Here is a 277811-nt window from a genome sequence, read left to right as displayed (position 1 = left end):
TGGAAATAAGAGAGCCTGCCTCAGAGGGCTGGTGTGAGAACTATTAATAGTATAATTCTGATTATGATCATTATGATTTGGAATCCTGCTTGACACAGAGTAAATACTCAGCAAATTTAATTATTACTATTTTTGTGTTTTGGCTCCTCTTCCTGGAGGCCCATTTCTGCATCTGGCTGGTTCCCTCATTTCTCAGGAGGTGCTTTTCTTTGCTCCTGTCCCACCTCAATTCTGAGAGCTAAAAATGGCACTTCTCCACACCAACATTTGGCTTGTGCTTTGTCCACTAGGATTCAAATCCAAACACCTTCAAGAAGTTAAGCGATTATGCATCTATCTTTTCAGAACCAAAGTGAATCATTACACAAGCATTTTTCTAAGAAGCTGAGGAAACTCTTGGTCAACACAAAGGAAGGACCAGACTTGAAAGGAGTCACCTTGAGCCAGAAGCTTGAGTTCCTGAGCACACCTTGTACTCATGTATTTCCAGTTCTTTCAGGGACAAAGGTGGGAGTTTCCATACACCTCTCAGAAATTCTGACACCAGTGAATCATGACCAAAAAGAATATTCCCAGGATTTTAAAAAATCATAATGTTATTTTTTTCTTTATCACCCTAAGTTTTCTGCCAAGTACTAGAGCTAATCTACTAGAAACAGTTGGTTATGAGTATTTATTCAATTAAGCACATATATATTTTTTTCTTTATGCTTCCCAAGGAGTCTTTAATACAATTATCAAAGCCACTACCACCCATTTAAGAATTCAGAATAAACTGGATTTTTTTACTTGGCTAAAGCAAATCTGAATTTCTATGACTTGATGGTTCATAGCTTCAAAAAATCTCAATTCACCCACTTAACAGTTCTGTTCAAAAACACTGCACTGCTGTCATGCCTGCCTCAGCTAAGTTCCAGGTGGTACTCTTTGAATCATTTCCAACACTTAAATTTTGGATAATTTCAATGCAAAGAAAATGATCAAAATTATTGGTCAATAAACATAAAAACTTTCCCCAAATGTGGTAATTTTACTGTTAAGTGAAAATTAACCCTTCTCTGCTGCCCACCTACCCCCACTCCTATCCTTGGAAACGCTTCCTTCTGACAGACCTGACTTAGAGCCTTAAGACACAATGGTGAGCTATTGTGCCCCAGAGGTCTCTACTTCCAGGGTGACTTAAAGCAAATCTCTGTCCTAGCTTGGCTCCCTTTTGCTGAAGACTGCTGAAGGCCTGGAACCGATGGGTCAGTTGCCACATGCTCCTAATACACACTTACCTGCTTCCTTCCACTGATGTCTGCAGTCTTCACACTGATCACAGAATCCCAGAGCATCAATCCTGGAAGGGATTTTGGAGCCCAGCCAATCCAAGCCCTCATTTACAAATATGGACACTGGAGCCAAAAAGAGGAAGACACTTGTTCAAGGTCACACAGCTCATTAATGAAAGAGCTGGGACTAGAATTGCTGAATGGGAGATTCATCTCCCTGTGGTGTCATTCTTCTTCCAACCGGTTCCCATGCTCTCTGCCCTAGTTGGCTTTCGTGCACTTGACACACAGTCCACAGTCTCCTGAGGTGTGCCAGCAGCCTGTAAGGCTCACCCAGAGTGAACTAACCTAGCTCAGCTGGCCCAGGGCTCTTTACCTGCAGAGGAATGAGTGTCATGTGACTCTCTTGGAAACACACACTGCGTTCGGACGCATGCGATGTTCATGTGTATCCATCATTGTATGTCTGCCAAGTCCATCAGGTTGAGAAGCAAGCAGAGCCTACGAGTCATTTATAATGTCTGAGACTTTTAAGTTCCTTTTCCAAGCCTATAATTTCAGGTTACCCTACAACAAAAGCTTTGGTACTGTTCCCCAAAATCAACTTATTTAACAATAAACATAACTTAGGAGATACTTACTGAACAGTTCCCATTTGCTAGGCACTATGCTAGCATCAGAGATTTAAAAATGAACAAGACATGACTGTTATCCTTTTTAAGTGGCAGAGAAGTACACAATGGCAAGATATTGTGCTAAGTTCTTTGACACCTTGACGGGAGTAGGAACAGGTCATGCAGACACACAGAAGCAGCAGCTAAGCCAGCACAGGAGAGTTAGTGGAGGCTTTTTTTAATTTTTAATTTTATTTATTTTTAATTTATTTCTTCCAATTTTACTAAGATATAATTGACATACAGCAGTGTATACGTTTAAGGTGAACAGCGTAATGATTTGACTTAATACATCATGAAATGATGACCACAATAAGTTTAGTGAACATCCATCATCTCATGTAGACACAAAATTAAAGAAATAGAAAAAATATTTTTTCATTGTGATGAGAACTCTTAGTATTTACTCTCTTCACAACTTTCATATATAACGTACAGCAGTGTTAATTATATTTGCCATGTTGTACATTACATCCCTAGTACTTATTTATCTTATAACTGGAAGTTTGTACCTTTTGACTGCCTTCATCCAATTACCCGGCCTCCACACTCCACCTCTGGTAACCACAAATCTGATCTTCTTTTCTATGAGTTTTTTTGTTTGTTTTTGAAGTATAATTGACCTGTAAGACTACATTAGTTCCTGTTACACAACATAGTGATTCAATATTTCAAAATGATCACCACAATAATTGATCTGTTCACATACAAAGACATTACATAATTATTGACTATATTCCCCACTTTGTACATTTTATACCTGTGACACATTTATTTTACAAAGGAATTTTGTACCTCTTAATATCCCTCACCTATTTCTTTCCTCTCCCAAACCCCCTCCTCTCTGGCAGCCACCAATTTGTTCTCAGTGTCTGTTTTGTTCTGTTTGTTTGTTTTGTTTTTTGGATTCCACATATAAATGAAATCATATGGTATTTGTCTTTTTCTTTCTGACTTATTTCACTTTGCTTAATACCCTCTAGGTCCATTCACATTGTCAGAAATGGTAAGATTTCATTCTTTTTATGGCTGAGTAATATTTCATTGTGTATATATACTATTTCTTCTTTATCCATTCATCTATCAATGGGCACTTAGGTTGCTTCCATATCTTGGCTATCGTAAATAATGCTGCAATGAACATAGGAGTGTATATATATCTTTTCTAGTGTTTTCATTTTCTTCAGATAAATGCCCAGAAGTGGAATTGCTGGGCTGTATGGTAGTTCCATGTTTAATTTTCTGAGGAATCTCCATACTATTTTCCATAGTGGCTGCACCAATTTATATCCCCACCAACAGTGCACAAGGGTTTCCTTTTCTCCATATCCTCACCAACACTTGTTATTTGTTGTCTTTTTGATAATAGCCATTCTTATAGGTGTGAGGTGATATCTCATTGTAGTCTTGATTTGCATTTTGCTGATGATTAGTGATGTTGAGCATCTTTTCATATGCCTGTTGGTCATCTGTATGTCTTCTTTGGAAAAATGTCTATTCAGATCCTCTGCCCATTTTTTAATTGGGTTGGTTTTGTGGGGGTGGGAGGGATGTTGAATTGTATGAGTTCTTTATATATTTTGTATATTAACCCCTTATCAGCTATATCATTTGCAAATATCTTCTCCCATTCAGTAGATGGCGTTTTCATTTTGTTGATAATTTCCTTCACTGTGCAAAAGCTTTTTAGTTTGATGTAGTTCCCTTTTTTTTTTTCCTTTTGTTTCCCTTGGCTGAGAAGACATATCCAAAAAAATATTACCAAGACCAATGTCAAAGAGTATACCACCTGTGTTTTCTTCTAGAAGTTTTATGGTTTCAGGTCTTATATTTAAGTCTTTAATCCATTTTGAATTTATTTTTGTGCATTGTATAAGAAAGTAATCCAGTTTTATTCTTTTGCATGTAGCTGTCCAGTTTTCCCAACACCATTTATTGAAGATATAGTTGATTTCTAGTCTCATACTGTTGTGGTCGGAAAAGATACTTGATATGATTTCAATCTTCTTAAATTTATTGAGACATGTTTTGTGGCCTAGCATGTGATCTATCCTGCAGAATGTTCCATGTGCACCTAAAAAGAATGTGTATTCTGCTGCTTTTGTATGGAATGTTTTATATATATATCTATTGTCTATTTGGTCTAATGTGTTGTTTAAGGCCAGTGTTTCCTTACTGATTTTCTGTCTGGATGATCTGTCCATTGATATAAGTGGGGTGTTAAAGTCCCCTACTATTGTTGTGTCACTATTAACTTCTGCCTTTATGTCTGTTAATATTTGCTTTATGTATTTAGGTGGTCCTATGTTGGGTACATATATATTTACAATTGTATACCTTCTTCTTGGATTGATCCCTTAATCATAATGTAATGTCCTTCTTTGTCTCTATAACAGTCTTTGTTTTAAATTGTATTTTGTCTGATATAAATATTGCTATCCTGGCTTTCTTTTCACTTCCACTTGCAGTGAATAGCATTTTCCATCCTCTCACTTTTAGTCTGTGTGTGTCTTTAGATCTAAAATGAGTCTCTTGCAGGCAGCAGTAGCATACTCCCCAGAACTCTATGCTCCAGGGGTGCTCCCTCTGTGGGCTGCATGGGCCCTTCTGTTGTGACAGGCTGACTGCTGTTGTGGGGGGCGTCTGTTAGGCATGGCTGGCCCCCAGTCCAGTTTGTTGCCATGCCCTGCCTGTGCAGAGTCTTCCAGCTACTGGTGGGTGGGGCCCAGTCATGAGGTGGCTGACTACAGAGCCCCAGGGGGTCCCAGGGCTAGTGCTGGCCCAATGGTGGGTGGGTCCCATGGGTGGGTAGTTGTAAGGTTGGGGGGCTCCAGATCTAGTGTTAGCCTGCTGGTGGGCAGGGCCAGTTCCTGACACGGCTTGTTGTGAGGTCTGGGGTGTCCCAAAGCTGGTGTTGGCTCATTGGTAAGTGGGCCTGATTCCCAGCGTGGCTGGCTGAAGAGCCCAAGGTGTCTTAGAGCTGGTGTAAGCCTGCTGGTGGGTAGAACCAGGTCCTGGGGTCTCTGGTTGCATGGCCCTGGGGGTCCCAGAGTTGGGGTCAGCCTGCTGGTGGGCAGGGCCAGGGCCCTGGGGGTCCTGGGGCTGGTGCTGGCCTGCTGGTGGGTAGGCTGGGTCCTGACATGGCAGGCTATCAGGCTGCAGGACTGCAGTGTTCCTGGGGCTGGTGTCCACCCACTGTTGGGTACAGCCAGGTCCTAGGGTCTTTGGCTTCAGGGCCCTGGGGGTCCTGGAGTTGATGTTGGCCGGCTGATGGGCAGGGCTGGGTCCCAATGGCTGAGTGTGTGGCCCTGGAAGTCCTGGGGCTAGTGCTGGTGTACTGGTGAGTGGGGCCAGGTCCTGGGCATTGTGGTGTACAGATCTTGGTCCTGAGGCAACTCAGGGCTAAGGGAGTCCTAAGGCAGTGGACCTGCTGATGGGTGGGGCTTTATCCCCTCCCTGCTAGCTGCCTGGCCCGAGGTGTCCCAGTACTTGTTCCTATAGGCTGAAGGGCAGGTCTTGGTCCCATGCTAATAAGCTAGAGGGAGGATTCCAAAATGGCACTTGCCAGCACCAGTGTCCTTGTGATAGAAAGAGGAAGGGAAAAGAATTTTAATCAGAAAGAAAAGCATGTGCAAAAGACCCAGAACTAAGAGTTTGGTGAGTTCAGGTAACAGCCAGTAGCAGTACGTGGGGATGGAGGTGGGAGATTTGGAGGGAAAAGAGAAGGATAGGGAAAGAGAAAAGAGACACCAGGTGGGGGAAGAAGAAGGGAAAGAGATGAGGTTAGTGAGGAAAATGGGACAAGATCAAGAAAAGGACTTCTAAACAGGGCCAAAAGCATTTGTACTTTTTTCCGAGGGCAACAAAAAATAAAGTATTTTATACAGGAGACTGACATCATAAACATATTTGGAAAGATCACACAGACTGTAGGGTGGCAAATGTGCTATCAGGGATAAGACAGAAGAAAGAAGACCAGCTGCTGGATGGCCTGAGAAAAAGCAGTGGTGGAAGGTGTAGAAAGAATATAATGAATTTCAGATATATTAAGGAGATAGAATTGATAGAACTTGGTCGTTAACTAGATATAGAGCCTAAGGGAGAGGGAAGAATCAAGGTTGACTCCCAGATTTTTGGCTTTGGCAACTGGAGGGACTGTATGGTGGTGTCAATCATTAAGCAACAGAGCATATGAGTTAAGCTTGATTAGAGGGGAAGATAATTGGTTCCACTTTCAACAGTAGAGTGTGAAGTACCCATGGGACAACCAAGGAGACAGTGAAGTCAAGAGGTTGGTTGGATATACAGGTCTTTGTTTCTAGAGAGAAGTATTCACCACACATATGTGGTGAATTATTAGCTTAAGGATGGCAATTGAAGCCAGATTAAATTGCCCATGAGCGTAGAAGAGAAGAGGGTGCAGGAAAAAACTTTAGATTATGCTACCATTGAGAAGATGACCCTAGCAAGGTGTGGAAGGAGGATGTGGAGCATCCAGAGAGGAAAACCAGAAGAATGTGAAATCTCTTAGAAGGGGAGAGCTTTCCTGAAAGGGTTGTGTGACCAATAGTGTCAAGTGCTGCAGAGTGATAGAGGCCTATTTGGGTCCCTTGGATTTGGCAATAGGGACTTCCCTTAAAGGAGGCAGTTTCAGATAACAGGTGGGGCCAGAAGGCTGATCTGTCCTTGGGCTGAAGAATGAATAGGAGGTGACAGAGTACTGTGGGTATAGGCCATTCGATAAAAAAATTTACCATGAATCACAGGCCAGAGATAACACAAATGGGACAGACAACTGATAATAGATACTGTTGTAGTAAAAAATTACTTGTTCCACTTAGAGTGTGACTAAGCCATAATTTTCCTAGTGAAAAATTATTTCTTATTATTAGTAGCAGCTATCATTTATAAAATGCCCACCATAAGCCAGGCACTTGAAGTACATTATTTTATTTAGCCCTTAAAATGACACTCTGCAGTAGATATTAGATGCCTCTGTTACAGATGAAGAAACAAAAGCCCATAAAAGTTAAATATCTGGCACAAGGTCTCAAAACAGCTTCATAGAGGAGCTGGAATTTAAATGTAACCTTCACTCCAAAGCCTATGCTTTTTCTACTGCAGCCACACTGCCTCTCCTAAATACTTCCTACAGCTGCCCTTCACTTCATAGAGCAAAAGCCAGGAAATAAAATGGATGGTCAGGGAATTCCATCCACCACTGAGAGAGACCTGAGGGAACAGACAGATTACCCAGGCACACACTTCTTGTTCTCTGACAATCTCTGAGTAAGGAGTAGAGAGTCTCTGGCTTTGAATCCTATAGGTCCTTGCCAGGGACCCAATATGTTCCCTTTGGTTGTGGGGAGGGGGAAGTGGGGGGTGGGGGAGGGGTGGGGATGTAGGGCCAGAGAGCTCAGAGTAAATCAGTCCATCATTGCTAACTAGAAAATTGAAGGCTGTGGGTAAGGGAAAACTGCAAAGTTTTAAGAGAATTTTCAAAAATTATTTTTATCCTGGAGAAAACAAGTATCAAAGAAGACCCAAGCTGCTTTTACATATTCATGAGGAAGAATGATCAGATCTGCTTTTGACACTTGGAGGACATTACTGGGACCAGTGAGAATATGGTATGGAGAGGCAGATTTTGGCTCTAACAAGAAGAGCTGCCTATCCAAAGACGAATGGAACTGCCCATTAAAGTAGTGAGCTCTTCATCACTAGAGATGCTCAAGCAGAAGCAGGATGTTGGAGGTGGGGGCCCAGCATCAGAGAAGGCATGGATGGCCTTTCAGGCCATTCCAGACCTGAGATTTTGAGACCCTCTGGAGAAAATGGTTAGGATAAGTTTTCACAGATTAAGGCCTGGCCTTTATTCTCCCCAAATAAATTCTAAATATTACACAATGGGTAGGTTGGCATGTCCCTTCACTCACAATTTGTACAAACAACGTATAGCAATTCAACTTTGATATGCAAGAACAAAATGTATTCCTACCTTCAGGAAGCTCTGTGTTTTCTAAGATGAGAAAATATGCTTGTAGGTATCTACTTGTTGGCTTTGATCAGTCAGGTGTGTCATCTTGAAAATGCCGGGGGCAGGGTGTGGAGAATGGATATTGGTAGCCTCATCTTTCTTTCCTGCAGGGGTTAAAAATAAGGAGCTCATTTCCAGCTTTTGCAAAGGTCTTCTGACATGGGAAGAGGGCAAGTCTAACAAAGGTTGATCTGTGATCACTGAATCAATAAAAGATTCTTTCTTCCCTTCTACCTCTTTCTTTCACTTGATAAATATTAATTGAGCACCTATTACACAACAGGCACTGCATTTTTATTGATAGGCGAGAAACTATATCCAGCTGTGTATAAGCACATTTCTACGACATACTACGTGTGTTTTTGTGTAATGGGGATGAGGTGGGAGGGGTGGCAAAATCAACCCTCCAACCTCTGCAAGGAGATGGCTGGTAATTATTATGTGCTCTAAATACTGTCAATGCAAACTAAACCCTGGAATACATTTTACTTTTCCTGCTGCAAAATAATAAGAACTTACAGCACAAGGAAGAAAACTTCTTCTGAAGACAAACAAAATTTCCCATCCCATGTTTGTAGTTCCCAGAGGTCTAGAGATCTGACACATACATTCTTGGCCAGAGAGTGCTTTTTTCCTTAGGAAAAAAAAAAGGGTCACTGGGAAAAATTGAGAACTCTGAATTTAAGGTAATAATTATAATGATCAAAAAAAATTTTAAGGGTGCACAAAGATTGTGTTACAAGGATGTTCCTCGGAGTATTATTTATAGGGAAAATATGGACACAATCTAAATGCTCAAAGGTAGAGGTTAATTAAATAAATTATGGTACTTCCATATAAAGAATACCATAGAGCCATCATTAATGATGTTTAGAAGAATATATAAAGATGCAGAAAGATAGTCAATACAGCTTAAATAGAAAATGTAAGTTAAAATAGTATGTATCCTCCTCCTTCATCTTTGGGATGTGCATTTTGCCCAGTTTCCACAGTGGGAGCTACTTCAAGGAGGCAGCCTTGAGAGAGCACTGTGGTGTTGAGACCATCTGGACACAGTACACGTGACTCAAGGCAGCCGTGTGGCTGACAGGGTCTTGGTGCTCTGGCCTGGTGTCAGGCCTGAGCCTCTGAGGTGGGAGAGCCGAGTTCAGGACATTGGACCACCAGAGACCTCCTGGCCCCATGTAATATCAATTGGTGAGAGCTCTCCTAGAGCTCTCCATCTCAACGCCAAGACCCAGCTCTACCCAACAGCCAGCAAGCTCCAGTGCTGGACACCCCATGCCAAACAACTAGCAAGACAGGAACACAACCCCACCCATTAGCAGAGAGGCTGCCTAAAATCAGAATAAGGTCACAGACACCCCAAAACACACCACCGGATGCAGCCCTGCCCACCAGAAAGACAAGATCCAGCCCCACCCACCAGAACACAGGCATCAGTCCCCTCCACCAGGAAGCCTACACAAGCCACTGAACCAACATTACCCACTGGGGGCAGACACCAAAAACAACGGGAACTATGAACCTGCAGCCTGTGAAAAGGAGACCCTCAAACGCAGTAAGTTAAGCAAAATGGAAAGACAGAGAAATATGCAGCAGATGAAGGAGCAAGGTAAAAACCCACCAGACCAAACAAAAGAAGAGGAAATAGGCAGTCTATCTGAAAAAGAATTCAGAGTAATGATAGTAAAGATGATCCAAAATCTTGGAAATAGAATGGAGAAAATAGAAGAAACGTTTAACAAGGACCTAGAAGAACTAAACAGCAAACAAACAATGATGAACAACACAATAAATGAAATTAAAAATTCTCTAGAAGGAATCAACAGCAGAATAATGGATGCAAAAGAACGGATAAGTGACCTGGAAGATAAAATAGTGGAAATAACTACCACAGAGCAGAATAAAGAGAAAAGAATGAAAAGAATTGAGGACAGTCTCAGAGACCTCTGGGACCACATTAAATGCACCAACATTCGAATTATAGGGGTCCCAGAAGAAGAAGAGAAAACGAAAGAGTCTGAGAAAATATTTGAAGAGATTATAGCTGAAAACTTACCTAACATGGGAAAGGAAATAGTCAACCAAGTCCAGGAAGCGCAGACAGTCCCATACAGGAAAAATCCAAGGAGAAACACACAAAGACACATATTAATCAAACTATCAAAAATCAAATACAAAGAAAAAATATTAAAAGCAGCGAGGGAAAAGCAACAAATAACATACAAGGGAATCCCCATAAGGTTAACAGCTGATCTTTCAGCAGAAAGTCTGCAAGACAGAAGGGAGTGGCAGGACATATTTAAAGTAATGAAAGGGAAAAACCTACAACCAAGATTACTCTACCCAGCAAAGATCCCATTCAGATTCGACAGAAGAATTAAAACCTTTACAGACAAGCAAAAGTTAAGAGAATTCAGCACCACCAAACCAGCTTTAAAACAAATGCTAAAGGAACTTCTCTAGGCAGGAAACACAAGAGAAGGAAAAGACCTACAAAAACAAACCCAAAACAATTAAGAAAATGGTAATAGGAACATACATATCGATAATTACCTTAAATGTAAATGGATTAATGCTCCAACCAAAAGACATAGACTGGCTAAATGGATACAAAAACAAGACCCATATATATGCTGTCTACAAGAGACCCACTTCAGACCTAGGGACACATACAGACTGAAAATGAGGGGATGGAAAAAGATATTCCATGCAAATGGAAATCAAAACAATGCTGGAGTAGCAATTCTCATATCAGACAAAATAGACTTTAAAATAAAGACTATTACAAGAGACAAAGAAGGACACTACATAATGATCAAGGGATCAATCCAAGGAGAAGATATAACAATTGTAAATATTTATGCACCCAACATAGGAGCACCTCAATACATAAGGCAAATTCTAACAGCCATAAAAGGTGAAATTGACAGTAACACAATAATAGTAGGGGACTTTAACACCCCACTTTCACCAATGGACAGATCATCCAAAATGAAAATAAATAAGTAAACACAAGCTTTAATTGACACATTAAACCAGATGGACTTAATTGATATTTATAGGACATTCCATCCAAAACAACATAATTTCTTCTCAAGTGCTAATGAAACTTTCTTCTCAAGTGCTAATGGAACATTTTCCAGGATAGATCATATCTTGGGTCACAAATCAAGCCTTGGTAAATTTAAGAAAATTGAAATCATATCAAGTATCTTTTTTGACCACAACGCTATGAGACTAGATATCAATTACAGGAAAAAAAAACTGTAAAAAATACAAACACATGGAGGCTAAACAATACACTACTTAATAACCAAGAGATCACTGAAGAAATCAAAGAGGAAATCAAAAAATACCTAGAAACAAATGACAATGAAAACACGAACATCCAAAACCTATGGGATGCAGCAAAAGCAGTTCTAAGAGGGAAGTTTATAGCAATACAATCCTACCTCAAGAAACAAGAAAAATCTCAAGTAAACAACCTAACCTTACACCTAAAGCAGTTAGAGAAAGAACAGAAAACCCCCAAAGTTAGCAGAAGGCAAGAAATCATAAAGATCAGATCAAAAATAAATGAAAAAGAAATGAAGGAAACAATAGCAAAGATCAATAAAACTAAAAGCTGGCTCTTTGAGAAGATAAACAAAATTGATAAACCAGCCAGACTCAGCAAGAAAAAAAGGGAGAAGACTCAAATCAACAGAATTAGAAAAGAAAAAGGAGAAATAACAACTGACACTGCAGAAATACAAAGAATCATGAGGGATTACTACAAGCAACTATATGCCAATAAAATGGACAACCTGGAAGAAATGGACAAATTCTTAGAAAAGCACAACCTCCCGAGACTGAACCAGGAAGAAAAAGAAAATATAAACAGACCAATCACAAGCACTGAAATTGAAACTGTGATTAAAAATCTTCCAACAAACAAAAGCCCAGGACCAGATGGCTTCACAGGTGAATTCTATCAAACATTTAGAGAAGAGCTAACACCTATCCTTCACAAACTCTTCCAAAATATAGCAGAGGGAGGAACACTCCCAAGCTCATTCTACGAGGCCACCATCACCCTGATACCAAAACCAAAGATGTCACAAAAAAAGAAAACTACAGACCAAAATCACTGATGAACATAGATGCAAAAATCCTCTACAAAATACTAGCAAACAGAATCCAAGAGCACATTAAAAGGATCATACACCATAATCAAGTGGAGTTTATCCAAGGAATGCAAGGATTCTTCAATATACGCAAATCAATCAATGTGATACACCGTATTAACAAACTGAAGGATAAAAACCATATGACAATCTCAATCGATGCAGAAAAAGCTTTCAACAAAATTTAATACCAATTTATGATAAAAACTCTCCAGAAAGTAGGCATAGAGGGAATTTACCTCAACATAATAAAGGGCATATATGACAAACCCACAGCCAACATCATTCTCAATGGTGAAAAACTGAAACCATTTCCTCTAAAATCAGGAACAAGACAAGGGTGCCCACTCTCACCACTATTATTCAACATAGTTTTGGAAGTTTTAGTCACAGCAATCAGAGAAAAAAAAGAAATAAAAGGAATCCAAATCAGAAAAGTAGTAAAGCTGTCACTGTTTGCAGATGACATGATACTAAACATAGAGAATCCTAAAGATGCTACCAGAAAACTACTAGAGCTAATCAATGAATTTGGTAAAGTAGCAGGATACAAAATTAATGCACAGAAATCTCTTGCATTTCTATACACTAATGATGAAAAATCTGAAAGAGAAATTAAGGAAATACTCCTATTTACCATTGCAACAAAAAGAATAAAATACCTAGGAATAAACCTACCTAGGGAGACAAAAGACCTGTTTGCAGAAAACTATAAGACACTGATGAAAGAAATTAAAGATGATACCAACAGATGGAGAGATATACCATGTTCTTGGATTGGAAGAATCAACATTGTGAAAATGACTATACTACCCAAAGCAATCTACAGATTCAGTGTAATCCCTATCAAACTAACCAATGGCATTTTCCACAGAACTAGAACAAAACATTGCACAATTTGTATGGAAGTACAAAAGGCCCCGAATAGCCAAAGCAATCCTGAGAAAGAAAAACGGAGCTGGACGAATCAGGCTCCCTGACTTCAGACTATACTACAAAGCTACAGTCATCAAGACAGTATGGTACTGGCACATAAACAGAAATATAGATCAATGGAACAGGATAGAAAGCCCAGAGATAAACCCACGCACATATGGTCACCTTATCTTTGATAAAGGAGGCAAGAATATACAATGGAGAAAAGACAGCCTCTTCAATAAGTGGTGCTGGGAAAACTGGACAGCTACATGTAAAAGAATGAATTTAGAACACTTCCTAACACCATACAAAAAATAAACTCAAAATGGATTAAAGACCTAAATGTAAGGCCAGACACTATAAAACTTCTGGAGGAAAACATAGGCAGAACACTCTATGACATAAATCACAGCAAGATCCTTTTTGACCCACCTCCTAGAGAAATGGAAATAAAAACAAAAATAAACAAATGGGACCTAATGAATCTTAAAAGCTTTTGCACAGCAAAGGAAACCATAAACAAGACAAAAAGACAACCCTCAGAATGGGAGAAAATATTTGCAAACAAAGCAACTGACAAAGGATTAATCTCCAAAATATACAAGCAACTTATGCAGCTCAATATCAAAAAATCAAACAACCCAATCCAAAAATGGGCAGAAAACCTGAATAGACATTTCTCCAAAGAAGATATACAGATTGCCAACAAACACATGAAAGGATGCTCAACATCACTAATCATTAGAGAAATGAAAATCAAAACTACAATGAGGTATCACCTCACACGGGTGAGAATGGCCATCATCAAAAAATCTACAAACAATAAATGCTGGAGAGGGTGTGGAGAAAAGGGAACCCTCTTGCACTGCTGGTGGGAATGTAAATTGATACAGCCACTATGGAGAACAGTATGGAGGTTCCTTAAAAAACTAAAAATAGAACTACCATATGACCCAGCAATCCCACTACTGGGCATATACCCTGAGAAAACCATAATTCAAAAAGAGTCATGTACCACAATGTTTATTGCAGCTCTATTTACAATAGCCAGGACATGGAAGCAACCTAAATGTCCATTGACAGATGAATGGATAAAGAAGATGTGGCACATATATCAATGGAATATTACTCAGCCATAAAAAGCAACAAAATTGAGTTATTTGTAGTCAGGTGGATGGACCTAGAGACTGTCATTCAGAGTGAAGTAAGTCAGAAAGAGAAAAACAAATACCATATGCTAACACATATATATGGAATCTAAAAAAAGAAAAAATGGTTCTGAAGAACCTAGCGGCAGGACAGGAATAAAGACACAGACGTAGAGAATGGACTTGAGGACACGGGGAGGGGGAAGGGTAAGCTGGGACGAAGTGAGAGAGTGGCATGGACATATATACACTACCAAATGTAAAACAGATAGCTAGTGGGAAGCAGCTGCATTGCATGGGGAGATCAGCTCGGTGCTTTTTGACCACCTAGAGGGGTGGGATAAGGAGGGTGGGAGGGAGACGCAAGAGGGAGGGGATATAGGGATATATGTATACATATAGCTGATTCACTTTGTTATACAGCAGAAACTAACACAACATTGTAAAGCAATTATACTCCAATAAAGATGTTAACAAATAATAAAATAAAATAGTATGTACCATATGATCTATCTTGGTAAAAAATAGATATGTAAATAAGTATATATACACACACATACACACATATGTATAAAGAGAGACAGAGAGATAGCTATATATGTATATGATAGAAGAAGAAAGGCTGAAAGGATTATTACCAATGTCAAAGGTGGTTGTGGGATCATGGGGTTTATTACTTTCTTTTTTTCTCTAATTCTGTATTTTCTAAATTTTATGATAATAAACATGTACTTTTGTGTGAAAAGTTATTAAACATATAACATGGGTGTAATATAATTCTATTGCTAAAAGTAAATTAAAGCAGGTAAATCTTAAAGTTCATTCTTCAACTTTGCCTATGATATGTTAAAATTATTTAAATGATTTTTATGTAGCCAAACAAAAGCAAGTTGTACTGACATAATGAGAAATAAGTAACACTATAAAAATATGTAGAATTTTGGGTAAATTTCTTTCGCAGACAGTATCCTTTCAATCTAATATACAAAGCTACCAATTTTTTAATTCTAAAGGTTAGCATATGAAATTTATTCATTCTTTCATTCACTCAGGGGGTACTTGCTGAGTTTTCACCATGTATAAATACCTGTCCTGAATTATTTGGAGGCTTAAAGTGCATGTTGCTTGTACTTGAGGTGCTTACAGTCTACTGGCAAAGAGATCAACAAAGTCCAGACAACAAAATCATAACAATCAGACAGAGAACAGGGTATGATAGAAAACAAATACCAGTGAGGTGAAGGCTATCAAAATTCTACTCACTTATGAGGCTCAAAAGGCCTCTCTTCCGGAAGATACCTCTTGCTGGGCAGTAATTCCTAGAAGTGTTATCTCATCTGATGGGTGAGGACTCTGGTTAGCATCTGTCACAGAGCAGAGGGCCCAAGTGTCCTTTCCTTGTCCTGACCTTTGTTTCATTCATTGTGGGTCCTGAGTGGACTTCAAAGTCAAGTTTATTTTGGGAACACCAGACCACGTTCATCTCCTGAAGGAATGAGGAAGGTGAGGTGTGGAGCTAGATAATAACACAGCCCAGATTAATTACTGGTGATGGGTGTGGAAACATGGAAAGAAGGGCTCCCTTCAGCCTGTTGATGAATAACAGCCACCCCTTATCCTGTCCCTTCCAAACTGGTGTTCAACAACATCCCATTCTTCCAATCCTTACTCCTGAGGGGAGGATTATCAGTGAGAATATCCTCAAAGTATCGAAAGCTGCAAGGCATGATAGGGAGAAGTGCTGAACTGGGAGCCCAGACTCCTACCCTAGCTCCAGCTGGCTCTGCCTCTAACCAGCTTCCATCACCTCAGTTTTCTCATCTGAAGGGGTTGAACTGTTCAATATGTGAAACCTAAACATTCCCTATAAATTAGAAACCACAAGGTTCCTGGGATTATATGTTGGAATTATTCCCCAACCATGAGTCATCTGTCAATCTCTGACCTTGCAAATATAAATTCATCTCCAGTGATAGAAATTAAAACACTTAATTCTCTTATAGGTAGGTTGTACACACTGAACGCTTGTGTGTAGTACTGCCTGGGAAGTCGAGGCAAAGGAAATGGCTCCTAAATTCCTCCTGGGATTGAAATGGAAAATAAGACAGGCTATGACATCAGCTACCATTTCCTCTGTGATCAGACTAAATAATACAAATATCAATATTAAATTATGCATGCATACTTTTTATTTTTGCCTTTCACGGCAAATCACAAGGCATCCTTTGCTTTTAGCCTTTAGTGCAAGGTTATGAAGGAAGAACAGGAAAGAATCTCAGCATTTTAGAGCTGCAAGTGATTTTAAAGATTAGACCCAAGTCCCTCATCATTCCAACAAGGAACAAAATGAGGGGTCCAAGACGTGAAACAGCTCACTCCAGTGTTAACCTCCTGAAGTATGTTCTCTCAGTTTTCTTCACCTAAGCCAACCATAACTGGACAATACCACCACCTACATGCTAAACAAACAAACAAACAGAAACCACTAAAAGAAAAGACAAAGAAAGTAGTCAAACCTCTTATAAAGTTTCCTCCATTACAACTAGAGGAACCATGCAAGGGGAAGAGAGCTCATCAGGATGAACATTTCTGAGACAGGAACAGTTCACCTCCTAGACTGCATCCAGAATCAATTCCTCACCCCAAGACACAGCTGCACCATATTCCCACCCACTACTTTCCTGTCTCTCTATAGGGAGGCAAGCACCAGACCTTTTGAAGAGAATTGTTACAAGAATCATGTTGCCTTTAACAAATCAGCCATTTACAACCATATCATCAAGTAAACATTGGATGAATAAAATTCAAATGCTAAAAATCTGTCCTATTTCACCAAGAAACATGATTTTCTATTAATTTCTCCCCTCTTAGGTTCCCTGTGAATCCAGGGAAGTTACTTAAGAGCATCTTAGTAGAGAAAAAAAAAATTGGTAGTTCCATATGAGAACTGTTTACCTAAACTCGGTCAGCATTGGGGATCTAAGTTACTGGAATCACGTAAGAACTCATTCCTTCCCAGTCCGTTTTGCCTCACTATTCAGATGGATGCAATACGTTACATCCTTCCTACCATGGAAAACACACACACTGGCCTTTTGATGTTTCACCACATTTGATAATATTTTGACATCCATACACTCCAGACCAGAACATCCTAGATGACACAATTAGAATTCAAATGCATAGACCATTAGAACTGAAAGGGTCTCGCAAGAGAACTGAATCATATCTCCTCCCTTTACAACTAAAGAAACATAGTTGCAGCGAAACAGAGACTTGGGCCTCATCACATGGCTAGATAATGGCAGGGCTAGATAATGGCAGGGCCAGATCTGAAGGCTACGTCTCCAGTCTTCTTGTTCAAGTTCTTTCCACAGCCTCCACTGCTTTCCAGCATCAGTGCAGGCTTTCTAAACACTCTTGAAGGGTTAGATGGAGCTATTCCTTGGGAGTCAGCCCCTCCCATTCCAGAGCCGCCTCTGCTATTCCACTGGATGAATTATAGATGCAAGAGGTTACTAAAGCCTGAATAGGCAGACGAGCTCCCTTTCTTGACCTAATGTGTTACATTCTGTCAGTCAGGAAGGTGGGCAGCAATACTTAGAGTTATCAGTTGCTCCCATAGTAAATTACTGTTCTAATTTATCTAAAATCCATTGTTGCTATGCAATGCAGGAGCATTCTGGTTTTGAATTATGTGAGCAATTCAGTCATCTGGTTCATGTCTAAGAATTATACATGGCTAGTTGGCATGCATAATTTGGGGCAGCAGCCTTCTAACAACTGTTTTGATGACTCTGTGACAGGAAATCTGGTTGCATTAAATTCCTACCTTCTGGCTCCAGGGATGCCCATCCAAGCAGGCACTAACGGCTAATAAAGACTAACAGGTGAACAACAGGGTTCAGGGGAAAGAGAATTCAACTTGACATTATAATTATTTGCATTAGAACCCTACCTCTGCCCATCACTAGCAGAAGGACTTTAAGCATTACACTGGGTTTCTAAGCCTCTCAGTCCTTATCTGTAAAATTTGAACAGAGCTAAATTTCATTTACATATACTGTATTACTGGGCCAATACTATAATTTGTGATGATCAGTTAACCCCAGAAATGAGAAGACAACAATAATACAGAAAATGTTAAAAATTCTGTGTCTGTGATGCTACCGGTCTAACTAGGTATAAAACCCTGCTCAGCCACTTACTAGTTGTGTAATCTTGAGCAAATTTCATCATCTTCGTCCTTCTGTTTTCGTTTATCATTCATTAAAAAGTTCAAAAATACTGAAAATAGAAGACTAGAATTAACTAAAATGATACACTAATCACCAGCTTAAGCAATTTTCAATATTTTGCTAATATCCTTTCGTCTCTCTTTCCCAACACTTTTTTTTTCCTCGAGGTATTTTAAAGCACATTTGGGCAAGTTGTTGTTTTAAAGATCTCTGTGCTTCAATTTTCTCATCTAGGAAATGAAGATTATAATATCGAATTCATGGGGTAGAACTGTACTTCGTATTCAATAAATGTTAACTATTATTATTTATGTAGATACCTATGTGCACCGCCCCCTCTGAGGCGTAAAAGCACTTTGCAGCTCCGCGCGCGCCTCTCAGGACAGAGGTTGTTAAATAAACAGCCTGGAAGAACCCGAGTCCTGCGTGGCTAATATTACGTGCACCCCCTTCAGGCCGCTCTCGTTCAGAACAGCTCAGTTTAAGGATGAAGTTTGTCCTTCGCAGGCTCCCGTCGCCACTCGTGAAAATGAGGGGCGGGAACAGGAAATGGGGTTAGGGCGAGTGCCGGCGCTGGGAGGCAGCTGAGAAGAGCAGAGGGCCGCCGCTGGAAAACGTGAGGAAGAGCCACGATGTTCCGGATCGAGGGCCTTGCGCCGAAGCTGGACCCGGAGGAGATGAAACGGAAGATGCGCGAGGATGTGCTCTCCTCCATACGGAACTTCCTCATCTATGTGGCCCTGCTCCGAGTCAGTGAGTGTCCTTCCAGGCTGTGGCCATGAGACTAGCAGGGAGCTCGCCGACACTGCCCGCCCAACTCTGGTCTCACCGGCCTTTTGGGGTCCCTGGAGCGGAGCTAAGCGGTCGCGGGGTGCAAGGGACGTGCACGTCGAGGGCAGCGGGCGCATGCGCGCGTTGCTTAGGCTCTGCGGGCCTGGGTGGGGGTACCGGAGTGCAAGCGGCGGCGGGAACCGCGAGGTTAATCACCCAGCCTCGCCCTGTCGTAAGAGCGTTTGAATTGAAAGAGCCTGTAAGGTCATCCCCCAGAGCAAGTCCCTCGTTTTGCAGACAGAAAAACTGGTATCTAGAGTGGAGAAATGGCTGGCTCAAGGTCACTCATCGATTCGGTGAATGATCTTGACCTAGAATCCAGAGTTCTTAACTGACTGCCAAGTTTCCATGCTTACATCACTGCTTACCTCTGAAATCCAAAAGCTTTTGTTCTTTTTAGTTGTAGAGGGTGAAGTGGATAATTACCTTTTTTTTCTTTCTTTTTTTCTTTTTTAAGAAGGAGAAGAAAGGATATGAGTCTATAGGATTAATGATAATACCTGATGATTTAGTTGACTTTTACGTTTGGTAGAAACTTTGCATTGCCTGATCTTGACAATAGCCCTTTGAGAGAGGCAGGGCCTAAGTCTGTATACCTCCTTTGCAAATGTGAACTCGACTTTCAGAGGGGACTTATGCAAAGTATTAGAATTGCAGGCACACAATATTAGAGCTGGATGCAGTTTTATAGATTAGTTCTCTAGTTTTACTGATAGGAATCTCAGAAGTGAATTGCCCCTTCATGTGCCACTTCATTTTCAGTTCAGCATTCTTTTCATTGTTCCTTGCTGTACATTGTTGACAGGTCTGGATGGAGAGGCAGAGATGATTCAGATAGATGAAGACCATACCAAGTCTTCATGAGCCTCGTGGAAGACTCATGTTGGGCCTAAGGCTAGAGCTCTTGAGGTCTAGTCTCCCTTATTCTGCCCCTTTCACTGCCTGTGGTGTTAACTCTGGTTCCCCAGAGGAGGGAGCCCTGGTGAACGGAAACTCCCAAATCATCTTGCTCCTTCAACAGCTTTTTACAACTCCCAACTTTACTTATTTCCTCCTCTTACCTTTTTTTGGTTGACTTAGCTACCAGTAAAATATTTGCTTCTTCTCAATGACCTTTGTATTTGAGATGAATCAAAAAAATTTTTTTAAACAGAATACTGTTCCTTATCCCTTTTTAAATTGAGATATAATTTGCATGTTATTCAATTCACCCATTTAAAGTGTACAATTCATTGATTCTTAGTATAGTCAGAGTTGTGCAGCCATCACCACAATCTGTTGTAGAATATTTTCTTCCCCTCTGAAAGAAACATCATTAGCTGTCCATTAGCTGTCATTCCCCCATTTTCCACCATCCCCAGCCCCTGGCAACCACTAATTGACTTTTTGTCTTTATAGATATCCCTATTCTGGACATTTTATATAAATCGAATTGTACAATATGTGACCGTTTGTGTTTAGGATAATTTTTCAAGGTTTGTCCATACTGTAGCATGTATCGGTATTTCCTTCCTTTTTACTGCTGAATAATATTCCATTGTATGGATATCCTACACTTTGTTTATCCATTGTTTTGATGACTGTTACTTTTTTTTCTGATAAGACTTAGTTTTAAAAAAAAAAGGTCTGGGCATACTGCTGACTTGGTCAGCTTCTGACATATTTAAATATCTTCAGTTTAATATTAACAAAATGTCTTATTAATTTAGTATGGGTATTGAGAAATAATCTGGCAGCTTTCTTGGTCACAACCTTTTTTTTTAATAGTAATCTTTTATTTATTTATTTATTTTTATATTTATTTTTGGCTGTGTTGGGTCTTCGTTTCTGTGCAAGGGCTTTCTCTAGTTGTGGCAAGCGGGGGCCACTCTTCATCGCGGTGCGCGGGTCTCTTCACTATCGCGGCCTCTCTTGTTGCGGAGCACAGGCTCCAGACGCGCAGGCTCAGTAGTTGTGGCTCACGGGCCTAGTTGCTCCGCAGCATGTGGGATCTTCCTAGACCAGGGCTCGAACCCGTGTCCCCTGCATTAGCAGGCAGATTCTCAACCACTGCTCCACCAGGGAAGCCCCTGGTCACAACCTTTTTTTTTCCAATATTTTTTAATTTGATAAAATACATATAAAATTTACCATCTTAACTATTTTTAAGTGTTTGGGTTAGTGGTATTAAATTCATAATATTGTATAATCATCACCACCATCTCCAGAACTCTTTTCATCTTGTAAAACTGAAACTCTGTAGCTATTAAACAGTAATTCCCCATTCCCCGCTCTTCCCAGCTGCTGGCAGCCACCATTTTTTTTTTTTTTTTGAGGAACCACTATACTGTGCTCCATAGCAGCTATACTGTTTTACACATCCTTGCCAACAGTTTTTTTGTTAGTAGCCATCCTAGTGGGTGTGAAGTGGTATCTTGCTGTAGTTTTATTTTGCATTTCCCTAACGATTAATGATGCTGAGCATCTTTTCATGTGCTTATTTTGGCCATGGCACTGTTACACAGGGCAGTAATATCACTTCTTTTGATCCCTGTGACAACACTTCTTTGTTTTCTAGACATTTATATCTGTACTCACTACTGTACTCATAATAACTGACGTAGGACTGTATCACATGTGAACAGGAGCATGTAAATGTCGTATAACTGATCAGTGGGGAACGAAAATATGTGTCCAGCTCTTCTGGATCCCTACTTCAATGTTTTCCCCCACTCTCTGTCTTTCAAATGTGTTTTTAAAAGTGATTTTGGGGCTTCCCTGGTGGCGCAGTGGTTGAGAATCCGCCTGCCAATGCAGGGGACACGGGTTCGAGCCCTGGTCTGGGAAGATCCCACATGCCGCGGGGCAACTAAGCCCGTGAGCCACAACTACTGAGCCTGCGCGTCTGGAGCCTGTGCTCCACAACAGGAGGGGCCGCGATAGTGAGAGGCCCGCGCACCGCGATGAAGAGTGGCCCCCGCTCGCCACAACTACAGAAAGCCCTCGCACAGAAACGAAGACCCAACACAGCCAAAATAAATAAATAAATAAATAGAGCAAAAAAAAAAAAAAAAAAAGTGATTTTGTTTCTTCTAGAGTTTTGTTCCTTTGACGGTTAAATCACAAAGTAAAGGCTTGTCATTTGAAGGAGGATTGGATTTCCTCTTTATCGTCCTAAAAGCAAGAACTACCTGGAGAAAAGATTTTATAGAATGAAAAATGAACTTTGTAATAATTCCAGCTGCATGACAATGGGATGGGCTACCTTGAAAGACAGTGATTCCCTTTGGCTGGGTGTGCAGGCAGAGGCTTGGCCACATTTGGAGTTTTGAAAAAATATGTTGAACTATAAGGTTTATCTCCCAATCTTGTAATTCCATATGTAACTTGTGATTATCTGGATCTAAAAGCAAATTCTGGTTTTATTTTTCTTTCAGCTCCTTTTATCTTAAAGAAATTGGACAGCATATGAAGAGTGGGCTTCACGTGTGAATGCATGATATGAAGAACCTGGTTACAGCTTCTACTGCTATCTGCAGATGAATAGACCCAGAAAGATGTAAGAGACTCTTTGATTAAATGGACGTAAAAATTCTACTTGTTAAGAACAAGTTTGGCTCTGGTAACTGACCTTTATAGCTAAAAGATAAAACTATTTGGGAAGTATGAAGAGACGTACCTGTGATATTCAGCCTCGGTGAATGTTGGTGTTATTGTACATGATGTCAAACTCAGATTTCTAGCAAGTATTAATTATAAGGGAATTATGTCTGCAATGGCACTGTCGTGTGAGTCATTTCTGTGTACTTTTTTTACTTCTGCCTGGAGTATATTTGTTGAAGCGTTCCTTTCCATTACTTATGTTTTAGTGAAGCCAGTGCACAACCATGTCATTTAAGCACGGGACCGTTAGTCTATATTTTTAATAAATGTACCAACTAAGAAAAATAGGGCTTTTATTTTTCTTAACCCACTTTTTGCTGCAAACCAACAGTCACTGGTGAGACTACTATAATGTTGTGACTATTACAAACTGCATTAAATTGAGTTCCTCTTGTTTTGGACTGGAGAATGTGCTAATCCTGATAAAACAACATGGTTTTATTCTTAAGCAATCTTTATGAAAGGCAACATTACTGCTTGATGCTGAGAATATATAATACCACCAAAGGGGGAAAACGCTATATTTTTAAGTCAGGTAGTTCTCCAAGTTTGTTGGGAGAGGGGGAAAGTCCTTAACCTTCTTCCCAGGTACAACTACATTCACTTCTTTTTAGCTAATTATATATATATATTTTTAAAAATTAATTAATTAATTAATTTATCTTTGGCTGCGTTGGGTCTTCATTGCTGCACGTGGGCTTTCTTTTCAGTTGCAATGAGCGGGGGCTACTCTTCATTGCCATGCGCGGGCCTCTCATTGCGGTGGCCTCTCTCGTCTTGGAGCACCGGCTCTAGACACGCGGGCTCTAGAGCGCAGGCTCAGTAGTTGTGGCGCACGGGCCTAGCTGCTCTGCAGCATGTGGGATCTTCCTGAACCAGGGCTCGAACCCGTGTGCCCTGCATTGGCAGGCGGATTCCTAACCACTGCACCACCAGGGAAGCCCTTTAGCTAATAATAATTGAGTTTACCTTCTTGTCCCTAAATAACATGATTGTTACTTTATGATTTTTCTGTTTTAGACATTGCCTACTGACTTCTCCATGCATGTTAAGGATTTGTGTCTCTTCCCTCTCCTTACCTCCATCTCTCATGCATCTCATTTCTACTTCCTTCCCGTGTACTTATGTGTTGATTTTGATTAGATTGATTTCATTAGGACTCCAAATGCTGTTTGTTGTTTTCTTTTACTGTACATCTTTTTAATTTTCCTAGGCTTAGTTTTCTGTGAACTTATCACACTAAATCAGCTAAACTTTTTGCCATTTATCTAAATCGCTGATAGTCTTCTATGCCTGATGCGTGGCTGTATTCTCGGCTCTTCCTTCAGCATCATCCTGGGAATTCCTTTTCCCTCTTCTCCCGTGTTGGGTCTCTTGTTTTCCGTATCTCGTGTCCAGTATGTGTCTGTTCACTGAGTCTCTATATTGAGTACAGTACCCGTACCCATAACTGCCTGGTATCTCAGAATCCAGAGAACTCTCTATTTTACCCTTTTCAGAAAATAAAATTCTAATTTGGGGAGGGAGTTGGGGAAGAGAGGCTACTTAACTGTAGAGTTGCAGAGAGCATCCAACTACCTTCAACCAATTTTTTTTTTTTTAGTGTGTACACCTTCGTGCCCTACTTCCAAAGGTACATGAAACCACCAGTTCCTGAACCTTTTAGGGATTCTATGGTGTAAATTGGGTGTTGTTTGTTTTGCTTTTCCTATTGCTGACTCAGAATTCGGTTTTCTACCAGGTTATTTACTACTTGTCCACCTGCTTTCCAGCTTCTTACTTTGTTGCTATTGTCTCCTCTCCTCCTTTTCCATCCTTTCAGGTTTATACCTAAACAGTCTTTAAACAAACATCTTAAAAATCTTTGATGTTGTTTAATGGAATTTCTGGAGGGAGTGGAAGTAGTAGCTGGTGCTCAATCCACCATCTTTGCCCAGACAGCATGTATTTTAACCCTGTGATGCTGTGTTTCATGTTGGTAATTTATATCCATCCCTGACTTAAAGGGGTGCAGTATATAGTACTGTGATCATAAACACCTTATTTTGAGTCCTGGCTGCAACGCTTATGAGATGGATGACTTGTAGCAACTGAATGTCTGTATCTCATTTTCTTCATCTGTAAAATTAGCATAATAGAAACATCTGTCTACTTCAGTGTGTTGTAAGGATGAAATGAGAAAATGCAAGTAGAGCACAGTGCTGACGTTTTGTAAACACTGGTTGTTATTAATGGTTCGTCTTTGGTATAAGGTGTTTATAAGTGATTTGTGCTGGCATTCACTCCACTAATAGATTTCATTCATATTTCCAGATGCTATGAGATAGCATGCTTATCCTCTAATTATATACAAACTTCAAAATTACTGAACACTTAAAATTCATTACCTAAAAACAGCCTTAATCCATCAGTGTTAATGCCATTTTACAGATGGGGAGTTTGAGACTGGAAGTTTCAGTGGCTAATAAATAGCAGCTGGCCAAGGTTTAGGGCCTTTTAATGTTTATTTATTGTACCCTGTCCTTTAGTGCTTTTCTTTGTGGGGGGTGGTGATTGTTACTCTGGTTCCAGCACATGTTCAAGTTACAATAAGAGAAAATGTGATGGTGCAGTTTTTTACAGCTGACTTTTAAAAATTCAGGCCATAAACTCCACCGGGGGTGTCTAATACTTGTAATTAACAGTTCTGAAATAGTAATTAGAAAACAGAAGTAGGAATTTTACTCCTAAATTAGGCTAGTGTTCTTCTGCTACCAGTGCATTTCATTTTCAAACTGCTTTATCATTGCTCTTTGTAGTTCTTCTGTGAAGTGAGTTAGCGTTTCGATTACAGTGTGTTCCATAGTTTGTAGGTGGGTAAACTTGGGCCTAGAGTTGGAATGAAGAACAAGTGAGGAATCAACTTTTTCTCTTCCCCCTCCTTTGCTTGAGCTGAGTGTCTCTCTTTACCTATAAGATCCAAGCACCAGAGAGTGCTGTAGATAGTATCAAAAGGAAATCGGCCAGACATTTTACTCTGTTTTGCTATGACTTGATCACTGGATAAATTCTGCTTGTAGCTTAGGTCATCAAAGAAGCCACTAAAGCAGGAATTGGAGAGCTTTCTGTTCACAGTCAGATGGTAAATACTTTAGGCTTTGTGGGCTCTGTGGTCCCTGTCAGCTCTTCAGTTGCAGTGTGAAAACAGCCTTAGACAATATGTAAGCCGATGAGCATGGCTGTGTTCAAATAAAACTATGCAGAATTGTGGCAGGCTGGATTTGGCTTATAGGACACCTGCTCTGAAGTGAAGGGCAGAATTTGGCCAAGTGTGAAATGGCCTCCAACATTACAGAACTGTTTTATTATTTTAAAGGTGAGACGTTTGTTCTGTTGCAAATTATATAGGGAAAATGATGTCACATAGGGTCTGGCTTTTTAAAGTCCCAGAGATTAATAATTCATTGATCGGTTACTGAGTTTCTATTATATGCCATGCTTTTGTGCCAGAAGCTGGGAATGGACAGTCATGGGACTGCCGTTTTGGTCTATAAATCATCGTAGGATTCCATACAAGTGGACGTCTGGAGGACCTCACCTTGCTGGAGGTTTAGACTTGAAGGATTAATGGTGGTTGTCTATGGGGAAAGGTTACAGAAGGGAGGGCCAGGCAGGAATCATATTGATTAAGGTGTTCAAACCATATTGATCAAGGGGAGTTCAAAATTGCTTACTTAAACCTAGATGCAATGTAGAGACTAGGTTTGAAGGGGAGATCAAGGAGGATGAATGAGCAGACCAGTATTGATTCGGATAAATGTAGTGTAGGGGAAAGAAGGAATTCAGGGAAGGCTCTGGAGGTGTAGAGATTATTTCTGGATGGACCCAGTGTAATCACAAGGGTCTTATAAGAGGGAGAAAGAAGGTGCAGAGTCAGAGAAGGTATTACAACAGAAGCAGAGGTGGGAATGATGTGGCCACAAGCCAAGGAATGTGGGCAGCCTCTGTGTTCCAGAAGCTGGGAAGGGTGAGGCACAGATTCTCCCCTAGAGCCTCCGGAAGGACCACAGGTCTGCTGACACCTTAACTTTAACCCCTTAAGACCTGTTTCAAACTTCTGACCTCCACAACTGTAAGATAATTTGTGTTGTTTTAAGCCACTAAGTTTGAATAACTAGAGCAGCAATAGCAAACTAGTACATTTATAGCACTCCTTCCTCCATCTCCTGTTATCATGGCCTCATCCTCTTCATATCTAGGGTAAATCCCTTACCTGTTCTACCATCTTTTGCAAACTTTATTATTCACTGACTGTGTGATCATTCTTGAAATACTTTCTGGTCCTGGATTATCTTCTCTTTATAAACTTCCAGCCCATTAAAGATCATGGCTTTAATTACCATCTATTTAGAAGAAACTCCCAATGTTTATTTCCAGTTGAAATGTTGGCCATGTTTGGATACCATATGCTCACTCAGCATCTCCATCTCACCAATATTTTCAGCTTAGCAGGTCCAAAACTGAACCCATTATTTTTCACTTGAAACTTGTTGCCTAATTCAGTAAATGGTACCATCAACACAGCTGCTTAAACCAGAAATCAGGGAGTCTTCCTTGAATCCTTAATTACATCTCCGAAGTCCCTCTTGCCATCTAAGGTACGTATTAAGAGGTTTGGAGATTAGGACATAGACATTTTGGGTGGGGGCATTCTGCCTACCATGTGTAATAAAGGTTTAGATGTGGTGGGGAAAAGTTGAGAGTTTCCTTCTGCCCAGATCTGCTTTCTCTGGAAAGACATTTGCTGACTTCAGTCCTCCTTAGTCTTAGTCACTCAATCCCACAGCCATAGCCTAGATTTAATTTCCTTCCTCCAAAACAAATAACTTAGCCCCACCAGACTCTATCATGGATCTATTCACCCTACCACCTAGTTTCTGTGCTTCACTGCCCTCATGCCTCAACTTACACTCCATTAGCCATCATTGTAATCATTCTTGCATACGCCTTCAACTCTCTTCCCTCCCTCTAGCTTCATTGTACTTCTCTAGCAAAACCCCACCTTGGTTAAATCCAGCTCTTTGCCTACTCTGTGCAGTGGAAAGTGTCTGGAAAGAAACATCCTGAAAGGTTCTACCTGGAAAATAATGACTGCTGAACCTCAGTTGGGTCCTGCAGGACCACTGTGTTTCCTTAGTTCATTCTTCTCCACGAGATAAACATTTCATACCTTCTCAAACCTCCAGGATCTCCCCTCATCTTCAAGCTCAGCTGATGATGCTGCTTCTTCTTTCCCTGAGAAAATAGAGGCATCCAGAGGAAAGCTTCCATAACCTTACCCCTTGATAACCCACCCACCAGCATTTGTACCCTCCCTCCTGTTAGGAAAGTCCGCTCCTATTTAAGGCCAGACCCATCCCACATGCACGCAATCAGTCCCACCCGCATCAACTACCCAAGGATCATGATCCAGCCGTTCTCCCTCACTTTTCTTTCTTTATTGGATCATTCCCAATAGTATTCAAAAGGGCTGTGATTTATTCTATTTTAAAAAGAATTTTTTTTAAAAGCCCTGTTGCCAGTCTGTTCCCTGGAGCAGATGCTGAGATTCTGTGCAGGAGGTTTTGGGGGGAATATTTTTGGGAAAAACACTTTCGAGTGCAAGTGAAACAAGTTTGGGCAGGAGAAGTTGAACTGTGGTGCAGCTGCAAATATGGACATCTAGGACTGTCCCAGTTTTAGCACTGAAACCTCTCAGTCCTGGGCAAGCCAGAATGTTTGGTCGCCCTAGTTGCAAAAGCAGCTTTAGTCAGTCCCACAGGTAACTGATGCTGGGATGGCCCTTCAGAGAAGTCCTGAACAAGGCAAGAGGGCAGGGCCTTTGGACCCTTGCATCAACTAGCCGTTGCATGGGGACTGGTGGGCGGGTGTATTTCAGTGGAGGCAGCTTCCTTCAGCTGACCTGAGGGGGATGCAGCTGTGAGGTGTCAGCAGCTAACACTCCTAGCCGCTGGGGGAATGAGTTCCTTCGTCCCAAAGTTGAGATCTGGGTGGTTCAGCACAGCATCTACCGTAGTCCTCTTGAATCCTCAGCCGTCTCCATCTACCATCCCATTTTTCTGCTCTCAGTTAAATGCCTCAATAAGGTGGTTTTTATTTTCATTCCTTCCTCTCATTGTCTCCTGAAACTACTCCAGTTAGGTTTGCATCCCCACGAATCTTGTGAAACTGCTCTTGTTAAGGTTAACACTGACCTGTCTCACCCTGTCAGCAGCATTTAACACACTACCTCTTACTATTTTAACCACCTTGTGGGCCTTCTTAATTTTCCTCTTATTCACCCTTTCTATTCCACTTATCCACCCTTCCTCAGATTCTTCTGCTGGTTCTTCATCTCTAACCTCTGAAACTTGCAGTGCCCCAGGCTTTACTCTTCAGACCTCTTTATTTACAGTATAGATTCTGCACTGACTCTTGGTGATCTCACCTGATCTCTTGGCTTTAAATGCCATTTATGGGCTGAGAGCTCTCAAATTTATATCTCCAGCCTACACCTCTCCCCTTAATTCCAAACTTGTCCAATAACAAACTCCCAGTCTTCCCCTTTCATGAAACCTACTCTCTCAGTCACAGGAGATGATAATTCCGTCTTCCAGTTGCTTAAACTAAAACCCCGAGTGTCATCCTTAACTCCTCTCTTTCACGTTCCACACCAATCCTTCAGAAAACCCTGCTGGCCCTTGAGTTAGAATCAGAATCTGACCTCTTCTCACCAACTTCATTGGCACCACCCTGGTCCAATCCACCATCATCACTTTTCTGAATTATTGCAACAGCCTCCTAACTAGACTCCCTGCTTCCACCCTTGCCCCTCTGCAGTCTGTCCTCAACACAGCAATCAATGGTTCTCTGAAAATTTAAGCCAGAAAATGTCACTACAGCTGAAAAACCTTCAGTGGCTTCCTGTCTTATTCAGAGTAAAAGCCAAAGCACTTCTGGTTGCCCACAAAGTTCTGTACAGTCTGGGCCTCATTACTTCTCTGATCTTATCTTTTATGATTCTCCTCTCCCTCACTGCACTCTGGCCATACTGGCCTCCTTGCTTCCTCAAACAAACGAGACATGCTACTGCCTCAGGGTCTTTGCACTGGCTGTTTCCTTTGCCTAGGACGCTCTGTTCCTTTAGATTTCCAAGTGCCTCACTCCCTCTCCTTGGGTCTCCACTTAAATGGCATTTTTCCATTGAGGCCTTTACCAACTCCTTTAAAGGTTATGTTTCAATTTGTGAAAACCCAGCAAGTTGTAGACTTAGGATATTTGCATTTTTCTATAGTTACATTATATTTCAACATTTTTTTTTTTATTACAAGCTCTTCGGCACTCTATACCCCCCTTCTTTATTTTTCTTCCTGGCACTTATTTAATATATTTTTTCCTTATTTATTTTGTTAATTGTCTCCTTTCGCTAAATATATGCTTGATGAGGGCAGGGGTTTTGTCTTACTATGTTCACTGTAGTATCCCAGTACCTAGAAGAGTACCTGGCACCTACTAGGTACTCAGTATTCATTGAATAATAGAATGGAAGTAGAGTGGAGAAGTTTTTTTAACTAGTTGTGGGAAGTGTGAGAGTGAGCTGACTAGAAAAAGGTCAGATGGTATTAGAACCCCAGTTAAGATAGGTGATCATGAATTTGCAGTGCTTGGATGTGGGCTTTTTCTCTAGCACTGCTCTGCTGCCTAAGCTCAGAGAAGGTGGAGGGTTGGATTCTTCCGGGGGTGGGGCTTGCCACGTGGATAAGGTGATCTGACAGGGTCAGGGAGTGACTGAAATAATGCACAAGGCATCTAAGCTTGGATAAGGAGGAAAAAGCAGGAGGGAGCTGATGGCCAGGAAGAAAACAGAAGGGTCAGTCCTGCTGAGGGCAGCTGTAGGAGTGGGAAGTAGCCCTGAAGACCTGTTATGCCCAAAATACCTTTCCTTCACTTTCATTGGAGAGAAAAGTTCCTATCCTGAAAAACAGAATCCATTCATTCTGTTTTCTGAAGAGAGACGTAAACTCCAACTTGTGGCCCTTCAGGCTGTTAGCACAAGATCAAAGTTTATTGGTTTCACAGCTAAGCATATATGGAGTAATCTGACAAGGACCACATCTAACCTACTACCACAATTTACCCTCCCCCAAGTTATATGTTTATTTAGGAGGAAAGAAAGTAGCTAAGTGCAGATATGTTCATGATACCAAGAGACTGAAGACTAATTTTTATGGGACAATGCGAAACATAATGAAGACCACTGCTGGGTGTGATACGTACGGCAATGGGAGGTTGTATGATGCTTTTCTTCCCCAAATTCAAATTGCATTGTCTCTGATTATTTGAGCTGATAGAAGGGAAGCAATATAGAGATTACTTAAAATAATAAAGATATTGCAAAAAAAGTTTTTAGAAATGTGGTAGATAAGAATTAAAGCCAGGAGATGATCAAATAAATTGCTCATCTTAACATCATTAGTAAAGTTCAGCATTTATATGTTTTCAGTGTACTTTTGAGTAAAATTTAATAAGCTTACTATTGAATCTTTACATCAATTATAGAATTTCATACTCAATTTTTGTAATATCCATTGTTTTCACTGGTCACAAGCATATGAAACGACAAGGATTCTTTACTGAACATAAAAGTAAAAGTGTAAGTAAAATCTCAAACCTATTAAATCAAAAAAAAATCATTCTTAGTAAAATACTGTTGTTAGCTTACTGAAACAATGATGCTGTTAAAGAAGTTGAAGAGAAAGGCATTTAGTTTAACATCTACTTTTCCCTCTTTAACCTAACCCTCCCTGTTAGCAAGCTTTCTACTACTGTTTAGAAATTCATCACCATAGGGCTTCCCTGGTGGCACAGTGGTTAAGAATCCGCCTGCCAATGCAGGGATCACAGGTTCGAGCCCTGGTCTGGGAAGACCCCACATGCCATGGAGCAACTAAGCCCGTGCGCCACAACTACTGAGCCTGTGCTCTAGAGCCCACGAGCCACAACTACTGAGCCCGTGAGCCACAATTACTGAAGCCCGCGCGCCTAGAGCCCATGCTCCCAACAAGAGAAGCCACTGCAATGAGAAGCCTGTGCACAGCGATGAAGAGCAGCCCCCGCTCACTGCAACTAGAGAAAAGCCTGCCTGCAGCAACAAAGACCCAACGCAGCCAAAAATAAAATAAATAAAATAAAATAAATTATTAAAAATAAAGAAGTTCATCACCATAAAAAGAATTTGTATTTTTTACATTGTTGTTCCCTAAGTTGCAAGGTGCTTATTTATTCCTGATCTGACAGAAAGCACTTAATTTTTTTCAGCCTGTTTTCTTAAGTGTATTGAACTTAGATCACTCTTAATTATCTCACCTTCCTTGAGTTTACACAGAGTAGCAGAGGAAGAACTGGGGGGAGCCTAGAAACTGCTAGATACTATAGACTCAGACTATCACTTATTTCCTTCTTCCCAATTCCATGTGTAAATAAAATGGTAAAATAGCATATTTTTAATACTTGTTTCTTGGTAGGAAAAGGACTTAAGGTAAATATGTTTATGGGTAACTGATGTTCTTTTCACACAAAATTTTAAGAGTAAATGGGTGCTAGGTGTCATGTACTTGGGAATTAAAGAATGCATACTAGGGACAGTTGGGAGCATTTTCATACACAGATACCTGCCAAAGGAGAAGTTCAAGTATAATAGGGAAAAGAACACTGGCAGTGTCAGGCTGCATGTGCAGAGGGCTTTTCCAAAACGAGCTGCAAACCACACAAGAAGCTTTGTTACAAAGACCTACTGAATCAGAATTGCTATGGATGGAGCACAGAACTCTTATTTTGTAAAGCATCCAGGTGACTTAATTGGCCCAGGATCTGCTTTGGGTAACCAGACCTTAAATTAAGGTCTTTTCAAATTCTGAAATTCTGGACTGGTTTAGGAATAAGATCAAGCAAAATTAAAGATGAAAGCAATTTTTTAGGTTGCATCAGTAAAATTACAACACTAAGGTCTCCAGGTCTGACAGATGCCTCAGGAGTAGCCCCCTTGGCAGAGTAGAGTTTGGCAGAGTACTGAAGGTGTCTGGAAACCATGCTGCTAGAGAGATGATTGAAAGAATTAGAGGTGGTTAGCCTTGAAAAGACCTATAGTAGGAGTTTGAGAACTGTTTTTTTAAAAACTAAAAAGGTTGTTATGTCAAAGAAAGTTATGGTCCTAGAAGGCACAATAGGATAAAGGTTTGGAAGCCGAGAGGGAAGATTCCTTCTTGAACTCACTAACAACTGCTGTGACCAAGATGGGCAAGGTCACAGAAGGGGCACTTCTTCACTGGAAATGTGTAAGAAGCTGAACATGGATACCCTACAGCAGGAAAGGGATTGCCACTGTGAGGGAAAAGTTTTTGTCACTGTCTTTTCCTCTTGAATACAAGTATTATCCCACATTTTTCTGCCCCACATAATATCTTTACAAAGAAGGGGCTGAATTGAAGGCAGAAAGATTGGCTTTCGGACACTACCCATTGTCCAGGCCTCTGAAAAAATATTCCCAATCTACCTGGTGGAGGTGTGCACAGTCACAGATATTTATTTATTTAGTGACTACAGAGGACCAGGCACTGTGGTAGGTGAGGGATACAGAAGAGAAGAATGCGGTCATTGTACCAATCCTTAAGAGGCTTACAGAATAGCAGGGGAGTCGCACATTACCTAAGTTCATCAATAATTATGTCATTATATTATATAAACTGCTAGGAGAGTGAAGTAAAGGTAGCTGTGAGAACATGGAATAAAGGAGCCTGGCCTGTTGGGTTGGGGAAGAAGCAGGGAGGGCTCCCTGAGGAAGTGACGAAGTAAGATTTGGATGAATAGGAACTGTCCACATGAAAGGCGGGGGGGTAGTGGGCTTTGAAAAAGTGTTAAAGCATATATGTTTAAGGAAGAAGGAGGCAAGTGTGACTTAAGTGTGTTGTGCACAGAAGAACAAGAAGACCTTCAGTTCTTTCAGGAACTCCTGTTATTTATTGTGTTTTCATACTTCAGTCTTAAGAAAGCGATCCCATCCTGACATCTGCTGGCTAGTATATATACTACAACTCCAAAATATACTACACAACAAAGCCTTAGTAACCTTATTTTTTAAAGGCTACAATAATAAATTAGAAATAAAGCACCAGGTCTCTTCCCTACTCTATTATAGATGTCACCCAGGAGACCATGAACAGTTGCTACTTCTGTGCACTCAGTTTTACAGCTATGCTTATGTGGTGTCATTTGCCTGCTTTTGTGCAAGTTCACGAAAACATAGAAATCACATGTATAAAAGTTGAACAGACTTGTTACTGAGAGGTAAAAACATTACACAATCACTTATACACTTTGTCTTTTAAACACGGTATCTTATGAAATATTTTCAGAGTTATAAATGGTTCTTAAATTGTTTTCTTCAGAAACACAGCTGGCTTTAGTCCAATAAGCATTCTGCTAAGGCTAAAGATCTGCTTTAAGCATGTCTGATTATTTTCAGCTTTTTCTCAGTCACATTAGTAGTAGTATTTTCATTTTCCATTTTCTGCCTATAATGGACAAAAATACAAAAAAATTAAATATTACATAAACAACTGTACATTGATAATGCTACATCTGAAATTGAATGTTCCACTGGCAGCTGCCTCACCATACAATTGCTTGAAATATTCATTAATCAGCTGACACTAAAAGATAAATTTGGTGAACAAAGGGTGATTTAGAGACATTGATATATAATGTAGAAAATGTGGGTTGTTGGAAAATACAGATTTATGTTAGGAAGGAACACTAGAATTAGTTCAAAGTCCTCAGCTCTGCTATTAGTTATGTGACTATATGAGTCAGATTTTTAACTTGTAAACACCAAAATCCAGTTTTAGTAGATTTAAGGAGAAAAGTAATTCATTAAAAGGATTATAGGTAGTTTAGCGTCACTAGGAGGCCTGGAGACTAGGCAACTGGAATATCACCCTTTGTCACCTGGTCACTCCATACAACTGGCGCAGTGAGGACACCATCTCTGCTGAAGATTAGATGCCACTACTTATTACCAAGGCCACAGTTCCCTGGACGATGACAGCAGCCAGTATTGCTCAAAGAACTTCATCTTGCTGCATTTGCCATGGTCACCAAAGAGAATTACTCCAAGATACAACTTTGCTGTATCTCTGGCTCCCAATTCAAAGTCCGAGGAATATTTAATTTGTAGTGTCAGGGTCATGTGGAGAAGTAGAGAAAAAAAAATCTGAATTTCAGCTTCTGTAGTGAAAGGCATGCTCTGATTCCCAACAAACTCTCATAAGATGGGGAATTCTCAAATGTGGGAAGGGAGTTCAGGTACTGGGCAGCCAAAAAGGAATGACACATGTCTATTATGTTGACCCTGGGCAAATCACTCTGAGCCTCCCTTTTCCATAAAACAAGGTAAGTAAAGTTCACATAGCTGAGGAGATGCTGTATGTGTACTTACTCATTTTATAATAAATACCAACTATGTATCAGAATGCAAAGATGAACAGGTCCTCTCCAGGTGAGATGAGGGCAGAAAGAAGAGGGGACTCAACTGTGGTTTACAAATGACGTTCTTATAGTTAAGTACTTACATTTAAAAACAAATTTTCTATGTGACAAGTGATGTTTGCACCACTAATGAGAAAGACAGACAGCATGCTCTTATAGAAAGCGGCTGTTGTACTCCCTTGAAAGGCTTAGCTGTTTTATAGAAATGCCAAAACAATAATGTTGGCTGACACAAATCCGGAAACTCGGGCTTTTGATTGCTTTTTGAGACATCTGGACTACCAGTTTCATACAATGGGACACTCTTCAAAGGATTAAACATGTTATAGCTTTGCCAGTCATACAAAATGAGATAAATCATCATGCTCATTGTAGCGTGAACCTGCCCTGTTCTGATCTGATCTGACCTAAGTCAGAGTGGTCTACTATTTGTATCTAGCTACTGTGTGTACAGCTTTGTCTTTGCTTAAAATAAACTGTTGGCCTTAGGGTGTGTGTTTCTTTGTGTTTTTTTCCATTTATAAAAGAGAAGCTGCATAGTAACTTGGGCCTCACCTGAGTTTAGTACTAATACTAAATTCATCATATGGTAATAATAGATGTAATATATTTTTATAGAATACATTCTGCAGAACTAAGGACTGAGATCGGTCAATGGGATCACAGAGATCAGCTATTACAAACCTCAATCTGGTGCAATGATTTCTTTTTCACAGCAGTCTTAAGTTAGATTTCTGAGGCTTACATTCTCTTCTAAAATCCAGAGGTCTGTATCCAAATGCATTTTGATCTCTTCATTTGGATGGCACACAGGCATTTAAAATTTAACAAGTCAAACATTGAGTTCTTGATCTTCCACCCTCCTCCCCAATATGTTCCCCTTACAAAAGTTCACTAAATAGCACTTTCATGGGCCCAGTCAGGTTAAGCTAGAACACTGGGGAATCCCCCTAATTTCCCACATCAAGCCAGGTTGACTACCTCAAAAAAAAAATCTCAAATCTATTTCTCTCTATCTTCACTACCATCACTACCATTACTCCAGTCCAAGTCTTAACCAATCTACTTGCTTCCACTCTTTCTTCTGTCTATTCTCCACATAGTAGCTGGCATACTTTTTTTTCCAATTTTTTTTTCGAAATATCATACTTTAAAAAGAAAAAAAAAGGTGTCAAATCACTTACACCCTCCACCCTTTCAATGGCTTCCTTTTATATAAAATTTAAAAATCCTTATTGTGACCTAAATGTTGCATGATCTGGTCCCTACCTGCCTTTAATTTCACTTACACTGTTTTCTGTCAACACAATACGCTTCAGACAAACTGGACATCTTCCATTTACCCAAAGAGCAATCTACTCTCCTCTGCCCCACCCCACCCAAGAGCTTTCACACAGGCTTTCCCTGCCTCTCTTCCAGCTGGCTAACTCCTTTCTCTGAAAGGTCTTCCCTGACCACCCTCCCTTGCCCCCTAGTTTTAAATCTGGGTTCCTTCAATGCACTTACCACAAATTAAAATACATATTTATTTAAGTGCTATCTGATTAATGTCTACCTTCAATCAAAAATTGAGGACAGAAACCATATCAGCTTCGTTCACCTCTGTGCCCATAATAATAACAGCAGCAACAACAACACTTAGATAACATTTACTATGTGGCAGGTATTGTGCTATACATAAAATTATTTCATATATACTCCCAGCATATTGTTTGGACCATAGCCAGCGGTCAGTTTGTTGAATGCATGAACCCAGTCCCCATCTGCACACCTACAAAGCTGCTCACTACCTCCTGGAACATCCCATTACACTGATAGATAACCGGTGATTGGAAGAATCTTTATATCGACCCCAGCTGCCTCCCTGCAATTTCCACCCAGTGATTCCCCCTGTGGGGCCACGCAGTACAAGCCTTAATTGTCCTTCCGCAAACTCGACTTCGCAGCATCTGAAGACTCATCCGCATCCGCCCCTCCTAGCGTCTCCCTTCCCGACCCTCCCGGCGCAGACTCCGCAGGGATCCTTTCCGCGGCGGTGGTCCGGAAGCCCAGCCCTGCCGCGCGACCGCCGCTCCCGGCATCCCCCGCCCTGCGCGTCACATGACAGCGCCGCCCCGCAACGGCCCAGCAAATACCGCCCCCAGGCGGGGCTCAAGGCGTGACCGGCAGCCCGTGGCCGCGCGCCGCCGTCTTTGCTGCGGCCCCGACGCCCGCGGTCGGCACTTCTGTGGGCGAGTGTCCCGGACAGCTCCCGGCGAGGTAAGGGGGGACAGCCCGCGGAGGCAGCGGGCAAAGTGGCTCTGCCCGCGTTCCCGGGATGCCCAGGCCCCGGAGCGGGGAGCGGCCCGGGGCTGCCTCCCGGGGACCTGGGGCGCTTTGCGAGGCGCGCGGCCGAGGAGGCCCGGCTTGGTCCTGCCGGAGGCTGAGCACCTGGCCCCGGCGGGACCGGGAAGGGTGCCCTCAGGCCGCCCTGGGCCCCGCGCTCCCGCACTCTGCTGGCACCTGGAGGCTCAGCTGCGCCGGAGAACAGCTGTGCCTTGGTTTCCCCTCCTGTGAAACGATCGGGCCGGGAAGGTGGATTCTGCGGTTGCCTTCAGCCTTGAGGTTTCGCGAGTGTGTTAGCGAAGTGGAAGAGGAAGAAGCAGACTCGAGATGGGAAGAACCCTCACCTAGGAACGCAGGAGCGAGTGTCTGAGGCCGGGCACCTTTTAAGTGTCTTCTGTATTTTGTGCAAATCGCAATCCTCTCCCGAGACTCGGTTTCTCCATTTTTAAAGTAAAGGTGATAACCCCTGACCTCCCTTGCTCACAGGACTACAGTGAAGAACAGATGGAAAAGCCATTTGAAGAGCCAGAACTCAGGAGTCAGTTACACCTGGGTTCAGATCCTAGTTTTGCCACTTACTGTGAGTTCTCGAGCCAGATAGAACCCTCATCTGTTAAAAGAAGATAATAACCTTAACAGCTCATGAGATTGTTGTGAGAATTGAGTGTAATAGGACTTAGCACAGTGTCCGGCAGAGAAATGCTCAGTAATTAGTGCTATTAGTACAAGTATTAAATTAATAAGCTAGAGAGACATTCACGTGAGGGATGTTTAGAATAATCACACATCCGTTTCTGTATATTTAGTCCTAAAAAGAGTGCTGTTTTGATTTCCTAAGAAAGGGGCCAAGTGGAACCCTTTCCCCTTTTTTCTGTCTGGGCCTCCTTTGCCTTCTCATTTACAACTGGCCTGTGAACCCGTTGTTTCTACCAAATGAGTCAGGCAGGATGGGAACATTACTGGAGCAGACGGGTATCAGATTCCCTCTGAGGGGAAAGAAAAGTGCCAGGCATGTGCTGCCACCAAAAAAAGCACAATACAGTGATTGACTGTCAGAGCTGGAAGATGCCTGAGAAACCATCTAATCCAGCTGTCTCCTTAGGCAAATGGAGAAACTGGACCCAGAATTGAGGATAGGACTTTGATTTTCTCAGGACCCAACAGAATGTTGGCACTGGGTGGTGGAAAGAACACACGCTGTTTACCAGACGCTGTGCTTTCCGTGAGTTCTAGCCTGATTCTTCATTTATTCAACAGGTATTTATGGAGCACTTTGTGCTTGTATACCTGCTAGGAGCTGGAGAGGAAATACACACACACACATTCCTCTGCTGGTTTTTGGTACAATTTAAAATAATAAGTTCCAGCTCCCAGTGAGCCTTCTTCATAGCAGCTGGCCCCAAGGGACAGAGAAGCACACAGAGAGGCCTGAATTGTTTCATGATCAGTCACAGCAGTCCCAGAGCCCTTGTTGAAGCCTGGTGAGATTTTAGAGACTGGAGAAAATGCTGCTTTGTCAGGGCTTTTAGTAAAGGATTTCCTCTGGCCTGCAGCGCTTGGATTTCTTTTTCTGATTTCAGGCCTCTTACTGTTTTTAGATTTCTGAAAAGATCCACCCTCACCACAGTGCCTTCATTTTGGTTTCCATGGTTATCAGATGAATTGTATTTTTATGATAGCACAAGTAGCTGTTAAGTAATACATGGTCAAGAAGTCCGCAGTTCCCTATGGGTTTGTTTTCTGGTGGTGGGTCTCTTGTTTTTTTTTTCAGTTACAGTGCAGTCATACTATTCTTTCCTCCCTCCCTGCCTGTTTCCTTTAACAATCGTGCATCAGTGGCAGGGCCAAGAGGAGTGGGAATAAGTAGAAACAGAGATAAAAACACGTATAGACCCTGGTTTAGGTATCTCAGAACCTTTGGAGGGATAATCCAAAGGCATTACCACATGCAAGGGGCAAATCAGTGGGGCTCTGATAAAGATGTAGATTGCAAGCCAGCAAGAGCTTTCAGAGGTGGGAAGGATCCTGTCCTGGGCAACCGAGAAGACATCACATACTGAGAAGCTTTTCAGGGAAGATGTAAAAGAAACAAATTCCTTTTACGTGTGTCAGTCACATAGTGATAATAGACAGTACAAGAAGCATTTTGTTCTTTCAGTTTGCCTTAATGAATGAACCCTCTCTTAAGTCACCTATCATGGGCTTTGTCTGAGATGTTTCCTTATTTCTCTCTTTACTCTTTCTGTTAGCTTAGTGATGTATTAGTTTCCTACTCATACACATGATATTGTGTACATGAAGGTAGATAAGCAGAGACATTTGGTTAAGATTTTGTCTGTTTCATTTTGGATGTTTAACCTGTGTGTCTCATTTCGCCAGTTGGGATCTAAGCAGTCACATATTTCTTTATTTTTCCAAATAACCTCCCAAGTCCCTTAATGCTCTTTTTAGTGAGAATTCCGATGTCTCCCACTTCCAAGCCCCACGGGGGCTCAAACACTCCAAAGAAGTCAGTCTTACTTCCACTCTCCAGAGGGGAGAGAAATGCAGAGTCTGAGCCGTCCACCCACATTGTTATTTCTGACATAGCTGTATCATATCACAGTTGAAGAGCTGCCCTGCACGGTCTAAGGATGTGTGGTCACTGCTGCTCAGTGCCTTTATTGGACCACGTTCCTGCCAGCTTGATCCCATGCTTGGCTTCCAAGTTTAGAGCTTTTTCAGGTTATGCTGATGTGATTAGCCATTCTCCCAAAGCACCGCACTCTGGGCCACGTGTGGAGCTTGTCACCAGGCTGAGTTCCTCCAGTCTCCCCTGTCTGGGCAGCACATAGGGCCCTTTCTTACTAGCAGCCTTGGTCAGGGTCACCCCAGATCACCCAATAGATTTCCCTATATTCAAACCTTTTATCAGGGTTTGGAGGCTGAATCCCTTCTCTGCCTAACCCTAACCCAAGGCTTTTTGGCACATTGCTTCTACTTCTCTCCAGGATTCTGCCTACTGAGGATACTCAGGAATGCTAACCTTTAACCAAGATATCTACTCCAGGACTTTGGGTGCCTACTCACCTCACTTTTCGTAGGTAAGAGGAATCCTCTGGTGACTCTTGGGAAAGCATATATCTGTTCCCGAGAGACTCTGTCCACCTATAGTCCTAAGAGAAGTAGGCATTATTGAAAATTTACTTGACATATATCCTGTTAGGGATTTGGGGGTGCAAGTTTTTAATTTAAAAATGAAGGATTTTCAGTTCCCTCAACTTGCCTAAGAACCAAAAAATAATCAGTATGTTTATTTCGTTGTCTTTGTTTTAAACTTTTAAAAATATGAGATACAACAAGAATGCAAGTGAGTAAAGCCCATAAATGTATAGTTTAACAATTCTAAGGAAAATACATATGTAACTACCGCCTATGTCAAGAAATAGAACATTGCCGGTACTCAGTACCCTTTCCAAATCATAAGCGCCTCCCCAGAAGAAACCACTATTTTGACTTTTGTGATAGTCATTTCTTTGCTTTTCTTTGTAGTTTTGTCACCTATGTTTGCATTCCCAAACAATACAGTTCATTTTTACTAGTTTTTTAACTTTATACGTGTAGAATCATATTGTGTGCGTTTTGTGTTTGCTTCTTTTGCTCAACTTGTTTGTGAGCTGAATCCATGTGTTGACCGCACTTATTTTTATCGCTAACAGTGTTTTATGTTATGAATGTCACAATGTAGTTATTCATCCTATAGGTGACAGATACTTGGTATTACGAAACTATAAGCAACACAAGAACAGTGCAGCCAAGAACATCCTTAGACATTTTCTGTTGTGTACGTGAACAAGTTTATATATGTTGAAGTGGAATTGCTTTGCTAGATAATGCCAGACAGTTTTCTAAGTGATTTTACCAATTTACTTTCCTACCAGCAATATATGAGAGTTCTAGTTGTTTCTTATCCTTGCAAATGACTCAGTATTGTTGGTTTAAATTTTTTAAACCATTCTCATGGGTGTATAATGATATCTCTGTGGTTTTAATTTTCTTTCCTTGGTTACTACTGATGAGCACTTTTTTGTTGGTTAATCAGATGGCCTGTTTTGTAAACTGCCTATTAAGTCTTTTCCCTGTTTTTCAGTTTTCTTATTGATTTATCGGAGTTCTTTATAAATTTTGGTTAGTGGTTCCTTATCAGTTATATGTTTTAAAAGTACCTGTTACTCCGTGACTCTCTTTTCATCCTCTTAAATGTTGTTATCTTAGACCCTATTCTGTGGAAGCAGGACCTGAAGTGGGGACTCATGCTCAAATGGTATACTGAGAGAAGTGCTCAGGAAGAGAATGAGGGAAGCAGGATGGGAAGAGGAGAGGAAGAGAACTAGGTGAGGTGGCAGTTTTCTGGAGAAGGGACCTCTGTGTGTTGTTATCAGCTGACACTTCTATCTGGGGAATGGATGTGCTAGCCAGTAAAGAGGATCTGGGTGGGACACCAATGGTTTTCTCTATAATCCATCTGATACATTCCCTTCTATGTTAAATTCACTCCATCCAGATACAACTTCTCCAGGATTCTGGTTGGTCACAATTTCTGGGGAAACTTACAAGAGGAAGGTTAGTGGGACAAACTACAATCCCTGCTGCTGCGGTTAGTCCAGAGATCAAACTAATGCCCATCTTCTTCCACCTCCGCCATCCATATTAGTTTCCCCTCCTTTGTCCCTTGAATGTTGGAGAGAACTCAGTGATGAAGCCACCTGGGTCTGGAAGTTTATTTTCTTATGTTATTTTTAACCATAGACTCAACCTTTTTAATGGTTCTAGGACAATTTTTTCAATTTCTTCTTAAGTTAGTTTAGTAAGTAATATTTTTCTAGGAATTTGTCTCTTTTAAGGTTTAAAATTTATATAAAGTTGTTTATAATATTTCCTTATTATTCTTTTAATGTCTGCAACATCTGTAGCAATATCCCCTTTTCATTCTGACTTCATTTTTATGCTTTCTTTCTTTTTTTTCTTCTTGAGCTTCAGTAGAGGTTCCTTTCAAAGAACCAACTTTTGTCTTCATAGGTTTTTTTCCGTAGTAAGTTTGTTTTCTATTTCTTTAAGTTCTGCTCTTTAAAAAAAAAAAATTTACTTTCCTTGTATATATTTTGGTTTTTCTTCTAACTTTTGAAATGGATGCTTAGTTCATTAATTTTTATACTTTTTATTTTTATCCTTTCCATTTAAGGTTAAACATTTTTCTCCAAATACCGTTTAGCAAGAGCTCACGAGTTTTGATATGTAGTGTTTTAAGCATTTATTTCTAAATATTTTCTAGTTCCCATTGTGATTTCCCCTTTGACTCATAGGTATCTTAGAAATGTGTTTCTTAATTTCCAAACATATGAGTATTTTCTAGTTATCTTTTATTAATTGATTGTAGTCAGTGAGCTTGTTCTGTATAATCTTAATCTTTTAAATTTGTTGATATTTCTGTTAGGGTTCTGTTTATGGTGAGTTTTTGTAAGTGTTACATGTGTGCTTGAAAATAATATGAATTCTAAAATTATTGGATTTTATGTAATGGTTCTATGTAATGCCAGTAGATCAGGTTTATTAATTATATTCAAATCTTCATCCTTACTGATTTTTTGCCTATTCTAGCTATTATAGAGAGAAATGTGTTAAAATACACAACTGTGATTATGAATTTGTCTATTTCCCCTTTTTAATTTTTTGCTTTATATCTTTGAGCCCAATTATCAAGTGCATACAAATACAAAGTTGTTATACTTCCTAGTGTGCTAACCTTTTATCATTATGAAGTTGCCCTTTTTATTTCTAGTAAAAGAATTTTTTTAGCCTTAAACTCTATTTTATCTGATATTGGTATAGCTACACCATCTTTTTTGGTTAATCTATGCAGGGTATATCTTTTTCCATCCTTTTAGTTTCATCCTTTATATATGTGTTTTGGATATGTCTCTTATAAATAACATATAATTGGGTTTTGGTTTTTTATAGCCTTTGTCTCTTAACTGGAATATTTAGCTCATATTCATTTAATATAACCACAGATGTATTTAGGTTTAAGTTTGTGTTCATATTTTATGCTTTCAGTGTGTTTTGCTAGAACTCCATTTCATTTTAGCTCTTTTTTCCCTTTTTTTTGCGGTGGGGGGGGCACTATTTTTAATCATTTGCTTTTTTTCCTTCTAGTTTGGACATTATGCACTAGCTCTTCTTTAATGGTTACCATTGAAATTTTAACTTAACGAAAGTTGATAAATTATGGAAGTCATAAATAGCCCTACTCTTCTTTTGGATAGTTCCGGGACGTTAGACCACCTGAACTGTATTTTCCCCTTGATGCTTAGTGGTAGACTTGTAATACAATGTGTCAGCTTTGATTAGAGTCATTTAAGCACCCACAAATGGAACAAATGAGATGAGGGAGGAAAAAAGTGAGAGAGCAAAGAATTTCCTTGAGAAAACTTTGTGTATATTTGTCAGGACTCTTGGTTGCAAGTGACCAGCTTAGGCACTCTTAACTTTAAAAAGAAAATCTATTGGCTTATAAAACTGCATAGCTGGATCCAGGGGCTCAAAAAATATTTTTAAGGTTCTCTCTCTGTCTCTCTCAATCACTCAACCTTGCTTGTCTTAATTTGGCTTCATTCCTCAGATAGACTCTTCTGAGTTGTCCCCATCTCTGGCAAGGGGGAGGGGATATTCTGATCACCTACTTTGGGTCAAGTATCCATCCTTGGTGGATGGAGGACTGAGGCACTCTGAATGACAGCCCCACCAGGACTAAATGAAGTGGGAGTGGGGTTCTTCTAAGAAACCAAAAGAGGGAAGGTGTGCCAGGCAGACAAAAGTTACAGCTACCAACCATCCCTACACTGAGTAATGGCTGAAGGAGAGATACAAAGAAAGAAGAGGGTTAGAGAGGTTGCAGTTGGAATTAACTCAGTTAATCTGTACAAGAAAAAAAAGGGGAGGACATTACCTGTTCATGAGCCCACTGACAGGGAAGGAGGAAGCCGGTCAAACAACCACCTCCTTCACCCACCAACCACTTGGCACTTCAGCATTGTTGGCTGAGGACATCTTGGTGGTCCACAGCAGCAGAGGTGTGGGGCTTTCTAGTATGTGGAGATGTTTTCAACATGTCAGCCGTGGTGCTTGCTATTCCCCCAGCCTTTTCTAAGAGAAATTTCTACATCCACAACTCCTGTTCATGCAGGGGCAGCCCCAGACATCCATGTTTCTACCATAAAATCTTGCTCTATCCCTGCCCCCTGGTCAGAACTTACTGAACCAGAGATGGACATCAGACCCAAGAACAGCCAATTCATAGTCTCACCAGGGACGTCTGATGTGACCTAGTGGAAAGAAAGATGCATGTTCTCTTAGAAATTTGAACTGGGGACTACAGTTGGACACTTAGCTATAGAAATCGAAGCTGAAATGGTATTTAGAAAGAAACCATGAGGTAGAGTCAAGCCTTTGAGGAGTCCTGGCTAGCTGATCTTAGGAGGAAGCAGAAGCAGTGAGGTAGAGAAAATTTTGTGTAGCCTCCAGGCAAAAAGAGAATGGGGCAGACCCTTGGAGAGTGACAGAATCATGCGATGAGTGAAGACCCAGACTCCGGCTGCTGAGGGCCTTGGGGCTGCCATTGATCCAGACCTTTCTAGACTCTGGGAAGCCCAGACCTACTATGGTTCTATTATTGTATTTCCATAAAATCCTATACCCTTAATACCACATATACTCTTATGATAAGCTCTCCCTTATTTGCACTTGCAGTCAGAAGACTCACTAGAGCAGACATTCAGAACTTGGGGGCAGTGCCCACATGGGTGGATTTCTGTTGCTGCCAGTGCCCTTCCAGTGCTACAGTTCTGAAAAGAAAACTCACGCTCTTTGCCATCAGGTGGTCGGCAGCTACAAACGTTGTTAGCTCAGTTACAATAAAGAATCCTGTACACCCAGCGAGCGCTTGGCCTGGTAGGACTATCTGGGGTAGTTGATTCGGGTTGGTTGGGGCCGGCTTAAGGTCTGTATTCATTCCTCATTGCTGCTGCACAGCTCGCTGCTGGCCACAGGTCTGCTGCTGGGCACAGGTGCCTTGATTTTCCCAAAATCTGGCTTGAGGTCCTAAATCTTTGGGCCAGGCTTCCTAACAGAGTACTGCTGTGTCACATCCAACTCAGACACTGTGTGATACTCTACTGCGTAACAATTGCAGGAGTAAATTCATTCTTATTTAATGATCCGTGAGTTTATGTGTAATGGTGAGGATAGAAGGTCCTTGACTATCATGTCACAAGTTAGGAACCCCAGAACCTCAGAAAGGAAACTAGGAAGCAGGAAACTAGGAGGCAGGCTGTTGTAGTGGAAAGAGCAGGGGCTTTGGACTCAGTCCAGGCTAGGAACAGCAACTGTGCTGCTTACTAACTAAATAAAAAACGGGTTAACCATGTATTCCTGGAATTGGGCATAAGAAGACTACCACCTCTCTGGTTGTTAGAAGTGCTTATTGAGATGACATACAAAAAACACCTGGTATTTAATAAGCCCTCAACACACCTTTCCTTGCCCCCTCAAGGTCACGAAGTGAATTAGAATCAGGACTAAAACCCAGGTTTTGGGTTTCCTGACCCAGGGCACTCTCCTAGGTGAGAATGAATGGTCAGTGCATTGAAGGAGGGAGAAAGGGTCCTTACAGCTCCCAGCCACAATCAGAAAGCACTATACGTGCATCAGAACACAGCATTCTGGTCTGTGTCATCAAATTTCAGAGCTGAAAATAAGAAACAGTGTTTATTTCTCAGGCTGAAGAGAACTGAGATTTGAAGAAATGATAAAAAGCGCAGATGAGATTTTTGTCGTCTTCAAAGCTTTAAGTTTTGTTTCATTTTCCAATAGTGTGTGTAGGTGTAGGTATGTGTATGGGGCTTTTTCATGGTTCACCGTATTTTTAATCTCTGTGTACTTTCCAACTAAAATCCACAAAACGTTAGGAAATGTACTTTGATTTGAAGAAAAATCTAAAATCATTAACCCATTACAGTTCCTCCACGAATGCAGTTTGTATAATAGTTATTTGCACTGATGTTTAGTATGTCTCATAATGTGGGAGGAAAATATCTTTTTTTTCCCTTGAAAATATTAAATAGAGTTCTGAACTGTCCTGGCTTTTCCCCCCGCCCCTTTTTTATTAAAAGCAAAGTTCCCACCACTTTGATACTGATGTGGCCTCCCCTAGGTAGGAAGTAAGTGCATTCTTTTTTATTATACAAAGGTGGGATATGAACGCAGAGTTGTTAAGTCCCTGCCTTCAAGATTACCCAGTGAGAGAGGCAGAGCCCCAACTAGAAGCAGTTTGTGTCCCTTTTGTCTGACTCATGTCAGTATGGGGTAGGCCCATCTGTGCTGGGTCTCAAGGCAGCTTCTCACTGCCCCCCAAGTTAACAAAAACTGCGTGAACTGATCCAGCTGATCTTTCTCCCTGACCCCTTCAGGCTCTCAGAGCTTCGGCCAGACGGAGCTTCTTACTGTGTCCTCAGCCCAGCTGGAAGTTTCCTGCCTGGAGGCTTGGCTGACACTGTTTCCTCTGCCCACAGTCCCCCTTCATGCATTCTCTGGATGCCCCAATTTTACCCATATCTCAGAGTCCAGCTCAGATGCCAGCTCTTCCGTGAAGCTTGGCTTAATGGTTAAAAACCCAGACTTTGGGGTCAGGTCTGGCTTCAAAAGGGGGCTCTGCTGCAGTCTAGCAGAGTGATTTGGGGTAAGCCGTTTGTCACCTAAGTTCTCTCACTTAGTTTTTTTATCTGTAAAATGAAAACACATACTTTAAATCAGTGCTTCTTAAACATACGATACATATGGATTCTCTGGTGAAATTGTTAAAGTGCCAATTCTGATCCAGTAGGTATGGAATGATGCCCAGGAGTTGGCGTTTCTAACCAGTTCTTAGGTCCTGGAAACAACATTCTGAGTTGTAAGGCTTTGAAGAGATGTTGAGAGAATAAAAGGAAATAACGCATGAAAAGTGCTTAATGCTGTTCCCTTCAGACAGTCGTGCTAAGTAAACAGTAGCTCCTGATGTTTTTGTTGCCTTCTGTTATAACTGGCTGATTCCACTAGCTAAGGGTCACATTTTTATTCACACACATTTTTATGTACACACGGGCTTTCCCTCTTTTATGGCATTGAGCACTTTTTCCCTGTATTGGGGGGTTTTCTGCGGGGGTGGGGGTGGTGCATTGGGAGTGATATCTTTGTCTCCTACCAGACTTGAGGGTGGGGTCTTTATCTGATTCCTGACTCCTCGCAGTGCCTACCACGCAGTCCTATACATAGCAAGTGTTGACTACATACTTGGGTTTTATTTACTTTTTTTTTTTTATTCCACAAGGATCTATCTCGCAGTATGGATTCTATAGCTGAGACTATTCAGTAGTCTCAGCTGTTCTAATATACCAGATAATGATGATGGTGATCATTCATTCATTAAGTGTTTATTTGAGCACCTACTGTGGGTCAGGCATAGTTCTAGGCATAATACAAAGCAGTGATACAGAGTTTCTGCCCTCAAGGAGCTTACATTTTACTCAGGGGAGACAGACAGTAAATAAAAGTATTATATAACATGTAAGCTCCTTGAGGGCAGAGAATGTCTAGTTTGTCACAGTGAATTTCTTCACAGCAGGTGTTCAGGCCATGTGTCACCTGGCCGCCCTACGTCTGCATGTGCTGTCTCACTTCTCACAGGGGTAGTCCCTGTGCTGTAACTCGGTACTTCCTCACGTCCCCTTCACCCACCCCACACGTCCACTCACACAAAAGCGTTAGTGAGCTGCAGAGATGTCACTAGAGGTTTTATTCCTGACCCTAACTTACCGACCCATCATAATGCTCAGTGACCTAAATGGGCACAGCAGCCACGCTCTCAGAAGCAGTGGCAGCCTAGACAGCAGAACAAAGCACAGCAATGCTTTGGTTCCGGTGCCTCATGTTGACCAGAGTTCTGTACAGTTTTCTCAGGGTGTTCAATCCCAATCTCTCCTTTATCAAGTCCTTTTCTATTTCATGCCCTTTAGATGTTAGGCCTGCAAGACCTTGGTCATCTTCACTCTCTCTAGTGATCTTACCCCATGGCTTTAAATGTCATTCAGGTCTCTGTTCAAATGTCACTTCCTCAAAGACCTTCCTTGACAACCCTATCTAAAATAGCACATGTGGGGGGCTTCCTTGGTGGTCCAGTGGCTAAGACTCCGTGCTCCCAATGCAGGGGGCCTGGGTTCCATCCCTGGTTGGGTTGCTAGATCCCACATGCATGCCGCAACTAAGAAGTCTGCATGCTGCAACTAAGAGTCCAGATGCCACAAGGAAGATCCTATGTGCTGCAACTAAGACCCAGTGCAGCCAAAATAAATAAATAAAATAAATATTAAAAAAATAAAATAGCACATGTGTGCATGGACACATACACGCCTTAGCCTGCTTTATTTCTCTTCTTAGCATTTATGTTGTTATTTTTTAAATGTATTGCCTGTCCCTGAGGGTCTTGTCTTATTTACTGCTTGTCAGTACTTGGAACAGTGCCTAGCATAGTAGTAAACAATTGACGAATATTTGTTGAATAAATGATTTTTTTCCTTTGGAAATTCTCAAAATTCTCATGAGGGGTAGTGAGATAGCCATCATTAGCCTCTTTACAGATGAGGAAATAGGCTCACTTTAACCTCACTTAAGGTTAAAGGATTTGCCTCAAGTCACGGGGCTGGGAAGCAGTAGAGTCTGCTTGTCGAGAGCCAAGTTTCATGGGACTCACCTCCCAAGAGGGTGGCCTCTGCCCTCCCCACTGAGGCTGGGGACACCAGGTGGCCCAGAGGCATGTGGATCCCTCCACTGTGCGGTTAGGTAGAGGCCACACAGAAACCCTGAGTTCTCATACTCTTGGGAACACATTAAAAAAGGAGCAGCTTGAGGTCTACCTCAGGACCTGCTCCCTCCCATCCAAACAAGTTCCCACTGTTGTTTCTTTACAGGCACAGGCCTTGGGGGATATTTGTTACTTCTAATTCCATAGCTCAGAGGCCCCAGTGGCAAAAAGAAGGGCAAAACTTGAATACATTTTTTTAAATTGAAGTATAGTTGATTTACAATATTGTGTTAGTTTCAGGTATACAGAGTGATTTAGTTATATATATTTATTTTTTAGATTTTCCATTATGTTATTGCAAGATACTGAATATAGTTCTCTGTGTTATACAGTAAATTCCTGTTGCTTATCTACTTTATGTATAGTATAATAGTTTTTGTCTGTTAACCCCATACGCCTAATTTACTCCCCCCTGCCCTTTGTTGACCATGAATTTGTTTTCTGTGTGAGTCTATTTCTATTTTGTGTATAGATTCATTTGTATTATTTTTTTAGATTCCACATATAAGTGGTATCATATATTTGTCTTTGTCTGACTTACTTCACTAAGTATTGTATAATATTCTCTAGGTCCATCCGTGTTGCTGCAAATGGCTGAGTAATATTCCATTGTGTATATATACCACATCTTCTTAAACCATTCGTCTGTTGACGGGCACTTGGGTAGCTTCCTTATCTTGGCAATTGTAAATAGTGCTGCTGTGAACATTGGGGTGCATGTATCTTTTCGAATTAGAGTTTTCTCTGGATATATACCAAGGAGTGGGATTGCTGGATCATATGGTAGCTCTATTTTTAGTTTTTTAAGGAACCTCCATACTGTTCTCCATAGTGATTGTACCAATTTATATTCCCACCAACAGTGTAGGAGGGTTCCCTTTTCTCCACACCCTCTCCAGCATTTTTTATTTGTAGACTTTTTGATGATAGCCATTCTGACTGTGTGAGGTGATACATCCTTGTGGTTTTGATTGCATTTCTCTAATAATTAACGATGTGTGGCATCTTTTCATGTGCCTGTTGGCACATGTCTTCTTTGGAGAAATGTCTGTTTAGGTCTTTTGCCCATTTTTTGATTGGGTTATTTTTTTGATATTTAGTTGTATGAGCTGTTTATGTATTTTGGATATTAACCCCTTGTTGGTCGCATTGTTTGCAAATATTTTCTCCCATTCTGTAGATTGTTGTTTCATTTAGTTGATGGGTTTTTTTTGCTGTGCAAAAGCTAAATTTTGCTTTTATTTCTTTTGCCTTGTGAGACCTAAGAAAACATTGCTATGATTTATGTCAGACAATGTTTTGCCTATGTTCTCTTCTGGGAGTTTTGTGGTGTCATGTCTTACCTATAGGCCTTTAAACCATTTTGAGTTTATTTTTTGAGTATATGGTGTGAGAGAGCATTCTAATTTCATTGAGTTTACATATAGCTATCCAGCTTTCCCAACACCACTTGTTGAAGAGACTGTCTTTTCTCCACTGTATATTCTTGCCTTCTTTGTTGTAAATTAATTGACTATAGGTGTGTGGGTTTATTTCTGGGTGCTCTAATTTCTGGGCTCTCTAGTCTGTTCCATTGGTCTATATGTCTGTTTTTGTGCCAGTACCACACTGTTTTGACTACTGTAGCTTTGTAGTATAGTCTGAAGTCTGGAAGGGTTATACTTTCAGCTTTGTTCTTTTTTCTCAGGATTGCTTTGACAATTCTGGGTCTTTTGTGGTTCCATATAAATTTTAGGATTATTTGTTCTAGTTCTGTGAAAAATGTCATAGGTATTTTGATAGGGATTGCATTAAATCTGTAGATTGCTTTGGGTAGTATGGCCATTTTAACAATATTCATTCTTTCAATCCAAGAGCATTGGATATCTTTCCATTTCTTTGAATCATCTTCAGTTTCCTTTATCAGTGTTTTATAGGTTTCAGCATATAGATCTTTCACCTCCTTGGTTAAATTTATTCCTAAGTTTTGTTTCTGGTTTTTTGATTTTGTTTGTTTGTTTGTTTTTTTGACATGATTTTAGACGGGGTCGCTTTTTTACTTTCTCGTTCTGATATTTCATTGTTAGTGTAAAGAAATACAGCAGATTTCTGTATATTAATCTTATATCCTGCTACCTTGCTGAATTCATTTATTCTAATAGTTTTTGTGTGGAGACTTTGTGTAGAGAGAGTATCATGTCATCTGCAAATAGTGACAGTTTCACTTCTTCTTTTCTAATTTGGGTACCTTTTATTTCTTTTTCTTGTCTGATTTCTGTGGCTAGGACTTCCAGTACTATGTTGAATAGAAGTGGTGAGAGTGGGTATTCTTGTCTTGTTCCTGAATTTAGCAGGAAGGCTTTCAGCTTTTCACTGTTGAGTATTATGTTGTCTGTGGGTTTATCATAAATAGCTTTTATTATGTTGAGATATATTCCCTCTATACTCACTTTGGTGAGAGTTTTTATCATGAATGGATGTTGAATTTTGTCCGATGCTTTTTCTGTGTCTATTGAGATGATCATGTGGGAATACATTTTTTTAAAGTGTTACCTGGTTATGGAAATCCCTGTTGCTCTGTGGATCCCCATGGATTAGTGTTGTAAAGATATAGTAAATAATGCCAAATGGAACAACAGAGAACAGGGCGTTTTCATGAAGGGAAATCCTCTCTAAGTTCAGAGGGCTCTTGAGGGGAGAACTGTCAGCCTCAGTCTCGATTTAGCCTTGGGGTGTTGCCTAGTGTTGGGGACATGGGAAATTTTGGAGGAAGACAACTGCTGAAGGATGGAAAAATCCCCTGCTGGGAAATCCTCCTTCCCGCAAGAGGCCAGATCCAACACCCTTTGCTTCCCACTGTGGGGTGAGCTTCTTGGAATCCCAAGAAAACTGAAGCCCTAGTAGTTTCTGTGTCAGGCACATTTGCCCCAAATCCTCCAGAGACCCTCACATCATCCTGAGGGAAAGAAACTGTCATTTAATATTTGCAAAGTTGTGAGTTTCTTCCCTCAGTGTTCCACCCAACATTACTCTCCTGGATGGATCTCGTTAAAATGCAGCTCTAATCAGGCCACTCCCTCCTGAGGAACCTGCAGTAGAGTACAAGCTTCTGAGTTTGTCATCTAATGCTTATACCAAATATGCAGCATATATAAGAGAGCAGAACTCCAGTGACCCCAGGGGGATAGAACAGAGACCAACTGAGGAAGTAACTAGGATCTAGATTTCAGCTCAGTATTGGGAAATATGATATTGAATCACTGCAGACAAGCCATGGAATGGGTGGTCTCCAGGAGCTTCATAATAGCACTCTTGAGAGTTTCACATGCTCTTATCAGTCAGGAAGGGCTAGGTTATGCTGTAGTAATAAACAGTCCCCAAATTCTCAGTTCCTTAACCCACCACACAGGATTACGTTTCATGCATGGTATCCATTTTGGGTTGGCAGGGAGACTCTGCTTTTCCTAATCACTCAAAGAGCCAGGCTACCAGAGTAGCCATCATCTCAAATGTTGCCAGTTGCTGTGCTGGAAAGAAGAGAGCTCTGGATGATCTTGCACAGGCAGTGAAGTGCTCCAGTTAAGAAGTGACACACATCCCTTCTCAAAACTCATTGATTAGTACTGGTCATGTGACCCTACCCAACCAACCACAGGAGGGACCGAGAGTGCAATCCTGTCATGTGCCAAAAGGAGGGGAAACTGGAAATAGTTGGTAAAGAGAACTAATTATCAACACAGTATGCATTAGATCTTTTAATCCACACAGCAATCCTTTGGGGTGGTATCAAGCTCCCCAATTTACATATGAGGAAACCAGGCCCAGGGAGGTTAAGTGACTTGCTCAGGCTTGCATACCACTTAATCCTAGGTCTTCTGACTTCGCAGGATACTGGGAGAGCCACTCACCGAAAGGTTTGAAGCTGAGGAGAGCGCTTTATTGGGAGTGCTGCATCAAAGTGTGGAAAGGGGGCCCTTTTCATTACAGTCACCAGGGATCTTGGAAAAGTTGCAGGTAATTGGTTCCATTCCAGAGATTCTTTTTTTTTCTTATATTTTATTTAATTTTTTTTTTTATTGAAGTATAGTTAAGTTACAATGTTGTATTATTATTATTAGTTTTGGGTGTACAGCAAAGTGATTCAGGTATATATATATATATATATATATATATATACATACATACACATACATACATACATACATACATACCTACACACTTCTTCAGATATATGTACTTCTTCAGATTCTTTTCCATTATAGGTTATTACAAGATATTGAGGATAGTTCCCAGTGCTATACAGTATGTCCTTGTTGTTTACCTCTTTTATATATAGTAATGTGTATATGTTAATCCCAAACTCCTAATTTATCTCCACATCCCCCCACTGTCCCCTTTGGTAACCAAAAGTTTGTTTTCTTTGAGTCTGTTTCTGTTTTGTAACTAAGTTCATTTGTATCATTTTTTTAGATTCCACATATAAGTGATATCATATGATATTTGTCTTTCTCTGTCTGACTTCACTTAATATGATAATCTCTAGGTCCATCCATGATGCTGCAAATGGCATTATTTCATTCTTTTTATGGCTGAGTAATATTCCATTGTATATATATATATACCACATCTTCTTTATCCGTTTATCTGTCAATGGACATTTAGGTTACTTCCATGTCTTGGCTGTTGTAAATAGTGCTGCTATCAACATAGGGGTGCATGTATCTTTTCACGTTAGGGTTTTCTCCAGATATATGCCCAGGAATGGGATTGCAGGATCATATGGTGGTACTGTTTTTAGTTTTTGAAGGAACCCCCATGCTCTTCTCCATAGTGGCTGCACCAATTTACATTCCCACCCCAGAGATTCTGATTCTGGAGATCTGAAGTGGAGCTAGGAACAGGCTCTGGGTGATTCTGAGGGGGAATGGTCAAGAGCCATGTTTTAAGAACCTCTGGGAAGTCCCACCAAGCCTGGTTTAAAGATTTTCTTTCCTCTTGAGCTCTGTAAGCTGCAATTATGCTTAATACTTTCTCTCTCGGGTTGTTATTAGCTGTGTCCATTTCCTGTCGCTTCTTTCTCATCCTAGAATCCCTCACACTCTGTAAGGGCTATGTTTGCAAGACAAAGGAACAAGAAATAAAAGGGATTTTTAATTCTCTATTTTTTTTAATTCACAATGAAACTTTAAGAATTTCTATGTATGAATTTCTGTGTAGATGCAGGAATTTTGTGGGGGGGAGGGAGGGCCCTTGAAGCTGTGTTTATATAGTAAATTTATATAAGTTTGCAAGAACTAATTATTCACCAAAAAATTGGGGTAGAGGCATGATGGCAATTCACTTCTGTTTATTCATTTACTTAAAGTCATGCTTTGTGCTAGGTATTAGATTGTGTGTTTGGTTCTTGCTGTATTCTCTATAGCTCAATATTGGTGGCCCAGTGTATTCCTTATTGATGGGCTGCTGTGGCAACTCATCTGGGACAGGAGTTGGCAGTGCTGGGTACTGTGGGATGTCACATGGAGCATTCAGCGGGTTGACTGGGTTGAACGCTAATAGATAGTGAAATAGGTTCAAGTCAGCAGTGGGGTTGGATGCAGTAATCGGGCTTGGTGGTCGTAGTTTGAGTAACTGTGATTTGGGTCTCTACATCCTCCTGAGAATTGGAGTAGTGACCGTTAGCATTGGGTCCCAGAGAGGGCCCTCCTGGGCAGACTTGCATGACGCCATAGGGAAGCCTGTCACCTGGAAGGCTGTCGAGATTGGGTTTCTTTAGGATTCTCTGATTCACTCTTGAACACCTGTCAGAGTTGTCCCTTCTAGAAGGAAAGAACATTGTGGATAAGGCACGTTGGAAAGTACACATTAGATGGTGCCCCTGGAAGAACAGCATACAGTTATAATCAAAGATGCTAATAAATTGGAAAGTGAGAGGTGGGGATGAGGAGAGCAAGGAGTCTAAGAAGTAGGTCAGAGTTCTTAATAATGACTGAAAGACACTCCTTCCACATGCAGCAAGTGGTCCTTCCTGGGATGGGATCACCCTCTGGGAAGAAATATTTGGGTGATTGACAGTTTGTATTCTTTTATATAGGAACTTGTTAAAATGGTGATAAAAGTGTTCTTCTGGTGGTTTTGAATTGAAGTAGCAATATAATATGGAAAAAAGAAGTGAAGCAAGGACAGAGAAAAATATTGTAAATGAACTCCTCTTAATAGGGAGATAAAAAATTTACAAAGATAAATGTGAACTGTGTGGGACACAGGGTAATCAGGAGGCATCTGTTATGTGGAAGAAGGAGGCTAAATCTGAGGTTTCAGGAAGGGACTGTGTGAAGGGTCAGGGTTAGAAGAAATGTGACGTATGAAGTCACTGAACTCAGAGAATCATGTACAGGTCACCAAGACCTGATGGACAGGCAAAATAACATTTTAAATTAAATTACCTCATAAGTGAGCCAAGAACCTAGTTGGAGGAGAGGCCCACCTGAAACTGAACTGCATTCAACCCACTCAGAGTCCTGGCATCAGAGCTCCTCCCTCCTGCAAATGACACTGTAATGAGAAGAGCAGCAGTCAGATTAGGAAAGGGGCAATTAGAGGCAGAGCTGCGGAAGGTCTGGAAGATGTTTGGGAGGAATGTGGAGTGCAAAGATAAGAAGTTGTGAGGGAAAGAATGAGTTATGTGAGAGTTGAATATGAAAGGGTTAACTTAATCTTACCAGAGGTACTGCTGACCTGTTTTTTCTCCCAGTGACTCTAGTCAAGTCACCTGTAGGTAATAATAAATCATGTACTTGTCTCCTTTGGTTTACTTATTGGCAGCATTTCCTGAAAGAACTTAGAGCCTCAGAAAAGGCAGAATCCCACTCTCATAGTACCTGAGACATGTGGACCCGGTGTTGGAGTAATCTAGGCACTCTGTTGCTTAGAGTGATTTTCTTTTCTGTTGCTCTGAATAATTGGAGTAGAGAAGGGGGTCAACACCAGGTATTGGGTCTTCAGAGAGCAAGGTATCCAGTCCTTGCCAAAGAAACCCACATTCTGGTGGAGGAGACAGAAGTCTGCTGAAAAGGCTTAGAAACCATGACCAAACCTAGTAGAAATAAGCATCTCTAATACCCAGATTGTGGTCTTGAAATATTGCTTCCACTAAAAGAAACCAGAACAATAAGCTCAACTGATTTTTGACAAAAGTAGAAAAGCAATTCAATGGAGAAAGGATAGCCCTTTCAACAAATGGTGCAGGAACAGTTAGACGACCATAGGTCCAAAAAAAATGAACTTCAAACTAATCTTATACCTAAATCAAAAATTAACTCAAAATGGATCATAGACTTAAACGTGAAGGGTAAAACTATAAAACTTTTAGGAAAAAAAAAAGAAAAACAGGAGAAAATATTTAGGATCTAGAGCTAGGTAAAGAGTTCTTGGACTTGACACTAAAAGCCCAATTTATCAAAGGAAAAGTGTAAAATTGCAGTGTGGTGCTGGCATAAGGATTGACAAATAGTTCAGTGAAACAGAATAAATCACCCAGAAATAGATCCACGCTACTGTCATTTGATTTTTGACAAAGGCACCAAAGCAAGCCAATAGAGAAAGGAGATTCTTTTTAACAAATGGTGCTGGAATAACTGGATATTCACATAAGAAAATTAACTTCAACCTCCACCTCATACCATAACAAAAATTAATTCATGATTGGATCATAGGTCAAAATGCAAAAGTTAAAACCACAAAGCTTTTAGAAGAAAATATAGGAGGATATCTTCATTATGTGGGGATTAACAAAGGCTTCTCAGGTAAAAGAAACCAATAATCATTTAAAAAAAAAAAAAGGTATGTTCAGCTTCATCAAAATTAAAAACTTCTCATCAAAAGATACTATTAAGAAAGTGAAACGACAAGCTACAGAGTAGAAGAAAATATTCACAGAACATTTATCTGGCAAAGGATATATAAAGAAGTCCTATAATTGAATAATAAAAAAGACAACCCCATTTTTTAAAAAATAGACAAAAGATTTGAACACTTCAAAAGAGATATATGAAAGGCCAATAAGCACATGAAAGTGTTCAACATCATTAGTCATGAGGGAAATGCAAATTAAAACCAAAATGAGATACCGATTTCAAAAAAGATACATGCACCCCTATGTTCATAGCAGCATTATTCACAATAGCCAAGACATGGAAGCAACCTAAGTGTCCATCAACAGATGAATGGATAAAGAAGACGTGGTATGTATATACAATGGAATATTTCTCAGCCAGAAAAGGGAATGAAATATTGCCATTTGCAGCAACATGGATGGGCCTAGAGATTATCACACTGAGTGAAATAAGTCAGAGAAAGACAAATATTACATGATATCACTTATATGTGAAATCTAAAAATAATACAAATCAACTTATTTATAAAACAGAATCAGACTCAAAGACCTAGAAAACAAACTTATGCTTACCAAAGGGGAAAGGGGAAGGGGAGGGATAAATTTAGGAGCATGGGATTAACAGATACATGCCATTATATATAATATAGATAAACAACAAGGATCTACTGTATAGCACAGGGAACTATATTCAGTACTGTATCTTGTAATAACCTATAATGGAAAAGAATCTGAATCTGTAACACTATATTGTAAATCAACTATAGTTCAATAAAAAAATTTTATTTAATGAGGTACCATTACATATCCACCAGAATGATACAAGACCGACAACAGTAAATGTTAGTGAAGTTGTGGAGCAATGGTGTTTCTTATACATTCATGGTGAGAGTGTAAAATGTTCTTTGGAAAAAGAACCCAGCAATTTCACTTCTAAGCATTTACTCAAAAAAAATTAAAACATATGTCCACAAAGCACTTGTATAAGAATATTCACAGCAACATTATTCATAATAGCATCAAAATGGAAACAGTTTTGCTTTCTACCAATAGGAGGATCGATTTTTTTAAAAACTGTGATATATTAATATATAATGAACTACTACTCAACAGTAAAAAGGGATGAGCTACTGATACATGCAGCAAAATGGATGAGTCTCCAAAATATTCTTCTGAGTGAAAGAAGCCTTACACAAAAGAATACTTACTGCATGATTCCATTAATATGAAATTCTAGAACAGACAAAACTAATCTGTGGTAGAAAAATCACAACAGTGGTTGCCTCTTGAGATTGGGGTTAGGGATTGACTAAGAAAAGTCATGAGTGAACTTTCTGGGGTGACGGTAATATTCTATATTGGTGGGGTTTGGATTAGATGTGTGAATGCATTTGTCAAAATTCTGCAAATGTACACTGGTGCATCAACACTGTGGAATGCTACTAAGCATTCTAAAGGAACAAACTAGTGATACACAGACTTGAATGCATCTCCAAGGAATAATGCTGAGAGAAAAAAGCCAGTCCCATCCTTACACACTGTAAGATTCCATTTATATGACATTTTTAAGTGACACAATTTTAGAATGGAGGACAGATTAATGGTTGTCAGGGATTAGGGATGGGAAGAGGAGTCAGAAGGGTGGTAGGTGTGATTATAAAAGGGTAGTATGAGGGGTCCTTGTGGTGTTGGAACTGTTAGTGTCTTGACTATGGATAGTGGATACATGAACCTACACAGGTGATAAAAATTGTACAGAATGTAATATAGACACACAAAAACGAGTATAAGTAAAACAGGAAATCTGAATAAGGTGGTGGATTGTATCAATGTCACTATGCTGGTTGTGTTATTATGCTGTAGTTTTGCAAAATGTTACCACTGCGGGTAACTGGGCAAAGCATACAAGAGATCTCTATTATTTCTTACAATTTCATACAGACCTACAATTATCTCAGTAAAAATTTCAATTTAAAATAAACACAAATTCTTTCTTAGAGAATTGTCTGATACCATGTGTAGGCAAGAAATGTAAAAAGTGAGCCAGGAACATCTTAAAGTACCACATAGCAAGGAAACGATCAAAGATTACTGAGGTTGTGCCAGAAGCACTGAGGAACTAAATCGAGGCCAAAGCTGGCTCAATTTGAGCTTCAGAAAGAATAGCAAATTCAAAGACTTGAAAGCCATAAAATATGTTTAAATCCATGTGTTTATAATAATAGTTTAAACACATGCACACACAAACCCAAATTGGTTACCTTCAAAGTGTAACGGGACAAATTCATCATCTTGAAACCTGGGACATGAAAGAGTCAAGCTGGCCTTTCCTAAGTGGACTGTACCTCTGGGTAACCAAATGATGGATGAAGAGAAGACTCTCCTATTTGCTGAAAGTTATTTCAGCAAATAAATCAAAACCAGATGATCCAGTTGGAGTTTCACCATTTTTTTACCTCCAGGGAAATGAATGGGTCTAGGCATTGGGCGTCAGTGGGCACTGACATCAAAAAAGCAACAGCCAGACTTGTGGACATCTCCTGATAAAAAGATACACCACCACTTGTAGACTTGCTAAGGGGATGGAGCCTGAGTCTAGTCTAGCCCCTGATCCAGCTGCCAATACACAGGAAATCAGCTGACGGGGCAACAAAGTGAACTCTCCCATGAGAACATACGCGGTCGGCAAAGTCCAGACTGAGAAACTTCGGTCAAATGGTTCAAGTTCTTCAACAGATAGGTAGTAAAGAAAAGGATGGAAGGGGAACCTGTAGATGGAATGAGAATCAAACACTTATCAAGCTAAAAACCTAAGGACAAAACTAAAACTATACTGTCTAAGGATGCATGCTTAGGTGATAAAACCACAAAGAAACCTAAGGAAGGGATTACTACAGAGTCAGGAGGAAAATGTTTACTCTGGGGGCAGGATTGGGATGGGGCCCATGGAGAGGCTTCTGGAGTGGCTGGCAAAATTGTTTTTTTGACCTAGGAGGTGGTTAACAGGATGTTTGCCTTATAAATCAATTCGCTAACCTACACATTTGCTTTGTGTCCTCTGTCTTGTTTTACATTTTAAATAGGCTGTGATAGAGCTGTTCTCAGGTTGCCATTGGAAGCCAGAGAGGCACTTCATATCTAAGGAGAGAGGATGAGGAAAGGCCCTCTGTAGAGATATTACTGGGAGAGTGAGGGTAGGGTGGGAAGAATGTCAGGGATGAGGCCAGAGAAATAAACAAGCTCATGACCTGTCTTCTGTACTAGACTTTATCCTAGAAGCCATGGGGGGCCACTGAGGAATTTCACACTAAGTGACCAGACCAGATTCATATTTTAGAAAGATTCCTCTGGCAGCTGAATGTCAGATGGATTGGATGGAGGCAGGAGTGGTTCCAGGGAGACCGGTTAAGACTCTACTGTAGTAATCCAGAGTAAAGATGGTGAAGCCAGAAATAACACAGTGACAGAGAGGGTAGAGAGCAAAGACTCATTTGAGAGTACTTAAGGAGGCAGAAACATAGGGCTTGAGAGGCTATCTGGGAGAGAGAGGGAGGGAAGGAGATAGAAGAGAAATTAAGGAGGTTTCCCTAAATTCGAGACAAAGTTTACACACAATAAAATGCACAGAACGGAAGCATACAGTCCAGTGAGGTTTTTCACACGTATGCACCTATATAACTCATATACCAGTGAAGCTATAAAGCTTTTCCTTTACTCCCAAAGTTTCCTCTTGACCCCCGCAAGTCAATCCCTACCCCACTGGCAAGCACTGTTCTGATTTTTATCACCATAGATGATTTTATCTGTTTTTGAACTTCACCTAAATGGAATCATACAATATGTAGTCTTTTGTGACTAATTTCTTTTGCCTAGCACATTCTTTTTGCAATTCATCCATGTTGTGTGTTATCAGCTGTTCATCCCTTTTTATTGCTGAATAGTATTCCATTGTATGAATACACCATTATTTGTTTATCCATTCTTCTGTTGATGGACATTTGGGTTGTTTCTAGTTTTCTGTCTGTTTTACTATTAGGAATAAAGCTGCTGTAAACATTCTTATATCCGTCCTTTCGTAGGTATACATTTTCACTTATCTTGGGTAAATATCTAGGAGTGGAATTTCTAGGTCACAGGATAGGTATGTGGTTTTTTTGGTTTGTTTGGTTTTTTAATATTTATTTATTTTTTGGCTGTGTTGGGTCTTAGTTGCGGCACACAGGATCTTTCGTTGCGGTGTGTGGGCTTCTCTCTAGTTGTGGCTTGCAGGCTCCAGGGCGCATGGGCTCTGTAGTTGTGGTGCGTGGGCTTAGTTGCCCCACGGCATGTGGGATCTTAGTTCCCCGACCAGGGATCGAACCTGTGTCCCCTGCATTGCAAGAAGGATTCTTAACCACTGGACCACCAGGGAAGTCCTGGGATAGGTATATGTTTTAACTGCAGAAGAAATCGCCAGTTTCCTAAAGTGCTTCTAGTATTTAATACTCCTACCAACAATGTATGAGAATTCTGGTTACTTCACATCTTTGATGCTTTCAGTGTTCTTAATTTTAGCCATTTTAGTGTGTGTGAAACACACATTTATCTCTTCATGGTTTTAATACAAATTGAGTAATAATGAATACTAATGATGTTGAGCATCTCTTCATGAGTTTATCGGCTGTTCATTTTTCTTTTTGAAGTTTCTGTTCAAATCTTTGCCTATTTTTTATTGGGTTTTGTTATTACTGAGTTGTAGGATTTCTTAATATATCCTGGATTCAAGCCCTTTGTCCTGTATATGTTGTATTCCAAATATTTTTCCCTGTTCTATCATTCTCTTTTCCTAATGATGTCTTTTGATAAACAGAAAATTTTAATTTTGATAGACCAATTTACTAGGTTTTTTTAAATGATTAATGCCTTTTGTGTTCTCAGAAATCTTTTCCTACCCCAAGGTTGCAAATGTATTTTCCTATATTTTCTTCTAGGAGCATTATAGATTTAGTTTTTATGTGTATGTCTATAATCAATCTTGAGTTACTTTTTCATGTATGGTGTGAGTTATGAGGCAAAAGTTCTTTTTTTTTCCATATGGATATCATTTTTCCAGCACCATTTGATGAAAAGGCTTTTCTCCATCCACTGAATTGCATTGATGTTTTGTCAGAAATCAGTTGACCAGTATACGTACAAATCTATTTCTGGACTCTCTAGTTTTCTTTTTTTCTTTTAGTTTCATTTTTATTTTGTATTGGAGTATAGTTGATTTACAATGTTGTATTAGTTTCAGGTGTACAGCAAAGTGATTCAGTTATACATATGCATATGTCCATTCTTTGTCAGATTCTTTTCCCATATAGGTTATTACACGATATTTTTTTTTTTTTTTTTTTTTTCATGTAATGTCTGAAACATTTATATTAACATATTTCCATACATATTTCCATACAAATACAAATATAAGATTTTTAGAAATTTCATGTAATGTCTGAAACATTTATATTAACATATTTCCATACAAATAACCCAATGAAAGTTTAGTATTAGTTGTTTTGTTTGTTTTTTTATACTGCAGGTTCTTATTAGGCATCAGTTTCATACACATCAGTGTATACATGTCAATCCCAATTGCCCAATCCAACACACCACCATCCCCACCTCACCGCAGTTTTCCCCCCTTGGTGTCCATATGACCATTCTCTACATTTGTGTCTCAACTTCTGCCCTGCAAACTGGCTCATCTGTACCATTTTTCTAGGTTCCGCATACATGCATTAATATACGATATTTGTTTTTCTCTTTCTGACTTACTTCACTCTGTATGACAGTCTCTAGATCCATCCATATCTCAACAAATGACTCAATTTCGTTCCTTTTTATGGCTGAGTAATATTCCATTGTATATATGTACCACAACTTCTTTATCCATTCGTCTGTTGATGGGCATTTAGGTTGCTTCCATGACCTGGCTATTGTAAATAGTGCTGCAATGAACATCTGGGTGCATGTGTCTTTTTGAATTACGGTTTTCTCTAGGTATATGCCCAGGAGTGGGATTGCTGGGTCATATGGTAATTCTATTTTTAGTTTTTTAAGGAACCTCCATACTGCTTCTCCATAGTGGCTGTATCAATTTACATTCCCACCAACAGTGCAAGAGGGTTCGCTTTTCTCCACACCCTCTCCAGCATTTGTTGTTTGTAGATTTTCTGATGATGCCCATTCTAACAGGAGTGAGGTGATACCTCATTGTAGTTTTGATTTGCATTTCTCTAATAATTAGTAATGTTGAGCATCTTTTCATGTGCTTCGTGGCCATCTGTATGTCTCTTTGGAGAAATGTCTATTAGGTCTTCTGCCCATTTTTGGATTTGGGGTGTTTGTTTCTTTGATATTGAGCTGAATGAGCTGTTTATATATTTTGGAGATTAATCCTTGTCCGTTGTATTCATTTGCAAATATTTTCTCCCATTCTGAGGGTTGTCTTTTCGTCTTGTTTATGGTTTCCTTTGCTGTGCAAAAGCTTTGAAGTTTCATTAGGTCCCATTTGTTTATTTTTGTTTTTATTTCCATTACTCTAGGAGGTGGATCAAAAAGATCTTGCTGTGATTTATGTCAAAGAGTGTTCTTCCTATGTTTTCCTCTAAGAGTTTTATAGTGTCCAGTCTTATATTTAGGTCTCTAATCCATTTTGAGTTTATTTTTGTGTATGGTGTTAGGGAGTATTCTAATTTCATTCTTTTACATGTAGCTGTCCAGTTTTCCCAGCACCACTTATTGAAGAGACTGTCTTTTCTCCATTGTATATCTTTGCCTCCTTTGTCATAGATTAGTTGACCATAGGTGCGTGGGTTAATCTCTGGGCTTTCTATCTTGTTCCATTGATCTATGTTTCTGTTTTTGTGCCAGTACCATACTGTCTTGATTACTGTAGCTTTGTAGTATAGTCTGAAGTCAGGGAACCTGATTCCTCCAGCTCCATTTTTCTTTCTTAGGATTGCTTTGGCTATTTGGGGTCTTTTGTGTTTCCATACAAATTAAAAAATTTTTTGTTCTAGTTCTGTGAAAAATGCCATTGGTAATTTGATAGGGATTGCATTGAATCTGTAGATTGCCTTGGGTAGTAGAGTCGTTTTGACAATATTGATTCTTCCAATCCAAGAACATGGTATATCTTTCCATCTGTTTGTGTCATCTTCGAATTCTTTCATCAGCATCTTATATAATTCAGAGTACAGGTCTTTTGCCTCCTTAGGTAGGTTTATTCCTAGGTATTTTATTCTTTTTGATGCAGTGGTAAATAGGATTGTTTCCTTAATTTCTCTTCTCATCTTTTGTTGTCAGTGTATAGAAATGCAAGAGATTTCTGTGCATTAGTTTTGTATCCTGCAACTTTACCGAATTTATTGATCAGCTCTAATAGTTTTCTGGTAACATATTTAGGATTTTCTATGTATAGTATCATGTCGTCTGCAAACAGTGACCGTTTTACTTATTCTTTTCCAATTTGGATTGCTTTTATTTCTTTTTCTTCTCTGATTGCCGTGGCTAGGACTTCCAGAACTATGTTGAATAATAGTGGTGAGAGTGGACATCCTTGTCTCGTTCCTGATCTTAGAGGAAATGCTTTCAGTTTTTCACCATTGAGAATGATGTTTGCTGTGGGTTTGTCATATATGGCCTTTATTATGTTGAGGTAGGTTCCCTCTATGCCCACTTTCTGGAGAGTTTTTATCAGAAATGGGTGTTGAATTTTGTCAAAAGCTTTTTCTGCATCTATTGAGATGATCATATGGTTTTTATTCTTCAATTTGTTAATATGGTGTATCACATTGATTGATTTGCGTATATTGAAGAATCCTTGCATCCCTGGGATAAATCCCACTTGATCGTGGTGTATGATCCTTTTAATGTGTTGCTGGATTCTGTTTGCTAGTATTTTGTTAAAGATTTTTGCATCTGTGTTCATCAGTGATATTGGCCTGTAATTTTCTTTTTTTGTGCTATATTTGTCTGGTTTTGGTATCTGAGTGATGGTGGCCTCATAGAATGAGTTTGGGAGTGTTCCCTCCTCTGCAGCTTTTTGGAATAGTTCCAGAAGGATAGTTGTTAACTCTTCTCTAAATGTTTGATAGACTTCACCTGTGAAACCATCTGGTCCTGGACTTTTGTTTGTTGGAAGTTTTTTAATCACAGTTTCAATATCAGTACTTGTGATTGGTCTGTTCATATTTTCTATTTCTTCCTGGTTCATTCTTGGAAGATTGTACCTTTCTAAGAATTTGTCCATTTCTTCCAGGTTGTCCATTTTATTGGCATATAGTTGCTTGTAGTAGTCTCTTATGATCCTTTGTATTTCTGTGGTGTTGGTTGTAACTTCTCCTTTTTCATTCTAATGTTATTGATTTGAGCTCTCTACCTTTTTTTCTTGATGAGTCTAGCTAAAGGTTTATTAATTTTGCTTATCTTTTCAAAGAACCAGCTTGATCTTTTCTATTGTTTTCTTCACCTCTATTTCATTTATTTCTGCTCTGATCTTTATGGTTTCTTTCCTTCTACTAACTTTGGGTTTTGTTTGTTATTCTTTCTCTAGTTACTTTAGGTGTAAGGTTAGGTTGTTTCTTTGAGATTTTTCTTGTTTCCTGAGGAAGATTGTATTGCTGTAACCTTCCCTATTTGAACTGCTTTTGCTGCGTCCCATAGGTTTTGGATTGTTGTGTTTTCGTTTTCATATGTCTCTAGGTATATTTTATTTCCTCTTTGATTTCTTCAGTGATCCATTGATTGTTTAGTAACATATTGTTTAGCCTCCACGTGTTTGCTTTTTTTACTGTTTTTTTCTTGTAGTTGATTTCTAATCTCATAGCGTTGTGATCGGAAAAGATGTTTGATATGATTTCAATTTTCTTAAATTTACTAAGGCTTGCTTTATGGCCCAGCATGTGCTCTATCCTGGAGAATGTTCTGTGTGCACTTAAGTAGAATGTGTATCCTGCTGCTTTCGGATGGAATGTTCTGTAAATATCAATTAAGTCCATGTGATCTAATGTATCATTTAAGGCCTGTGTTTCCTTATTGATTTTCTTTCTGGATGATCTGTCCATTGATGTAAGTGGGGTGTTAAAGTCCCCTACTATTACTGTGTTACTGTCAATTTTTCCTTTTATGGCTGTTAGCATTTGCCTTATATGTTGAGGTCCCCCTATGTTGGGTGCATATATATTTACAGTTGTTATATCTTCTTGGATTGATCCCTTGATCATTATGTAGCCTCCTTCTTTGTCTGTTGTAACAGCCTTTATTTTAAAGTCTATTTTGTCTGACATGAGTATTGCTAATCCAGCTTTCTTTTGATTTCCATTTGCATGGAATACCATTTTCCATCCCCTCACTTTGTCTGTATGTGTCCCTATATCTGAAGTGGGTCTCTTGTAGACAGCATATATACGGGTCTTGTTTTTGTATCCATTCAGCCAGTCTATGTCTTTTGGTTGGAGCATTTAATCCATTTACATTTAAGGTAGTCATCAATATGTATGTTCTTATTGCCATTTTGATAATTGTTTGGGATTTGTTTTTGTGGTTCTTTTTTCTTCCCTTCTTCTTTTGTTCTCTTGTGATTTGATGACTATCTTTAGTGTTGTGTTTGGATTGCTTTCTTTTGTGTGTGTATCTATTGCAGATTGTTGGTTTGCGGTTACCATGGTTTTGGTATAGCAGTCTATATATATGCATGATTGTTTTAGGTTGCTGATCTCTTAATTTCAAATGTGTTTCAAATATCCTGCATTTGTATTCTCCTCCTCTCACAATTACTGGTTTAAGTATCATATTTGTGTGTGGATGATTACCTACCTTAACTGTATGTTTCCCTTTACTGGTGAGCTTTCCCATTCGTAATTTTCTTGTTTCTAGTTGTGGCCTTTTCTTTTCCATCTAGAGAAGTTCCTTTAGCATTTGTTGTAAAGCTGGTCTGGTGGTGCTGAATTCTCTTAGCTTTTGCTTGTCTGTAAAGTTTTTGATTTCTCCCTAGAATCTGAACGGGAGCCTTGCTGGGTAGAGTATTCTTGGTTGTAGGTTTTCCCCTTTCATCACTTTCAGTATATCGTGCCACTCCTTTCTGGCCTGCAGCATTTCTGCTGAAAAATCAGCTGATAACCTTATGGGGATTCCCTTGTATTTTATTTGTTGCTTTTTCTCTTGTTGCTTTTAATATTTTATCTTTGTTTTTAATTTTTGTCAATTTGAATAGTATGTATCTTGGCATGTTCCTCCTTGGGTTTATCCCCTATGGGATTCTCTGTGCGTCCTGGACTTGAGTGTTTCCTTTCCCATGTTAAGGAAGTTTTCAACTATTATCTTTTCAAATATTTTCTCAGGCCTTTTCTCTCTCTCTTCTCCTTCTGGGATCCCTATAATGTGAATGTTGGTGCATTTAATGTTGTCCCAGAGGTCTCTCAGACTGTCCTCATTTCTTTTCATTCTTTTTTCTTTATTCTGTTCTGCAGCAGTGATTTCCACCAGTCTGTCTTCCAGCTCACTTATTTGTTCTTCTGCCTCATTTATTCTGCTATTGATTCCTTCTACTGTATTTTTCATTTCAGTAATTATATTGTTCATCTCTGTTCTTTAAAACTTCTAACTCTTTGTTAAACATTTCATGTATCTTCTCAATCTGTGCCTCCATTCTTTTTCCGAGATCTTGGATCACCTCTACTGTCATTACTCTGAATTCTTTTTTAGGCAGATTGCCTATCTCCACTTCACTTAGTTGTCCTTCTGGAGTTTTATCTTGTTCCTTCGTCTGGGACATATTCCTCTGCCATCTTGTTTTGTCTAACTTTCTGTGTTTGTGGCCTCCATTCCTCAGGCTGCAGAATTGTAGCTCCTCTTGCTTCTGGTGTCTGCCCCCTGGTTGATGAGGGTCCAAGGGCTTGTGCTGGCTTCCTGGTGGGAGGGACTGGTGCCTGCCCACTGGTGGATGGAACTGGGTCTTAGGACTCTCTAGTTTTCTTATGCCAACATCACAGTATCTTGTAGCTGACATGTTGAGGGAGTCTAGATTATGTTGTCCTTTTTTTTTTTTAGGACTGTTAAATTTCATTCTAGCAGGCATAAGTTACTGGCAGAACCCTTTGATCCTATGAAGCTTGACTTTAGTCTTCCGATTTGAATTTATTCCCATGGCACATCCTTTCTGAGTCTCAATATGAATGCTCCATATTCTGGGTGGAATTCCATGATCTCCCAGCTCTGCCTGATCTCTAGTATCACCACTTACCCCAGAGAAGGCAATTTTCCACTAGGTCTGTGGAAGTCCCACCCTGTGCACGTGTGGTCCAGCTTTCAGCCAAGAAACTGCCCACCAAACCCACCCCCACTCTGTGTCACTCACTCCCTCTGGATACCCTGCCTCGCAGATTTCAGCCACTTCAGCCCATAACTCAAATTTGCCTGCTCAGTAGACTGTCACTCTGCCTGGGCTCCATCTCCCTACCCCACAATGAGAAGGTGCCCCAAGATGACAGCTGGAGCAGTCATGCACTCTCCGCCTGTTTCCTTCCTCTGTAAGATCACAGTCCTGTGTGGCTTGCTACTCAGTGCCTGAGAGCATGTATTCTGTTGCCTCGCTTGTGGCAGGTGGGAGAATCCAGTTCTAGGAATTCTGCCATGGTCTAAATTGGAAGGTGAGGTTCCATTTTGGATACAATGCTGAGTTTTTAGTGTCTGTGGAACATTCAGGTAGAAATGTCTGGCCAGCAATTGGGTGTTCATGTATGGAGCTTGAAAGAGACAGCTAGGGCTGGAAATTCAGATTTTGAGGTTCTGAATTTACACTGGTAGTTGAAATCAAGGGAATGAATGTGATCACTTAGCTAGAGAATGGTTAGAGAAGGGATAGAAGAACATTCTTCTCCTTAAAAGGCTGGGAAGGTGTGGCTAAAGAAGGGATGAGGAACAGGAGACACGGGTGTCACAGAAACCACCATGAGTAAAATTGTGTTCACCTGGGGGAGTTGCAGTATCAGGAGCCCAGCCTTTCTTTCCTCTCTACATCATGCTTACCAGTCCAGAGCCAGCTCTTCTCCAGTGCTGCTGAGAACTTCATAAAGTCTCACTGGGTGATCATGATGGAAGAACCTGCATACCTGGCTCTGATACTAATCCTGTAGAGTTAAAGCCATACCTGTCTGGAGGAGGCTCAGAATTTCTATCAGAGGTAATCACACATCTGTGTTTTTAACCTTCTTGGGAATAATGGCTGACAAGTTTGATCATCATTTTTATAAAATTGAGGGGAAAACTAAGGCCCTGGAGAGGTGGACAACTTGATTATTAAAGTCAGTGATGGAGTTGGCCCTGTTTCTAGTTTTAGTTTCTAGTTGTCTAGAGACCTTACAGGGTTCAGACTTGGAAGTTGCTCTAGGTCATCTAATTCAGCCGCCTTGTTTTTTAGGTGGGGAGACTGACACTGATAAATGAGAGAGCTTAAACTAGGTGTAAACGACAGAAATGCAGTGAAGCCAGCTTAGGCAAAAAGGAGAATTTACTAGAAGAGTACAGAGGTAGCTGAAGGGATTCAAAAGGCAAGGATGGAGCTGAGCTTTGAGAGTAGACTGGAGCTGTGACCTGCAGTGCTGGAGAAACACTGGGATGCCCCTTGTTTCTGCCCTTTTCTCTGCTTTTTTCTGTGTCTCTCATTCATCCTCCTCTCAATGCAGACCAGCTTCTTCTGCTTCCACCCTCCCCTGCCCCCAGAGAAAATGGTCACCAACAACTATTCCTGAGTTTATAGCTTAGGAAACAAGCCATTCATTCCCCTCCATTCAGGAAAGAAGTCAATCTGATTCTAGAATTGCAACTCACATTCCCCTAAAGATCTCAGTGGCCCAGTGGAGCCATCCAGAGTCCAGTCATTTGCAACCAGGGGTCTGGGTAGTGTTATTCCACACACACGGCTGCGGAAAGCCCTACCTCTGTAAGCAAGTGGTGTAAACTGTTGGTGGGGGGACGGATACTTTCCCAAAAAAAATCATGGGAGCAGATGGTTGGACAGCTAGCCCAGTAGATGCTTGAGACACTAGGGTTACATCAGTAACCAGTGGCAGAGCCAGGACCAAAACCTCAGCAGCAGTTTTCCTGAGGTTGCCTCCCATGAGGATTTGATCCGTGATGAGGAGAGACAGCTCTAGGACAGTAACAGCCAAAGGTGGGTTCCCTCTGTATTAGTCCAAACTCTTTTAGCTACAAGTTACAGAAATTGAAATCAAACCAGCTTAAGCAGAAAGAGAATTTATTAGAAGGCCATTGAGTTACCTCACAGACTTGAAGGAAAACTGAAGATTCCAGGGCATCTTCAGGAATCTGGAATCATACCACCAGGACACATACACACATACTCACTATGTTTCTTTCTCTTTTTCAGTTTTCATCTTTCATCTCCTCATTTCTCCTTGGCTTTGGTAACACAAGGTTTTATCCATAAGGTAGGGAACATGGCTGCCAGCAGTTCCAGGGTCATATCCTTATAGTGTCTTTAAGAGAAAAGAAAGTTTTCCTTGCTGATTGCAGGTAGAAAAATCCCAGGGAAGGATTCTGACTCAGTGGGTGGAGTCCTGTGATTGGCTGGGCCTAGGTGCCTGTTCACCCCTGGGGTCAGAAGGCAGGGGATATTTTAAGAAGGGGGACTGTAAGCAGCATAGACAAAAACCTCTTTTGTTCTGTGTCTGTCTCCCAGGTGACCATGGAGGCTGGCATCCTCCCCCTGGAGCTGTGGCGCATGATCTTAGCCTACCTGCCCCTTCCCGACCTGGGCCGTTGCAGCCTAGTGTGCAGGGCCTGGTATGAACTGATCCTCAGTCTTGATAGGACTCGCTGGCGGCAGCTGTATCTGGGCTACACCGAGTGTCGCCACCCCAACTGGCCCAACCAGCCTGATGTGGAACCTGAGTCTTGGAGGGAGGCCTTCAAGCAGCATTACCTCGCCTCCAAGATGTGGACTAAGAATGCCGCGATCTTGGAGACCTCTGTCTGCTTTTCTCTATTTCGCCGGAGGAGGACACGTCGTACCCTGAGTGTCGGGCCAGGCCATGAGTTTCACAGCCTAGGCAGTGCCCTGGCCATGTCCAGCCTATTTGACCGAATCCTGCTGTTCCCAGGTCTGCACGAAGAGCAAGGTGAAATTATCCTGAAGGTGCCCGTGGAGATCGTAGGCCACGGGAAGTTGGGCGAAGTGGCCCTGCTAGCCAGCATTGACCAGCAGTGCTCAACCACACGCCTGTGCAACCTCGTCTTCATGCCAGCCTGGTTCTCACCCTTCATGTTTAAGGTGGGTGTCTACCTCAGATGGATAGCCTCTCCCGGCCTGACCCTGGGCCTTGGCCTCTTTTCAGTGGGTTTGTAACCCTTTTTTTGTTGGAATTAAAAGAGAGAGAGTTAGTTATTAGTCCTATAACACACTCCTCTGAGTTCTGCACCAGTTGAGAAAGAGGCAGAGGGATCAGTAGAGATCAACATTCTGCTTTATTCCTGAAAAAGCTGTACTTAAAAAAATGAGCCTTGCACTGGAGGCCAAAATTGCTTTGTGCTTCTTCCTTTCCAACCTGGACCAACTGGGGCCACAGGTAGAGCAGCCAGGCTCCGGGAGCGTGCCACATGCCACATGCCACATGGTGACAGGAAGCAGAGAACAGGCAGCATTCCCAGAGAGATGGCCAAAGAGGGGGGCTCTGCAGGCCAGTGACCTTCAGCACATTAGCCCCACTCTGCGGAGGGTCAAGGAAGGTCAGGCTTTTGCCAAGGGTGACTGGAGAGAGGATCAGGAAATATCAGTAGAACACATTCCTTCTAGGAACAGAGCAGTTGTTTTCAAAGACAAGCATGTGTTGGGATGTTGGTAGCTTCTGGCAGAGCAGTCTAGAGCTAATAGCTGTAGACTGCCAGGAGCTGCATTGCCTAGAATCTGATTGTGATACATGGATTTTGTACCTAGTCAACAAAAATTATATTGCCACTATTCTACCAATAACAACCAAATTGTCTCTCACATTCATAATGATCATTATGCCACCAATCACTTATGATGCACTTACCGTGTGCCAGCCACGTGCTTTACAGCCATGATTAAGATGGGTAGTGTCAGCTGGCTTTATTGATGAGCAAATGGAGCCTCAACAAGGGTCTCAGACTTTGTAATGGACAGAGGTAGGGTCCAAAGCCTGTAATCATAAGATAGATGACTTTCCATCTGTGGCCTCATTTGATCCCCACAACAAACAGTTGTGGTAGACAGAGTAGGTGTGTCCCCATTTTGCAGATGAGGGACACTGAGGCTCAGAGATGCTGAGTAACTTTCTCAAGTGGATAATTAGTGAGGTTGGAACTCAAATCCAGGCCTTTGAGTCTAACCGCTTTTGAAATTACATTGTTCTGCATTCCCTGGAAGCTTAAAAGGCTGTTTGCTACTTAGAACATTTCAGAAGAACCGATGGGGTCCTTCTGTGCTCATCTGCAGATCTGGAAGAGCGGTTCGTTTCCAGACCTTCCACATTTCATAGTCATTTATTCTTCAGCCTCCACTTCCCCCTCACAAGTGCAGCTGCAGATCCTCAAGGGGTGGGTCCTGGCCGTAGACTTCTTTGTAGCCCAGCCCACCATCTGGCTTAGTGCTTGGCATATATTAGTGCTCAGTCCATGCTTGTCTTTTAACTAAAAGCAGGACAAGGGGCTAGGATGACCTTGCCTGAAAAATGCAAAGGCCAGGGTGACTTCACAGCCGTTTTTTATGACTTCTGAGGAGAACCCTAGCGATGGCTCTGCGTCTCTAGAGAGCCGGGGTTTTTCTTCAGAGAGGACCAAGTAAGAGAAAATAGACTTAAATTTCAGCAAGAAAAAGTTAGGTTAGCCATAGGGAAGAACTAGAGAGGTTAAGGAGAGTTAAGTTCTGGGATAAGCTGTCAAGGGAGGTCACTGCTAGAGAATGTAAAATTGTCCAAGGATTACTAAATGGGATCATGAGACACTACTACCTCATTTTATGGTTCAGGTACATCTCATGGAGCTTGGCGTGGAATCCAGAAGCAGTTCTTCTTCAGGAATGCGGAGTGGCTGGGCTTCTCCGTCAGGCCTGGAGGGCTGAGGGTCTCAGGTGGGCTATTCTGTAGGGCCGAGCAGTACCCCCACCCCAGAGAACTCTCTGCTCTCCACGTCCCTTGACCCCAGATGATAACAGCTGGCTTTCCTCACATGCCAACTTTGTGCCTGGCTCCGTGCCTGGTGCTTTGTTAGTTCGTGAGCCCCGTGTTGCAGACAGAGAAACTGAGGCTTAGAGAAGTGATGTGTTTATCCAAGATAACACACCTGGAAGAGGCAGAGCTGGGAGCTGGGCCCTGCAGCTGGACCCCAGAGCCTGCACTCTTAGCCACTGCTCAGGGCACTCACCTGGTCACGGCAGTACACCTTGTCCCCCTCTTTAGGGACGTGGCCTGCTGTCTCCTGCCGTAGTTCTGCACCAGCACCAGTTCCCACGCAGAATTTCCCAGCACCTGTGTCTGGGCCTCCCACTGCTGGCCCAGCCCCAGCAGAGCTCAGCCCCTCCTGGCCCACCCTGGCCTCTGTCAGCCCTCCAGCTTTGCCCAGCTCTGTCCTGAGTCCACACTCCAGGCTGGCCTATGTGGTGAACCTCAGGGCTGCAGGCTCAGGTGGAGGCAGGCTCGCAGGGCCGAGGGAGGATTCGAATGAAGGGATAGTGCTTTGGAAGGAGAGACCCGGAGGAACACCACCTGGTGGGACACAGTCTCCGTGTAACTGAGACACCACGTGGGACCCTCACCCATCAGAGGGCTTGGTAAAGTTGGGCTCACATCCCAGCCAGTTCCTGTGTTTGTGAGAATCCAAAGCTCTCCTCCATCATTTCTCCCTTGAGTGACGGTCTCCTGGTTCATCTCCAGTATTAACGTGTCGATTCCATTTCACCCAGCATCCCTCTGAGCATTCAGCATCTTCCCCTTCTCCATGTTACCCACCCCCACCCCCAACTCTTTATTCTCACTAAGCGCTTCATGAGCACTGGTGGAATTTACTTGAGATTTGAGGGTTTGGGGAAAGGCCCTGCTCCAGAAAGTGAACTTTTCTGCCGTTATCCGTTTCCACTCTTGTCCCCTGCCCTTTGGGATTGGAAGGAGGGAAGGGCAGGCAGCTCCAAATGATCTTCCTTCTGATGCACAGCAGCTCCTGGTTCCTCCTGGGGCTGGCAAGACCCTTGCCCTGTGGGGAAGGGAACATGACCAGCAGGACAGATGGCCTTTCCAGGTGCCACCCCCTTACAGAACAGTTAGAGCTCTGACTAGCAAAACAGATCTTATCCCTGTTACACCCACTTTCTCTCTTTCGTTCCCCAGACAACTTCAGGTCACGTCCAGTTTGACAACTGCAACTTTGAGAATGGACACATCCAGGTCCATGGCCCGGGCACCTGCCAAGTGAAGTTTTGCACCTTCAAAAACACCCATGTCTTTCTGCACAATGTGCCCCTGTGTGTCCTGGAAAACTGTGAATTCGTGGGCAGTGAAAACAACTCTGTGACTGTTGAGGGCCACCCATCCTCAGAAAACAACTGGGCCTACACGCATCTCTTAGGGCTTATCAGGTCCTCTCCTGGCGTGCTCCCGACAGAGGACTCTGACTCTTTAATGTCCTTGGACCTGGAAAGCAGGGACCAGGCCTGGAGTCCAAGAACCTGTGGCATTGTCATTGAGGGTAGCCAGAGCCCTACCAGCCCAGCAGCTGGCTCCCCCAAGGCTGGCTCACAGGAGGCAGAGGTGGGCAGTGATGGGGAAAGGGTGGCCCGGACCCCAGACAGCAGCGATGGAGGCCTGAGTCCCAGCGGTGAGGATGAGGATGAGGACCAGCTCACGTACAGACTGTCCTACCAAGTGCAGGGCCCGCGGCCGGTCCTGGGGGGCTCCTTTTTGGGCCCACCGCTGCCGGGAGCATCCATCCAGCTGCCCAGCTGCCTGGTGCTGAACTCACTACACCAGGAGCTGCAGAAGGACAGGGAGGCCATGGCGCTGGCCAGCTCTGTGCAGGGCTGCCTCATCCGCAAGTGCCTGTTCCGGGACGGGAAGGGAGGCGTCTTCGTTTGCTCTTATGGCCGAGCCAAGATGGAAGGAAACATCTTCCGGAACCTGACTTACGCGGTGCGATGTATACATAATAGCAAGGTGCGATGTATACATAATAACAAGGTGCTGCCATAAGACTTACTGTACAGACCCATGAGGCCTCGCTGGGCCACAAGGAACATGATTTTTGAGTGGTGAGAGGGCTTCAGTGGCTGTACGCAGGAGGGCTTGGATGGTGCTAGCATGCATTTTTTTAAAAAATCCTCTTTTAAGCTTATAACACACACTTGCCTCATGTCCATCACCTGATTTGGATGAGGCAGAAACTATTCTTCCCATTTTACAGAAGATGAAATAGGCCTAGGGAGGAAGGTGACTCACTCAGGATCACACAGCAGGTTAGAGGCAAAACAGAATGGGGACTAGAACCCAGGTCTTCCACCTCCTTTCACTATGCTGATATGTTATGCTGCTTCTCAAATATGTCACCCAACTCCTAGTAGAAGGAACAAGGGCTCTTTAGCCTGGATGCAAGATAATTTTGGGAGACATGATCGCTGCCTGTGATCCAAACTGTGCGGGTAGTTGAGAAGGCTACCCAGACGAGGAGATGTCGAAGCTGAGTAGGATGAGGAGAAGAGAACCAAGGAAAATGGGCTGCGTGTGGTGAAAAGGAGGTGCACAGTGAGGGTTCGGGCAGCAGACATCCTGTGCTGGGGCCTGGATGTGAGGCCAAGTTCAGCAGTGTGGTGGGGACTGTTGGAAAATGAGCAGGGGAGGTAAGCAGAATCCACCTTGCCCAGGGCCTAGAAAGCCCCGTTGAGATGTATGGACTTCATGCTAAGAATGGGTCATCCTGCTCTGCATGCCGTCAGCGCCTCGTACCTGCAACCCCCTCAGGCACCACAGGACAGTAGCAGCTCAGGATGGGAAAGGCTTCTAAAAGGAAAGACATGGCCTTTTAGAAGGAAGCATGACATAGCTCCTAGGTTTGAGTCTCACCTCTCCTCTAATTCACTGTGAATGTTACCTTCCTCTCGTGTGAAATGGAAATACTGCCCCACCTCTTCGACTGGGGGTTTGTGAGGACCCAGTGCCATAATATTGGCAAAAGCACTTAGAAAACTGAAGGGCATTGTACAGATGTCACATGTGAGTCTTGCAGTTCTTTGAAGGCTTCTAGAATGGTTAATAGCAGTTGCATCTTAATTGTATTTTACCCATTTCCAAAGAGGATTTCAGGTGGTGTTACCCTGAAAACACAATATAAAACTGTGCTATGAACAGAGAATAAAAGGTAAAGGTCAAATAAAAGGGGTGGGTGACAGCTTTGCTCTCAGGGGGACCACGATGAAAGGATCTGGGGTGAGCCCTCAAGGAGGGCTTTCCTCCTTGCATAGTTATTAAGAGTGTGGCTTCTGAGTCAAATTCTGGCTCTGCCCCTTATTAGCTATATGCCCTTTGGACTAATGATACTGCCTGCTCCAAGGTGTGGTGAGGATTGATTGAGGTCATATATATGCATATATATATATAAAGTGCTTAGCAGTGTGTCTCGTGCATAGCAAGTACTCCATAAATGTGTTTGGTGTTTTTTTTTAAGACTTTAAAAAAAAATCTTTCCCAGAGGAATGGCGCCTGGCCAAGCTGTCTAGGAAGACTAGGAGTTGGCAGGGTGAAGCTGTGAGGCAAAGGAGGCATGCGGGAAGGCCCAGACATAGAGAGGACACAGGACACTCAGGGAGTCGCGAGTAACCTCAACAGCCAGAGCGTGAGGTGAGGGCTAGTCAGCAGGAGTCAGTCAGCTCAGGGGCAGGTGTCTTGTCAGAGAGATGGGAGTTGTCTTGAGGGCAGTGGGAACACACTGCAAGATTTTAAGCAGAGAATTGTGGTCAGATCCGCATTTGGAAAGCTCCTAATGTCAGCTTTGTGTGGAGTGGAGTGGAGGGGAACAAGACTGGAGACACAATCAGTGCGGGGCAGTGGATGATTAGGGTCCATACATGGAGAGGAGGAACAGGGCAGTCCGGAGAGGTGGCGAGGAGAACCTCGGGAGGGGAGTGGTCGAGGTTATGCAGCCTAGATTTCTGGTGCGAGCGGCTGAGGCAAAGGCAGGAACTGAGAAGCCGAGAAGGTTAGGATGTGGAGAGAAAGATGCTGAGTGCGGTTCTGGGCACGTCGAGTTTGGAGCATCAGTGACATCAGGCAGAGGTGCCATCTGGTTACGTAGGGCTGGAGCTTTGAAGAGAGATGTGCCCTGACGTGCAGACTTGGGAGCAAGTGGTAATTGGAGTCATGGACAAGGAGAGACAAAAAGTTAAACAGCTTTCGTTGTAGCCCTCTGGAACTGTTGCCCCCAGGGAACTTGTGGCAGGAATTGTGCAGCCAACTACTCCTAGTGAGTCTCCAAAAAGGAACCTGAAAAGCTGATTTTGGCTGGCTTTTGACTAAAACAACCCATGGTGTCTCATGAGTATGCAGCTTCGGGAACACATATATCAAATGGCATTAATACAAGTGGGGAGCTGTGGGCAGGAGTGCCGGCTTACTCAGCTGGTCCCTGTGGCCAGGAGCAAGGCCTTGATCCAGTGGCCAGAGGGCAGCCGCCCTACCTCTGCCTTCCAGAACATTCCCGAGAGGGTAGAGGCTGGCAGAGGGAATGAATAAAAGTATCACTGACCATGATTTTTTTTTCTTGCTTCTTTGGGTATCTGATAATTTTTAGTTGGAAGTGAGGTATCTTGTATAGACGGTGGAGACAGAGGTAAATGGTGTTTATGTGTGGGAATGGGCATGCCTCTTCTGTGACGCTTGGGTTTTGTTTTTACGATTACCTTCAGTGAACCACAGGCTCCCGATTCCTCCTGCATTTCTTTGGCTGGTTTGCCAGTGGGCTTTTCTGTTTTAGGTCTTCCCTTTGCATCTGCTCCTCCGTGCTCTTGCCCCTCCCAGCAGCAGGCCACTGCCATGCCTCTGGCTGGCCAGCCTGGTGGCACAGTGGGTGGTAGGGAGCCTCTCGTGTCGGCATTTATCCTTAGTCTCAGGAAGGTGCTGTGTCGGTGGATTTAGGACCTTGGCACTAGGCCCTTTTCAGTGGTCCTGCCTCACCCCCCAGCACTAGGGGGGCTCTAATGATCGAGGCCCAAGATATTTTCCTCCCACCTCCCTGAGGGGTAAAGGGTTTATTGTTTTTCTGTTCCCTCCCTTCAGAGCCACTGGGTTTGCTGCCCTTCCCCCAGCTGCTTAAGGCTTGTTCGTTGGGACAGTTAGGGGAGAAAAATCCAGGAGGGGCTTAGTGCTTTTCCCACAGTGGCGGTACTTTTCCCACAGTGGCTGTACTTTCCCCCAAGTGCCCACCAGGAGGGAGGCTGTCTCCCGTCTCTCGTCCTGCCCTCAGTCTTTGTCCATGAGCACCTGGCGAGGTCCATGGAGAAGTGAATAGATGCAGCTGCTCCCGGGGCTTCTGTGCTCTCACTAGTTCACAACTGGCCTTTAACAATTCATGGAAACGGTTAGCTGAACTCTTCTTACTGGCCAGTATGGCATCTGTGTCTTTTCAGACAAACAAGTACTCACGTCTCATGTCCTTGAAGGTGCCTGTTTCCCTTAGATTCCAGGCTAGTTGGTTTTCCTGCAACCTCAGCTCGCTGATGGATTCAAGAAAGGTTATGTTTTTGTATCTTCTTGTTGTAAGTGTGGGAGCAATGCTCTTTCCAACTTTCCCCATCCTAAGCAGAAAGCTTCTCCTTGAAATTGTACTTCCATTATACTTTACGCCTCCCAGAGTTTTATCCTAATGTAGTACAGTGTTTATTGTTAGTACACAATTTACCTTAACGTAGTGCATTTCATTGTTAATACATAGTTGTTTAAAACAATATGTATTCTAGATTTTCAGAATTGCTAAAAAGAGAATGTAAGTAGCAGTGCATCCCCATAATAAGCTGTTTACTGAGTTATGGTACCTTGTTTTAAAGAGGCTTCTTTATCTTATACCAACACTTGTAATTGTCTCTTAGCTTGGAGTTCCATTGGTTTTTCCACCCCAGGATAATAATACAGCAAGAGAGATGCAAAGCGGGCAAGAATGGGTATTTGTCTTAAAAGTGGAAAGCAAAAGGGAAGGTGGGAGAGGACAGCCTACGAGGTACTTTACCCTCAGGTGCTTCCTCAGGCAGGTGAAGTTCAGCAAAGGCACATGTGAAAGTGGTGGATCTGGCACTCGATTCCATTCAAAGTAGCTATGCCCTTGGACCCCTGGAAATCTTCATGTAACTGCACTGCATGTAGAGTTTGCAGACCACTAAATCACACCTTCTCTAAGCATCCTTTCCATGCCATCATCCAGTTATTTATCCTGCTCAGAGGCTGTGAATGTGGAGCTCAGGGCCAAGCTTCCATCCAGGTTTTAGTAAAGAACTGGCGTGAGGTTGGTGCAGTGCCTGTAGGGCAAAGCCAGGAAGGACACGGAAATGGCTCAGTCCTCACGAGCACATGGCGGAGAGTGGCTGGTGTGGTATCAGGTAGAACTGCATGGACCAGACGGGAAGGAAGACTCAGGTATTCCCCAAGCAGTTTTTTAAAATACCTTTGTGACAGGAAAATGAATGGCTCTCTCTTCTCTGCCTAGATCATCATGCTCAGGAACCACATTCACCACTGCAGAGCATCAGGCATCTTTCTTCGCTTGGAGGGCGGAGGCCTGATCGCTGGCAACAACATTTACGACAACGCAGAGGCTGGCGTAGACATCCGGAAAAAGTCCAACCCTCTCATTCTGGTACTTCCTCCATCTTCTTGCCCTTTCAGGATGGCTCTTGGTGCTCAGAAACCTTTTCTGAGGATGTTTAAGCAAATGTTGCCATCTTGAATTCCTGTTGCTTCCTGTTTGCAGGTAGTTCCTGCCCTTTTCTCTGTGTGTCCTTGTGACTCTGGGTCTCTTTCTCCATGTATTGAGAGTGACTTTGCATAAGTCACGTACGTCCCTGCAGTCTCCCCAGCAAGGAGGAGGACTGGATAGACAGGGAAATTCACAGGGCCTTCCCTCCCTCAGCCCTGATATGTTCTTGTGGGCTTTGAGTTCGGTAAGAATAAAGATATGTCTGCCATGAAAGACACTTGGATCAAAAATAAAACACCAAATTAGTTCATTCTTTACTATTAAAAGGACACGTAGGATATTTATTCTGAAGATTACTTGTTTCGTGGATATCGTGAGGCCATAGTGAGTTTGATCTTAGCCAGTGTGAAAACCACTTAAAATCCTAGAATATGAGACCAGTGACGTGAAAGACCTGCCCCATAGTTTTGCTCCGGACTTCTCTGAGAGACAGGTTTCCCAGAAATTGAGAAACATAGTGGACTTTTTATGGGCTTGGAAAAATAATATCCATCCTATACATAGTGCTTATTATATGCCAGATACTGTTCTAAGCACTTGGTATATATTTATTTAATCATGGTTTAACTCTTACACAACCCTGTGAGATAGAATTATTATTATTCCCATTTCATAGGTGAAGACACGGAGGCACAAAGACGCTAGGGACCTTGCCCTAAATCACACGTCTAGTGCTAGAGCTGGCGTTTGAATCCAGGCAGTCTGACTCAGGGTGGATGTTCTTAACCCAGTATATCTAGACTGCCCTTGCAAATGCAGAGAAAGGCAAGTTCTTAACTGTATTTCAAGAGACACGCCTGGCCAGTGTCCTCTGCCAGCCCCTTCCTCTCACTCTTTCTGCCATACAACTGATATTTGATGCATGGCCTTGGCTTAGGAAATTATTGCCACTGTTGCCAGAGAGATGAGAGGAGTTCGCCTTCCCAGGGATGGCGGGACAGGACAGTTTAGCAGGTGGAGGGGGAAGGGAGTATTACCTGCCTTTGTGAAACAGTGTAGGATAGAAATACCATTGCTTACACCTCTCTCCTTGTGCTTTTCAACCCTGTGAGGGACTTCTGTAGGCAGCGGTTACCCTGGTGAGTCTGCCAAATCCTTCAGGGGAAAATCTGAAAAGTGAGTAAGAATAGGAGAGCTTGCAGCATGAAACACTTTAAAGCAAACTAGAACTTTGTTTCCGTGAAATCATTTTGGAAGAGAAACAGCTAGCTTTCTGGTTTAAATATAGGATTGTATTTAGGCTGTAAATTAGCAATTAGAGTGAAACAATTTTATTATAATTTATTATAACCTAAAATTTTCATCACTGTCCAAAAGCAACTAACTGACTGAGAAACAGAAAAACTGGGTTTCAGATCCGGCCCTGCCACATACATACTATATGACCCTGGGCCTGTTTCCCTGTTTGCACGGTATGAAAATCTCCAAGGGTCCTTGTAGCTCGTACACCTTCTGGTGACCTCATGCCTCATGGGAACCTAAGCTCCCTGGGGCTGTACCTTCCACAGGTCCCCCCCGAATGAGAAGGGAAGACTAGAAGCCAATGACCCACTCCTTCCCTGGGTGGCCCCTTGGGACTGTGCTTAGAGTTCCCATGTACTGGGGCACTGCCCCCTTCCTGAGAGGTGGGCGCCCTGGGCCCTGGGGTGACATGGCCTAGCCAATGATCGTGTGTTTTGGGGACTCTTTGGAGGCTCAGAAATTTTCAGTAGTGTGCATTGCAGATGAAGGGCAGGAGCCCTCAGCAGTAAGTGCCAGCATAACTACATCCCAAGAGTCTGGGTGGGGAAGACTCCTCTCTTGGGAGTCTCCCTCATAGGTGTCAATGTGTGCACCTGTGCAGAGAGGGCAGGGCCGCGTCCATTCACTTTGTTTTGTTGTTGTTGTTTCTTTTTTTAAAAATTGTATTTATTTGTTTTTATTTTTTTACTTTTTGGCTACATTGGGTCTTTGTTGCTGCGCACGGGCTTTCTCTAGTTGCGACAAGCGGGGGCTACTCTTCATTGCGGTGCGCAGGCTTCTCACTGTGGTGGCCTCTCTTATGGAGCACAGGCTCTAGGTGCACAGGCTTCAGTAGTTGTGGCACACAGGCCAGTAGTTGTGGCTCGCGGGCTCTAGAGCACAGGCTCAGTAGTTGTGGCGCGTGGGCTTAGTTGCTCCGCGGCATGTGGGATCTTCCCTGACCAGGGCTCGAACCCATGTCCCCTGCATTGGCAGGTGGATTCTTAACCACCGCGCCACCAGGGAAGCCCATTCACTTTGTTTTGTGCTAGGGATCTTCCAGCAATGTAGTTTTCTCTGCTGGTTCATCCTGGCCCTGCTGTGGGGCAGCAGTGAGCACTCTGCTTCTCAGTGGCGTGTCTGAGCTGCCTTCTGTGGTGTCTCATGTTCACTTGCAGTGTAACCAGATCCACCACGGCCTTCGCTCTGGCATTGTTGTCCTTGGCAATGGGAAAGGCATCATCCGGAACAATCAAATCTTTTCAAACAAGGAGGCTGGCATTTACATCCTGTACCACGGAAATCCAGTCGTGAGGTATGTGCCACTGTACCCAGACCATCCTGCTCACCCATGGTCCCTCTTTCCTCTCTGATCTCTGTGTTTCCCTACTCTCTGTCTTTGCTTCATTTGAAACCATTTTTGTTTATGAAAACAACTGTACAGATGCAAGCAGGGAAGAGACAAACTTCACCCATAATCCCACCTCAGTCACACAACCTTTTGTGGTATTGCATCTGTGTTCTGTGCTTTTGTGTCTGTGTTTCCTTCCAGTTAACTAGGTGGGGCCATTCTATTCAGCAAACATAACTGAGCACTTCTAATAATGATAACAAAGGTAAACAAGGGCAGACTCCGCTCCCTAGGAGCTTACTTTAGTCTGGAGGACATGTGTGCTCAGAAATAATGCTAAGACAGGAATGGCATAGAGATTTCAACTCACCTGACAACTCTGGTCAGTTGATTGTGGCTACCTGGGATGCTGTATTAAGATCTGGAGGCACATCTGACCTCAGCGTGAAAGCATGCCGTGATCAATCAGTGGTGTAAGCTGTAGGTGGGAGGGGCCATGGATTTGCCTTCCCATCTATCATATGGCGCAGACTGTGTTAAATACTATCAAAGTGGTACCAAGAGAGGGGGAATCATTCTGACTAGGGGGCTGTGGGAGGCCTCATTTGGGAGGCGGCATTGGAGTTAGACTTTGAAATATGGGTAGAGCTTGGACTCTCATGGAGATGGGGAGTGGACATTCCTAGTAAAGGAAGCAGCATGAGTAAAGCAGCAGAGTGCAGCAGATTCAGGGGTAGCACACGGCCCACTGGCGCTTGAGAAAAAGTCTGACACAAGTTGTGACATTAGTATAAAACATCTTAAGTTGGGACTGTCCGTGATAATCTTGGGTCCTTTGGTCACTGCAGCTTGAACGTTAAGGTTTTGAGTAGAAGACCCACATAGTTATGTCTGCAGTTTACAAAAATCACTGGCATTAATGTTTAGCAAATGTATTCTGAGAGTTTTTCCCTGCATTATTCCATGTGTACTTTTCCATGCTGTTGCAGGACCCTTGTATTTATCACTTTGGACAGTTTCAGAACTGTTCCATTGTTTTGATATTCCCTCATTTTTGAACCAGTCCTATTACTGTTCCTCTGGATTTTTTTTTTTTTTTTTTTGGCCACGCTGCATGGCTTGCGGGACCTATTACTGCTAAGCGTCTATTTTTTCACTGTTATAGACAGCTTACTGAAAACAGTTAGTGATCACAGAGCTCTTTTTCCATCTTTTGCATTATTGCCTTAAGATAAGAGTATGGGTTTGCATGTATGCATGTCATTCATTTAACACACATTTGAGGGTTTATTCCATGTAAAGGGACAGCAGTATAAAAAGTGTGTACAAATAGTCTCTGCTCTGTGGAGCATGCAGTCTCATTCTGGAGACAGGAGCCATGAGGGAAGACTCACCAAAGCATATGCTTTATAGGTCTTCATGCAGGTGCAGAAGGAGCCCAGCCACAATTTCAGCTGAGCAAGTCAGGGCAGGGCACGTGGGGCGCTGACATTTGAGTTGTGCTTGAAGGATGAGGTGGATTTTATGGCCATAGAAAAGGCATTCTGGGCCTGGGGCAGTGAAATTTGGGGTATGTCCGGGGGAAATGGTGTAAAAAATATGGTGTTATGTCTGGGCATGTGATGCCCGGGGGGGTTGAGTAGATGATCAGCCTACAAAGTGGGGTTGATGCTGGAGCATGGAGGACCTCGAATACCAAGTGTGGTGGGTAGAATAATGGCCCTCCAGATGTATCCATTTCCTAATGCTTGGAACCTGTGCATATGCTGTCTTACAAGGCAGAAGAGACTTTGCAGATGTGACTAAGTACGTTGAGATGGGGAGAGTATCCTGGGTTATGCAGGTGGGCCCAGTGTCATCACAAGGGTCCTTAGAAGAGGGAAGCAGGAGAGTCAGAGTCAGAGAGAAGGAAATGTATCAACAGAAGCAGAGGTCAGAGTGATGAGGCCACAGGCCAGGAAATATGGGCAGCCTCTAGAAGCTGGAAAAGACAAGAAATAGATTCTTCCCTAGAGCCTCCAGAAGGAATACACGTCTGCTGGCACCTTGATTTAGCCCCATCAGATCCATTTTGGACTTCTGGCCTCCTAAACTGGAAGATAATGAATTTGTGTTGTTCTAAGCCACTAAGTGTGTGGTAATTTGTTACAGCAGCCATACACCCAGAACTTGCGGGTGCTGGTGAACTGTTGAAGGGTTTTGAGCAAGGAATATTACAACCAGATCAGTGTCTTGGGTTTTTAAAACAGTCGCTTTGAGAGAATAGGTTGTGCTTTTTTCCTTTATGTTTCTTTGTGATGGCGGATAGGGATCTGTGGGAGGGTACAGAATGAATTTCGAGATCCCTGAAGTGGCCTAGATAAGGCAAACCACAGCATATTTTTTTGCTGGTGAGTTATATAACCTATGGTGTTTCTCTTTTTTTGCCTTGGCTGCAAGGAAGCACAGGACTCAGACTGGCTCATCTGTCGTTAATATCCCATCCTTGGTTCTTGGAACAATGATCTGTCCCCTTTTCCTACTGTTTTCTGATACCTCTTTTATCTTTGTTCTGCCCACCCTATGTACACACACATACATGTTTCTCCAAGTGGCTATGGATCCTTTCTGAAGGTAAGTGAGATTTGTATTAAAAGTATACCACTCATGCATTTGCTGCTATGGCACAGCTTTCAGAAATATGGATGAGGCGTGCCTTGCCCAGGGACTGCATCTGACCCTGAATTCTAGAAGCCCAGAGTAACCATCAGCTGATTAAATTGTAATCACATCAAAGCAGATACTTCAGATCTGTCTTAATAAAAACATAAGGATGTTTTTAACCTTGTTCTACTCCAAACACATAATGCAGATGCAGTTGGCATTTGACTTCCCCCGAAGGAAGTAAACCATTTGGACCCTGCCCTAGGAGATGGGAAGACTTATCAGCCAACTACTAATCACTGGGGTTCTGTGAGGAGCCAGGCCCTGTGTTAGGCTCTGAAGAGCCAGGTGAATATTTGGATCTAAATCCTTCCACTGCATGCATGGTAGGAAGTAGGAGGGCACCTCCTAAGAGAGGGGGCCGGTGCCCCTCCAGTATGGAAGGAGAACACAGCATTCCTGGTAGTAAAAGTAACAAACAGCAAATCTGTATGCTCCAGGAATAACCCAGTTCTGCTAGGGTCTGGGTGTGACTGGCTCTGTATTTACAGGCAAGAAACCAAGGTAGAGAGACCGGAGAGAAATGCACGTCCTTTAACATGCTCAGGTGTCTGGTTCTAAGGAACTCATTTATGAGGCCTTGCCATGGTAGTAGGGCTGTGTGTAGCCCAGCCCATGGGGTTTCACATATGTGTTGTCTGATGTTCTTAAAACCCGCTTTTTAAAATCTGATTTTCTTCTTATAAGGCATGTCATTTTATGTTTTCATTCAGTGGATAGGCAACTGAGTTAACAGAAAATAAGCTAAAGAGTAGCTGCTGGATACAAACAGAAGACGGTAGGCTTGTTACAGGCAGAATCTGATTCAGGGACATAAATCACTCCCAAACAAGCTTAACACAGCCTCCTAGAAATTCTTGACACTACCAAGACTTTACCTGTGATCGTGCACCATGATGACATTTGTTTAAAATGGCGTTTATACGAATAACAAGTATTGGCAAGAATGTGGAAAAAAGGGAACCCTTGTACACTGTTGGTGGAATGTAAATTGGGGCAGCCACTGTGGAAAACAGTACAGAGGTTTCTCCAAAAACTAAAAATAGAACTACCGTATGACCCAGCAATTCCATTCCTAGGTATATATCCGAAAACAAAAACACTAACTCAAAAAGATACATGCACTCCAGTGTTCATAGTAGCATCATTCACAATAGCCAAGATATGGAAGCAGCCTAAGTGTCCATCAACAGAGGAGTGGATAAAGAAGATGTGGTATATAAACACAATGGAATACTACTCAGCCATAAAAAAGAATGAAATTTTGCATTTGCAGCAACATGGATGGACTTGGAGGGCATTATGCTAAGTGAAATAGAGAAAGACAAATACTGTATGATATCACTTATATGTGGAATCTAAAAAAATGCAACAAACTAGTGAATATAACAAAAAAAGAGGCAGACTCACAGATGTAGAGAACAAGCTAGTGGTTACCAGTGGGGAGGGGGGAGGGGCAATATAGAGGTGGGGGAGTAAGAGGTACAAACTATTAGGTATAAAATAAGCTACAAGGGTATATTGTGTAACACAGGGAATATAGCCAATATTTTATAATATCTATAAATGGAGTATAACCTTTAAAAATCATGAATCACTATATTGTACACCTGCAACTTAGATAATATGGTACAGCAACTGTACGTCAATAAAAAATAAAATAAAATAATAAAATGGTGTTTATATGTGGATAACAGTCCAGAGAGGCTGCAGAGACATGGATATAATGATATGTGCTTCTGTGGCATAGTTGTAGGTTGTCTGGGGTCAGTGGTAACTGAAGATTGCTAACTGCCTGGCTTCTGGGGCTTGAGGAGGTGCTTCATCCCCCTGTGGACCTGAGTCGTCTGGGAAGCCCACAAAAGAAGGCAGGCACCTTGGATGGGCTTTGTCTTTGATACATGACATTGGTCTGGTCTCACCTTTTGTCTTCTCCTTCCATTCTAGCCGGAACCACATTTTCAAGGGCAGTGCAGCCGGCATAGCTGTGAATGAGAATGGCAGAGGCCTCATCACAGGTAGGGGTGGGACTGCCTGGAGCCGCAGCCCCCGGTGACCACAGCCAAGCCAACGTCCCAGGCTTCCCACCCACCCAGTCCTTCACCTCGACAGACTGGCCTCCTTGATAGTGGCTAGCACTTGGGGATGCCGGCTCCACGCACTGGCCATGCTTATCAGGCAGGGAGAGAGGGTCTGCTCTTTGCCAGGCCTGGTGCTTACAGGATCTGAATGGATGGCTGTTTCTGACATAACACTGTCAGAAACATTCATGCCACACAAACTGTCTGAATCCCTCCTCTTGGCTTTTACGGGCTTGTGCCTGCTCTGGCAGTCCATCCCCCTTTCCCCTCTGCCTGGCCAACTCCTGCTCATTCTTTGAGTCTCAGCCTAAGTGTCGCTTCCTGGGGGAAGTCTGCCCTGACCTCCCATTATACATCTACACTCACTCTACCCAGTAGGCCTGCTCTGCAGGACATTTTCCTTAATTTCTTGTGATCTGTTTAATGTCCGTCTCCTTTGCTGTGTCCTAAAAGGCAAGGATCAAGTCTGTCTGGTACGTCAGTGTAGCCTCAGCACAGAGCATAGCCATACCTAGGACATTAAGGAGATTCAGTAAATATTGGGCCAGTGAATCCCTCTGACTGGATCCAGCCTTCCTTCATTTATCGGACGTTTTTTGAGCACACGCTGTATGCAGGAGCTGGGGATACAGCAGTGAACAAAACATGATTTCTGCCGTCAGGAACTGACATTTTAGGAGGGGAAAAAAAACAAAAGCATTTTTTTCCCCAAGGAAAGTCATATCTGAGGGTGATAAGTGCTTTACAGATAATTAAAATAAGGTGATAGAGGAACTGTGTGGGTATTTAGTATTGTATGGTCAGGGCAGGCCTTTCTGAGAAGGTGACATGTAAGCCAGAAGCTGGATGATGGGAAGGAGCCCAGGAAAAGAACGAGGATTCCACACAGGGCTACCTGTGGGAACAGACTTTGCATGCCTGAGGAGCACAGAGGTTGCTCATTTGACTGCAGTGTGGTGAGCAAGGGGCAAGGAGTATGAGATGGGGTCCCAGAGGCAGGCAGGGAGGGGCCAGCCTCACAGGGTCTCATGCGCCATTGCAGTCCTGTCGCAGGAGGCTGAGAGTCTGCCCTGCCACCATGCTGGGGCAGCAGTGCCCCAGGACACCCCTTCTAACTTGTGGCTCTTCAGCCCACTCACTCCCAGAGACATGGTGGAGGGGAGAGGAGAGGAAGGCTGTGGTCAGTCCAGAGCTGAGGCTGAGAAGGACAGGCTAGTGCCTTCCCAGGCGTGTGGGGGAATGGCTGGATTCTGCTTCAGCCCTCCCAAGGACAGCCCCCCAGGACAGACAGTCCTGCCTGGCCTTGGTCCAGGGACTCTAAAGCCAGTCTGTTCTTAGTCATCAATCCTCCAGGCCGCTGGGTACAGTGGATGCTGGGGATATAGGAGACCACAAGACAGACACGAACCTTGCCCTTGAGGAAAGCAGACAGTAGACAAGTCCCTAGAAAGTCAAACACCAGACAAGGTTCGGGGTGCTGACTGCTGACGGGAAGGCCTAGGCGTCCTTGTCCAAACTTGCCTTTCTATCAGCTGTCCAAGTCCTCGTTGCCAGCACTGTAGGTGACTCTTGACCCTCTTTTCTGCCTCTTCCCATAGAAAATGTCATCCGAGAGAATCAGTGGGGAGGTGTGGACATCCGCCGAGGAGGGGTCCCCATCCTCAGGAGCAACCTCATCTGCTTTGGCTATTCCGATGGTGTTGTTGTCGGGGATGAAGGCAAAGGCCTGCTAGAAGGAAACACCATCTACGGTGAGGGCGCATTCCTGGGGAGGGGTTTGGGGCCCAGCCCAGCCTGGAGGCAGGCAGCCCAGGTTCCATCTCCAGCCTGTGGGTCCTGAGAAAGTTGCCGCCTTTCCCTGGGCCTCAGAGACCTCATCTTAAAGAATAGCATCCATCTCGGGTCACAGCCACATAGACCCTCACAGAAGGCACGAGGCTCTCATAAATCACCTTCTAATCCAGATTGACCCCATGGGGTCAGCAAAGCAGAGGGCTTTATCCCCCACTTAAAACAGCAAAAGGCAGGAGTAGATCTTGCATAAGGCCAGGGCCATTTAATTCCTCACACATAGACATCTAACTTCTCTTATCCTTTCTTTTGATCCAGAGAACTAAAAATATAATGGGAGAAATAGGGTAATCGTAGAAGGAAAAGTGTTCTCACTCATTCTGTGACTTTGGGCAAAGCTTCCATCTTTCTGGACTGCACCTCTAATAATAATAATAATAATTATACTAACCTACATTCAGGCGCTGGACTCTTGCTGAGCCCTTTATATGCATTAGCACATTTAATCCTCATGACTACCTTCTGAGGTAGCTACAGTTATTAAACCCATTTTATTTTATTTTATTTTTTAATTAATTTTTTGGCCACACTGCGTGGCTTACAGGATCTTAGTTCCCCAACCAGGGATTGAACCCATGCCCCCCTGCAGTGGAAGCGTGGAGTCCTAACCACTGGACCTCCAGGGAATTCCTGTAACCCCATTTTAAAGGTGAGGAAACTGAGGCACAGAGAGGTTCAATAACCTGCTCAGTGTCACACAGCTAGGAAGTGGTAGGGCTGGAACTCAAACTGAGGCCACCTCCATCTCTGTGCAGGGAGGAGTTGGGCTGGATGAGCTCTGAGGGCCCCTTTGACAGTGTCACCGTGGGCTTGTGTGCTTCTCATCTGGAAGTGGGGCCTTGACAGTTCCCAGAGCACTTTTACACCCCATGGAATGATTGCAGTTGTGAGACTGACCTGTTATTACCCCTCTTGTATGAAGGAGAAGCCTGCAGCCAGGCCCTAAAGTGACTTGTCCGAGGCCATTTGCAAATCAGGGACTCTGTCTCCAGGCCAGCGCCTTTCCTGCTTCCCCTCTCGGGGAGGCACAGGGTGCTGCCTCACCCATCACTCGGCCTCAGTGACCAGCTCCTTTCACTGTCCCAGCTAATAAGGGCTGTGGTGTGTGGATGATGTCATCCAGCCTGCCCCACGTCACCAGCAACCACGTCAGCTACAATGGCCTGTATGGAGTGGCAGTGTTCAGCCAGAAGGATGGCTCCGGGGAGTCCCCTGGAGGCCACGGGGCCCAGGAGAACTTCGGCGAGGACGGGGACGCCACCCTCTGGGAGACGGAGCTGGAGAAGGATGACGACCTGCTGCGCCGGCCCATCACCGCAGCTCTGGTCGAGTCTAACACTGTTAATCACAACGGAGGTGAGTGCCCCTTCCCGCAGCCCCTGCTCCAGGGCCTCCTGTGCTCTGCCTGCCCTAAGGCCCTTCCAGCCTCATCAGCCACTTCCTTCAGTCACTTACCCGGTACCCCAGCGCCCTGGACTTCACGTGCCCCTGACGTGAATCCATTCTTTTCTGTTCCCACCCACCCCACCCTGCCTTTCTCTTGCTGTTTCTCTTGCCTGAAATTCCCTTTCTCCCATCCACACGTCCCAAATAACTCAGACCTCGGAGCCCACTGCAAATTCACCCTCACCCTCTGTCCTTCTCTCCTTTGACCTGTCCTCTCCCCCAGCCCCAGTGGCACTTGTTAGGGGGGCTGGGATTGTATTTGTTTCTGTGGCTGTTTCATCAACTCTGACAGGCTGTGAACTTGAGGCAAGGAACTGAATCCCACTCCTGTTGGTGTCCCCTCCCCTCAGTACCAATCCCACACCTGGCAGACACGTTTCCAATCAATTCTGAGACACATTTTTCACATTTTAACATCTCTGATGAGATGCACCTTAAAGCTGATGGCATATCATGGTTTAATTGGCAGTGGTTTTCTTTCTTAGAGAACACAGAAAATAAGAGTATTTAAAATCCATGTTATCTTAAACTTGATTAAAAAAATGATAGTAGGTGTTTGATGTTTATTGAATTGGAAAAAAAATTATTGTGAAGTTCATCCAACTCCACAGCTCCCCAACCTGGCTGATTATCAGAATTACTCTGGGGGGCTGATGGAGGAAGGCTTGTTAAAAAGAGGTCCCTGGGCCCTAGTAAGCTCATCCCCCTGGGAGTGGCAGAGGCAGGGAGATGGGTAGCCTGTGGCCCCAGCCCACTTATCCGGAAAATGAGTTCTGTCCCCTCCCAGTTCAGGTTTCCTCTACATGGCCATGCTGTCCAGTAGGACAAGCAAAGCCACATAAATTCACAAATACTTGATTTATTTTTGCTGTTCTCAACCAAGCCAGGAGAAGCAACAGGCAGTTGGCACCAAAAGGTTCGGGCTTGCAAGCTCACAGCTCAGACTGCTCCCACGTGACCCCACAGTGGGCATCCTCCCACAGCCTCCTCCCGGTGCTGCCGGTGCCTCTTAGCACTGGGGAGAACGCCTCCTCACCCCGGGTCCACCTGCCATGCTGCCTCTCCCCACGCGGCTCTAAGCCTGCTGGTTTTGTGCTTTTTTTCTACAAACACATAGTGTCGCTAAGAAATTTCTTATTTCTTAAGAAATAAGAAAACTTCCCAGAATAGTAGGGAGGCAGATTTTAGCTCAGAATGGGAAGCAAAACAAACAACAGCTTTCTAGCAGGTGGACCTGTCTGTCTAGAGGTGGATGGGCAGCCTTGAGCAGGTAGTGGCCTCCTGTCACAGGTGGTGCCGATGGCGGTAGGAGGAGGCTGCTGTCGGGGGCCTGCCAGCACAGGACGAGAGCCTGGGCCAGGTGACCAGCTGAGCCTAAGGGATCTCCTCACATCATGTTTCCCTGGCCACTTCAGTGAGGACTTGGTGCAGAAAGAACAGAGTTTCCTTGCTGGTCCTGGGTTTCCTCCTGCTCTGTCATTCAGCTTGGAAGATGCAACCCCTAAGGGCTGGTTCTGCATGTTGATGCCTCTCCTCCCCCTCCCCCTCTCCTGGGTGCACAATTCTGGGAAGGCTTTTCCTAGGGGTATTGTCAGCAGTGACCCTGGGACCACCCTGTGCTTTTCTCTGCTCCCAACCCCTCTACCCACAGCTTCAGGACTCTATGTCCAGAGTAGTGAGGTGCTGCATGTCATCACCAACGTGATCCATGCTAACGGGGACAGAGGCATCACTGTGGCCCAGAGCAGCCAGCTCACCCGTGTGGCCAACAACAGCATCTCCTGCAATCACCAGAGTGGGGTCAAGGTCGAGGCCCAGTGCAAAGTGGAGTTCCGAGGCAATGGTATCTATGACAACAGAGGCCATGGCATCATCACCAAGGGTGACAGCACTGTCATTGAAAACGACATCATTGGCAACCGGGGTAGCGGGCTGCAGCTGCTGCCCACGTCCGACACGAAGGTGTGTATGTGTGTGTGTGTGATGTGTGTGCCTATGCAGGGCATGGCCCTAGGAGAGCCCTTGTGCCCTCTCTGCTGAGAAGCAGAACCTTAAACCCTCAGCACTCTGCAAGGGTGCTGCCAAAACCCAGCCTGGGAGATGCAGGGGAACTTCACGCTGGAGGGGATGCGGGAACTGGGCCCTGAAGGATGAACAGGGGGTACTGGCAGGAAGCTGGGGCGGGGGGTGCCACCCGAGGTATCTTCGTGGTCTTCAGCTCAAGATCTGGGCTAGTTTAGCTCTCTTCTCCTAACAGAATAATCTCGCACAGGACCTGGTATGCAGTAGGTGCTTAATGGAGAGAAGTCTTGCCTCGGGGCCTTGGCACCCACTGTTCCCTGTATACCTGGAGTAGCCTTCTCTCCCCTTTTCCTACCTACCAAGTCCTACAGCTTGGCTCTCCCTTTCTTCTGGAAGCCCTTCCTGACCCCCCAGGCTGTTTGAGGTGCCCTTTTTTTGTACTTCTGAGGTGCTTATGCCCACCCTTCACAGGGCACTTCCCACAGTGCTCTGTGTCTGTTCCTTTGCCGGTTTTTCTTCCCCACAGGACCTTGAGCTCCGAGCTCCGTTTTTATGCAAAGCACTGAGCTGGGTGCTAGGGTTTCAGTGTTGAGCCAGACAAACCCAATCCCTGCCCTTGTGAAGTTACAGTCGCAAAGCCTTTTTTCGGCTTTGTGACTTCATGAATCAGTGACTTCAGCAAGGAGTAAGGAATCCCTTGGCTTTGCATCCGAGCACTGTGGGAGCAGAGGAGGGGAGGAGGGCTCGCTGTTGCCTCAGTTGGGTTGCCAGTGGCTCACACCCCATCTGCTGGGTCTTTGCATATTGTTCCTTCTTCCTGGAACAACTCTCCTCTGCTCTGTACCTGATAAACTCCTACCGCTTACCCATCACCTCCTCCAGAAAGCCTTTCCTGGTTCTCTCTGGGCTGGTCTCGATAGCCTTTCCCTGAGCTCGCATGGCTCAATGTTGACCTACCTAGCATGCTCTTACCCCTCAGTTTTATAACTGGTGATTCACTTACCTGGCTCCCCTACCAGTCTAGGAGTCCCTGAGGTGTGACAAGCTCTGGCTGCCTCTCCCAGGTAATAAAGAACCGGATCCATTCATTCCGGGCCTACGGCATTGCCGTGCAGGGCCGTGCCAAGGCTCTGCTGCAGGAGAACACCGTCTTCCAGGGCAAGACCAACAAGACCATCTTTCAGCAGATCTCAAACAACCAAGAATGCATCATGCAGAACAACAAGTTCTTGGTCTTCAAGAAAAAGTAAGTGCATGGGGTTGCCTAAACCAATCTTCTAGAACCACAATGAGGTCACTGGGGAAGCCAGGCTCAGAGACTGCAGCTGCCCTTGTTCCCTAGTCCTGCTAGCTTTCGGCTCTGGTCAGGTAAAGGCCTGTGGTTGGGTTTTGTGTCAGGCCTGGGCTGAGGACCTGAGCCTGACTCCCTAGGAGGGAATAAGCTTTAAAATAGTCAGGGGTATGTGGTTTCAAATCTCACCTCTGCCAGTTACTGGCTGTGTGACCTTGGGCAAGTTACTCAACATCTCTGAGCCTTAGTAAAATCCAGTTAATAATGTCTGCTTTGTAGCACCAGTTTAAATAAGATCATGTGACCTAGCAGCATATCTGAGGTATCATATAAGTGTTCATTGCTGTGGCCGCTGTTGCCCCTTGTTTCTGGTATTTCTGCCTCAGTGTACAGTTGCTTCACACTCACTTTCCCCAAACCCTTGTCCTTCCCTGTTCCCCATTTTGATGACATCACCATCCATTCTGTTCCAGCAGCAAAACCTCTGCCTCTCCTTCTCCCTGACACTGAAGTTCAGTCAGCTACCAGGTTCTCTTGATTCTGCTTCTAAAGTGTTCTTGTACCTGGCACCTCCTCTTCCCAACTGCTGCCACCCTTGTTTGGGTCAGCACCCCTCACCCTGACCCATGGCTCCTGTTCCCATTACTGCTGTTTCAGTTGTTTATGGATGGACTCCGTTCCGGTTGGTTGATACTTTGCCATACTGGTTGCAAAAATAATAATAATTAGTAATTATTATTGATACCATTGTTGTTGGTATCACTCCTGCACTGTTAATCCTTCTGTCCTGTTGCAGCAGCTTCCTGCCTGGTCCCCCTGCGCTTGGGCTACCCCCGACCTGCAGGCTGTCCTCTGCATCCTGCCAGAGTAACCTTTCTAAATCAGCTCTGGCCACGTCACATGCATGGTCAGAAACCCTGGATGGAGCCTCTTTCGCTATAGTAATGATCTCTACTCTGTTTTTTTATTATACACTTTCTCAGTAACAAATATTTTTTGAGGAAACCCCCTCAGTATGTTTATTTATATAGTCATAACTTATAAAGTATGATATAAGTAGAAATTCTAATATTGTCTTCCCAAATCCCAGCAGATCATATTGTAGACTCCCTGGGGTCCACTTCCTCCTCCGGCTTTGGAGACCCCAGGGTACAGGGTACAGCCCAGACCTGTTGGCCTGGCATTGTCCCCTGTGCACTGTCCGCTCCTAATTTCCTCTCTTTTCATCGCTTCTTCTCAGGAGCTCGCTCTGCTGCCAAACGCAAATGCTTGCAGATCTTTGAACATAGCCCCAGGCTTTTACTCACCTCACAGTAGCCAGCCTCTGACTCTACCCATATCTTTACAGTCCCACTCGTAATATTATTATCATAAAAATATGTAAAAGCCAATGTTGCTGGCTTAAGCAATTTAGGATTTGATGTGTGTAAGAGGCGATCCCTTGTAACTCAGGACAGGTTCCTTGTAACTTAGGACAGAAAGCCCTAATCAAAACATCACTACCATTTGACTTTCCCCAACCCTTCGTAATCTCCACAAGAGCTCGAGGGACTGGAAATCCACCAACTTCTGTCCCATATAGATCTGCACTTTCCAGAATGTCATATAAAAGAAATAACACAGTGTGCAGTCTTTTGAGTCTGGCTTCTTAACACTTAGCCCAGTGTATCCCAGATTGACCTGTGGCATCTGTCATTCATTCTTTTTGTTGCTGAGTGGTGTTCTGTTGTATGGACGTACCACACGGTTTATCTGTTCATCAGCTGAAGCGTATTTAGGTGGTTTCTAATTTTTTGGTGACTATGAATAAAGCTTGCATGACATTTACAGTCATGCAGGTGGGGGAAAAAATGGGGCTGGGGGAATGAAAGAAAAGCAAGCCACTGGTCTTATCTAGATCCTTGTTTAAAGATGGGGAAATAGAGGACAAGAGGGAACCTATCCAAGGTTACGTGTAGATCTGAAGGTAGAGCTAGAACTAGAATTAGTTTTGCACATGTTCCACCTCCTTTTGCTATCACTTAACTAGGGAGATGCAACCTATACCCAGATTTAAACAAAGCCAAAAGTAAGTTTGTGCAGGGCATTCAGCAAATGCTCTAGACTCCCAAAGGGTTCACTCTCATTTTGCACCTCCAGGTCTGATACGTGGCGCCTGGCGAACCCACCAGCACGGCCTCACCTTGAAAACTCTCTCCGAGGCCCCTCTGCTGCCCACAGTGGGCAGAAGGTGACAGCCATGGCAACCAGGATCACAGCCCATGTGGAAGGTGGTTACCACAGCAAACGCAGCATCTTCTGCACCATCCTGTAAGAATGGAGAGCCACGGAGTGGGGCAGCTGGGGGCTGTCCTCAGACTCTGAGAAGGAAGCACATACCCTGCTCTCAGGCTCGGGCCCTGCCCAGCCAAGCTGAGAGGTTGTGGCCTTTGGGATGGAAGAATTAGTGCTTGTGAAGGCTCCTGGTCTCCTTATCACCGCCCTGAAAAACAAGCTCCCAAGTCTTCTGTGGACTAAGAACAAGGTACCTTCAAAACCCTTTGGCTCCACAACCCTCAGCAGGAAAGAAATTGGATTTTTTGTTGGTTGGTGGTTTTTTTTGGCCGCGCCATGTGGCTTATGGGATCTTAGTTCCCCGACCAGGGATTGAACCCAGGCCCTCAGCAGTGAAAGTGCGGTGTCCTAACCACTGGACCACCAGGGAATTCCCTGGAATTATTTTTCGAGGAGAAAAGGGGAACCAAAGTTGGTGGGTTTCTAGTCCCTCGAGCTCTTATAGAGATTATGAAAAGTTGGGGAAATCGATAATGAAAACCTTGGTCAGGGTTTTCTGTTTGAGTTACAGGGAACTGCGTTTTATATACACCAAACCCAGAATCTTCTCAGGGAAGAACAGATTTACTTCTAAGGGAGAGAAGTGATTCTAGTGAGATGGAAAGAGCCCCAGATTTTCCCCTTTCCTAGACCTCACTTTTGACCCTCCGGGGACACTGCCACACCCACCCTGCTGCCTGGGGAGGCTGGAGGAGTTGGGTTTGGTTTCCGTAAGGACACAGTTCTCTTGAACATGGACCTGTGAGGGAGGAAGGGGCTTGGGATAAGGAGCCCCTCTTGAAAGGCTGCCCCAGGGATGACAGGGGCATGCTGAAAACAGGAAGGGGCGTGTGGAGAAGGCTTCCTTCAAGTGGCTTAGGTGTGCAGACGCGTGCTGGGCTGGGTGGTGCAGGGGTGCACCTGACTGCTCTACCTTCAAGTTGCTCCCAGATTCAGGAGGACATTGGCTCAGCGCTTGCTGCACAGGGAGGATTCGAATCCCACAAGCACACCCAAACCAGCCGCCCCTCCTGGGCGCAAGACTGGCGGAGACCGAGGTGCCTAGGGCCCTCGTCTGTGTCCACATTCTCATGGATGACCACCTGCCTTTACTAACCCTACCAAGGTTTCCCACTCTGTGCCTTGGCTCATGCTCTCCCCTCTTCTGGGTGCACCCTCCTCGCCAGCTACACATGCCTAGGTCCCACCCATTCTTCCAGGCTCGACACTGCCACCCGGATGGCAGTGCTCTGCCCTCTCTGAGCCTCCTCTGCCCTTTCTCTGCCCCCACAGGGTATATTCTGCCTTGCTTAGGAGTTACCTGGGCCCATCCCTGTCCCACTGACCTGCCTGTAAGCTAGCTCCATTAGGGTCACCACCTGTGTCCCCAGTCCCCAGCCCAGGGGGTAGGGTTAGCAGCCTGAGTGAGGAGAGGAAGGCTGGCTCCCAAAGGGCTGTGCTGAACCCAACTGTGAATGTGTTAAGGTTCCAGAGCCAGGCAGGCTCAGACCCACTGCTCTAGGAAGGGGGCCCGACGCAGGCCTGGCTCAGCCTGAACAGTCCCCCCCGCCCACCCGGCCCTTCATGTGGGGCCTCACCAGCCTGGTAGCGTCACTGTCGTGCACCTCACAGATGGCTTCCCAGGCTGGTTCTGCCAGGCCCCCGGTGCTGCTCTCCCGGGTGGAGTAGGTTGGGCTAGGGGGAGCCAGGAGCACTGGGTACCCGCTGAGGACTTCGGGCACAAGAGCGTGGGCCCCTCCCATCCCCAGCGCTGTCCTTTGCACTTATCTATGGCCCCAGTGTGAGTCGCTGTACAAATTGCTGCCTTTTATTATTTTGTAACGAATGACTTTTCTGTGAACCAAGTGCTTATGAAAATCTCAGCAACCAAAATAAAGTTCTGTATTTTAAAGGAGGCACTTTTCGGGGTACTTTCCTTGGTCTGGGTATGTGCTAGGGTTCCTGAGCGCTGGATGTAGGCCTCTCACCACTCCACCCCCCCGAGGCACCACTGCTTCCACTGAAGGAGACAGGAGACCAGGGCCATCTTGTCCATCCAGCTTGTTCCCACCTGATTCCAAGTTCCAAGGTCTGTGTCCTCACGTGTCAGTCAGGGACTGTAGTTGCAGTCCTGCCTGCCCCTTGGGCTTTGTGAAGAATAACAGTGAGGTCCCTGGTGTGGATGACCTGAGATCCATGACCACATTTTTCCCAGCTTCAGTCACTTAGCATCTTACAGTGTTTGCCATATCCACATGTCATTTGAGGAGAAAGCTAGTACTTAATATTTTTCTTTAAATCCGCTTTTAATTAAAAAGACTTTATTTTTTAGAATTTTTTCTCTTAAGTCTTTTTATTAACAGGTATAGTTGATGTATAATGTATGTTTTAGGTGTACAACACAGTGATTCACAATTTTTAAAGGTTATACTCCATTTATAAAATATTGGCTATATTCCCTGTGCTGTACAATATATCCTTGTAGCTTATTTATTTTATACATAGTAGTTTATACCTCTTAATCCCCTACCCTAGCCTTGCCCCTCTCCCCTTCCCCCTCCCACTGGTAACCACTAATTTGTTCTCTACATATGAGAGTATGTTGTTCTGTTATATTCACTAGTTTATTTTTTAGATTCCACATGTGATATCATACAGCATTTGCCTTTCTCTGACTTATTTCACTAAGCACAATACCCTCCAAGTGCATCTTTTTTTTTTTAACATCTTTATTGGAGTATAATTGCTTTACAATGGTGTGTTAGTTTCTGCTTTATAACAAAGTGAATCAGCATCCAAGTGCATCCTTGTTGCAAATGGCAAAATTTCATTATCTTTTATGGCTGAGTAGTATTCCATTGTGTATATATATATACCACATCTTCTTTATCCATTCATCTGTTGATGGATACTTAGGTTGTTTCCATATCTTGGCTATTATGAATAATGCTGCTGCGAACATCGGGGTGCATGTATCTTTTCAAATTAGCGTTTTCATTTTCTTCAGATATATACCCAGGAGTAGAATTGCTGGATCATATGGTAGTTCTATTTTTAGTCTTTTGAGTAAACACCATACTGTCTTCCATAGTGGCTGCCCCAGTATACATTCCCACCAACAGTGCACAAAGGTTCCCTTTTCTCCATGTTCTCACCAACATTTGTTATTTGTGGTGATGATAGCCATTCTGACAGGTGTGAGGTGATATTTCATTGTGGTTTTGATTTGCATTTCTCTGATGACTAGCGATGTTGAGCATCTCTTCATGCGCCTGTTAACTATCTGTATCTTCTTTGGAAAAATGTCTGTTTAGGTTTTCTGACCATTTTTTAATCAGGTTGTTTATTTTTTTGATGTTGAGTTGTATGAGCTTTTAATACATTTTGGATATTAACCCTTTATTGGTCATATCACTTGCAAATACTTTCTCCCATTCAGTAGGTTGTCTTTTTGTTTTGTCTATGGTTTCCTTTGCTGTGCAAAAGCTTTTAAGTTTAATTGGGTCCCATTTGTTTATTTTTGCTTTTGTTTCCTTTGCCTTAGGAGACAGCTCCAAAAAATATTGCACGATTTATGTCAAAGTGTGTTCTGCCTGTGTTTTCTTCTAGGAGTTTCATGGTTTCAGGTCTTAACGTTTAGGTCTTTAATCCATTAGAGTTTTTCTAAAACCATACACAGAAGAATGTTCTAATTTCATTCTTTTACATGTAGCTATCCAGTTTTCCCAGCACCCCTTATTGAAGACTGTCTAGAAGTTTTAGATTTACAGAAAAAGTGAGGAGATAGGCGGTAGAGAGTTCCCTTACTACCCTTACTGCCGAGCTTCCCTGTTATTAACACCTTACATTAGTATGGTACATTTGTCAAAATTAATGAGCCAGTAGAAAGTCCACAGTTTATTCATATTTCCTTAGTCATTACCTAGTGTCCTTTTTCCATTCCAGGACCCTATCCAGGAACTTAACTAAAAAGAAATGTTTACATTACTTCACTACTATAAATGAAAAGCTAGTGGTTTTAATACACACTAAAATAAACTGTTAAAATGAAAATATTCACAGTATCACAAGCAACTAAACCTTTGTTGAAACCAAACATTTGGGGGAAATTTGTTACTGCAGTTTAGCCAAGTCAGCATAACCTCATATATCCTGATACACCCCCATGCCACTAAAATTATCTTATATCCCATCAATAGTATATTAAGCACTGACTTGGTAAGGCTATTGCCCCTTTTTTACAGAATGAATTGAGTTCTTTTTTTGTTTTTTTAACTAAAGTATAGTTGATTTACAATGTTGTGTTAATTTCTGCTGTACAGCAGTGATTCAGTTATACATATATACACATTCTTTTTTATATTCTTTTCCATTATGGTTTATCATAGGATACTGCATATAGTTCTCTGTGCTGTACAGTAGGACGTTGTTGTTTATCCATTCCACATATAATAGCTTACACCTGCTAAGCCCAACCTCCCGCTCTGTCCCTCCCCCAACCCCCTCCCCCTTGGCAACCAGAAGTCTGTTCTCTATGTCCGTGAGTCTGTTTCTGTTTTGTAGATAGGTTCATTTTGTCATATTTTAGATTCTACATTATAAGTGATATCATATGGTATTTGTCTTTCTCTGTCTGACTTCACTTAGTATGATAAGCTCTAGGTCCATCCATGTTGCTGCAAATGACCATTATTTCGTTCTCTTTTATGACTGAGTAGTACTCCATTGTATATATGTACTGCATCTTCTTTATCCATTCATCTGTCACTGGACATTTAGATTGTTTCCATATCTTGGCTGTTGTGAATAGTGCTGCTATGAACATAGGGCTGCATGTATCTTTTTGGATTAGAGTTTTGTCTGGATATATGCCCAGGAGTGGGACTGCTGGATCATATGGTAATTCTATTTTTAGTTTTCTGAGGAATGGAATACTGTTTTCCATAGTGGCTGTACCAACTTACATTTCCACCAGTAGTGTAGGAGGGTTCCCTTTTCTCCACATCCTCTCCAGCATTTGTTTCTAGTTTTTAATGATGGCCATTCTGACCAGTGTGAGGTGGTACCTTGTTGCAGTTTTGATTTTCATTTCTCTAGTAATTAGAGATGTTGAGCATCTCTTCACATGCCTATTGGCCATTTGTATTTCTTCTTTGGAGAAATGTCTCTTTAGGTCTTCTGCACATTTTTCGATTGGGTTGTTTTTCTGTTGTTGAGTTGTATGAGCTGTTTGTATTTTGGAAATTAAGCCCTTGCCGGTTGCATCATTTGCAAATATTTTCTCCCATTCTGTAGGTTGTCTTTTCATTTTGTTTATGGCTTCCTGTGCTGTGCAAAAGCCTGTAAGTTTGATTAGGTCCCATTTGTCTATTTTTGTTTTTATTTCTGTTGCCTTGGGAGACTGACCTAAGAAAACATTGGTACGATTTATGTCAGAGAATGTTTTGCCTATGTTCTCTTCTAGGAATTTTATGGTGTCAAGTCTTATGTCTAAGTCTTTAAGCCATTTGGAGTTTATTTTTGTGTATGGTGAGTGTGTTCTAACTTCACTGATTTACATGCGGCTGTCCAACCTTCCCAACACCACTTGCTGAAAAGACTTTTTCCCATTGTATATTCTTTCCTTCTTTATCTAAGATTAATTGACTATAGCGGTGTGAGTTTATCCCTGGGGTCTTTACTCTGTTCCATTGATCCATATGGCTGTTTTTGTGCCAGTACCACGCTGTTTGGATTACTGTAGCTTTGTAGTATTGTCTGAACTCTGGGAGGGTTATGCCTCCTGCTTTGTTCTTTTACATCATCATTGCTTTGGCAATTCTGGGTCTTTTATGATTCCATATAAATTTTAGGATTATTCTAGTTCTGTGGAAAATGTCATGGGTAATTTGATAGGGATCACATTAAATCTGTAGATTGCTTTGGGTAGTATGGCCATTTTAACAATATTCATTCCTCCAAGAGCAATGGATATCTTTCCATTTCTTTGAATCTTCTTCAGTTTACTTAATTAATGTTTTATAGTCCTCAGCATATAAGTCTTTCACCTCCTTAGTCAGGTTTATTCCTAAGTATTTTATTTTGGGGGGTGAGATTTTGAAAGGTATAGTTTTTTTACATTCCCTTTCTGATATTTCATAGTTAGTGTAAAGAAATGCAACCGATTTCTGTATGTTAATCTTGTATCCTGCTACCTTGCTGAATTCATTTATTCTAATAGTTTTTGTGTGGAGACTTTAGGGTTCTTTGTATAGAGAGAGTATCGTGTCATCTGCGAAGAGTGACAGTTTTACCGCTTCTCTTCCAATTTGGATACCTTTTATTTCTTTTTCTTGTCTGATTGCTGTGGCTAGGACTTCCAATACTATGTTGAAGAGAAGTGGTGAGAGTAGGCATCCTTGTTTTGTTCCAGATTTTAGTGGGGAGGCTTTCAGCTTTTCACTGTTGAGTATTATATTGGCTGTGGGTCCGTCATAAATAGGTTTTATTATGCTGAGATATGTTCCCTCTATACCCACTTTGGTGAGAGTTTTTATCATGAATGGATATTGAATTTTGTCAAAAGCTTTTTCTGCATCTTTTGAGATGATTGTGGGTTTTGTCTTTTCTTGTGTTTATGTGGTGTATCACATTGACTGATTTGCATATGTTGAACCATTCTTGTGAACTTGGGATGACTCCCATGTGGTTATGGTGTATGATCTTTTTAATGTGTTGTTGGATTCTGTTAGCTAGTATTTTGTTGAGAATTTTTGCGTCTATATTCATCAAAGATATTGGCCTGTAATTTTCTTTTTTGGTGGTGTCTTTGTCAGGTTTTGGTATCAGGCTGATGGTGGCTTCATAAAATGTCTTCAGGAGTGTTCCTTCCTCTTCAATTTTTTTGGAAGAGTTTGAGAAGGATCAGTATAAGTTCTTCTTTGCATGTTTGGTAGAATTCCCCTGTGAAGCCATCTGGTCCTGGACTTTTGTTTGTAGGGAGTTTTTAAATTACAGATTCTATTTCACCTCTGGTGATCAGTCTGTTCAAATTATCTGTTTCTTCTTGGTTCATTTTTGGTGGGCTGTATGTTTCTAGAAACTTGTCCATTTCTTCTAGGTTGTAGAATTTGTTGGCATATAATTGTTCATAGTATTCCCTTATGGTTTTTTGTATTTCTGCAGTGTTGGTTATTATCTCTCCTTTTTCATTTCTTATTTTTATTTGGGTTCTCTCTCTTTTCTTCTTGATGAACCTGGACAGGAGTTTGTCAATCTTGTTTTACCCTTTCAAAAAACCAACTCCTGGCTTTATTGATATTTTAATATAATTTTTGAGATTCTCTATTTCCTCTCTGATCTTGTTTCCTTCCTTCTGCTGACTTTAGGTTTTGTTTGTTCTTCTTTTTCTAATTTCTTTTTAAGTGGTAGGTTAGGTTGTTTGAGACTTTTCTTGTTTTTTTTTTTTTAGGAAGTCCTGTATCGCTATGAACTTCCCTCTAAGAACTGCTTTTGCTGCATCCCATAGATTTTGTATGGTTGTGTTCTCATTGCCATTTGTCTCAAGTTATTTTTAAATTTCCTCTTTGATTTCATTGTTGACCCATTGTTTTTTTTAGTAGTATGTTGTTTAGTCTCCATGTAATTGTTTCTGATTTCTTTTTCTGTGGTTGATTTCTAGTTTCATGCTCTTATGGTCACAAAGATGCTTGAGATAATTTCTATACTCTTAAATTTGTTGAGGCTAGTTTTGTGCCCTAATATGTGGTCAATCCTAGAGAATGTTCCATGTGCATTTGAAAAGAATGTGTATTTTATTTTTGGGGGGTGTAATGTCCTGAAAATATCAATTAGGTCTAACTGTTCTGTTGTATCATTTAGGATCTCTGTTGCCTTACTGATTTTCTGTCTAGAAAACCTGTCCATTGGTGTGAGTGTGGTGCTAAAGTCTCCTACTATTATTGTATGATTGTCAATTTCTGCCTTTATGTCTTAGTATTTTGGTATTTGGGTGCTTCTATATTAGGTGCATATATGTTGATGACTGTAAAATCCTCTTCTTGTATTGATCCTTTTATCATTATATAGTGTCCTTCTTTATCTTTCTTTACGGCTTCTGTTTTAAAGTATATTTTGTCAGATATGAGTATTGCGACCCCCACTTTCTTTTCATTTCCATTTGCATGAAATATTTTTCCATCTCTTCACTTTCAATCTATGTGTGTCCTTTGCCCTAAAGTGGATCTCCTCTAGGTAGCATATTGTAAGCTCTTGTTTTTTTAATCCAATCTGCCACTCTGTGTCTTCTGATTGGAGTAGTTAGTCCACTAATAAATAATTATTGATAGATATGTATTTATTGCCATTTTAACCTTGGTTTCCTGTTGATTTTATATTTCCTCTTTGTCCCTTTCTGTTTTTCCTTTTGTGGTTTGATGATCTTCTTTTGTATTATACTTATGTTCTCTTCTTTTTGGTTTTTGTGAATCTATCATATGTTTTTGATTTGTGGTTACCCTGTTTTTCAAGTATGTTAACCCCATCTTCTATCTCCTTGCCTTAGACTAGTAGTCATAGAGGCTCAAACACATTCTAGGAAATGGAAAAAAAATCTACATTTCCTGACTCTCCTGCACCACAGTTTATGATTTTGATGTCCTCTTTTACATCTTCATGTTCATCCTTTTGCTGTTCATTGTGGTATCATCACATTCACAGAAATTTTTTGATTTTTTAAAAATCTGTGTACTGACTTATTTATAGGTGATTTGCTCTCCAATTGTGATTTTCTCTTTCCTATACTTGTTTTCTATTTAGAGAAAATTTCAATATTTTCTTTAGGATAGGTTTAGTATTGCTGTATTCTTTTCATTTTTGCTTGTCTCAGAAATTCTTTCTCTCTCCTATTCTAAATGATAATCTTGCTGGGTAAAGTATCCTAGGTTGCAGATTTTTCCCTTTCAGGACTTTGAATATATCTTGCCACTCCCTTCTGGCCTGAAATGTTTCTGTAGAGCAATCAGCTGATAGCCTTATGGGGCTTCCCTTGTAATTAACTCTTTTTCTCCTGCTGCCTTTAGAATCCTCTCTTTAATTTTTGCCGTTTTTATTACAAAATGTCTTGGTGTAGGTCTGTTTGGGTTTACTTTGTTTTGGACCCTCTGTGCTTCCTGTACCTGGATGTGTTTCCTTCTTTAGGTTTAGGAAGTTTTCAGCCATAATTTCTTCAAATACATTTCCAATCCCCTTTACTCTTTCTCTCCCTCCTGGATTCCCTATTATGCCTAGATTGGCATGCTTTGTATTATCCCATAGGTCTCTTATATTGCTTTCATTTCTTATTCATTTGGCTTCCTGTCTGCTGTCCTGATTGGGTGATTTCCATTATTCTGTCTTCCGGGTTACTTGTTCGTTCTGCATTATTTATTCTATTCATTGCCTTTAGTTCAGTTTTTGTCTCAGCAAATGAGTTTTCTAATTTTTCTTGGTTCCTCTGTATAGTTTCCAGTTCCTTTTTACAGTGCTCTTGCATTTTTGTCAATAGCCTTTCTTAATTCCTTCAATATTTTTATTATCTCCTTTTTGAAATCAGTGTGTTTTTGAAATTGGTGTCTGTTAGACTAAAGAGGTCTGTTTCAGTGTTCTTTCAGGGGAATTCTCTTGGTCTTTTAACTGGGAGTGGCTCCTCTGCTTCTTCATTATTTTACTTATATTTCTCATTCTCTGAGTTTAGGAGAAACAATTATCTACTGTGGTCTTAGAAGGCTCTTTATATGTGGGAGCATCCTTGTGTAGCTTGTGTGGGTTTAACATTTTTGGTTCAAGGGCTGTTCTTAGTATGGCTGCCTATCGCCTCTTTCCTCAGCACTTGCTGGCCATTATCCCCTTAATGGGGTGTGCAGATGTGGCAGCTGGTGCCCAGTCGTGGGAATCTCAGTGGCAGTGGCAGCTCATGCATGGCCCTGGAGCACGCCATGGGAGCAGAGGCAGCTCGCAACTCTGCTCCCCGGGAGGGCAGAGTCAGCAGCTCGAGACGGCTCCTGCAGTGAGTGTAGGAAGTGTTCCGCTGCCTGAGAGCTTGCACAGGGCAAAAGGCTGTAATGGCAGGTTCTGCCCCTCCCCTTGCACACTGCCCACACAATGGTGCCTGGCCTCTAAGGCGGCCCAGGCTTCCTCCTCGTACAGCCTCAGGTGTGGTTGCACCAGACTCCAACCCCTTCAGGCTGTTTCCGCACAGCCCACCCCAGTCCTCTCCTCAGGTCTGATCTCCAAAGCCCGAGCTTCTTCATCCAGCCCCTGTCCACACTAGTGGACACACATCTCAGGCTGGAAAGTGCCAAGCAGTGGCACTGACCATCTGTGCAGGTCTGTCTCCATTCTAGCTGCTGCAAACTGGTTGCTGTGCTCTACTCCAAGGCTCTGAAGCTCCCTCTTATAATGGCTGATCTCTCCGCCAGCGAAGGAACTTCCGAGGGTGTGGGAACCTTTCCTCTTTTACAGCTCCCTCCCAGGGGCCCAGGTCCCATCCTGATTCCTTTCTCACTTTTTTCCTTTTTGTCCTACCCACTTACATAGATTTTCTTGGTCTTTCAGAGGTATGAGGTCTTCTGCCAGCATTCAGTGGATATTCTGTGAGAACCTTTCCACATGTAGATGTATTTTTTTTAATTAATGAATTTATTTATTTATGGCTGTGTAGGGTCTTCGTTTCTGTGCGAGGGCTTTCTCTAGTTGCGGCAAGTGGGGGACACTCTTCATCGTGGTGCGCGGGCCTCTCACTATCGTGGCCTCTCTTGTTGCGGAGCACAGGCTCCAGATGCGCAGGTTCAGTAATTGTGGCTCACAGGCCTAGTTGCTCCACTGCATGTGGGATCTTCCCAGACCAGGGCTCGAACCCGTGTCCCCTGCATTGGCAGGCAGATTCTCAACCACTGCGCCACCAGGGAAGCCCTAGATGCATTTTTGATGTATTTGTGAAAGGAGGTGGTGAGCTTCACATCCTACTACTCCGCCATCTCGATTGCTCTCCCCAGAAGGAACTGAGTTCTGAGTGGTGATGCCTGTCAAGGCCAGGAGTTGAACGTTCCCTATCAAATGTTAAGAGGTTGTATACAGAAGACGTATGAGTAAGGCTGTTACCTAGGGCTTCTGTAATAGGAACAGCTGGGACACACACACATACAGTGCCCATCTTCCGCCACGTCATTTGGAGGCAGAAGTGGGAGGAACACGGAACACCTATCCTACCCTAGCTCTTCCATGGTTGGGGAAGCATCTGGAAGGAGACTGCTCTGAGTAGCCTGCATTGGTTGACTGTGCAGGGCTTGCTCTCCCAGAGGCCAGACCCACCCAAGAGAATCTACTCCATCTGATTATTTTTTCCTTAACTGAGCCAAAAATCTGTCTCCCTGGCTAAATCCTACCCATACTTCAGGATCCTACTTCATCATCATTCCATGGAACACTTTCCTTGATCTCTTCAAATCTTAGTTATGTGCCCTTCCTCCATGCTCTCCTACCCACCTACCCACCTATGTTATCCCCATGGTGGCACTGAATCCTCTGCATTGAAAAAGTCTGTTGATCTGTCTTCTTAAAGGAAGGCACTTTAAAAATTTTTACCTAATTAGCATTTCCAGGTTGGGTCCTCTGCAGGTATGTTAAATACACCTTCTTTGACTTCATCACTGTTAAATGTCCAGCAGGTCAGGGCCACAGAAACTTCCCTCCAGGGAACAGACTTCATTCTGTTAACACCCATAAGTTATTCCACAAACTGCAAATCTTATTAAAGGTACAAGCACCTAGCCCACAGTCTCTTTTTCTTCAAAGAGGTCATCAAGCAACATTATGGCAAATAACTTGGTTGGATCAAGGAATCCTCTGTGAATATCAGTAAATAAATGGGGTTTTAGAGCTAGAAAAAACCTAGTATGATCCCATTATTCTACAAATGTTTACTGCCTAATAGCTCTGCCAAGGAAAGAAGGTGCAGCTCACGCACTATGATTCATTCCACAGACACTGGCGCTTATATGCCAGGCACTGTGTTAGGCACCCTCTCACGAGACTTGTTGAAAAGGACCCTCTTTTGAGCCTTCTGACCCCAAACACCTTGATAACAGAAACTTGCGTTTCAGTCAACCTCTGGGACTGCATCACCTACAATTCTGCTGTCACCCGGGACAAGTATACAGCTGACCCCTGAACAATGCAAAGGGTTAGGGGGCACTGACCCTCCATACAGTTGAAAAATCCACATATAATTTATGTCAGCCCTCCATATCCGGTTCCACATCTGTGGGTTCAACTAACCACTTGCATGGTACTCTAGTGTTTACTATTGAAAAAAATCCATGTGTAAGTGGACCCAGGCAGTTCAAATTCATGTTGTTCAAGGATCAATTGTATATTTACCATCCTAGGCTTTTCCCCATCAATATCACTCCTCTTTGTGAGTGACTAAAGAAAGCTGCTTCCCCACTAGGACAGAGGCTCTTCAGAGGCCAGGTCACATGCTGTGATCTAATCACTGCTGGAAATTAAGCCTCAAGGTGTCAAAACCATCAGAATCTAAAAAGTATGCATGAAAACACATTTTAAGCCATAAGCACACTAGGAATTCTTTTCCCAGAGACAGATCAGGATATTATTTTTTTTCTGATGCAGAGTCACATACCTGATTTTCACAACAGCTTAGGTAAAGAAAAACAAGAGGCATTTAGATTTCCTGCTCACATCTCTGCTGGAGGGAGATCAAGTATGCTACAAGTGCCCACTACCCAGGATCAGATACAAATGGGGACAAGCCAGACAAGAGCATGGAAAATGTGCACTTTAAGCCTGGCCTTGCCATAGAAGTGGCTCTGATAACCACATCCCAGTGCTCAAAGAAATATAAGGATCACCTGTCCTGAATGAGTCATCCAAGGCCCATTTTTACCATGTATTCCCTAACGGATGTCCCAGCTGCTGTGTAAACTTCCTCCTTTCTCATTTTCAGAGAGAGCTGGATTCTGTCTTCCTTCCTCCACTGCCCCTGGCCCCCAGCACGAGCACCACACACCTCAGCTGCTCCCACTGCCTCAGAAGAACCTTGAAGAGCTGAGTCTGGGGGACTTCCCTGGTGGCACAGTGGTTAAGAATACACCTGCCAATGCAGGGGACACTGGTTCGATCCCTGGTCTGGGAAGATCCCACATGCCGCGGAGCAACTAAGCCTGTGTGCCACAACTACTGAGCCTGCGCTCTAGAGCCCGCGAGCCACAACTACTGAGCCTGCGTGCTGCAACTACTGAAGCCTGCACACCTAGAGCCTGTGCTCCGCAACAAGAGAAGCCACCGCAATGAGAAGTCCACACACTGCAACGAAGAGTAGGCCCCTCTTGCTGCAACTAGAGAAAGCCCGCACACAGCAACGAAGACCCAACGCAGCCAAAAAATAAATTTAAAAAATAATAATAAATAAAAAACACAGATGTTTAAAAAAATTTTTTTTAAATAGTCACCTTCTCTTTTAAAAAAATAGAGCCGAGTCTGAGCATTAGCCACATACCTAAGTCTCTCCATGTCATAGTCCCGTTCCTCACAGCACCCCTCTGGACACTGACTTCTCCATCTCCCCCTGGCAGATAAGGTTGGTGGCAGCATCCCTTCCCATCGGCTTCTGGTATGGCTTCCTGTAACTAGAGGTTGAAACCTATTTCCAAGACTCCCTTGCTGCTAGGATTCTAGTTGCAAATTAAGTTCCTATATATGTACTCAGAGAAGAAGGAAGCAAGATGGAAGCCAGCCTCTTAATCTTTTGGCTGTTTGTGCTGACAAGCAAGGAGGTACAGCATGGGTACTGATAGCATGGGTGGCTGAACCAGAATTTCAGTGTCAAGTTACCAGCTTCATGAGTTCAAGAAGCAGCTGAATTCAAGTAGCTTCATGAATTCAAGTGGCTGCTTCATGCCTGGCTGGCCACCCCGGCTGTGTTCTTGAACTCAGCAGTTCCAGTAGCAACCTCCTGATTCCCGCTCCTGCAACCCTTTAACAATTTTATAGTACTTTATATCCATGTATTAAACTCCTTTCTCCTTAAGAATATCTAGGACCATTTGTTTTCTGCACTGAACTCTGACTGATTCACTCCCCTCAAAAACGTGGCTTTCAGAGCTGACTCCTGCCCTCTGTGTGGCCTGAGCCAGGCGGAGCAAGTGGGTTAATCATTTCCTCTGATTTGGCTCTGCTCTGTTTCAGCAGTCCGGAACTAAATTAGTCTGTTTTGGCAAGCCCATCACATTGGTGACCTGAAGCCTCCTCTTCCAGCCCTACTGGGCTTTGTCCTCACCACGTACTCCTCCACTGGGCCTTCCACAGCACTTCACATTTCTCTTTATTAACCTTTATCCGTCAGATGTGGTCCAAGGTTCAGCCTGTGAGATCTTTTGCCCCGGCCTACCCCAGGCCCAGCCTCCCACATCCCACACACGAACCATCTGCCATTTACAACCACAGCGACACCAAAGGAGGGAGATGGAGTCCAATAGGGCCAACACTTTATATTTCTGCTTGAGACCAGCACAACTAAGATGCTGGCTTCTGGCTTCATACCCGTGCCAAAGTACGGCTTCTTTATCCCTCTTTCTTTACAAATAAAAAGGCAAATGGATAGAAGGAGTGCCTATGATGTGGCCAAAATGCTCTGTCTGGAAAGCACACCTCTAGGTGATTTTCCTCCGCTTTGACTGACGGTCCAAGGCCTGGGCTGGGGGCAGTGGGATGGACAGGGTGCCCAGTTTGTGATCCTCCTCCCTGCCCACTGCCAGAGAAACCCTTCTTTTAGAGATCTTCAGCCTCATGGCTTTCGCTATCTCCATCATCCTAAGGAACAAACACAAACACATAAAACAAATGGAGAGTCTCCTCAATGTGAACGCTCAGGGAGGCTTGGCAGGAGGGGGCAGCACATTCGTGCTCCAGGCCATGAAGACAGAATTCCCAAGATAGCCACAAGGGGCAAAGCTCCCAGCAGAGAGGCAGACAAGATCCCCCTGAGAGCCATCAGATTCCCATTTTAATGTGTTGCCATCAGAAAATATCTATATAAATGATGGAAAACCAGGTTATCTAGATCCTACTGATAACTGTGTTTACTTCTTGTAGCAAGGATTGAGCACTTGCTAGAATTTTACAGACTTCAGGTATTTGTTTCTCTTGTATGTTCAAACTCACTACTCATGAGAATGCCATCTGTGGAGCCCTCAGAATAATCCCTCTCTGGATTGCTAGAAGAGTCCAGATAAGGGTGTTTTCCTAGGCTCTCCTGAAACACCATCAGGGTCCTTGGAGGTCAGATGCTCCTAAATCACTGACAAAGGCCAATATACCCCACAGTTCAGCATCCTGGGAGGCTCTGCTCCCTACTCAGTCTGAATCCCTTCTAGCAGGGCTAGAAAGGGCCTTAAAGGTTGCCACCTCTGCCAACCCTCCCAGTCAGGTCAGAGAAGCCCAAGTGTGACATCCCTGCCAAACTGCAGCTCTGCCTTGCCTTGGACAACCCCCTGGCAGCTCCTTCCATCTGACTCTGAGAAAAGTGCTTTATGCTAAGCTGAAATTGGGGTTCTCTTATATAACTTCCACCCCTAGGTTACCCCATTGGGACCATACAGAGTCCCTCTTCCCAGAGACAGCAGTTTGGAGACTGGAGATTGCTCAGTTACACAGGGATGGAAGGCTCAGGTTTGAAGCCCAACTATTCCCCTTCTTGGCTGTGTGACCCTGGGAAAGTCACTGACTTCTCTGAACCAAAGATTCTTCCACTGTTTCTTAGCGACATCACTGAGATATTATGACAGATTTGGTACTGTGCCTAGCAAAGCGAAGGCACGTGGTAATGTCTGATTGCCCATCCATTCAATCAATTATTCATTCATCTGAAAACTGTCCCCAGGTCCCTCGACAGTGCCTCATGCTTTCCAGCAGTACCAGAACTACATCAAAGCGCCCTAAGGGAGCTTTTACTTCTTTTGTGCTCACCTTTTCTCACTGAGCTTCAAGTCCCTCTGTAACACTGTCAGGTCAATCTGGAAGCTGTTTATGTGCAAAGCCAGTATGATCACATAGGCGGTGATCTTTGCCTTCATAGAGTCTGAAATTAAGTTCCGCAAACTGCAAATCAGTGGCAATAAAAGAGAGGCAAAATTAAACTCCGAGATGATTTCTCCAAAAGCAAAGGAAAAACATCCAAGCCTGTTCCCTTATGCATTCAAAATGTCTTCTCATCCCGGGGAGAAGAAAAGGAATTAGAGCAACATCCCTTGTCCCGTTGTGGTGCCCAAGCCTTCACGCACAGTGGAGCAGTGAGCCAATGCCAGTGTCCCTCCAAGGGGACAGAGAAGGCCACACCTTCCCCAGGCACAGTCAGAGCCTCACACTGGCGAGGACCCTCCCCATCTTCCCGGCCTGCTCAGCAGGGCTGCTGGGAAAACAGTCATCCCAAACTCAGCTGCCGATGATTCTTCCAAGCACACTCAGAGCAGGACACACACGGCAAGCAAGTGGCAGGAAGGAAGCCCAGGTGTGCTGCTTGGGGTGCTTTCCTCAAAGTCATCCCACTGGCCTGCCCTTTCCTGCAACACTGCCTCTCCATACAACAGTAGTTCCGTGGACATTAGGCAGAGGTCCTTGGAAGAAGAGTGTGACATGAAGTCTTTGTTACAGGACTTCCCAGAGCCTTTAACGTGAGCTTCTCCCAAAGGGATAGAGTCTGTACTACAGTGTTGCCTAAACTCACTTGACCCCAGGAGCCCTCCAAATGGCAGTGCCCTCTTCAGCACAGTGTCTCTGTGGACACAGACTGCAATCCAAGCCCCCTCCCCACTCTCACCACCCTCCCTGTCCTGCTTTCTCCTTTTTCCAGGCAGAAGCCAAGAAATCAAGCCCCCTGACCTGCCATTGTTGTAGATCAAGCAGGTAAACTGCTTCAGCAGTTTGGTGTTAATGATGTGGGGAATTCCAGGTCCCAGGGCACCTACAAGACAAAATAGAGTCTGATCGTTTTCTTTCAAAACTCTCAGGACACACCTCACCTATGAGCTGGGAAAAGAGGACAACAGTTGGGCCACTGGAATAAACAGAGGCATGTGGGAAGAGAAGAAGGGGCTTGTGAAACAGAACAGCCACTTTCAAATGAACATGTGCTCAAGTGTGCTTCAGCCTGCAGACCATACATGCACAAGAGATGTTCATGACAGGGTGGTGACAGGAAAGAAAAGCAGACTCCAATGAGGCCTAAAGATACAGAGTTCAAAAGATGTTAGAAAGCAAAACAGATTGTGGAGAAAGCCCAGGGAGAGGGAAAGAAAGGGAGACTGGAATGTGAAAATAAGAATTAAGCAAATAGTGAAAAACATGAGTACAGGCATAGCTCAGAGACATTGCAGGTTTGGTTCCAGACCACCGCAATAAAGCGAGTCACGTGAACTTTTTGGTTTCCCAGTGCGTATAAGTTATGTTTATAGTATACTGTAGTCTATTAAGTATGCAACAGTATAAGGTCTAAAAAAAAGTGTCCAATAATTAATTAATTAAAAATGAAAATTAAGAAACAATGTCCAGAGGAAACTTGCACAAGCCTCTTAGATAGCCTAATCCACCAGAGGGCAGACAGCAGAACCAAGAAGAACTACAATCCTGCAGCCTGTGGAACAAAAACCACTTTCACATAAAGACAGACAAGATGAAAAGGCAGAGGGCTATGTACCAGATGAAGGAACAAGATAAAACCCCAGAAAAACAACTAAATGAAGTGGAGATAGGCAACCTTCTAGAAAAAGAATTCAGACTAATGATAGTGAAGATGATCCAGGACCTCAGAAAATGAATGGAGGCAAAGATCAAGAAGATACAAGAAATGTTTAACAAAGACCTAGAAGAATTAAAGAACAAACAAACAGATGAACAATACAATAACTGAAATGAAAAATACACTAGAAGGAATCAATAGCAGAATAACTGAGGCAGAAGAACGGATAAGTGACCTGGAAGACAGAATGGTGGAATTCACTGCTGCAGAACAGAATAAAGAAAAAAGAATGAAAAGAAATGAAGAAAGCCGAAGAGAACTCTGGGACAACATTAAACGCAACAACATTTGCATTATAGGGGTCCCAGAAGGAGAAGAGAGAAAGGACCCGAGAAAATATTTGAAGAGATTACAGTCGAAAACTTCCCTAACATGGGAAAGGAAATAGCCACCCAAGTCCAGGAAGCGCAGAGAGTCCCATACAGGATACACCCAAGGAGAAACACACTGAGACACATAGTAATCAAATTGGCAAAAATTAAAGACAAAAATTATTGAAAGCAGCAAGGGAAAAATGACAACATACAAGGGAACTCCTATAAGGTTAAGAGCTGATTTCTCAGCAGAAACTCTACAAGCCAGAAGGGAGTGGCATGACATATTTAAAGTGATGAAAGGGAAGAACCTACAACCAAGATTACTCTACCCAGCAAGGATCTCATTCAGATTCAATGGAGAAATCAAAAGCTTTACAGACAAGCAAAAGCTAAGAGAATTCAGCACCATCAAACCAGCTCTACAACAGCTAAAGGAACTTCTCTAAGTGGGAAACACAAGAGAAGAAAAGGACCTACAAAAACAAACCCAAAACAATTAAGAAAATGTTAATAGGAACAGACATATCGATAATTACCTTAAACGTGAATGGATTAAATGCTCCAACCAAAAGACACAGGCTTGCTGAATGGATACAAAACCAAGATACATATATATGCTGTCTAGAGACCCACTTCAGACCTAGGGACACATACAGACTGAAAGTGAGGGGATGGAAAAAGATATTCTACACAAATGGAAACCAAAAGAAAGCTGGAGTAGCAATACTCATATCAGATAAAATAGACTTTAAAATAAAGAATGTTACAAGAGACAAGGAAGGACACTACATAATGATCAAGGGATCAATCCAAGAAGAAGATATAACAATTATAAATATATAGGCACCCAACATAGGAGCACCTCAATACATAAGGCAACTGCTAACAGCTATAAAAGAGGAAATCGACAGTAACACAATAATAGTGGGGGACTTTAACACCTCACTTACACCAATGGACAGATCATCCAAACAGAAAATTACTAAGGAAACAGAAGCTTTAAATGACACAATAGACCAGACAGATTTAATTGATATTTATAGGACATTCCATCCAAAAACAGCAGATTACACTTTCTTCTCAAGTGCCAACGGAACATTCTTCAGGATAGATCACATCTTGGGTCACAAATCAAGCCTCAGTAAATTTAAGAAAATTGAAATCATATCAAGCATCTTTTCTGACCACGCTATGAGATTAGAAATCAATTACAGGGAAAAAAATGTAAAAAACACAAACACATGGAGGCTAAACAATACGTTACTAAATAACCAAGAGATCATGAAGAAATCAAAGAGGAAATCAAAAAATACCTACAGGGAATTCCCTGGCGGTCCAGTGGTTAGGACTCGGCGCTTTCACTGCCGGGGCCCGGGTTCAATCCCTCATCAGGGAACTAAGATCCCGCAAGCCACACCACGTGGCCAAAAAAAAAAAAAAATACCTACAGACATATGACAATGAAAACACGACGATCCAAAACCTATGGGATGCAGCAAAAGCAGTTCTAAGACGGAAGTTTATAGCAATACAAGCCTACCTCAAGAAACAAGAAAAATCTCAAACAATCTAACCTTACACCTAAAGGAACTAGAGAAAGAAGAACAAACAAAACCCAAAGTTAGCAAAAGGAAAGAAATCATAAAGATCAGAGAAGAAATAAATGAAATAGAAACAAAGAAAACAATAGCAAAGATCAATAAAACTAAAAGCTGGTTCTTTGAGAAGATAAACAAAATTGATAAAACCATTAGCCAAACTCATCAAGAAACAGAGGGAGAGGACTCAAATCAATAAAATTAGAAATGAAAAAGGAGAAGTTACAATAGACACTACAGAAATACAAAAGCATCCTAAGAGACTACTACAAGCAACTCTATGCCAATAAAATGGACAACCTAGAAGAAATGGACAAATTCTTAGAAAAGTATAACGTTCCAAGACTGAACCAGGAAGAAGTAGAAAATATGAACAGACAAATCACAAGTAATGAAATTGAAACTGTGATTAAAAATCTTCCAACAAACAAAAGTCCAGGACCAGATGGCTTCACAGGTGAATTCTATCAAACATTTAGAGAAGAGCTAACACCCATCCTTCTCAAACGCTTCCAAAAAATTGCAGAGGAAGGAACACTCCCAAACTCATTCTATGAGGCCACCATCACCCTGATACCAAAACCAGACAAAGATACTACAAAGAAAGAAAATTACAGACCAATATCACTGATGAATATAGATGCAAAAATCCTCAACAAAATACTAGCAAACAGAATCCAACAACACATTAAAAGGATCATACACCATGATCAAGTGGGATTTATCCCAAGGATGCAAGGATTCTTCAACATACGCAAATCAATCAATGTGATACACCACATTAACAAATTGAAGAATAAAAACCATCTGATAAAAAAAGTCCATATCTTAATTAAAAAATACTTTACTGCTAAAAAATGCTAACCATCATCTGAACCTTCAGCGAGTCATAGTAGTGACATCAAAGATCACTGACCACAGACCATCATAATAAATATAACAATGAAAAAGTTTAAAATATTGTGAGAATTACTGAAACCTGACAGAGAGACACAAAAGTGAACAGATACTCTTGGAAAAACAGCGCCAACAGACTTGCTCAACACAGGGTTGCCACAAACCTTCAATTTGTAAAAAACACAATATCTACGAAGGACGATAAAGTGAAGCACAATAGAACGAGGTGTGTCTGTACAGACCCTTGGGTGCCCAATCACAGGAACACGACTGCAAGCACCTTATGCCTAAAACCACAGGTGTCTCCCTCTGGGTTTCTGACTCTGGGTGGATGTGAGTGTGTGGCAGCCACCCATGCCCTGGCGATCGGTGGCACGGGTTACTAGCAGAAACTGACTTCTCTCCCAGTCAGAAATAGCTGACACAACAACGTGCCACAAGCCTTCACAAGCAAGGCCAATTTTTCTTCCCCCATTTTTGTCTAACTGTCCCTTAAAACGTTCATTTGATTTGACTGGATATTCAACTTTGCCTAACACAGAAGTAGTGAATGTTAGCTCTGAGCAATCGTATAATCCAACCCGACCCTATTTTCCAAGGAAAGGGCTTGGTAAGTTCTCTCAGCATGTCAGCAGTACCAATCGGAATCCCACTGTTACACAGTTATAAATAAAGACATGGAAAGACATGTCCATTTCCCCTCCACTAGAGCTAGTCTAAGAATTATAGACAAATAACAGACTGAAACTAACTAGAATAAAATGTCTATCATGATATGTGCACCCCAAAGTTCATAGCACTATTTACAATAGCCAAGACATGGAAGCAACCTAAGTGTCCATCAACAGATGAATGGATAAAGAAGATGTGGTATACATATATACAATGGAATATTATTCAGCCATAAAATAGAATGAAATAATGCCATTTGTAGCAACATGGATGGACCTAGAGATTCCCATACTAAGTGAAGTCAGACAGAGAAAGACAAATACCATATGATATCACTTATATGTGGAATCTAAAAACATGATACAAATGAACTTATTTACCAAACAGAAATAGACTCACAGACATAGAAAACAAACTTATGGTTACCAAAGGGGAAGGGGGGGAGGGAGGGATAAATTAGGAGTTTGGGACTAACAGATACACACTACTATATATAAAATAAACAACAAGGACCTAGTGTCCTTGTTGTTGTTCCTTGCACAAGGAACTTTATTCAGTATCTTGTAATAACCTATAATGGAACAGAATCTGAAAAAGAACATATATATGTATAAATACATATGTAACTGAATCACTGTGCTGTACACCTGAAACTAACAATATAAATCAACTAAACTTCAATTTAAAAAAAAAATGTCTAGCATGGACTTACTTTTCCGCTTAATCACTTTCTGTGCTCGAAATCTGATGAGAGTGTCCAGAAACCATATGCACCGGGCCTGGCGGTCTCGGCTCTCCTCACTTGATGGCAAAGACTTCAACGCTTCTATGACAAAGGAGCAGTGACTACAACAAGGGAGGGAAAAGGAGGAATGTGTTAAGACCGGCTCTGTCAGGAGCCATTCACTCCTTCACAATGAAAACAGCAGGCACCCTTCACACCTGGTACACAGTCAACAGCTGAGGAAGGGCCATCCAACCAGCTCCTTATAATAGGAGGAGCATGATTTAGTGCAGGGACAGTAAAGGTCTAGATAACAAATATTATACATTTTGTGGGCAACATGGTCACTGCCACTGTAATGCAAAGGCAGCCATCGATAACATATAAATAAATGACTGAAGCTACGTTACAATAAAACTTTATTCACAGGCAGTGGGCCAGACTCAGCACTCGGGCCATAGTGGGCCCAATCCTTATGTGGTGGTCTGGAGCACAGCCTCTCAACTATCTGGGTTTGAATCCCCATTCTGCCATGCAGTGGCTTGGGCAAGCTTCTGAACATCTCTGCCTTGGTTTCTTCACCTGTAAATTAAGGCCAATGATAGTACCCTTGTCCTACGAGTTTTTGTGGATTAAATGAGACAAGGGAAGCAGTGCTTGGCACATGTAGGAGCTCCATCAATGTTGGCTATTATTTTTACATACTGTTGTTCTACCACTATCAGGATCATGAACTCGCAGCGATAAAAGGCTCTTCAAGATCATCTTGTATCGGCCTCATTTTACATATAGGAAAACTGAGGCTCAGACAGGGGAAGATCACACAGTCCATCAGGCAGATGGGGACTCGGTTCTCCAGACTCCCAGCCCAGGACTCATTCCTGCACCTGCCCCTGAGCCACGATCACATCAAGACAATGAAGAACCAGTAAAGACCACTTCTTTGGAGAGAGGGAAAAACATGTATTTTCCAAGACTTTGGATTTCATTGACCAGTAAAATTTCCAAACGAAAATTGGGGGAACCAACATAGGGTTGACAACTTTTTATTTTCTCAAGATAAGATTATTAAAAGAAAAAACTCAAAAGCAAAAAAACCTCATCATCATTAAAAAAAAAAAACTGTTTTAAAAGCCAAAAAGTGGGGGTGGGGGTGGAGGGAGGAGAGGAAATCATCTCTGAATTATTTAAAATATACTATATTTAAAATACATAATTTAACTTTAGAAAAGCTCACTCAGCACATCACCACAGATAAACCATCACTTCAGCTGGCACCTACTCCCAGGCCAGCACTTGGGCCACACCAGTGACAATCGGCAACAGCATAACATTGGCTGGGGGGGTGGGACCGATACAGGTCAGCTCCACTTCCCAGCCCCAGACTACAAGGCCTCACCACCCTCTGCCCAGTCACAGGTTCCATGTACTCACAGGCCAATTCTCTCCCTTGAAAGCCACCCACAGCCTTGGGACAACAGGTCTGGGAGCTCAACCATTTGAGAAAACACTAGCTCGTTCATGTTCAAATGCTGAACAGACGTATATCCTCACTGACTAACACCCAAGGTCTGCTTCATGTCTGACTACTGTTGTATCCCAACATCACTCCCCAGACACTCCATCTGCCCAAGTCGGGTACCTGTTCTCTTCAATCATCTTCAGTATTTCTTCTGAGGTGACATTCCTGAAAGCTTCAGATGGGCTCTGAAGAGCGTCATACTCCGCAGGGGAAAGAACTAGTTATAGGTCAAGAACAACCTGACCAAAATGGAAACATCCAACTAGCTAGATCATCTTATATCGGCCACATTTTACAGATGGGAAAACTTGAGGCTTAGAGAGGGGAAGATCACACAGTATGTCCGGGCAGAGCTTCAGGACTCAGTTCTCCAGACTCCCAGCCCAGAGCTCATTGCCTGCCTGGGCTTTCTGCCTTCTCTTATCACAAAGCCACTGCAGGGACTTTCCATCTGACTAGAACCACAAGTACGGAAACTCTACATTCCGACCCTTCTTTATAAAATCAGTCTGCCCTAGACTTTGGGCACTGGCCAACTTAAAAGTCGTATTTTGACTCTTCACGGAAGGTGACCCCCACAGGGCTGAACCGTGGGCATTCTGCATTTTGCTGAAGGATGGGTTTGAATTCCAAGGCCGGAGAGGCCACTGCTGCAGCAGGTGCCTCAGCTAGTGAGGGAGCCTCGCTGACTTCCCAGCAATAGCGCTGGAGCAACTGCAAGAGTCTGGGGCGAGCTTCTATGAGCATCACAGGACCACTGACACCTTCAATAGAGCCTGGCCATGCCACTCCTGTGAGCATATCCCAACCTGGGAAATGAGGTGGCGTTTCTCCCACAAAAAGGATACGGTCTTCAAATTTATACACGTCTTCAGGCTTGGCTGCATCCGCGTGGCAGGGAGGGAGGTAGAGGGAGTCATCCTGCAAGTCATCGTGGATGGCGTCACTGACCAGGGCTTTTCAACAAAGGAAGAGTCAGTGTCAGTGTCACCCTGCTCGGCTTCAAGTTCCCCCACACTCTGCAACCCATGCACTCAAGATCATCTTCGCCTGGAACCCCCTCATCTGAACTTCACAAATTGTCAGTGAAAAAGAAAAATCAAATTATGAAGCTAACTATCACACAGGAATAACCATGTAAGAATTAAGTATGCACACAGACAAGAACAGAGAAGAAAACAGGAAAATTGTAATAGTTGGTCTTCTAGAATGATGGGAAAATGGGTGAATTATTTTTCTTTTTAAATGTCCTTTAGTAGCTGAGAGTAAACTGAACAAAAAAAATTGAAAAATTTACTTAGACATTAAAGTATATCTTTGACTAAATGGAGACATGTTTCTATGTTCCTGGATGGGAAAACATAATATTATAAAGATGCTGATTCTCCCCATATTAATCCCAATTGGATTTTGAGAGAACTTGACAAAATAATTCTTAAGATCACCTGGAAAAAAAAAGCATGCTACAGGACTTCCCTGGTGGTGCAGTGGTTAAGAATCCACCTGCCAATTCAGGGGACACGGGTTTGAGCCGTGGTCTAGGAAGATCCCACATGCCGTGGAGCAACTAAGCCCGTGCACCACAACTACTGAGCCTGCGCGCCCTAGAGCCTGTGCTCCGCAACAAGAGAAGCCACCGCAATGAGAAGCCCGCTCACCGCAAGGAAGAGTAGCCCCCGCTCACCACAACTAGAGAAAGCCCACGTGAAGCAACAAAGACCCAACACAGCCATAAATAAATAAATAAAAAAGCATGCTACAATAACCAGTACATCTGTGAAAAATAAGGATGGAGGATAAATTTGCCCTATCAGACAACAAACTGGAAGGTGAGGCTACTACAATCAAAAGGACCTGATGCTGCTACAAGAATAGCCAGTCAGAATGATGAGCGAGAACACAATTAAGAATGTGGCAGGGGCTTCCCTGGTGGCGCAGTGGTTGAGAATCTGCCTGCCAATGCAGGGGACACAGGTTCGAGCCCTGGTCTGGGAAGACCCCACATGCCGCGGAGCAACTGGGCCCGTGAGCCACAACTACTGAGCCTGCGCGTCTGGAGCCTGTGCTCCACAACAAGAGAGGCCACGACAGTGAGAGGCCCGCGCACCGCGATGAAGAGTGGCCCCTGCTCGCCGCAACTAGAGAAAGCCCTTGCACAGAAACGAAGACCCAGCACAGCCAAAAAATAAATAAATTAATTAATTAATTAATTAATTTAAAAAAAAGAATGGTAAAATGATACAGATGATTTTTTAAATCATTTTTTACAAAAGGAAAGGATGGAGTTGGGGACAACTGGCTAATCATTTGGAAAATATAAAATTAGGTTTATACCATAGACCAAAAAAAAAAATCATCATTAAATTGTAAATGCAAAAAGTTAAACTGTGAAAGTACTGAAAGACAACATAGGAAAATATATAATCATCGGGTATGGAAAGATTTTCTAAAACTTACTAAAATTCCATTTTAATAGAAAAACTGCTCTCATATATATATAACTTTCTCTTATGTTCTTATAATGCATTTGAACAATAAACACGTTACACATTTTAAATAATACAATTTAATACTCAAGCTGCTGAAGGATTTAGGAAAAGAAAAAGATCCAGTGACCTCAAAGTGTCTCTAGAGGCTAGCTCATCATCATCACATCAGCCTTTTTGACTAAAACCTCCCTGTAACTCACAGAAACTTGAGGCCGTCTCCCTCCTCTGTGCCCTGCAGGCTGTAGCCCTGGCACCAAGGACACAGAGGGCACATAACCGTTCCCATGTCTGTCTCCTCTACTCGACTGTGAGCTCACTGAGAACAGGCCATGTCAGATGTTTCTTATGATTTCCAGTCTGTTCCTAAGAAGGCCCTCAGGGAGAAGCAGGAAGGAATCCAGCCCTAAATCCCATCACTTCCATCTGTGGGGCAGGTGAAAGATCTCAAGAGAAGGGAAAGCTGTTTCTACCAGCAGCCTCTTACCCCAAGTTCCAGCTGCTTACCAGTCACACCCTTTGTATCAATTATACTCTCTGCAGCTTTAGCCACTGCACTATTCAAAGATTCACTGCCAACTTTGTTCATTCTCCTGGAGTTCAGAGCCCGCTTCTGTTTGGTGGTACCAAAGGCTTCAATGCAAGAATCCATCTGTGCAAAAGACAAATTTGGTCACTGGGAACGGGCTGAGCACTGTTACTCCTAGCTGTGTGACTACGGGTAAACAGCCTCTCTGAGCCATTAATACCACTTCTGTAAATTGGGTTGACTCATACCTAACTACCTCATAGGCTTGTTTTAAGAACCAAAAGATATTAAGAGATTTGAAGTACTTGCTTTATAAACTGTAATGAGCTATTTATAAATCAACAGTGTTTTCACCTGTAAAATAAAAAGACTAGACTTAGGGTTGGTAAATCTGGGGCACATGGCTTACCGGTTTTCCAATCCTACACCGAAAACAGACATTACTAATAGATCGCTCACTCTCCCTCTGAGCCTGAAGACAGCTTCACTCCCCTCCAGGCAGCACTGGAGACTCAATCAGTTTGCCATCCTGGGGTGAGATGAGCTTTGTAGGAAGCTTCTACATTGAAAATCCTAAAGTGTACTTTGTCTTGATGTGAAGTTTCCAGGCTTCCAATATTTTCTGAAACTTGGATTAAATCCTGAAAATAAGTGTTATGCTACAGCCCAGAGAACCAGTTCCAGACACTGGCACAGAGTTGTGTATAGCTGCCCCAGAGGGGAGGTCTGCAGTCTGTGAGGCCAAGGAGGCCTCTGCAAGTAGGAACTGTCCAGAGAACCACAGACTGAATGAGCTGGGAGCAGCTAGGGAGACCCCTGTGTTCAACCAGCTCATTTTACTGATGGAGAAACCCAAGGCCTGGAAGGAACTCGCTTTAGGTCTCACATCTTAGTTCTGTCATACTTACCTTTTCTCTAAAAGATTTGGTGTGACTCTCTAGTGTCGATTCACTCTGAACTGATTCATCTACAAAACACAAAACAAAAACAAAGAAAAGAAAGCAAACTGTTACGGCCTACAGACTGTAATAGTGTTTAATATTTGTTTAACAGTTAATCTAAGAAAAACAGATTTCTTTAGTACAGGACTTCCCAGAGCTTAACATGAGTGTATACTGTGAACATTTAGTATGAAGCTTCAGTATACAGTTAGAGGATTTGGAGAATAAATTAGAGTCAAGTGAAGGGGTCATGGATCCAAGCCCTTCATTTCACAAATAAGGAAACATGAGACCTCCAGGTGAAATGACTTGCCCCAGGCAATGCAGAGATGGGATTAGAAACGAAGTCCTCCGCTCTTCCCAGTATATAGTTCTGCCCTCCTTGTAAAAGACCTAAGGAGGAAAGATCAAGAGGGGGACCTGGAGCTCACCTCCCCCAACAAATACATCAAAAATACATCTACATGTGGAACAATTCTCACGGAAAACTAACTAGAAACCGGCAGAAGAATTCCTATACAACCAAAGCATGCTGATGTGTATAAAATGGATGACTAACAAGGACCTGCTGTATAAAAAAATAAATTAAATTAAAAAAAAAAAAAGAGTTCCACTAACCAGGTAGTAGGGTCGGGACCCCCCCCACCCCCCCCCCACCCCCCCCACCCCCCACCCCGCCCTGAGAGGGATCTGAAAGGAAGAGAAGGTCTGCATGGGCTCACTCCACACCACAGCTTGGTACAGGATCTGGGCCAACCAGCCCCTGGAAGAAGACTGGGTCTAGCAGCTGGGGAGCAGCCCCTGCCCCTGACAGGGTGTTGACAGCCATGGAGCAGAAAGGAAGGATCACCTCACACACTCCTTGGGCTTTAGACCCCCAACACCAACCACACCCCATATCAAGGTAATAGCGGCCACCACACCCTGAGGACATTCCATTGTGTATGTATGTAAAATTGTTCATTAATTTCTTAATTAAACACATTTTTGTTTTTATATGTAAAGAAGTTGTAAATATTGGTTTATTCTAGCCATTATACATATATACACAATGGAATACTACCCAGCCATAAAAAAAAGAATGAAATTTTGCCATTTGCAACAAAATGGATGGACCTGGAGGTCACTACGTGTAGTGTAATAAGTCAGACAGAGAAAGACAAATAGTGTATGCTATCATTTATATGTGGAATCTAGAAAATACAACAAACTAGTGAATATAACAAAAAAGAGCAGATTCACAGATAGAAAGAGCAAACTAGTGGTTACCAGTGAGGAGAGAGAGAAAGGAGGAGGGGCAATATAAAGGTAGGAGAGTAAGAGGTACAAATTATTATGGATAAAATAAGCTACAAGGATATACTGTATAACACAGGGAATACAGCCAATATTTCATAATAAATGTAAATGGAAAATAACCTTTATAAACTGTATAAAAATAATTTAATTAAAAAACATTTTTTTAAAAATACCAATGAATGTATATACAAAACAGAAACAGACTCACAGGGCTTCCCTGGTGCCTCAGTGGTTAAGAATCCGCCTGCCAATGCAGGGGACACGGGTTCCAGCCCTGGTCCGGGAAGATCCCACATGCCGTGGAGCAAGTAAGCCCGTGCGCCACAACTACTGAGCCTGCACTCTAGAGCCTGCGAGCCACAACTACTGAGCCCGTGAGCCACAACTACTGAAGCATGCGCGCCTAGAGCCCGTGCTCTGCAACAAGAGAAGCCACCACAATGAGAAGCCCATGCACTGCAACAAGGGTAGCCCCCGCTCGCCACAGCTAGAGAAAGTTCATGTGCAGCAACAAAGAGCCAACACAGCTAAAAATAAATTAAAATAAATTAAAAACAAAAAAACAAAAAGAGACTCACAGACATAGAAAACAAACTTATGGTTACTAAGGGTGTGGGGGAGGTACAAATAAGGAGTATGGAAGTAACAGATACAAACTACTATACATAAAATAGATAAGCAACAAGGATGTACTGTATAGTACAGGGAATTGTACCCAATAGCTTGTAATAAACTAAATGGAATATAATCTGCCAAAAAAAAAAAAAAATATATATATATATATATATATATATATCATATGCCATACACCTGAAACAAAATACTGTAAATCAACTGTACTTCAATTTTTTAAAAAAGTTAAAAAAAAAATTTTTTTAAGACCTAAAAGCAGGCATAAACATGAGGTATGTATTATTTACATGAAGCTCTGTAATCTCCCACAGAGCATTCATGTAAGGGGCAATATAATCTAGTGGACAGAAGCACAAGCTCTGGAGTGACCGTGCCACATTTAAATCCCAGGTCTCTCATATACGCCAGCAGTACGATCCTGCCAAAGTCATTTAGACTCTGGGCGAGGTTCATCATTGATTAAACAAAAGGAATATAATACCTACCCCACAGGATTGTTATGTGAAGTAAATGACGTAGTGCATTGAAAGTACTTAGAACAGTGCCCAGAGCATAGTAAGGACCCAATAAATGTTGTGCGTATTTTGATATATGCTGGTTAGAATTAACCAATATTTACAAATTTTTTACTTGTAAAAACAAAAACGTGTTTAATCAACAAATTAATGAACAATTTTCTTTGCCTCCTCAGAATACAGAAGAGCATTTGGCGGATAACTTATGTGCAGTTATATTTGTTTGCAAAGCAGGGAATTCTTAACCTAGAGACTATGGACCCCTAGGAAATTCACAGCTGGGTTTTGGGATGCAAGATCCCTTTAAAATTATGTGCAAAATCTCACATTTTTTGTAAATTCCGTATGTTTCTAGGAGTTAGGTCCAGGTCCTTATGAGATTCTCAAAAGGGCTGAGACCACTGCTTTGAGAAAATGAAGTTATTAGAACTAATGCCTCTGAAGGTATGAAGCAGATTCACAATGATCCTAATGATCCTTATCTAACTCCCTCCCCTACCATGGTTCTCAGTATTTAAGATTTAGGAACAGGAGCCCCTTGAGTTTGACCCTCTTATCTATCATTTTGGAAGATCCCACTCTAGCCCTGAACATTCTAAAATGCCAAAGTGGAGAAGTATTGTAACTTCTCCCAGTGGATTAGAGAGAAAATGGATCTCTTCCCAAATTAGAAAGTGTAGAGACTTTGCATCGACCTGGAAGTTACTGTCTAACCTGTAAGCAACTTCTATCATCTACCAGAGATTCTAAAACCTCTACTCCAGGGCTTCCCTGGTGGTGCAGTGGTTAAGAATCCACCTGCCAATGCAGGGGACACGGGTTCGAACCCTGGTCCAGGAAGATCCCACATGCTGCTGAGCAACTAAGCCCGTGTGTCACAACTACTGAGCCTGCGCTCTAGAGCCCGTGAGCCACAACTACTGAACCCGCGTGCCACAACTACTGAAGCCCATGCTCCGCAACAAGAGAAGCCACCGCAATGAGAAGCCTGCACACCTCAACAAAGAGTAGCCCCCGCTCGCCGCAACTAGAGAAAGCCTGCGCACAGCAACAAAGACCAAACACAGCCAAAAATAATAAAATAAATAAATTTTTTAAAAAAATTTTAAACCTCTACCCCAACTAGAACAACTAAAAATTAAGAAAGGCCCTCGATGGAAAAGAATATCATATATGCCCTCCAATACTCTGCTCTGATCAGTGCTCAACTTGCTTTAACTAAGATTAGTTTCCTGATCTTAAGTCTGTAAACACTGTAGGGACAGATCTGTGTCTGTTTTGCTATATTCACAGCCCCTAACTTGTGCCTGGAGCATAGTAGGTCATCAATAAATATTTGCTGAGTAAAAGCACTTTTAAAACTTTTTCAAATGGGAAAAAAAGAACCTTTAAAAAATAGCTACAAAATGTATTTTACAAATCAAAAAGTCAAACCGACTCATCCAGCAAACCTAAAATATTCAGCATTTCTTTGAGCCTTCATGACTAGGACCTACCGGAAAACAGCGGCTGCATATTGAACAATTCAGCATCATATACTTCCATTTGGCCAGAGGTCTTGTTCAAAATTCCCACAAAGTGCCTGAATAAAGAAGGAATAATACCAGTGACAATGGATTATTCAAAAGGTATTGTTTATACAACCTCCTTTTTTTCCACTTTAAAGTTCTCAACCGGGCTTCCCTGGTGGCGCAGTGGTTGAGAATCTGCCTGCTAATGCAGGGGACACGGGTTCGAGCCCTGGTCTGGGAAGATCCCACATGCCACGGAGCGGCTGGGCCCGTGAGCCACAACTACTGAGCCTGCGCGTCTGGAGCCTGTGCCCCGCAACGGGAGGGGCCGCGATAGTGAAAGGCCCGCGCACCGCGATGAAGAGCGGTCCCCGCACCGCGATGAAGAGTGGCCCCCACTTGCCTCAACTAGAGAAAGCCCTCGCATGAACCGAAGACCCAACACAGCCAAAAATAAAATAAAATAAATAAATAAAGTAAAGTTCTCAACCTTCTTTCTGCCCCAATACACCTGAGGAAGACATCACTTGCTCATGAGTAACAATAATCCCCTATAGCAGCCAATTCTCTGCATGGGGAGGGAAAGGAGGAAAGGGTTCATGAAGAGGCTCCGGGGGCAGCGGGGGGCGGGGAGCCACCAGGTGATTCTTGTAGCTGATCACATTTGGGCTCACTGCTGTAGTGGGAAACCCTTCTGGAATATACGAATCTGGAATTAAACACTACAATTTACTGCACGTATAAATTCTATGGAGGCAAAGACAAGTAAGACCTCGGTAATTATGAGAAGACCAGTTTAAACTAGAAAATCTTTGTAAAGGGATGATAAAAGTTAAAAGTTTCAAGCATATACACACTAATCTGACTTCTATCAGGGTGGTTCAGGGGGGACCCTGAAAGGGGCTTGTTTGTGATTCACTGATGGCTATCTTCACAAGGACACTGCATTATGCCAACCCCTGACACTTAAGACTGCTCAGGCTGGACAATCTTCACTGTACCAAGGAGTAGACTGGGGGTCAGTAAAGGGCAGAATTGCCCCAAGTCAGTAATCTTTCCAGAGCTAGACAGAAATTCTGGAGCCTTGGACACTACCAAATCCTTTTCTTGTAGTTAGTTCCAAGGCAGATTTCTGGTAAACTCTGGCCTATCGATCACACATTCCAAATTAGTGGAGACAGCTGTCTTTCGGGAACAAGATAGGTATAAGCAAAGAATACTGCGAGTTAATGATGTGGTCAGAAATAACGAAGGTGGTCAAAAGGTACAAACTTCCAGTTATAAAATAAGTAAGTCCTAGAGATGTAATGTACAGCATGGTGACTATAGAAAATAATGCTGTAGCATATATTTGAAAGTTGTTAAGAGAGTAAGTCTTAAAAGTTCTCATCACAAGAAAAAAATTTTGTAACTATGTGTGGATGTTAACTAGACACTGTAGTGGCCATTTGGCAATATATACATACACTGAATCATTATGTTATACCCCTGAAACTAATATAATGTTATATGTCAATTATATCTCAATTAAAAACAATTTTGGGGACTTCCCTGGTGGCACAGTGGTTAAGAACCTGCCTGCCAATGGGGGACACGGGTTCGATCCCTGGTCTGGGAAGATCCCACATGATGCGGAACAACTAAGCCCGTGTGCCACAACTACTGAGCCTGCGCTCTAGAGCCTGTGAGCCACAACTACTGAGCCTGCGTGCCATAACTACTGAAGCCCGTGTGCCTAGAGCCCATGCTCTGCAACGAGAGAAGCCACCGCAATGAGAAGTCCGCACACCACAATGAAAAGTAGTCCCCGCTCACCGCAACTAGAGAAAGCTCATGTGCAGCAACAAAGACCCAATGCAGCCAAAAATAAATTAATTAATTTACAAAAAAAATTTTTTTAAGATTACAAATGAATGAGGTTTTCAGGAAATTAAACAAATGTAAGTCACTTTTCAATTTCAGGAATGTCTACATGCTGGTGTGAGGGCCCCGGGGTCTGGGAACACAGGAATTTGGTAAATCTCTCTAGATTTCCCCCACTGCCCCTAAAATAAAGACAGAGAAGAGCAGTGCCAGTGCCACCACCACCCCCCCCGGCTTCCCACAATCCCTTTCCCCTGTCCCTACCTGCAGAGAGTGTTGCATTTCAGGGCTCCAGTCCCAAAATTGTTTCCCACATAGGAAAGTCTGTCTGTTTCAGCTGCCTAAAATGTAGAGGCGGGGAAAGCTCCATTACAGCCAATGTTGAAAGATAGTAAATATCTTGACTCCCTTTTCCACATTTGCAGAAGCTTTAGAATCCAAACCACAGGTGGATTAGAACGAGAGCCTCTTTGAGATGATCCAGCTCCACTATCTCTAAGTGAATCTGGGGTATCCCTGGGGGAAAGGCAAGAGGACCTTTGAAAAGTCCCAGGTAGTGCTGGCTTCTAGCTGGTCTGAGAAGTACTTGGGGGAGCTGTACCACAGGACTTGGAAGATGGGCCCGGGGCTCTCAGAACTTAGAGGCATGCAACAAAATGATTCTGCAGACAACCCCAAAGTCCAAGCCCTTCTTGAACCTCTTTGCTCTCCTCTATCATGACTGCTCCTTATATGCTCTCAGGACCGTGGAAATGGTTAATTCACTCCTCAATCAGAGCCAAGCTTTCCTGCTTCCCCATGTTTGTCCTGGCTATCCTCTTCACCTGGAGTACTAACTTCAGCTGTTAAACCCTCCTCCATCCTTCAGGGTTCAGCTCCCATGCACCCTCCCCCAGGAAGACATTCTAGCAAGCAGAGACTTCACTGACTGAGCTCACTCCGCCCTGCTCTGTACTCTCTCTCCCAGGGACCCTGAGCTTTATCTATTTCTGTATGAGTGTCCCTCACATCCAGTTCTCACCTCTCTAGAGCAATGCTTCTCAACCCAGGGAATTACCCCTCTGGGGATATCTAGGCATGTCTGACAGTCTGTTTGCCACAACTGGGAGGTGCTCCTGGTAGCTAATGGGTAGAGGCCCGGAAAGCTGCTAAACATCCAGTGCTGCACAGGAGAGCCTCCACATCAAAGAACTATCTGGGTCAAAATGTCAATAGTGCTGAGGCTGAGAAACGCTGCTCTGGAGTACGAGCTCCCTCAGAGTGGTGCCAGCTCTCACTGAGCTCTTTCCCTAGCAGCTTACAGCCCAGGGCCACAGTGGGGCTCAATAAATGCTTGTTGAATGAACAAATGAATAAAAGGCTAGCACTTCACCACAAGTGTGAAACTCAGTGGAACCTGTCCCCATACCCCAGCCTGCTGGGGCTCAAAATTGCTATCCCCCCTTTTCTCCACTCACTCACTCCTACCTCCACCCACACCCAGGAGGCCTCCTGAGGCCTGAAGAGTGGAGACGACGGGCCACGGCAGCACTTACCAGGATCCGCTGACTCCTCTTTCTGGGGTTTGTGGAGTCATTGCTCTTGTACAAGGTAAAGCGCATGTTGCCTGGATTCTGTAGCTTCCCGTTGGAGAACTGGACTGTAAGATTGCAGCCCAAGAATGAGATGAGAGCACAAGAGTATGGTGGGGAGGAAATGGACTGTCAACGGGAGGGAGTGACTGGAGGAATGGGTATGGCAAGGAACCCAGGTCCTGACCCAAAGGGGGACTGAAGGAGGTCCTGGTCCAGGTGGCAAGAGGGGCTGGGGAGGGGCTCTGACAGGAGGGAATAACTAGGGGAATGGGGCTGACTGAGGACACCTCGGCCAAATCTAGAAAGACAGAGGGAATTCCTGGCCAGCAGAGAGAAGGAAATAGAGCAGGTGTGAGACCTGGTGGGTGAGGAGATGACGGGCTCCTGGGTACATACGGCCCTGGAGAGGGGGTAACTGGGATTTCCTCATCCAGGTGGGAGGTGGTACCAGAAAGATGGTGCGATGACAGAGGAGCCCTGGCCGAGCGCCAAGTAGTGGGGGAGACTATAAGGGATCTTGGCCCAGCTGGGAACGGGCACCCGACGGATGTGGGAAGTGGAGCGCTGTAGCAGTACCGAGGCGGAAGGGGAGGAAGTTACGGGGAACTCTGCTCCAGCTTCGCAGTCTTTACCCAGTAGAGCTCTCTGGCTCTCGTCGGGCTCTCCACAGTACAGCCACCTGGCACTCGGCAACACCTCCGCCGCCATCTCGCCTCTCCAGACGCCAAGCCCAGTACCTAAAACAGCCGGGGCCAGTAACGCGTTTAAGCACACGCAAAGGCAACGCTCCGGGCCGGAAGAGGCGTGGCCTCGCCGAGCACCGCCCTGCACGCATAGAGACTCCGCCCCCAGCAGGCACCGCCCCGCTCTTTCCCTGAGCTCGGAGCGCCATCCCCGCCCACTCTTCGCCCCGCCCCTCCGCGCGGAGAGGCGTGGTCTCCATCCTCACCCTGTCCCGCTCCCTCCTCCGCCGGCCTCTCCAAGGCGCAGCACCTGATTGGCCCAGCACTCGGCCTGCGCATTTCAGGCTGGGTACCTCTAGGGTGAGCAGCGCATACAAGTCTTGCCTAAACGTCGTGCGGGGTTTCTTCCTCAGCACTGTCTAGGTAGGGTATGGTCTATCTCAACTACGGTGTAAATATGTCTTACTAAGATCTGAAAGTCCGACTTCAAATTTAGAATTCTCTGATAGGCAATCCTTGAGCTCCAGCTAAATGTGGCGACTTGCGGAGAACAGCAGTTCTCCAGGACCTCATTCCACACACCTGGACATCAGTCCTTAGGCCCCAAAACTTGGTCCACAATCCTGTAAACAGGGCCATGATCAGTTCTCGGGTCTAGACGTGCATACTGTGGCTCAATCAACCCTCCGAGGATGGACCAGCGGGAGAGGCCCAGCAGGCTCAAGGATTCTGGGGTGAACTAGAAGGGAAACCTAATCTGATGGGCATGTCCCTTCATCCCTGTGGATTCAACCCTCCCTCCTACATGGGGAGTTATTAGAACAAAAGGAGGGTCAAAGCAGGGCCTGCAGGGCCTTTGAGCATGGACCCAAGCCAGGGCCCCTTTTGCCCAGTCAAAGGCAAATACTGTTGAAGGGAAAGAACCATGTTGACTAATCTCTGTTCTCCAAATTGCCTTCTTTCGAGACTCATCCTCTCCCCCGACACATACCTCCAACACGATCCGAATAACCTTAACACCTGAGCTCCCCTTTGCCTGAGCACATCACTCTTTTCTAATTACTCAATCTCAAACTTACAAAAACATTGCAAGTACAGTGCAAAGAACTTTTTTTGCCCTGAACTTTTTTGAATGAGTTACCAACCTGATGCCCCATCACCCCTGAAGATCATGTATAGTATTTCCTACAGACAGGAACATCCCTAAATAGCTACAATACAGCCATCAAAATCAGGAAATTAACATTGCTGCATTACTACCATATAATCATCATGCCCCATTTAAGTTCACCGACTGTCCCAGTAATGTTTTTATAGCAAAAGATCTTGTCCAGAATCCCATGTTGCATTTAGCTGTCATAGCTCTGTAGTCTTCTTCAACCCAGAACAGTTCTTCACTGACTTTGAATTTTAAATTTTAAAGTTTATAGGCCAGTTATTTTGTAGAATGTCCCTCAATCTGGGTTTATCTAATGTTTTCAAGTGATTAGTCTCAGTTTATGCATCTTTGGCAGGAATATTACAAATATGACGCTGTTCTCATTGTATCATGTCAGGTGGTAGACAATTTCGATTTGTCCCATTACTGGCTATAGTAACTTTGATCACTTTATTAAAGTGGTATTAACCAGGCTTCTCCACTGTAAAGTTTATTCTTTTCCCTTTGTAATTAATAAGCATTTTGTGGGCAGGTACATATAGACTTAGAAAGTATCCTGTTCATCACGCTTCCTACTTATTTATTTATTTATATCAGTATGGACTTGTGGATTCCTATTTTACTCAATAGAATAGAATCTGCTACTATCATCATTTAGTTTTAAGTTCAAATTTTCCCAGATTGGGCCAGTGGGAACCCCATAAGCTGGTTTCTGTGTTCTTTTAACATTTTCATATCGTTTTTTTGAACATCTTTGCTTTCTGGCACAAGATATTTCAGTTGACCCTGTACTTTCCCTGCCTCAGCCCTGAAATCACCCATTTCTCCAAGTTCTGGTTTCTTTTGGTAGGGAATGGTATTTAGAGACCAAGATCTATGTGTTTAGTATGGTCTGCTTTTGGTATGTCACTCCTCCCAGGCCTGAATTAACCAAATTAGGGAATATATGTAGACACAATTTTACAACTAAAAGTGATTTATTTCTAAATCTATATATATTGGAAACCATAAGTTCAACTCTAATTCCAGTCCATCACCACAAAGTTCATTCTGGTTTTCTTCCCCCCCATATTTATAACTTCTTTCTCTGACAGTGGGAAACCTGGTTCCAATTAGCTTTAATATATTTACTTATTTGATCAGTTCCCCTGTAAGTTACACATCTCCCATCACCATCACCCGACATGAAGGCTCTTCTTATACCATTCAGGCTCCCACCTTGAACCAAGCCCAAGCCCCTACATGGATGCTGTATTAGTTAGGGTTCTCCAGAGAAACAATGAGAGAGAGAGAGAGAGAGATACAGAGAGAGACACACAGAGAGAAACTGATTGATTATTATGAGGAATTGGCTCACAGGATTATGGAGGCCGAAAGTTTCTACAGTCTGCCATCTGTAAACTGGCAGGAAAGCTGGTGGTGTAGTCTGAAGGCCTGAGAACCAGGGATGCTGACAGTGTAACTCCAAGACCTGAGGGCCAGAGAAGATAAGATGAGATGTCCCAGCTCACAGATGAGGAAAGAAAAACATGGGCAAATTCCTTTTCCCTCCACCTTTTGTTCTATTAAGGCCCTCAACAGATTGGATGATGCCCACCCACTTTGGGGAGGACAATCTACTTTACTGAATCCACTGATTAAAATCCTAACCTTAGGGCTTCCCTGGTGGCACAGTGGTTGAGAATCTGCCTGCCAATGCAGGGAACACGGGTTCGAGCCCTGGTCTGGGAAGATCCCACATGCCGCAGAGCAACTGGGCCCGTGAGCCACAACTACTGAGCCTGCGCGTCTGGAGCCTGTGCTCCGCAACAAGAGAGGCCGCGATAGTGAGAGGCCCACGCACCGCGATGAAGAGTGGCCCCCGCTTGCCACAGCTAGAGAAAGCCCTCGCACAGACACGAAGACCCAACACAGCCAAAAATAGATAAATAAATTTATAAAAAAAAAAATCCTAACCTTATCTGGAAACACCCTCACGGACACACCCAGAAATAATATTTAATCTGGGCACCCTGAAGCCCATCAAGTTGACACATAAAATTAACCATCCCAGATGCCCTCCTTAGTCTGATCAGGCTCTGACAACCCTCACAAGGTTGCCCCCTGCCCAGATGCCCGTCTCACCTAGCTTAGGCTCAGACACTGTATCAGGCCACCCTTTCCACATGGATAAACTTCTCATCCTGCTTGGACTCCAGTACTCTTGCTCTAGGCCACTGCAGGCTCCCCTTCCCCTCTGAGTGGAAGACTACCCACCAAATGGCTTTCAGATTGAATTGCTCAGGAAGGGAAAAGGAAGAAGGAAAAAAAAAATCTTAATTGTCTAACTATTTGCCTGTCTCCCCCATTGGAGAGAGACTCATTTGGGGTTAAACAATAAACAGATTTGTTTGTTTTGTTCACTGCCATATCCTCAGCTCCTGGAGCAGTGCCTGGCACATGTAGACCCTCAATAAATGTTGAATGAATGAGTGACAAGGCAAGGAATGAGTCTGAATCATCACAAATCCTAGGAGCCTAGTATAGGGACTGGAGCTCAAAGACACTAAAGTTGCTTAAATTTAACTAGCATTGAGCTTACAAATAGCAGATTCTCTGTAAACGTTGGTTGGTTGAATGAAAACATGAACAGTTAAATCAAAGTTAACGAGTGACAGGGGACTTCCTTGGTGGTCCAGTGGGTAAGACTCTGCACTCTCAGTGCAGGGGGCCCAGGTTCGATCCCTGGTGGCTGAACTAGTCCCGCATGCATGCTGCAACTAAGACCCAGCGCAGCCTAAAAAAATAATTTAAAAAAATATTTTTTAAAAAAGCTAACGAGTGACAAAGAAGACAGAAGTGGATACAAAGAGTCAATTATAGTTCTTGAGAGAAGAGTCCTGGCCCCTCCTGATATAGGGACATATTATATGTCCCTTGCTACTCAAAGTGTATGATCTTTGGGCCAAGAGCATCAACATCACCTGGGAACTCGTTAGCACTGCAGAATCTCCTGCCCTATCAAATCTTCTGAATCAGAATCTGCACTTTAACAAGATCCCTAGATAACTAATGCACCCTTCAAGTTTGTGGAGCACTGTTGTACAAGAACATTTCCCTTTTAAGGCACATCTTTACCAGTCAAAGTCTGTGAAAGCCCTCAGAATTTGCTGCTTTACAGCTGAGTGGAAGAGTGAAGACTATGACACATGGTTTGAGAGCAAAGGCTCCCAGAATTACCACAGGCAAGAACTCAAAGTGACAGACACTCTGTCAGGAGAAGGAAAGTATTAATGGCAAGGTGATTGGGAAGGGGACTGTAGTATACCCCTATATTGTTTAACTACTTAACAATGATTCTAAATACACAGACACCATATACATATACATACATGCATACATAACTGGGATGGGGCAAGATGGAGGGAGCCCTACTCAGGCAGTGACCAAAATGCCAAAAGCTATAGTGACCTCTTCTAAATTAGAGTCAGGGGTAATCACAGGCAGGATTTACCACAAAATGTTTGTTTATAAATTTAGTTTGGAAATTTGGAGACTTCTGGAATTCTCTCTTAGCATTATTTTTCAGAGGAGGAAAATGATTTTTTGAAAGTAAGGAATTGGAGGGTTCAGGTGGGGTCAGGCAGAGTCTGCCTTTCCTGGGGTAATATCTCCATCTGCTGGCGTCTCCGGATATCACTAGCAAAGACATGAAGGCAGGTCAGGTCATTTGCTGTTAATTCACATAGAGCTCTCAAAACTGTATCTTCTGCCTCTCTGCCTCTCTTTTTTATTCCTTTGTCTCTTTTTCTGTGTTTGTCTCCCTCTCCTGTTCTTCCCTCTCTTCCCCTTCCTCTTCCTTTATATTCCTGATGCAGACTCTGCTTGCACACCTATAGACATGGATGACTTATTCCTTATAAAGCAGACTTTTCACCTTGGACAGATTTTTCCTTACACAAAGCTGAATCTGCCTTTTGTAGCTTCCCCTGTAGCTCCAGTTCTGCTCTCTACGACCACACAGAGCATGACCAACTCCTCCACCCTGAATCCTTCAAAAGCCTGAATACTCTGATCACGCTTTCCACTTATCTGCCCCTCTCCTTCTCAGCAACTCCTCCCAGCCCCTTGGCTATTTCCCACACCAAAGTTTCTAGGTCTCTCCTCATCCTGGTTACTACTGCTGGACACATACAATATCTCTGTATCCTTTTCACACTGTGGGAGCCCACACAGATCAATACATTAGCTCTGGACTGGGTAACACAGAACAGAAAGGATCCATCACCTCCCTTGTGCTACTTGCCATGCCTCTCCTGATGAAACCAATAAGTGCTTTTATTCTAAACATCTATACTGTTTGGTTAACTTATTTAGGGTTAACAATAAACAAAAATTCTTGACTTCGCTTCTGCTAAGTCACATCATCCCTGGAATTTTTTAAAAACAAAGATCCAGACCTTAAATGAAGGCCTGTTAAATTTAATTGTGTTAGATTCAGCCTGTTCAGATATTTTAATTTTCCCCAATAACATTTATGAATTTTAAAAAATTATCAAACCAATACATATTTAATGTCCAATATTGAGGAAAACACAGAAAAATAAAAAGAATGCAATTATACTGACCCATGATCCCTTCCCCACCTGAAGGCAAACATTGTTAACATGGTTTTATTATTTTCTACATTTTCTCTGAGCATATGTATATTTATATAACTGGTATAATATTGTATTCAATTTTGTATCCTCCTTTTAGAAATTTAACATTATCTTGTAAGCATTTTCTCAAATCTCACATGATAGTACATTGAATGTTGTCACAGAGTTTATGTATCCAATCCTCTAGTAGAACACTTAAGCTGTTCCCAATTTTTTCACTGTTATGTGGAACATTTCAGTGAATTTTTAAAGTATAAAACTGCTTTTTTGGATGGATTCCTTTGGATAGAGTCCTAAGACTTGCATTAATGAATCAAAGAGCATGAACATTTAAAAAAAGATTCTTAACACACCCTGCCAAATTTTTCTCCAGAATATTTTCAGATCTTTTAAAAATCCTGATTCTAATGCTATCCAAGGCACTTTGGAAGATACAAGAATGAAAATACACTATCCTTGCCCTCAGGAATTAACTTCCTAGGAGGAACACAAAAATGGAAAAAAGCATGCTCGAGGGTAGATACTGTTAAGTCTCTACAACTTCTCTTTTCAGTTCTGTCAGTTTTATTGCCTTTATTTGTTTTGAACCTTTGTCATTAGGATGGTGGTCATTCAGGCTTGCCATCTCTTCTTGATGGATTAACACTTTTATCATTAGAATTCCCCTCTATCTCTTATAAAAGACCTTGTCCTGAAGTCCACTTTAGCTGATATTAGTAATACTTCACTGTATGAATATAACCACATTTTACTTATCCACTCATCCATTGATAGACATGTGGGCCGCTCTCATGTTTTAGATATTATGAACAATGCTGCTATGAACATGGGTGTACAAATATCTCTTTGAGACGCTGCTTTCAAGGATTCTTGGTATATATCCAGATGTGGACTTGCTGGATCATATGGTAATTCCATTTTTAATTTTTTGAGGAACCACCTTACTTTTTTCCATAGCAGCTGTACAATGTTAAATTACTACCAACAGTGCACAAGGATTCCAATTTCTCCACATTCTTGCCAACACTTGTTATTTTTAATTTTTTTGATAGTAGCCATCCTAATGGGTATGAGGTGGTGTTTTGTAGTTTTGATTTGCATTTCCCTAATGATCAGAGATGTTGAGCATCTTTTCATGTGCTTATTGGCCATTTGTATATCTTCTTTGGAGGGATATACATTCAACTCCTTTGCCCATTTTTGAGTTATGTCTTTTGGTTTTTTTGGTTGTTGAGTTTTACTTCTCTATATATTTTGGATATTAATCCTTTATCAGATATATGATTTGCAAATATTTTCTCCCATTCTATGGGCTGCCTTTTTACTCAGTTGATTTTGTCTTTTGATGCACAATATTTTAAAATTTTCATGAAGGTCCAGTTTGACTATTTTTTCTTTTGCTATCTCTGCCTTTGGTGACATAGCCAAGAAATTATTGCCAAATCCAATGTCATGAAGCTTTTATCCTATGTTTTCTTCTAAGAGTTTTATAGTTTTGGGTCTCACATTCAGGTCTTTGATCCATTTTGAGTTAATTTTTGTATGTGGTGTTAAGCAACGGTCCAATTTCATTATTTTACTTGTGGATATTCAGTTTTCCCAGCACCACTTGTTGAATAGACTGAACTTTCCCCATTAAATGGTCTTGGCATCCTTTTCAAAAATCATTTGACCATATGTATATGCAACGGTTTATTTCTGGGCTCCCCGTTTCATTCCATTAGTCTATACATTAGTCTTTATGATAGTACCACAGTTTTGATTACTGTGGCTTTCTAGTAAGTTTTTTTTTTTAATTATTATTTATTTATTGATTGATTTATTTGGCTGTGTTGGGTTTTCGCTTCCGTGCGAGGGCTTCCTCTAGCCGCGGCAAGCGGGGGCCACTCTTCATTGAGGTGCGCGGGCCTCTCACTATCGTGGCCTCTCTTGTGGAGCACAGGCTCCAGATGCGCAGGCTCAGTAGTTGTGGCTCACAGGCACGGGCCCAGTCGCTCCGCGGCATGTGGGATCCTCCCAGACCAGGGCTCGAACCCGTGTCCCCTGCATTAGCAGGCACACTCTCAACCACTGCACCACCAGGGAAGCCCCTCTAGTAAGTTTTGAAATCAGGAAATGTGAGTCCTCCATCTTTGTTCTTCTTTTTCAAGATAGTTTCGTCTATTTGGGATCCCTTGAGACTTCATATAAATTTTAGTACGGGTTTTTCTATTTTGGCAAAACATCATTGAGAGTTTTTATAGAGATTGCATTGAATCTATAGATTGCTTTGGGTAGCATTGACATCCTAATAATATTAAATCTTCCAATCTATGAATATGGAATGTGTTTCCATTAATTCTTCTTTCAGTAACATTTTGTAATTTTCTTTGTACCAGTCTTTTACTTTTGGTTAATTCCTAAGTATTTTATTCTTTTAGATGCTACTGTAAATGTCATTTTCATAATTTCCTTTTGAGATTGTTCATTGTTAGTGTATAGAAATGCAACTAATTTTTGTGTGTTGACTTTATATCTTGGTACTTTGCTGAATTAATTTATTAGCTCTAACAGTTTGTGTGTGTGTGTGTGTGTGTGTGTGTGTGTGTGTGTGTGTGTGTGTGTGTAATCTTTAGGATTCTCTACACATAAGAATATATCATGTGCAGAGATAATATTACCTCTTCCTTTCCAAGTTGGATGCCTTTTGTTTCTTTTTCTGCCTAATTGCTCTATCTAGACATTCTAGCATTATGTTGAATAGAAGTTGTGAAAGTAGGCATCTGTGTCTTGTTCCTGATCTTAGAGGAAAGGTTTCAAGTCTTTCACCAATGTGTATGTTTGCTGTGGGTTATCATATATGGTTTTTATTATGCTGAAGTAGTTTCCTTCTATTCCTAGTTTGTTGAGTGTTTTTAAAAGGGTGTTGAATTCTGTTGAATGCTTTGTGTGCATCATTTGAGATGATCATGTGATGTATTACACTGATCAATTTTCACATATTGAACTATCCTTGCATTCCAGGAGTAAATCCGACTTGGCCATGGTGTATAACCCTTTTGATATGCTGCTAAATTTAGTTTGATAATATTTTATTGTGAATTTTTGCATTAATGTTCGTAAGGGATATGGATCTGTAGTTTTCTTGTAGTGTCATTGTCTGGCTTTCGTATCAGGGTAATACTGGCTTCATAGGATAAGTTAGGAAGTGTTCCCTCCTCTGCAATCTTTTGGAAAAGTTTGAGACGGATTAATATTCATTCTTTAAGTGTTTGGTAGAATTCACCAGTGAAAACATCAGGTCCAGGGCTTTTATCATCAGGAGATTTTTTGATTACAGATTCAATCTAGTTACAACTCTATTTTTTATAACTAGTCAAAGTCAGATTTTCTATTTCTTTGTGATTTGGTCTTGATTGGTTTTGTGTTTCTAGGGATTTGTCCATTTCATCTAGGTTATCCAATTTGTTGACATATAATTGTCCAGAATACTCTCTTATAATTATTTTGATTTCTACAGAATTGGTAATAATATCCTCATTTTCATTTCTGATTTTAATAATTTGCATCTTCTCTCCTTTTTTCTTAGTCCATCTAGCTGATGGTTTGTCAATTTTGTTGATCTTTTCAAAGAACCACTTTTCGGTTTCATTAAGTATCTCTATTGTTTTTCTTTTTAAATTTATTTATTTATTTATTTATTTGTTTTTGGCCTCGTTGGGTCTTTGTTGCTGCACGCAGGCTCTCTCTAGTTGCAGTGAGTGGGGGCTACTCTTCGTTGCAGTGCGCAGGCTTCTCATTGCAGTGGCTTCTCTTGTTGCAGAGCACGGGCTCTAGGGCGCAGGCTTCAGTAGTTGTGGCACACAGGCTCAGTAGTTGTGGCTCGTGGGCTCTAGAGCACAGGCTCAGTAGTTGTGGCACATGGGCTCTGTTGCTCCACGGCATGTGGGATCTTCCCGGACCAGGGCTCGAACCCGTTTCCCCTGCATTGGCAGGCGAATTCTTAACCACTGCGCCACCAGGGAAGCCCTCTATTGTTTTTCTATTCTCTATTTTACTTATATTTGCTCTAACCTTTACTATTTTTTTCCTTCTGCATCTTTGAGTCTAGTTTATTCTTTTTTTTTCCAGTTTTTAAATTGTAAAATTAGTTTGTTGATTTGAGATCTTTCTTGGTTTTTAATGTAAAAATTTATAGCTATAAATTTCACCCTTAGCACTGTTTTGCTGTGTCCCTTAAGTTTTGGTCTGCTGTGTTTTCATTTCCAATAATCTCTAAGTATTTTCTGATTTCCTTTGTAACTTCTAATCTGAGCCATTGGTCATATAAGAGCCTGTTGTTTAATTTCCACAAATTTGTGAATTTTCCAGTTTTACTTCTCTTACTGATTTCTAACTTTGTACGATATCTTTGTAAATCTATTGAGAAAATACTTTGTGTTATATCTTTTAAAATCTGTTGAGATTTAATTTGTGGCCTAACATGTGGTCTATCCTTGAAAATGTCCCAGGTGCACTTAAGAAGAATGTGTACGCTGTTTTTGTTGGGTAGAGTGTTTTGTATACGTCTATTTGCTCTAGTTGGTTAATTGTGTTAAGTCCTCTATTTCCTTACTTAGCTCTGTCTGGTTGTTCTATCCATTATTGAGAATGGGATAATGAAATCTCCAACTATTATTGTAGAACTCTCTATCTCTCTCTTCAATTCCGTTAGTTCTTGCTTCAAAATCCCTGTAAGTCACCTCAGGTGGTGGTGATTGGGGGAGTTTGCAACAATGGTGGGTGAGGTACAATAACAATGGCTGCCTACCTCTTCATCTGCACCTCTATGATCAAAAGCAGCAATCAGCGAGCCCCAATATTTGGAGGATGGGGTCCTTTTTGCCCACCTTGGGTCCCACAAGCTGGTGCAAGGTTCTTCAGGAACCTGTTTACAGCTGCCTGCCACGTGACTGAGAGGTAGGGGATGGGTAGCTCTTACTGAGCTAAGAGCTGACTTGACCCAAATCAACTGCAATTTACCATCCAAGCCTTCCCCTGGAAGTTACAAGCCTTCAGTAGACTCCAGAGTTCTGAAATAGTTACATCAAACAGATTCTGCCAGTGAAATTATTGTCTGGGTGGGAAGACAGACTCTTGGTGCTTCCTACTCTCCCATCTTCCCAAAATTCCTCCCCCACCCCGTCTTTTTTTTTTTTTTTAACATAATAAAACATTATGAAATATATTTGTAATGGTGAGGGCTATGGCTGCCTCGCTAATTTTTCCCAGATTTTTCCTGGCTATTCTTGCAATATTATCCTCTTTTATGAATTTAGAATCAGTGTCTAGTTTCCAAAAGTATCTTTTTTTGTTGTTGTTGTTGCTTTGATTTTGTATTAGCTATAGGGTGATCTTTATTTGTCATTTCCCCTCAAATTAGGGAAAGATTATGCTTAAAAGAAGTGAGATGGTTCTATTCATTCTGGTTTTTGACTACTAGGTTTGTATGTTAGTTTCTATTTTTTTTTTTTACCATCTTTATTGGAGTATAATTGCTTTACAATGGTGTGTTAGTTTCTGCTTTATAACAAAGTGAATCAGCTATACATATACATATATCCCCATATCTCCTCCCTCTTGCGTTTCCCTCCCACCCTCCCTATCCCACCCCTCTAGGTGGTCACAAAGTACTGAGCTGATCTGCCTGTGCTATGCAGCTGCTTCCCATTAGCTATCTATTTTACATTTAGTAGTATATATAAGTCCATGCCACTCTCTCACTTCATCCCAGCTTACCCTTCCCCCTCCCTGTGTCCTCAAGTCCATTCTCTACGTCTGTGTCTTTATTCCTGTCCTGTCCCTAGGCTCTTCAGAACTTTTTTTTTTTTTTTTTAGATTCCATATATATGTGTTAGCATACGGTATTTGTTTTTCTCTTTCTGACTTACTTCACTCTGTATGACAGACTCTAGGTCCATCCACCTCACTACAAATAACTCAATTTCGTTTCTTTTTATGGCTGAGTAATATTCCATTGTATATATGTACCACATCTTCTTTATCCATTCATCTGTCTATGGACACTTAGGTTGCTTCCATGTCCTGGCTATCGTAAACAGAGCTTCAATGCACATTGTGACACATGACTCTTTTTGAATTATGGTTTTCTCAGGGTATAGGCGCAGTAGTGGGATTGCTGGGTCATATGGTTGTTCTATTTTTAGTTTTTTAAGGAACCTCCATACTGTTCTCCATAGTGGCTGTATCAATTTACATTCCCACCAACAGTGCAAGCCAAAAGTACCTTAGTGATACTGTTAATGGGAAATTTATAGCTTAATTTAGGAATAATTTTGTCAATGAGTTGAAAACTCAACCTAAAAATCCTGGTTTTCATATATACTACAAAAATAGTAAAGATCATTATAAAAATTAAATTAATACAGAGTATGTAAAGGCTAAAAATTAAGAAGACCCTCTTAAAATATTTCCTTATCATCACCCCCTCCCAACTTCCCTTCACTGAGGCAATTTTTACAAACAGTTTGATAGTATCCTTTCATACTTAGCCATACATTTACAAGCTTTTATGTGTACATCCACAAGCAGGGTTTTACTGGTTTCGTTTTGAATGTATATGGGATCATTAGTAATAAAGGAGCCATAATACATACACAGTGTATATCAATGTATTGTAATCCTCTATGGATGCACATTCACATTGTTTCTTTTTTTCTTGCACTAATAAAGCTTGATCAAAGTCTCGTGCATACTTTTCCACATTTGTTTAAGTAGAATTTCTAGAAAGGAATTGCCAGCGAGAAGGTAATGAACGCATAATTTAAAAATTTGAAGATACCAAGTTATCTTCAGAGAACAACAGTGATACTCCCAACAACGATATAGGATGGGACTTTTTTCACACACTCTACTAAGTACTGAACGTACAAATCTTTTTAATTTTTGCCACTCTGTATATATGAGATAACATCTAGCTCACAGTATGTCTGTAAGGGTCACATATGTTAAAGGACCTCTCACGTTGCCTGGCTTACTGTCAGCATTCCTTTTTTTTTTTTTAAGCAGCCCAATCTGAGAGTAAAATACGTGCAAGGGCTATAAAATGTCAGGGAATCTTAATGCACACAATTCACCATCAGACTTCGTTGAGACCTTAAAGAAAAAAACCCCAACCCCAATATTGCAAGGACAACACTTCCAACGTGTATGGTCTGAAGGGATGGATAAGCTCTAATGATAACTGGGTGTTGAGCTCTGAAGAAGTGGGGTGTTCCCTTTTAAAAATAGTCTTCCCCCACCCCCAAAAAAAGAACCGAACTGCGTTCCCCTGCCTGCCTTTGTCTCCGGAGCCACGCCGAGCTCCCGACAGCTCCCGCCGCGGAAGGCCCCTTACGGACTTCCTTGTCTCCTCTTCACCTGGGGAAGGAGGGCTTCTTTCTGCCGTCGGAGGTGCAGGGGCCGGTGTACCTCAGGGTTCGGGCTCTCCGTCCGAGCGTGCACCTGGGAGCCCGGGAGCCGCACGGACCTTGCTCTTTTCTGACACTGTCCCACCGAAGTCCGCGACTCTTCCACGTTTCCAATTCTGTTCATTGGAAGACTGGTTCTGGAGACTGCACGCTTATTAGACCTGCGGCACGGAATGCGGAGCAAAGTGCCAGACTTCTCAGGCCCCAGCCCTTGGAGACGCCGCCACCGGGACTGGACGTGGAGCGGTGTCGGACCCAACTGCCGTCAGATGGATGGCATTTTCGGTTCAGCGTCTTTAGCCTGGATTTTGGCTTAATTCAACCTAAACAGCGTCTTGGAATTTTATTTTTTTCCAAAGCCTACGAGGTGGGTACTCAACCTCGGACCCGGCGAGTGTGTGGGTCCCGCGAACGGAATTCGCATTGGAGAAGGAGGCCGGTGTCACCGAAGAGGGAGCCGGGCGCCGTGAGGGTGGGGAAATCCTTCAGGTGCAACCAGCGGTGGGACACACTACCTCGCGGGCTCGCCTCACACCTGGCTCAGACCTCAGGCAGTCGTAGTTCTGACTGGTAGAATGAGGCGGATAACCAGCTGGCCTCCACCACAGCGGGTCTGGATTGGCTTCGACACACAGTCGCTTTTCTGTAGTCCAAACCTAGAGCCGCTTAGTGATAAATCCCGCCTTAAAAGGCGTTTGATAACAGTTTTACGTGTTGTAAGGCATACGGTGATTGGTTGCAGGGCTCACGGATTCGCTCGGTAGTAAACACAGCGAGGCTCCTGGGACCGCGGATTGGTCAGTGTTCCGGGGCCGAGTAAATTCCGCCGGATTCCGCGCGCCGGCTGGCGGCGCATCTACCCTGGCCCCGCCCCCTCCGCTTCTGATTGGCTGTAGCGCGGCCGGAGGGGAGGAGGAAAGGCGTGGAGTAGGTGATCTCGTGTTGCGTCACTTCCGTTTACTGTGGGCAGCTGCCGCGGTATTCTCAGAGTGCGGCGGCGAACGGGGTGAAGCAGCCGGGGGACGAGAGGCGGGGTGGGCGGAAGGGGGAGGAAATCCCATCACTGGGGCGCCAGCCTGGACGTTCCCGCCTCCTCCGACACTGTCGGGTCCGATCGGAGAAGGATCACCGCCTCCTCCAGCGAGAAGGGGGGCGGAGTCCGGCTCAGGTGAGGCAACCCTGTCAGCGCCAGCCGTGGTGGCGCGCGCGGGCGCGCTCACGTGGAGACGGTTGAGCTCTGGGGGAGCTGGGTGGGCGGCGCGAGCAGGGTCTCGTCCAGGCGGCGGGGAGCGCGCAGACGCATACCGGTTCCCCTCCATCCCCCCACCCCCGCCTACCTTGTCAGTCTTTCTGAGGTGGTATTGTTACCCTCGGAACGGAGGGGCCAGGCGGGTGGAAGGCGTGTTCTTCTGCGCAGGCGTCCCCCGTGTCCCGACGCCAGGCTGTCTGTCCGGCCGGTGGGGCTGGGGCTCTTGCCCCCTCGGATCTGCGGGCCGGCGACGTTGGTTACTGGGATCGGGTGGGGAAGGCTTGGGACCAACAGCCTGGCGGGGTGAATAGAGGATCTGCGTGATGGGGTCGGGTGGCTCTCTCGCCCCCATCCTGGGTCTCTTTGAGCGACGAGGTTTCATTTACACCAGAGCAAGGCCGAGGCGGTCTGGAATCGGGAACCGGAGGCTGACCCTTGGAGGGGTGGAGCCAGTGTTTTGGAATGCCCCAACTTATCAGAGCACTACACTGTTTATAGGCTATTATTGAATGGCCTCTGCTTCCAGGTTTCGTGCTAGGAGCTGTGGGGGATGCAGTGGTAAGAACAGCCTTCCGCCCTCCTCCCCTTGTTTGGAGGACATGCAGATTTATACTTAAATACTAACCTTAGGCAGTGAGTTAAGGGGGGTCGAAGGTTAGTTTTTCTTCTCTTCCAGAAAAGGTCGTTTGTTAAGTCAGTGTGCATTCTGGCATCGTGGAGGGTACTGTGGAAGCTAATTTCTGAATAGGACACAAATCCTAAATATTTAGTTTGGAGGAAAAATTTTAGGTAAAGGCGCAGTGAAATCTTGAGTACTAAGTAGTATGGTTGGGTTCTGGTTAATTTTAATGAATGGAAGTAAGAAACCCTTCACCTTCGAGAACTGAAGGAGAAATATTTCCGAAATATGTTCATATACTTTTCAGTTGTAGTAGGTAGAAGATATTACATACATTAGGATCTTTCTTTAGAGGTTGAAGAGAATGCTGTGCCTTAGACATCACTGATGATTTGTTATCCTTGTAGGGGCTGTTGTGCCTTAGATAATTTTAAAAAGGTGGGCTGGGTGCCTCACCGTTTTCTGGAGAAAGTGCATTCAGTGTTGTGATTTTGGTGGTGAGGTTGATAAGCTAAAAGATTAGCGGCAGGGGAAAAAGACCAGATGGGGAGAGGAGAGAGAGAATTTCAGAGAAAAGCCCCTAAACCAAGGGAAAGCCTCCTACTATTACTTTAGTCCCCTCTGGAAATCCCAGGAAACTTGGGAAGACTGGCCTCACCATCACTGTCGGCTTGGTGACCTGCCAGGTAAGACTAACTGGTTGAGGACCTGTTCCGGGCTCTTGCGTTTTGCTAAGTAAATGAACCAGGACTTTTTAAAGAGTCCTGAAGTAAGCATGTTTTCTTGATTTGCTTTTTTTCTCCTAAAAGTTGTGTCAAAACATGGTATAGTTAGCTGGGGATACTGGCAAGCTGTATTCTGCCTATTTGAGGTGTCTAGCAAAATTCTGAAAGAGATAAGATTTGGAAGAAAAGCATCTTAGAGTGGGGTGTTTTCCTAAGCTTAGGGGTCAGTGCTCTCAAAAGAGACTTTGTCGTAAGACTATCACAAGTAGTTGAAGTTATTAAAAAAAAAATCACTTGGATACAAAATGCATGTAAATGTTTAGTATTTAAAGTATTTAGCATGAATTATGTTGAATTGGAGTTCTTTAGCATGGGTAAGACTTAAAAATAGCTTGTGTACAGTGAGAAATGACAAAGTTTGCTGTAGTGCTGACACAGAATCTTGAATCTGCCTCAGTTTCTCCTTGGAAAGGAAAAAGAAAAACCCAAGGTATTGATTCCATGTTAGTCTTCAACTTTTATTTTTTTAATATAAATTTGTTGTAAACAAATACTTTTCCTGTTTGTCAGTTTTAAGCATATGAGTTCTCTTTTACTGTACTTAACATTTCTCAAATATGGATGTTGTCTGGTAGAGCCACATTTTGTTAGTGTAGCAGGTGGGATGGAATGTAACACTACACGGCACCTTTTGTTTAAGTATGAAGTGAACTCATGCTAAAAGACCAGCTGTTTCTGAGTGAACTATTGTTCTTACAGTTGTTTTCATCATTTTCATTACTGAATAGTGGCTTTTAATCTCCAGATTCCAATTTTGGGAGGTGCCTTTCATTTGATTAATTATACATCTATTTACTAAAAGCTTTGATTTATCTTTCTGACAGCTCAGATTAGGAACTGTGTTGGAGTACTGACATTTTATTGTAGTATAGATAGATTACTGTCTTAGTATCTAAGATTATTTTATCTGTAGATAATTTTCCTTGTGATATTCTAACATACTTGAATGATAAGTTTAAGGTTCCAGTATTTCCTTGATTCTAAACCACATTTTGTTCACATTTTAATCTTGAGGACAGGATGCCATAAGTAAGCATTATACCATAGCTTAATTGGCATTGTTTTTCCTCCCCAATGTTACATGAGATAGTATTGCACTTGATAATCACTGGCATCTTAGATTTAATGAAACTTGGTACAATTAAAAGACTTTTGTATCCAACTAATTCGTTGTTAATTGTAAGCAATTAATTTTCCAAATCTGCACTCTGAAGAAAGTTTGCTATTGAAAGGAATCCTATTGGAAGTAATATTTTTTCCTTATCCAGAGGGGAATTAACGAACTGTTTTGTTTCTTTGACAAATTTTAAAGGATGATTGAGTGCTGGGTCTGCTTTTTGGAAACTGTACTTGGTGTTTTGTTACTTTGTATACTTGATAACAGTTTACAAATGCTTTATTTCCAGCTTCTTAAGTTTAAAATGATTAGGGTGAATTGTTCCCCCCTTTCTTCTGTACATGATGTTGTTAACTTGGTGTAATTGATTTTTCAGTACATCTAAATTAGTTATAATTTAAATCTACTCAGCTGCCTTCCTCTAAAAATATAAGACCTTCAATTTTGAAGGTCTTTGAAATACAAGTCCTTCTGTTTTAGTCTACAGAGAGGATATGAGGAAGGAGGACAGGGAGAAGAAAACCCACTGTTTTGGGGTTCAGTTTTGAGAGGAATGTACAGATGGTACAAAAATCTAAACACATGTAGTAACATACACTGTATTTTATTTTGAGTAGAATGTCAAAAGCAGCTCAGCAGGTGAAGTATCAGTCACTTGCTGAACACTATTGATTTGATAAATGATTCAGAAGTGAAGGAATATACTACTTTGAAAGTAAACTAGGTATAAGAAATGAATTAAATCCATTTTTCATCTTCTCTCCTGGAAAGGCACCATTAATAATTGTGTCTCCAATGCTTCAGCATGGCTTTCTTCTTGATAAAAGTTTAGTTTTTTTCCTTAAGAAATATGTATCTTGATCTGTCAGGGGTGCAAGGCAATAAAAGCTATTTTTAAAAATTGCTGAAAAGGTTGTGTGTGGTGGAGGCAACTGGGATGGGTGTCAGGCAACATTTTCTAAATAATAGAGGGAAAATATATTTAGACTTTTAAAACAGATGTTAAATTATAGTCTCAAATATATAAACAGCTAAAAGAAGCCATTGATGGATGGTTTCTATAGATTTTTGGGTACCTTTGTGAAGTTTGTATGCTCTTTAGAGCGTTAAGTGGCTACAGATGTTCTTTTATCTGGACAATCAGCTGGCTGGCTAGTCATTTTAAGTTTTAGGAAAATACCTGAGACAGGGAAATTTCTAGAACAGTTTCAGTGCAAGTGTAAAGTTTTAAATAGGATAAAGCAGTGAAGTTTGTCATAAATTATTTTGAAGTTGAAGTGCAGTGCTGTCAGACTCTCATGTAACTGACTGTCTTGGGCATGCCCACTATCAGCATTCTGCTGGTGGGCCACCACCTTGGCTGACCACCTCCCTGACAGGTTTGGGCAGACCAAGATCTTCCCCTTATTACAGGTGATCCTGCCACCAGGAATGCATTCTGTCACCCAGCCCCTCTTCTCCCCAAGGCTCTGCTCCCTGATTCTTGTTTGGCACCAGCTTCATGGAAGGCAGGGTTGGGAGGAGCCAGTGGTAAGGAGCAGTGGGAGGAGAAGGCAAAGCTTATCTTGCATCTTGCTGACCTTCTAAACTGGGGTGTGTTAGCACTGGTGAAGGCTTGGCAGTGTGGTCTGTGGTGGTGGTGGCGTGTGGCATTGGTAATAAGGGAGGATTTGAGGAAGAAAACAGAAGAAAAGCCCCTCCTGCCAGCTCTTCCAGAATCCTTGCTCTAATTTTCACTCCCTTAGCTGTTATTTTACACACCTGTCTTTTCACTCAGTTCCAATCCTTGACCCTGACCCTGCTTTTCAGCTTCATCCCCTTACTCCCTCCAATTGCCTAATCCTTATTCCTAGCCTTTGCTCACACTAGTAATTGCTTACTGTCTCTCCTCTGAATATCCTGTCATCAGCCACCGGGCCCATGTCTTCCTGGGGGCTACTCCCATTACTGCAAAGTGTTTTGTGGATGGACCTAGGATCATATCTCTTATCCTTCACTTGCTGTACTAGTTGGGTGATGTTGGCCCTAGGCATGGGGAAGACAGTCACGGCTTGATCATCATCCATAAGAGAGAATACATGTAAAATACCTACAGGACCTCGCTCTTAGTAGGCATTCAACCCTTTCATCCAACTAATTGAAGTATAGTGGTAGGTGTGGTGCAGTGTTACTTACACTGCACAGGTGCTTTGACCTGTTTGCTAACATAGTAACAGGTTAAAGGCATATTTTGTGAGTGGTCTTGTAAGGTAATATTGCTGAGAAAATGCTAAGTGATTTATTTTGCAAACTTGAGTAGCACAGTATATGTATAAATCGAAGGCTGCCTTTACGCTAAAGTCCCATTTATCCTATATTTTTAAAGAATGAGATTGCAGGGAATTCCCTGGCGATCCAGTGTTTAGGACGCCGTGCTTTCACTGCCAAGGGCCCAGGTTCAGTCCCTGGTTGGGAAACTAAGATCCTGCAAGCCACGCAGTGCGGCCAAAAACAAACAAAAAACAACAACCCCCCGAAACTGAAACAAAACAAAAAAAGAAAGAGATTCCACATACATGCACTTTCTATATATGTGAAAATTTAGGGCTAATAGCCCCAGTACGTGCTGCTGGGCCCCTTTTCTCCCTTAGTGGGTCAGCTGTCTCTTTTTGCAGCTTAATTAATTAATTAATTAAAAAAATAATTATTAAGAAAAAGACTATGTGAGGGCTTGAGGTACTTTCCTATGAGGAAATCTTTCATACATAGGCTTGGACCTTTATTTTGGATATTCTGAGACTTTTTCTTTCTGGCTTTTGGCTGATTGTAGGGATAGTTGTGACTTTCAGAAAAATGACTGTTGGGTAATATGGTGTTACATTTCAACTAAATACAAAATTCATTCAAGATAATTTACTGAGTTGTATATCAGGCACTTTGGAAGAGAGAGGGAAAACATAGTCCCTGGAGTCAACAGGAAGTTTTAGTAGAAGCATTTTGACTTTGCACTAGAATATAAGTAGGGCACTAATAACTTTTCTTATTCAAACTGAATTACGAAGTTTTAGGTCAGCTAATCCCTAGGAAATTTTTAAAAGAAATTTATGTATTTATTTATTTTGGCTGTGTTGGGTCTTTGTTGCTGTGCACGGGCTTTCTCTAGTTGCGGCGAGCGGGCTTCTCATTGCTGTGGCTTCTCTTGTTGTGGAGCATGGGCTCTAGGCACGCAGGCTTCAGTAGTTGTGTCATGCAGGCTCAGTAGTTGTGGCTCGTGGGCTCTAGAGCACAGGCTCAGTAGCTGTGGCGCACAGGCTTAGTTGCTCCACGGCATATGGGATCTTCCTAGACCAGGGCTTAAACCCGTGTCCCCTGCATTGGCAGGCGGATTCTTAACCACTGCACCACCAGGGAAGTCCAGCCCTAGGAATTTTGAACTGGAAAACAAGCTGGTAAAGTGGGAGAGCTGGAGGGTAGGGTGAGATGGTAAGGACTTCTGGCGTTAGCTTGACATCCCCAGTCATGCTCGCTTTTAGTCATTGATGGATTTCCTTTTTTTTTTTTTTTTTAAGATTTATTATTTATTTATTTTATTTATTTTTGGCTGTGTCGGGTCTTAGTTGCGGCATGCAGGATCTTTCGTTGCAGCACGTGGGCTTCTCTCTAGTTGTGGCGTGCGGGTTTTCTTTCTCTAGTTGTGGCGTGCAGGCTCCAGGGCACCGTGGGCTCTCTAGTTGAGGTGCTCGAGCTCAGTAGTTGTGGCTCGTGGGCTTAGTTGCCCCGCAGCATGTGGAATCTTAGTTCCCTGACCAGGGATCAAACCCACGTCCCCTGCATTGTAAGGCAGATTCTTTACCGCTGGACCACCAGGGAAGTCCTGATTTCCTTTTTAATACACTTAATCTGTCCAATTTCTGAGCTGCCCTGACACAGCAGAACCAGAGAGACTATAAAAATTAGTCATGCTGACAGACGTGGTAGCTGGGGTTAACCTTGGGCGCCTGTGTGCCTACCTAGTCCCACTTAGTTGGTCAGACCAGAATATGGATGAATGTTCTAGGACTCCAGGACTTGGAACCCCATCAAAAATCCTAGCCTGCTTGACTGGGACTTTGCCTAGTTTTGTTCTCTTACATTTATTTTCAGTTACGTCATCTCTACAAGTGGAGGAAAAGTTCTGTTTAGTTATTTTTCTGCTAGGGTTTTATCTAGATTAGGTATATTGAACGTTAAGAGTTCTTAGAACGTTAAGATGCTTCTTGCAGGTGTAGCCTTGCAGGTCCTGCCTGGCAGACCAGCAGCAAATCACTTGATATGTTGTAGATGATGTTTGAGTATGGGTGTACATTTCTTTATGAACTAAGTATATTATTGTAAAGCATGTGGGTAGGTCAGTATATAAGTCAAACAGTTTAAAATGTGCTATTAACTGGCTTGTTCCCCTAGAACACAAATGAACTTTTTTATTAATCTAAGTAAAACACTATTAGGAAAGTAAATCTATTGAGGAAACAGTCAACTCTTGATTATTCATGTTAATGTAATAAGCAGTGGTATAAGTGTATTTTCTTAATTATATTTAGTTTGGAAATTTCTAAAACTCTGTTCCTGCATAACAAATATTGTAGTGTACATTTGCTTTGGGTCAGACAAAGTTACAAATTGATAGATTACTTGCTGTATATCCTCCTGCCATATACACTCATAGTCACATTTTGAAATCTTTTAAAGAGACCTGGGGCTTCCCTGGTGGCACAGTGGTTGAGAATCTGCCTGCCAATGCAAGGGACACGAGTTCGAGCCCTGGTCCGGGAAGATCCCACATGCCGCGGAGCAACTAAGCCCGTGTGCCACAACTACTGAGCCTGCGCTCTAGAGCCCGTGAGCCACAACTGCTGAAGCCCGTGTGCCTAGAGCCCGTGCTCTGCAACAAGAGAAGCCACCGCAATGAGAAGCCCGCGCCCCGCAACGAAGCGTAGCCCCCACCCACTGCAACTAGAGAAAGCCCGCGTGCAGCAACGAAGACCCAATGCAGCCAAAAATAAATAAATAAATTTTTAAAAAAATTATTAAAAAAAAAAAAGAGAGACCTGAAGCTTTTTTCCTTGGTTTGAAGGCTTCAGGCAGGCAGCTTTTGGTAAAACACTTATCTTCTCAGCATGAGCTCTTTTATAGCTTTTAGACTGGATCTCTGAGTTTGCTAGAGATGCTTGTGAGTTTTGAATAACCATGATCTTGATTCATGATTCCCTTCCATCACAGTGGAGAGTGACACATTTCATACCTCTCAAACTAACTGAATTTTAAAAATACCCTTTCTAGATCCTAAACCGTTTCAAGATAGCCATGTTGTTTAGATTTTTTTAAGATTGCGATTTGAACTTCACTGTGTGACAGAGATCCAGCATGAACCAGGTTAAAGTAAAAGGGGAATTCGTTGGCTCATGCAATAGAAAGTCCTAGCGTCATGCTAACTACAGTCATGGCTGGATCCCAGGGTCTTGATGTCATCAGGACATTGTCTTTGGTATTGCTTCCTTCTTTGTTGGCTTCATTCTCAGATAGGCAAAAATTGCCACCATCAGTGTTAGACTTACATCTCTCTCACAGCTTGCAATCTGGGTGAAGAGAATATCTATTCTATTCTATTCTCTCGCTCTCTCTTTTGAAACAGTCAATCCATCATTTCTCTCCTGTAACACTGGCATTGATAAGGATCCCAGTGAGTGAAAAATACGGAATATTTCATGAATTTGCTTGTCATCCTTGCGCAGGGGCCATGCTAATCTTCTCTTTATGGTTCAAATTTTAGCATGTGTGGTGCAGAAGCGAGCACGCAGGAGATTCTTTCTTGATGGTATCAGCAAAAGTCCCCAGGGCAGACTCTAATTGCCATGGCTTGGGTCACATATCCATCTCTGAAACAATCACTGTGATCAAGGGAAGTGGTTAAGAAATTAGCCAGGCCTCTCTAGATCAGCAGGAGGAACCGAAGATCATCTGGAACTCAGAGGTTTGGGGGCAGTCTCAACTGTTCCAGCTGGACTAAGAATGGGTAGAAAGTGATTTACCCCAAAGACATTAGTAGACAGACCAAAAGAAAAAAAAAAAAAAGGTGTCCCTTGGATATAGTATTTGAATATTGATTTGTGGGGCAATGTTAACAAGTTTTACATTGTTTCAGTTATTTATTGCTATGTAACAAATCACTTGAAAGCTTAATGGCTTAAAACAACAAAAAGCATTTTATTATTATCTCTAAGAGTTCTAGGGGTTGACTGGGCTCAGCTAGCTGATTCTCTCTTAGGGTCTGTTATGTAGTCAGATTGTGAGTGGGGCTGAAGTTAACTTGAAGTCATGTCTGGAGGCACGTGTTGACTGTCAACTAGATTTCAGCTGGGCTTCCTCACAGAATGGTTTTTGGGTTCTAAGAGGAAGCCAAAAAGACCAGGTGAAAGCGGTGTCACCTTTTATGACCTAGCTCACAAGTAGTCACATAGTGTAACTTTTGCCATAGTCATAGACTTGCCTGGCTTCAAGGGGAGTGGACATAGACCCCCACCTCTTCATGAGAGGAGTGTCGATGTCAGATTGTAAGAAAACATGCAGTATGGGAGATCTTCATGTGGCTAGCCAACTTGGAAAATGCAATCTGCTATACACATTGCCTTATTTCAAGTGACCAGTTTTTATAAAGAACATGAAATATAAATTAGGCTATGCCAGTTCTTGGGTTGTCCTTATATTGACCAGTTTCTTTGTTGCCTAATCTATCACATAGTATCACCAAAAAGCTCTCCAGCATTCTTTCTCCCTTCCTAATAGCACTCTGATTTCTTAGTTGTGAATTATCTCCATCCCCTTCATGTATAATCTTGTTAGGTGGATAAATCAGCAACCAGGCTTCCACCACAGAAGGAAAAATAGATCCTTCCTCTTTCTTCCCCAGCACAATCACAGCTAGGGTGGGTGGGTCCCTAAGTTCAGCTATATTAGAAGCTCTCCCTGGAACTTTGAATCTTGAGCATGTGATGTCCATAACTGAGGGAACCATTTATTTCAGGGGCGGTAGCCCAAGGAGACGCTTCCTACTGTACCAATGTGATTGTGGATTTTGCTTCCTAGCCCTTCCAAGCTCCTGCTGTCTGGTTCTTCAGCCTCCCAAGTCTTTGAGCTCTCAGATGGCTTTCATTCAAGTAAACCAGAGTTGAGTGCTGTTGGTTGTGTACAAGGCCTTAACTGACAGACCATCATAACTACAGTTAGCTGTATTTTAATACCCAAATTAATTAAATTTCTTTAGTTATCCCAGAAAACTCAATTGAGAAAGTATGTTATGGTAAATTATTTTGTTAATGACTTGTTAAAACAGTGATTACTAACTTTTACTACAATGGGGCCTCTTAATGCTAAGTGGCCTCTTAGAATCAAAGAAAGGAATTGGGATTTCTCATTGACCTAATAATAGTTTGGGGACAGCAGTGGGGGATTGGGGATAAAACATATTAAGTATATTTACAAAAATATCCTTTACTAACAGACAGTGTCATCTGTTTATCCATATGGTTACATAGCACTTTATTCTTTAGTATCACCAAGTATACATAGCAGATACTGTCTGTGCCCTGACCAGATCCCCTTGATCCTTTTTACCGCTTCTGTGCACCAGTTATGCAGCTTTGAGTGAATCTTTGCTTCTAATGGCTTGTGTCTGTGACTCTTTTGAGGACTATCTTTGAGTGACTGACTTTGTGCATAGGCCCAGAGAGCTTGAGTTCTCCGTCTCCCTGGAGAGGTTCTTAGTTGTTGACTGACTAACGCAAGGGCTGTGAAAGACCAGTTCCCTTGCCTTGAGACGGCTCAAACTCAAGTTACTTATACTCCAGAGTTCCCCTGCTGGACCAGGCTAAAGCTGGGATTTTGCCCCAGATGGCTCCCTTGCTTGGCCACTGCTGCTTCTCTCTACTGCTTCCCATTCCCAGTTTCTCCTGGCAGCACTTCCTTGATAAGTCAGATGTACTTGAATCCTTCTGTTAGGGTCTGCTTGTGGGAAACCCTACCTAAGACAGTATGACACTAAGCCTTTTTCATATTCATAGTCTTTGGAATCACTTTGGGGCATCACAGTAATGCCCTACTGTTTCCAGTTCATTCTTGGAATACTGACTTGTGGCACTTTGGGATGGCCAGAACATATATTAACAATCACATTAGTGAGTCAGCTGCATTTCTCGTTTCATTTAACTCATGGCTCCATTTTTACCTTAATTGAGTTATGCACGTGTTACTGGATTTTTTTTTTTTTTTTTTTTTGGCTGTGTCAGGTCTTAGTTGCAGCATGCAGGATCTTTTGTTGCGGCACGTGGGCTTCCCTCTAGTTGTGGCGTGCAGGTTTTGTCTCTCTAGTTGTGGTGCACAGGCTCCAGGGCGCGTGGGCTCTGTAGTTTGTGGCACACAGGCTCTCTTGTTGAGGCGCACGGGCTCAGTAGTTGTGGTGCAAGGGTTTAGTTGCCCCACGGCATGTGGGATCTTAGTTCCCTGACCAGGGATCGAACCCTCATCTGCTGCATTGTAAGGTGGATTCTTTACCACTGGACCACCAGGGAAGTCCCTTGTTACTGGATATTAAATAGCGTCTCTTAAAAGTCAGTCAGTACACTCACAGCAGTAGGTTGCCCTTCACTATATATAACCGATCCTCACCAGTCCATTCAGAAAGATTGGTCAATATTTATTTATTTATTTATTTTCCCTGCCACGCCATGTGGCATGCAGGATCCTAGTTCCCCGACCAGGGATCAAACCCATGCCCCCTGCATTGGGAGCACCGAGTCTTAACCACTGGACCACCAGAGAAGTCCCAATATTTACAGTATTTAATTTCATTGCCTGGCATGTGATATAATAGCTATTTATCAATATTTAAAATTGCAGGGCTTCCCTGGTGGTGCAGTGGTTGAGAATCCGCCTGCCAATGCAGGGGACACGGGTTCAAGCCCTGGTCTGGGAAGATCCCACATGCCGCGGAGCAACTGGGCCCGTGAGCCACAACTACTGAGCCTGCGCGTCTGGAGCCTGTGCTCTGCAACAGGAGAGGCCGCAATGGTGAGAGGCCAGCGCACCGCGATGAAGAGTGGCCCCCGCTCGCCGCAACTAGGGAAAGCCCTCGCACAGAAACGAAGACCCAACACAACCAAAAATAAATAAATAAATAAATAAATAAGTTTATTTATTTAAAAAAAAAAAATTGCATCATAGGAAGCTTTCTATCCTAAAATGGTTTAAATAATATAGGAATTATCTTTTCCATAGCATTCAATAGATACTTCCTGTAAAACTACTTGGTGCTGATGCCTCTTCAGGGGAGAAGTAATTCTTTGGCAGCTCTTTCTAATTGTGCGCGTGGCGGTGGGGGCCAGTTATGGTCTCTTCAGGCTCTCTTTTTAGATTTTTAAAAAGAAATTTTACCAAAGATATATATGTAGTTTGCTAAGTACACATCACTTAAGGAATCAAACGGTTCCACAAGATTTTTAAGATAAATACCAGGCCCTGGCCTCCCTCCTCCCCATTTCTCTTCCCCAAGACTCCCACTTTCAACTCTTAGCTAATTCTTTTGATATTTATATACATATGTGAAAAGCCATGCTTGGAGCTTCTTAATTTTTCAGTTTAGGCATTATCTATTGACTTCCCCTTGGTTAGAGATAAGAATTTTGTTTTTTATGAGTTTGTTAATTTCTCCTTATGATTCTACTGGTTTTGCTCTGTGCATTTCAATGCACACTCCCCATTCCTCCATCCCCCAGTATAGTTAGAATTTTCATTAGATCAGCTATTCTCAAAGTATACTCCAAGGACCCATAGGGACCTCTGAGAGTTTTTCAAGGAGTCTATGAGGTCAAAGCTATTTTCATGTTGATATAAAGACTTATTTGCTTTTTTCACTCTCATTCTTTCATGAGTGTACACTCATGTATGATATTGCAAAATCCTGAATGCAGAAGCAAATATGAGAATCCAGCTATCTTCTGTTAATGCAAAAATGTAAAACAGTGCCACTCTTCTCATTATTCTTTTTGGGGGGGAGTATAGTTATTTTTCATAAAAGTTAACATGTAATTGTTTATTTTTATTTTATTTTTTAAAAATTTATTTTTGGCTGCGTTGGGTCTTTTTTTTTAATTAATTGATTATTATTTATTTTTGGCTGCATTGGGTGTTTATTGCTGCGCGTGGGCTTTCTCTAGTTGCGGCGAGTGGGGGCTACTCTTCTTGTGGTGCGTGGGCTTCTCATTGCAGTGGCTTCTCTTGTTGCAGAGCACGGACTCTAGGCGCGCGGGCTCAGCAGTTGTGGTGCACGGGCTTAGTTGCTCCATGGCATGTGGGATCTTCCCGGACCAGGGCTTGAACCCATGTCACCTGCATTGGCAGGCAGATTCTTAACCACTGCGCCACCAGGGAAGTCCCTGTAATTGTTTATTTTTATTTAAAAATTAATTAACAAACAAGTGTTTTTAAATGTTCTGTTTTAAATTCCCTAGAGCTTTAAAAAATTTACCCTAGTTCCTCATCACAGCCTATGGAAGGGCTCAATAAATGCTAGTTGAAGATGTCTGCACTGCCAGTGCACGTGTGCTACAATACCAGCTCTTTGGCCTTCTGTTATTTTGGTTCTCTCTTTCACTTTCGGGATGATCACCTCTCGCCCAAAAAAGCTATGCATTTCCAAAGCCATCTGCACATCACATACGTGGGGAGGGGCTCTAACTGTCAGAGGAATGTTACAGTGGCCGTTTGTCACTGGCAGCTGTCCAGTCTTTTTTTTTTAAAGTTTTTTTTTTTTTAATTTAATTTTATTTATTTATTTTTGGCTGTGTTGGGTCTTGTTTCTGTGTGAGGGCTTTCTCTAGTTGCGGCGAGCGGGGGCCACTCTTCATCGCGGTGCGCAGGCCTCACTATCGCGGCCTCTCTTGTTGCGAAGCACACGCTCCAGACGCACAGGCTCAGTAATTGTGGCTTACGGGCCTAGTTGCTACACGGCATGTGGGATCTTCCCAGACCAGGGCTCGAACCCATGTCCCCCGCATTGGCAGGCAGATTCTCAACCACTGCGCCATCAGGGAAGCCCCCAGTCTTTTGAACACCCCCACCTTTCCATTTGGAGAGCCTGCAAATTGTGGGTCCCATTTCCCAAGGTAGAATCATCATTACAGGGCAGATGTGAGAACTAGGTTCCCTTGGTCGTAGGTACCTGAGTGGGGTCTGGATGCAGATGTGAGCAATATGGAACAATACTGAGCATTTAGAACTACTCTGTCCAATCCAGTAGACATTAAATTAATTAAAATTAAATAAAATTAAAAGTTCATTTCCTCAGTCACACTAGCCACATTTCAAGTGCTCAGTAAACACATGTGACTAGTGGACAGCATAGCAACTATGCTGTTGATTTCTGTCATTGTAGGAAGTTGTATTGGACTGTGCTGGTCTAGAAGGTGCAATGGCAGCTCTCTTCTGGGCAGCTAATCCAGAGCAGGATCCATGGAAAGTAGAGGTAGTAGTGGCAGTAACGATTTCCACGATGTGGTTGGGTGCTCTGGGGCATTCCAGTATCACTCTCCCACCCTCCTGGAGATTTTGCGAGCTTCCTAACATCTTTTTACCATAAATCCCTTTCTCCTTAAATCAGTTGAGTGGACTGATTGTATCCAGTTAAGGGCTCTGACTTATCCTGAAGTGTTTTCTGACACTCTGGATATATTGGAAGGAACAGTTGAATAATCTAATTGGCCAGTTTTGTGGCTAAAATGAGCTTTTATATTAGTGGATTTGATTTCTATTGCTAATCTAAATGATCAGAAATTGACTGATTAAATGATACTGAGATGAAAGAATATTGCCGTTAAGGAGAAATTAGTTTGGAGTTATGTCTAAACAGATAATTCAACACAGTTACTAACTTAGAGAGTAAGTGTTTCTCCAGGTTTTTTTTTTTTTTTAAATGCATCCTCTTTTTTTAAATTTTTTTAATTTATTTTTATTTTATGGCTGTGTTGGGTCTTCATTTCTGTGTGAGGGCTTTCTCTAGTTGCGGCAAGTGGGGACCACTCTTCATCGCGGTGCGCGGACCTCTCACTATCGCGGCCTCTCTTGTTGCGGAGCACAGGCTCCAGAGGCGCAGGCTCAGTAATTGTGGCTCACGGGCCTAGTTGCTCCGCGGCATGTGGGATCTTCCCAGACCAGGGCTCGAACCCGTGTTCCCTGCATTGGCAGGCAGATTCTCAACCACTGCGCCCCCAGGGAAGCCCTGTTTCTCCAGGTTTTGATGATCATCTCTAATGTCACCATTTAGTTTCACAACTTCCAGAGCCCCTTAAGAAGAAAGGAATCCTTAGCCTTTGTACTGCCCTGATGAAGGCCTGACAATAAGGCATAGCAGGACATTTCAGGCATCCCTAAAGTGTTTTGAGAAGAGCCTGGAGAACTTGAGTTGATCTCAAGGACTGTGTCAGGGCATCTAGTGTAGGGCTGACAATCTCTAGGATGACAGGAAGTTATATGGACTGTTTACCTATTTTGCAACATTATTTAAACCTCTGTTTTTGTTGGGGTCATGTTTAGCTACCTCAGTAGTCTCTTCTCATAGGTTTCTGGGCCCTGGGAATCTCCTCAAAATGGTGCTTTTGAGACCACAATTTCCTTGCTACTTATGCCCTTTCTATAGAAAGGGGGATTGAATATTAGGAGTTTGACATTTTAGTGAATGACCTTTTGTGGAAAAGAGTGGTGGTTTCTCTAATACTCAAGATAACTGACATTACAAAAAATAAGGAGGCTGTTTTTCCTCAGATGATAATATTTCTGCTGCTTGTTGAAGAAGAAGGGCATTGGACAGAATATCATTATCCTTTCAAATTGGTATGCTCCATTAAAATACCATTTATTTGGGAAGTTAGTCTTTTATGTTCCCCTCATCTGTTAAGTCAGAATAGTAAGCCCTACCTGGCAAGGTTGTTTTGGAGATTAGAGATAATATAAATAAAAAGTACTTAACACAATGACTAGCACATAGAAGACTCTCTAACAGTAGTCACTATTGTTTTATTATTACTACTACTGTCAGCACTGCAACAGTTCTACAACATTGGTTCCAGTCTCCACAGTAGGAGAGAAAGCAATAATCTCAGTGCCTGGTGCTGCTTGCTTTAACCTAACAAGGCTCCAGTTGACATGGTCTCTTAGTTCTCAGGGTGACTCTGAGGCTGGTACAGCTTCCTGAGACAACTCCTTGTTTTATTTCTTTTGTTTCTAGAATCAGAATGTTTCTTCCCTGTTACCGCTATAAAATAATAGCCTCCTTGGAACTTGACACTTACTAGTATACGTGTTTACTTTCCAAGTCGGGGGTTATAGACTTGTGAGCAATAATTGCATTTTGTCTAATCTCCCCAAAGCCTTGAGCTCTGTGGTCCCTGATTGATTGGGTGGGGTCAGGGGCGCATGTGCTGCTACTCGCCATTGTTGGCCCTTCACTCCTGGCAGGGAATCTTGATAAAGCAAGAAGGGGGCAGCAGGAAAGTACGTGTTTTAGTGATGTATTTTGTTGTTGGAAACTCTTCAAAGGCTGAAAAAACACAGGAGGTAAAAGAATAGGCCAACATGTGGCCCCTGCTTTGAGGCATTTTACCATCCATTTGTAACTTTCCAGGTACAGCAAAGGCCTGTGCTTAATACTCTGAGCTGGCACTGTAGACCTTTGGTTTTTATGGATTTAGAGTTTGTCATTTTTGTTATTTCCCAGGGATCTTGAAGGTGTGTGTTCTGTGGTCACTTGTCATTTCACTCAGTCATGACTTGGCCTGCTCTGTAGGGCTGGGCCACGAAAGCAAGTGGGCAAGCCTGGTGCGCAGCTTGCCATCCATGTGGCCTTCTGCTTGCAGTAATCCCTGTGAAGTGCCATAATGGTACTTGTGAATTTGGAGATGTGCAAAGATCTCAGGGTGTATGCCTTTAGAATGTCAAGGATCTACCATGTTTTTTAAAATTTCATTTAATATTGGGAATTCCCTGGCGGTCCAGTGGTTAGGACTTTGTGCTTTTACTGCTGAGGGCGCGGGTTGAATCCCTGGTCAGGGAACTAAGATCCCACAAGCCACGTGGTGTGGCCAAAAAAAAAAACCCCAAAAAAATCATTTTATAAAAGTTAATATATGTATGTATTTATATTTTAGAAGCCACATAGTTCCATAAGGTTTAGAGCTAAAAAACTAGCAGTCTTCTGTCCCCCATTTTTCCCCTCCAAATTCCCCCTCCTTAGAGGCAACCACTTTCACTTGTTTTAGTTGTTTCGTCTGCTACTGAATTCTGTATTTCCAAACAGCATTCTTATATTACTATTTCTTGAGGGAGTATTTCAGACAGCATTTCTTGACTAATAAGGAAGGTGAGAATTTAACTTTCTTACACCACTTCTCCTCTGCCTCCCCCCTCCCCCCCCCCCACACGTATTGGCCTTCCCTTACCCTTCCAGTATCTCAAATTTGGCTCTGTGTTCACATTATTATGACTCTGTAAACAAAACACATAGGGTACGGCAACTAAACAACCATGTATTCTTCCTGGAGTTAATAACTCCCTTTCAGAATTCTTCTTGTTTTTTTTATGACCTATCTTCACATTTTTATGGAACTGTTAACTTCTTAGCGCTCTCAACTATGTCATGTGATCTCTCCATTCCTTTTTTTCCCGTGGGGAACTCCTTGGAGTCCCTCATCTTCCTGCTCCAGTCTGCTCCCCAGTCCTGCTGCCTAGCTCTCATTTTGGGCTTCAGCATCATCTTTCAAATTCTCTTTGCCTGTTTTCTAGGATGGGTCTCCAATTCCTATATTCTTCATCTTCCTTTTCTTGGTTTATTCCCAGCTTCCTGAAGCACAAGCTTTAATAGCTTCCTGAGAAAGGATATGTGGGACGTAGACTTTTGGGTTCTTGCTTGTCTGGAAAATGCCTTAGTCTCCCTTCATAATTGATGTTTGGCTGGGTATGGTCTAAGTTGGAAATAATTTTCTCAGAGAATTTTAAAGGAACCTTTTACCTTCCAGTATCGCTTTTGAGAAGTCTAATGCCAGTTTTATTCCTGATTCTTTGTTAACTCCCCCCACTTCAAACTTTCCAGATCTTTATCCCAGGTGTTTTAAAATGTCACTGTAATGAGCCAGGTGTGGGGATTTGTTCATTCATATTGCTGAGCACTTGGTGGACCTTTTTAGTGTGAATAAGTAACTTCTTCAGTTCTGGGAATTATTCTTTGTTGTTTATCATTCTCCCCATTTTCTGTCTTTTCTCTTTTTGTATTCAGACTTTGGGCTTCATTAATTAGTTAATTCTTTTTTTCTCTTGTTCATTCACTTTTTTTTCTCCTTTGCCTTGTCTGTGATATTTCCTCAGCCATATTATCTTCCAACCCTTCTAGTAACTTAAAATTTTTTTTGCAGTTTTAAACTTCCAATAATTTTTTTGGTTTCTGGAATATTTCTTTTCAAAAAAAATTTAAAACATTCTCTTCTTGTTTCATGGATATCGTATCTTAGCTCTCTGAGGATGTTAATTATAGGTGTTTTTCGCCCTTAGTTCTGTTTCTTCCAGATGCCTTTTTGTTTAGGGCTCTTTCATGTTGTTGCCAAAATCTTGGCTGTCTGTGCACCGTTGCTGTACAGAAATACTGAGACAGTTATGGAGGAGAAAGAGAGTGGCTTTATTCTTGGCCAGGCAAAGAGGGAACGCAGTAGGCTAGCACCTCAAGAACTGTGCTCCCCTCCCTGGGGAATAGGGAGAGGTCTTATAGTCGGGGCTCATGGTCAGGGGTATGCAATAAGGACGAAGCCAGTAACAGTCTTGCATTCTTCTTTTGCAGAGTTTCAAAAGGATGGGGTTGCTGACAAGATTAGGATGTGTGCAGGGTCTCAGATGGTTCATCTCCTAATCTCGAAGAGCTTCTCTGGTCCCTTTAATCTTGCCTCAGGTGGTTTCTTGCCTGCTCCTCCCTTGATTAGCAACTGTTCAGTTTGCCCTTTGGAACTCAGGGAAGGTAATGGAGGCTGGAGTTTTGCCTACAAGAAACAGGGGACAAAAAGGCCTCTGTGCCTGGGAGCCCCATAGAGCCGCACTCGGTTTCAGTATTAGGGATTTTTCCCCTCCAGTTTGTGGTGCTTCTACCTGACCGATTGGAAGCTGAGTGAATGGGCCTTGAGGACTGGTGGGCTTCACTGTAGGGAAGTTTGATGGGGACCCAAGTGGTCTGTTGGAGGGATTCCCTGGGTATATGAACCCTGGGCTGCTAGTCTTCTGTTGGTGGGTGGGGTGGGGGGAACGTCTTACCTTCTAGTTCGGACTTTAACTTCATGCTCCAGTTGTGGGTGTAGCAGCTCGTCCCAGCCTCCCATCCTGAGTACAGAGTTTCTCCGGTTCAGCCACCCAAGCCCAGCAGGGGACTTCGGGGCTTCTTTCCCGAAGAGGCTTTCCACACCCCCTCCCCCAACCCCTGTCAGAGGCAGGCGCCCTTTCTTTGTCTCCTGTAGCACCTTGTACTTCCTACCATAGCACTTGCAATACTTTATTGTATTTGAATGTTGATTAGTCTGTCGCCCCTGAGGGCAGAGATCGGATCTGTCTTGTTGATCATTTTATCTCTAGTGCCAGGCATGACTGTCTGTCTGCATGTGTTTGTATCCTGGGGTGTAACCATTAGATTCTGCCTCACTCCCTCCCAGAGGACCAGAGGTTCCTTTGCTGGAGAGGATAAAACAGAGTTTTAAACTTTGTGGCTCCTTCAGCTTCTACAGAGTCTGTGGGCAGAAGGCACAGAGCAGCACCACTTCGGGGGTTATTGACCCTGTTTTCTAACCACACAATGAGAGTGTGTCATGAGTACTAGTCAAGGAGTTAGACTTTGAATCAGCAGTCATGTAGTTCCTAGGAAGTGTAGCAGTTTCTTAGGAGAGGACAAGCAAGTTCTTGTTTCTGATGAGTCCAGGAGATGAAAATGTACAGATATGTAATGATTCCAAACTCGGTTTGGAAAGTGATCCACCCATAGTCCATGCGGTCTCTTCTTTATTCCCTTTTTTAATTTTAACATTTATAAAAAATTTCAAATGTACAAAAAATAAGCTTTTGAAGCAAATGCTAGACATCATGTCATTTCATCTGTAAGTATTTCAGTATGTTATCTCTTTAAAAACTACTCTTTTGAAAAAAAAAAATCAGAATGCCATTATCACACCTAAGGGGGAGAAAAACCTAGTAATTCCTTAGTATCATCAAAGATACATGTGATGTTCTAAGCAGTCGGTTGGGTTGGCTGTATAGAAGCCCTACAGGTCAAAATGGAGTCTGAGCAGATGGTTTTGGAGCTTGTTCATCTCTTGTTTTTCTTTGTCCATTATTTTTTTTGAAGTTTAATTTATTGAGCTTTATTGAGGTCTATGTACATACCATAAAATTCCTTGTTTTAAGTGTGCAGTTCAAATATTTTTAGAGAATTTGATGTGTAATCATCATAACCCAATTTTAGAACCTTTCCATCATGCCCCCAAAAGTCCCTCTTCCCACTTGCAGTCCTGCCCCGAGCCCAACCCTAGTCCCAGATAACCGATAATCTACTCTCTCTCTCTATAGCTTTACCTTTTCTGTGCCACAGGTGTGGAACTTCCATTAGATTATTTTTTTATCGAATAGACTTCCAGCCAGTCCCCTTGTCTTGACATCATCTTCACTACACTTCCCCTGGCACCTTGGCAGCCAGTTCTGAGCCTCTGGGTGGGTGGGGGCTTACATATGTCAGGTTGTTTTAGCCACTGCCAGTTTAGGATTCAGCTTTCTGGGTATGCTAAGTCAGCATGCATTCGTTTACCTGCTCACCAGCTCCCCAAATGCTATTGATATTTCTTTCCCATTCTTTTTTCCCTTGTGCGTTTTTACCTTTAAAACAACAACAAAAGCAAAAAACTTTAGGGGTGGAGAGGGTAAATGCATGAGTGCAATCTACTACCATCTATAACTGGAAATCTTCCCCACTAATACTGATTTGCCCTTATTTATTTAAGGTTGCTAAAAGGCTCTTTATAATTTCTTGGAGTTTATTTATTGTCCTCAGGGAATGCAGAACTCTGACTTCTCAGGTATAGATGTTGCATCACCCACACACTGGTCTTTTCTAACATGGACCCTAATAAGTGTTATAAGTGGGTCATGTAAGGGTGAAGGGGAGGCTGTAAACAGCCAGTAGCTGATCTGTGTGTGTGTGCAGGCTTCAAGGGCTGTTAGCCGAATCAGCATTTGCTCCTTATTGGACAGGTGTTTAGTCTGCGTGCCCACCATCAAAAACATCACGAGCTTTGAAAGGTCCAAGCTTGGCCATTCATGCCTCTCTCTTTTTTTTTAATATTTTTTTTTTGATGTGGACCATTTTTTTAGTGTTTATTGAATTTGTTACAACATTGCTTCTGTTTTATGTTTTGGTGTTTTGGATGAGAGGCATGTGGGATCTTAGCTCCCCGACCAGGGATCGAACCCGCACCCCCTGCATTGGAAGGCGAAGTCTTAACCACTGGACCGCCAGGGAAGTCCCCATGTCTCTCTTGTCGTCGCACCCTCTGTGCTCTTTGACTTAAGCTCTTCTGCATCTTCACGCTTTCTTTCTTTTTTTATAGGATCATGGATTTTCCTGGCCACTTTGAACAGATCTTCCAGCAGCTGAACTACCAGAGACTTCACGGCCAGCTCTGTGATTGTGTCATTGTAGTGGGGAACAGACATTTCAAAGCCCACCGCTCGGTACTAGCAGCATGCAGTACACATTTCCGAGCCCTGTTCTCTGTGGCAGAGGGAGATCAGACCATGAACATGATCCAGCTGGATAGCGAGGTAGTGACAGCGGAGGCCTTTGCCGCACTGATTGACATGATGTATACCTCCACGCTCATGCTGGGGGAGAGCAATGTTATGGATGTCTTATTGGCAGCCTCTCACCTGCACTTGAACTCTGTTGTTAAGGCATGTAAACATTATCTAACGACAAGGACGCTGCCCATGTCTCCCCCCAGTGAGCGCGTTCAGGAGCAGAGTGCCCGCATGCAGCGCTCCTTCATGCTGCAGCAGCTGGGACTGAGCATTGTGAGCTCAGCCCTCAATTCCAGCCAGAGTGGCGAGGAGCAGCCGGCCCCCATGAGCTCCTCGATGCGCAGTAACCTGGACCAGCGGACACCCTTCCCCATGAGACGCCTGCATAAGCGCAAGCAGTCTGCAGAGGAGCGGGCCAGACAGCGGCTCCGACCTGCCCTGGATGAGTCTGCCATCTCCGACGTTACGCCAGAGAATGGGCCGGGGGTTCATTCTCGGGAGGAGTTCTTTTCACCGGATTCTCTGAAGATCGTGGATAACCCTAAACCTGATGGGCTGACCGACACGCAGGACGACAGCGCCATCATGTTTGACCGGCCCTTTGGTGCTCAAGAAGATGCCCAGGTGCCCAGCCAGTCCGACAACAGCGCCGGCAACGTGACCCAGCTCTCCATGGCCTCCCGCGCCACTCAGGTCGAGGCTAGTTTTGAGCAGGAAGCCACAACTGAGAAAAGTGGTTTTCAGTGCGAAAACCCTGAGGCTGGCCTTGGTGAGAAGGAGCACATGAGAGTGGTGGTTAAATCTGAGCCCCTGAGCTCTCCTGAGCCTCAGGATGAAGTAAGCGACGTGACCTCCCAAGCGGAAGGCAGCGAATCGGTGGAGGTGGAGGGAGTGGTGGTCAGTGCCGAGAAGATAGACCTCAGCCCCGAGAGCAGCGACCGGAGTTTTTCAGATCCCCAGTCTAGCACTGACCGGGTAGGAGACATCCATATTTTGGAAGTCACAAATAACCTAGAACATAAATCCACTTTTAGCATTTCAAATTTTCTTAACAAGAGCAGAGGAAGTAACTTTAGTGCAAATCAGAACAATGACGATAATATCCCAAACACCACTAGTGACTGCAGGCTGGAGGGGGAGGCCCCTTATTTGTTGAGTCCAGAGGCTGGGCCTGCAGGCGGGCCCTCCTCAGCCCCTGGCTCTCACGTGGAGAACCCGTTCAGCGAGCCCACAGATGCCCACTTCGTCAGGCCTATGCAGGAAGTGATGGGCCTGCCATGTGTGCAGACCTCAGGCTACCAAGGAGGAGAACAGTTTGGGATGGATTTTTCCAGGTCTGGTTTGGGGTTGCATTCCTCCTTCTCCAGGGTAATGATGGGCTCCCCTAGAGGTGGAGCCAGTAACTTTCCATACTACCGCCGCATAGCTCCCAAAATGCCAGTGGTAACGTCTGTCAGGAGCTCACAGATCCCAGAGAACTCTGCCAGTTCCCAGCTAATGATGAACGCAGCCACATCCTCATTTGAAAATGGCCACCCTTCGCAGCCCGGCCCCCCGCAGTTGACGAGGGCATCTGCTGACGTCCTGTCAAAGTGCAAGAAGGCCTTATCGGAGCACAACGTCTTAGTCGTAGAGGGGGCTCGCAAGTATGCCTGCAAAATCTGCTGCAAGACTTTCCTGACCTTGACAGATTGCAAGAAGCACATCCGTGTTCACACAGGTGAAAAACCCTACGCCTGCCTGAAGTGCGGCAAGAGGTTCAGTCAGTCCAGCCACCTGTACAAACACTCGAAGACCACCTGCCTGCGGTGGCAGAGCAGCAACCTTCCCAGCACTTTGCTCTAACCCGACCACTTGAGGTAATGCTGAGGCCAGTATCAGGACCTAAACTAAAATCTCTTTTGGTTGGTGGTTAATGCCGTTGGGTTTGAGGCTTCAGGCTGCGAATGGTTCATGCAAATTTTGATGACTAATAAGTGGAGAATTAATAGGTGTAGTGCTTGTGCTGACATTTCTCAGTGAAATGTACGCTTTCAGAGAAGGGATCCAATCCCCGAAACCAAGTTCTTCCTTAGGGTTGAGTAATGCAGTCAGAAAGTACTTTGGAATCGATGTCATTAAAAGTGGCACATTTGACAATTAAAAATTCAAGTGCAAAAAAGTTTTTTTAGCAATTTTTGTAAAACTCTGAAGCATTTAATTAAATTTCCTATATACCTTCTGATGAGATTATATACCTGTACAGTGATGCAAGATGCACTTATGTGTAACCAGTGGCAACTTTGTGCCTGTCTAAAAGGAAGGCCCTTGAGGACATGCCTGTCTGCCAAAAATGCTTTAAAGTTTATCATGAGCTAGTCCTAGGCTTCAGAAAGTACTGTATTTTTTATTTTTGTCTGATTTGCAGTCACAGACACTGCACTTTGATGGTGCTGACACTGGGTCCAGAGCAAGCATTCTCTGGACTATTAGGTGTATATATACTTTTGAAAACATCACTGTTTGTTAGACAGATGTTTTAACAATTTTTCCTGGTTTTAAAAACAAAGTTGTAAAAGGAGTATGTACTTATAGGGAGCAACAAGTAAGGTATTGTTTCTGTATGTGCTGTTTTAGCAGTATTTTAACCAACTTGTGTTACATATGTTACAGTTCCATGTTTGGAAGTCAGAAAAGAGCTAGTGTTTGTCTTTGTTCTGATGGTGTGGAGTCTTGTTTAGTGAGATTTTTTATGGCACATTTACCCTTTGTTCCGTGCAGATTTCGGGGGCTGGTCCAGCCTGACACATCTCACCCAACGACAAACCCGTTGTCTGCTTCACTTCTTCACACTCATGCCACATATGGCATCCTTCCCTGGCCTAGGTTACTGTTTTCAGGTAAAAACTAACCAAAAGTGAAATCAACCCCCCTCCATCGTGGGGTTTTATTACTGGTCTATACTGCCGTTTTAAAGTACAGACCCTGAACTTTTGTTGTTGCCCCAACCCAATACTGAATGTTTGAAATCCAAATGCAGCAGTATTCATGGGTAAATATAAGCGGGTTGGGCAGCCCAGAGCATAGAAGTCACCAAGCAGCATCTGAGACAGTTTGAGGAGACATGTGGGTGACTGCCCTGGGCCTCCCTGGACCCCACTGCTTCTCTTCCCCAGCCCCACCTGTGGTCTTCTGACCCTGTGCCATTGGGGCTTTTGGCAGCAGCTGTTAGGCTAAGCCCTGGCTCATGAGCTTCCAGGGGAACAGCACAGGTTAATGTGTCTCTATAGAGCTCATGAAGTCAGTTTAATTCATGCATGAACATGAGTTCATTTTTTATACAGCTTTTTTAGACACAAGCCACTGTGCATAATTGAGTGAAATCCTTCAGTTCCTACCTTTGTTTAGAAAAAAAGGCAATCAGCGAGTGTTTTCTCCTCTTAATCTAGTGTATGCAGTTACACATCTGTCTGTGGATAAACTTACAATGTTCATCGCTTAGCATCTCCTATGAACTGATTCCCAGGGAGGAAAACCAAAAGGGAAACCTCTGATTCCTCTCCTTTCAGCAGATGTGGGGGAGATGGTGGAGGCTATGGGATCACCTGTGAAGTTCAGTTGTGTGTGGCAAATTGTTAGCAGTCATGTTCTGACTTGATGTGAGGAGGCTCCACATCCACCCCTCTGTGGGGACCAGTGACTCGTGAGATTAACCCTGGGAGGCAGGTGGGTCAGCGTGGAGAACGAGAGAGGCCCTTCCTGGCTTGGGAAGAGGAATCGGTGGCACCAGGAGAGCAGTGGCAGCCTTCCTCCCCCTTCCACCTTGAGGAGGAGGTGCCAGGAAGCTGCCCCCTCACCTGAGCTCCAGCTTAAGTGGACTTGCTTCGGGGCCTATCTCTGACACAGCGGCTGGAGCCCTGCCTCGCCACTGCTAAGTGGAATCTGGAATCTCTCATCTACCTCTTAGTCAATCAGTTCCTCCGTGTGAGAAGCAAGCCTGTGAGCCAGTGTCCTCGTACATGCTGTAGCACTTAAAAATAATTCAGAGGTTCCCTGGAAAACCAGTCCCAGGGGTTCTACAAATTGGTAGTTTCTACCTGAATTTTAACTGGTATTGGGTCCCTGGATTTGATTGGTTGGCCTTAATTATAGCTTGGCGTAATCATTTCTGGTGACCAAATCATAAAGTTCTATCAGGGCACCCGTGTCAGTGGTGCTATGCTGGTCAAAATTTGAGACTTTGAAATAAAAAATTTGTCATATTCATGCCTCTAACTAATTATGTGTTCTTTTTCTTCGCCTTAGGTTATTAAGGTTGAAATAAAAAAGTGAAGTAGTATTGCTTTCTCTGCTAACCCTGCTGTGACCAGTACTTTTTTTTTTAAAACCAAGCTTCCTAGAAAATACTCTCATGCTGTCAGTTAATAACAATTATTGGTCATTAGTCCCTCGTGCTTTCCCTGAGCTTTGTCTCTGAGCTGTGGACAAGGGTGATGTGTTGTTCTCACTGCAGTTTTACCCCTAGTGGGCCTGCCGAATCTTGCGCTTTCTGCTGCTCCCTTACGTGCCTCCCAGGGTGAAGACTCCACTCTCCAGTCTGGCTCAGCTGTGGGGAAGAACTGGAGCCCAGGTCCCTCAGCAGGAGCAGGGCTTTGGCAGTGCTGGTGGCCTGGCCTTAGGAGGACTGAGGTGATTAGAAAAGGGCATTCACCTGGGGAGTGAGGAGATGGACACGAGGGACAAAATATGAAGGTGCTGAAACTAATTTTAAAATAAAAATTAAGAAACCCACCTACCTTGATTAGTCTTGACCAAAAAATGAGTATTGTGACCTTACCTAGTTCTTTTTGCCATGTGTGTTTAATTTGTCCGATGGTCTAGGGAGCAGGTCCAATTGCTGCGGTCACCACAGGGCTGTGGTTGTCCTGTCCTCAGTGAGGGACACTTGAAGGCATTTTAGAGAGGATGAGGGAGGGGTAAGGTGGTTTGGACAGGCTCTAATAATTAAAATGCGTGGGGATGGGGGTGGGAAGCAGAACCTGCGGTCACTAGAGACCCTGATTTAGAAAATGTAAGCAGATGCTCTTGTCGTCAGCTTCTCCCAGTTACATGCCCAGACGGTCTCTCAGAGAATTATTTAATAGAATTACACACTTTGGACTCAGATGCTTCCAACCACAAAAGTGGGACCACATCCATTAGCACCAGTCTTCCCTCCACAGAATCAGTACACATCAGACTTTTTCCTTTGGCTCCCATCCTGTGGGTCCAATCAAGCCTGGGCGCATCTGACAGAATCCCGGGGCCATTCGCCTCCTAGCCTCAGTGTCTCCCGTGTGGCTACAGCTTGAGTTCACTGGGCATCGGCTCCCCTCTCAGGCCAGCCAGCAAATTGTTAGCTGCCAACAAGGACATGGTGTTTCGGGTTCTATGGGTGGCACTGCCAATGTGGGGCAGGATCACTGGAAAGGAGAGGAAGAAAGGGAAATGAGGAGGGTGGTTTAAGAGCCTTAACTCGGACCCTTTTTTCATGGCTAGGATGTGCCAATAAAAAGATTTGCCTTCTCTCCTCTCACTAAGCACTCCATTCCCCCAGGGCTACCGAAACCCAGACGCAAGGGTGACAAGAATTACGTATCCTGAACACAAGAATGTCAGGGCTAGAAGGAGTCTTGGAGCCTGTCTAGACGCAGCCCTTCAGATATCAGATGGTGAAACCAGGTGACGCCCTGGGCTTCTGATCTCCCGAAATAACTAGATGAAAGGCTGGACAGCGCAGCTCCCTCTGGCCCCACTGGAGAGCAAGTGAGGTCACTCGTCCCTAAAGCGCGCCTTTCGAAAGCAGTACCCAGGGCACCGAGCTAAAGGCCCAGGGCTTGTGGGGATGGAAGTTTTCCCAGCTCTGGGCAACAGCCTGGCCATCACAGCCAATGTTCCTCTCAGACGGGCACGGGGGCGGGGATGGTAGAGCTTCCAAGGGCTGCAATAATGGGAGCATTCACTGTGGGGAAGGCAGCTACAGCCCTTCTCTTTGGTTTTCCCTTCCAGAATGTAAGTAAAGGACAGGGACTGGCCCAGACAACCTGAGGCCCTTCCATTCGGTTATATATTAGTCTGGAGGCAGAAACCACCCAGCTAGCTGAACAGAGAGACCGTAATATAAAGAATTGCTAACGGTAACTGAGGAGACTAAAGAGGAATGCTAAGTAAGTGGTTCTCACAGTGCTCCCCGGGCCAAGGGGCAGCAGCAGTGTGGGAGACATTAGAAGCACATTCTCAGGCCTCATCCCTGAGGCAGAAGCATGGGGGGGCCCGGCACCGTGTGTTTGATCAGTCCCTCCGGTGACCGATGAACATAAAAGTTTGAGAACCACTGCACTAAGGTGTCACGGGTTGAGATGCCAGACGCATCTACCTCCCCGGGGGCTAGGGGACAGGGAAAAGGGTATGACTGTTAAAACTTAGCCTGAGAAAGGGCGTTTGGAGCTGCGACTCCCACCTCTGGCGGCTGTGGCTTGTGTCTCTGGGGGCACAGTGCTTAACCCGAGTGTTGGGAGAACTGCAAGCTGGCTTCACAAGCCGTGGCGGGAAGGAACCCGGGCTGGGTGAAGTGTTGCTGGCAAAGCGCAGTTCTTACCGCAGTTCTTCAGGGTCAGGAGAGGGTGGTTTGTAGGCAGTGGTTCTGGGGTCGTCACGTCCAGTCCAGCAGCTGCAATCTGACCACTGGCCAGGGCCTGGTACAGGTCGTCCTGGTCCACCACTTCTCCCCTGAGAATGACAGTGTGATGTGGGTGCCCCAAAGCTCCCTCTACCCAGGTTGCCTTTAGGGCAGAACCACCCAGAGAATGAATTTTCCCATCAACCTGGCACTTGGCACTAACTTTCAAAGCCGTAAGCCTTATAGTATACTTATTTGTAGTTTGTACAGTAATACAGAGAACCCCAGCCTGCCAGTTTCGAGCTGTGTGACCTTGGGCAAGTGTCCCAAATTCTCTGTGCCTCAGGGTCCTCCTCTGTGTGATAGGGAGAATACTACCTAACTCCCAGGAGTGCTAGGAGGATCAAAGCTTACTTACACGCACCACTGCATGAACGGGACCCAGAGCCTGCATGTGTGTTGGGCTCCCGACCACTGGCTGACAAGCACTGCAGCAAGTGTGAGGCACCTGCCCAACTGCAGGCAGAGACCTGAGGATACACCCAACTACATCCATCCAAGTGAGCAGACATCCTTCCCATCAATGAACCACTGGAGTAGAGAACTGGTTTGCTAGAGACTTCACATTGTGCACTCCAATGATACTCGTGCAGCAATAAATAACCCAGTGCCCTGAAGTACTGGGTATGTGACGGAAGCAACGACACTGTTGGTATCAGCGCAAGCCCTGTGTTCCTGCATGTTCACTCCATCCCAAAGGCACCCCCTTTGCAGCTAAACATAACTACAGGCACCTCTGGGGTGGATGAGCCCTTGGAGTCCCCTCCCATTGCCCATCTTTGCCTCCAAATTGATTTAAGTGGGTTCAAAGGGCACTAGCTAAGAAGGGGTTGGAGTGGCAGAGAGGGAAGGTCTGCCCCCATAACATGCTCAGTGGCCTAAAGGCACCCTGGGGACATTTTGAGGACCCAAGACAACCTGGGTTTTGGGTCTGTCTGCCCAGGAGCATGAGGGTTCAAGCTGTCATTGACTCACACAGAGAGACCCAGGCTCAGCACCATGAAGGTCGGCCTCCAAAGGGCTGTAAGAACATTAAGGCCACCCCTTTGTGGTTAGAGGTACAGGGTTACCTGGTAACTTGCTGCCACGGTGCCTTCACTTCCTGAGCAAGGCCAAGGGTACTGCTGGGAACCAGACAGGCCAGGCCCTGCTCTGAGCACCTGGGACGTGCTCTGGGCCTTTACTGTATTTCTGAGTTGTTTGATTGATTGGTTTATGGAGGGCAGTAAGCTCAGCCTGAGTCTCACTGACAGCCCATGGGGAAGAAAAACCTCAGGTCACAGCAGCAGGGACAGCCCCTCTCTAGGCTTGCCTGGTGACGCAGGATACCTGCTGATGTTGACAAACACGGCCGTTTTCTTCATCTGCTGGAAGAAGTCCTTGTTGCAGAGCCCCCTGGTTGCAGGCGTTAAGGAGCAGGCCACGACGATGAAATCAGACTGAGCGGCCAGCTGGTGGGTGGACACTGGGGGAGGGCAGGGCTCCATCAGGTGCTGTGTCCCAGGTTAGGGACAGCAAGAGGGTGGGAACCTTGACCGTTCCTCCCTCCGCCCATAATGGAAACTCCCAAGATGCTTCCTGAAGGCCTTGTCTCTACCTGGAGAACTCTAATAACTGCACAAAGTCAACAGACACTCATGGGATCCTGGTGTGTTGTATCATTCAGCCAGCCCCCTGCTCTAAAGGTGGGGAAACTGAGGCCAGAGAGGGGCAGGAGCTTATTCAAGGTCACACCATAGGATCTGGGCCACTCTGGCTTTCACCACCTTCAAGGCCCAATGTGCCAAGGGGGTGGAGTGGCTGAAATCCAGCCTGCCCTCCGCTCACCACGCTGTGCGCCTGCCAGGGAGCTGGATCCACCCGGACACAAGGCTGGCGGGTAAGCGCTCACCAGTTTATTAAGGAAACTTTGCGTGAAAGTTCCCAGCAATTCCTTATATGTGTCACCATCCCTGCTGCTCTGTTTGTACGTGAACAATGGTGATAAAAGACCCTGCAAGACAGGAGACCTGGAGTCCCTCTGGCACTGAGGGTACTCACTGTGTGGCCTGGGTGAGTCCCTTTGCTCCCTGAATGGGCCTCTGCGTGCAGGGGCAGGGAGGTCAGACAACACCTAAGGCACCCCACAGACACCGTGGAGCTCCTGCATTCTGCCCCGAAGTGCTGCCATTACAGCAAACACAGAGAACCATCCAGCCGAGCACAGGTGGGGTTCCTGTGGAAATCGAGGTTTTACTTACCAAACTCTGCCTGGAATTCCTCTGCTTCCTGAGGCCTGGGCTGGCGCCCTGTGTAAAGCAGTCTCTGGACACCGAATGGTTTCAGACACCGAGCAATGGCCTGGCCTGGAGGCAAGGAGTCAGAGTCAGCGCTTGTTCCCAGTCCCTCAAGAGGGCAGGGCAGCGCCCAGCAGCTCCAGGGAGCGGGAGCCCCTGGGGGAAGGGGGTGGGGTGGGGAGGTCCTTCCCAACATTAACCACTCCTGCCACACTGTACCCAGCCCCCTGCCAGCCCACACTGCCCTCAGGGGTCCCTGTGATAGTCCTTCAGGGATCTGAAGGCAGTACCACAGCTCTTGGGTGGCTGTGACTGACTTGTGCTGTCCTCACATGGTGCTGGCCATCTTGAGGGCCATCTGCTAGCCTTCCCTGAGCACTGGACCCGGCAGCCCAGCAGAGGTCTGAGCACACGGTCTCCTTCCTCCTTCTGGACCCTCTGCTTCTGGTGCTGCACCCACAGACCCCACCCAACCTTCTGGTGGCACTGCCCAACTGCCGACTCACCCCGACCCTGACCCTTTGCACACACACTGCTGCCGGGACAGGCTTGGGCAGCTGGATTTTCAGAGGCAGAGCATGTCCCAAAGCTGCTGGCTCCCTCCAAGCAGCCCTCTAGTGTGGGAGGCAGGGCTGCTGGCTGGCCGGACAATTTATGCACCCCACCCGTCCTCACCCTCACCTCTGCACCAGGCAGGGTGCCAGAGAGCCACCGGCCTATGCCAGGCTTCTCCAGCGCTGGGGGCCACTGGAAGAAAAGTAGCTCTTCCCCGCCTCAGAATCACAGGTAAGCTCTGTCCGCTGGACCCTCTGGTTCCTGAATTAAGGCTTTAGGAGTCAGATGCCTTCCAGAACCCAGGCCTGGGGCAGCATGGGCTCTCCCACAGTAAACCCCTCCTAAAAGTCCCGACCCTGCAGCCATCATCGCTTTCATCTGTCCTGTATGCAGCTATAATCATAAAGAACCCTGACTCTTACAACTTGCTTCTATCACCTAGTGAGTTCTTAAGGAACTCCTTATTTTATTTTTTGGCCTGTGTTTTACGATGCTGTGTCTTCTCGCTAGAGATATCCCTACTGCGCCCAGGTACGGCGACTCTTTCCAAAGGATTGTCAGCATCCGGACACGGGGTGCCAGAGACTCAAACCAAGACATGAGAGCCAGGGTGCCAATCTGGGTAGACGAGAGCCTCACCTATGCGCCCCAGCCCGATGATGCCAACGGTGCTCTGCGTGAGGCCATAGCCACACATCCACAGGGGCTTCCACGAGGTCCAGCCGCCGCTGCAGGGAGAGAGAGGGACGGGTTAGAGGCCCTGGTCTCGGGCAAAGATGAGGGCCACTGCGCAGACCCCGTGGTCCAAGGGATAGGCCCAGCCCTCCAGTCAAGGATTGAGAGGAACATGCGTTACCCCTACAGCCACTGGGTGCTGCCGATAAGCAGCGTGACTGACTCTTCCTTTAAAGCCACTGGGGACACAGAATCCGAAGGCTGGAAGGGGTCTTACAGGTTCTCCTCCCATTTTGCAGACGGGAAAACTGAGACAAGAAAGGGCAATCTGTGTGAGGTCACACAGCCAGGGCAGAGCAGCAGATTGCAAACCCAAGATGTAGGATTCCAAAACCAGTATTCTCAGTGCTCCAGGGAAGCCACAGGCCCACCCCTGTTGCCTTGGGTGAACAGGGGAATAGAGCCTGTCTTGAGTCACCTCCAATGAAGGGACCAACTCCCTCGACAGAAGGGTGAGAGGGACATTCGGCACCGTGTCTAGTCAGCCCCATGCAGCCTCTGTCCCTGCCACATCCCCGCCTCAAACCCCCTCTCCCAGTACACATTCTCGGAGAGCCTGCATCTGCACGCCTCCTGGCCTTTGCTCAAGCCAGTCCCCGCACCTGGAGTACCTTTCCCAACTCTGGATGTACAGACCCACATCTCCGATCTGAAACCCTCAGGCCAGAATTTTTAAATTTTCAGATTTTAGGAAGGTGGTAAGGTGCATATGCTGTATTCTACATAGCACCCTCAACAGCATCTGGGGTGGCACCCTTATCAAGCACGTTGGTGTATTTGCAGCGAAATGAAACCACCTTCCGTTTCCAGAGCCTTTTGGATTCCCACATGATGGTGGACAGGGCCCTCTAAGGGCTCAAGAGGATGCCCACCGGCTACCACTTCCATGCAGCCTTCCCTGATCCACGCTCCTTCCCCACAACTGCCCTTCACGCCCTGTTCATTTCAGCTCTGCTGTGCATTTTAGTATCGTGCCTGAGTCTGTCCCCCCTCATTAGCTGGGGCACAGCCAGGGACAGGATCACCTCTGGTCCAGGGTGACACTGGGTGCTCAAGTACTAGCTGCTGAGCAGAGTCGACTTCCCTGCCAAGTGTTCACTCACTTCTTCACCTCCTCAATGGCCTCAGGCAACCGGCGACAGGTGGTGAGCAGCAGGGAGACAGCGAGTTCGGCCGTGGCGTCCGTCAGGACATCTGGGGTGTAGCCCACACGGATCCCACTACGAATCAAAGATCTGGCGGTAACACTGGCCTCAAGCACCTTCACCAATTTCTACTGCTGGGACATTCCCGTGATGCAGCTTTGTTCCCTCTTTGCGCTGCCTGTCGGGAAGCTCAGAGCTGTAAGTGAGCACTCAGGAATGGCCAGCCCTCATTCCCATCTTGATTATCTCCCATTTTGAGAAGGATATAAGATGGAAGATCGGGGTCCAAAGTCTGGAGCCAGTAACTACTTAACTTTTCTGAACTTCCTCATCTAAAGAGAGAAATAATAATACTTGCCTTTTCTACTTGAAGGGGTTGTTGTGGGGGGGTCAAAAAAAAGGAATGAATGTGAAAGGGTGTCACCTGGACATTGTTACCCACTGCTTCTGACTGCTCGGCCTTACCTTAACTGATGTGTGCACACATGAGCAGATTTTATCATCAGCTACCTTACGTTTTCACTGAATGGTCAAAGAATATGAAGAAAAAAATAAATACTCAGCTCCTCTTTTTCCCTCTCTGGTAGTCACCCCTCACTCCAGGCCCTGCTTCCAGAGCCCAAGCTGCATTTACCGCTTCTTGATTTCATCCAAAGCCAAGTGGTCGACACCCACGGACATTGTACTGATGACTTTGAGATTGGCTCCTGTTGGGCAGAAAAAGCATTGTTTGTAACTTTCCTCATGGGATTCAAGGCCCTCCTGCATACTACAGACGGGTCCAGAAAAGGCAGGGCCCTGCTCGAGGTCATAAAGCAAGGCTGAGCAGAGCTGGACGAGGGCCCCGGGCCCTGGCTCTCCTCCACACCACGGTCTTTGCCCTCCTTAGGCCTCCCTCTGGGGACTCACCGCCAGGAGAGAGGGGCAAAGTGTGTGCCAGATGGAACTGCACACAACGGCTCCCTCTGGCCTAGGTCCGCAGTGAATGCCCTCAGAGCTCAGAGAGGTCACTGAAGACCTGCTCAGGAACCAGCAGCAGCAGGCTGATATGTCCACCAGGGCCAAGACACCCTTGGAACCCTCCCCGGGCCTGCCCAGTGCACACACCTGCGGCGTCCAGGAGCTTCTTGTCTATGCGGTCAGAGAGGAGGCAGAGCAGGCCATGGGCCCCGGCCACGCCCCGTTCCAGGTCCTTGCTGGGGATGGGCTCATCGGAATCCCACTGCTCCACCTCACAGCTGAAGGCAAAGGAAAGACCGCTCAGAAGTGCGGGAGCCCCGCAGGTGCCCCCAGGCCCCCAAAGCCCCTCCAGCCCCCTGCAGACCCCTCTCAGAGTGGGAAACATTGTCTTCTGCTTGCTCCGGCCTCAAGCTGCCTGGGGCTGGCTGAGATGAGTCAAGGTCAGGCGTGGGTGGCCTCAGAACTGTCCTGAGGGTGAAGGACTGTCACAGAGCACAGCTCTCTGACAAGGACTGAAAGGGGCCTAAAGTGAAAGGAGAAAGTCACGGGGATGGCTCTCAGCTCAACACAAGGAAGCGCTTTCTTACCCCTACAGGAGGCCTCACAGGTAGTGAGCTCCTGGGCCTGGGCTGCCTATTGTTAGGAAGGCCAGTGGGGGGTCCCGGCATCACATGGGGCTTGATTTCCCTGTCCAGTTGCACATCCTCTGAGTCCATGAAATGAAAAACTCTTGTTCTTGACTTTGTACTTGGACAAGATCAAAGCAGTTCAACATGGAGGAATTTCAGGGGGCACTTCCATGGTGGCTGGTGGGCACGGGGCATGTTTCCCCGTGGTGCTGCCCAACCTCCCAGCCCTTGACATTTAATTCTGTGCAGCCAACACGTACGGAGCATCTACATGCGCAAGACACAGAGCTGCTGGCACTTCCCAGAATTCCCCGCCGCGGCACCTCCACGCCTAAGCCCCAGGCACAGGCTTCCTTTCACCCTCCTTTGACGGTGGCACAGCGCTATAGCAGTGTGAGCTGCTGCCATTGGTGCCCTTGTTGTTTTTGCCCTCCCCTCTTCCCCTCTCAATGCTTGGTACATGGTAAGTCCTCAGCAAAGGTTTTATTGCATTGAATGAAATGAACAAATCTCATTTTCCCCTGGCACTGGTCTCTGAGGCTGGGTTCCATCTTCTCCCTGCCTGATATGGGTGGTGCAAACCTGCATAATGCAGGGCTCAGACTGCAGCAGACAGAGCAAAGTTCACATCCCAGCTGTGCCACACATGGTCATTAGGGAAGGTACTTAACCTCTCCCAGTTTTCTCTGTAAAGTGGGAATTACAGTACCGACTTCACAGTACTGAAGGATTAAGAGTTCACGTATATGAAGCACCTGGCAAGGCTGACTTGCAGGGTTCAATTTAAGAAATGCTACCAGAGGCCCCCTGCCAACTGTCTAAAGGGACCAGGTAATCCAGTGACTGCCAAGGTCCCTGACCTGGCCAAGTGACCACAGAGGATAAAAGATTAACAGCCTGTACCTTGTGTCATGGGCCGTCTCCCCTCTCCCCAGGGCCATGACTAGGGAGGGCTCCAGCCCTTTCCCCCACCCACACTGCAAGGGCCAGGGGAGCTGCGGGTCCCAGCGTCACTGAAACAGGCCTGGAGAAAGCTGGGCCCCAGAGAACTTTCTCTAAGCTTCCCCAAACTCCAAGACCGTCCTGGCCAGGCACAGGTTGGAAATTTCGGCCAAGGCCCAAGCGCAGGATCCCGGATCTCTGTGACGCCACGGACCGCCCCGTCCGCCCCACCAAAAATAACTAACTGGGCCTCGGGAGGCCTACCCCGACCCGCCCGGAGACGCTGAGTCAGCCCGCGCACTGGGTGCCCGAGGTCCCGGAGCGGCGCCTGGGGCTCTGCAGCCCCTTCCCGCAACGCCACCAGCAGAACTCGCGCCCGGAGGGCGGGGACTCGGCGCGCGGAGCGGTGCGGGGGCGCCGGGCTCTTACTCTGCGGCCCGGGCGAGCGCGGCGCTGCCCTCGGGGGGGATCCTGCGCGTCACAAACACCTTCATGAGTCGCACAGGTCTCATTCACCTAGCAGCCGCCGGATACTGGGCCGGACCCCGCGGGCGGAAGCAGGCCGGGAAGGGGGCGGGGCCTCGGGAGGGCCGGGCCCGGAGCAGGAGGGGCGGGGGTGCGGGCTGGCGCCGGGGGCGGGGGCAGAGTTGGAGCGTGTGGGGTTGCAGCTGTGCTGTGAGCGAGTAGCAGTGACGGTGTGTCTGTGTGAGGGGTAACTGGGGCTCCGCGTGTACGCCTTGTGCCTGTGTGTGTGTGTGTGTGTGTATGTGAGATCAAGCCTTAATGAAACTGAGACTGGTTCTGGGGCTGGTGCCAGGCTCGTACCCTTGGCCCGCAGGGCCTACCTCTGAGTACCCACTGCCCCAGAGCATCAGGACCGGCAGGCGTGACTTGGGGGTTGCATTGGGTAAAGGGGCATCCAGGAGAGAGTCCTGTGTGAATGTGTGTGGATGCCTATAAAGGTGCCTACTGCGCTGGGGGAGGGGGCTGCAGTCAAGGACCATCCCCATTCCCAGGGCCTGAGTGCATTGACCATCTTCTCTAGGTCTGTTCCATCATGGTCACACTGTTCCAGGCAGGGGTATTTGGTCACACAGACTGAGCTCTGAGCCTGGCCTATTGTGCATACATAGGAGCCTGGATGAGGGCGGTCTGAATCCCAGAATGACCTCTTTAATACTTGGTGCAGTTCCCCATAGGAAGCCCACAGTTGTGAGAGGGAGTTTAATTGGTTGTGGGCCACCCAGTTTGCTGAACACTTGCTGACCGGCTGGAGGCAGGTCATGCATAGGGCCAGGGCCAAGATGCTGGAGACATGTGGGGTCATGGGGTCATGGTCAGACCCCGGGTTTGCAATCAGGTGGACTGGGTCTGAATCCCAGCTCTACCACTTACAAGCTGTGTGATCTTGGTCGGTTCACATCCTCTTCCTAAGCCTCAGTTTCTTCAGCTACAAGATGGGGTTGTTAGCACTTACCTTTAAGGGTTGTTGTGATTATTAAGCAAGCAACATTTGCATGGGCCCCGGGCCATGTTAGGTATTTACCAAGCACCAAGGCCATGAAGGAAAGAGTTGAGGAGTTCAGGCTCAGGAGCCAGACTGCCTGGGTTTAAATCACACCTCTGCCACCCACTAAGGACAAGTTGTTAAACTTCTGCATGCCTCAGTTTTCTCATCTGTAAAATGAGGATAATAGTGATACCGCCCTCACAGCTTGTTGAGAGGATGACTATATATAGTACTTAAAACAGCAGGTATGTTGGGCTGCACCCTGCAGGCCTGCAAGCCTTGTAGTTGTCCAGCCTCGAGACCCAAGAAAGAGCCTGGAGACAGTGACGAAGACATCAGTGGTTTATTGGACAGGGGATCGTACCCAAAGGGTCCTGGAGCAACACCCCACCATGCAGACAGCGGGCAGGACATGACAACAGTCTTTACTGCCCGAGGGAGAAGGAGGCTACCATTTATAGGGGGAATTGACGTCAGGTGGGCTCATCAGTTACCAGGGACTAATTAAGCCCTATAATTAAGAGGATTGGATAGTCATGTGAGTGAAGCAGGGACTAGTAGAGCAGGGTATATACAGAGAGCAAGAGAACAGCCATCTTGAATGGACTAACCGTACAAGGTAACACACATCGTAGGTGCTTGATAAATAGTAACACATCCAAGGAAACACATACCCCAGGGATAGCAGCTGGTCAGAGATGCAGATGCTGAAGCAAGCCTCAGGACAAGTGGGAGGGGCCCAGACCTGTCCCTGAGCTCTGCCGGCTTCATCTCGGCCAGAGCCTGTTCAGGTACTTGCTCCCAGGCTTGGGAGCACCTAGAAGGCAAAAGCCCTATCTGGTGGTCTCTTCTCTGAGGATTTTATCTGAATCCATTCTGCCCCGTCAAGGCCCAGCTAGGAAAGAGAGACAGGCACAGAGACGTGACATCTCCAGCCTGGGGTCACACAGCAAGTCGCTGGAGGGGCCAGAGCTGGCTCTTTGGGCCACCTGGGTCCCTGGCCAGTGCTCTGTCCTGCCATCTCTCCCTGTAAGTAACACATTAATAAATGTCTTACCCACAGACCGCTATCTGCACTGCTAGGACACCTTGGGGACAATTTCTGAAATACCTCAACTATTGACACAACAAGGTGTTTTTCTGTCCCCAGGCCAGGGCTTCTGGGGACAGCACAGCCCAGTGGCTCCATCCTGTTAATCAGTGGTGACACCTGGGCCCAGCTCCTCCCCCACACAAGGACAGGCAAGGACACTGGGCAAGCCTGTCCACCAGGGGCAGGAGGGGGTGTGACACATCAATGGGCCCCCTCCCCCAAGGCAAAGCACCCAGATGGTGCTCAATAGTGCTACTGGATGGTGGCCATGGAGCCAGAGGATAGAGCCAGCTGAGAGCCCTAGAGGAGGATCAGGTGAAGTGGTTGGGAGAGGAAGGATCCAAACTGGAGAGGGATCAGAGGCCTGACCTGGGCTTAACTGGTAAAACAAATTAATAAGCAGCTGAGATTTATGCAGCTTTTAGTAAGTTCCAGGCAATGGCAGCCTGGGAGACACCTGGGTGACTGACTGAGGGTCAGGGCCACAGCTCCAGCAGGGGGATGGAAATTTGGAACATGCAAAAATTCAAAATGACAGTAAGAAAGGAAGTTTCTGTAGGACTGTTATAAATTCGCTTTTGCATTTAAATCTTGAATCTATTTGGAACATTTTGTGTATACGGTTTGAGGTGGGGGGTTCTCCTTAATGTTTTTCCAAATGGTTAACCAGTTATTCAAGTACTATTTATAAATAGGTATTTTTTTTAGTTTTGGAATAGATAATAAATGCACAAGATACAAATTCCCAAAGGTACACAAGGGTATAAGGTGAAAATCGCCACTCCTACCCTGTCCCCCACCACTCAGATCCTCTCCCCAGAAGCAGTCACATCTTTCCGGAGATGTTTAATATATATAATAATATGCATATCGTTTTCACATAAATGGTAGCATATACACTCTGCATCACCCCATTTTTTTCACTCAACAGTGTATCCTGGAGATCATTGCACATCCATACACACAGAGGTGCCTCATTCTTTTTATGGATGCAGAGTATTTCACTGTAGGAGTGAACCACAAATGATGAACAGTCCCCTACTAATGGACATTTAGGATGTTTCCCATCTTTACTATTACAATGCCACAACAAAGAGCCTTTCACAAATGTCATTTTGTGCGTGGGTAAATACATCTGTAAGATAAATTCCTAGAAGCAGAATTGCTGGGTCAAAAAATATGTGCACTGTAAAATTTTGATAGATACTGATAAAATGCTTTTCAGAGAATTGTTCAATTTACACTCCTATCAGTAATGTATGAAAGCATCTATTTCTCCTGTGTATTTTTGTTTTTAATGATATCTTATTGTAATTTTAATTTACAGTTCTCTTTTGAGCCAAGTTGAGTACTTTTCATACGTTTAAGAACCATTTCCTTCTATAACCTATGGATATTCTTTGCCTATTCAGGTGAGCTGGGCATCTTTGTCTTAGTGATTTGTAGGCACTATTCATACAATAAGGAAATTAGCCCTTTGTAATATGAGTTGCAAATATGGTCTTTCCCTGAGTTTGCTGTCATATGGGTTTTTTTAAAATAAATTTATTTATTTATTTATTTATTTTGGCTGCATTGGGTCTTCGTTGCTGCGCGTGGGCTTTCTCTAGTTGTGGCGAGCGGGGGCTACTCTTCATTGCGGTGCGTGGGCTTCTCATTGCGATGGCTTCTCTTGTTGCGGAGCACGGGCTCTAGGCACGCGGGCTGCAGTAGTTGTGGCACGTGGGCTCAGTAGTTGTGGCCCGCGGGCTCCAGAGCGCAGGCTCAGTAGTTGTGGCGCACGGGCTTAGTTGCTCCGTGGCATGTGGGATCTTCCCGGACCAGGGATCGAACCCGTGTCCCCTGCATTGGCAGGCGGATTCTTAGCCACTGCGCCACCAGGGAAGGCCCTGTCTTATGGTTTTGTTAATTATTTTTAATGCAGACATTTTTTATTCTTATGGCTTCTAGGTTTTGTCATACAGAGTGTATCATCGTGCATCTACTGCTGCATAATAAATTATCCCAAAACATAGTGGCTTAAAGCAACAGCAATCATTCCACTATTCTCTCTGATGGTTCTGGAAGTTGGCTGGGCTCAGCAAGAGGGTCTCATTCAGGCTCCTTCATGCCGTGTAGTTGGATGGTGGTTGGGCTGCAGGCAGCTGAAGGCTTCCTCGCTCAAGTGTCTGGTTGTCAAGGCTGGCTGTCAGCTGGGCCCTCTGCTGGGCTGCTGGCCTGGACACTTACACAGGCCCCCTGCCTGTGGCCTGGACTGCCTCACAGCCTGGAGCCTGGGCCATTCCAAGAGACAGAACGGGAAGCTCTCAGGCTCTTAAGGCCTCAGCCTGGAAACGGAAACGGTGTGCATCACTTCTGCCATATTCTATTGGTTACATAGTCACCAAGCCCAGATTCCAGGAGAGGACAGAGACCCCACCTCTTGATGGAAAGAGTATGGAAGAGTTCGGGGGGAGGGAGCATGTTTTAACATTGCTTTTTCATGTAAAAAGCCTTTCTCACATTGGGTTTCATTTTTTAAATATCATTCTTTCTAGGCCTGGTACCTTTATGGTTTAAGTTTTTACTGAAATTTTGATCCATATATTTTTAGAGATAGCAAGTTGTTCAACACCTTTTATGAAACAATCCACCTATTTCTCACTGTCCTATACTAAATGTGGGTCTTTTAGGGTCTATTTCTAAACTTGATCTCCTGTTCTGTCAAGTCGCATGTGACTGGTCATCTGTGAGATAGTAAAGGGGTGCTGTTGGAAGCCGCTAGGTTCGTGGTCATTTGTTATGTGGCCTCGTACACGAGGGTAGGTGAGGACACACCTGAGGGCCTCTTTAGAAGCATAAAGTTAGGTACTTGTGGCTTATGTCATTTCCAAGGCTCTGTGAGAACAAGGCTGGCTCAGAAGGTCTGCCTTGGCCACAAACTGGCGGCATCAGGCAAAGCACTTCTGTTTGATCCTTGGTTTCCAAATCATAGAACGGGGACAATTATTCCCTGGCATGGTGGTTGGTATGCGCTGAGCCCAGGGCCGGGGCCTCAGGGGTGCCCAGGAAATGTGGACAGAATGGCACTGACTTGCACCCTCACTCTTTGGGGGAGAAAATGGCCCAGCCATGCCCATGCTGGGCACTGCCTGTCTCCCTGTCCCCTCTGGCTTCGCTCCCCACAGCGTGGCACTTGCCCCTGCAGCCTCTGCCCTGCTCCAGGCCCTGGACCCCTCCCGTCCTTGATCAGGGGGTTCGGAGAGCTCAGGGATCTTGGATTAGGTCTGCTTGGCCCTTGGGCCTCTGTTCTGGTCATCTGGCTTCTGCCCGATCTCTGAGACTTCTGGAGTCTGGAACCTTAAGGGTTGAGCCAACCTCATAGTCTTCCTGAGCCCTGACCCACTGACCTGGGGGCCTGCCGCCCTCTCTTCCCCACTGTTCCCCTCAGCCCTGGTTAAAGCCCAGCCTTGCTCCTCTGGGCTGGGGTCCCACCGTAGCACCCCGGGGCTGACCTTGTGACCTAGCCTTCCCCACAGCCACTCAGGCATAGAGTGACTCAGCTCAGCATGCATCACAGAGACACCCGAAGATCAAACAGCCCGGGGACAGCTGCAGGCTGGGAGGCAGGGAGAGTATGGCTGCCTCGTGGGCCGTAGTGAAGGGCTGCAAGAGGCAGCATATAGAAGAGTGCCCACCCGTACTGGGCAGTGTGCGATGTCCACAAATGCTGGTCAGTCTCTCAGAATTATGTGCCACCCGGCTGTTCATTCAACAAATGATTAGTAATAATATAATTCCAACATGCTATGAGAGCTAACATTTACTGAGTGCCAGCTGTGTGTCCATGGCTATCCTTTACATGTATTATCTCATTTAATTTTCACAGCAACCCTCTCTGGTGGGTGCTGTCATTATTCCCATTTTGCAGATGAGGAAACAGGCTCAGAGTTGTTAAGAAACTTGCTCAAGGTTTCACAGCTAATAAGTGGCTGAGCTGATATTTAAATCTAAGTATGAATGACTGTGGGTTGTGCTCTTATCTCCTCTGTTCTCCATTCAGCAGGTGAGAAAAGATAGAGAAATGGAGTTCCTGATCTTGAGAAAAGTTCAAGTTTCAAGGTGCTGCAAGGAGGCAGAGTAACTAACTTCGTAGAAGCCGAAGAAAGCTTCTCTTAGGAGCAGACTTTGCGCTGGGCCCTGAATCGTGGGGAGGATTTGGGGAGGCAGTCGGGAGACAAAGGGAGGGCACCACAGTCACTGGCTGGCTATAGCAGGAGCAAAGGTCCTGAGGTGGGAAGCATGGGCTCAAAAGGGGAGCTGCAAGCTGTTCTGGGCAGCTGGCGCGTGCAGGGAGGGGCTGGGGCAGGCTAAGCTTGGCCCTCAAGCATGAGGACGGTGGGAATCATGGATGGGGTTGAGCAGGGGAGAGCTGCTCTGAGCTGCATCCCCAGCCAGAGTCCAGGCCTTGACCACTGTCTTCTCTGCTGCCCCCTATTGGTACCCACACCTCCACCAGCACCAAGCCCCCTAAACTCCTACTGGAGGCACAGCAGCAAAGTATTGATACTTGGTGACTTGAGATTGGTCTCAACTGCCGGCCCGGCCCAAAGCCTCAGAGCACCTGACAGGTCAGGACCCCTCACTCTGCAGGTGGGTTAGGAGCAGGAAAGACTCCTTCCCGCTCCCTGCACTGACCCCTCTGAAGCCCTCTCCTTTCTTCAGGAGCCTAGGGTCCCCTCCCTTCTCAGGAAAAGGCTTAATATCAGTCATGCACGCTCTAGTAAAAGGAACCCAGTTTCTGTGGGTACCCACATCTCATTCTGGGCTCCAAACTAGCTTCATCTGAAATGGAAATTTCATTGCAATGTCTTGATTACATCATAAATCAGTTACAAACCTTTTCCAATGAGGCTATCACTCCAAACCCAGAAAAGGCAAAGGCAATTCAACTGCCCAAACCAGAGGCTGTGCAAACAGGACCTTGGGTGGGATATGGAAATAAAAGCAGGGCTCCTATGAGCCTTGACAAGATACTGCCCCTCTCTGGGCCCTGATTCCTCATTCAATGAGGTTGAACTAGAGCAGGGATCAGCGAACTTTTCTGCAAAGGGCCCGACAGTAAATATTTTAGTCTTCATGGGCCGTATAGTCGCTGTTGCACTACTCAGCTCTGCCATTATAGCCCGAAAGCAGCCACAGACAATACACACGTGCACGGGCATGGCTGTTTCAGTACAACTTTATGTATGGACATTGAAATTTGAAGAACATGTAACTTTCATGTGTCATAAAATTCCTAGATTTCTTTTTTTGAGCAAGAGCCATTCTTGCATGGGCATCACGCAAAAAAATAGGTGGCCAGATTTGGCCAACGGCTATGGGTCACCCCCAGGCGCCTGGCTGGAGCAGAGCTTCTCACTTTAACGTGCATACAGATTACTTGGGGATCTTGTTAAAATGCAGATTCTGATTCAGTAGACTTGGGGCAGCCCTGAGAATCTGCATTTCCTGTAAGCTCCCAAGTGCTGCTGCTGCTGTTTGTCCGCAGAGTGCACTGTGAACAAGGCGCTAGGGAATGTTCCAGCTCAGCCGCTCTGAGATCCTAAGTGATGCTTTGATTACAGATCCTGCTGTTCACTGACGAAATGCTAACTCAGAGGTCTGGACACAAGCAGGCCCCGGTGTTTTCTGTACAGCCTTCACCTCTGTCCTGGTTTTTCTTGCTTTATTTCCTTATTTTTTGTGTTTCTTCTCTCTCACCTCCTGCCACTAAGAACATAAGCTTCTTGAGAGCAGGGACTTTGTTGCTTTGTTTGCCACTGTCGTCCTACATTCTTGCACATGGCAGGTGTTCAGAAAATATTTGTTGAAGAAATGAATGAATGACGCACGCGGTGCCTGGTTGGCCTCCCTTATTGCTCATCCCCGCTGGGACTTTGTCGTTCTATCACCACCTAGTGGGCACTTTTGTGTACTGCAGGGCGGGGGAGAAAAATGCTCTGCATGTATGACTGACCCAGGCAGGAGGTAGAGGAGGCCACTGTGGGCAGAGAACTGCCCCTTCCGATGCCCCTGTTATCTGTGTTCTTGTCTACTGGCACAGAGGTCCTTGGAGGAGAGTCTACCTGGAGGAGGTGGCATTTGAGCTGAACAATGAAAGCAATAAGATTGGGAATGGTGGTCCCCACTTGCCGCAACTAGAGAAAGCCCTCGCACAGAAACGAAGACTCAACACAGTCATAAATAAATAAATAAATAAATAAATAAAAGAACGTGAATTAAAAAAAAAAAAAAAAAAAAAGATTGGGAATGGTGGGAATGAGACGGAGGAATGGCATTCCTGGTAGAAGGAACAGCATGAGCAGAGGCCTGGATGCTGGAAAGCATGGGTGTGTGCCAAAGGGAAGAGAAGTACAAGCAGCTGAGATGGGCAGTGGAAGGTGAGGCCAGATAATGACATAGGAGGAGGGGACGAGGCCCCAAGAAAAAGGAACTTCCACATAGTGTTTGATCCGTGCCAGGCACTTCACACGCATGTCATTTAACCCCTGCAAAGGCCAGTGAGGCAGATTTTAGGACCCTCATTTTACATATAAGGAAACTGAGGCACAGATTGGTGAAGTGACATGTCCAAGGTCACACAGCTGACAAAGGGCAAAACTAGATTTGAATTGAGCTCATCTGATTCTCTCCTCCCTGATGGGAGTACTTGCCCCTGGTTTGTGCTTGAAGGGGGTGCATGTTGGTGGGGCACATGCAGGAAGCTAGGAGCTGGGGTTCAAGACACCCAGAGGCCTGAGCGCTTGGTTCCCCCACACTGTCTCAGGGCCTGACAGCTTCGTGACCTGGGAGCCTCCCTCTGCTCACCCTCATGGTCCTAGAGCCCTGGCCTGGGGGGCAGGATGGCTGGGTTCTAGTCTGGGCTCCCTTCACCTCTCTGGTCCACAGAGTACAATGGCTATAATGATTTGTAAAGGGACCTCAGAGATCTCTTACTTGCCCTTTATATCGATATGGAAACTGAGGCCCAGAGAGGGAAAAGAGCACCCTTGATGATGCACGACAAGCTAGGCTTAGTGTGGCCTTCATCTTGGCCTCTGCCTGGGTTTGCATCTGATGGCTGGAAGCTGATGCTGCCATACAGAGGGCCTGAGCCCCGGACGCAGAGGGTAGCAGAGGGCCCAGCTGGGCCCCCTTGGACAGCCCAGGCCCTTGGATAATGTGTTCGAGTTTCAGTTCCCAGTGAGGTGTGTCCCAGGGGTGGGGTGAGTGTGTGGAACCGCAGGCTGGGGGGAAGGGAGGGAGGCTTAGCAGGACCTGCCCCACAGGCTTTCTTTCTTTCTTTTTTTCCTTCCTTCCTTCCTTCCTTCCTTCCTTCCTTCCTTCCTTCCTTCCTTCCTTCCTTCCTACCTTCCTTCCTTTCTTCCTTTCTTTCTTTCTTTCTGGCTGTGTTGGGTCTTCGTTGCTGTGCGAGGGCTTTCTCTAGTTGCGGCGAGTGGGGGCCACTCTTCATCGCGGTGCGCGGGCCTCTCACTGCCTTGGCCTCTCTTTTTGCGGAGCGCAGGCTCAGTAGTTGTGGCTCACGGGCCTAGTTGCTCCGTGGCATGTGGGATCTTCCCAGACCAGGGCTCGAACCTGTGTCCCCTGCATTGGCAGGCAGACTCTCAACGACTGCGCCACCAGGGAAGCCCCCCCACAGGCTTTCTGGAGGCTGGACTCGCCAGAGCAGAGGGGTCTGCAGGCTCCAAGCAGAGCAGTGACCTGTCCAAGCCTCTTGCTAGACTGTCTGGACTCAGGTTCCCCCCATGGGCCAATTTGGCCTCGAAGCTCCCCCAGCAGCTGTGGAAAGTCCTGCACGTGGATCCAAAAGCAGGCACAATTGCCCAGATGCTGCGACCCCACTGACAAGCACCTGAATGTGCTTGGGCGGAGACGAGCAGAAGACTTCCACAGTCAGATTTGCAGGGCTCCTTGCGGCAGGAGCATGTTATTTCTGCTGGGGATTTTTACCAGAAGCCTTTCTGTAATCCTTCTCAGGGCATGGCTGGGGTTTAGTAATGAGCTGTAACAGCCGGAGAACTTGGTTCTGCGAGCTGAGAACAACTGCTCATTCTTAAATGAGTCCTCTTTTCTTGATGACTGAGTTCAGCTGTAGCAAAGGGGTCGGGGTAGGGAGCAGGGGTCCAGGACAAGAACAGCAGCAGTGCTCGCACGGGGCCAGAGCCCAGCACCGCCTTTATGTAGATGGAGCCTCGGAGGCCCAGGGCGGCTGTGAGGTTGGGGGCGGCACAATGCCATATGCAGACTGGACTGTGGGTATGGCAGGGCTGAACAAGGGGTTCCCCAGAAGCAGGCTCTTACCTGAGGATTCATGTGCAAGTGATTTATCCAGGAAGTGCTCCCAGAATGAGCCTGGAAAGGAGTGGGGCACAGGAGGGATGGGGGTGGGGAGTGGGGAGGGGAGAAGATAAATGGTGCCATTTCTGGCCTTGTCCTGCAGAGGGTAGCTTCAATCTGATCCTGAGGGGGGCTCTGGAGTGTAACTTACACCTCAGGGTTGTCAAAACCCCAGGCAAGGGAGCTGGGCTTCCATATTCCCTGCACCCATCAGTCAGCACCATCCAAGGTGCTGAGGACAAGGAGATCTGAGTACAGCTTCCCAGAGGAGGAGGAGGAGTGGCCCTGCGCTGCGATGTGGAGCAGGATGTGCAGTTGCTGCTGAGGAAAAGGGTTTGAGCAGGACCCAAGGGAGGAGCTCAGGCACGCTGCCGGAAGGCCAAGGTGGCCATGTTTAGGACAGGCCAAGGAGGAGCATGGAGCTCGGAGGGATGGCTCAGCTCCCTGCAGGGTGCAGGTGAAGTGCACTCAACTATTTCAGCAAAGGTCCCATAAACCACCTCCGGAAATCCCTCTCTCATTTGCCGCTGTTTGTGGCCAAAACCCTGAACTGTGACAAGGAGGGACAAAGAGCTCAGGTGAGAGGTAGAACAGTCTTATTCAGTCAAAACCGTTCAGAAATGAGTCACTGGCCTGACCTGGGCCCCAAGAGGCTCTGCCAACAAGAGCTCGGGGGCCCCAGGCGAGATGGGCATCAGGCTTGGGCCCAAAGGGTAGAGCCACTAGTTGGCAGCCCAGGGAGATGGATCTGTATTCGTGGGAACTCCTGTCCCTTTACTTGACCCCACTTCCCTTCTCTCCATCCCTCCAGAGAGGCCCCACCTGACCTCCTGGCCTCCAGCCTCCTCTCCTCCAATCCAGTCTCCTGGAGTTGCCAGAGGGTCCCCTCTAAAAAGCAAATCTGGTCCTGTTCCTTCCCTGCCTGCCAGCTTCCCTGGCTCCCCACTGCGCTCAGGAGAAAGACCAAAGCCCCCGTGTTCTCCCAAGTCCTCTGCCGTGATGACGATGCTTAGCCCGCAGGGACCGAGATCAGCGAACTTCGGGCAGAAATCAGGAGTCGCAGCAGCTTCCCAGAGCCCGCAGGCCAGGGCAGCACTGGCTTCAGCCCAGCTATCCAGGAAGAGGGAAGGGCAGCCCCGGACCCACCCCAGGGCCTCGCTCTCCGCTTTGCCTCTGTAATTAATTTATGGAAAGCATCTAAACTGGGAGCCAACACAGTCCTGCAAATCTCGTCTAACCTCTGCCTCCACCGGAGGGAGCAGCGCCCTTGGGGTGGAGCTTTTCTTACAGTGATTACATTTGGTTTTATTTCTGGAAAAAAACAAAACAAGACAAAAACGAAGCATTTAAGGTCTAATTTCCCCAATCACCTGTGGACTGAGGAGGCTTCCAAGGGGTGTTTGGTGAGGCCACAGGGAGCCTTGCGGTCCTGCAGCCCCAGGAGGGCTTTGGGGGCGCAGAGTCTAGCTCATCAGAAGTTCCTCTTGGCTCTACCTTTGAGCACAGCCAGAATCCGACCTCCTCTCTCCCTCTGCTGCCTCCACCCTGCTGAGCCACGGTCACCTCTGCAACGGCCCCCTGGCCATCTCCCTGTTTCTGCCTTGCCCTGCTCCGGTCTCTGCTCCCAGGCAGCCAGAGCCAAGCCCACTGCTCCTCTGAGAAGCTCTCCCAGGGCTCCCCGCTCCCTGGGGTAATGCAGGAGTCTTGCCAGGCTCATTACGACCACACAATGCCCTCCGACCTCACTGCCTCCCTGGAATCCCTTGATGTTGTACACTCTGCCTACCAGCACTCCTGCACTAGGTATTCCCCCTGCCTGGAATGTCCTTCCCGAGATCCGATATCTGCAAAGTCTGCACCCTCGTTTCCTACAGATCTCACTCAAAAGTTTGCCCTTCACAGCTTCCCTGATTGCACTCATGCCCCATTCATTCTCTATTCTCCTCACTCTGCTGTATTTACCCTCTTACCACTCACCACCTGAAATATCCTTATTTTCTGACTTATTGTCTTGTTTCCTTCCCTCTCTTCTCCACCAGAATGTCAGCTCTGAGAGCAAGGGATTTGTTTTTGTTTCAATAGTGAAAAATTTTATGTTTAGAATTAGCCAGCTGGACTCAGTTTTGACGATCCCAATTTTGTTGGCAACATCCAAAGCATCATAGTCAGGAACCAGTAGAACATATGCCTTCTTCTCTCCATCGGGCCTGGTCAGGGTGTTGACCTTAGTTACGTCAGTGTCACAGAGCTTCTTCACAGCCTGTTTAATCTGGTGCTTGTTGGCTTTGACGTCCACAATGAACACCACAATGAACACCGGTGTGTTGTTGTCTTCTGTTTTCTTCATGGCTGACTTGGTGGTGAGGGGGAATGTGTTCTGACGGCATAGTGGTCAAGCTCTTTTCTCCCAGGGGGCGCCCTTCCGAGGCTATCTGGGCTGCCTCCTGAGCTGCAGTGTTTTAGGCCGTTGGAAGGTGGGTGACGTCCGGATCTTTTTAGTGTGGTCTGCTGTGGACAGACGCCTTTCAACGCTGCTTTCTTGGCCTTCAAAGCCTTTGCTTTGGCTTCCACTTTGAGAGGTGCAGGGGCTTCCTTCTTCGCCTTTGGCACCATCTTCGTGAGAAGGCGCAAGGGATTTGTTTTGTTCGCTGATACGTCTCCAGTACTGAGACCAGTGCCTGGCACATAGCCGATGCTCATTAATCAAATGAATGAATGAAATGCATCTGTCATGTGACAGAGGGGGTGGGCAGAGATCCCTGAGATGTTCTGGGGGCATCCTCTCTGGGAGCGTGGAGTCAGCCTGACCTTACCTCCTGCAGGAAGTCTTCTGTCCTGGTTCTAAATGGAAGTTCTGGCTGCAGGTGGCAGCTCTGATCACTCAATAGGACTGATTTTCCTTTGGTGCACACATCATCTCTTCCAGGGAGCCCTCCCAGAACCCTTTCCAACCCTCAGGGAAAGTTTGTCCTACTCACCCCCGGCCTGACACTTTCTCCCTTGTGGTCTGTTTTGGGTGTTGGTGTCAGGCTGAGGTCCCTGGCAGGCACCTGACTCATATCCAGAGAACACCTGGAGGGCCACTTCAGCTCACGCTTTACAGGGCCTCTCGTGGGGCCTAAGTCACACCTTCTCCTCACTCAAGCCTCAGAATAACCCTCTGAGGTAGTCATTATTATCCCCATTTTACAGATGAGGAAACTGCGGTCAGAGGCCACAGAAGTGACTTACCCAAGTCCCACAGCTGTGTCACAAGGTGGAGTGCAGCCGTGCTCCGTGGCCTCAAGGCCAGCCCCATTGCATTCAGCATGGTGCTCAAAAAGTGTTTGGGGAATGAAGGGAAGGACAGACCTGAGTTCTGGGTCTCCTGAGTGAGCGATGAAGATGCTGTAAACACAGCATGTGTCAACCCACTGCTGGGCTGGTCCGTGTGGCCCATCCTTGCTCAGCCAAGCCCTCCTGGTTTTCTGTGCAGGGAAAGAAAAGGTAGTAACTCTCTCTTCCAGAGGGCCTCACAGTGGGTGCGGGGATGTAAAGAAGTTGCATAACCGCACCCAGTGCCCATCCCTGGTCCTCAGCCTCTCCCTGGGGCAAAGACAAGGCCCAGAAGAGTTGACTGATGAGCCAAAAATTAGGGACAGAGCCAGGACCAGTGAGTCTTGACATCAGTCCTATCTTTTTCTCTGATTCTACCTGCTATGTCTGTAATGCCTATATCCCTAGGACCCAGACCTCAGTTTCCTCATTTGTAAAGTGGGAAAATTGTACCTATCTAATAGGATCAAAGACTAAATGAGGTAACACAGGAAAGTGCTTGGCACAGTGCCCAGCAGAAAGTAAATTCTTAACAATCAGTGCATACAGTTATTAGCTGGTTCCAACAGAAGCGCCCATGTTGCATTATCTCCTCCTTCCCTGCCTTACAAATGGTTCTCACAGGCCTACAGCTGCAAACTTGGTTGTTAGAATAAGACCTATTTCTTTAGGGAAAAAAAATAAAATAAAATAGTAGTGCCCCATTGTGGAGATGGTGTGACAAAACTAGCACAGCGTGGCAGCATTTTGTGAACATTTTAAATATGCAAGGTAAATATTTTATGGATGTTAAATATTAATAAAGTCTCATTTTGTCTGAATTCTCCCACCTTTTAAAATGTATGTCAAGAAACAAATAACTTCAAAGCTGTCCAGTTAAGCGAGCTGCCAACTGGATTTACAATATTGCCACGTAGGGCATTTTTTAAACTGGTAAACAAATGTAAGTGTCTCCTCTCATCTTTTGTCAGGATTAGTCTCAAATTTGGTGAATTTTGAATTATGCCCCGGCAGGACTAGACCCTTCCTGGAATAAGGTGCAGTGGTCCTACACACACCTGTATGTCACCGGGGCCAACCATTTGGAAATGGCACTTTGACAAAACCCATCAAGAACCATAAGAACCATTTATATACTTTGACCAGTTATTTACTCGGGAATTTATCCTAGTGAAATAATTTCAAAAAAGCAAAATAAAATGTAAGCACATGAAGATGTTAACTGCAGTGTTGTTTACAGTTGAGGAAAATGGTAAACACACTCAATCTACAACAAGAGTGGAATGATTTAGTAAATTAAGCTTGAGCCCTTGATGGTTTTTCAGCCAATAAAAATGATCATTTTGAAGACTATGTAACAACATAGATAATGTTTATGTTCAAAGGTTTCATATCAAAGGAGAAAATGCAAAACTGCATTGAGACTCTGGTCCCTACTGTCAGGGCAACTTTCTTTCCTTGTTGTCTGGTCCTCACAACAGCCCTCTCAGGTAGACAAAACAGGGTCATTATTTATTCTCCCATTATCCAGGGGAGGAAAGAGAGACCACAGGGACTCAGATTCTGAACTGGGACAGCTCCTAACACAGAACCCAGTGCTGCCTCAGAGGAGCGTGTCCCTGACTGCGGGCCCAGCAGCAAGCCCCCAGCTCCTGAGTGAGGACAGTGCAAGACAAAGCCCAGTTCTCACATACCCTCCCGTCTCATCCAGGAGGGGTGGCCCCTGGGGCTGCCTCTTCCTCCTTCTCAGGCTGGGATTTCCCCTCTTGGGCAATTTGGAAGAACCCCAGTCCCGGGCCCCACCTTGTTCTGAGCTGGGCTTATAGGAAGCCCCTTGTGCACAGCTGACCCATGAGATCATGTGGGAAAACCCTTAGAAACTCTGGTACGTGCTGCAGGTGCTGCTGTTCTGATTATTAAAAACAAGTTTTAATGTGAAATTTTTCCATCATGCAGACATTGTTGGTAATAATATAATCAACGCTCCCCTCTCCATTGCCACCTTAGGAAATAAAAGCTTACGGGGACACTTGAAGGTTCCTGGGTGCCCCTTCCTGATCCCACCCTCCACCTCTGTCACAAAGGTAACCCAAAACAGAAAGGGATGTTTATCTATAAATATTAAGTAGTATTGTTTTGCATGCTTTTAAACTTTCAATATGTGGCTTCATATTGTCTTCTATTCATTCAACAAATTCACTTGGCAAATATTTATTGAGCGCCTACTATATATGAGGCACCCTGGGAATATCAGTGAACAAAACAGGCAAGATCACTACTCTTGTGGTGTGTACATTCCCGTGGGGTGAGCCAAACGATAAGCAAAATTTATGAATTATAGATAAACTGTATGTTAGAATGTGAGAGGTGCAAAGGGGGAAAAAAGTCAGAGAGGCGGGGGTGGAATGTTGCAATTTTAAGTAGGATCATATCCTTCTATATCTTGCTTACTTACTCCATATTATCTTTTTCTTTTTTATCAATGTACCATCTTTATTCATTGTCTTGTCAATGAACATTTAGGATTTCTTTTTTTTTTGGTCATTATAAACAATATTGCCATAAGCATTCTTGTAAAAGTCTCTTTGAGTACACTCAGAAGAGGTTTTGGGGGTATAGATTTGCTGAGTCTAGGGCATCTTCGACTTAACTGAGACAGATGGTACAAATGGCTCTAACTAAGGTGGTTGTACCAATGATTCCCACAAGCAGCGTATGAGGGGTCTAGTTCCCCTACCTCTTCTCTAACACTTGGTGGTGTCAGATTTTTTAAAATAGCTGCTAATCTGACAAGTATAAAACAGTATATCTTTGTTTAAAACTGAATTTCCCAGATAACTACAAAGGTTGAGCATATTTTCATAAGTTTATTCATTTGTGTTTTTTCTTTAATGACTAGGAATTTCATTGACTTTTGCCTATTGATTTTATACCCAGTAATCTTGCTAACTAATAATTGGTCTGTAGATTCCTTTGGGTTTTCTAAATAGACAATCGTATCATCTGCAAATAATGAGTTTATCTCTTTCTTTTCAAATGTATGCCATTGATTTATTTTCTTTATTAATTTATTTAAAAACTTCTACCACTAAATGTATTAATTTATTTAAGAAAAATAAATTCAAAAGTACAATGCTGAACAAAAAATGTTATAGTGGGCATCCTTATCTTTTCCTGATTTTAAAGGAAATGTCACTATTGTTTGCACAAGTAATATTTCCTTTAGAAGTTTTTATAGATATCCTTTATCAGGTTAAGGAAATTCCCTTTTATTTCCAATCTGCTTAAAAGTTTATCATCAATCATTATATACTTTTATCAAATACCTTTTCTGTGTCTGCTTAGATGATCATGTTTTTCTTCTTTAATCTATTAATGTGATAAATTAGCTTTATAGATTTTCTAATATTAAGCCATCTTTGTATTCTTGGAATAAACTCAACTTGGTTATGGTACATTATCTTTTTTATATACAGTTGAATTATTTTAATAATATGTTACTTAGGATTGTTACATCTAAATGTATGAGTGAAATGGGCCTGCAATTTTCCTTTCCTATGCTATACTTGTTTACATTTTTAATTTAATTAATTAATTTATTTATTTTTGGCTGCCTTGGGTCTTCGTTGCCGTGCGCGGGCTTTCTCTAGTTGCGGCGAGCAGGGGCTGGCTACTCTTTGTTGTGGTGCGCAGGCTTCTCATTGCAGTGGCTTCTCTTGTTGCAGAGCACGGGCTCTAGGCACGCACATGGGCTCAGTAGTTGTGGCTCGAGGGCTCTAGAGCGCAGACTCAGTAGTTGTGGTGCACGGGCTTAGTTGCTCCGTGGCATGTGTGATCCACCCGGACCAGGGCTTGAACCCACGTCCCCTGCACTGGCAGGTGGATTCTTAACCACTGCGCCACCAGGGAAGCCCTGTTTAATTTTTACATTAAGATTATACTGTCCTCAAAGAATGAATTTGGGAATATTCCTTATTTTTCTATTCCCTGGAAGAATTCATATAAGATTGGCTTATCTATTCTTGAAATGTTGGTGTAATTCACCTAAAACCATCTGGGCCTTGAATTTTCTTTGTGGGAATGTTTTCAATTATTGCTTCAAATTCTTTAATTGTTTTAGGACTATTCAGAATACCTAATTTTTTTCAGTTTTGGTAGGAATGTATGTATTTCTATAATACTAAGACTTCAAATTTGTTGGCATAATGTTGTCGATAGCATTCTCTTATTATATTTTTTCTCAGTAATCTTTTATTTGCAAATACAGCCACATGAAAAGATAAAACCTCCAGATGGCTGTATGTTTTTATCGTATTATCTTTTAAACCTCTGTTTTAACTATAGTTATGTTACTCTTTTCATGTATAATGTCATTTATTTGTATATTTTCTTTTTTTTCCCTTGATCCATCTTCCCAGAGATTTTTCTATTCTGTCTTTTCAAAGAATCAACTCTTAGTTTTATTGGTCTTCATTCCGTTTTTATTTTCTATTTTGTTGGTTTCCATTTTGTTTTTTATCTCTTTACTTATATTGTTTTGGGGTTTACTGTATTTTTTTAAACTTCTTAGATTTGACACTTAGGTCATTAATTTGCCCTGAGGGCATTTGCCTGCCAGCTGAACTGAGCTGAGCAACAGCTGTTTTGAGAGGACTGTGGGACGAGGGGGACAGACGTGGAGGCCCAGGACCCAGTGGGGGGAGGAAGAGTCTAATCAAGACCCTCCACAGGGAAGCAGGACTCTACACCTAACTTTGGTGCAATGCTGCTTTCTCTCCAAACTATAGCAAACTGATTAAAAAAGAAAAAACCCACAAGGAGGAGGATAATAGAGGAGTCATCAGCAACAGCATTTTGGTAGTTGGAAAGTAGATGGACTTTAACAGGCCCAAGAAAGCCATATCCCAAAGATGAAAAAGAAGCCTGATTTATAGTGCAGAACCATAAAGAGGTCTCAAACCAGGCTCACCAAGCATCTCAGGACTGGGGTTAGTATGGGGTGCGTGGACAGAGAAAAGATTCTACATGTGTGCAGAGAAAAAGTAGGTAGGTATATATAGAGAATTATGGCTGAGAATGGCACTGGATTTTAAAAACAGCATCAGTGCAAGCCAGAACACAGTGGAGTAACAAGTTCAAAATTCTGAAAGAGAGTTTGTGGTTAAATTGATGATAAAAATGAGCAAATTAAGCTGATGATTAAAACAAGTCAGTTATTTACTCCAGGGAAAACAACGTGTTGTGCAGGAAAAGAAAATGATAGTGTTCTGCACAGCTCATCTGACAATAGATTTACAGCCAGAATAAGGCAAATAATGAATATTGATCTAATCAGAATGACAAATAACAATATTGGGAGGCTGAGGACCAGGGGATATATGTGGGTGTGTGTGGCTGCAGTATGTGCATGTGTGTTATAGGGGTTGTGTTTTGGGGAGAGGGTTGGTGAGAGAGCTAAATCCTCTCTTCATGATGAGAAATTATTAGATAATGCCCAAACCTGAAAATTCAAGAAGTAGCAATATAAGCATGTTATTTAAAGAAAATACGGTAAATGTCAGAATGATTGAAACCTGTATCTCTGGGACTGAGAAAGAGGGGTAGGGTGGTGATAGTGTTGGAGGTTGAGGGGAAGGGGCTTCAGGGAATTGCTGATTTTCATAAGAAACCATGTAGAATTTTTCAACTTTTAAAATTATGTGCATGTTTAACTTTGATAAAAATAAAACCGAAATTTAAAAAATTCCAGAAGTGGGATGGCTGGGTCAACAGGCATGCATGTTTTTAAGATCTTAGCCACAGCGCTGAACAATGCATCCATTTCACCCTCTTCCAGAAGTGCAAGAGTCTCTCTCGAATTCCCAGTCCTTGCCAGCACCATTGTCAATTTTCAGACCTCTGCCAGTTTTATGATTAAAAAATATATATCCTATTGTGGTTTTAATTTGCATTTCTTTGACTACCAAAGAGTTTTACATAGTTAACATATTTAACCATTTTTAGTTCTTTTTTGATTCATTTCCTGTTACACTTCTTTGTCCATTTTTATCTTGGGATCTTCACCTTTTTCACCGTTGGTGTATAAGGGCTTTTAAAAATAGTAAGCCTACTAATTCTTGATCTATCACACGTTACAAATATTTCCACATCCCCCTCCCATGGGTCCTTCTGCTTTTTATTTTTTATTTTTTTTGGCCACACAGCATGTGGGATCTTAGTTCCCTGACCAGGGATATCAAACCCTCGCCCCCTGCAGTGGAAGCGTGGAGTCTTAACCACTGGACTGCCAGGGAAGTCCCTAATTTTCTTTTTTTGATGTGAGGGATTTTTTATTTTTGTGTGGTTCAGTCTATCTTTCATGCTTTTTGCCTTGGGATCACGCCTGGAAAACCCTTGCTCGTCCATGGGCTTTTACAAATACAGCATTTCTTTTTTCGTCTAGTATTCATAAGCAGTATTTCATCGAGTCTAAGTTTTCACATTTTAAATCTCTGAAATTGGGACGTGTTTATAATCACTGGTGCTCAGGTGGCAGTCATTGCCTGCCTGCCCCACATCAAAATGTGCAGAAAGTAAGATAATAGTGAAGCACTCTTTAAGGAATGCTGCATTATCACCTGTCTCCTTTTCCTCCGGGCACAAAGCTAGAACGCTCTTCCCAGCCCCCCTGCAGTGCTGTGTGGCCCTGTGACTGGGTTCTAGCCTTTGGATGGTGGGTGGAAATGACATAAGTGGCTTTCCTGCTTGGCCTATGAAACTCCCATACCACCCTCTCCTCTCTCTGTCTGCTGTCAGAGGATCTAGCAACAGTTCTAGGTGATGGCAGGACCAGAGGCAGAGGAGTTTGGGTCCATGAAAAGCCTAATGAGAGGTGCTTGTTGACCAGGGGTCCTCATTGTTATTTGGGTGAATAAGGAATAAACTGTTATTGTGTTAAGCTATTGAGATTTGGGGTTTTGTTTGTTATAGCCGCTAGCATTGCTGATACCTAACTGACATCCTTGTCTTAATTCTGACTCAAATGTGAACTCTAGACTAGAGTTGAGTGTTTTATCACTGAGTATGATGTTGGCTTCTGATTTTAGGTAAACGTACTTTATCTGATGCTTTTTAAAAAAAAATATATCGTCTTGGTATTGGAGTTATTCGAAGTGTATAAAATTAATTGGAAAATTTTTAACTTTTTTAAGCTCTGGAAAAGGTTAAATAGCATAGGAATTAATTGTTACGTGAAACCTTGACAAGATTTATCCTGAGAACGGCCTGTATCCTTTTGCAAGAGTAGTGCTTGAACAAGCTTTACTTTCTTTTTCTTTTTCAAATTAACTTTTTAAAGTTTTTTTTTTTTTTAATGCTATTCTTATCTGCTTACATTCTTTTTATGTATGTATGGCTGTGTTGGGTCTTCGTTTCTGTGCGAGGGCTTTCTCTAGTTGTGGCAAGCGGGGGCCACTCTTCATCGCGGTGCGTGGGCTTCTCACTAACGCGGCCTCTCGTTGCGGAGCACAGGCTCCAGACGCACAGGCTCAGTAATTGTGGCTCACGGGCCGAGCCACTCCGCGGCATGTGGGATCTTCCCAGACCAGGGCTCGAACCCGCGTGCCCTGCATTGGCAGGCAGATTCTCAACCACTGCGCCACCAGGGAAGCCCTAAAGTTATTTTTTTTAGAGAAGTTTTAGATTTACAACAAAATTGAGAGGAAGGTACAGAGATTTCCCACATATCCCCTGCCACCACACATGCATAGCCTCCCCCATTATCAACATCCCCACTAGTATGGTACATTTTTAACCAAGGATGAACCTACATTAACATATTGTTATCACCCAAAGTCCATAGTTAACCTTAGGGTTCATCTTGGTGTTATACATTGTATGGGTTTGGACAAATGTACGATGACATTTATCCATCATTATAATAACATACATCTTAAAAATCCTGTGCCTCACCTATTTATCTTTCTATCACTCCCACCAACCCTTGTCAACCACTGATCTTTTTACTGCCTCCATAGTTTTGCCTTTTCTAGAATGTCTTATAGTTGGAATCATACAGTATATAGCCTTTTCAGATTGGCTTCTTTCCCCTACTAATATGTATTTAAGATTCTTTCAGGTCCTTGACACCATAAAATTCTTAGTAGAGAACATAGGCAAAACATCTTCTGACACAAATTGTACCAATGTTTTCTTAGGTCAGCCTCTCAAGGCAATAGAAATAAAAGCAAAAATAAACAAATGGGACCTAATCAAACTTACAAGCTTTTGACCAGCAAAGGAAACCATAAACAAGATGAAAAGACAACCTACAAACTGGGAGAAAATATTTGCAAATGATGCAACTGACAAGGGCTTAATTTCCAAAATATACAAACAGCTCATACAACTCATTAATAAAAAAATAAACAACCCAATCAAAAAATGGGCAGAAGACCTAAATAGGCATTTCTCTAAAGAAGATATACAGATGGTCAACAGGCCATGAAAGATGCTCAACATCGCTAATTATCAGAGAAATGCAAATCAAAACTACAATGAAGTACCACCTCACACCGGTCAGCATGGCCATCATTAAAAAGTCTACAAATAACAAATGCTGGAGAGGGTGTGGAGAAAAGGGAACCCTTCTACACTGTTGGTGGGAATGTAAATTGATACAGCCACTATGAAGAACAGTATGGAGATTCCTTAAAAAACTAAAAATAGAGTTGCCATATGATCCTGCAATCCCACTCCTGGGCATACATCTGGAGAAAACTATAATTTGAAAAGATACAGGTACCCCAGTGTTCATTGCAGAACTATTTACAATAGCCAAGACATGGAAACAATCTAAATGTCCACTGACAGATGAATGGATAAAGATGTGGTGTATATATATGTGTGTGTATGTATATATATATATACATACACACACAATGGAATACTACTCAGCATAAAAAAGAATGAAATAATGCCATTTGCAACACTCTGGATGGACCTAGAGATTATCATACTAAGTACATCAGTCAGAAAGAGAAAGACAAATACCATATGATATCATTTATGTATGGAATCTAAAATATGACACAAATGAACTTATCTACAAAACAGACTCACAGACATAGAGAATAAATTTGTGGTTGCCAGGGGGGAGGGGGGTGGGGGAGGGATGGAGTGGGAGTCTGGGATTAGGAGATGCAAACTATTATATATAGAATGGATAAACAACAAGGTCCTACTATATATCACGGGGAACTATATTCAATATCCTGTGATAAACCATAGTGGAAAAGAATATGAAAAAGAATGTGTATATGTATAACTGAGTCATTTTGCTGTACAGCAGAAATTAAACACAACATTGTAAATCAACTATACTTCAATAAAGTAAATTTAAAAAAAGATTCCTTCATGTCTTTTCATGGCTTGACAGCTCTGTTTTTGTTTTGTTTTGTTTATTTATTTATTTATTTATTTTTAGTGCTGAATGATATTCCATTGTCTTGGATGTACCACAGTTTAGACATTCGCCTACTGAAGGACATCTTGGTTGCTTTCAAGTTTTGGCAATTATGAATAAAGCTGCTATACATATCTGTGTGCAGGTTTTTGTGTGGACTAAGTTTTCAACTCCTTTGGGTAAATACCAAGGCATACGACTGCTAGATCCTATTGTAAGAGTATGTTTAGTTTTCTAAGAAACTGCCAAACTGATGAAACTTCCAAAGTATCTGTACCATTTGCATTCCCACCAGCAATGTATGAGAGTCCTGTTACTCCACAACGTCACCAGCAGCATTTGATGTTGTCAGTGTTCCAGATTTTAGCCATTCTAATATGCGTGTAGTGGTATTTCATTGTTTCTTTAATCTGCATTTTACCCGATGACATATGATGTGGAACATCTTTTCATATGCTTATTTGCCAACTGTTTATCATCTTTGCTGAGGTGTCTGTTAAGATCTTCGGCCCATTTTTTAACCAGGTAGTTTTCTTATCATTGAATTTTTTTAAATTAATTAATTTATTTACTTTGGCTGTGTTGGGTCTTCGTTTCTGTGCGAGGGCTTTCTCTAGTTGCGGCGAGCGGGGGCCACTCTTCATCGCGGTGCGCGGGCCTCTCACTGTCGCGGCCTCTCTTGTTGCGGAGCACAGGCTCCAGACATGCAGGCTCAGTAGTTGTGGCTCACGGGCCCAGTTGCTCTGCAGCATGTGGGATCTTCCCAGACCAGGGCTCGAACCCGTGTCCCCTGCATTGGCAGGCAGATTCTCAACCACTGCGCCACCAGGGAAGCCCTCTTATCTTTGAATTTTAAGAGTTCTTTGTATATTTTGGATACAAGTCCTTTATCAGGTGTGTCTTTTGCAAATATTTGTTTTCAGTCTATGGCTTGTTTTCTGACTCTTTTGATACTGTGTTTTGCAGAGCAGAAGTCTTTAATTTTAATGAAGTCCAGCTTATCAATTACTTCTTTCCTGGATTGTGTCTTTGGTGTTGTATCTGAAAAGGTATCACATCACCATACCCAACCTCATCTAGGTTTCTCTTCAAATTAATTTTTGTTCTTAGTGTAAAATACAAATGATAGAAAAGAGAAAGTCACCCATAGTTCTACTTCCCAGGGATAAACATTGAGAGAATTTTGGTGTATATCTTTTCAAATACACACTCACAGGCTTCCCTGGTGGTGCAGCGGTTGAGAATCTATCTGCCAATGCAGGGGACACGGGTTCGAGCCTTGGTCTGCAAAGATCCCACATGCCGCGGAGCAACTGGGCCCGTGAGCCACAACTACTGAGCCTGCGTGTCTGGAGCCTGTGCTCCGCAACAAGAGAGGCCATGACAGTGAGAGGCCTGCGCACTGCGATGAAGAGTGGCCCCCACTTGCCACAATTAGAGAAAGCCCTCGCACAGAAACGAAGACCCAACACAGCCAAAAATAAAAATAAATAAATTAATTAATTTTTAAAAAAAGAACAGTTTTAAAAACAAAAACAAATACACACATTCACACATTTACTTACATAAATGGGGTCATTCTCTACATATACTGATTTGCAATCTGTTTTTTTACACCTAACAATATATCATACATATTTTCCACAATAATATACCTATTTAATTTTTATATATTTATTTTTCAGATTCCAAAAGTAACATATGTTCATTTATAGTTCAAATATTATAGAAATATACAATGCAGAAAGTGAAAGTTTTCCAATTTCTTATACGGCCTCTTTTTGAGTTGACCTTGTAAATGTTTATTTTTATTTTATTTTATTTTTTTTTTAACAAATTGGACCTAAGGAAACTTTATTTATTTATTTATTTTTATTTTTTTTGGCTGTGTTGGGTCTTCGGTTCGTGCGAGGGCTTTCTCTAGTTGCGGCAAGCGGGGGCCACTCTTCATCGCGGTGCGCGGGCCTCTCACTATTGCGGCCCCTCCCGTTGCGGGGCACAGGCTCCAGACGCGCAGGCTCAGTAATTGTGGCTCACGGGCCTAGTTGCTCCGCGGCATGTGGGATCTTCCCAAACCAGGGCTCAAACCCGTGTCCCCTGCATTAGCAGGCAGATTCTCAACCACTGCGCCACCAGGGAAGCCCGTAAATGTTTATTTTCATATAAAATTATTCATTCTGTAAACCTTTCAAACTTAATAGTCTAGAGCTACAGTCTTAAAAGAAAATCTCTACCACATTTAAGATCTATCACCTCTCACCAGACAGAACCATTCAAGGAGCTTTTCACCCAGTTCCCCCCATCTCCTCCAACTTCCAACATCTACCTGTTTTTCAAAGTTCTGCTATAATGTGGCTCCTCCAAGGAAATTTCCAGCTTTCTAAGTCATAATCAGTCTCCCCCATCCCTGCCCCTAGACACTTCTTCCTGTAGCATGAGGTTTTTACATCTCCACACGCATTTAAATGCCAGTAGAGGCAGCATGAGGTAGTGGAAAGAACATGGACAGAGCTGGGCTTGAGTCTGAGCCTCACCACTTTCTAGATGGGACCTTGGGCCCCTCATTTAACCTCTCTGAGCATCAGGACTCTCATCTGTAAAATGGGATAATGATCATACCTACCTCCCAGGTCCCAGGCGCTTATTATCCTATTTGATATGTGAATGCTTCCCCTGCTGGCTCCCAAGGGCAGGGTCCAGAGCAAGGGTCTTGGAAATCCCAGGAAACATTGACTTGAAATCCCCAGAGGAAGCCCTGAGAGGCCGTGTACAGAACCTGGTGGGTGGGTGCAAATCACCCCACAGTCAGTTTTCCCTTTCTCTGGAGAAGCCCTAAACTGCTTTCTCATGCTCTCATTTGCTGCCTGGCTTAGCCTCCAGCCTGAGGAGTGGAAGAAGGCCAGAGGAGTAATAAGTAAAATCTGCTTCTGCTCAAAAAATTAAAAATAGAATTACCATCTGATCCAGCAATCCCACTTCTTGAGTATATACCCAAAAGAGTTGAAAGCAGGGACTTGAAGAGACACTTCTGTTCACAGCAGCAGTATTCACAATAGCCAAAATATGGAAGCAACCCAAGTATCCCTCAGTGGATGAATGGATAAACAACATGTGGTGTATACATACAATAGAATATTATTCAACCTTAAAAAGGAAGGAAATTCTGGGGGAGTTCCCTGGTGGCCTAGTGGTTAGGATTCCGGGCTTTCACTGCCATGGCCAGGGTTCAATCCCTGGTCAAGGAACTGAGATTCTCACCTCCCCCCACCCCCCCCCAAAAGGAAGGAAATTCTGACATATACTAACATACTATAACATGGATGAACCTTGAGGACATTACACTAAGTGAAATAAGCCAGGCACAATAAGCCAGGGATTTCCAAGCCACCATCTAGAGAACAGTGTCCCGTGGGTGGCACAGAGCCCTCACCTCTGAATCCCCAGCAGACTTCGCCCACTGCCTTCTCCACGGAGCAGATGCCAAGCAGGAGATGAGAGTGTGTGAGGTCCCAGCTCCCTCCCAGCTCTGATGAGCTGAGAATTAGAGAGGATGGAAACGTGGGCTTTTAAAAAGTAGATAGAGAATTAAAAATACAATTGAAAATCGTGCTCACTAGTCCAAGATTAAAAGCATTCTTTAGAAACTGGGCTTTATTAGAGGACATGCTTCCTGCCTTGTGCAGGAGGGAGGGAACTGGGTCACCCGTGCTCTCCGTAGGGGGCAAGCAGGTGAAATGATTATGAAGTATGTCAAATAAATGGTCCTTTTTTCTCCCAAGGAGATAAGGAAAGGTAATTTGGTCTGTCAGTAGCGCACACAGAAGATGTCATGGTCAACTGAATTAATACTGAATACTTTGTCCAGAGTTACAGAGCTAAAAGAAATTACAGAATCTTTCTCCTGTGAATTCTGGCATGACTCTCAGCAGACCCTTCCCCACCTGAATTCACAAGAGAGAGGAATAATAAAAGGCAGGGTCTACAGTGGGACCCAGAGCTTGCCGGGCTGCCCCAGGCGTGGTGGCCAGAGCCAGTGCTTTCCTCGCACACCTGTGACCCACTGTCCCAGCCCTTCCTGGGTCCTGTTTCAGCCAGATAAAATTCTAGCTGTTTCCTGTGGATCCCTGTGCCTCCCTGCCTGGGGCCACTGCTCCTGTTCCTCCCTCATCTGCACTGTCAAAGCCCACCCACCCATCCTTGCTGGATCCCGGTTGCCTTCCCCTCCTCTGACTGCACTCCGGGCACCCTCACCTTTTTCTCCAGTTGTTATGGGAATTTTGTGTCTGTCTCTTCTTTCCCTAACCTCCCAGACCTCCCAGAGGAGAGACTCAGTCAGGCAGAATAGTGGATTTTTTTCTTTTCTTTCTTTCCTTTTTGGAATTGGTGGTGGTGAAGGGGTGCTGTCAAGGCTGGGGTGGGCATTGGGATGCTCTCTAAATCCATCGTCAAGTTGTTGCGTTGCAAAAGGCAGTCTTTACCTCCACCCCTTCTAGCAGGGGGGTCAGGGAGCCCCGCACCCAGAGCCCTTACCCAGGGGCTGGACAAAGTCTCTTCCCTTCTCTGCTTTTGGGGACTTTTTAGGTCTCTGGAACAATTAAACCTCTTTTCAATGCAGTTATATTCCCTCATGTAATAAGTACTGCATTATTTTTAGGCTGTTTTACCCAATTAATTTTATTATCAGTTAATTATGTATTAACAGTTTAAGAAAATGAATATTTTCTCAGTTCCTTAAACTAAGTCATTAAATATGTATTTATTCCTTTTTTAAAATGCACGTCCGTTATCTCCTGCAGATGGAGAAGACCGGTTTGGAGCCATCTGGGCCTCTGAAACAGACCCTTATACAAAGGTGCCTTCTTGGCTGTATGGGCTGGGCTCACGGGGGCTGGGAAGGACCTGGCACGTGAGGGCCACGGCATGTGGTAGAGATCTGGGCCTCATAGGTGAGAGGGGAAGGCCATCGTCAGACTGTCACAGCTTGGCGGCATTTGGGGTTAGGGGAGGTGAGTGCAGCTGAGAGCCAAGTGTGTGAGGATGTGTGAAGGTGAAACCAGCACCTGGAGGATTGTGGCTAAAGGAATAAACCTCCTCTGGGTGGTTTGGTGAAAGCCTCCCGGATGACAGCACACCGGGTCCCATGGGACCCAGACTCACCAAGGTGTGTGACCTTGGGCCAGTCAGCAAGCTTAAGCGGCCTCAGCTCCCTGGGTCTGTAGTAAGTACAGCTGTGCTGTGTCCTTCTTGCTCTGACATGCTGCGGGCCTGTGGATCACCAGAGGTTGCCCCAAATCTCCTATTCACATAGTGAGGGCAGGTGAAGGCCAAGGCTGCTCTACCAGGTGACAGCCCTTCAAGCTCCGAGACCCAAAGTCAGGGGAGAGACGCAACTTTGTCCCAGTGCTCGCTGTGGATGGAGGCGCCCAGTGACCGTCTATACCAGGAACCAGCAAACTGAGGCCTGTTGGCCAGATCCTGCCAGGTGCATATTTCTGCATGACTTGAGAGCTAAGAATGATTTTTCCATTGTGAAATAGTTGGAAAAAAATCAAAAGAATACTATTGTGTGACACATGGAAATTATATGAAATTACAGTGTTTGTAAATAAAGTTTTATTGGAATGCAGCCAGGTTCATTTGTTTACTCATCGTGGTGCTTTTGTGCTACAACAGGAGAAATGAAAGTCATGACAGAGACAATGTGGCCTGCTAAGCCTAAAATATTTACTATCTGGCTCTTTACAGAAAGAAGTCTGTCAGCTCCTGATCTACAGTACTTTTCTGTGGCAATTACAAGGAGAATTTTCTTTACAGCAAACTAGATGGGATATTCCAGTTGTTTTTTGTCGTGAGATTTGATAATTCACTTAATAAAAATGTAAGCACATTCTCGGTTGGGTCACTGAGGAAAAAGAGATAAATCAGATCTAGTCCCTACAAGGGAGCTCCCAGTCTGATGGGGAGACAGGCAGGTGTGTATGTATGTAAACTGCAATATAGAGGGATTAGCTCCACAGTGTATATTTTTCACAAGATTCTTGGAAGCATAGAGGAGGGAATGACTAACTGCTGGGGAAATCAGAGAGGGCTTCTGAGAGGAGGTGATGATTGAGCACCCTACTACTTTCAGCTGAACAGAATGTGTATTATATAAGTCTAGGATGCCCCCTATGGTTACATAGTGCATACCTGCACAACTGAACAGGGAAGCCCTGCTGAATGGATCTTGAAGGACTCTTGGTTGCAAGTGAGAAGTACCTAACTCACTTGAACCTAGGCAATCATGGAATTCATTGGCTCCTGGAAGGTAGAAGTCTGGGTGCAACCAGGCATGGCTTATGTGGGGGCTCAGGCAGTCAGGGTCATGTCTCTCCCCATCTTTTGGCTCTGCTTGGCTTTCTTCTTTCCATGAGTTAGGAAAGATGGTGCTGGGCAGCCCAGATACACAACCTCCCAGCAAGACAAGGCTATCTAGAGGAAGCCCTCTTTCTCCCAGGGACTATGCAATAATCCCAGGAAAGAATTCTGATTGGCTGCTTGAGTCACATGCCCGCTCCTGAACCAACCACTGTGCTGAGGGGTGGGGCGGAGTGGTCCTTGAGATCATCTGCCTCAGAAAGCCTGGGATGGAGGGTGGAGCCATCATAACTGACAGCCTCCTGGAGTCGGGGAGGAGTGGTTCTCCCAAAGAAACTTGCGAACAAAACCACATATCCAGCACAAAGTGTCAGAAAGACCTCTTCCAGCAGACTAGGCAGGAAAAGCCTGCAGTCAGGACATTGCCAGTTCTATCCCCAGTGTCTCTACAATGCATGAGGCCATCATGAGCAGCGGCCCTTGAGAAGTACCGCTGGGCAGCCCTGCCCATTCCAGTCTGGGAGGACTGTTGACCTCTGAACCCAGCTGGGGAAGAAAAAGCAAGCATCCCCCTCCCCACCTCTTCTCTAGGCTGTTAGAACTCAACGCATGGTTGGAGTTCACTTATTTGATCCATGGAGCTCTTTAAAATAATAACAAGACCATCCACTGACTGGGAGATACTATTTACCAAAGACATATCTGATAAAGGACTGCTATTCAAAATATATGAAGAACTCTTAAAACTCAACAAGAAAACAAATCACTGGTTAAAAAATGGGCCAAGGACCTTAACAGACACCTCATCAAAGAAGATAAACAGATGACAAATAAGCATATCAAATGATGCTCCAAACCATATTCCATCAGGGAAATGCAAATTAAAACAACGAGATACAGCTACACACTTATTAGAATGACCAAAAGCCAGAACTCTGACAACATCAAATGCTGGTGAGGATGGGGAGCAAAAGAAACTCTCATTCATTGCTGGTGGGAATACGTAATGGTCCTGCCACTTTGGAAGACAGTTTATCAGTTTCTTACAAAACCAAGCATGCCCTTACTAAAGGATCCAGCAATTGTACTCTAAGGTATTGACCCAAAGGAACTGAAAACTTATGCCCACGTGAAAACTTGCACAGGGATGTTTATAGAAGCTTCATTCAAAATTGCCAAAACTTGGAAGCAACGAAGATGTCCCTCAGAAGGGGAATGAATAAATAAACTGTGGCACTTCCAGACAATGGAATACTATTCAGAACTAAAAAGAAATGAGCTACAAAGCCATAAAAAGACACGGAGGGATCTTAAATGTATACTACTAAGTGAAAGAAGACAATCTGGAAAAAGCTACATATGGTATGATTCCAAGTATATGCTATTCTGGAAAAGGCAAAACTATGGAGACAGTAAAAGGTAAGTGGCTGCAGGGGGTGGAGGTGGGCATGGAGGAATGAACAGGCAGAGCACAGAGGATTTTTAAGGCAGTGAAGATGCTCTGTATGATACCACAGTGATGGGTACATGTCATTATACATTTGTCCAAACCCATAGAATATACAACACCAAGAGTGAACCCTAAGGTTAACCATGGACTTTGGGTGACGATGATATGTCAGTGTAGGTTCATCCTTGGTTAAAAATGTACCACTCTGGTACAGGATGTTGACAAGGGAGGCTGTGCATGTGTGCAGGAGCGGGGGATATGAGAAACCTCTCTACCTTCCTCTCAATTTTGCTGTGAATCTAAAACTGCTCTAAAAAAAACTGTCTTAAAAAAAGGATAACGAGAGCTCATGAGTTAAAATACGCCGCCTTTCTTTTAAAAGCTCTTTCGCTCAGCCACAAACCACGGGAATTAAATTTCGTAGTGCATTTAACAGACAATGAACATTGAGCAAGGTCACAAATCCATGTTGAGATTACAAGACAAGACACTGAACAGAAACCAGCAATCATCGGCAGCCTTGTGATGGCTGCCTGGCCTGGAGACACACATCTAACATCACCCTTGCATGTGCCAGCCGGCACCTCTCTCACTGTCCCCTCTGCTCTTCACACGGCACCATTTCTTAAAGGGGGGTCACTGCAGGGCAGGAAGAATGATACACGTGTGCCTTGTGTGTTTCTTATGTATTTAAAAATACAGGTAAGAAGGATGTCACTGGCATCTTTTTGGCTTTTAGATCTGAGTGACATCATTTGAGAAACACCGTTCTTGCCCAATCCCCCAGCCATTTAGTCCGAACCTCTAGTTTTATAGACGGGGAAACCGAGGCCCAGAGATCCACAGGGACTCTTGAAAGTGATTTCAACAGCCAGGACTGGCTCTGAGAATCCTGGTCTGGCACATTTGAATTCAGTCAGATGAGGAACGTAGGAAGGCGTGCAGGGGGTGTTGCTTCGAAGGGGCCTTGGGAACACTCTGGCTCAATCCTCTTACTTAACCTTGGCTTTTTGGTTAAGGGTGGGAAACACTGCTTTCCTTGACCTCAAAGACTCAGGCTCTACCAAGTTGTTCACTTAAGCGTTATTTGAGAAGACTTTTAAACAAATTAAATATGGCATGTCCCCATTTAATGGTATGTCTATGAAAAGTGGTACATCTATGAAAAACTCTACTGCCATTAAAAATAAAAATCAGGGGAGCTTCCCTGGTGGCGCAGTGGTTGAGAATCTGCCTGCCAATGCAGGGGACACGGGTTCGAGCCCTGGTCTGGGAAGATCCCACATGCCGCGGAACGACTAGGCCCGTGAGCCACAACTACTGAGCCTGCGTGTCTGGAGCCTGTGCTCCGCAACAGGAGAGGCCGCGATAGTGAGAAGCCCGCGCACCGCGATGAAGAGTGGCCCCCGCTTGCCGCAACTAGAGAAAGCCCTCGCACAGAAACGAAGACCCAACACAGCCAAAAAATAAATTAAAAAAAAAAAAATGGGGCTTCCCTGGTGGCGCAGCAGTTGAGAATCTGCCTGCCAATGCAGGGGACACGGGTTCGAGCCCTGGTCTGGGAAGATCCCACATGCCACGGAGCAACTGGGCCCGTGAGCCACAACTACTGAGCCTGCGCGTCTGGAGCCTGTGCTCTGCAACAAGAGAGGCCGCGATAGTGAGAGGCCCGCGCACCGCGATGAAGAGTGGCCCCCGCTCGCCACAACTAGAGAAAGCCCTCGCACAGAAACGAAGACCCAACACAGTCATAAATAAATAAATAAATAAATAAATAAATAAATAAATAAATAAAATAAAAAAAATGAAAATCAGGAGTATGGTAGATTGATGGCAATAATTGCTGCTATGATTACTGGCCTCCCTGTATCGACACCCTTTACCCTGAAATTTGCAGTCCTTCCCACTCTGACTCTGGGATGCTTTTGTGATTTGCTTTGACCCACAGAATGTGATGGAGGGTGAGACACGTGGCACAGTCACCCCTGTTGCCCAGGCAATAGCTGGCCAGTCACAAGACATGTGAATGAGGCCATCTTAGACCCACCAGCTGACCCACCAGCTGACCACAGATGCATAAACAACCCCAATCAAGACCAGCTGGGCCTGCCCAGATCAGTAGAACTGCCCACTTGACCCACAGACTCATGAGCAATAATAAATCTTGTTTTAAGCCATGAATTTTGAGTTGGATTGTTATAGCAACAGCTGATGGATACAGAGGTGTTATTGAAGGGGGGAGATGGAAGCATGTGGAAGAAAAAAGATAAAATATGTGCCCAAACAGTATGAGCCATACCATGTGATATGGAGATAAGCCACACAGCAGCAGTCCATGCCCACCCACGCTAATGGAAAATACTGGATAGAAACACACCCAATATCTCAGGATGATATGAAGGGATGGCTGGGGTAATTTTATTTTTCTTCTTTACTCTTTTCCAAATTTCCTCTGATGGTCTTATGTAACTTTTATAAAATTCCTTTTTATAAAATTAAGTGCAGGCTGGTCCCACTCAGGACTCTCATGCTAGAAGTGGCAACGGGCCCAAGAACTTCTTTGGAGGAGTCCACTCAATCATCCATGCCACCACCAGAACAAGCCCCTACTGTGGCCAAAGACCAGCTACTGTCACAGGCAAAAAAAAAAAAAAAATCCTTTGTTCAGACTTTGACCCCACATATGAGCAAACCCCGAATCCCTTTCTTCCCTGCTCCACAGTACTGGGATACTAAGAAACTCACTTTGTGTTCTCACTTGCAGTTCCTTCTGGACCACTTTGCTGGGCTGGCCGGGTCTCCCACCCATCCTCCTCTGTAATGATTCTCCCCCGTCCATCTCAGCATATGCATATCCCCCAGTACTGCAGGTTCAGCTCTAGTCCTGCTCCTCCGGGAAGCAGCTCTGGTCTCCCCGCTAGACACTCTCCATTCTGAGGTTCCAGAACGCTTCCCTGGACCACACTCAAGCCTCCTTCCCACCGAGTGGCATTCATGCCCATATTTCATCTCTTTGTCCAAACTTTGAGCGCAGTGAGGACAGAGTCACCACATGACCCTCTTCATCTTGGTTTCCCCCAGCCCCACCTTAGGGGCTGCAACAAGGCCAGGAATAAAGGAGACATCAAACAGAGAGAGAAATTTGCAAGCAATCCATTCTAACCCTCTTGGTTTATAAATGGGGAGAGTCGAGGTGTGCCTGGTCCACATGTGGTGGCAGAGACAGAACTTCGGACTCGCATCTCTTGAGCTGCATCCGGTATTCCTCCCACCAGGCGCCCAGCCCCCAGCAAGGTTGGGGACCAGGGTGAGGCCAGCCCATGTGAAGGGTGCGGTTGAAGGAAACACTCCCTGCCGGGGCTGAGCCTGCACTTCCACAGCCAGGAGAGTGAGGGCCTCCGATTCCTCACTTGCCCCCACGGGCCCGGCCTGCTGTGGGCTGGGCACCCGCGTGAGTGTCCTGTGACAGCTGTGCTGCCCTGGGTCTGGACTGGCTTCACCGCTCTGCAGCAGAAGTGCCATCACGACACCCTTCCCACGGACGCGGAAAGGGCACTGAGTGAGAACACACGCGGGTTCAGCGTCTGGGGCAGCTGCCTTGGGAGGTACCATCGGAGGAGATGTGGTCACCACCCGTTCCCCACTGAAGTGCGATTTGGTTTTATTTGCTGTCGTTGTTGATGACATGACTCCTCTCTGCACACATACACACACACACACACACACACACACACACACACACACACACTACCCCACTGGGTGGACTTAATAAAGGACAGGGAAATCAGGAGTCTTCAGGAATGGATGGTGAAGAGGCAATCTTCATCCCTTCAGAAATTGAGGTTAGATACTTTAAAGATTTATGAATATCAAAGGAACTTTCAGTCTCATTTGGAAACAGAGCAGAGTAAAATTTCAATTTTAAATCTGTGTTACCTCTTTATATGTAGAAAATGCCTTCAGAATTTCCCAGGAGGATACATTTATACTTCTGTTTAGAGATTTTTGTTTTGTTAGTGGGGGTAATGAACTTAGGAGACTCAGAAAAGCAGGAAGAGGCGTTAGGGACAGTTGAGTCCAGGCTACAGCTGATGAGAGTGAGACCCTCAGGAGAGGGTCCTTGCCCCAGGGCCCCGACTCCCCAGCCAGGAGGGGAGAGCGGGGGAGACACCGGTTCTCGGCCTTCATACGTTCATTCCACAGCTGCCATTGAGTGTCTCCTCTGTGCCAGGCACCTTCTGGGCACCGGGACAGAGCCGGGGACCAGTGGAGGTGCAGCCCTGTGGGCTTACCTGCTGGAGGACAGCGGTGAGCACGGTGAAGGAAGTCAAGCTCGCGAGGTGAGAGAGAGGGTGCAGGTGGGGACTTCATGCCAGGTGGTCAGTGAAGGTCTCCTTGAGGAGGCGACTGCTGAGCTGAAACCTGCGGGGTGAGAATGAGGGGAGCTCTGAGCTGGGAGGAGGGCAGACGGAAGGCCAGTGTGGCCGGAGGGGCGTGAGGGAGAGGAGCAGGTGAGGGGAGAGAACCAGCTGCAAGGTGGGTGGGGTCGGCTGAGGTATGGGCCTGGATTGCATTCCACGCGCCACAGCCAGCTCATTCCCAGCTCTGAGGCCCCCTCTCCTCACAACAGGGCGGCTTGGATGCTCCCAGCCCAGGGGAGTTTCTCAAGAGAAAACGTGCTCTGTGCAGGGAGCAGTGGGAGGCGTGTGTACCAGGGGAGCCGACTTCGGGGGACATGGGGCCTGGGGGACACCTGCCCACAGCAGAGAGAGCCCAGCGGGGCTCTCAGGCTCCATCAAGACTCAGCAGGGCCAACCCAGGGCAAAGTGGGCAGATGAGGGACGTGGCCTTGAGGGCAAAGCCAGGGCCCGTGAGGGAAGCCGCAGGGATGCAGAGTCTAGTGCACGTGAGACAGTTTTCTCAGAGCCATTCAACAAAAACGGTACAGGTACTGTGGGAAACAGTATGGCACTTCCTCAAAAATTTAAGCATAGAATTACCATATAATCCAGCAGGCCCACCTCTGGCTATATACCCCAAAGAACTGAAAGTAAGGACTTGAAGAGATATGTGCACACTCATGTTCACATCAGTATTATTCACAATAGCCAAAAGGTGCAAACAACCCAAATGTCCATCAACAGATAAACAGATAAGCAAAATGCAGTACATACACACAGTGGAATATTATTCAGCCACAAAAAGGAATGAAATGCTGACACAGGTTACAACATGATGAACCTTGAAGACATTATGCTGAGTGAAATAAGCCAGGCGCAAGAGGACAAGCACTGTATGATTCTACTTATATACGGTACCTAGAGTAGTCAGATTAATTGAGACAGAAAGTAGGACGGTGGCTGCCAGGCGCTGGGGGAGGACAGAATGGGCAGTTAGTGTTAATGGGTTTAGAGAGTCAGTTTGGGAAGATAATGTAAGTTCTGGAGATGGATGGTGGTGATAGTTATGCATCATTATGAAAGTACTTAATGCCACTAAACTGTACCTTAAAAATGGTTGAAATGGTATATTTTATGTATATTTACCACATTAAACAACAAAAAAGCTCTTCACAGTGACTTGGGCTGGCTTGGGAAGCAGTTATCTGTCCACCAGTGGAAGTGTGCAAGAGAGGCTGGACACCTTCTGGATGCTGGGGAGGGAGTATAAAGCCAAGGGAACAGAGTGCAGGTCATCCTGGGATTTGGGTCAAGACATAACACACGAGGGCCGACATGTCTTGAGCCCTTACTGTGTGCGGGCCTGAGATTAGGCTTCACGTGCATTATCCCTTTCTGCCCTGGGGTCATGAGGCAGGGTCATGATTCCCCTCATTGGACAGATGGGATGCAGCTCCAGAGAGCATCAGTCATTGCTGCCCACCAAGATCCTCTTCCATGGAGGATCAGCTGCCTGGCCTCAGCTGCAGAGATGGCCCCCCCCCCCAGGGTCACACTCCTCCCTGGGCAGCCTGCATCTATGACTCACCTATGTGGGGCTACTAAGGCCTGGCCGGCTCTGCTCCGCATAACTCCAGACACCTTTGACATTCTACTTTCAGGGGTCTCCCCTCTTTCTGGAGCCTGCCTAGCAGCTAGCATCTTCCCTCTGCCCTCCCCTGCTTCCTCCCCGCCCATCCTCAGGTGTTGATCCAAGAACCTCCTCCATAAGCTTCCTGCTTGCTGAACTCGCCAGAGTCAGCTTCAGGGACCCCACCTGCAGTGTCTGTCAAGGTCACTCAGCTGGGTAAATGAGAGGGGAGGCTGGGGCCAGGGAAGGGTATCTGACATTCTCAGAAGAGGGAAGCTCTGCTAACCCTTAGGAGGGTAGGTCAGAGCTTCTTGGGTGACTCTGGTCCTCAGCACCCTGGCAGCCCAAGGCCGAGTGCGCCAGTGCCCTCGTATAATAGCAGAACCACACCACGAATGACACTGGTGCTAAATTCTAATAGCCAGCCTGGCAGGTTAATGGCCTCTTATACATTTAAATTGGCCGTGATCCCTTTGGGAACTGTAATTTTATTCACGGAGATTGTGCTGCCTAATGTGAATACAGCAAACTGTACTTAAGAGATATGGTGGCTCCTGTGGTTTCTTCTCTCCCTCCTCTCGTCCTGTCCGGTTTGGGGGCCCAGGCTGCCCGAGGGCATACAAGGTGGCACTGTCACCTCTGATCTTTTTGTCTCCACTGAGTAGAGAATGTGGGGGCTGAAGTCAGCTGAAACCGACAAGAAGTCAGACCGTGGTCTGACTTCCACTCTGTGACCTGGACAAACCACGTAACGGCTCTGAGCCTTGGCTTCCTCATCTGTCAGTGACCAGGGCTATAGGAGAGCTGCATACCAGCGAATACATGGGCGCCCCCAGCACAGAGCCATGCTGCCTTCCCCAATCTGGCCATCCAATGGCAGGACTGTCTGAGCTCTGAGGAGCGCCGGCCAAGGCTGGAAAAGCAGAGGGACAGCAGGGCCTGGTGTAGGGCCTGGCAAAGAGGCTGGTCCCTCTGGGGCACACTGGAAGCCTGTGGCTCCCCCGCTCAGCCCTTAGTCTAAGGCTGTCCCAGTGCGTTTGCCCAAACATTCTGTGCAGGCATCTCAGCCTCCCGCTGCCTCCACCCAGCAGGGCGGCAAGGCTGTCGTCCTCTCTGCTCTCAGGCCCCCAGCTCACGGGGGGCTATTATCATCCCCACCTCCAGGCCAAGTCCCTGGGTATGGGGTCAGGGACACGGCCCCTCCTCAGAAGCTCACCAGCGTGACACTTTTGTGCTTCCCCTCCATGCCTCTTCCTCCTCCAGCCTGGGGGAACTTTACCTAGTCTTAGGAAAGGATGGAGGAGGGAAAGGCTGGCTTTTCTGGTCAGTGTCCCGTAGATCTACTGCTGATGGCATAAAGCTGGTGCCCAAAGGCCTCCTGAGTTTCAGGCTTTTTGGATGGGTGGTGAATTTCACAAAAATCAATGTTGGTTTTTCTTTTCCCCCTTGGTTTCTTGTATCACCCTTTCCTGAAGCATCACATATTGGAAGTACTGGGCACAAATATTCACATCAGTTTTTTGTTCGGACCACCTTAATCCTCATTTCTTTCTATGTAAGTAACAATAGGAGGGTGGGCAGGAAGGTAGTTTTTCTTTTTTCCCCCAATAATGGGATCATATGTACTGTCATTTTCATTTTCACTTAGCAATATGTACTCTTTCCACATAAACAAATATTTATAAACATCTTTCCACATAAACAAATATTTACAGAATAAATAATTCACATCAGTTAATACATCAGAAACATTATCCACCCCTCTCTCCCCACCCCATGCAAACACTGATTTCCTTCTTCAAGGGCTGAGTGGGTTGTGTAAAAATAGTCAGCCCTGCATGTGCTGTCGTGGCTTCCTCATATTTCTCCCAACTTGTTCCCCCGGCCTCCCTGAAGCCCCCTGGGGAGGACGCAGGGTTGGGGGGGTCAGGAGGCCGGTCGGGGGGCCACAGGGCTCCACCGCCACCTGCACAGAGCTGGAGCTCAGCTGATCCGCCTCGGTTTGGGGGAGAAGTTTCTGGGCTGCGTGTTTTGTTGTTCTTGATAAATCTAATCAAGTTCAAGTTCAATAAGGAATGAACTTAAAGAAGAGTCTTTCTCGGTGTGCAATTATAATTGCATCTACCTTTAGACTCATAATGAAAATATAGCATTAGGAAGAAGGAAAAGACATTGGTGGGAGATGTTCCCAGCAGCTGAATTGGTGGGGAGGTGGCTTACCCAGATTCGCAACAGTAGAGAAGACTGTAAAGGGAAGTAAAGAAGTCTAGTCCAGTGCGGGAGTATGACGTCTCCAAAAAGCAATGAGACTTGCAGGTCCACGTGGTTCTATGAAGAGCTAAACAAGATGCAACAAATAGTGGCGAGTGAGAAAATGGACTCAAAATGACCTGCACACGCTGACTGTTGTGGGCAACATCGGGTACCAGAAGGTCTGACGAGGGACGGGTCTGGCTGGGTGTGCTGCCTGGAGAGCCAAGTGAACAGCATCATAGCTTCCTTAAACCTGATCTCAAGGCCTGACTGGGCAGTGGTTGAGGTCAGCAGGGTGGGTGGACAAAAGAGACCATTCAGGAGGACCCAAGGCCCACATGTCCTGGGGAGGCAGGGAGGCCTTTCAGACAGGTTTCCCACAAGGGTTGGTGTGGTAAAGGGCCTGCTGGGGAAGAAGTGAGCGCTCCACTGCTGCAGGTGTGGGCGTGCATGCCCAACAAAAACACCTTGGGATGTTTCCCATTTCTGTGATCTTTTGGGATTCAGTCCTCCAACTCCTGAAGCCCCTGGTTGGGAGCTATCTGCTCCTGAACACATGAGAAGGCTTGAACAAGCTCCTCCTGAATGAGCCTTCAGAACTCGGTCTCTGTTCCCTCTGCCTGGTAGGGGTGAACCTCCACCTAGCAGCACAGGGAATACCCAGGAAGCAAGGCTTGGCTGCTTAGCTGGTTCCTCTATAGAAAACCAGGCTCTAGACCCAGGCAGCTCTGGGTGACCGGGACAGAATCACAGAACATCTGAGCTGGAGCAGTCCATACATCTAACCTTGCTGCTCCCCATACAGAGGATCCTGGGGCCCAGAGCGGGGATGACTTGCCTGGGGACACACAGCTAGTCTGGAACTCAGGTCTCCTGCCTCTGTTCTGGGCCTTTCTCTGCACCAGTTGCTTTTCTAGCACCTGGCAGTTGTCAGGAGGTGCTTCCTTCTTAGTTCAAAGCAGAAAAAAGCGGCTGCAGGGCAGGGGATCAGAGGGCAGACCAGGCCAATGGTCCCACGTGGCCCACGGAGTTAGAGGTGCCCTACGAGCAACTCGGCTGGGGCATCCCTCTGCCGCATGGAGAACATGCTGATAGGCCTACCCCGTCACTGCCTCCTTGTTTCTTGGATGGGATAAACTGTTTGGCCTTTGGACAAGATTATTTTTGCACAAAACAGGATCGTTATCACTTAATTGAAAATAATTATCCAATGCAAATTGAGTTCAACTTGTCTAGCTGGAAATAAAAAGTGAATATTTTGGGCGGTTTCACTGCTGCAAAGGCAGGTATTTAGCCCTGGGAAATCTCAGGGCCTCTCTTGAACGGCCCCCATGGCCGGGAAGACTAATTCACCACCTTGTCCAAATCAGGGCTTGTTCGAATGTGTCTGTAACAGAGGAGGTGTTCTGACAGAGACGGAGGCCCGTGGGTCACTGAGTGTGGCAGGGATGCATGTAATCCCGCTCAGTGGTTCAGCCCCTGAGGGGCTTATCCTGAGAAACACAGGTCCCGGTCTCCTTCAGAAACAAAGAAAAAGAAAGGGTCAGGAGCAAGGAGAGGGAGCTGATGACGTAAGTCTAATGTGGGAGGTCACTTCCTGTCCTTTTCCCCTGTGTCCTCCATCCCAGGCACTGCACCTTCAAACACCCAGAAACCTGAGCCCAATATCCGAGCCCTCTGAGACTCTCTTGTCAGTCTTGCCCACATGCCCAGTTGACCACCAGCTCCATCTGCTTGCTTAAGTATTCCTTGGCTTTGTTCACTTCCTCCCATCCTCACTGTATCAGTTACCACTGTTGCAGCAACGCTGCCTAACAAACAGGCACAAATTCTCAGTGGCCTACAGTAATAGGTAGTTCTTTCTTATGGTTCTGCAGCTCCACTGACCTAAGCTGGGCTGGTCCATGAGTCCACAAGTGGGAGGGGTGGCTCTGCTCCATGTGTCTCTCATCCTCCAGGATCAGCAGGCTAGCTGGGCACATCCTTCTCCTGGTGATGGAAGATGCACAACATGGCAGGTGGAAACATGGAAGGCCTCTTAAGGTCAAGTCTCAGAACTGGTATCCTGTCACTCCTGCCCTATTCCATTGACCAAAATAAGTTACAAGACTAAGCCCAAAGTCTAGGGCTAGGAGAGTACACTCCTGCCATGATGAGGCTGAGGCCAAAGTGTGGGTGAGGGAGGGTGAAGGCTACTAATCTAGTTCTGACCCTCCCACTAGAATTTCCACCTCTGGTTTCACCCCCTCTAGTCTATTCTCCACAGAGTAGTTGCTCCTTCTACAATGCAAACCTGACTATGTCACTTTTCAGCTTAAAATCCTGAAAAATCCTTCCTTCTTCTTTTCTGAGAATAATTGAAATTCAATTGAAAAAGTTCCATCTTTAACACTATCCTAAGTGTCCTATGAAATACGTCAATGGCACAACTGTCATGGTGGCCCTTCAGACTGAGTTGCCTGGGCTCTCCTCCCTTCCAGGGGCAGCGCTGGCTGTTCACGCTTGTGTATGGCAGTGCAGAAACATGACGCAAACCCCCAAGAGCATGGGAGCAGCGGTACCGCAGCTGCAGGATGGGGCACCCTTTATGTGTGGTTGCACAGGAAGGCCACAGTACAGCGCCAGGGTCAGGGGAGGGACTGTTACTCTTTTCCAAAACCCAAGCACGCATCCACCCAGAGGTAAACTTTCCCACAAAATCCACCTGTGCTCAGTGAAGCTGTACAGACAAGTACTACTCAGGATGTGACCTGCAGACCAGCACTGGTCTGAGAATTCTTGGTTAAATGTCCATGAAGGAGTAAGGAGTTTGCACCAGAATGTACATCACTGTGTCACTAGGCTCACAGTTTAGTTCAGCTGACTTTTTCATAGCAAGAATTTCTCAATGAAGGAAGCAGTGATTGACTCTCTGGTGTAAACTCCTTATCTCGTGTGGACTGGTAAATTAATAATCTGTGGCTCAACCACTTTGCAATTGCTCAGCTCTCCTTTGTTTCTGGAGACATGGACCTGAGGTGCCGAAGCAACTCTGAATGGCACCCCAGAGTAAAATTATAAGACACTGGGCAAAAGCTAGTAGTTAAAAAATTAATACAGTGCTGTAATAAAAAAGGGAAGCTACTTCAATATGACAACAGATGGTTGCCTAAATAAATTATCTATGCTCCCTTGATGAAGTCAACTGCACTCATAATAGTTTGGGGACTTTATAACAGGATGACAAAGGCTGAGGACATAACAGTAAGTTTTTTTAAAAAGCATGACACAAAATGGTGTGAGCAGTCTGCTATGTAACATGTAGATTAGGTAAATGTGCACACATTCATGTAGCCTGAAGGAACTGTGTGAAAATACGCAGAGTGCATATGTTAGCGTGGTGTGATTATACCCTTTTCTTCTTTCTTTTTCAAACTTCTGAAGCATAGTTCTGTTACTTTATAATGAAAAAAAAAATTTACACTTATTGATAACACATTTCTAAGACCCCTTCAGTTGGTATATTCTATTTCATTGTTTCCTTGGTTCCCAATATGAAAACATTAAAAAACTGTTAATTCAGAAACATAAACTCAGAATTTCTGATCACTCAGACTGGATTCTTATTTGTCCGTTCGTCCATTTATTCATTCATCATTCATCATTCATTCAACAAACATTTCCTGAGGACTCACGAGCGCCCTTCAGTATTGTGATGCGACAGCATCATGTCCCTGCCTCTCGGAGGGCCGGCCAGGGCTCACGCTTGCACTCTCCATGATTCACTTAACAAACATTTGCCCACTTTGCCCTGTGCCCTGGCCTGGGCTGGCACTGGGGAACAGAGGCATGTCCAGCCAGGGGAGAAGACAGATCAAACCCAGGAAACGTCTCTTCTTCAGAAACGTCAGTTAAAAGCTTAAAAACCTAATACATACTCATAATAAATTCAAACAATATGAAACCAAACCCACTTCCTAGATATAAGCCAGAGGAATAGTTTCATATGTATCCTTCAGATTTCTTTCTAAGAATATATAAAGACATATTTCTTTATATATATGCACACATTCCCAAACATCTATATTCATGTCTACATAAACAGTAGTTTTATTTTCATTTTTTCAAAAAATGGATCTTAGAACGTGTTCAGTTCTGCAGCTTCAATGCTTATTGTTCTGAAACAAAGCATACAAATGTGCAAAGTGTTGGGCGACCACAGAGGACGAGTGACTGGTGCCAAAACAAGGTGGACCTGATGGTGGCCATGATGTGAGATCTTCACAGCAATCCTGAGAGGTCTGCCCACCCTGAAGCCTGAGCTCTCTGCTGCCCGCTTGCCCAGCCAGGCTTCACTGAGCTGGCCGCTGAACATGGTAGGATTTTGCTGGACAGAGAGGCGGGAGGAAGAGATGCCGGGGGAAAGAACGGCGGAGGTAAAGGCCTAGAGGTGGATGATGAGGCGGCCCCTCTGTGGTGCATCCCTCCATGGTGCAGACCCTCATCAAACAATTGCGAGCAGATGCACAGACCCAGGTCTTCATTTACGGCTCATCTCTTTTCTCTGTCTTCCTTCCAAAGCCCCCCAACTCAGCGGTCCCAAACTTGTCCCTCCAGCATCAGAAACCAGGGGGTGGCCTTGTTGGGAAAAGAGGGCTGGTTTGCATTGCTGGTTATTGGGGTCTCAGCTCATTACAAGAGCAAATGTACTTAAACATTAGGAAAGAGTTGCATTTACAAAGCCCATGTTGTTTACACAGTGAGGAGAAATTAATTCATGACAAGGTAGAGAGTGGGGTTTGGGGGGCCCCACTGTCCTCTGACCGCTAAACATTGGCTGGGGGGCAAGCCTGGCATGTGCTCACTTCCACTTTGACAGCTGGTCTTACAAAATGGGGACCCTTTCATCGTGAGAGTTCACCTAATGCTAATCTGGATAATTAAAAAAAAAAAAACAAAAAACCAAGCAAAATACCCAACAGAAATTCAGAAGGAACTGCTGCTGATCTATACAAATACACCAGGCACATATCTACATTATATTTGGGTCACACTCCTGAAATGACTGGCTCAGGGTCTCTCTAGGTGACAGGGGGCAGGGTCTCTTCTGCAGTCCTCCTGGTCAGGGCTGCTCTGAAGTGAGCAGGCCAAGCCTGGGACACCTGCCAGGTCCCTTACGTGTTTGGTTCACATCGCTTAACCCACCCACCTTCCCCTTCCTTGTCAACTCTCTACCCTTTTCTGGGCCTCAGTGTTGCCCTCTGTAAATCGAGGTAAGGGTAAGGGGGACAAAAAAGGTCATACAAAATAAAATAGAATGAGGAGGGGAATCTCTAAGAATCCTTTCCAATCTGATCTTATAAAAACAAACAAGGAGAAAACAGATCAGCCAAGAACCCCTGAGCCAGCCTGGGTTCAAGGCCACAACCCAAGACCTTGTCCTGAGATCTTCTTGCCCCATCCCCCGGTGTCTATCTTCTTTGGTTCCCAAACTTTAAGTTCCCTATCAGTTCCCTCCTCCCCTCCTCACACACACAGACCCACAGAGCCTAGCCCTCCAGTCTGTGCCTGGCCCACCCATCTGTATCCCCAAAGTACAGTGACTTGGGACCTCGGCCACATCATCTGGACCCTTGACTCCACCTCTGCATCCCCCCGTTCTCCCCTGCACCCCACAGCTAGCACAGCTGCCTGACACGCCTCCCCACCAACCCCACTCTGAGATCACTGACAACACAGATCATTTGACCTGCCATGCTAGGATCCTTCCTGGAATCAGCACAACAGATAGCTCCATCTGCAGACCTGTTCTGTCCCTCGTCCTTTCCCAGCACCCTCCATGCCCCAGCCCCACCTTCCCACCTGAATTCATCCCCCACTGGCCTCCGAGCCTGTGAACGAGAATTTCTGAGACACTCTATCTCCACCATTAGTTCTTTGAGCCTTTGATCCTTAGTGCAGGAGCCACGTCTCAGGGGAAGCCTTCCCTGATTCCATCCACACTTCCAACCCAAGTCAAACTGACCCTCCTGCCCCAGCCTCTTGCAGATCCACAGACTCTGTATCAGTCACCTGTGTACCTGTCATATTAACTTCCAGCCTTTTTCCACTGCACCTCAAAATACCTTTAAAAACTGACGTATAACTTACATAAAGTGCAGTTACATCTCAACACATTTTTTCACATGCATATACTTGTGTATGGGTTTGGGATAGAGACGGGTAGGTAGAGGTACAAGCTGGAAAGCTAGAAGACTCTGTGGGTCCGTGTGTGTTGGGGAGGGGGTGCTACCTGTAGGTAACTTAGATGCTGGAGGCCAAAGAAAGTAGACATACGGCCAGCATCCTGGGATGGAGTCAAGAGATCTCAGGATTAGATTCTTGATCAAGATCAAGGTCAGTGAATTTTCGCATAGGTGAGAGATCATGCTGAATGTACAACTTTAAAAATCTTAATAACTTAATGGCTTCTTTTTGCTCAGTTGAATTGATTGCTATCATTTACTTCTTCATTCTCCCACTGTCAAACATTGCCAATAACTACAACTATAAAGAATACTCTGTGGACATCTTAGCTGCTAATTCTTTAAGGCCATTCCTGGTTAATTTATAGGGTAGGGTCCTAGAAGTGAGGATACTGGGCCAGAGGAATAACCCTTGTAAGACTCTTTACACATATGGCCAAAGAGCTACATGGAATGTATTAGTCTGTTTGGGCTGCCATAACAAAATGCCACAGACTGGGTGGCTTAAAACAGCAGAAATTAATTTTCTCACAGTTCTGGAGGATGGAAGTCCAAGATCAAGGTGCTGGCAGGGTTGGATTCCTCTGAGGCCTCTTTCCTTGGCTTGTAGACGGTGGCCCTCTTGCTGCCTCTTCACAGGGTCATTCCTCTGTGCATGTGCCCCCTGGTGTTTTGTCTGTCTTAATTTCCTTTTTTTATAAGGACACCAGTCATATTGGATTAAGGCCCATCTTAATGGCCTCATTTTAACCCAATTACTTCTTTAAAGGCTGTATCTACAGACACAGTCACATTCTGAGGTACTAGGGGTTAGGGCTTCAACATTTGGGGGGAACACAGTTCATCCCATAACAGAGTTCTTCCTCAGAGGTTGGAAATGTCCTCTGGTGTCCTGTGGCTTGGTTGTGGCCCCCTCGTTTCCTTCCAAAGCTAAGATGTATTTTGGTGTGAAGCCCTCTCTGTGTCTCTCAGCCTTACCCATTTCCCTTTCTTCAAGTCTCTCATCCCATCACTGTCCACAGCTGTCAATCAATCTAAAGCAGAGATTCTCAACCTCTAATGCACACTGGAATCTGAGAGCTTAAAAAACTATCTTGGTGCCTGGGTCCCAACCCAGCAGATTCGGATGTGGTCGGTCTGGGGGTACAGCCTGGATGTGTGGAACTTTAAAGCTCTTCAGGTGGCTCAGTGTTTTGCCAAGGTGAGAACTTCCAGTCTCTGGTCTCTCTTCTTTGCTTTTGCAAAGCATGAGACAGGGCACAGGGGCTGTTTAATTACCATCTTTCAAAGTTAATTAAAGCTCCATATTCTGAAGTCTGTTTTTAACTCCCTTAAACAAGTTCATTTTAAAGCGTGGTGGTAATTTGGCTCTTTTGTTAAAATTAAGTCCTTAAAGTAAAAATTAAAAGACAAAATGGAAAACCACTGGGCATAGAAAATCCACCCTGGATTTAATAGAGTCTCTTAAGTCGTGGACTGGAGTGAGACTCTTGCCGCTCGATGCAGGTGGGGGAGCTCGCTATACATCGTGGTCCTTGAGGCTTTTGTTCTGTGTAAGCTTTTAAAGGAAGAGGATAACGGCTAATTTTCATGAGAGTCCTGCTTCTGTGGTGGGGTGATTAGAAAACTGTTAAGTTTGGGCTCCTCTAAGTTTCACACCCCAACTCTCAATGTTAGAAACAAAGTTTTAAAAGATTCTCCCCAGGGGTGAATCTCACAGACACAGTGAACTAAAGAAGCCAGAGACAAAAGAGTCCATATTGGATGATTCCATTTATACGAGGTTCAAGTACAGGTGAAACTAATCGACAGTGACAGGAATCAGACCTTGATTGCCTCTGATGTGTGTGTTTGTTGGAGGAGAGTCAGATCCTGAACACTCTTCCGAAGCCTTGGTGATGGACAGATGGGCACACGGCTCAGCCGGTTTGGGGGAAGACGTCTGTGATACTGGCCCCGCTTCAAACCATGGCTTTCGCAAGTGGCGCAGGGTCCGTTATTGGCAGGACGGAGTCACAGCCGCAGCCCCAGGCCCGGGCGCAGTCTGGCCTCCGCTTGCTTGCTCTGCTCCTCCAAGCTGCTCCTCTACCCTTAGCTCTACCCTCAGCTCTACACAGGATGCCAGCTGTGCTCTTTCTGTCCTGCACCTTTGTACACGCTGCCCCTCCTGCCTGAGATGACCCTCCCAATCTTGTTCCCCTGGGATTTGGTCATCCTTCATATCACAGCAGGGAAGTCATTCCTCTGCCTCCAGGCATGGCATTAATCACACCCTTTACTTGTCACTATTTGTTTTTGCCATTAGACTGGTGCTATTTTAGGGACAGTACTGTCCCTATTTTCAGTGCTGGGCATGATGACGGGCACCGAGTAGAGGCTTTAAACGGTGTTTGTCATTGAACTGTGTTAGTTTAGAATGGGAAGCGGAGAGCTGTAGACAAATGTCTTTTGTTAAAGCTATCTGTCTACTCATAACAATATTTGAAACCAGATGGAGAAACGTGATTCAACGGACTCTGGGTGGGTGGGGATCTGCGGGCACAGGCATGGGCCGTCCCCAGCTCCAGAGTGGGCAGCAGAATGGCTCTGCAAAACAGAGGGACAAAAATTTGACAGTGGGGTGGGACAGTGCTGGAGGAATGGAGGGAAGAGATGGGGAGAAGGTAGAGAGAGTGGGCAGAAGGAACTGCAAGGACAGTGGGAACAATGCGTTGTGTCACGTGACACCTCCCTGCAGCCCTGAAATCTTCACTGAAGTTCCCCAAACTCACAAAATGTTTAATGGGAGTGTATTTGTGAGTGTGTGAATGTATGTGTGTGACACAAGTGTGTGCATGTGTGTGTGACTATGTATACATGTGTGAGAGCATGTGTGTGTGTCAGCGTGCATGTGTAGGTATGTAGGAGTGTGGCTAGCATGTACATGTGTGGGTGTATGTATATGTGAGCATGTGTGAATGTGTGTATGTATGAGTGGGAATACATGTGTAAGTGTGTGCCTGTGGGTGAGTGTGAACATGTGGGAGTGTGTATGTGGGCAAGTATGTGCATGTGTGCATGTGTGTGTGGGCTGAGAAAGGTTGTGGGTTTCCTGCCTGGATTGCTTCAGGATTGACGCTGAGGCACCATGAGGCAGTCAGCTTTGCATCGCTCAGCAATCATGGTAAGCACAGAGCACGGCACTGGGGCCAAATCTGTGAGGGGCCAATAGCCCCCAGCTGAGATCTGAGTCACACATTTAATGAGCCACTAGTTTCATCAAGAAAGCCAGTCTTGGTTGCTGGGCAGTGCCTGCCTGGAACTCTATGCTGAAGAGTGAAGCCTTCTGAGACTCCAAGGGAAAGGAGATCATGATTGATTAGCAATGTCTGCCCTGGCTCTGATTGGCACGGTGGCAGCCTGCATCCTGGCCTCTGATGGGCGCCAAGAGATGTGCTTGGCTTTTGGGATACAAAGATGAACCTGACATAGTACCTGCCCTCGAGGGGCTCCCAGTCTTCTGCGGGAGACTGAGAAAGTAAATAGACAACTGAAAGTACAATAGATGTAGGCTAGATGAGGAGGTTGAGAGGCACAGCTGAGAGAGACATTGATGGTGCCTGGAGCAGAAGGGGAGGTTTCCTCATGGAATTTCTGACCAGGCTGACAGGGTTGGAGAAGCAAAGGAAGGAGGGCATTTCCAGCAGAAGACACAGGATGAGCAAATTCTCACAGGAATGAAAATGTGGGGGTATCTGGGTGCAGGACAAAGGGGGAGTGGCAGGAGATGGGGAGGGCAGGGAGTCCGGAGCTGACCTGGGCGGGGGGCTGAGTGCTGTTGCCTAGGAGGTAGTCCCTAACAGGGTCGCCTCAGCCAGGTACAAAGGAGACCCACTCTCAGCCCAGAGGACAGCTCCACACGGAGCCTGGGCATCCCAACACACCCCTCCCTGACCGAGGGAAGCCTTCTCTGTCCCCATTTTCCCGGCTGCAGACCATGGGAACCACGCCCCATGGATCCTGGTGTTGTATATGCTGTGAGCTGCTGCAGGTGTGGGACAAAAAGCCACAGATAATTTGCATGAGATGGAGAGCACATTTTCAGTTTCCCTCTCTCACAAATTGCAAATTTCACTTTCACAGCCCTTCTTTCCCCCATCACAACCACCCTTGTTTCTCCACAGCACCTCAGGAGTCTGTTGTCACAGAGACACCCCAGGTTTCCTCTGTGGTGTTTCTGCCTCACCAGCCTCAACACCAGGTCTTTGACGTCCCCTTCTCCAAGCCTCCTCCAAATGCTGGCTCCATGGCCCATTCTGGCTCATGGAGAGAGTCCCACACTGGGAGGCAGGGGCCTGGACTCCAGTCCTGGCTCTGCCCCTAACTCAGTGCAGGATATGAAGCTCTTTATGGGCCTCAGTTTCCCCATATGTACCAAACAGGGTTCTAGATTTGATAATTTCTGAAGGTCCTCCAACTTGTAGAATGGTGACTTTCTGATCTTGACAGTTTCTTTGTCATGGAAACCCTGAGATGATCTTTTATAGCAAGTGCTGGGACTTGTGTTGGCCCTTGATGGTCCAGGAACTTGAGGTCTTTGAGGTACCTATGCCGTGTTCCCTGGATCTACTGCTGCTTCCCCCTTCCTTTCTAATTTTCTCCCTGTCCTCTGGGTCTAGTTCCTGTATCTTCATGTTCATTTGTTCCCTGGCTCCTGGTAATGACCCTGTGGGGCAGTGTGACTTAGGAGGTGCTCAGTTCGCCGTACTAAAAGAGCTCCTGGCTGGGAGGGAGGTAGGTCTCTTCTCCCTCCTGCCCTCTGGCTCCATGCCACAGCCCAGCTCATGGCTACACCCAGAGCTTCTTGCGAACAGTTGCCTGGAGGGAACAACGTTGTTGAGATTCAATATTTAAACACGAAACACATTTTTTCACTCACTCCTAACATGTTGATGTTTTCAGAGATGCTTTCTGTTTTCTGTTGACAAAGTGTGGCAGAGGGAGACAGAGGGGGCTGAGGGAGAGGGCCCCAAAGCCTAGGCCCGGCTCTTCCTCTGACTTGAGGAATGACCATGGGCAAGCCTTTTCCCTGTGCTGGCCTCGGTTTCCCCATCTGTAAAGTGGGGGTGAGGTCGGGTGGGCCAGAGTAAACTAGACAATCTTTCAGGCCTTTGCAGCTCTGACATCCACCAGAACTTCAAGAATCCTGCCGTGGCCGAGATCTCCCCATCCCTTGCAAGATGGTGCTGCATGCATAGCCTGGCTTGCTGATGGTAAGGGAAGGCCCATGAGAAGACAAGAACCCCCTGGAGCACAGATAGGCAGGCTTCAGAGGCCAGGTCTGTGGTGGGTTGGCAGGGGAATCCAGAGTGACCCAGGAGGCCAGTGTTAATTGAGGCAATGAAACCAGAAAACTCCCCTGAGCAGCTAAGCGCAAGAGGGTTGCCACACAAATCACCAGGAAGAAATGATTAACTGGGTGTAGGCACAGAAGAGAAGTGGTTGGTGACCCATAACTTGTCCAGGACGATGGTGGATCCCCTGGGCCCCCCCGAGGCTCCACGGGGGTAGGCGTGGAGGATGAGGTGGGGTGTGAAAGGAGGCTGAGGCAGAGGCGAGTTTGACAAGCTCTCCTCCCAGAAAGATTAACCAGGCGAAGCTGGCTGGGGAGAGGAGGCTGGTGGAGGAAGGGTGAGAAAGGCACGCAGATGGTTTCCATTTCGAGGAGGTTCCAACCTCTGACGCCTCACTTCGGGGTAGGGGAGGGGTGTGGAGAGGAGGAAGAAGCAGGGACTTTTCTGAGCAACATTTATAGTATCTAGGGTTATCAGAATTCATAGACCCTCTGCAGGGGCTCCCTCCTGGTGCCCGGTCCCACTCTCAGGGGATGTTTGAATCTCCTCTGGTTGCTCACCTCCAGGGACCTCGAGCCCACTGCATCCCACGTGGTCTGTCCCACTGTTGGAAACTCCAGTCAGGAAGGGCTTCTTGGCACCAAGTCAAAGTCTGCATCTCTGGCTCCATCAGCGTTTGGCACAATATACCCCATAGAGGTTCGGCTTGGTTCTGGTCTGTGGAGACTTTTACCTAGGAAGCAGGAATAAATAATGTAAAATGATCACCAAGGTACACAAGTTATCTGGCAGGCCTGGTACCATGTTCTAGGGATTAGGGTTTTGCCAAGTTTCTGCCTCAGTTTCCCTCTTTGAGATAAAGACCACGGTGCTGGTTAATTCTGTATGCCTACTTGACTAGGTGATGGCGCCCAGCTGTTTGGTCAAATACTAGTCTACATGTTGCAGGGGAGGTGGTCTGTAGATGTAATTAACATCTACAATAAATTGACTGCCAGTAAAGGACATTCCCCTCCACAGTGTGGGGAGGCCTCATGCGATTAGCTGAAGACCTTCAGGGTAAAAACTGAGGTGTCCTGAAGAAGAAGGGATTCTGCTTCAAAACTGTAAGACAGAAGTCCTGCCTGAGTTTCCAGCCTGATGGCTGCCCTACACATTCTGGACTTGCCATCCCCGACAGCTGCGTGGGCTTAAACATGTCTTTTTCTTTCTGTATACATATCCTACTGGTTTTGTTTCTCTGGAGAACCCTGACTGATGCAACCAAGCACCACCCTCTGTGCAAAGGCAGATAAAGAACACTTAATTCTTAGAAGAGCAATGTCCAAAAGGACTAATATATTTTTTTTAATTTTTAAAATTTTTATTATAAATGTATTTATTTATTTTATTTTTGGCTGCGTTGGGTCTTCGCTGCTGCGCGCGGGCTTTCTCTGGTTGCTGCGAGTGGGGGCTACTCTTCGTTGCGGTGCGCGGGCTTCTCACCGTGGTGGCTTCTCTTGTTGCAGAGCACGGGCTCTAGGCCCACGGGCTTCAGTAGTTATGGCACGCGGGCTCAGTAGTTGTGACTCGCAGGCTCAAGAGCGCAGGCTCAGTAGTTGTGGTGCACGGGCTTAGTTGCTCCGCGGCATGTGGGATCTTCCCGGACCAGGGCTCGGACCCGTGTCCCCTGCATTGGCAGGCAGATTCTTAACCACTGCGCCACCAGGGAAGTCCCAGGACTAATATCATTAAAAGTGCTACTTCGTGTGGTGCTGTGTTAATCTAAACCCATCTCTGAGGGTGCCATCCATTTCCCTACTCAAAATCCGTTCCCTATTGCTACCACTGCCACGGTGTTAGCTACTGTTTATGAAGCATTTCTATCTATCAGACACTAAGCAAGTAATATATATAATTCATATATGTTAGATACTTTAATTCTTGCAGGACAGAGGGTATTATGTCCATGTTTATGGATGAGGAAAATGAAACACAGAGGACCACACTCCTTGGCCTGAAATTTGGAGCCTTCAGTGATCTTGCTCCAATTTATCTCCCTCTACTCCCTTTCATGTTATCCATGGTCAAGGCAAATGAACTAGGCCCTCTTACTTAAGTGTGCTCTAGATTTTCCTACATCCGGATGTTGCCTATACCTGGATTTCTTCTGAAACGTAGTTCATCTTATCCTACACGTCAAAGTCTTCCCTCTGCTCCAAGGGCCAATTCCAAGGTCATCTCCTCTGTGAAGTTTTCCTGGGTCCCCAGCATCACTGACCCTGCTAGTGACCCCTTCCTGCACAGTCTCACATCTGGGCTTCTTTTTAACTTGAGTTACTGCCATCCATTTCAGGGTTTCTCTCTCCTCCAGTTAAAATGGAAGCTCTCTGAGGGCAGGAAACATGTCTGATGGATTACAACAGACAACAGTATTGAAACTCATGGGGTTTCTTTCTAAAACAGGGAACTTTGATTAGAAAAAAAATTAGTCCTCCTGGACTAAACTTCTTTAAGGAAGTGTCTGTGTGGTTGTTTTCTGAAAGATCAGGGCGATTTCTGCTCCAGCATTACGTTAGTAGACTTGAATTTTCTTTGCTCTTATCTTCCGTTTGAACAACAGACCTCACAATGATAATTTAGCAAGCTTTGTCTTGTTTTGTCTGCCTGAGGCTTGACAGAGCAACACCAGCAACCTGTGTACCCCCCCAAAACCCTACAATGGGAGTCCCACACTCACCCTCTCCAGCCTTAAGCCACCTTCCCAAAGGAACTACTGTGGACCTTTCCATTTGGAAGGGCAACCTCCCAGTCCAGTGGACTAAGGTTTTAGTCACCCCTATTTTGGTAATATCACACACAGAATGGTGCTGGGGACCAGTGAGTTACATTCATTTACTGACGCCTGTGTCAGGTCCCATTCTGGACCCTGTGAGAAAGGAGAAAGATGACATGGCCTTTATCTCTTTATTCTATCAACGTATGTTTGAGCCCCTACTCTACACCAGGAACACTTTGTAGCACTCAACTTGCTCGTACAGAGTCTGTCTTCTCCGTGGGCTACAAGCCCCATGAGCGCATGCATCATATTTGACTGGCTCATCACTGTACCTTGACTTCAGTGCAGTGCCTGGGACATAACAGCTATCTTATAAATATCTGTTGTAGAACCGAATGGGGTTTGAATCTGTCTCACCCACTAGAGAAAACAAGAGCTCCTCAAGAGTAGGGGAGCCCTTGTCAGCACAGGACCTGGCTCAGGTGAGATACTCAAGAAGTGTTTATTGAGTTGGCTGGATGGCCCAGTGCGGAGGTCCAGAGTGGGCCACACCTGACCAGGGCATGGGTTGGGGTGTGAACTCTGGGTTCTTTATGGGTTCCCATCTGCCTTGCTATGGGAACTGTGGCTCTTACTTTCTTCTGTGACCACTGCTCCTTACTTGTGGCTTTGGGGATTGAACAATTAATTGTGTAAAAGCTAAAAATAGAGACCTGACTCCACGAGGCTGCCATACAACAGCCAGTTCTAGGCACTTAACACTAGTTGTATGCTCAAAAAGGTGCTGTGAGGGGACATGACCCATGCTGAAACTGGGTTTCCTACTGAAACAGTATCAAATGGAGGGATTATGTTCATTATCAAGGGATTGATACTCAACTTTTCCTAAAAAGGTCCACAAGTGTGATGTTTAACCAGCTATCATGGCACTTATATAAAGTTCCTAGGCTGTGCACCAGCCATGCCTGTGATTGGTTGGTGAGGCATGAATGAGGGATTGGCTTGTGGGGTCACGAGGAAGCAGCTGGAAGACTCTCCTCGGAGAGAGGTTGGGCCTGACATGAGCAGCTGGAAAGATGGACGGAGAAGGAGACTGTATAGGGTAAGAAGGCTCTCAGAGGCTGGGTCATGGGAAGACAGCCAGGTGATGCTTACTGTAAGGGCCATGAGTTGCTAATGCGAATTCAATGACAAGAGTTGGGCAGGCTGGGGCCTTGCTGAGCTGCTGGTAGATTGAGGGCTGCCCACAGAGAGGCAGTGCTGCACACTGGTCATCACTATTGCTCTTGAGTGAAGCCAGTGGTGATTCTGGTTTGGTTAAGCCCAGGGATTCCAGTCACCATTAGACCATAGAACATCAGAGCAGGGAGCGACTAAGAACTCATCCAGGTTGATCTCACCGCTTCCAATTTTATAACGAGGAAACTGGGGCCCTGAGAGGAGGTCACAAGTTATCAGAGCTCAAAAAGGCACAGGTCCTTGTGACAGCATCTGATTAGCAATATGTTTACACTGGTCTGTTATGTTTAAAAGGCTAACTTATGTTTGGTGGACATACTTGGGGGACGTAAGTGAAAATTTGTTAGGACTATTTGCTAGTGTGTACAGGGCTGAACTCTTTGATATGAAGCAGGTAACTCAGAGGGAAGGAAGTGATGGTCTGGTTTCTCCACGGGAAATCCTTCCTTTGCATGTGTACCTACCTTCTGTCCTCACTCGGGCTGCCACAGGGCATTTCCAGAGAGGACCTTCCCTCAAGGGAATAAGAGATAGGAAGCTCCTGGTCTCTGACCTGCCCTGGGCCCCCAGCACCATCCCAGTGGCCCCCCAGAGATCTCCCCTTTCCTTTTGTCTTTGGTGATCCTTCTATACCTCTCTACTCCCCTCAACCCTATTCCCTTATTCTTGGAAAAGCCTTCTCCATCGAAAGGGAGGCACTGAGGATACCATTTCCTCACCTTGCTAACCTGTCTACACACCTGCCTTCAACTCCTTTCAGGCATCCTTCTGGAGACATCCCTTCCCTCCTCCTTGAGTGCCATCAGTTGAGTTTTCTTCTGTTCTCCAACATCCCCTTTTCAGCACCTTCCTGTCAACAGCAACCAGGCAGAGTCCACTGTCCTGTTAACCTTTCATAGCCAAGGGTTTACAAAGAGATGTACATTTTCTCCTCTTCCCAGCTGCTCAATCCCTCCTCAATGCACTGTGGTCTGGCTTCTTGGCCCACGGCTATCTTGGAACTCCTTTGGTAAAGATCTCCAAAGAGCTACACGTCCCCAAATCTGAGAGATGCTTTTCAGTTCATACATTTATTTACCCAACATATATTTCACAGAGGAATTCAGGTATGAGAATATATGCAAGATGAGAAATTATAAATAATTAAAATAGCCTTAAGAAAAGTATACATCAGAATGGAGATTTAGAGAATAACAGATGAAATACTGCATCCCCCATAAAAGCTCAGGGAATAAAAACAAAGTGCAGCATGGTAGAAGCAACTCCTCTTACAGTTCTTGGGGGTGTGTAGTGGGTTGGATAGTGTTCCCCTCAAAGATATATACAAGTCTTAATCCCCAGTACCCATGAATGTGAACTTAACTGGAAATAGAGTCTTTGCAGAGGTAATTAAGGATCTTGGATCCTTGAGACCATCTTGGCCTTAGGATCGGCCCTAAAGCCAAGACACATAGAAACATGGAGGAGAAGATGGAGGCAGAGATTGGAGTTATGTGTGGAAGCATCAAGGACTGCCACCAGTATCTGGGAGAGAGGCAGGGAACAGATTTACCCTCAGAGCATCAAGAAGGAACCAACTGGCAGAGCAGAGCTGGAGGTATCATGCTCCTTGACCACAGACTATACTACAAAACTACAGTAATCAAAACAGTATGGTACTGGCACAAAAACAGACACATAGGTCAGTGGAACAGAACAGAGAGCCCAGAAATAAACCCACATACTTATGGCCAATTAATCTATGACAAAGGAGGCAAGAATATACAATGGAGAAAAGGTAGTCTCTTCAATAAGTGGTGCTGGGAAAACTGGACAGCTACATTTAACAGAATGAAACTAGAACATTCTCTAACATCATATACAAAAATAGACTCAAAATGGATTAAAGATCTAAATGTAAGACTGGAAACCATAAAACTCCTAGAAGAGAACATAGGCATAAATTGTAGCAATATTTTTTTGGATCTGTCTCTTCAGGCAAAGGAAACAAAAGCAAAATAAACAAATGGAACTTTTGCAGAGTAAAGGAAACCATCAACATAAAACGACAACCTACTAATTGGGAGAAAATACTTGCAAATGATATGACTGGTAAGAGGTTAATATCCAAAATATATAAACAGCTCATATAATTTAATATCAAAAAACAATCAACCCAATTAAAAAATTGACAGAAGACCTGAATAGGCAGTTTTCCAAAGATGACCTACAGATAGTCAGCAGGCACATGAAAAGATGCTCAACATCACTAGTCATCAGAGAAATGTAAATCAAAAAACAACAATGAGATATCACCTCACACCTGTCAGAATGGCTATCATCAAAAAGACCACAAATAAAAAATGTTGGCAAGGATGTGGAGAAAAGGGAACACTTGTACACTGTTGGTAGGAATGTAAATTGGGGCAGCCATGATGGAAAACAGTATGGAACTTCCTCAAAAAACTAAAAATAGAACTACCGTATGATCCAGCAATTCTACTCCTGGGTATATATCCGAAGAAAACAAAAAGAGTAATTCAAAAAGATACCTGCACCCCAATGTTCATGGCAGCATTGTTCACAATAGCCAAGATGTGGAGGCAACCTAAGTGTCCATCAACAGATGAATGGATAAAGAAGATGTGGTATATATATACAATGGAATACTATTCAGCCATAAAAAAGAACGAAATTTTGCCATCTGCAGCAACATGGATGAACTTGGAGGGCATTATGCTAAGTGAAATAAGTCAGACAGAGAAAGACAAATACTGTATGATATCACTTATATGTGGAATCTAAAAAATACAACTAGTGATCATAACAAAAAAGCAGCAGACCCACAGATACAGAGAACAAACTAGTGGTTACCAGTGGGGAGAGGGAATGGGGGAGGAGCAAAATAGGGATGGGGATTAAGAGGTACAAACTACTATGTATAAAATAAATAAGCTACAAGGATATATTTTACATCACAGAGAATATAGCAAATATTTTATAATAACTTTAAATGGAGTATAATCTATAAAAATTTTGAATCACTCTTGTATACCAGAAACTAATATAGTATAATAAATCAACTATACTTCAATTTTTTAAAAATTAAAAAAAAAAAAAGAACCAACTCTGCTGACATCTTGATGTTGGACTTCAGGCCTCCAGAACTGTAAAAGAACAAGTTCTATTGTTTTAAGCCATCTAGTTTGTGCCCTAGGAAATGAGCATGGGCTACATCCTTGCTGTTTCATATCTCCATGCCTTTACTGACAAGATTCCTTCTCCTTGAAGGGCTCTTCCCTTTCGTTACCCTGGAAATTTTTTATTCTGTTATGAAGACCCATTGGAAGTCCTGGGCAAGAGAGGTCCTGCCCAGTCCCCTTGACTCTCCTTGACAGGACGATCCATATCCATCCCTGCAGTCCTCACCTGTATGATAAAGTCATTTTTGTTTTTGTCTCTTCAATTGCTTGTTAGTCCCTGAGCCTTGAGATTTCTTAGTAAAGTCAACCTTAATCAATACTACTACCGGCACAAAAAGGGTCCATGGCAAACATCTTTTGACTAAATAACTCAAAAGGCAATAAGAATACCAAAGGATTAATGTTGTCTGTGGTGGTCATAAAAGAGGAATAGGATATTCTGGAAGGAGGCAACAGCATAGGTAAAGCATGACCTAATCATTTATCCAATGGGTCTGGAAGGGTGAAGGAGGCAGAGGAGAAAGAGGAGTGAAAAACTGCAGAAGCTAAGCTGGGAAGGCTTTGAATGTTAGGGCAGGAAGTTAGACATCAGCCTGTGGGCCATGGTCCCCCAATGCTGGTGCAGATTTTCACCAGCATGCCTCTTAGATACATTTCCTACCACTTAGGCCTGAGAGATCAGCTACTGCCCTCCCCCAGGCCCCAAAAGTTGGACATGTGCCTTGTGATCAGTCTCCTTCTTAGCGCCCCCATGGGCAAAGCAGGAAACAAAACTGAGGATGGCCTACGGACTACTGATCCTTGGCCTTTTCCTTTTTTTTTTCCCCAGAATATTCCCAATTCAGTGAAAAAACATTAAAATGTTTCCAGTAGATTACGAATGAAATTAGACTTTTGTTTTGACATATATATACATCTGTGAAACTATCCCTCAATCAAGATAATGATGGTATTCACCATCCCCAAGTTTCCTTGTGCCCCTTCGTAATCTTCCTGCCCTACCCAATCATCCCCACCTCCAGGCAACCATGGATCTTCTGTTACTATAATTTGCATTTTTTGTAGTATTCCATTGTCAATTTGACCTTATTGGGTGCTGCATATTTTTTTATTCCTATAAATATTCTTGAGCTTTGTTCTTGGAATTGGTTATTTGGAAACACTCTGACTCTTTCAGGTCTTGTTTTTAAGCTAGTTAGGCAGAACCAGAGAAAAGTTTAGACCAAGTTTAGACCAAAAACTCTTCTGAGTACTGTAGTCACTGCTGCATGAACTATGAGGTTTTCCACTCTGACTGGTGAGAACAGAAACTATTCTTGGCCTTGTGTGAGCTCCGGATACAGTTCCCTCTAATCCTTTCAGGTGGTTTCCTCACACATATGCACTGACCAGTACTTAGCTGGGGACCCTCTGCAGATAGATCTCTGGGCTCTCTATGCAGCTCTCTCCTTTCTGGTAATCCAATCTGCAAACTCTAGCCATTTTGGCTTCTCCAGGCTCCCAGCTCTGTTTCCTCAGTGAGGCTCTTCCTGGGTTTCCCCTCCTTGCTCCACAATTGGGAAACCCTCCATGCAGTCAGCTGGGGCAATCAGAAGGCCATCTCTCAAAGTTCACTCTTCTTCCTTGTCTATGTTCAATGCCTTGAAAACTGCTTCACATATATTTTTACATTGTTTCAGGATGGAGGGTATATCTGATCCCTGTTACTCCAGTCTTGGCTGGAAGTAGAAATTTCTGAAACTACTTTTGATAAAGACTATGATATATGCTGCAATAAATTTGATATTCTGGGCTCTTTCATTTTGCACTGTCATATATGGGTACCACAAGCTGATAAACTCTTATCGAGAAAATGATTACATATAGTACATCAAAATGAAGTTGTATTTTCTGCATTCAAAAATTAAAACACATTTTTTTGGTGTATGACTGCCAAGTATTCTTTTGTGGTAAGGGCTGTTCCGAGTTTACGGTTATAGCAGATGATGTTTTTCATTCATATTCCTGTGTCTCTGTCAGGAGGCTGCCTTCTCACTGCCCAAACCCACTTTGTCTAGAGCCAGAGTTGATTGGGAAAGGCTCCTGGAGCAGCTCTTAAACAATGGCTGATTTAAAACAAACAAAAAAATGATATAGACACACATACTCCTTTACCCCTGATCAGGGCAACTTTGAGGTGTGGCCCCTGCTGTCTCTAGTGTTCCCTTGGGAGTCTGAGAACTACCCTCTGTGGGACCCTGATTTGATAAGGAATCCAGTTTGGATTCTTTCTCTTCTCTTCCCTGTCCCACTTCCCCACTCCCTTACCGTGTTTTATTGGAAACATTTCCCAGTAAATCACTTTAAAGGCTGATTTATTTCACAATTGTTAGGATGGGTATTTATTCACAAGACATTGCACCTTCGGTTTTCCATTTATTTTGCTCTTTACAAAATTCTCTTAATGGAAGAAATTTCAATTCCCTGGAAGACTGTAAAAGGTGCCTGGAACAGTTCTTTGCTCAAAAAGATAAAAAGTTTTGGTAAGATGGAATTATGAAGTTGCCTGAAAAACGGCAGAAAGTAGTGGAACAAATCGGTGAAAACACTGTTCAATAAGGTTCTTGGTTAAAATGAAAAATGTGGCTTTTAGTTTTACTTAAAAACCAAAGGAACTTTTGGTCAACCCAATACAATGTCCATCATATACATTAAACATACATTAAATGCACCTGAAACTTGAGTTGTTCTCTCTGGATAGCACAACTCTGAAACAGCTTCATCACATGAAGTGATTCTCTGCATGACAGGCACTGCATGTCTTCCAATGGTTGGTACTTTTTGAAATGTGAATAAGTCCAAACCCTAGGAGCCTGTGCTGGACTTGGGTCCTGGTGTCTACAACCTACTGACATTCTTTTTTTAAAAATAAATTTGTTTATTTTTGGCTGCATTGGGTCTTTGCTGCTGCACGTGGGCTTTCTCTAGTTGCGGCGAGCGGGGGCTACTCTTCCTTGTGGTGCGCGAGCTTCTCACTGCAGTGGCTTCTCATGTAGCGGAGCACGGGCTCTAAGCACGTGGGCTTCAGTAGTTGTGGCACACAGGCTCTAGGGCGCAGGCTCAGTAGCTGTGGCCCATGGGCTTAGCTGCTCCACGGCATGTGTGATCTTCCCAGACCAGGGCTCGAACCCCTGTCCCCTGCATTGGCAGGCGGCTTCTTAACCACTGTGCCACCAGGGAAGCCCCCTACTGACATTCTTAACCAATCAAATGTCCCATTAGATAGTCTCCAACCCTGCCCACCACACTGCCCCCTGCCTCAGTTTACTCCCCTTGTTCTCACACCACAATTCTCTATTGCGACAGAGCTAACACCCCAACCTGGTGCTCTAGCATTTGTATCCATGCTTCCTGGTTATACCAGTAATTCCCCTCAGCTGGTTGAGCGGCCAGTAGCCTTGTCCCTCCACAAAGGGGTCCAAATGGTCTGTAGATATTCATGCCATGAAACTAGAGGCCCTTATTTCAGATGAGTGGGACATATCCCACCAAACTCTCAAACACCAGCACAATCTGATGAACGTCTAAGCTTTACAAGATAAGGGTACATCCTGTCAGATGTGGAAGGCAACCTGCACCCACTTCTTCTAGGGAGAATTCCTTTTGAGAAAGGGGTTGGGGCTTCAATTAGGGTTTCTCAATCTCAGCACTACTGATATTTTGAGCTGGTTAATTCTTTGTTGTAGAAGACTGTCTTGTGCATTGTAGAATTCTAGCAACATTCCTGGTCTCTACTCACTAGATGCCAGCAGTACCCTCTAAACTGTGAAAACTCAAAATGATAAGATCAGGGGATCAAGATAGTGATGAAGGAATGATTCTATTATTTTGTATGTAATCTTTTGTTGGCAGAAGAATTTTCAGTTGTTTCCTATGAGCAGCTTCGTTCTGTATCTTTTATCAACAGATTATTGGTATACTGTTAACCCTGTCTGTCTCTCCTTACAAACACAGCTCATATCAATCTTTTCCCTGCAGCACTAACAAATAACGTTTCTTTGCCCATCAGAGTGGCAAACAGAAAAAGGCATGAAAATATTCCATGTTATTGTGGGAGTGGGGAGATGAACACTCTCATACACTGCTAGGAATGTAATTTGCAACATGTACTAAAACTTGCATGAAATATATGCATGTTTTTTGACACATAAGTTCATAAGTTCTGCTTTACATGGAATAACTGAAGAAGATACAATGTGTGTAGAGGGATTTTTTTTTTTAATAATGAAAATCAGAAGCAACCAAAAAAGTCAACAACAGAGAGCTGATTAAATAAATTATGGTATAACTATATAATAGGATATCATGTAACCATTGAAAATGGTGTAGATATATGTTTGATCAGAAAGAAAGATTTTCATTATTAAGTGGAAAAACAGGCTACAAAACAATATATTTATGTATAGAAAAAAGCGTGGACAGACAGACACTAAGAATTTTAACCATATCTTTGGGTAGAAGAATTAAGTATGATTTTTATGTTAAAAACATTTTCCCCCTTTGGTAGCAATACTTACATCAGACAAAATAGACTGTATTGAGACTGTAATGAGAGACAAAGAAGAACACTATATAATGATAAAGAGATCTAGCCAACAAGAAGATATACAATTGTAAATATATATGCACCCAACATAGAAGCATCTAAATACATAAAGCAAATATTAACAAACATAAAGGGAGAATTTGAAAATAATAGTAGGGGACTTTAACACCCCACTTACATTGGTGGAGAGATCATCCAGACAGAAAATCAATAAGGAAGCACTGGCCTTAAATGACACATTAGATCAGATATATATATATATATGATATATGTATGTGTGTGTGTGTGTGTGTGTGTGTGCGTGTGAGTATGTATAAAACTTTACCTCCAAAAGCAGCAGAATACACATTCTCTTAAAGTGCACACGGGGGGTGGGGGGTGGGGGAAAAAAAAATAAAGTGCACACAGAACACTCTTCAGGATAAATCACATGCTAGGCCACAAAACAATTCTCATTACATTTAAGAAGACTTAAGCCATACAAGTATCTTTTCTGACCACAATGGTATGAGACTAAAAATCACCTACAAGAAAACTGCAAAAAACACAAACATGTGGAGGCTAAACAATATGCTACTGAACAGCCAATGGATCACTGAAGAAATCAGAGGAAGTTTAAAAATACCTGGAGTTAAATGAAAATGGAAACAAAATGATACAAAAATCTATGGGATGCAGCAAAAGCAGTTCTAAGAGGGAAGTGTATAGTGGTACAAGCCTACCTCAGGAAACAAGAAAAATCTCAAATAAACAACCTAACCTTACATCTAAAGGAACTAGAAAAAGAACAAACAAAACCCAGAGTTAGTAGAATAAAAGAAATAATAAAGATCAGAGCAGAAATAAATGATATAGAGACCAAAAAACAATAGAAATGATCAATGAAACTAAGAACTAAGAAAGATAAACAAAATTGATAAACTTTAGCCACATTCATCAAGAAAAAAAGAGAGGAAATCAGAAAGAGAAGTTATAACTGACATCATCAAACTACAAAGGATCATAAGAGATTAACATAAACAATTATATGCCAATAAAATGGACAACCTAGAAGAAATGAATAAACTGCTAGAAATATATAATCTCCCAAGACTGAATCAGGAAGAAATCAAAAATATGACAGACCAATAGACCAATTACCAGTAATGAAATTGAATCAGTAATAAAAAAACCAAAACAAAACAAACAAAAAAACCTAAAAAAACTCCCAACAAACAAAAGTCCAGGATCAGATGGCTTTACAGGTGAATTCTACCAAACATTTAAAGAAGAGTTAACACCTATCCTTATCAAACTATTCCAAAAAACTAAAGAGGAAGAAATGCTTCTGAACTCATTCTATGAGGCCAGCATCACCCTGATACCAAAACCAAAGACACCACAATAAAAAGAAAATTACAGGCCAATATCACTGACGAACACAGATGCAAAAATCCTCAACAAAAAATATTAGCAAACCAAATTCAACAGTACATTAAAAGGATCATACATCATGATCAAGTGGGATTTATCCTAGGATTCAAGCATGGTTCAACACCCACAAATTAATCAAAGCGATACACTACATTAACAAATTGAAGAATAAAAATCATATAACAGATGCAGAAAAAGTTTTTGACAAAATTTAACATTTACTTATCTATTTTTGGCCGCGTCATGCAGCTTGCAGGATCTTAGTTCCCCAACCAGGGATTGAACCCAGGCCCTGGCAGCGAAAGTGCTGAATCCTAACCACTGGACCGCCAGGGAATCTCCACAAAGTGAGTATAGAGGGAACATAACATAATAAAGGCCACGTATGACAAGCCCACAGCTAACATCATACTGAACAGTGAAAACCTGAAAGCATCTCCTCTAAGATCAGGACAAAGACAAGGATGCCCACTCTTGCCACTTCTACTCAACATAGTACTAGAAGTCCTAGCCACAGCAGTCAGACAAGAAAAAGAAATAAAAGGAACCTAGATTGAAAAGGAAGTAAAACTTGTTACTGTTTGCAGACGATATGATGCTATACACAGAAAATCCTAACAATGCCACCAAAAAACTATTAGAACTACTAAATGAATTCAGTAAAGTTGTAAGATACAAATTAATATACAGAAATCTTTTGTGTTCCTATATACTAACAATGAACTATCAGAAAGAGAAATTAAGAAAACAATCCCATTTAAAACTGTATCAAAAAGAATAAAATACCTAGGAATATACCTAACCAAGGAGGTAAAAGACTTGTACTTGGAAAACTCTGAGACACTGATGAAGGAAACTAAAGATGACACAAACAAATGGAAATATATACTGTGCTTATGGATCAGAAGAATTAATATTGTTAAAATGACCATACTACCTAAGGCAATCTACAGATTGTAATCCCTATCAAAATACCAATGCCATTTTTCACAGAACTAGAACAAATAATTCTAAAATTTATATGGAAACACAAAAGACCCCAAATAGCCAAAACCATCTTGAGAAAGAACAACAAAGCTGGAGGTATCATGCTCACTGATTTCAAACTATAGTGCAAAGCTACAGTGATCAAAACAGTAGAGTACTGGCACAAAAACGGACACACAGATCAATGGAACAGAAGAGAGTGCCCATAAATGAACCCACATTTACATGGTCAATTAATCTATGATAAAGGAGGCAAGAATATACAATGGGGAAAAGACAGCCTCTTCAATAAATGGTGTTGGGAAAACTGAACAGCTACATGGAAAAGAATCAAACTGGACCACTTTCTCACATGATATACAAAAATAAATTCAAAATAGATTAACCAGTTAAATATAAGACCTGAAACTGTAAAACTTCTAGAAGAAAACATAGGCAGCATGCTCTTTGTCATTTAGCCATATTTTTTTGGATGTCGTCTCAGTAAGGGAAACAAAAGCAAAAAATAAACAAGTGGGACTGCATCAAACTAATAAACTTTTGCACAGCAAAGGAAGCTACTATCAACAAAACAAAAAGGCCACCTACTGATTGGGAGAAGATATTTGTAAATGATATATTAGATAAGGGGTTAGTATCTAAGATATAGAAAGAACTCATACAACTCAATATCAAAAAAAAAAAACCCGATTAAAAAATAGGCAGAGAAAAAAAAAAAAAATAGGCAGAGGACTTGAATAGACATTTTTCCAAAGAAGACCTACAGATGGCCAACAGGCACATTAAAAGATGCTCAACATCACTAATCATCAGGGAAATGCAAATCAAGACCACAATGAGATATCACCTCACACCTGTCACAATAGCTATTATCAGAAAGATAAGAAATAACAAGTTGTTGGCAAGGATGTGGGAAAAAAGGGAACTCTCATGCACTGTTGATGGGAATGTAAATTGGTATAGCCCCTATGGAAAACAGCATGGAGGTTCCTTAAAAAATTTAAGATAGAACTACTATATGATCCAGCAATTCCACTTCTGGGTATTTTCTTTTTTTTTTTGGCTGCACCACGCAGCTTGTGGGATCTTAGTTCCTCTACCAGGGATTGAACCCAGGCCCTTGGCAGTGAATGCGAGGGGTCCTAACCACTGGACTGTTAGGGAATTCCCCTCTTCTGGATATTTTTCTAAAGAAAACAAAAACACTAATTTGAAAACACTATGTTCAGTGCAGCATTATTAACAAGAGCCAAGATATGGAAGCAACCTAAGTACCCATGAATAGATGAATGGATAAAGATGTGATACACACACACACACACACACACACACACACACACACACACACTGGAATATTACTCAGTCATAAAAAAAGAATGAAATCTTGTCATTTGCAACAATACAGATTGACCTAGAGGGTTTCATGCTAAGTGAAATAAATGACAGAGGAAGATGAATACCATATGATTTCACTTATATGTGGAATAAAAAACAAAACAAAGAAATAGGCATAATAAAGCATAAACAGACTCACAGACAGAGAACAAACTGGTGATTGTCAGAGGGGAGAGAGGTGGGGGGAATGAATGAAATAGATAAGGGAGATTAAGAGGTACAAACTTCCAGTTATAAAATAAATAAATCACAGGGATGTAATGTACACCGTAGGGAACATAGTCAATAATATTGTAATAACTTTGCATGGTGACAGATGGTAAGTAGACTTATCGTGGTGATAATTTTGTAATGTATAAAGTACTGAATCACTTTATACATTATGCTGTATACCTAAAACTAACATAATCTGTAAGTCAATTATAATTCAATTAAAAAAAAGGTATAAACTTCCAGTTAAAAAATAAATGAGTCATGGGGATGAAATGTACAGTATGGTGAGTATAGTCAATAATATTGTAATAACTTTGTATGATGACAGATGGTAACTAGAAAAAATTTTTAAAAATATTTTTCCCCCTTAAAAAGAATATGTACTCCTTGTATAACATAAAGAGCTGATAATAAGCACTGTTAATAGCATGGTTCTGAAATAATAGGCACTGCCAGTAGCATGGTCCATGAAAGCAAGGCTTTCCATTGAGAAAGTTGGAGACAGTTTCTCTGTGCTCTATTCTAAGAATGCCAAACATGAATCAAGTTAGAACCCAGGAAAGGAGCTACTCAGGCTGTTTCTAATCAAAGTGGGACCAGAGGCAAAAGATGTTTAGAGTCTTCTCAATCTTAGCAACTATGTGGATCCTTATGGTTTGGGACATCTCCTTTTCTCTTAACCACATTTATCCATTTAAAGTCTTATTTGATTGTCAAATCACTAAATATTTTAAACTCCCCGTTCTTGTATGGAAAGTTAGTGTGTGAGTAGACTGACTAACTGAACACTTGGTGTAAGAGCCAGGTGCCAAGGGCAATGAAGAGGAAATGGAGCAGAAGCTCCTTTTGTGCTTCTGTTCTTTCCTTATCATCCTAATGCCCCGAAGTGAAGTAGCTCAGCCTCCTTTCCTATCTGCATATAAATGCATGGACCTGAAGGGTAAATTATACCCCAGAACAAAATGTTTGTCTAATAAAAAAAAATAAAATTTGGGAGGAAAAAGAAGGTAATGTGCAGAAACAAATAGAAGAAGAGCTTTGTTTCTTCCCTCCTCCAAACAATTTTCTAAGTATGAAAGGCAATCCCATTTCTGCCCTGAAAGCAGAGGTCCTCAGATCTGAAGGAATGCTAGTCACACCACATCAGTAATAAGCCACACCTGTCCCAGGTTCTACTGAGAAATAATGCCAATTATCTCAAGGCTTACCACTCTATGAAGCCATTTTTCATGGCTGCCACTTTTAGCAGGGTATTAAAAGACTGTGCCCACTTACCTTAGGGTCAGAACAATCCCAGTAGATGTTAGGAAGCCAACCACCAACACACAACGAACGCTTGACACTTAGCTGAAAGCTGGGCAGCCACAGGGAAGGTGGTAAACTAAAGACACTAAGTCTGATTCTAGAGGAGAGATTCTCCCTTGCCCTCCAAAAGAAAAGAGAGCTAATCCTACCAGATATACAGCAGCCTGTGTACTCCACAAAGAGTAAAACACAAATTTAAGATTCCAATTGTTGGAGAACATGGAGAAACATTTTGTTTCTCCATCTCATTTTATTCTGGCATAAATCTAGTGCTTGGGCACAGTGAGGGCATTTGACCCCAGTTTATAGAGATTTTATAACTTTAGTCACTTGTCCAACCCAAGTACGCCCTTTGTCACTACTCAAACTCTCATTGCCTTTTTACATAGTAGACAAATTTATTTATTCTATTGCAGACATTTTATTTTTCTTATTCTAACATTAGGCTCTGATAAGTACAAAAGGTTCACAAGTATAAAAATTTCTGTATAACTCTGTGGTAGTTAAAAAACCCATGAGAACAAAACAATTTTTTAAGTTGGATGATATTCATCTTAAATATGTGAGGGACAGTCTTCCTCAAGTATGGCTGTAAAAATGGTAAAAATGATTTCCTTGTGATTAAGTTAAAAATTTTGATGACTCTTTTCACTTGTTTCAGGAAATCTGTTTCTCAACATTTACTCTGGATGGATTCCTTACTTGTATTTTGCTCTAAAACCTAATTCCCTGTCTCTTCAGTGCTTCAATGACGACACCTTCATCTTCAGCCTGTGATACTCTGACCAAAGTAAGATTCTGACACCAGCTTCAGAAGCAAGAAAACCCAGATTTAGATATATAGTTATTATCCTTTCCGATATTAAAAAAAAAAGGAATGCTGAAAAAGAGTGATGAATTTTTCATATTAGCATTAATTTATCTTCTTGCAAGGATTTAATTTTCATATACTGCATACATTTAATGAGCTTTTCTATTTTTTCAAAATATTAAAAAAAATTTTTTTTGTGAAAAGATTAATTCTTCCTATCCCTAGGGTACTGAGTGAATAAAAATGACGTCCTGGAACAGGGGAAGTCCGAGTTTATCTTTCTGTTTTCTTACCTAACAACCTGTTGGACACAGAGAACTGAGATCTCCAAGGACTTTGTTCAATAGCTCTAGGTATGGCTGAGATTAAAAAAACAAAAACAAAAACCTCATTTTATTTAATCATAGATAATACAAATATTGCCAGGATGTTGTAGACATGAAGACCAAACACTGGGAAGCCAAATCAGAAGCTAACTCACAGCTTAGACTTTTTTTTCTTCTGCTTAATGAGAAATAAATTATCATTGCCATCATCCTCCCAACAGCTCTCCTTTTTCTTATGCCTGACCCTCCTGCCCTCTCTGGGCAGCCTGTCTTCTCTTGGCTTGTGGTAATGCGATGAGTGGTGAAAGGGCTTGTGAGGCTTCTGGGTTTTGACCGTGCCAGGAGAAGAGTGGACTCTGGGGCCCCTGGGGTAGTCCTCATCCACTTCATGACACCTGTCAGCCTTCCTGTGCTTCTCACGCTCTCTGCTGGTCCTGTTCATGGCTTCTTTCTGGGTTTCTTTCTTTTCTTGAGGCCATGTGTTATTTCTCCATGAGGCATGGCTCTTCCTCATATCACGGTGGGGCCTCTTATCTGCTGCTTCCATATGAGGCCTCTTGAACTGCCTTGGAAAATCCCCATTCTTCTGGAGTTCTGGAAAACATAAAAGTATTTCTGCATATTCAGCAGCTAGACAGTCCATGCAGAGCTTTCACTGGTCTGTAAATAACTTAGCAGAGAGGGAAGCCAGACATTTAAATGCATTAATGATATGACATTCTAAAGAGCCCTTACTAAGGTAAAAAAATCACTTACTAAAAACTCAATGGTTGTAGTTCTATATTTCTAAACATGGAAAACATCCAGAAATCCAATGATACTTATTTTGTTCAATACAGTTTAACTAGGTTCAACAAGGGAGACAGGGACCAGTGAGAGCAGTAATCATGTCAGCTTTGTGAAAAGTCACGTCTGACCAATTCAAGTTCCTGCAGTGATAAAGAGACAGCCCTTGATGGTAAGGTGAAGCAAGATGTATAATGTGGCCTTTTGACAGTTTCATATGACATTTCAATTATACTCTGAAGATAAAGTCTGGCCACAGTACTTATAGGTGGATGCCATACTGGACAGGAGATTATTCCTCCAGATTATTCCTCCAGAGTAGAGATCACTGGCTTAGAGACTGAGTGTGCACATGTGCACACACTTGAGTATCTAAGAGGTTTAAGTGCCAGATTTGATGTTATATTTTATCAGGACTCGGCACTCTTACTATAAGCGTCTGATGGTAGTGATTCTGATGGGATAAGTGGGAGATGAGGTTACAGTGAGGGATGAAAACTAAGGTCAACAGAACCTTGAAAGATTAAAGAAGTCACCAATAAAAAAATGGGACAGAGTGCGAAGTAGTATATTTAGGGGACAAAAATGAATTCTAGAATATAGAGCAAAAGTAAGTATCAATAATTACTTATAGACTGCAGTATAAAATATAAAGTCCAATATAGTGAGCCTCAAAGTGGATCTGTGCCACAGAGTTGCTGATATAACTAATTAAAAAGGAGAACAAAGGATATTTCCCTGATTATAAAAAGAAAGCATCCACAACCCTTTAATCCAGAGATGACATTTTGGTGCATTTCTTTGTAATCTTTTAAAAATTTAGTTGGCTAATCATTATCTTCTTGTACTATAATTTCTCTACATAGAGAGATAAAATATGCAAAATATGCAGGAGTTGAGAAGTAATTCCTCTACTTTCCTCCAAAATTACTATCTTCATTTTGAAAGGACCTGAACTCAGAGAGAGTCTGGAAGAGAATAATGAAAAGGTCAAGGGTCAACAATGTATGCGTTAACTTGAAAAATATAGAACTATTTGGTCCTGAAAGCAAAAGAAGTAACTTTGTAAACCACTGTGAAGCATACGGCAAGAAAGAAGAGTGGCAGAGAAAATAAGCCTAAATTATAAAATAACTTGGTGAGAAAGAACATTATGTTAGCAACAGCAAATAAAGAAATGGAGGTGGCTGTGGATCTGGAGCTGTGTTCATAATGGTGGCCAATAAAAAATGACTTCTTTGGGGAAGCTCCAGGAATCACCTAGCAGGGAAAGCTTTTCTTTGCTTGAAAAATACTAGAGATATAAAGAGGGAGAACATAATTATTTGTTGAAAAGAAAAATCTCAAAGTAGCCTTTAAAAACTCTGCATGCATAAATGGATGTAAGTATTTTCTGGACATTTTCTAAAATGATCATCATGTGAAAAAAATGTTCATTGTGAATAGGTTACAACACAGGATTTTTGAAGTAGGTGCTTGATTTCTGGAGATCAAGAAAGTTCCAGTTTCGGGCTTCCCTGGTGGCGCAGTGGTTAAGAATCCACCTGCCAATGCAGGGGACACGGGTTCGAGCCCTGTTCTGTGAAGACCCCACATATCGCGGAGCAACTAAGCCCGTGCACCACAACTACTGAGCCTGCGCTCTAGAGCCCGCGAGCCACAACTACTGAAGCCCGCGCGCCTAGAGCCTAAGCTCTGCAACAGGAGAAGCCACCGCAATGAGAAGCCCGCGCACCGCAACAAAGAGTAGCCCCCACTTGCCGCAACTATAGAAAGCCCGCGTGCTTTCTCTTTTTTTTCAAGGGCAACAAAGACCCAACGCAGCCAAAAATTGATAAATTAAATAAATAAATTTTAAAAAAAGAAAAGAAAAAAAGAAAGTTCCAGTTTCTATAGTAATTATTAAAAGCATTTTCTGTCCTAACCAAAGGCCCACAAAGCAGTTTGCAAAGACAGTGCAAAAAAAGAAATTTAGGAACTATTGCAAAGGTGATTTAGTGAGAAATCTAGTAACATACCTTTCACTTTTCGTTTTATTCTCTGATCTCTCTCCCGGATTTTGTATTTGTCATCATAGTAGTAGATGAATGGAGATGTTGGAAAGGTCTGGTTAAACATTCGTCTTTCTGTACATTCCTGCAAATTGTATTTGAAATTATGATGTCACAAGGTCACACTGTTCAGACAACTTTTTTGGTAAGATTATGGACCACTGTAATTAGTGATGAGCCCCCACTGCTGATACTCACACTGTGGCTGCAGGATGTGGTCTTGCTGGGACACTGGGAGGATCAGCCAAACACCCGATCGTGCTTACATGCTAGTCTTTCAGGCTTGGATTTTCTTCCTTTATTTCTTTACCTACAAAACCCTTCTTATCTTTTTAAAATCTTCCCTGCCAACCCTCTCCCCCAGCAATGCCTTGTTCCTCTGTTGGAGGGTTTATTTTATTTAAAATTATGTTTTATCAGTTCTTTGCTTGTCTGTCTCTTCTAACAGCCTTCCATCAAGTGTTTCTCCTTTTCTTCTTCTCTTCACATTTACACCCTCAATGTGGGGGTAAATTCTTAGCCCTTTACTCCCTTTCATCCACACAAGTAGTTTTTGCAACACTCACTGCTCACAAGGGCAGTGATTCTTATGGTGGGGAGCAGGGTGGTGGTGGGTTGTGCCTAGCTTGAAAATGTTCCTAGGTAATTCTGAAGGAAACCTCTCTTCTCTTTGCTCCCCTTACTCAAGAAGAGATCACTCCTCTCACTCACCCCAGGACAGCTCCCTACTCTCCTAACTCTGGTCTTCTGGTAGCTGCTACTTTCCAAATCCACATCCTTGGCCTGACCCATGTCCCATGTAGTAGGCTTTGTTAATCCTGGTCTGTGACGTATATCCATTCAGCTTGTCTCAAACCAAATAATGTCTTTCATTTGAAAGAGGCTTCATTTTGGAACTTTCCGCTTCTGTCTTCTGCCATCTTGCTTAAAATCTATTATAAACGTTCAGTGCTTCTGAGCTAGGTACTGAAGAAAAATTAAACTACAAGTATCCCCTGTTTTTAAAAAGTTTGCTTTATACCGCTTCATTTTTATGAAAGACCTGTTTTCACTAGCAGAAAGAAATATGAAGAGGATTTTCACCTTTACAAGAAAAGGTGAAAAGTGAAAATAGTGTTTAGCGTTTGTTTTGCAGCAACCATTATAGAAGACAGTGAGCACCCCGAGCAGCGGGAGTGGCACCACCAAGCTCCTTCCCCAGGAACTACACTCAGCATCTCGGCCTCAAGCCGCCATAGCTTTGAACTGTGTCTGTGAGCATCTGTGCCTTATCTCCATTTATTTTTTGCATTCGTTTGAAAGATATGTTGTAAGGTAACTGCTTCTTCGCTTTACAGCTACTTTGGCTTAGGAAAGGTTTCACAGGAAAGCTCTACTTTCAGATAATGGAGAAAATCTGTACCTCTTAGGAAGAAAGTATGCGAAATACCTGCCTAGAATTTAGCTGATTTATCATAACTTTGTCATTATATACTCAACTTGTAATTTTTTTTTCTTAACATCTTTATTGGAGTATAATTGCTTTACAATGGTGTGTTAGTTTCTGCTTTATATCAAAGTGAATCAGCCCTACATATACATATATCCCCATAACCCCTCCCTCTTGCGTCTCCCTCCCACCCTCCCTATCCCACCCCTCTAGGTGGTCACAAAGCACCGAGCTGATCTCCCTGTGCTATGCGGCTGCTTCCCACTAGCTATCTATTTTACATTTGGTAGTGTATATATATCCATGCCACTCTCTCACTTCGTCCCAGCTTCCCCTTCCCCTTATCCTCAAGTTCATTCTCTACGTCTGTGTCTTTATTCCTGTCCTGCCGCTAGGTTCTTCAGAACCATTTTTTTTTTCTTTTTTTAGATTCCACGTATATGTGTTAGCATACGGTATTTGTTTTTCTCTTTCTGACTTACTTCACTCTGTATGACAGACTCTAGGTCCATCCACCTCACTACAAATAACTCAATTTCGTTTCTTTTTATGGCTGAGTAATATTCCATTGTATATATGTGCCACATCTTCTTTATCCATTCATCTGTCGATGGACACTTAGGTTGCTTCCATGTCCTGGCTAATGAACATTGTGGTACATGACTCTTTTTGAATTATGGTTTTCTCAGGGTATATGCCCAGTAGTGGGATTGCTGGGTCGTATGGTAGTTCTATTTTTAGTTTTTTAAGGAACCTCCATACTGTTCTCCATAGTGGCTGTATCCATTTACATTTCCACCAACAGTGCAAGAGGTCAACTTGTAATTCTAAGATACTTGACCAAACTGGCCACCATATACTTAGAAACATAATTTGTAGATTTTAAAAACTAGGAATCATTCTAAATATACACTTAAGTATAGAAAATAAAGTAATGGAAATCTGTACCTAACCATTTAGCTTTATCAAATCAACATTTACCCTTAATTTAGTTGTTTCCCCCTAAGCATTAACGATATAATTGAGATCCTCTGTGTAACTCTCCTTCCCACTTCCCATTCATCTCCTTCCCTTTCCAGAAGCTGCCATGGTCTTAAAGTTGGTGCCTGCCATTCTCATGTTTTAATACTCTTACCATTAATAAATATTCCAATAAACAATAGTATAACTTTGAAGTGCTCAGATTTCACAAAAATGGTAACATTCTATAAATATTTTGAAGTATTTTTAGGTTATAATAGTTTCACAGACTAAGGTGAGTGGTGTTCTTTGGATTATCTATCTGAATAAAGGTTTGGTAACACTTGACTACAAACCTACCTGGGTCTGGTATATTTTGGTGGGGAGAATTTTGATTATTAATTCAGTTTCTTTAGTGGTATTGGTTCATGTAAGTTTGTTCTTCTTCAATTATTTTGATTAATTTATACTTTTGCAGAGAATTATTTATTTTATCTGCATTTTCAGATTTAACATTGAACTTTATTTTTTGTTTGTTTGTTTTTTGGCCACGCAGCATGCAGTATCTTAGTTCCCCCACCAGGGATCAAACCTGTGCCCCCTGCAGTGGAAGCACAGAGTTTTAACCACTGGACAGCCAGGGAAGTCCCTAACACTGAACTTTATGAAGTTTATACAGTATTCTCTTTAAGTAAAAAATTATACTGTATTTTAAGCTATTTACACTTTTTCACTCATTGTTTATTTGTATCTTTTCCTTTTCTTCAAGCAGTTTTTCCAGAAGTCTCTTTTCTTTTGAAAAGAAAATGTTTTCAAAGAACCAGCTTTTGGTTTTGAGGATGCTATTAATCATGTTTTCTATTTCAGTAATTTTGGTTCTTATCTTTATAATTTCCTTCTTCCAACTATCTTCAGATTTAACCTGTTGTTGAGTTTCTGGATCTTTTTGGGCTTTTTTGGGTATTGAAAGTTATAAGGCAAACCTATAGGGTAACATAAAGAATTGCTTTTATAAATCATTATCCATGGTGGCACCAAGTTTCCAGAAGAAAGGATACCCATAAATGATTTGGGTCTAAGATTCTACTATGGTTTGAATGTTTGTGTATCCCCCCACCCAATTCATGTGTTGAAATCTAAACCCCAAGGTGATGGTATTAGGAGGTGGACCCTTTGGGAGGTGATTAGATCACAAGGGCGGAACTCTTGTAAAACAGACCCCACAGAGCTCTCTAGCCTCTTCCACCGTGTGAGGACACAACAAGAAAGTGCCATCTATGAGGAAGCGGCCCTCACAAGACACTGATTCTGCACCATGGTTGTGGTGAGAAATAAATTCCTGTTGTTTACAAGCCACTCAGTCTATGGTAGTTTGTTTATAGCAGCCTGAATAGACTAAGACAGATTCTACAGAATATTAAGAGCAAATTACAATTACAAAAAGGTACTAGAGCTCTTGATATACTCCCAGCGCCCCACTCATCCTGGAGTAGCCTCTTTACATGGTGAGTACTGTTTTCTATTTCAGTTTGCCTCATATAGAGCCGCTTATGATTGTCCCTGCCTCGCCAGTTAGAGTGAGTGGAATTAGGGAAGGGCGATGCCACATTCCCCTTAGAGTATCTTTCACATGAAGAAGCTATTTATTAACATCTATAGAGCTGGAGTTCTGAAACTGAAGGGGAGGGGCCCTCAGACAGCTGTAACTACCTACCCAGTCTCCTATTTGGATCCTATACAGTCTAGACTGATGTGGCTCTACAGAGCTATACAGTACTATAAACACTTTCCAAAGCTAAATGTAAATTATATTTTGATTATCCACATCGCTGGTCCCCTCCATTAGCACAGACAATTGATAGTTGGCTATATAATTTATCTACTATTCTGGATTAGCCACACCACTGATCTTCTTCATTAGTGTGGATAATCTAGAGTTCTTCATCTATGGCAGCAATGAGGCTGCCAAATTTGCTTTATGGTAAATTAAAAATTATCTAAATCTAGATTTCAGGGATAAGTTCCAAATGCTTTTAATATATTTCCTATCTACATTAACAGGAGTGACTAGTAAGCAGTATGTGTCCAACTCTAATTGTTTTTCCTTAATTGAACAAACATAAATGCTAAAATTATACCCTTTTGCTTTAAAGAGGTAAGCAAGCATAAATTGTACATCTGTGTGATTTGTGTGGCAGTGGACTGCTTATGTGAATATGTTCGCTAAACAACATCTGAGTTTTGGCAACAAGGAGGAATACACAGAGCAGTAAAAGATCTAGAGATGATAATTCTGCAAAAAAAAAAGGTATTCTCAAACTAGCTTTTCAGTGTGAGTTCTATAGAAGTGAGGTAATTATACTGCAAGGTCCCTCCGTCTGTATCCCCATACTATGAATCTGATCACATTGGAAATAACAAATCAGTGCTGAGAGCTCTCCCTGTACAACTTCTTTGCTTTGGAAATAAAGAAACTGGAGACCAGGGAGAAAAAGTGGGTTGTTTTAAGTCACAGGGTTAAGTCAGTAGTAGAGCAAAAATTAAAACTGAGGATCAGAGCTCCATCTTATCTTTCATATTCTATCCCTTCACTCCACGGTCCTGCTGTCCCAATGTGGAAGAAAAACTCCATCTGTTGATGGACTCTGTCCCCCACTTTTTCTTCTCCAGACTTTTTGTCTCTCCCCGTATGGTAAAGCTCTGCCCCCAAGGTCTGCACTGGTGAAGTGCCATGGTCAGAACTCAACACGTGACCTGCAATACCATTCCATCCTACTGCTCACACCTCTATCCATTTTGTAGACTCCCTACCTCTGCATGCTTTCCACCTCCTGTCATCAGATCTGACTTGATATTAGTATATTTTGGTTTCTAGGCTATTAGAAGCCTATCTGGAGACTGGGAGTGTATTTCTCCATACAGATTTTCTACTTCTTGTCCCACTGCCTTTCCTCCTCTGTCTCAAGATTCTCAGAACGTATGGGCTGTGAGTCTACTCTTACTGCATCCTGCCTCCGGGATGAGCTGCTGCTGTTTCATGCTTAATGAGGTAACTGGCTAGGAGACTCACGCCCACCTCACAGCAGCAAGTTCCTGCTTTGACGCCTCAGTATCTAGGACACACACAGTTTGGCCTTTTCAGTTAGGGTTAGGAAATATGCAGGTTGGATAGGGAATTGGGGCATCTGTGGGGTAGGCAGGATGGTTGATGATGCAGCACCTCCGTCTTTCCACTAGCGAGCGTCAGGGTTTGCATGGGAGTGGTAAAGATTTAACTGAACACTGTACCAGGGAAAACCAGAGATACTGGAGAACTATACAGAAAATCTAAAAATCGCGATTTGGCTGGGTCAAAGTGCTAGTAATCCTAAGAACTCGTGAGAACTGTAACCATTCTACTGACTACTATTATTTGTCTGAATGATTCTATGAGTTGTATTTGTTTTAGACTAACATGCATGTATACTTAAAACATTTAGAAGAATGTGCTCTGACAGATCTGTTACCCTGGTAGGGATAGGAGAAGCAAATCAGTTGAAAATATATTAAGTCTTACTTCAAGATATTAGTTTATAAAAGAAATGTGTTCAGAATTACTCGGGCTCATCTTTCAGCAACCACTCCTGAACAACAGAATGCTTTATGCCCAAATTCCACTTAAACTTACATGTCCATAATGGCCTTCTTGTCCGCAGTTGTAGCAATACACTAAGGCTGATTGTCCAGAAGGGGTCTTTGGCTTTTTGGGTGGTCCAGGTTTGGTCTGCAACATGAATATTTGTGAAGATTTAGTGAATGTCAGAAGAAAATTAAAACCTCGTTCTTTCCAAAAGAACTTTTTAAAAAAATACATCCTCAAGGTTTTTATTTATTTATTTTTGGCTGCATTGGGTCTTCGTTGCTGTGCACGGTCTTTTCTCTAGTTGCGGCGAGCGGGGGCCACTCCTTGTTGCGGTGCGGAGGCCTCTCCTGTTGCAGAGCACGGGCTCTAGGCGCGTGGGCTTCAGTAGTTGTGGCGTGCGGGCTTCAGTAGTTGTGGCTCGCAGGCTCTAGAGCACAGGCTCAAGTAGTTGTGGCACACAGGCTTTGTTGCTCTGCGGCATGTGGGATCTTCCCGGACCAAGGCTCGAACCCGTGTCCCCTGCCTTGGCAGGTGGATTCTTAACCACTGTGCCAACAGGGAAGTCCCAGGAGGCAGTATTTCTAAGGAATCGCTTACCCAAAAAAAGTTCTTGGGACTTCCCTGGTAGCGCAGTGGATAAGAATCCGCCTGCCAAGGCAGGGGACACGGATTCGAGCCCTGGTCCGGGAAGATCCCACATGCCGCAGAGCAACTAAGCCTGTGCGTCACAGCTACTTGAGCCTGCGCTCTAGAGCCCACGAACCACAACTGAGCCCACACGCCACAACTACTGAAGCCCACGTGCCACAACTACTGAAGCCCACGTGCTCTAGGGCCCACATGCTGCAATTACTGAGCCCGCGCACCTAGAGCCCGTGTTCTGCAACAAGAGAAGCCACCGCAATGAGAAGCCCGTGCACTGCAACAAAGAGTAACCCTGCTCGCCACAACTAGAGAAAGCCTGCGTGCAGGAACAAACTGCATGCAGGAACAAAGACCCAACGCAGCCAAAAATAAAAAAATAAAAATAAATAAATAAATAAATAAATAAATAAAATTAAAAGAAGAAAAGAAATACTGCCTCCTACAGTTTAGTGTGGAGACCCCATATTCAGATGGTTCTGTGTATTGAAGTGTGTAACATGGTAACAATTCTTTTATTCTTAACATCAACGTGTGCTTTCCTCACCTTCCTCGCTCCTCATTCCATTCCGCATTGTGCCCAATACTATGTTACATATTAGGTATCTCAGAGGAGAATAAAAGCCCAGTAGAACATGACAGACGTAAAAATAGATAACGACAACAATGTAAGCACAGTGATAGAAGCGTGTACAAGGTATTAATGGAGTGCCAAGGGGGACCCATCATTGGATGGGTAAGGAACTCACGTAAAGCTTCCCTTGAAATATAAAAAATTTAAATTTACTCTAAGAATTAGGTGTAAATCAAATGGAAAATTTTAGGTAGAGGGTAAAGAGAAATTAGGATGCTTTTCAGGTTTCTAACTTGGGTAAACTGGTGAGCAGTAGTGTCAACAACTGATTCAGAAAAGGTAGGAAAAGAAGGCAGAGTCAATTTAGAGGGAAAGATGATGAAGTCTTTTTTGGATGCTGAGTATCTAGGTGGAGATAGATGTCCACCAGGCAGTTATCTGTGTAAGATAAAGCTTAGAAAACACGTCTGTGCTGAAGATTAGATCTAAAAGTAAGCTGCATTAATAGTGGAGGCTGAAATGACCAGAGTGGACAGTATCGCCATAGCCAGATGAGCAGCAGTGAGCTAAAGATGGAACCCTGGGAACAACAACACACGAGAGGCAGGCAGAAAAACCTATGAAAGAGACAGAGAAGAAGAGGTTAAAGAACGCAGAGCCACAGAGAATAGTCATAGACCTTAGAGTAGTTTCAAGATGGATGAACTGATCTACGATGTCAAATACAGCAGAGAAGCCTAGTGAGATTAGGGCTGGGAAACACCCTTAGATTTCACACTGTTCATGGATAACTTTATTGTGAGAATTTTGGAATCAGTAAGAAGGTAGAAAGAGTAGAAAGCAATAGGTTGAAGAGTGAAGGAGATGCATTCAAAGGTGGTAGCACTATAAAGAAGAGCAAGGAAATGATTACCCACAAAAGCCAGGACAGTGGTTACTTCCTGTGTGGGAGAGAATAGAGCACAGAGGGTCTCAGGGTAGCTGCAATTTTCTATTTTTGAACATAGTGGTGTCATATAACTTAAGTGTGTTATATAACTAATTTATTAAATTGTACACATATGTTTGATGCACTTTTCAGTATGTATATTACATTTCATAACAAGAAATGTTTAAAAAAATGAATGGAAGTTGAAGAAAAGTAGACAGTAGGTATATATTATTTTAAGAAGCATGAGTAAGAAGGGGGCAAAATAAGATCAGTCAGTACCTAGGAGGAGGATTTGGTGGAGTTTGTTAATAGAATGGGAGAAGTTGAAAACACAGAGAAAGGATGGATAGAGCAAAACTCCTGATGTGGCACAGGCTTTAAACAGGAAGAGAAAAAACTAATTCCCCCCATATTTTTTGGAGATTGGAAGGATGAGAATAAATTTGGATAAGTTTATTTCTTATATTCTTTATTGGGTGTCTACAAAGAGGGCCAACTAACTGGTCTGTCAACTGATTTTGTTGTTATTTAATGTGGCGAATAGGTGGTCTGTGGGATGTTTTATTTTCTTGATACAGGAAAATAATCTATAGGTTATACAAATAACCTTCTTCAAACAACTTTACGTTTAGCTCCATTTCCTAAATTTAAAAACTGGAGGATGACAATAACCTTAAAGATGTTTTCTAATGAAAATACAAAATGGAATTTATGATCTCAGCTATTACCAATTGGGATATAATCAAGAACACAGTCAACAAATGTCTTATATCCTCTAATAAAAAACGTGGGTCACGAATTAAGACTAGCTAAAAGCCATTAAATACAGTTTTTAAAAAAATTAATTAATCTATTTATTTATTTTTGGCTGCATTGGGTCTTCATTGCCGTGCACGGGCTTTTTCTAGTTGCAGCGAGTGGGGGCTACTCTTCATTGTGGTGCACGGGCTTCTCATTGCAGTGGCTTCTCTTGTTGCGGAGCACAGGCTCTAGGCGCACGGGCTTCAGTAGTTGTGGCACGCGGGCTTCAGTAGTTGTGGTGCACGGGCTTAGTTGCTCCCCGGCATGTGGGATCTTCCCAGACCAGGTTCAAACTCGTGTTCCCTGCACTGGCATGCAGATTCTTAACTATTGCGCCACCAGGGAAGTCCCTTAAATACAGTTTAAACAGGTATGCACATAAGCATGTAGAACTCGTGCAGTGGTTTACAAATTTGTTCAGGTAGTAGAGCACCGGGAAGACATGAAATTACTAAGCAGAAATAATTTTTCCATCTAAAAGATAACTATATTATTTGATGTGATACAAAATTGCAACCATGAGTGTATGTGGTTTAAGAGAAAGAAATAAAACCAAAAGAGGTGGTACCATGGATGTGAAGGTAGAACAGATGATGTTTCAAGGAGGAAGTTGTCAAAAGCTACTGGTGAATCAAATACAATGGAGACTACAAAAATCCATTGGACTTAACAGCCAGGAAGTTGTTGGCAACTGGAAACTGGTGTGAGCAGTTTCATTTGAGAGGCAGAGGCACAAGCCAGATTGTACGGGGTTTATTGCAAGTAGAAAGATGCTAAAGAACAGAACATAGATGACTTTTTCAAGAAACCACACTGTGTATGGGAGAAAGGAAGGGGACATGTAGAGCAAAATGTAAGTCCAAGGATGCCTCCATTAGTGACATTTACCAGAGTGCTGGGCACATGGCATGAGCATCTATATACATTCTTTCATTTATCTAGTCAAAAAATAATTATTGAGTACCTAATACATGACAGATACTGTTCTAAGATTAGCTAATTGAGAAGTGAGCAAGACAAAAATCATTGCTCACATCTCCAGTGGTGGAAGACAGATGAACAAAACCAACCACACACACACACACACACACACACACACACACATGGACAGTATCAGATAGTAATAAATGGTATGCAGGCAATTAAAACAGTTATGTAAATGAGTCATTGGTGGTGACTCAGATTGACTTTGGGGGAAACTCACTGGGAAGGTCATTTCTTATAACAAAAAACCCCCAAGTATGTGATCACTGGGGAAACAGCATTCTGGGCATAAGGCATGGGGAACAGGTAGTGCAAAGCCCTAAGGTGAGCATAAGCTTGCTATATTTGAGTATCTGAAAAATATCTATAACTTGGAAGTGTAGTAGGTGAAGGAAGACCAGGAGAAAAGGAGGTTCTAAAGGTGAAGAGGGACCAGATCATAAATAAGGGTGAAGAGCGCTGGATTTACTTTATGTGGCACGGGAAGCTAGTGTGAAGCTAATGGTATGGGCTCAACAACTAACTGGCAACTGTTAGCAGAGAGTATAACCAATGAAAGAATAATCCACCCCCCAAATTATACACGTTCTCTGAAAAACTTACCTATGTTTAAAAGTTTCTCTACTTATGTTTGTGCAAATACATGACAACTTATCTCTGAGCCCAGAATTCTAGATTGATTCATGAGAAGGAAAATACGCTCACTTATGTTTAGTCCACGGAATAAGAGTTCCATTGGTTCAAATCCTATGCAAAAGGACAAGATGAATCAGGAAGTAATTATGAGGGGAGCTGATGAGAACCAAATTAGCAGGGATATCCAAACATTGGAACTTGACTGGTACGGATACAAGTAGGGACTTCCTCACAGGAGGGGCCACCTGTACCCCTACGGCACTTCTGGCTTCTCCTTGGGAGCACAGAACATAAGGATAGTCACACCACTACACAACTCTTCAGTGGTTCATTCCTATCACCTCCTCTCAGAGTAAAGGCCACAGTGCTCCTGATCCTCCTTTCCCTATTTCACCCTCCAGTATACTAAACTGGTTATTTATTATGTTTATCATCTGCTTCCCCATTTCTAGAATGCGAGGTGCATGAGGGCAGGGATCTTCATCTAGTCCACTATGCATCCCTATGCCCAAAATCTAGAGTAAGTGTGCAACTATGTGCAAACTATGCAACTATGCAACTATGTGCAAACTATGGCTGGCAGGTCAAATCTGGCCTCCTGCCTGTTTTGTTTGGCCTATAAGGTAAGAATGATTTTAACATTTTAAAATGGTTTAAAAATTTTAAAAAAGAATGTTTTGTAATATGTGAAAATTATATACAATTCAAAATTCAGTGTCCATAAATAAAGTTTTATCGGAACACAGCCAGGCTGCTTTTCATGCTACAGGGATCAAGTTATGACAGAGACCATTGAGTGGCCTGCCAAGCTAAAATATTTACTATCTGGCTCTTTACAAAAAAAGTTTGCCAACACCTGACCTAGAGCATAGTAAGTGCTCAATAAATAGGTGGTGAATGAGTAGATGTTACAGCCTCTAAAATTTTAGAGTGAAAATGAATTATGCAGCCAATAAAAGTATTTAAAGTAGATATGAATACTGAAAATCTCTGCTACTGATTGAGGATACAGAGCAACAGCTTTATAGAATTTCTCTGAATTTAATTATTTTATTGCTTAAGTCTGAGGAAATTACAAGTAGTACTAAATGCTGTTCAATCTGTCTGTAGCACTCTTCCCCCAGATAAATATGGTAAGCTCCTTCACCTCCTTCAAGTCTTGGCTCAAATGTCATTTTCTTAGTAAGGCCCTCCTGACCACCCTATTTAACGTTGCTAGCTCCCTCCAACTGGTGTTCCCTACGCTGCTTCACTACCCTCCCTCCCTTCCTTTTTTAAAACTCCATGGCACTTACTACATCTGACATACTGTATATTTTACTTGTTTGTTTTGTCTATCCCCCAACTTGAAGGGATTCTGTCTGTTTTTTTGTTCAGTGCTGCACACCAGATCCTAGAACAGGCCTAGGCATATAGTAGGAGTTCAGCAAATATTAATGAATGAATAATCAGGTAATGCATATATAAAGTGCACGGCCCATAGTAAGCATCCAATACATTTTAGTTATTGTTAATAATCTGGATACTTTGGGAAATTATATCAATTTTTATGTCATTAAGGGACAAGGTATAAAATTATGCTTTGATATATTAAAAAGGCTGAATAAATTAATACAGCTTCCTAAGCATCTCTCATACTTTACCTTGAGAATTAGCTATGTACTCTGGCAGAACCAGGAAGGAATTAGTAATACAAAGAGAATAGGAATCAGTCTTACAGTACCAGTAATAGAGAGATCCTTCTTAATCAAGATTTTGAAAGCATGTTTCATGTTGATACTTATTTTATTTTGAAAGAAATCTCATTCAGAAAGCTTCATATTTAGCTCCACTGTTCATTTATGCCCCTGGATGAAGTGCAAACATTTGGATGTTCATTCATCTGAATAATATCACTAGTTAAAAACTTCCATTATTACTAATAAAAATAGCAACAGTATTTATATTGTGCTATGGAAATTTAGACTGTTTCACAATAATTAACTAGTAAATGACATGACAAACACTATCTACATACTCTCATTTTAATAAACTATCATGTACTAGGATTTAATAGGACTGAAATCAGCCTAGATCTTACCTAATTAGAGAACATTTCTGTATTAGAAAATACAGTACTGAAAACTCAATAATTATTTCCAGTGGACAAGTTTTCATACTATGATCTAACAAAAATCTTACAGCTATTTAAAGTGTTAGAAATATAAATTTGTGACTCAATATTTCTGCCTTGGAGCGTGCCTTTATTTTTAATTAACAGTAAAGGTCCAATTTAAAGCAGAATGTGTCAACTGATTAGCTCTAAGTTCAAGATTCTGTCATACATGTCTGTATCGCAGACAAAAAGTTAAATGCAAGGGAATGAATGTAGTTTTTAGAACTTTTTTTAAAGTTAAAAGATTTATCTAAAGACTTTGACCCAATGGATAACCAAATGAACTATTTATGAAAGCAGATCTTTTTCTTTTCTTTTTTTTTTTGTTACAGACATTTAAATAATCTGTATTTGTAGGGTGATATCTTAGAGATTACTTTACTATCAATATATAGAAGTAATAACTTGGTAGATAGCGTTACCTATGAAAGGTCCATCCCATCTGCTATTCTTGCTGAAAGCTTTTCATGCACCAGTAAACTCAGTAAATATCAGAAGATAAAGCATAAGCCTACCACGCCACGGATTTACTCCTAATGTCTCCTCAAAGTGCAGCCCGATGCAACGATTACAAATGATTTTCTTCTAATGTCATTTTACATAACCCTTTTTTCTGCATGAGTAGTTAGTGCGGAATGAATGAATGAATGCCATTAAAACAGTTAATCATTATCTAGGACACTGGCCTTACTCCCTTCACTACTAGGAATCTCCATGACAAAGGCCAAGAGATCAAAACGCCAGAGCTGCCTCAGTGTCCTATTTCTAACAGTAATTTTTTATGCAAATGACCTGCTGGGCATCTCTCTCTGTGACCTTGGGCTGCTCTTATCTAAACTGACTTTGATCCAATGAGGGCTTGTATCTAGTTGAAGCTCATTACTATATACGATCTGCAATCAATTGCACTAACTAAAGGGAATTTTCTACTCTTGTGAACACAAAACAGACTTATTTTTAAAATCATACATATGCTTAAAGACTAGACTATATGTTTTTATTAATCTGTTATATGAGTATATATTAAAAAGCAAATATATTACGTACTTGAAGTAAATGTATTAATGACCAAATGTAACATTGATAAAGCACTGAGCTTAGCTCCAGTCTTTCTGAACAAGTCACATTTGTATATACACCTCTCAAATCAATTATGCTTTTCATGTTTGAAAACTACCTTACTCTTTCAAAAATAATTCCAATTTCTTCTTTTAATAAACTCAATAATAGCACAAGCCTCCTCCCAATATTCAAGTATTTAAAAATATTCAACCCAAGTAATCAAATAGGACTTGCCAAGACAATGTTACAACAAACCAAAAGCTTGCCAACATAGTCAAAGTCCACTAGTTGAAGTGACCTAATGGCATGAATTTGACATTTAAGCAAAACAAAAGTTTGAATTTAAAATATACTTTTCCCCCCTATTTAAAGATATTATTTTTACTACCTACTCTAGAGCTCAGATACAGTTTTCTAAGTATTTTATTTAGTTTTATGAAAAGTAGCCAGGGAAAGAATGGATGCCCTCCCTTTCCTTTGGTATTGTTCACAATATAAATGCCAACAGAAATGTAACTGGTACATATTCAAGGAAAATCACAGCTGGGGTCTAAAGGAATCAAAGGAAGAAATTTTAAAGTTGGGCAAATAGTTTTGCAGTGCACTGAACCAAAGCTGAGTCTGAAAAGGCAAAAAACGATCCCATATGACCAAAGATACAAAGGCTAATGTCTTGTCCTCCATTTTCAGTGTTTTTCTGGGGTGGGTCCTCACACCTGGGGATCTGAATTCCAGGTCTATTGCACCCATGGTTTTAGACAAAGCCTTCCACATTTGCATACTGTTCCGACAAATATTCACAGTATTACTTCCCTTTGAGAAATTCGGGGAAGAAAGTCTCTCCTCAAGCTAAAGGCTTTGAAACTATTTTAAAACAAAGCTTCCTTTATGAAGATTTTTAAGCTCCTTTTTTCCTCAGTGAAAATAAAGAATTCAATTGTATTCCAGTGGACATTGCTACTAATTTCCCCTACATCCTAAAATTGCCATTAAAAGCACCATATATAATGATATACCTATATTTTTTATGTGTTAAAAAACTATGTTCCCCTACATCCTAAAAATGCCATTAAAAGCACCATATATAATGATATACCTATATTTTTTATGTGTTAAAAAACTATGTTCCCCTACATCCTAAAAATGCCATTAAAAGCACCATATATAATGATATACCTATATTTTTTATGCGTTAAAAAACTATGTCATGTACCCAACAGACTCCCAATCCATTGGGTAATTCCTTAATTAGGCAGATTTTTGAAACATGTATTATGTACACAACAGACCGGAACGTCTCCTTTGGAGCATTTTCTAGTCTATCGGGTGATTACATCATTAAGCCACACATGCTACGTAGAAAAAATCCTTATGAAAATTCATGAAAAAATGTACAGCACAACATTAGCATGCAGCAGACGTGTATGCTTTTGATATTTTCTCTGTTAAAAAAAAACTACATGAAGTAATTAGTCCAGGTCATAAAAACATGAGAAAGGTACCAGACACTGGTGAAAACGAAAATTGCAAAAAATTGTACTTCTCATGGTTTAGCAGAGAGTAATTTGCTTTATTGGAAAATAGATTCTAAAACAGTGTTCATTTGAACTGCAGCAGAATAAAGGGTGTTGCTTTATTGATTTGATATTTCCTACGTACATGTAATTTCTTCCCTACCCCTCTTTTGGATACTCTTAAGTTTTACAAGCCAATGGGTTGAAGGCTGCAAATGACCAGTGTGGTTATTCAAGTCCTTGAAGTACTGTATGTTTGTACACTTATATCTTCATTTTACGTAACCTAGAGTGTAAGGGATTACGTGACTGTATCTTTTTCAAGTCAAAACTACGCTACAGTAATAAGAATAGAGGTAAACTGCTGGTATAACTCCCAACCAGATGATATATTCACAATGTTAAGTGTCAGGCAAAATCTGAAAGCCAATATATTTGAAGACTAAAATGAATGAAGCATAAGTTTTATAAAAAGGAGCTATTAAATTTATTAATTTATGATTTTTCTTTTTGTAAATGACATTCTACCCCTACCCCCCAAAAAAGCCAACAACAAAAAAGAAAACCTCAGTAAGCAGGGAACAATGAACATATGCAAGACAGTAAGGATCACAGTAATTCACCCCCTGAATGTTCTAAATCTTCATGGCTTAAAAAGTATCCCAATTTTCTCCAAAGGTAGTCGCATTTATTCACTGGGCCATAGCTAATTTTACATGGAATGCAAAAATGTTAGTTTAAGTTTAATTTACCACCCTATTTAAATAAATCCAATGTAGCTCTCAAACTGCAGAGCTATCCCTCCGTCTATTTTAATTTTAAAGTAAGTTAGCAAAGGCTTCCTTCTTAATCCCCAGAGACTACCTACATAGTGACACAAACGCACAAATTTATGACAGCAACATAAATGCTCTTCTGAAGTAATGTGCAACATTAAGTGAAAATCGTTTCCTGGAAAGATATTATAGGTATCTATATTTTATTTGCCATCTTAAACATATCTGGGTCTTTATGGCCTTATTTTTTAAATGTATTTCCTTTTTATATTTCCTGGTGCAAATGGACTGCATAAATAAGCAATGTGCTATGAGGCTTCAGACCAGCCGATAAAACCTTTCAATTTTCATGCCAGCTTCTTCTTTTGTAATTCAAATCCGCCTGGAAACTGGCAGCTCTGAAAACTGAAACAAGCACTGCCACAAATACCTTGTAATGCTATCGACCTTGTCTGCCCATGCAGTGAGAAAGGGGGATGCGTATGTGTCTGCAGCCATCCAGATAACACAACTCATTTTTTTGGGGGTGGGGGGGGAATAACAGAAGCCAGCCCCAGACTCTGCACCCAAAGCAGTCATTACCAGTCACACTGGAGAATAAGTCTCTTCAAAATACACAGTGCATTTAAAAACCATATATGAGGCTGAGCCACTGCTGTCATTACCAATTTTAATTTAGCTCCTTCAGTTTGCCAGCCAGATAAACTCTTTAGTGCTGTTTTTTAATCTATTTGCCACATTTTATGTTTAAGATTATAGTAATATGGACAGGAGAAGGAATCACTTTTAGGGGAAATAAAGAAATAGATCCGCTTATCAGCGCCCATCAGAAAGTTCATTAATCAGCCAGGCTTTGTGCCCTCTAAATTGAAAGGTTAAATAATCCTCTCAGGAATATTTCTTGGCCCCTCCGCCAATTGTCCGGAGAGGAGCTGCCATTCATAGTACGAGGGATCGGTGACAGGGTATCTTACCACTGTTTGGACCCCAAACAATGATGGACAAATGGCCTGGTTTACAAAGAACCTTTTAGTACATGGATGGAAAACGACCACAAGCTTTGATGCAGGGTGGAGGGATGAGGAGGGCATGGAGACAGGATGTGGGGGAAGGGAAAGAGAAGAACACATACATGTGTGAATCCATGGATATTTTATCTGAATGTTTATTGGGGTAGACTATAAAACACAGAAACCACATTAATATACATCTCCCAACCACACGCAGGGCTTAACATATTCAAATCTGCTTATATATTTTGCATACAATTGCACATAAACTATCACTGAAAAATTGTAGAATAAAAGAACCACAGCTTTATTATATTTATTAGCTAATACAAACAGGATCCAAATAAGCCCTGAGATTTTCATTTTTGCCATAACTCCACATGACTTACAACACATACTTCTCCCCCTCCCCATACCCCACCCGTGCTTATTCTACTGAAATACTCTTAACCATCAGTCACAAAGGTAGAGAATTCCACAGCTGTAAGTACCTGTTTAAAGGGGGGAAGTAATGCTTTTTTGCTTTTACAATATGCTCCATCTTAGCTCCTACATGTCTTAAAGAACAAACATGGAATAGGAATGCTCTTTGAAAGAATACCAATCACATCCCCTGAGGAAGTGCTTAATTTTGTGTTGTCCTTTTTGCTGGACCTATATGAGAATATGGGTGGGAGACTGCAAAACAACTGAACAAGCTCTTATAACTCAACATTTTGCTGTGAAATCAGGCTGGTTTCTGGCATCAGTCATGTGAAGGCACATGAAGCAGTTTTACCTGAAGTGCAAAAAACTGATATGCTATTTTGTTCAATTTCTCATCTGATTAACATAAACCCTCTACCACTAGCAGAAAGTATTATATTTGGTTATGATAGATGACTATATTCAGATGACACTGAAGTTACCACCTAAGAATTATACATTTATTAACAATATATTTTTTCAAAATGATATCATTATATCTTTATATGGCACACATTTTATTTAGTCATTTTCACTAAAAGAGAAAGTAGAGTTAATATGTTTGTGATCTACTCTTAATTAAAAGTCTTTATAATGATTTTTAGGCAAATCAAATTAAGAAAATAATTTGTTTGCTATAAAGTTACTCACCTACATTTCTAGAAAGAAGACAAGCATAAATAACTAGAAAATGAAAACTGAGGTAAATAATTTTAACAAAAGACACTGCTTGTGGGGACTTTAATTTCAATAGCTATAAGAAGGAAAAATTTTTAGGAGACAGACAGTAAAGGGGTCATTACGGATCTCCTCATCGTAGGCAAATAAAAGGCTTCACAATACATAATCTGAGTTTGGGCTATTAGTCCAGTTGCTATCTCTACAGGAGTGAGGAATTTGTGGGTTTGCTGTATTGGAGCTCACAGAGTGCTGAACACAGGCTAAGTGTTAGGTATTGTGCTAAGTACTTTACATTTATTATCTCACTGCATACTTTTAACAGCTCTAGAAGGCACTATACCCATTTTTCAGATGAAGAAACTGAGGGTCTCAGAAGGGAAATACTTTAACTAGGTTTGCACATCTAGTAAATGAAAGAGCCAGAATTTAAACCAATGTTTGATCCCAAAGCTGGCATTCTTTTCCCTATATTATGATAAAAAACATTCCTTAGTAATTTCCTCAGAAATAAGTCTGCCCTTTCAGCCCAATTTTATAGCACATTTTTCTAAGGACTTCAGTAAAATGAGAAGGAAATGTGGTATAAAGACAAATAAATGAAATGTGAGAGATCCAAGAAAGAGAGAATTGAGATTTTATTATATAAATGAAGTTAAGGAACAACCAAAACTTAGTTCCCCTAACTGAAAAGAAATGTGGGTAATCCACAAATACATGCAAAGGAACAATATTTATGTAAAATGGGTATTTATAGACATGGATATATTACACATTATAAAGATGACCTTATAATCTAGCTAATAGATTCAATTCTGTATGATTTTTGAAAAGCGGAATTAAAATATCGAGATAGCTTTATTACCAACTGATTCACACAGTGAATTATTTTTACAAAGCTAATATGAATTTCTGAACATTCCCATTGAATAATTCTTGTTTTTGAAATGTGATCTGCCAGTGTAGTGGTATACCAATTAAGGTGACGATCTATTTTAATTCCAAAGATACTAAAAATATATTTTTGGTTAAATGTCCTCTAAACACGAAGCATTTTTCTTCATATAATAGTTTTGATATTTCTAAAAAACCAGAGTTGTTGGTCTTGGAGGACCACTGCCGAACTCAAAATAGCTGGAAGAAAATATTTGCAAATGTACAAAAATATGACTCTCATGACTTTCTGGCATGTGGGGATCAAATGGCAAATGAATTTCAAGTCTAAAATCTGATTGAGTTTATCAGTAATTCATTAACTTTTAGTCTTTTAAGAGATTTTGCTTCTAAAACCTTAAACTTAATTCAACTTAAGTTTACAACTGTAGTTTATACCATAACAGAAAATGTAACACGAGTTCAGAGAGATTGTTCATGTCAATAACTCAAGGGGTTCTTTCAGGAATCTTTTCCTGCAGATTAGTCAAATGATTGACCAAAACCTTTAAAGGTTATGGTTGATCATGACTGTGAATGACTAAGTGATTCCTAAATACTTAAGACCTGTTAGGAATTATTGTAATCTACCATGTCATTCACATGCATGACTACTAAAAGGAATGCTTAATACCAATATCACTGGTCCAGTATACTTTACTTTTATTCTTGCACTGAAATGTCCAGAGAAGATCATGACAAGCTCAATCACCTGGAATATATTTATTTAAGGAAAACATGAATCACCCGTTCAAAGTACATATGAAAAATAATCACTTGAATATGCTAAAATTATTCTACCTAATAGTTGTATGCTCTTTACGTGTACTTAACATGACAAAGAATAGGTACCATTCAACACTTCAGATTTTTGAACTCTAATTTATTATATACTGTGCAGTGTTAAACTTCACGGATCTTGAAAATTCTCAGGCTACCTGTTTCCATTCATTTTTGTCATAACAGGGACAGTATTTCAAAGTGTAGAGCTTCAAGGAAAAAAACAACGTAGTTTGCTTTGGGATTATATGAATAATGTATGTGTTTTTTTAAGGAAAAGAAAGAAAATATTTTAAAAATGTTATATATATATATATTAAAATCATAAATACTTAGAAATTGGAATTTAATTACCACAAAATTTAAGTATCAAGAAGAAATTGCCCCTACAATGACTAACTATAATTCCTTTTTAAGTAAAGGTGAACATAACTAGGGAAAAGAAAAAAAGAGTTAGCAAATTTTGTTCAATTACATTTGAACAAAAGTCCAAATGTAATTTTCCATCTTTCTATCATACTCAGGAGAAACATTATTAACAGGTAGGAAAATAAAGACCACAACAGGAATTTCTTTACATTTTTAAAACAGAAGTAAAACTTGAAGTCCATACAGTAAATATGTAAGTCTTAAACGTAATAGACTTTGCTGCCAGCCACTAAGGGGCATATAAACAAGCACAAGTATTGTTTTGTCAATTGAAGAAAGGAAGTTGCTGTTAGAGTTTTAGATGCAATTAGTTTATTATTAGCAGCATGTACTACATAAAAAATAAAAAGAAATCACAATGATGGGTGATTAGGACATTAAAGATATTTAGAAAATGACAAAAACACAGCTGTTTGTAGGCCAAAACTTTTGTAAAGAATCTTTTCTAAATTGTGTGAATGCTACATACTTTTCATTGCTTGATTATCTGAAACACTTAAATCTACATTAGAATTATTTTTATAAAGCACTTGATATTATTTAAATATATTAAAACAAGAAACAACTACTCAAAATATTCCATTATTGACTTCCCATTTAAAACAAATTAATTTTTGCATTAAAATATTAGAAATCAAATAAGTTGGGCACTCTCTCTGAAAGGGATGACACTTCAATATTTCTCTGGCAAAATGAAAATATGAAGGCGCTCCCATGTGCTTCAATAAATAGAAATAAACTATATTCAAATCTAATAATTTTATTCTACTCCCATTCAAAAACAAGTTTGTATACACACAATGTCTAGAGATCTGAGGAAACATTGTGAGAGGAAAAATAACATATGCATTTATAATTCACAACGTTCACTTTTTTCCCCTTCCTTTTACAGAAGCTTTAGAAAATTGCTTTTTGATGATTTGGCAAATTGTATTTATTTTTAAATGAATCTCATTTATTGAGATTGATAATTCCAGGTTTCATTTGCTTTGAAATTGCATTTTCCAATTGCTTCCAATGATAAGTTCTAGCAAATGTGGTTCAACATGCTAGTGAAAAAATTCAGTTGACCTATTCTGTAAATGTAGTAATTATCTTTTACACTAAATTCAAAACATGGTAAGATTGAACTAAAAAATTATTAGCAAAATGTTGACACTAAATTCTTTAAGAACAAGGTGAATGTTTAAATAAATATTAAAGCATTCACATAAATTTTCCATTTGAAAAAAATCTTTAAAAATTTTGGTCACTGTCCAAACGTATTTCTATCTCTGTTATCAGAGATGGAGTTTTAGAAAAATAAGTTATCAATGCTTATTCAGAAAATTCTTTTTATTCAGACACCAAAGTAACTTGAAACATAAAGCAGTGTGATTTACTTTATAAGTACTACAATGGAAAGATGACCCTGAGGTACTACAAAATAGTCATGTACCATCTGAATCCTCAGAGCATGATTATATTCACCTCAGTAGTGTTCTAGTATTAAGGGCATTTTTAATAAAAACTAAAACTCTGAAAATTTGACAGAGATGTAATATCTTAATAGCAACACTTAACCACAGTGATTCAAGACACAGAGGAAAAAACCTTACAATTTAAACAAGAGTATTCCCAGTTGTTAAGGAAACTGGCAAAGTGAACTGAACAACCAAAAATAAGAGCCTCCAAAATGAATTTATAAAGTCTTAGTTTGTGATAATTTGTATGCCAGGCCTCAAAAAAAGTATGAAGAAAAAGTTTATTTAAATAATTCTAAAATAGAGTGAGGCCTAGTTCTCACTCTATTTGGAGGTAGTTGACATTTTAAAATGCAGTATGTAACCAGTTCTATTTCCTTTGATACACACACACACACACACACAAGAAAAAGGAAAGTCCTATCTCTTGATATCTACTGTGTGGATGGGGTTCTTGTGGGTTTTGCAGTTCTGCTTATGTAGCCGAGGAGCTCTCAGATTCTGAGATTTAGGATTCCCAACATATATTCAATGAAGAGAGAGAGACAGAGAATTTTTGTCCATGAAAAGAAAAGGTTCTGGCTTGAGGCTGACTTTTTAAAACTCTTTTAGACTCTTTAATTTTTTCTCATTTTAAGTTAAGTAAAATATATTCCATTTTAGTATTAGGTAGAAAATTGTTACCCACCCTAACTTACGTCATAATTCCAGGATAAAGCCCTTTGTACAGCTATTGCCTCATAACCAAATTCCACTTTCTTAGTCTTTCCTTCTGGACTGTAAAACATAGTTCTAAAATTAAATTTAAATCTTTTGACATTTAGGGTTACCTATTCTATGGTATGGCAGAGAATGTTTTAGAGAGTAACATTTGTTTCCATACTGTGAAAATCCAGAAAACACATTTCTAAATTGATGTTTCCAGGTAAGGAGAGAAAACTGAGTGGCAAGATGGAATGATATTGTTAATTATTGTCTATAAGATATACTCTGGCATTCAACTGGTTCAGGTAAGACTACTATTAATTACTAGTAAACTCAGGTTACAAGCCTTTCCTAGACTAGAAAGGAAGACAAGGAAACTACTCCTCTCCATGTCCCTGAGAGCAAGTATTTTACTTTTTGAATTCTAGGCATTCCAAACATTATATATAAAGAAACATTTAAAACTTAATTCTTCCAAAAAGGTTACATTT

At 43.5% G+C, this 277811-nt stretch overlaps 6 protein-coding genes, 1 non-coding gene and 1 pseudogene across 21 annotated transcripts in view; 3 read left to right on the top strand and 5 right to left on the bottom strand.

Annotated features, from left to right (window-relative positions):
• The first annotated feature begins 18988 nt into the window (after nucleotides 1-18988).
• Nucleotides 18989-23047, top strand: TOMM5 (translocase of outer mitochondrial membrane 5). The gene is made up of 2 exons (XM_036854266.1): nucleotides 18989-19214; nucleotides 22709-23047. The coding sequence occupies exons 1-2, from the start codon at nucleotides 19094-19096 to the stop codon at nucleotides 22741-22743; spliced, it is 156 nt and encodes a 51-aa protein (XP_036710161.1). The 5' UTR covers nucleotides 18989-19093; the 3' UTR covers nucleotides 22744-23047.
• A 14606-nt stretch (nucleotides 23048-37653) lies between these two features.
• FBXO10 (F-box protein 10) lies at nucleotides 37654-110086 on the top strand. 11 transcript variants are annotated; one of them, XR_005020413.1, is made up of 14 exons: nucleotides 37671-37754; nucleotides 40811-40903; nucleotides 53619-53745; nucleotides 71346-71936; nucleotides 75007-75828; nucleotides 80360-80509; nucleotides 83029-83165; nucleotides 87852-87922; nucleotides 89584-89736; nucleotides 90923-91192; nucleotides 92934-93244; nucleotides 94369-94550; nucleotides 96735-97119; nucleotides 109891-110025. XR_005020413.1 is itself a non-coding variant. In XM_036856537.1 (12 exons), the coding sequence occupies exons 3-12, from the start codon at nucleotides 71352-71354 to the stop codon at nucleotides 96907-96909; spliced, it is 2856 nt and encodes a 951-aa protein (XP_036712432.1). In that variant the 5' UTR covers nucleotides 37662-37754; nucleotides 53619-53745; nucleotides 71346-71351; the 3' UTR covers nucleotides 96910-98823. The 11 variants fall into 11 exon arrangements, 6 of the variants coding, with proteins under 6 accessions (XP_036712432.1, XP_036712436.1, XP_036712435.1 ...); XR_005020415.1 differs by lacking the exon at nucleotides 53619-53745; XR_005020412.1 differs by lacking the exon at nucleotides 40811-40903 and having other exon boundaries at nucleotides 37685-37754.
• A 1163-nt stretch (nucleotides 110087-111249) lies between these two features.
• POLR1E (RNA polymerase I subunit E) lies at nucleotides 111250-132641 on the bottom strand. Its single transcript, XM_036856841.1, has 12 exons — nucleotides 132452-132641; nucleotides 131781-131884; nucleotides 130510-130586; nucleotides 128368-128453; nucleotides 124392-124450; nucleotides 123462-123606; nucleotides 121317-121424; nucleotides 120589-120685; nucleotides 118935-119068; nucleotides 113823-113904; nucleotides 112911-113042; nucleotides 111250-111755 (listed from the first exon to the last, which is right to left on the bottom strand). Exons 1-12 carry the CDS (start codon nucleotides 132525-132527, stop codon nucleotides 111596-111598), a joined length of 1260 nt encoding a protein of 419 aa, XP_036712736.1. The 5' UTR covers nucleotides 132528-132641; the 3' UTR covers nucleotides 111250-111595.
• A 12979-nt stretch (nucleotides 132642-145620) lies between these two features.
• On the top strand, nucleotides 145621-173195 carry ZBTB5 (zinc finger and BTB domain containing 5). Of its 3 annotated transcripts, none has more exons than XM_036855173.1 (2): nucleotides 145621-146917; nucleotides 168206-170614. In XM_036855173.1, the coding sequence occupies exon 2, from the start codon at nucleotides 168210-168212 to the stop codon at nucleotides 170238-170240; it is 2031 nt and encodes a 676-aa protein (XP_036711068.1). In that variant the 5' UTR covers nucleotides 145621-146917; nucleotides 168206-168209; the 3' UTR covers nucleotides 170241-170614. The 3 variants fall into 3 exon arrangements, with proteins under 3 accessions (XP_036711068.1, XP_036711069.1, XP_036711070.1); XM_036855174.1 differs by lacking the exon at nucleotides 145621-146917 and adding an exon at nucleotides 148143-148303 and having other exon boundaries at nucleotides 168206-170556; XM_036855175.1 differs by lacking the exon at nucleotides 145621-146917 and adding an exon at nucleotides 171156-173195 and having other exon boundaries at nucleotides 168069-170254.
• Nucleotides 155225-155331, bottom strand: LOC118897624. Its single transcript, XR_005020511.1, has one exon. It is a non-coding gene; the product is annotated as a U6 spliceosomal RNA (small nuclear RNA).
• A 302-nt stretch (nucleotides 173196-173497) lies between the features above and the next one.
• GRHPR (glyoxylate and hydroxypyruvate reductase) lies at nucleotides 173498-182918 on the bottom strand. Its single transcript, XM_036855176.1, has 9 exons — nucleotides 182764-182918; nucleotides 180911-181041; nucleotides 180438-180510; nucleotides 179762-179878; nucleotides 178563-178651; nucleotides 177333-177437; nucleotides 176422-176557; nucleotides 175012-175142; nucleotides 173498-173836 (listed from the first exon to the last, which is right to left on the bottom strand). The coding sequence occupies exons 1-9, from the start codon at nucleotides 182844-182846 to the stop codon at nucleotides 173715-173717; spliced, it is 987 nt and encodes a 328-aa protein (XP_036711071.1). The 5' UTR covers nucleotides 182847-182918; the 3' UTR covers nucleotides 173498-173714.
• A 10757-nt stretch (nucleotides 182919-193675) lies between these two features.
• Nucleotides 193676-195929, bottom strand: LOC118896393 (annotated as a pseudogene).
• Nucleotides 195930-249859: 53930 nt separating this feature from the next.
• The window catches only part of ZCCHC7 (zinc finger CCHC-type containing 7), a 240898-nt gene continuing 212946 nt past the window's right edge, over nucleotides 249860-277811 (bottom strand). For all 3 annotated transcript variants that reach the window (XM_036856592.1, XM_036856594.1, XM_036856593.1), the window contains exons 7-9: nucleotides 260828-260923; nucleotides 254739-254856; nucleotides 249860-252528 (exon numbers count right to left, since the gene is read on the bottom strand). In XM_036856592.1, coding sequence (XP_036712487.1) covers nucleotides 252086-252528; nucleotides 254739-254856; nucleotides 260828-260923 — 657 coding nt within the window. In that variant the 3' untranslated portion in view covers nucleotides 249860-252085. The remainder of the gene's footprint in view (nucleotides 252529-254738; nucleotides 254857-260827; nucleotides 260924-277811) is intronic.

The sequence above is a fragment of the Balaenoptera musculus genome, chromosome 6, assembly GCF_009873245.2.
Source record: "Balaenoptera musculus isolate JJ_BM4_2016_0621 chromosome 6, mBalMus1.pri.v3, whole genome shotgun sequence".
Taxonomy (NCBI): Eukaryota; Metazoa; Chordata; class Mammalia; order Artiodactyla; family Balaenopteridae; genus Balaenoptera; species Balaenoptera musculus.
This window is presented reverse-complemented; position numbering and strand designations above follow the sequence as displayed.

What these genes read in the sequence shown, in the direction of transcription:
- TOMM5 (XM_036854266.1), top strand. Translation starts at nt 19,094, where the DNA reads ATGTTCCGGATCGAGGGCCTTGCGCCGAAGCTGGACCCGGAGGAGATG. An exon ending in TGTGGCCCTGCTCCGAGTCA is followed by an intron (nt 19,215 to 22,708) that starts GTGAGTGTCCTT and finishes TTTTTCTTTCAG; the next exon opens with CTCCTTTTATCTTAAAGAAA.
- POLR1E (XM_036856841.1), bottom strand. Translation starts at nt 132,527, where the DNA reads ATGGCGGCGGAGGTGTTGCCGAGTGCCAGGTGGCTGTACTGTGGAGAG. An exon ending in AGAGGAGTCAGCGGATCCTG is followed by an intron (nt 130,587 to 131,780) that starts GTAAGTGCTGCC and finishes TCTACATTTTAG; the next exon opens with GCAGCTGAAACAGACAGACT. An exon ending in AAATGCAACACTCTCTGCAG is followed by an intron (nt 128,454 to 130,509) that starts GTAGGGACAGGG and finishes TTCTTTATTCAG; the next exon opens with GCACTTTGTGGGAATTTTGA.
- ZBTB5 (XM_036855175.1), top strand. Translation starts at nt 168,210, where the DNA reads ATGGATTTTCCTGGCCACTTTGAACAGATCTTCCAGCAGCTGAACTAC.
- GRHPR (XM_036855176.1), bottom strand. Translation starts at nt 182,846, where the DNA reads ATGAGACCTGTGCGACTCATGAAGGTGTTTGTGACGCGCAGGATCCCC. An exon ending in TTGGATGAAATCAAGAAGCG is followed by an intron (nt 179,879 to 180,437) that starts GTAAATGCAGCT and finishes TTTGATTCGTAG; the next exon opens with TGGGATCCGTGTGGGCTACA. An exon ending in CCTGACCCTGAAGAACTGCG is followed by an intron (nt 173,837 to 175,011) that starts GTAAGAACTGCG and finishes TCTCCTTTCCAG; the next exon opens with TGATCCTGCCCCACATTGGC.
- FBXO10 (XM_036856537.1), top strand. Translation starts at nt 71,352, where the DNA reads ATGGAGGCTGGCATCCTCCCCCTGGAGCTGTGGCGCATGATCTTAGCC. An exon ending in TGGCAGAGGCCTCATCACAG is followed by an intron (nt 87,923 to 89,583) that starts GTAGGGGTGGGA and finishes CTCTTCCCATAG; the next exon opens with AAAATGTCATCCGAGAGAAT. An exon ending in AGAAGGAAACACCATCTACG is followed by an intron (nt 89,737 to 90,922) that starts GTGAGGGCGCAT and finishes TCACTGTCCCAG; the next exon opens with CTAATAAGGGCTGTGGTGTG.